This window comes from Drosophila pseudoobscura, chromosome X (genome assembly GCF_009870125.1).
Source record: "Drosophila pseudoobscura strain MV-25-SWS-2005 chromosome X, UCI_Dpse_MV25, whole genome shotgun sequence".
Lineage (NCBI taxonomy): Eukaryota > Metazoa > Arthropoda > Insecta > Diptera > Drosophilidae > Drosophila > Drosophila pseudoobscura.
This window is the reverse complement of record NC_046683.1, coordinates 62,990,009-63,266,901: the sequence shown is the minus strand read 5'-3', so window position 1 is coordinate 63,266,901 and position 276,893 is coordinate 62,990,009. Positions and strand designations below refer to the sequence as shown.

General features: G+C 47.2%; 26 protein-coding genes, 5 long non-coding RNA genes and 7 other non-coding genes across 56 annotated transcripts in view; 17 read left to right on the top strand and 21 right to left on the bottom strand.

Annotated features, from left to right (window-relative positions):
- The window catches only part of bab2 (bric a brac 2), a 30,238-nt gene extending 613 nt beyond the window's left edge, over positions 1 to 29,625 (bottom strand). The window contains exons 1-5 of one of the 3 annotated variants that reach the window (XM_033382817.1): positions 29,225 to 29,625; positions 24,047 to 26,080; positions 1,533 to 1,608; positions 1,016 to 1,446; positions 1 to 896 (exon numbers count right to left, since the gene is read on the bottom strand). The exon at positions 1 to 896 is cut by the window's left edge and continues 613 nt beyond it. In XM_033382817.1, the coding sequence (XP_033238708.1) occupies positions 1 to 896; positions 1,016 to 1,446; positions 1,533 to 1,608; positions 24,047 to 25,960 (3,317 nt within the window). In that variant the 5' untranslated portion in view covers positions 25,961 to 26,080; positions 29,225 to 29,625. The remainder of the gene's footprint in view (positions 897 to 1,015; positions 1,447 to 1,532; positions 1,609 to 24,046; positions 26,081 to 29,224) is intronic. The other 2 variants (XM_015188447.2, XM_015188448.2) reach the window with 2 other exon arrangements.
- A 17,621-nt stretch (positions 29,626 to 47,246) lies between these two features.
- LOC4811978 (uncharacterized) lies at positions 47,247 to 48,219 on the top strand. The gene is made up of 2 exons (XM_001352835.3): positions 47,247 to 47,523; positions 47,583 to 48,219. Exons 1-2 carry the CDS (start codon positions 47,504 to 47,506, stop codon positions 48,058 to 48,060), a joined length of 498 nt encoding a protein of 165 aa, XP_001352871.2. The 5' UTR covers positions 47,247 to 47,503; the 3' UTR covers positions 48,061 to 48,219.
- On the bottom strand, positions 48,100 to 50,559 carry Trhn (tryptophan hydroxylase). 2 transcript variants are annotated; one of them, XM_015188450.2, is made up of 8 exons: positions 50,343 to 50,559; positions 49,910 to 50,273; positions 49,670 to 49,835; positions 49,551 to 49,601; positions 49,186 to 49,467; positions 49,004 to 49,130; positions 48,705 to 48,937; positions 48,100 to 48,640 (listed from the first exon to the last, which is right to left on the bottom strand). In XM_015188450.2, exons 1-8 carry the CDS (start codon positions 50,475 to 50,477, stop codon positions 48,349 to 48,351), a joined length of 1,650 nt encoding a protein of 549 aa, XP_015043936.1. In that variant the 5' UTR covers positions 50,478 to 50,559; the 3' UTR covers positions 48,100 to 48,348. The 2 variants fall into 2 exon arrangements, with proteins under 2 accessions (XP_015043936.1, XP_001352872.2); XM_001352836.4 differs by having other exon boundaries at positions 49,910 to 50,559.
- A 3,425-nt stretch (positions 50,560 to 53,984) lies between these two features.
- On the top strand, positions 53,985 to 56,370 carry Aplip1 (JNK-interacting protein Aplip1). 2 transcript variants are annotated; one of them, XM_001352837.4, is made up of 5 exons: positions 53,985 to 54,435; positions 54,597 to 54,982; positions 55,069 to 55,778; positions 55,852 to 56,036; positions 56,107 to 56,370. In XM_001352837.4, exons 1-5 carry the CDS (start codon positions 54,320 to 54,322, stop codon positions 56,177 to 56,179), a joined length of 1,470 nt encoding a protein of 489 aa, XP_001352873.1. In that variant the 5' UTR covers positions 53,985 to 54,319; the 3' UTR covers positions 56,180 to 56,370. The 2 variants fall into 2 exon arrangements, with proteins under 2 accessions (XP_001352873.1, XP_015043937.1); XM_015188451.2 differs by having other exon boundaries at positions 53,987 to 54,435; positions 55,048 to 55,778.
- A 1,248-nt stretch (positions 56,371 to 57,618) lies between these two features.
- On the bottom strand, positions 57,619 to 58,847 carry LOC6900198 (borealin-like). The gene is made up of 3 exons (XM_033384202.1): positions 58,823 to 58,847; positions 58,244 to 58,411; positions 57,619 to 58,184 (listed from the first exon to the last, which is right to left on the bottom strand). Exons 2-3 carry the CDS (start codon positions 58,389 to 58,391, stop codon positions 57,784 to 57,786), a joined length of 549 nt encoding a protein of 182 aa, XP_033240093.1. The 5' UTR covers positions 58,392 to 58,411; positions 58,823 to 58,847; the 3' UTR covers positions 57,619 to 57,783.
- A 775-nt stretch (positions 58,848 to 59,622) lies between these two features.
- On the bottom strand, positions 59,623 to 63,428 carry bip1. 2 transcript variants are annotated; one of them, XM_015188453.2, is made up of 4 exons: positions 63,080 to 63,428; positions 62,505 to 62,654; positions 60,928 to 61,192; positions 59,623 to 60,868 (listed from the first exon to the last, which is right to left on the bottom strand). In XM_015188453.2, the coding sequence occupies exons 2-4, from the start codon at positions 62,651 to 62,653 to the stop codon at positions 59,987 to 59,989; spliced, it is 1,296 nt and encodes a 431-aa protein (XP_015043939.2). In that variant the 5' UTR covers position 62,654; positions 63,080 to 63,428; the 3' UTR covers positions 59,623 to 59,986. The 2 variants fall into 2 exon arrangements, with proteins under 2 accessions (XP_015043939.2, XP_015043938.2); XM_015188452.2 differs by lacking the exons at positions 62,505 to 62,654; positions 63,080 to 63,428 and adding an exon at positions 61,330 to 61,438.
- Positions 63,429 to 64,755: 1,327 nt separating this feature from the next.
- TRNAL-CAG (transfer RNA leucine (anticodon CAG)) lies at positions 64,756 to 64,839 on the bottom strand. Its single transcript has one exon. It is a non-coding gene; the product is annotated as a tRNA-Leu (tRNA).
- A 193-nt stretch (positions 64,840 to 65,032) lies between these two features.
- TRNAL-CAG (transfer RNA leucine (anticodon CAG)) lies at positions 65,033 to 65,116 on the bottom strand. The gene has a single exon. It is a non-coding gene; the product is annotated as a tRNA-Leu (tRNA).
- A 193-nt stretch (positions 65,117 to 65,309) lies between these two features.
- TRNAL-CAG (transfer RNA leucine (anticodon CAG)) lies at positions 65,310 to 65,393 on the bottom strand. Its single transcript has one exon. It is a non-coding gene; the product is annotated as a tRNA-Leu (tRNA).
- Positions 65,394 to 66,786: 1,393 nt separating this feature from the next.
- On the bottom strand, positions 66,787 to 66,870 carry TRNAL-CAG (transfer RNA leucine (anticodon CAG)). The gene has a single exon. It is a non-coding gene; the product is annotated as a tRNA-Leu (tRNA).
- Positions 66,871 to 71,951: 5,081 nt separating this feature from the next.
- On the bottom strand, positions 71,952 to 72,035 carry TRNAL-CAG (transfer RNA leucine (anticodon CAG)). Its single transcript has one exon. It is a non-coding gene; the product is annotated as a tRNA-Leu (tRNA).
- Positions 72,036 to 74,342: 2,307 nt separating this feature from the next.
- TRNAL-CAG (transfer RNA leucine (anticodon CAG)) lies at positions 74,343 to 74,426 on the bottom strand. The gene has a single exon. It is a non-coding gene; the product is annotated as a tRNA-Leu (tRNA).
- Positions 74,427 to 74,578: 152 nt separating this feature from the next.
- Positions 74,579 to 74,662, bottom strand: TRNAL-CAG (transfer RNA leucine (anticodon CAG)). The gene has a single exon. It is a non-coding gene; the product is annotated as a tRNA-Leu (tRNA).
- A 78-nt stretch (positions 74,663 to 74,740) lies between these two features.
- On the bottom strand, positions 74,741 to 76,158 carry LOC6900205 (uncharacterized). The gene is made up of 3 exons (XM_002135501.3): positions 76,000 to 76,158; positions 75,817 to 75,932; positions 74,741 to 75,748 (listed from the first exon to the last, which is right to left on the bottom strand). The coding sequence occupies exon 3, from the start codon at positions 75,717 to 75,719 to the stop codon at positions 74,859 to 74,861; it is 861 nt and encodes a 286-aa protein (XP_002135537.1). The 5' UTR covers positions 75,720 to 75,748; positions 75,817 to 75,932; positions 76,000 to 76,158; the 3' UTR covers positions 74,741 to 74,858.
- A 1,890-nt stretch (positions 76,159 to 78,048) lies between these two features.
- Sarm (sterile alpha and armadillo motif) lies at positions 78,049 to 116,271 on the top strand. Of its 8 annotated transcripts, none has more exons than XM_015188459.2 (11): positions 78,049 to 78,393; positions 78,464 to 78,588; positions 100,752 to 101,042; positions 105,600 to 105,955; positions 106,017 to 106,413; positions 110,279 to 112,219; positions 112,293 to 112,472; positions 112,559 to 112,728; positions 112,868 to 113,088; positions 113,514 to 114,453; positions 116,129 to 116,271. In XM_015188459.2, exons 1-11 carry the CDS (start codon positions 78,369 to 78,371, stop codon positions 116,211 to 116,213), a joined length of 4,731 nt encoding a protein of 1,576 aa, XP_015043945.2. In that variant the 5' UTR covers positions 78,049 to 78,368; the 3' UTR covers positions 116,214 to 116,271. The 8 variants fall into 8 exon arrangements, with proteins under 8 accessions (XP_015043945.2, XP_015043942.2, XP_015043940.2 ...); XM_015188456.2 differs by lacking the exon at positions 116,129 to 116,271 and adding an exon at positions 115,750 to 116,040; XM_015188460.2 differs by lacking the exons at positions 78,049 to 78,393; positions 78,464 to 78,588 and adding exons at positions 83,567 to 83,813; positions 85,459 to 85,802.
- LOC26533764 (uncharacterized) lies at positions 80,395 to 80,747 on the bottom strand. The gene is made up of 2 exons (XR_004470636.1): positions 80,655 to 80,747; positions 80,395 to 80,596 (listed from the first exon to the last, which is right to left on the bottom strand). It is a non-coding gene; the product is annotated as an uncharacterized lncRNA (long non-coding RNA).
- On the bottom strand, positions 95,184 to 99,689 carry LOC4812454 (dyslexia-associated protein KIAA0319). The gene is made up of 8 exons (XM_001352840.4): positions 98,881 to 99,689; positions 97,490 to 98,818; positions 97,296 to 97,427; positions 97,126 to 97,234; positions 96,876 to 97,066; positions 96,288 to 96,804; positions 96,057 to 96,224; positions 95,184 to 95,990 (listed from the first exon to the last, which is right to left on the bottom strand). Exons 1-8 carry the CDS (start codon positions 99,520 to 99,522, stop codon positions 95,776 to 95,778), a joined length of 3,303 nt encoding a protein of 1,100 aa, XP_001352876.3. The 5' UTR covers positions 99,523 to 99,689; the 3' UTR covers positions 95,184 to 95,775.
- Positions 116,272 to 116,443: 172 nt separating the features above from the next.
- fan (farinelli) lies at positions 116,444 to 117,322 on the top strand. The gene has a single exon (XM_002135503.3). The coding sequence runs from the start codon at positions 116,553 to 116,555 to the stop codon at positions 117,273 to 117,275; it is 723 nt and encodes a 240-aa protein (XP_002135539.1). The 5' UTR covers positions 116,444 to 116,552; the 3' UTR covers positions 117,276 to 117,322.
- A 399-nt stretch (positions 117,323 to 117,721) lies between these two features.
- On the top strand, positions 117,722 to 119,175 carry LOC117185119 (uncharacterized). Its single transcript, XM_033385073.1, has 2 exons — positions 117,722 to 118,740; positions 118,797 to 119,175. Exons 1-2 carry the CDS (start codon positions 118,530 to 118,532, stop codon positions 118,904 to 118,906), a joined length of 321 nt encoding a protein of 106 aa, XP_033240964.1. The 5' UTR covers positions 117,722 to 118,529; the 3' UTR covers positions 118,907 to 119,175.
- A 10,718-nt stretch (positions 119,176 to 129,893) lies between these two features.
- Positions 129,894 to 205,129, bottom strand: LOC26533459 (uncharacterized). Its single transcript, XR_004469934.1, has 5 exons — positions 204,924 to 205,129; positions 197,015 to 197,133; positions 157,547 to 157,986; positions 130,295 to 130,569; positions 129,894 to 130,238 (listed from the first exon to the last, which is right to left on the bottom strand). It is a non-coding gene; the product is annotated as an uncharacterized lncRNA (long non-coding RNA).
- On the top strand, positions 131,330 to 138,611 carry LOC4811944 (uncharacterized). Of its 3 annotated transcripts, none has more exons than XM_015188462.2 (7): positions 131,330 to 131,530; positions 132,896 to 133,256; positions 133,320 to 135,324; positions 135,396 to 135,800; positions 135,863 to 137,318; positions 137,376 to 137,469; positions 137,526 to 138,611. In XM_015188462.2, exons 2-7 carry the CDS (start codon positions 132,914 to 132,916, stop codon positions 137,864 to 137,866), a joined length of 4,644 nt encoding a protein of 1,547 aa, XP_015043948.2. In that variant the 5' UTR covers positions 131,330 to 131,530; positions 132,896 to 132,913; the 3' UTR covers positions 137,867 to 138,611. The 3 variants fall into 3 exon arrangements, with proteins under 3 accessions (XP_015043948.2, XP_015043947.2, XP_001352878.3); XM_015188461.2 differs by having other exon boundaries at positions 131,330 to 131,540; XM_001352842.4 differs by lacking the exon at positions 131,330 to 131,530 and adding an exon at positions 131,621 to 131,789.
- LOC4812373 (solute carrier family 22 member 3-like) lies at positions 138,846 to 141,685 on the top strand. Its single transcript, XM_001352843.4, has 6 exons — positions 138,846 to 139,214; positions 139,269 to 139,500; positions 139,568 to 139,671; positions 139,730 to 140,505; positions 140,566 to 140,747; positions 140,813 to 141,685. The coding sequence occupies exons 1-6, from the start codon at positions 139,000 to 139,002 to the stop codon at positions 140,987 to 140,989; spliced, it is 1,686 nt and encodes a 561-aa protein (XP_001352879.3). The 5' UTR covers positions 138,846 to 138,999; the 3' UTR covers positions 140,990 to 141,685.
- On the top strand, positions 141,978 to 144,438 carry LOC4812359 (organic cation transporter protein). The gene is made up of 6 exons (XM_001352844.4): positions 141,978 to 142,393; positions 142,453 to 142,702; positions 142,771 to 142,874; positions 142,943 to 143,712; positions 143,826 to 144,007; positions 144,067 to 144,438. The coding sequence occupies exons 1-6, from the start codon at positions 142,164 to 142,166 to the stop codon at positions 144,271 to 144,273; spliced, it is 1,743 nt and encodes a 580-aa protein (XP_001352880.2). The 5' UTR covers positions 141,978 to 142,163; the 3' UTR covers positions 144,274 to 144,438.
- Chs2 (Chitin synthase 2) lies at positions 145,422 to 151,703 on the top strand. Its single transcript, XM_001352845.4, has 10 exons — positions 145,422 to 145,524; positions 145,633 to 145,883; positions 145,960 to 146,132; positions 146,247 to 146,373; positions 146,459 to 146,665; positions 146,729 to 146,904; positions 146,986 to 147,591; positions 148,447 to 148,696; positions 149,083 to 150,312; positions 150,386 to 151,703. Exons 1-10 carry the CDS (start codon positions 145,484 to 145,486, stop codon positions 151,531 to 151,533), a joined length of 4,209 nt encoding a protein of 1,402 aa, XP_001352881.4. The 5' UTR covers positions 145,422 to 145,483; the 3' UTR covers positions 151,534 to 151,703.
- On the top strand, positions 154,580 to 164,848 carry P5CS (Delta[1]-pyrroline-5-carboxylate synthase). Its single transcript, XM_001352846.4, has 11 exons — positions 154,580 to 154,821; positions 158,358 to 158,522; positions 158,587 to 158,727; positions 158,797 to 158,904; positions 158,987 to 159,154; positions 159,234 to 159,422; positions 159,509 to 159,704; positions 160,275 to 160,516; positions 162,844 to 163,327; positions 163,386 to 163,664; positions 164,496 to 164,848. The coding sequence occupies exons 1-11, from the start codon at positions 154,726 to 154,728 to the stop codon at positions 164,759 to 164,761; spliced, it is 2,334 nt and encodes a 777-aa protein (XP_001352882.2). The 5' UTR covers positions 154,580 to 154,725; the 3' UTR covers positions 164,762 to 164,848.
- On the bottom strand, positions 164,789 to 166,445 carry LOC117184534 (uncharacterized). Of its 3 annotated transcripts, none has more exons than XM_033382680.1 (2): positions 165,963 to 166,308; positions 164,789 to 164,992 (listed from the first exon to the last, which is right to left on the bottom strand). In XM_033382680.1, exons 1-2 carry the CDS (start codon positions 166,238 to 166,240, stop codon positions 164,815 to 164,817), a joined length of 456 nt encoding a protein of 151 aa, XP_033238571.1. In that variant the 5' UTR covers positions 166,241 to 166,308; the 3' UTR covers positions 164,789 to 164,814. The 3 variants fall into 3 exon arrangements, 1 of the variants encoding a protein (XP_033238571.1); XR_004469933.1 differs by lacking the exon at positions 165,963 to 166,308 and adding an exon at positions 165,289 to 165,901 and having other exon boundaries at positions 164,893 to 164,992; XR_004469932.1 differs by having other exon boundaries at positions 164,932 to 164,992; positions 165,908 to 166,445.
- Positions 167,392 to 169,271, top strand: Act79B (Actin 79B). The gene is made up of 3 exons (XM_001352847.4): positions 167,392 to 167,517; positions 167,619 to 168,584; positions 168,656 to 169,271. The coding sequence occupies exons 2-3, from the start codon at positions 167,660 to 167,662 to the stop codon at positions 168,859 to 168,861; spliced, it is 1,131 nt and encodes a 376-aa protein (XP_001352883.1). The 5' UTR covers positions 167,392 to 167,517; positions 167,619 to 167,659; the 3' UTR covers positions 168,862 to 169,271.
- A 1,861-nt stretch (positions 205,130 to 206,990) lies between the features above and the next one.
- Positions 206,991 to 207,319, top strand: LOC26532163 (uncharacterized). Its single transcript, XR_001453345.2, has 2 exons — positions 206,991 to 207,102; positions 207,157 to 207,319. It is a non-coding gene; the product is annotated as an uncharacterized lncRNA (long non-coding RNA).
- Positions 207,320 to 208,669: 1,350 nt separating this feature from the next.
- On the bottom strand, positions 208,670 to 210,423 carry LOC6900209 (glucose-6-phosphate 1-dehydrogenase). Its single transcript, XM_002135505.3, has one exon. It carries the CDS (start codon positions 210,326 to 210,328, stop codon positions 208,736 to 208,738), a length of 1,593 nt encoding a protein of 530 aa, XP_002135541.2. The 5' UTR covers positions 210,329 to 210,423; the 3' UTR covers positions 208,670 to 208,735.
- Positions 210,424 to 216,963: 6,540 nt separating this feature from the next.
- Oct-TyrR (Octopamine-Tyramine receptor) lies at positions 216,964 to 248,211 on the top strand. The gene is made up of 3 exons (XM_001352848.4): positions 216,964 to 217,652; positions 244,948 to 246,588; positions 246,682 to 248,211. Exons 2-3 carry the CDS (start codon positions 245,104 to 245,106, stop codon positions 247,072 to 247,074), a joined length of 1,878 nt encoding a protein of 625 aa, XP_001352884.2. The 5' UTR covers positions 216,964 to 217,652; positions 244,948 to 245,103; the 3' UTR covers positions 247,075 to 248,211.
- A 1,287-nt stretch (positions 248,212 to 249,498) lies between these two features.
- On the top strand, positions 249,499 to 250,860 carry LOC4811872 (uncharacterized). 2 transcript variants are annotated; one of them, XM_001352849.4, is made up of 2 exons: positions 249,501 to 249,724; positions 249,785 to 250,860. In XM_001352849.4, exons 1-2 carry the CDS (start codon positions 249,707 to 249,709, stop codon positions 250,343 to 250,345), a joined length of 579 nt encoding a protein of 192 aa, XP_001352885.3. In that variant the 5' UTR covers positions 249,501 to 249,706; the 3' UTR covers positions 250,346 to 250,860. The 2 variants fall into 2 exon arrangements, with proteins under 2 accessions (XP_033238570.1, XP_001352885.3); XM_033382679.1 differs by having other exon boundaries at positions 249,499 to 250,860.
- Positions 250,803 to 254,812, bottom strand: LOC4812394 (NEDD4-binding protein 2). Its single transcript, XM_001352850.4, has 6 exons — positions 254,406 to 254,812; positions 253,569 to 254,328; positions 252,747 to 253,491; positions 251,996 to 252,684; positions 251,360 to 251,937; positions 250,803 to 251,299 (listed from the first exon to the last, which is right to left on the bottom strand). The coding sequence occupies exons 2-6, from the start codon at positions 254,289 to 254,291 to the stop codon at positions 251,227 to 251,229; spliced, it is 2,808 nt and encodes a 935-aa protein (XP_001352886.3). The 5' UTR covers positions 254,292 to 254,328; positions 254,406 to 254,812; the 3' UTR covers positions 250,803 to 251,226.
- A 1,729-nt stretch (positions 254,813 to 256,541) lies between these two features.
- Positions 256,542 to 257,162, bottom strand: LOC4812511 (dnaJ protein homolog 1-like). The gene has a single exon (XM_033381528.1). It carries the CDS (start codon positions 257,001 to 257,003, stop codon positions 256,542 to 256,544), a length of 462 nt encoding a protein of 153 aa, XP_033237419.1. The 5' UTR covers positions 257,004 to 257,162.
- An 86-nt stretch (positions 257,163 to 257,248) lies between these two features.
- LOC26533174 (uncharacterized) lies at positions 257,249 to 258,207 on the top strand. Its single transcript, XR_001453349.2, has 3 exons — positions 257,249 to 257,646; positions 257,724 to 257,772; positions 257,834 to 258,207. It is a non-coding gene; the product is annotated as an uncharacterized lncRNA (long non-coding RNA).
- A 474-nt stretch (positions 258,208 to 258,681) lies between these two features.
- LOC117184535 (dnaJ homolog subfamily B member 4) lies at positions 258,682 to 259,372 on the bottom strand. 2 transcript variants are annotated; one of them, XM_033382682.1, is made up of 2 exons: positions 259,271 to 259,372; positions 258,682 to 259,207 (listed from the first exon to the last, which is right to left on the bottom strand). In XM_033382682.1, exon 2 carries the CDS (start codon positions 259,204 to 259,206, stop codon positions 258,817 to 258,819), a length of 390 nt encoding a protein of 129 aa, XP_033238573.1. In that variant the 5' UTR covers position 259,207; positions 259,271 to 259,372; the 3' UTR covers positions 258,682 to 258,816. The 2 variants fall into 2 exon arrangements, with proteins under 2 accessions (XP_033238573.1, XP_033238572.1); XM_033382681.1 differs by having other exon boundaries at positions 258,682 to 259,364.
- Positions 259,373 to 259,528: 156 nt separating this feature from the next.
- On the top strand, positions 259,529 to 261,005 carry RpLP0 (ribosomal protein LP0). The gene is made up of 3 exons (XM_001352852.4): positions 259,529 to 259,679; positions 259,796 to 259,889; positions 259,947 to 261,005. Exons 2-3 carry the CDS (start codon positions 259,836 to 259,838, stop codon positions 260,844 to 260,846), a joined length of 954 nt encoding a protein of 317 aa, XP_001352888.1. The 5' UTR covers positions 259,529 to 259,679; positions 259,796 to 259,835; the 3' UTR covers positions 260,847 to 261,005.
- A 5,111-nt stretch (positions 261,006 to 266,116) lies between these two features.
- Positions 266,117 to 266,579, top strand: LOC26532740 (synapsin-1-like). Its single transcript, XM_015188466.2, has 2 exons — positions 266,117 to 266,232; positions 266,290 to 266,579. The coding sequence occupies exons 1-2, from the start codon at positions 266,161 to 266,163 to the stop codon at positions 266,524 to 266,526; spliced, it is 309 nt and encodes a 102-aa protein (XP_015043952.2). The 5' UTR covers positions 266,117 to 266,160; the 3' UTR covers positions 266,527 to 266,579.
- Positions 266,580 to 266,790: 211 nt separating this feature from the next.
- Positions 266,791 to 268,303, bottom strand: LOC26532269 (uncharacterized). The gene is made up of 2 exons (XR_004469931.1): positions 267,761 to 268,303; positions 266,791 to 267,566 (listed from the first exon to the last, which is right to left on the bottom strand). It is a non-coding gene; the product is annotated as an uncharacterized lncRNA (long non-coding RNA).
- Positions 268,304 to 276,893: the final 8,590 nt, after the last annotated feature.

The following is a 276,893-nucleotide window of genomic DNA, read 5'->3' as shown; positions in this document are numbered from 1 at the left end:
GCCGCCGCCGCCGCATCGGAATTGACAAACAGCTCGCTCATGTCCTGCGGCCCCCCGGGCCCCGGAAAGAAGTCCTCGAAGCGTGGACTCTTGTTCTGGGCCTGCACCGACTTCTGGAGCAGGCCGTTCGCAATGGCCTCGAAGTCAATGCCCGCCGGCAGGCTCTCCAGGAAGCGCTTGTTGTACGCGTAATTCGGATGCTGTTCCTGCTGCTTCGAGTGCTGCTGCTGCTGCTGCTGTTGTTGCTGTTGCTGCTGCTTCGCATAGTGCGAGGAGTACGGGGAGGCGGCGCCAGGACGATTCGACTGTGCCTTGGCGGAGGAGTTGCTGCCACCGCTGCCGCCGCGCGACTGGTTGCCGTACTGACGCGCCTGCATGGCCTCCTTGAGCTCCCGATCCCGCTCCCGCTCGCGCGTCAGCTCCCGCGCATAGCTGGCGGCACTCGAGGGAGCCGCCGCTCCGCCGCCACCGCCCCCGTTGCCGCCGGCGCCGCGCGACGGCAGGACGTTCAGGCCCGGCAGCCCCATCAGCCCCAGGGCCGTCAGATCGGGCAGATTCTCGGATCCCCGGCCGCCACCACCGCCGCCCCCGCCGCCGCCGCTCTGCTGGTGCTTGGCTGCCGCTGCGGCCACGGCCGCTGCCGCCGAGACCTGGTCCTCGATCTCCGAGCGCTGCAAGTAGGCCGGCGACTTGTACATGTGCGGCGCCTGCTGCTGGTGCTGCTGGTGCTGGGCCGCCTGCTGCTGCTGCGACAGGATCTGGCGGCGCAGCGACTCTGTCATGGTGCTCAGCGGACTGCTGGCATCGGGCGGGGCCAGGGCGGCGTTCTGTGCGGCCATCTTGGCGGCTGCGGCACTGTGATACCCATTGGAAGTGGTGCCGCCGCCGATGTAGGTCTAAAGAGAGGAAGAGAAAGAGCCGCCGGCAGGAGGGAAAGCGTTAGGGACAAGTTAGACGGGAAAAAGACCATCGATTGAAGGAGTGATTGAGTGAAAGGTGATGGGACTCCACTTACGCCATGCGCCTGTCCATTCGCGTACTGATGTGCCCCCATGTCCTCCTTGATCTCGCGATAGTCCCTGAAGACGACCGCCTTGATGACACTGCGGATGAGCTCCTCGGGCCACATGCCCAGGAGGATGCGCTGCGGCCGGCCCCTGGCCTTGGGCCGCGGATCAGTGCCGCCGTCGAGGGAGGGCCCCAGCATGTTGTGCACCCGATTCGCGTACAGCACGAACGTCGGGTAGGGGATGTCGAACTTGCGGGCCGCCTGCGACAGCGACAGCCCCTCCTTGAGGACACTGAAGATGGCCTCGGCCATGGCCTCGGGGCGCCACGACTTCAGGGGTCCGCGTTCGCGGAAGCGCAGCTGCTGCACGAGATTCTGCTGGTTGGTGTTCCAGCATTTCTGCCACATGGACTGCAGCTGGTACTGGTAGCTGTCTGCTGGAAGGACAGAGAGGGCGAGAGGTACGAATGCAAACGCTGCTAGCGGAAGGGGGGCGGGCGGGGGACAAAGGTGCAACACTTACCCGCCACAGAAGCGCCTGTTGCGGCGGCAGCAGCGCCCATCCAGCCGCCATGGCCGCCGCTTTCGATCATTTTTGCCTGGAAAATGGAAAAACAAGGAAGTTAGTCGCGTTTCCTTTTCGGTTTGGCTTTTCGCGACATTTTCCCCGAGCCGTAAAAGTTTATGTTTGCCATAAATGCTGCTGCTGCTGCTGTCCCACCAAAAGCACATTTTTCGTATGCAAAAAGCAAATTAGTATACAAAGTGGGGCCTCCAGCCCCCCTCAGGCGCCTAGCCCCCCCTTTGAACCTCCCGATCCATTGTCTTGGCGGCTTTTTATGGTCCCAAAAACGCTGTGGGGGGGGAGAGAGAGGGGCCACCATTTATTTATTGCTATTATTAGGAATTCAGCGGTAGGGGAGGATGGGGGGGGGCAACTAGGAAGGGAGACAGTACTCTGCCTTGTAATTGAGACTGACTTTAACCCTTAAGCTGTCTTAATCAGCTGCACCACTTAAGGGTTAAGCCCAAAGGCGGGGCGGGGCCTACTCCTGGCGGAAAAGGAGTTTTCCCTCTCCTCCACTGTACACTCGTTTGGAGGAACGTCAGAGAAATGAGGTAGGAGCACGATCTCCATCGGAGACTACAATCGAAGCGATTTGTAGCTCTTTTTTCCTGTTAAGAACTGCTGGAAACCCTTCAGAGATCCTGTTTTGGTTGGAAGGAGGTCAGAAATCCATAGATCGGCGCTCTATATCGTACCTATGGACTTTATTCTATATCTAACAAGGGCCTAATTGTTTTTAAAACAAGTTTAGAGGCCCGATTAGCTAATATACCCCCTAAAATGTACGTGGCTTTAGCAATTTGTTATCGAAATTGTAATCGAAATTAATCGAAAAGCTGCCACAGTTAGAAATGATACAAAAAACCACCTTTTTTGGTGGCAATACTTATTTTTTTCTCTACACCAAAATCTCTTTAAGGCCAAAATATCGAGAGTTAATCGATAAATAATCGAAAAGAGTTAATACCAAAAAAACCCGTTTTTTGGGGGAAATACTTATTTTTTTCTCTAAACAAAATTCTCTTAAAGCCCAAAAATCGAGAATTAATCGAAAGTTAATCGATATTTGATGGCCTTGGCCAAAACGATCATTCTTTGAGTGTATCCAAAGCCAGGCCTCTGTTCCCCCCCTCTCTCCCCTGAGCATAGAAAAAAAAAAGTTAAAATTGATGCACGTTTCGTGCAACGTGCAGCGGCAGTGGCAGCGGCCATGGCTAAGGCGGAGGCTATAAAGCGCCCGCCTGCCTGACCAGCAGCTCCGTGGCTCTGCGGAGCCTCAAAGTCCAGTTCCAGGCCACGCCCCCCCAACGCGCTGGGAGGAGGCACGTAGCCATGCATTTTATATACACGTTGGGGCGTAATACAAATTATGTGCAACGAGGAGTGGCATGAGGCACAAACAGGAAAGGCAGCGGCAACGGCAGCGTCGGAATAAAAAAGAGAAACGAATATAATGCAAGTCTTAAATATTTGAAAAGTAGGCGCCGCCGCTACAGAAACGGCAGAAGGGCACACTGTACCAGGGTACAGTGAAGCCATGTACATGTACATGCCGAGTGGCATGCAGCAGGAAAAAGGTCATAAAACGTATGAATAATTGAAATTGAAAAGTCGGAAGCATTTTTACATTTTTTTTACAGGCACCAAAACACACAACAACAACAACAACAACAACAACGTGGCACGAGTGGCACGAGTAACTGTAACAAATGTAAGGAATATGGCGTTAAAAATGCTATTTTATGTAAAACACTTTGTTAATGATGAAGGCCAGGCAAGCCCCCCCACCAGCCCCCCAGGCCCACCTGCAACCCGCTCTAGATGTACACTGACTTATGGCTGGCAGTGTGAACAGTTTATTGTGTGCACAAATGGGGGGTAGTGGGAGAATGGGAGTCTTTGGACTGGGGGGGGGCCTTCCCTGGGATGGGTTATGCAAGGCCGCTCTGTTGAGGATCGTCTATTGCTTAAGCCCTCGGCCCCCGCACTCTTGGCTTTGATCTGAAGAGATCCACTTCTGCTGGGGCATTAGTCACAGCCCCAACCCCATGACCTGCCTTCCGCCAAGACTCAGGCAGCCATCTATCCCTCTTGGTCTGTCTCTCTTACTCTCTCGCTCATATAATAATAAAATATTACGAGCTGCTCTGTCTCTGTGGCTCTCAAAAATGTTTAATTAATTAAATTTTCAATTCCGAACGTCTTGCCGCCCCCCCCACCCCCCTAGACCGTACTGTGTGTGCGTGTATTTTCCCCCCACTGAATTTTCCTTCGACAAAAACAAATTCTGAAGTGTGCGCGCATTCAACTTTCTTTCAACTCATTTAATTTAATTTGCGGCGCCTCCGCTGGCTGACGCTGACGTTGCTGCCACACAGTGCTCGTTGCCGGCTCTTCTTCTTGCCAATTACTCATCGTGTGCCCTCCCCCCCCCCGCCATTCACATAATAATTTATTTAATTAACTTTTCCACTGGCTACAAAATTTTCTATAAAAATTTATTGATTTCTTTTTTCCTTTTTTGTATTTTTTTTGTTGCTTCTTGAGAAAACGAAAAAGGAATATATTTGTGGAGTTGGTTTTTTTCAATATTTTTGTATATATAGGAAAAACCATCCAACCCCCCGCCCCCAACCCCCGTCCCCAACCGCCCTCCCCACCGCCACTCATGCATTCTCATTCGTACGGGAATATCTGTGGATTACATATAGAATTCTATAACTTTTTCTCTGCTTGTCTGTGTGTGTGTGTGTCTGTTGGCAATAAAATATAAATTTATTATACGCGCCCGCCCCGCCCTGCCGCCCAACCGCCCAACCGCCACCCACCCCCACACACTCTTTTTGCCATCAATCGAAATGCATGGAAAGGAATACCCCCCACTCCCCCCCCACACCCCTTACCTTTTCAACAGCCTTCAAGTTTTCACTACCTCCCCCCCACTCAACCTCCCCCCCCCCCCACTCCTACTACTGTTCTGTAATACCCCTTTGGATTCTAATGCAATTTTAATTTTATTTTTCAAGCGCGCACATAAACTCAGCACTCGATTCCCCCCTCACTGCCACTCCAGCCCCTCCCCTTGCTACAGAGAGAGAAAACAGGGGGATGCCCCCTCTATGGATTATCAGTACCAAAAGAAAATACCACAAAAATACTCAATTTTTCATAGGAAAATGCATTAATTTGTTGGTCCGGAAACAGAACTCCTTTTCGTTTGAGGCCCTTATTTCTCCAAGTGTAAGATATACCACTAAAAACTAGATGGATGGGCGGGGGTGTCGAGACCTTTATCCCAACCCAATTGCCCCTCCCCCTCCCCCCGTCCGACCATCGCGCGTATTCCTTAACCGAACTTTTGCTGTAGTTTTCCCTTTCCTTTTTTCCTCCATTTCTATTACCACTGCTGCTGCCGCTGCCGCTGCCTGTATATTTCTTATATTATATAACACTTTATTTATTATTCATTTTCGATTCGTGTTTTACCGTGGTGGCAGCAGCGGCAGCAGTGGCAGTGGCGGTGGCAGCGTCGGCGGCAGCGTCGGCGGCAGCGTCGGCGGCGGTGTCTCAAGTTTGTTATTTCTCTTGTCTGCAAGTTGCTTTGCTTGCCACAGAGCCGCCATGCCGTGCCGTGCCACCCACTCACGCGCCAACATCCCCCTGCTAGCACCACCCCCGCCCCCGCCCCAAGGACCTTGCCATTTCCGGGGCTACTTTTGCCTGTGCTGCTGCTGCTTCTGGCTGATGGGCGCCTGTTCCCTTTTAGCCTTCACTATTACTACTGCCTCCAGTAGTTTCTCTCTCTCTAGAGCTCTCAGTTGCTCTCTGACGAGAGAGAGTGTCGAGAGTGTTCTCTCTCTCTCTCAGTCGCTCCTTGTGGCATCTTTGCTGCTGCTGCTGCTGCTCTCTGCTCATTCATTCATTCATTTATTTGTGCGAGTATTTCTCGGCCACCAAACCACACGCATGCCAAGCCACCCCCCCTCTCTCTGCCCCTCTCTCCCTCACCCCCTCTCTCTCTGTCTTTCTGCAACTACTGGCTCCTGCTTCTGCGATTCCTGTTACGCCGCAAGACGACGGCCGCACCTTCGCTCGTTTTTAGTGCCCCCCCCCCCCCCATGCCCCATGCCCCATGCCTCGTGCCATTCATTAATTTTATAAGACGCTACAGAAATAATTCATTCGAAAGCGTACACCTCCCATGGGGCTACACGGCAGAGACATCGACATCGACATCGACATCCATTCGGAAGTTGCTTCAATCCACAATCCACAATTATCGAGGACCCTCCCCACTGCAGCAGGGCCCGTGTATCTGTGGATCTGTACTGTATCTTTAGACCCATTTTCTTGCTGGCTTGGCACCGCGAATCGATTTGCATTTTTATAAATCCCCTTCGTACCTCCGGCTGGCAGGACACCCAAAAGTAGTAGCAGCTGCCTATCCTTTTTTTTGGGGGGGTTGGGGGGGGGGCACAAGACAGCGGCAGGCAGAAGAAGCAGCGGCAGCGGTGGCAGCAACTAAATATTTAATAGTATTTTATTGCACGAATTTCACATAAAATATGCATATTGGCCGAATGCATTATTCATGGGAATAATGTGAAAAACACATTTCGTAAAGCGAGTGCCACAAGGAAAGGTGCAGAAAGGAGTGCTGCGGACTGAGGGGGGGGGGGGGGGGGGGGCAAGGTGTACACCCTTGCGGGGAAAACTCTCTCTCTCTAACTCTTCTTCTTGAGCAGCGGCTGTCTCTGTTTTCTATATATCGTTTCGCGTATTCGAATGCATATAATAATGAAATGCAAAACAACAAACAGGGCGGCCATAAACAATTGCTGTGTGGCAGGAGGGGCAAGAGAGTCCAAGGCATTGCAGGGAGGCGTCGGGAAATAGTTGCAACAACACAAAAACAATACAACAACAACAACAACATATGCCACAAATAATTGTAGCAATCATAAAGCCAAGTGCGAGTGCATGAAGCTCGCTCTCTCTGCCGCATGCCTCTTGGTTTTGCCTGTGGGGGGGAAGGGAAGGGGGAAAGTTTAGCTTACAAAAAGAAATGGGGAGCGTAGCTCAGCCCTGGATACCCTTTAGTAATAGATTGTTGGAGGAGGTGCAAAATACCACCCAAAATACAATAAATACGAACGAATATACTAGAAATACCATACATCATATCGAAAATACCAAAAATACAAGCCTCTAATACTAAAATACTAAGAGTCCTTCTAACAATTAAAAATAATACTATTGAAAATACTAGAAATTTTCAAAAGTACTAAACATACCATCTAAACACCACTAAAATACTAGAAATGCGATAAAAGTACTCTAAATACTATTTAAAAAATCAAAAATAGAAGAAATACTATCAAAAATACTAGAAATACCATACGAAATACTAGAAATGCCATCACAAATACTAAAAATAACATACAAACGATCAAAAGTACTAGAATACTATACAAATACTAGATATATCACACGAAATACTAGAAAGGCCATCATAAATACTACAAATACCATTATAATCGATCAAAAATACCAGAATTCTATAAAAAATTCTAGAAATACCGAACCAAATATTAGAAAAGCCATCAAAAATACTTAAAAATACCATTAAAACGATCTAAAATACTAAATTCTAGAAAAAATGCTAAAAATACTAAACCAAATATTAGAATGGCCATGAAATATTTTAAAAAAATGCTATAAAAAATACTAAAAACCCTATCGAAAATACTCAAACTACTCAGAAAAAGAATCTGTTGAATGTTTAATAAAGACACCTTTGAAATTGAATATTTTTGAATATATAAAATTGTCTGGGAATAAAAAGACTTCCCTCGAAGCGCCACAAACATCTCCCGTGAGCCATAGTACCCTTTATACAGGGTAGCACTCGTACAAACAACAGCCACAACACAATGGCAGCCAACAATAATTTAAATGTAATAAATAATTATACGCCAAGTGTTGAGTGCAACGTGCAACGTGCAACGTGCATTGAGGTGTGTCAAGTTGCCAACTCTAACCAGAGGGAATGAATGCCTCGGCACAAGGGAAAAGGGAAAGGTGGCAAGGGGGCAGGGAGGCGCGGAACAGAAGTAACCACAGCCCGACAACTGAAATTCGCTATAAAACATTCAAATGCAGGGGCACAGAACGGAACAGAACAGAGAAGCACACGGCCAGCCGCCAGCCGCCAGCCTTCTTTCAGACCCTCGAAAAATGCCACAACGCGCGATCCAAAGGGGCAGGCACTCTTCCCTTTCGCTGGTTTTTGCTGTGTTCTGTTCTGTTCTGTTCTGTTTGTGTGCTATTTGTACTGTTTTGTGGCGCCCCCGAACAGAGTCCAGGCGTTGTCTTGCGAGCGCTCGTCCTTTCGTGGATTGCACTTCCTCCTTCTTCCGTCAGCCGCTTGAAGGCGAGTCCTTCTTGCCTTCCATCAGGCACTCGGACTTGGACTTCATTCGGTCTGCAGTGGAGAGACGCGCCTTTTGTCAGTGATGGAAGCGTGACACGAGGCTTGCCTTGGCAATCAACCGAGGGTGGCTGTTGGATGACGCGTGAACTGAACTAAAAGAGGATCCACCAAGCATATTTATTGTTGGAATATACTTGGGGTATTCTCAGGATATATTTATGATCCATCGAACCCCAATATCCCTCGTATTCCACTCGCATTCAATTGATTTCCCTCTCATTGCACATTAAATGAGGATATTGATCGCAGATCCAATTGGTTTTATTGTCATCTATCGGCAAGCCTCCTGGGGGTGTCACGATGCCATCCCCAGGCCCCAGGCTTCCGAGGGCCAACAATTGTAACAATTTCTGCCCGTCGCTTGCTGCGTTGCTCATGTAATTTCCATCAGGGAAGGGCACTGGCTGCCACTTCCACAGTAAAAATTAACCTCTTGCAAATAGTAATTTATTGTTTCTGTTTCTGTTTTTTTTTGTTTCTTCCTTCTTTTTGTTGTTTAGCATGAGGGGATAATGAGGATATATGGGGCTGGGGCTGGGACACCAAAAGCTTGCGCTTTGCGACGAGTGGCTGGATTGTAACGACTTGGGAGTTGCCTCTTGGACTGCGGTGCTTGCGTGTCCTTTGAAAGCTGATTGAAAGCGCAGTCCACCCCCGTCCACCCCCTGAAGGGTGGAGGAGAAAGTCTACAAAGTGTTAAAACGGCTGCACACAGTCATTAAATATGAATACTTGTATAAGCAGCAGCAGACAGACAAGCGACTGGAAAAAAAATACCATGGAGAAGGCACACACACACACACACACGCCTCCATGCAGCAGGGGGCGGGGGCAGGAGGTGCCGTCACTCATTATTCATGTGCGAGCAAATCTCTTAAGTTTAAATAGAAAGCAACGAAAGAAAGGAAAGTAAACCCCCCGCACCCCTATGCCCCCCCCCCCCCCTGCCCTGCCCTGCCCTGCCGCTGTCTTCAGGTCAAGCGCTGAAATGTATGCTACGCTTTTTGTGCGCCGTTTTGCCAATCGAAGAGGCACCGGGCCACCATGCAACTGCCGCTGCCGCTGCCACTGCAACTGCAATCGCCGGAAGGGGTGGAGGGTGCAACGCACAGCAAAGCCTTGAAATAATATTTAATATTTAGAGAGACATAAATATTAAATGAGGCACAAAAGCTACTATGCAAAAAAGCTAGCCCGAGCCTCTCCGTGTGTGTTGCAAGTAGAATTACAGCTAACATTCCGACATTATTTCTGTGTCCTGTGCATGGGCGCGGGTATGCAGGGCTACGGGGCAGCCTATGCCACGCTCTTGAAGGGGCATACCCCCGGCTTGCGCTGCAGGGTATCCGCCGAGTCTTTGACTTTCGATTTTGGCTTTGGAAAAAAAACAAAAAAAAAACTGCAACACTATTTTGCAGCCATGGCACGCTTTTCTTTGCTTTTGGGGGGCCCCGCTGCACAGAGTTTTTCCCCATTTGATACTTTGGGGAGTCGCGAGCAGACCGGAGAGCAGAAAGAGTCGAACTCTGAGCCGCCGCCATCGTCAGAAGCCCATCGCCAGAGCCATACGGAAAAGTCTTATGAAATATGCAAGGCCTGTGTAATTTCTTATTTAAAATGCCATTAAATTTTTTGAATAGCATAGAGAGAGAGAGAGAGCGGGAGAGAGAGGAGGCAGGAGGCAGGAGGCACTGTCTAAAACATAGAGCGCAGCATGCACTCGGGCTCTGGGCTCTGGCTACTGGGGGTCCTGGGTAAATAGAGGCACGGCCCCGTCCACCCACTCTATATCCATGTGTGTGTGTGTGTGCTCACAGGTTAGACAAATAACGGTTTTGGGGTCTGGGGGCCTTTGGCTGCTGTTTGAGTTGCACACGGGGCCATGGGGGAGTCTCGGCTCTCGACTCTCGACTCTCGACTCTCGAAAGTCGGGGGCTTCGGCCAACTTTTAAAATGCATATTTGATTGTTTTTTTTCTACCAGAGAGAGAGAGAGAGATAGAGTGGAGAGAGTGGTCCTGCATCCTAGAGAGGCATCCATGGGGTACGTGTAATTAATACCAATCATGGAGGTACAGCTACTGCTCCCCCCGTAAAAGCGGGGCAAGTGCAGCAGCAGCCATCGAACGGACAGGCCGCATGCATCTTTAATGACGTGACGTGACGTGGGCTGGTCGCTGGTCGCCGGTCGCTGGTCGCCGGTCTCTCCATTTTATATTATTTCAAACTTATTTCTAATGCCAATTGTCAGGCCTCCTGTCAAAAGTCTGTCCATTGCAAATGCATTTCGCATCTCTGAAATTCTGTATCTCTGATGCATCTGTATCTGTATCTGTGTGTGTGTGTGGCAGCAACACCTTTATTAGTCAGCCATAATATTGATTTAGGCCGAGAGTCGCCGCCGCCGCCGCCGCCGCCACCGCCACCGCCATTCGCTGTCTGCCTCAAGATAATTATTGCCCACAGATACACACACACACACACAGAGAGGAAACCATTACATATGTAAATACACACGCACACACACACGCAAAGAGCTTGCCGCAGAATTGCAGGTTGCATGTTGCAGCTGAGATTGCAGCACAGATTGTGGCAGCTTTGGAATTGATTTTGCCGCGCATCTGCGGAAACAGCGAAAATAATTCGAAGCACACACACACACACGCACACACATGGATTAAATTTGCATTAGGAACCGCTCTCTGGCAATTAGCGACAGGAGCAGGACATTCCAAGCAGAGGAGGCCCGAGGAGGCTCTCTTGAGGAGCGGCTTGGCCACTATGCCTGTGTGTGTGTGTGTGTGGGTGTGTGGCTGCTGTTTGCCCAGACGACCTGCCGCAAGCATTCGTCTCTATCTCTGTTTGATAGCGATTCATAATCTGTTTGAAGTCCAAAATATATGGCTAATGTTTCGGCTTTGGTAATGCTTTCGAAGGAGGCATTTATGGCAGGGGGCGTGCGGGGGGGAAGCACCTCCAATGAGTCCTCCAATGAAGGCAAAGAATTGTGGCAAAGTGCCGCCCCGCAGTAGTTTTTTCCCCCTTCCTCTCAAGAACACAGTGTGTGCCAAAAGGCTGCGTCACTTTTATTTGTTTCGCTTAAAGTGCACGGAAATTGTCTGTAGCCCATTTAAAAATAAACAACAATAAAATAAATAATTAAGAAATACGCTGCCTTTCTGCGTTTAATTATAAACAAAAGGCGCAGCCACAGGGGCGGCACAGGGGGCGGCACAGGGGCGGCACATTGTTGTGAAATGAGCAAGAAATTAAATGAAAAATGAAATAATAAAACGCGTATTACATAAACGCTCGAAATAAATACAAATGTACTCGTGCGTGTACTCATACTCATCTCAGTGAATATCTTTATAAATGATTCATTTACGTTTTCCCAAGAAAAAGCCACAATCCCCCCTCCCACCCCCCCACCACCCAGAGAGGCCACGAAGCAGCCCCCCTACGAAAATTGATTAAATAAATAAATGGCAAAAAAAAAAACTAGATTTGTATTTATTTGCTGCGGTATTTATGTATGTATTTTTAGCCTCGCAGCTAAAAAGAAATAAATCAAAAATCCTCGTTCGAAAATGAAACCAAATTCAAAGCCAAATGCCAAATGCGTAAGCCATTAGGGGGCGTTCATATATGTATCTTAAAATGTATATAGATGGATTGTTGGGCTTATAAATTTACACCAAAATCCCCAACCCATCGTCTATTGTCCGTGGTATACAATCTTCACTGTCCCACTAGCCTTTTGAATGTTTGCTCTTTGAATTTCCAATATTTTATTTGTTCCTCTCTCTCTCTCTCTGTTTTTTTTTTTGTTTGTATATATTTATATTTATTTTTTTGTTTTGTTTATTTAACATCGTTTTTTCAACAAGCATCCCTCGAAACGAAACGCTTCTCTCGATTGTTTTAGTATCTGATTTTTTTTATTTACTTTTAATGAGTCGCCCGCCACACACAGATTTCTATTTGTGCTGGGAGATGGGGACTTTCGTGAGTTGCTAAAATTGTTGCTGCCACTATTAGGGCTCTACTTTTTCTTGTAGATTTATTTTTCCATTTTCCATATTGTTTTTTTTGCCCACTTTATACCCATTTCGTTGAAGGTTTTCCTCTGTTTTTAGACATTAACTAAAATGTTTTACGTTGTGTTTTTTATGGCCGGCCAATGACAGGCGTTTTTGGGGGCTCTACAGGGTGGGTGGTGGGGGGGTTGTAGTGCACCCAAAGTACCTTTTAGTTCCTCCCAGATTCATCTTCAAAAAAATATCATTGGATTTCAGCGACTTATCTGCAGTTTGGATTATATTTAAATGTATTTCCAACGCTTTTGTCTGCCATCCGCCATCTACCATTCGCCTTTTGGATTCACATTCACATTCACATTCCCATTCGAAAATTGACTTATTAATTAATTTATGCAGACACGTTTTAGTTTTATTATTTTTAAATTTGTGTAATTTGTGCCTTTGCCCACCCCTCAATGGGGCATATTGGGCACCGTGGGCTCTGCAGCTGCCACTCTTTTCAAGGGGTACATCGCATTCGATGCGTTTCTCATTGTTGGTTTCACAACAAAAACAAAAACACCAAAACGACTGATATTTTATTATGTCTTTGGGCATAAATTATTTATCTAATTTTTGGCTTCAAGTTTTCTTTCAATTTTGTTGATATTGAAATATTTTTGTTGTTTTTTTGTTGGACTGCCGGTTGTTTTCCTTATTTTTGTGTATTTCTATGATTATTTTTTATCTCTCGCTTCATTTAACAATGTTTTTTTGATTTTTGATATTCGATTTTTATGTGCCATCTATGGGCTGGCGTTTGAAATTTAAATAAATTAAATTTTATTAGTAAAAATTGACGAGCAAATATGCCGTGCTCTATGACAAAAACAACAAAGTTGTTCCACAAAAAACCCACACAATGCTGCCCGAAGCGTTGAATACCCTTTGAGAGTCGTTGGGGATATGATATCTGGCTGATAAACGATCTATAAGATGGTCTGGTGATGATATATAGATTATAGTTCAATGGATCTCTGTATCTGGAGGGTGTTTTGTGGTTCCTCTTTAGTTACACGAAAGATATCCTTTAAAGTCTTATATAGTTATGGAAACCACTGGGAAATATCCATATTTTAGATGGCTTATGGATCGATTAAGGCCTCCTCTTGAGCACAATCATCATACCCCGTCTTTTCGGGGGGGTTACATAGTTTTGATTAATAAATGCGGCTCTATACATTGGATTTACGATCTATATATATATGCATATATGTTTATGATCCATTTGGCCATCTGTTTGAGATAGTTTTTATGGCAAAAAGCATCGGGTGGGGGGGGGGGGAGGAGATGAGTACGCTTAGCGGGTATATTCTTTGATATTTCATACAAAGGAACACACTTTTAGTATAAAGTTTTATTATTTTATTATTATGCCCCATGTTGCCGCCCTTCTGGCCCATAAATGGGATGTATCTGCAGTTCAGCGCGTTTATTGTCGCGCACAAAACGCGCCGCGTCATGAGCGAGCCATAAAAAAAAAAAAAAAGAGTCCGCTCTGTCCGCTTTGTGGCTTTTGTTTCGTTTTGGAGACGAGGAGTGGGGGGACGGGGGGTAGGGACGGGGGGGGGCTTTTTTCATTCATGCAGACAATTGAAATGCTTTCATTTAGCATTTGTCTTGGAAATGGTCTCGATCCAAGCCTCGTTAGGTCGCCTCCCCCCCCCCCCCCCCCTCGCGCTCTGGGGAGTTGCCACAGCAGCCTTGCTTCGTAGCACGTAGTCGAGCCCAAAGTGTGAATCAATCAAAAACGTAGCTATTTTTAAGCACTGCTAAACTTTGTATTTGATTTTTCACTCGACAGCCGCCACACGCCGATTGTCGATGGAGAGGTGAGGCTGGGCCCCAGGGGGGGGGCGGGGGGGGACAGCAGATCGCTGGCCCAAAGGCCGCAGCAAATGTATTAAAATAAAATTTAAACATTTCGTCGCCGTCTCCCCTCCCCTCCCCTCCTCTCTCTCTCTCTCTCTGTTGTTGTTTTTTTATAACATTTGCGCATGCGCAAACTGCCAAACGAGCAAATTAATAATTAATGCAAATAAACACACAAAAAGCCAGCGACACGATCCACAAAAAAGAAAACCAAAAAAACCAAAAAAAAAACAACAAAAAAAAAGCAGAAGAAGAACAAAAGAAGATACAACAAAATCAGAACGCACGTGTAACAGCGCTTTTGATTAATAAAGTAACAATTTAAATAAATATTATTAATAACGCCACTTTCGGGGGGGTTGAGCGGCGTGAGACGGGGGGCGGGGGGCAGGCCGGGGGGCTATAAATAACGAGGCAACGTTCGAATGAATGGGAATTGGAGTTCAAGAGTGGATTTTTGGGAATGGCAAACGAGCAGCGATTACAGGTCCAGCAGGTGCCATATGTTCTACGGGGCCGAATAATTATGTGGCTAACTGTTTAAATGTTAATTGAGTAACGGGAATGTCGGGGCAGATCGGTGGATCGAGAGAAGGTTGGAGTGCCTGATTAATGTATAAATTGCCACTTGGAATAACGCAGTTTTGGGGGGAATATTAAGCAGGAATGTCCTGTGTAGATTTGCCACTAAATGTGGCAACTGAAAACGACTTTTCATTCATTTCCGCTAGACCCCAGAGGAGCAGAAGGAGGCGGGGGGCTTAGAAGGCAGGAAAATGCCTGGAAAAAATACAAAAAAAATAATAATGTTTCGAGAGAAGTACAAGGGAAACCCCCCTCCCCCCCGCTGCCCCCTCTACCACCAAAACCTGCCTCGTCACGATGACAAAGCAACGGCGGGACTGGCTCTCCTACTACTATTCGTATTCGTATTCGTATTCGTTTTCGTATTCGTATTCCATATATCTTAGCCAGTGGAAAAACTATATAATTACTCCGCACAAATAAATGTGCCTCAAACTGACCGACAAAAATGAGGGAAAACTATGGCAGGAAAAAACCATTAATTAAAAACTATAAAAAAAAAGAAATACAAAATTACACGATCATATTTTATTGTATTCGGGGTGAGGGGTGAGGGGGGAGGGGCTTGGTATTTTCGCTCTTTTACATTTTATATTTTTAATTGCTGGCGACGTAAAAGTTTTCCCACTTTTTGTATTATTATTATTTAAATTTCTTTATAATTACAGTGCAGCCAGAGCCAGAGACGGTGATGGAGGAGGGGGAGGGGGACGGGGTAAAGAGGATTGTCGCTTGTTTCTTTGTCTCCAGGTCTCTGGCCGCTATGCATATGCGATGCGATTCTCCCACTTTCATATTCGAGAGTGGGCGGGGTGGGGGGGTGGGGTAGGTGGGGGGGTGACCACTTTTAATGACCATGCGGCAGGCGTTGGCTTTCAATTGACATGAGCACCTGTCTGTCTGTAATTTCTATATGTAGTATTTATTACACAAAGTTTTAATTGTTGGATTCAATAGAAAAAAAAAACACAAAAAACCAGAAAAAAGACACCCAAAATACCAAAAAGGTAATTACAGACGTTTTTCAAAGGGAATTTTAAACAGAAGGCTTGGGGCACGAGGCAGAGACTGAGTCACCGGCCTGGACTTGGCGCTGGACCACTCCCCAAAACACGCTTAATAAACCAATTTTTGATTGTAAGCCGTTGACATGAATCAGCAGCATCACCTGGCCAGCTCCTCCACGAATCCTCTCAGACGTTGCACACCCCCTCCCACCCCCCCAAAGATCTGCATTTGCATCTCTTAGTCAGCATTTGCATGCCTCAAACAAAAGGCAAACATTGTGGGGCAGAGGAAGTGGAATAGGAAGCCGTCGAATGTGTGAGTATCTTGTATCTTGTATCTGGCGCACATGCGAAAGACAGTTCAAAGACCTGTTCCGGCGAACACAGAAATATATAAACTAAATGTCAAGAAACTATCACAGAACAGATACAGGCGATTCAAACAGATGAATAATAATAAATACAAGCAATTAATTATCATGAAACGCGAGGGGCATACAGCCATGCCACCACCAGCTGCTGCCGCTGCTGCAGCAGCAAGGGGCAAAGATAGATAGATAGATACAGATATTCGTATACGGATCTGGTGGGAATTATTTTGTCTAAATTGCAAGTCGCTGACGCTGCGGTTTTGCCATGCTTAACCGATTTCATTGTGCAATAGAATGTGCATAAATAATGCCAGAAATGTACCAAAGAAATACCCTAGATCAGATGGGGTCTTAAGACTTAATCTTATAATTATGCAAATAAATTTCGGAACGTTTTTCAAGCTAATACAGGGTATATATCTAAGAAATAGGTCTTCCAAGGTGCCAGCTTGAGGCGGAGGCTGGCAGATACCCTGTAAAAAGCTACTCAATGACATAGACAGACGCCAGCAGTGGTGGCAGGCAGCAAGCTACACGGAAAATGACTCAGCCACATAAATTTAATTATAGCTCGGGCGCAGAATTTATTTAGTTTTGTGCCTCAGTCCATTATAAAGTAGGCAAACACACACACACACATGGTAGGAGAGGGAGCTGGAGGGGTGGGGGGGAAACATATTGCTGTGCACATTTATGTGCGATATATAAAAATATTTAATTAATTATATGGCCAGAGCGAGAGAGAGAGGGGGAGAGCGAGAGGGCATGAGACTAAACTAAAAGTATTCCTGGAAATGCGGCAAATAAATAAGCAAATAGATGGGGAAATAGATGGAGCTAGAGCTAGCAAAAGGTTGGGCTGCCTCTCCCGCAGAGCCACACCCCCCCCCCCTCGTTCCCCTCCCCTCAGTCCCCCTGTGGAGCTTTTCCAATCGGTATGGGTTGTTGGCTGGTGCGTGAGGCATTTAGAAAAAATTAGACAGCATTTAGTTTTCAATTTTTGTCGTGTTTTTAATACCGAAAATGAGCGGCGGCACACATTTGCGATTCATTTAAATTTATTGCTGCCGCTGCCGCTGCCGCTGCTGTTGCGTTTGTAATTAATAAAGTAAATTTGACCTCACAAAGATGTAGACACCAGACAGCTACAGATACAGATACAGATACAGACATAACGCAGAGATACAGAGAGAGTCTTCGGCGAAGACAGGCGACAATATGAATGAATGAATGCCAGAAGATGAGAGCCGCAGCAGAGGCAGAGGCAGAGGCAGAACCCAAATAGAGGCATGACAAACGGCTGCGAGTGCAATTAGCAGGCAGCAGGCAGCAGAAGTTGCAGATACATCTGTATCTTCTGTGGACACTGTGGCTGTGGCTGTGCCAGTGGCTGTGCCTCTAGACTGGGGCAAGTGCCTTGATAAATGTCTTTGACAGCGCAGAAAACAAACTGTGCAAATATTTGACAAAATACAACTATAAATATTGCTTAAGAATTAATGCTGCTGCTGCGTGTATCTGTTGCTGCTGCTGCCACTGCTGCCACTGCTGCATGCATCTGTCGCCTGCAGACAAATAGACGCGACGCGAGGCGACTCGACTCTCATACAGTGACACCAAAAAGTGCGTGACAAGACGCTGGGGCACAACTGTGCGCCGTGCGGCTTTTGCGGCCTGTCAGCGGCAGGCAGCAGCTTCATCTACAGATGCGGTGTGTCCGAGCAGCCAAGAACCGCATGTATCTGTATCTGCCACACACTCTCCGCGAGTAACGGTGTCAATTTAGCAACCGCAGCGTAGCGACTCTCCATCAGATGCATGCAGCATGCAGTAGGCAGCAGGCAGGGCGTGGTCAGAGGCCGCCACGAAGTTGGCTTTTGTCTTTAAGCCAGGCCAGGCCAGGCCATTTCCTTGGGGCCATGGGCCATGGGCCACAGCCAGGGCTCTCTAACGTCTGTTGACACGCCGTGTGTGCGCCGTTAAATAAATATTGAATGGAAAATGAATGTATTCGTATTCGTATTCGTATTCATTGAGTAAATATTGTAAATGCGATAGTTGCTGTTTGTCCACGAAAGAAACCGATGGTACAGCAGACCAGGGGGGGGAATGGGGCAAGGGGGAAGGGGGAAGGGTATGGGGAGTGCCTGCACTTGCATTTGCATTTTTCTGCGGCACAGCCAGGTGGCAGGTGTCTCTGGAGTGGAGTGTATCCACAAGATACACACGGCTAGACCCAATTCTTGCTAAAAAGAATGTTGCCCCCCCCCTTCGCCCTTGTGGCAGGGTATTGGGCAATGACTTTCTAAACAATTTTCTTGCCTCATAAAACTAATAAAATGCCTCAAAATGGAGTAGAGGAAAAACCCCAGAAAAAAAAGGCATTAAAAACTCGGGAAAAATGGAAACATATGTTTCGCTTTACAAATTATATATCCAATCGTAATAATTATACGCCTCAGAGCAGCAGAGGGAGAAGAGAGACAGAGAGAGAGAGGGAGAAAGGAGATAAATTCATGTGGCAGCGGCGTACCTCCGCCTCCTCGGACTCTTACATTCGGATCTTTTCTGGCCACCAAGCGGGGGTGCAACAGAAAGAACAATTGCAACGAAGGGGAAGGGGCAGGGGAAGAGAGGGAGAAGGAGAAGGAGAGGTAGAGGAATGGCTAAATTAAGAAATGCAACGAACAGGAGAAGGAGGCCTGCGGGTTGCAAGCGGGAGAATAAATAAATGAAAGAAGAAACACAGAAAACAAAAAACAACAACAACAAAAAAAAGAGAGAGAGAATTTGTTCTACGGGAAATGTACACAAAGTAATAAATATTGATGTTCCCGAAAGAGAAGGAGAGAGAGGGAGAGGGAGAGGGCAGCGAGGAGTGCAAGAACATTCCTCTTACATGTGTTTCTCCTTTCAGATACACAGATACACATCCACAAGATACATTTAATAATTCACAGATGCATTTGCAGCAGCCAGCAGCCAGCAGCAGATGTGTTAAAATTCGTAAAGTAATAAAATAACAAATCAAATGCCCGGCGCAACAAATACACAAAAGATCCATGCATCAAACGATGTGGCATGAGGGAGATGGAGCGATGGAGCGATGTGGCAGCGCAACTTCAAAGGAAAAGTCGAGTTGGTCGAAATGCCCGTGTTTACAGCCAGATGCATGCAGCAGCAGCAGCAAATGCAACATCCATCGAATGCAATCGCGGGATAAATAAACATCGAGAAAACACCCACACACACACAGACACTCTCTTGTACAAGAAATGGAGTCCGCTCCTCGATTTCGCTCACTTTGCTGCCTGCCTGCCACTGCCACTGCCACTGCCACTAATTTCACACCAAATTATGCTCCTGCCACAAGGATGCTGCCGCTGCCGCTGCTATCCGGTGAGACGCTGCCACAAAAGGATTCCCGGCCGCAGTGCCTAAGCAACTGGAAAACCCACGAGCCGCATCAGCAGCACCACCAGCGAGAGCTAGTGGAGTGTACACTGAGAGAAAAAAGGGTAGTGTCTTGAATTTATCTAGGAAAAAAGCGGAAAATTTTAGTTGGAAAATACTCTTTTTTTGGGGCTACAAATAAACTAGATTGTTTTTAAATATTCTTTTCTTTAAATATTAAAAATTACAAATAAAATATGAATATTAAATAAATTTTTCCCGAATTAATCCTGGCATAATCCCTGCAAATTTTCATACAAAGTGCATGTACATTTTCTCCCAGTGCATCCCACGCAAATCGAACCTTTCCAGCAAATTGCCTTTGCATAAAGAAGGAAACTGAAGCTTGTAGCATGCCACGCCAGTGCCTCAAGTGGCGCGGAGCCGCCAATAGTGCGGCGGCATGCACCATTATGCCCTTCGGAGGAGAGCGAGAGCGATCGCTTTGCCCGCTAAGTGCAGCACAAGGATTAGGGGGGGTTCCCCCCTTCTTTTTTTCCAGTAGTAGTTGATTGCCAAATTAGAGGCATTTACAGAGAGTCCTTTTTTACGCAGGATTTCCCCTGTTTGCCGCACACACACACACACAGACGGACGCAGATGATGAGGGTTCTTGATGCGGCACGGTGGCAGGATGGAGGCGGTGGGTAGGATTTTCGGAAACTGTTGCACAAGCATTTCCGAATTATAGCACGAATTATAATGCCATTTGTGGCAGTTGCACGTTGAAAAACTATGGGAATGTGGGGGGATAATTTTCACTCATTTGGAGTTTTCATTACTACTCTTATCTCTGGCTGCCCCTAATTGTGGCAGGCGGCAACATTGTCTTTCAGCTGTGCGCTGGCAAAAGTATCTGCAAGATGCAAGACGCGTACGTGTATCTGTATCTCTGTATCTCTGCGGCTGTGTGGCTGTGCCTGCGTTGTATCTGCTGGTTATAAATATTGTATCTCTTGAGTCTCAGATACGACTCCGTCTGCCTGCCTGCCTGTCCCTCAGCCCCTCTGCCCCTGCGTCTGTTTGTCTCTGTTTGTAATTGCGTAAACAGACTCGTACATATTTTATTTTATATTTTATTGTTTCGCTCCGCTGCGCTGCGCCATAAGGGCAGATACCTATAATTTTCTTGTGTCTCTTGTTTCTCTCTCTCTCTCAACAGCAGTGGCAGTGCCAGTGGCAGTGGCAGCAACAGAAACGGGCTATGGCAATAATAATCATCATCATCATCATCATCGTTGGAGTCATTGGAGTCGTCGTCGTCGTCGTCGACGTTGTTTTTGTCGTCATAAAGACAACAGTCGCCGCGACTGCACTAACGACGCACACACACACACACACACACACACACACAGATACAGTTACTCCCCGTGTGCGTGTGTGTGTGTAAGTGCGGAATAAATAAATAAAATGTAACAAAAGGCTGCCCAAATAAATGAAAATATAACAAAACTTAACCCAAATACAGCCATCATCATCGTCATAAGGAAAACAAATTGAGAAGGGAAACGCGAAAGAGAAAAAGAATAGAGTAGCGAAGGCTAGAGGGGAAGCAGAAGCAGGAGGAGGAGGCCCTCGAATGGAATGTAGTTTTTGAACCGAAAACCGGGGAAACATCGTAGATGGAGGATGGATGCAAAGTCCACAAAACGAGACCAATTCCGATATCAAATCAAAGACCTCAAAGGTCCTTCTCCACCCCGAGCAATAAACCAAAGAATACCTATTATTGGCCACCACTAAAGGTGGTGCATATAAAAAAAAATACAATATTTATACTATAATTACGAGTGGGCTCTTGGCACGTTGTCAGACCATGACTCTGGCCCGCTAAAATTCCCACCAGATATACGAGCATTATAAAAATTCTATTGTCCCCATACGATAATCGTTTTGGAAAGTCTCTTTATTTAAACAATCACCGTCGGCCTGTAAATCGAGGCTCAAAGATGAATTGGCCAAAAGTGCGGCTATACGGCGTTTTCACTGCGTCATTCCGGGCCCAAATCCGAGTCCGAAATGATATAGAAATAGAATTAGAAAATGCGGTGTGTGGGGATGTGTGGGGTTTGACATGGGGATCTTATCAGGTGGAAATCGACGCGACTTAAGATTACACGTACAAATAAATGTTATTATGATTATATTGTTGTATTATTTGCCCGGACTCTAGCTCCGGCGATAAGATCTATGTGGGTTTACAGCCCCCCCCATTTGTCCATCGCCAGGGCCATAAAATAAATTACTTATTTATTTCGAGTGGCCCCGCCACAAAGCGACACGAAATTCCCTCTTTCCACATACATATATACATTTTGTACATAATAAAAATATACAAAAAAAAACAACAAAAAATGCCAAGAACAATTGCTGCAACATTTTATGGCGGGACTCTGTGGGCCCCCACAAAAAACTAAAGAAATTATCGAAATTGGCTCGTAAATTATAGAATTCTCATATATAATTCCCATTCCAATTGCGGCACTTTGCCTTACGAAATCCTTTAATCTTTACTGGTTACGGGGGGAGGGGTAGGGGACAGGGGCAAGGGGCAGGGGGCTCTTACATGCCGTGTTTTTTTATGTGTGTGGCAGATAAGAGGGACTTTTCCACTCTCCTCCTATGTAAAACCCATCGGAACATAAATTTGATTTATTTCCAAGACTCTCGAATCAATCAAAATGAGCCTCTAATGAGCCCCAAAGACCCGCCGCACCGCACAGGAAAGACCGCAGCTCTCAGGTCTGGGAGATTCTCACGCTGGCCCCAGACCTTTCCCAGACCCATTTCCTCTTCAAGCCACCTGCTTAGCATATAGCCCAAATTATGACTAATATTTGGGAGACAAAGAGCAGAGCAGAGCAGAGAGCAGAGCAGAGCACAAGTTTTCCACACACTTCAGGCAATTTCCAGTAATTTTCTTTAGCAAAAACAATTGGCAAAGGCACAGAGAGCACAAAAGTACAAAAGAAGTGGAAGAAAAGGAAAAGTAAATACAAGAAAAAGTCAAGGAACTCTCGCCCGAGATGGAGCCATCTACTTGCTACATTTTGCTGAATGCTGGGTTGCCACAATGCTGCGTGTGTGTCTCCTCACTCTCTGGCGCTCTCGGCATGTCTGTGTGTTCTCTCTCTCTCCCTCTCTCTCTCTTTGTGTGACGTTCTGTGAATGAAAGTTTTTCGGCCGGAAGTTGGGGGGCACCAGCCAGCACCAGAGAGAGAGAGCAGCCCTCTCTCAGAAGCAAGACACTCTATTAAGTAACAGGCTCTCAGCGCTCTCCCCCTCAGACACCCCACACGCACCATCCATCGTCGTCGTCGTCGTCATCGTCTGTCTTGAGTCTATATATTTTTTGGCACACACCGAAAGGGGGCTTCCCTCAGTGACGTCGCCACAGATTTTCGGGGCATGTCGGGGGGTGGGGCATGCCACTGCGAAAACTTCTTCAAGTCTCTGTGTGTGTGTGTGTGTGTTTTTTTGTTTTTATTACCCGAACGAGCGGGCGAACGAGCGTACATTTCTTCTTGATTTTATTTCTCATTTCATTTCAATAAATTAACACAAGAAATTCGAGTAAATTGTGTGCAAAAAGATAGCAAACAGGGAGCGGCGACCATCCATTCGCCTAGTCGTAAAAGGGAAAAGGTTTCTCCTCCTTTGTCTTCAGGCGGAGGAGGAGGAGGAGTGGGTGGGTGGGTGGTGAGGGCCAGATCACTGGTACGAATGCACCTTCGGAGGAGAGTCAAGCGTTTCGGTGGAGCTGAAGAATCCATCTCGAATCTCGGGGGGAGACACACATTAGGCCACAATTATTTTGCAAATCAAATGCACGAGACGCAACACACAACAAATCAAATATTTGTCTGCGACTTTTGTTTGCATTTGCCATCAATTTTTATGGCAATTGTTTATAATTTTGTTGATTCTTCTCCCGCCAAAGCCCCCTCCTGCCCCGCCCTCCCTCTCCTCTTTTGCCGCTTCTGTGTGCCCCACATCGTTGCTGTGAGTTGTCTTTGGCATTTTGTATGCCCTGGCCGCGTGCATTGTGCAATTTTCGTCATTAGCATTAAATGTTGTTGAATTGTTGAATTATTTTTCAAGTCGCTGACGCACTTAATGTCTCTCGACCCTGCCCCCCCCCCGTGCCCCTCCCCCCCTGCCCCTCCCTGTTGTCTCTTTAGTAAACTGCTTCTTATACAAATAGAAAATCAGCTTTAATTTGCAATCTAATAGAAATAACAAGACTCGCATCGCATTCGAGGTAAAGACTCTCTCGCGTAAGTCGCTTAAGTCGCCAAAGTCGTTGTCGATTCGATTGTTGTTGTTGTTGCTGTTGCTGTTGTTGTTGCTGTGGAGGTAAATGCTAAAATGCATTTCGTTAATATGCATGCACTCGTTGCACTGCCTGCCCGTCTGCCTGTCCGCCCGGGCGTATGCGCATTATGTAAAGAGCTTTTTCTTCGGTGTGGCGCATGCCCCCTGAGGTCAAGCAGAAAACCCAAGGAATGGGAACACTTAGAACACACATGTCTACCCACCCATCTATGGCATACATATATCTTGTATCTTGTATCTTTCTATTCGAAAAGTATCTACAGATCACTTACCCTCTCTTCTTCGCGTATCATTTCGGCAATTTCCGGCTTGATTTCCATGTCATCGTGATGCGACGAGCCCACCGACGAGGCAGAGGGCACCGAGCCCCCCACCGCACCGCTGGCCGGGGCAGCGGCGGCGCCGCCTCCATTGCCGCCCGCTGCAGCGGCCGCCAGGGCGCTGGCCATCGCATGCGAGTGGGCCAATTGGTGCTGGGCCGCCAACTGTTGGGCGGCTGCCGCCGCCGCATGGTGATGCATGGCCGGTGGTGGGGCCTGCTGGGGCACAGCGGCGGCGGCATGATGTGCGGCAGCGGCCACTGCGGCGGCCATGTGCGGGGGCAGCGAGGACTGCGATCCGCCCGACGATCCCCCGCCAGTGGGCGAGTGGAGCAGGGCTCCGGCCGAGCTGCCGTTGCTGCCCGAGGGATGGTGGTGCTGGTGCTGGTGCTGGTGCTGGTGGTGGGGTGGCGGTGAGCAGCTGCGGGCCGCTGTGCGGTACGTGCCCGCCGAGGAGGAGGAGGCCGCCGACGAGGACGATGTGCCCACGGCGGCCGTTCCCACCGTGGAGGAGGAGGTTCCTCCGGAGCTGCTGCTCGAGGCCGAGGACGAGGTGCCTGTGCCCGTGAGGAGGTGCGCCTGCAGCGACTGGGGGTTCGGGGAGGCGAAGGGATTCCTTACGATCGTCGATGTGGGCTGGCTCTGGCCGCTGGGCGTGACGGCCGTCCGCGGCGACGCCTCGGACTCCACGTCGGGGCGGAGGGTCTCGCCATGCAACGGACTGGGCGTGGCATAGTTGCCGTCCCGCGAGCGCTTCCTCTGCCGCTGGTTGAGGTCCAGGGCGGTGTCCGCCATGAGTCGGGCCCGCTTCGGCTCGGGGTCCTCGTGGTCCTGCCGCAAGATGGCGGCCGCCAGCTCCTCGTCCTCCTCTTCGTCCTCCCCGTAGACGGACATCCGCTGATCGGGGAGCATGGGGTGCGCGGAGGCGCCGTCGCGACTGGCGCCGGCACTCACCTCGGCCAGGCCGCGGATCTTCAGGGTCTCGGCGACCTTCAGCAGAGGATTGATCTGGTCCTGGCACACGTTGATCTCCCCCTTGTACATGAACTCGACGAGGGCCTTGAGGTCCGACCAGTGGACATCCCGCATGATGATGATCGGATGCTGGCAGGGATTGTCGTAGAACAGGGCCTGGAAGTACGGCGAACAGGCGGAGAGCACCATTTTGTGGGCCTTGATCGACTGCCCCTCGCAGGAGAGGGTCACGTCCACGAAGGACTCGCTCTGCAGCAGCTCGTCGAAGACGTTCGTCAGATTCGACTGGTAGTTGTTCCACCGCAGGCAGAACTGCTGGTTGTCCGTGGCGCCTCCGCTCACGGGCGGCAGTCGCCGCCTGGCGGGCGCCACTTTCTGGTCGGGCTGGATCGCCTTCACGGGAGTCCGCTCCGCCGATCCGCGACCCGGCGATGTCTGTCCGAATTCGAAGAGGGCGGCTGCCGCCAGCTTGTGGCTGGCCTGCGGCTGTGGCGACACCGGCAGCGATCGCGACTTCTTTGCCTCCAGTTGGAGGCGCAGCTCGGGATCGTCGGGATCCCGCAGTCCCACCACTTCGCTGGAGGTCAGGGGCCTCGGTGGCGGTGTCAATGGTGGATCTTTGATCAGATTTTGCTTTGGTTCCGCTGCCTCCTCGTCCATATCGGCCGCTGCCTTCTCTGTGGCAGGGCCAGTGGCTGTGGCCTGTGTCCCTGTGGCTGCCTCCTCCTCTTCGTGGCAGGAGGACTTGGTGTCCCCGTCGTTCTGGGTGGCTGCCTCCGGCGCCCCCTTGGGCTCCTCTGTGGCCGTGGCCATTGTGTAGTCGTTGGCCTCGCAGTCGCCGCCGCTCTCTGACTTTATTTCAAAGTCCATTATCTGCTTGGTCATGTCCATGATGTGGATAGTTTGCTGTGGCAGAGGGTTCACTGTACTTGTGGCTGGCTAGCTGGCTGCTCAAAACATCTTTGAATGCTGCAGCTCTCTGGGTTCTGTGCTGGCAACGGTTTTCGAGCCCTGCAAGGTAGTGGGGAAGGGGAAAAATGTCATTAAATGTCTCTGGAATAGAATCACATTTTCTTATTGTATATTTAATGGAATTAACAATTGATTTTTCAACCCACCCTCCCTCCATCGCCCAGTAAGGGAATCTCTCTGTATCCGTATTTGTATCTCTCTGAGTCATAATTCTATTAAATAAGCCTATTAATCTTGCCCCTGCCCCCAGCCGCTGCCCCCCAGCCTACTGCCTACCCCCATCTGTGCGGAATATTTCCATGAATTTCTATTAATTTATGTTTGGAATTCGGCCTGTGCGAAATGTGCTTTATTAGCTAAAAGCTAAGCACACATTTATTTATGTTTAATTTCGGCTTAATTTATATTACTCTCCTCGTACTGTGGAAGCCTCCCCCCCTCCCCGCCTGCCCACCCTGCCACAATTATTTGCTGCACTCTACTGTACTTTAGTGCTTTCTGTGGCTCTGTTTTCTCCACCAAAACGATTGTTGTACCTGCTGTATCTACATATATATCTATATCTATATCTATTTATTTGTACTTTCAGTGGCAGAGCGGTAGGTAGGTATGTATGTATGTACTTCCCTGCGCACATAGATTTATATTTAATTAAATATTATTATTTATGGCTGTGACGAGAGAGAGGGAGCGAGAGAGGGAGAGAGCAGGGAGCGGCTGGTAGCCCCGCAAGTAATTATTATATTTATTTAAATATGTATTATTCTCCTCCTTTATTTTTTTTTGTTGTATAATTTTAATTTATTTCGAATTTGTGCGGGCAGCGGGGAGGGTAGCGGCGGAGTAAAGACTCTGGAGGAGGGAGGGGGGCGGTAGTATTTGTTGTGCCTTTCGGGGTGGAAATGTTGCTTTTGCTTTTGCTTTTGCTGCCGTTTCTGCCATCAAATTTAATTATATTTATTATTATTGTTATTATAATTCTGCTTTTGCTGCTTTTGCTGCTGCTTTTTCTTATTCGTTCCGTTGCTACTTTTATGTTTATTATTATTTCATTCCAATTAAATCTTGCGGCTGACGCGACGCGACGCGACGCGACTCCACGAAATGCTATGCCACACGGAGTCGATGTCGTCGCCTGTTATTTCTATACCCTTTTTGTCAGATAACCAGAGAGAGAGGGAGATAGAGAGAGCGATAGAGGAAGGGTATTATGCCTTTGGGCAGATGTTTGAGACACACAGAGAAAGGAAACGGAGGGACAATGGCTACTTCTTGGCCTGAATTCCAACACAAACGGAGGCCCAAGGGATCTCCCCTTGGCAACGATCATTTTTCTAGGGTATCCAGTACTTCGATCACTCCGTCTTGGCCTGTTTTTGGTGTGTTTTTGTATTTATTGTTTGCTGGAGAACCAGAAACCGAACCAGAGATGGTGCACACAACCGGAGACGGAGTCTCGTGTCGAGGGACCACTCCTGCCCCACCCCCCCCCCACTCCACCCCCCCGCGAAAATAAGAAAATACTCGCTCTCCCTCTCTCCTGCCCCCCAGTCTCCTCTCTTTCGCTCTTTCTCTCCTTTCTCTGTCTTTGTTTGGGGCTCCTTCCGCTTTTTCCTTTTCGCCTTTTTGGCAACTTTTGGTTTATTGTTATGGCACTTCCCGCCCCCCCCCTGCGCCCTGCGCCCTGCGCCCCACCCCCCTCACTGTGCCACTCATTTATTCATGTGTCTGCCACACTGCCATGCCACGCATTAAATTTGATGATTCTTTTTTGGACAAAAGTCAGCGCCCAAAAATAAATAAATAACAAAAATAAATGAATAAATTGCCTAAATGCAGAAAGCCTGAGACTGAGACTGAGACTGAGACTCCGACTGCCACTGAGACAAAAACTTGTGGAATAGTGGAATTTTCGGCGAAAACTAAGCACAAAATTTTTGTGGCGGAGTGGAATTTTTTTATGAACTTGTTTTCTTGGAAATCTGTATTTTCAATTTTCGTATCAATTTTTTTTGTGTTTGTGTTTTCTTTTTGTTTGCCAATTGCTTGGGCACTTCCTGTTGTGGCATCTCAGGAGCTGCCGCCTCTCCCTCTTCCCCTCTTCCCCTCCCTCTTACTCTTATTTATTTCTCTTCTTTTTTTCTATATATATATATTTTGGATAAATAATTTATGTCAGAAAATGGGAAACATGGCAACGGCAACGAAACAACTTTTCCTCTGAGCTTTTCAATTATTTATTATTATATATATTTTTTTTTTTAGTTATTTATTTAATTTATTTTCGCTTGGGTTCTCATCTGCACGTGGATGGGGAAGGGGGGGAGGCACACACACACATACGCAGGGGGGCAACGAAGGAACGGAAGGCACTTTTATATATATTTTATATTGTATTTATTTATTAACGCTTATTTATTATTTATGCAGTCTGTAATAAATTACACAAGCGGCTGCCACTTCTCTACCAGCTGCTGCTGCCACAGAATTGTGCTGCCGTGTTTCGTGTCTGTGTCTGCCGTCTGTGCCTCTGCCTCTGCCTCTGGCTCTGCCTCTGCTCTCCTACGAACTCTGTGTGGTACGTGGAAAACTGTTTACAAAACTGTTTTTGGCGCGTGCCACCATGCCACCCCACTCGGACGGAGGACAGAGGACGGGGGGTGCTGCTGCTGCTGCTGCTGCTCGGAAAAGTTGCTTCTCCTTCGCGTAAGTTTTCTGAATTCCTGGGCTCCCAACTTTGGGGCATAAGATGGAGGAGGCAGCAACGGCAACAGCAACAACACTTTTTACGACCTTTTTGGGTGGGTGTGGATTGTGTGCTCTGTGGCAGGGACTGTGGCGGGTGCGGGTGCGGGCTCGGGTGGATTGTGTTATAAATTAATAAATTACAATTTCTTTGGGGAGAAGAAGCCGAGCAAAATGCGCGGAAAATTGTGCGACGCCACTTGATAATGTAAGAAAGGAAAATCGATTTTCATGCAGTCGACTATTAAGTGCACCCACCGTCCCCTCACCATCCCCTCACCGTCCCCTCACCGTCTCTCACCGTCCCTTACCGTCCCTCAGTCGTCCCTCTCCGACTCTGTCATTTGTCATTTGTCATAAATAAAACACCATCATTATCATAATAATCGCCAGCACAAGAAAAAAAAGCGGAACAAACAAAAAAAATAGAGAACATACAACAGTTGCACGTACACTTTTGAGGCGCCTCTGGGTGTCGATTGGTTGCTGCGGATCGCTTGCGGATCGCCTGGAGTTCCGTTTAATCGGCCAAAGACTTAATCGGAATATTTCACCACTTATATTTCTAGTGTTTTTTTTTTGCGTTGTTGTTGTTGTTGCTTTGTTGTTGTTGTTGTTGTTGTGCTTTGATCACTGCATGCAACAAATGCTGGCTGCAACTTTCGGTTGCCACTCTGTTGTCACTGTTGCACGGTTTCGTTCTCTTGTGTTCTATTGTTGTTTTTGTTGTTGTTGTTGCGCCCCAGAAAACGTTGCACTCACGGCGAAAGTTGAAATTCGAATGAACTCGCGTTGTGTCGGCCGCCTCGTGCAATGAATGAAACTCGAGACTGCTGCCACAGCGGCGTCGCAGTCGGCGCGAACGGCGCCGCCAGCGCTGTGTCTGGCCGTCTCGCCGCAGCCACCCCCCCGGCCCAGCGCAGCGGGCCAGAAGAGAGCCAGCGAGCGCCCGAAGAGAGCGCCGGCGTCGTTTCCGTCGTCGTCGCATTCCGGTTTGTGCGGCGAATTCGTTCGTCTGGCATTTCGTAAGAGAGCGCCCTGCCGAAGGCCCAGAGAGAGGGCGAGGGCTGCGGAGAGGATTTCTCTTCGGCCTCGCTTGAGGTTTTATGATCGGAGCATCCCAAGGGGATCTCCAATGGGGGGGAGGGGTAGGTCCAAGATCTGCCTTGGACAAGTCTCCAAGTGGCAGGCAATCCGTGGCATCCATTGGCACTTCCCAATCGAAGCTTAGCTGCAACCCCCCCTGCTGCCACAATCGAAGCCTCCTCCAGGAGGGAAAAGAAAAACTATGCCTACGCAACCAAAGAGGGGGAGGGGGCACGCACCCGGCACCCGGCACCTGCTACTGCTGCTGCTGCTGCACTTGCACCTTGGCCCACAGACCCGAGGAGTGGCGGAGCGGATCGCAGCTTCTAGGCCGAAGGAAAGAGAGACGCGGGAACGGCCGGCCAATGTCCAGTAAGAAGTGCTGCTGCCGCCTGCCAACCCCTCTGGCATCTGGCATCCGGCATCCGGCATCGTCTCCAGCCATTCATCCAGCATGGGGCAGCCACATCGTGAGGTGAGGCGCATGGGGCTGTTGCTTAGACCCAAAACTATGGCCATGCAAAAAAGAGCAGAAAGAGAAAAACTACTGGAAAGCCAGCGCGAGACGGCACGACTTGGCCACGCCCCCGAATGTTGGCCATCAGGCAGCCAATGCCATGGGTGCGAGCGAGTGCGCAAGCTTAGTTGGTGCTCCCTCCGAAGCGCCAGAGAGTGGGTGCGGCGAGGGGGAGGGGCGGTGGGCACCAGGGCCCCCCAATCGAAACAACAAAAAAAACGCAAAAAGACGAAGCGAACGAAACGAAACGAAACGAAACGAATGGAGCCGAAGCGCTCTCTCTCTGTCTCTGTCTCTCTGTCTCTGTCTCTCTCTCTCGCTAGCTCTTGCTCTCCCTCTCTCTCTATCACTCACTCTCTCGCTCGCTCTCTCTTCTGTCTTCTTGCCATTTGGCCTTTGGTGTTGTTGCTGCTGCTGGTGCTGCATGCCTCTTGCTCTTTGGAGGAGGTGGTGCCCGAAAAGAGCAAAATTATTGCGAAAGAAAGAAATTGCAACAACTACTCGCCCAGCGAGAGGGGCAGCGGGGCGGTGGGGCGGCGGGGGGGTAGTTGCTGCTGCAGAAAAGAGGAAGGAAGTGCAATGCTGCTGCTGCTGCTGCCGTTGCTGCTGCCGTTGCTGCCACTCGTGTGTGTGCCCCGATGACGTCATGCGGTAGGCGGCGCCTACGAACGCATTTTTAATAGTCGTCGGCTCCATTGTTGTAGGCCTTTTGCACCACGTTTGTTGTTGTTGTTGCAAGTTGTGACAGGTGTGTGTGTGTGCGTGTGTGCGTGCAACCAATAACAACAACTTAAAATATATTCTCCCCCGTGTATATATCCGATGCGATTTTGTTGTAGTATATTTTGCATATTTTATTTCCATTTTGCGCTCTCGCTTTTTTCTGTGTGTGACCTTCGTGTGCCACCAGCTTCGTGCTCGACGCCGATTGGTCGCCGACATATAAAATATATATCAAATATATATATATCTGAATATATATATATATATATATGGGGCGGATATGTGTGTGTGTTCGAGGCCAAAGAAGCGTTGGGGATACGTACAAAATATTTTTTAGGCCCCGCCCGCCTCTGTGGTCCCGATTTCTTCGAGAAAACAAAATGGAGGCCCAAGAAAGAAGCCTTGAGATGTTGCAACCAGATGAGATTTCTCAGAGCTGAAAATCAGGACTCCAGGGTTTCGAGGACTGAATCTTGGGTGCAAGAAACAAAGCCACACGCAAAGGACTCTCTGTGCGGCACCGAAAAGTATGCTGCAATGGATAGGGATTGAATGGATCTCTAAGACATATAGAGATCCATCCCTGAAGAGTGCAAAGGAATAATCAGGGATTCTGATATGATTTCTATTATCTTTACATATCTGGCAGATACCTTCTACCAATCTGCACTTGTAATACACTTAAGGCACCTCTAAGGGCTCTCAAGATCAAGTTCTACCTGGAATAGGTGCTTCTTCAAGGATTTCTTAAAGATTTCTCCCTGACAAATGAACAAAGGCAGGGCTTTGGGCAGGGTAGGCTTTGGAGAATATACTCCCATGATTTCAGTGGAACATGCTCTGTACTCCCCCCCCTCCACCGAACCCTTTGCCGTTGAACTCTGATAACGAAACTGGACCCACGCTGAATCCACGCTTTCGAGGCGGAAATGAAGGCCCTTTCCGCTTTTCACAAGTACAAAGATGGCAAAAAAAAACGAGTTAACTAACAGGTCCCCTGTCCCCTCTCCCCTGTCCCCCTCTCCCCCTTTCTGGGTGCTCTGGGAGAGGAAACTAGCGCGCTTCCGTTCCGTCAGCGGCGACTAGGAAATTTCAAAGTGAAATTACTGCAAGAGGAGCGTGGAGGAGAGCGCGGAGGAGAGCGTGGAGGAGAGCGTGAAGAAAGCAAAAGCATGCTGGGCAGTGGTCTGGAAACCACGTTAAAGGACATCCGCCGGCAAAAGAGCGAAAAGAGTTCGCAATTGCCAAACGGCCAAATGCAAAAAATGCAAAAAAAAACACACCCACACACACTTGCTTCTTACACACACCAATACTTGGGCTTTCTTTTACACCTACAGCGAAGAAGATAAAAAGAAAGAAAAGACCAAATGGCGACAGGAAATGACGAAAGCCACTGAAAGACAAGTCGCAAATGAAGGCTACTGATGCTTGGAATACCCTTTGGAGGGGTTATGTCCCAGGAATAGGCTTCTTCAGGAGCTGTAAGGAACGCTGAGAAGAGGAGAGGAACGATGAAAGTGGACCAAAGACCCTTCAGAGATCTTTCTCCAGGCTAAACTGAAATACAAAAGAATCGGATGAAAGCGCAGCTATACTCGAAGCATGTTGCATTATCTTTCCGAAAGGGTTCTTCGATCTCCAGAAACAATTTTCAAAGCGATCTGATTTGAAGCGAAAGATCCTCCCGATATAAATCTGATATATTTACATATCTAACGATACACAATATATATATGAAATATGGGAATTTCCGCAACATTAAAGGTCAGTGAAAACTGCTTTCCATATGGTTTTGTCCAGATATTATTTTCTAAATTGAATGAAACTTAAATAATTCAAACAATTGGCATATAAATTCATTACTTTTGATTTAAAAACCAATTAAAATAGTTCAAAGTTCCCTTTTTCCACTCTTCTTGGTATTTTTATAGTCATATTTTCCTCTACTTTTTGAATCCGTATAACTTAGGGCTAAGGGCCTAACTTTTCTTCTATTTTTATCTCCTATAAGAAAGATGTTTCTTGATGAAAGTTCTTCCTCAAAGACTCTCTAACATGCTGAACTATCAAGAAAACCCTAGAAAATTGCCCCAATGAATGAATTGGTAACGAAACGATATATTCTTAAACTCTTATTACCCCAGAGTTTGGTAGCGTAACGCCAGTAACCCACGTCAGATCCAGCCGCGGACTTATAGCCAAGAAACAGCAAAGGTATTTACATTTAATATCTTGTAAAATTAACACTCAATACTTTATATATTAGCACACAAAAAGTTTTACAAAAAATGTACCCGATCCGCAGAGATTTGCCATTTTGTACTCAAACCTCGAAAACCACTTCTGTTTTTTGGACAGTTTATATTTTGGCTTATATCTTTAGAACCATACATTCGATATCTGTCATTTTTTTGATGAATATAGGGCTAACCAAATATTAATCAACTAGAATAATTTTGTTTTCAAAATATAACTTTTTCATTATTTTTTTAACCATTTTAATTTACGAATGTAAAGTAACGTTAGAACGGGAATGCCCTTATTTAAACATCTCCCGATTTTAATCAGATAAATGTTAATATACGTATGTGTGGCCGCCAATATTCAGATTAATCTTTTCTTATTTTATTTAATTATTAATCATATTTACTCCATTATTTATAAATTTCAAACATTTGTAAATCGATTTCGATAAATATTTGTAACGTGAAATATATTTAAAATATTTGTTCTTTTGCCGAAATCGAATTTCTATCGAAAAGAATCGAATTGTCGTCAATCGGGATAAAAGAAACAGGAATCGTAGGCAATAAATGTTTAACAAAAAACACAAAATAAATTAAAAGTGGGCTAAGTTGGACTGTTCTTGGCCTTAGAACATCCACGATTTTGCCGCATTACTGAAATCTCTTTAAATAAATAAATTAGAGACTTACAAACTTCGATCCCTGACCGACACTCCCTTCGAAAAGGGAACGCAATTTGCAAGAAAAACTTAGTCAAAACAGAGACCTACTAAAAGCCTACTGGATGCAAGAGGTGGTGTTGGGGGGGGGTGGGGCAAAAGGATATTGGAATACGGCCATCGCCCTGCTGTGGCGTGTCCCTTCGAAGTGGACAACAAACCTCTCAAACTTTTGCCAGTTTTGTGCAAAGCGTCTCTCGAAAGGCCCTCGAAGGCCTCTCGAAGCTCCTCTTTCCTGCCAAAAGGGAGAAGAGAAAGCAACAGTAGAGCCGCCTTCAAGATTTTGAAGTGGAAAAGCAGGCCAAAGCAGAGCCCAAAGACAGAGAACAGATAGAAAAAACACATACAGGGATGCGCTGGGGCTGGCTTCAGGGCATTAGCCAGGGGATTGCATTGGTAACTGACAAAACTTTGAGCAAGAAGAAGGTGCTCTAGGACTTAGGACTCCTAAAAAAGATCCTTGAAGATCCAGAGTGCGGCTAAGGGCGGTCCTCAGCTTTCGCAGAGGAAGGCCTTCTTAAAGTATGGCTCATGCTGGAATCAACGGCCAGCGGCGCAGGAAAAAATGGCTATTGAGAGACTGGCCACAGTGCCACAGGGGGAGTGGGCGGGGGCACTCACATTCGTGGCGGGGCAGGCAACAATAGAAGTAGCCACATCAGTGGCTGTGGCAGTGGCAGTGGCAGTGGCAGTGGCAGCGACTGGCCCTCGAGGTCCTTTCTGGTTCTCCCCGAGCCGCCTCGGTCAATTGGGTAGCCCCCGCCCCCGTCCCAGCCACCGCCCTCTGGCGTCACCAACTTTTCTTGTTGGAAAATTGCGCATACGCGACGTCGTCGCCCATCATCGTTGTCGTTGAGCCGGCGGATAGGATAGGTAGGAGGAGATGGAGACGGAGATGGAACTGAAGCTAGCGGCGGCGATGGGCAGATGCCTCATCCTTCGACAAAAAGAAAGGAGTTTTCTCTGCAGTTTTATTTCCTGGCTCTGGAGGATGGAAAACGTGCTGCGCCCTGGCTAACAAAAGAGTTTCTAATGATTTTTGCGCCATGTTTGTTGTTGGCACTGCTGCCACTGCCACTGCCACTGCCACAGCCACTGCCACTGCCGCAGCCACTGCCTGATGGCAGTGCCTGATGCCATTGCTGGTGGTAGCACTGCTGATGCCTGCCTCTGGTGCCTGGAGAGGACACGGAAATGAAAATCGAAAGAATTGTTGACCAGGAGGCCGTTGCTGCTGAGGCCTCCCCCTCCTCCACCTTCATCCTGCTGCCGTTGCAAATGCAAATAAATTCAATCGATAGCTGGTCCAAGTTGCCACTGCCGCTGCTCCATGCATGCGTCTGCTGCTGCATTGTTCGTGCCACATATACGGGCGGGGGGGGGGCCTGGCAGGGTGGCTGCCAGACTGTGCCTCCAAGTTGCCGCTCGCGAATCCCATTATTTAGAAAAGCAGAGGCACTCCCCCCCCTGCCCAGTCCCCCCGGCCCCGTCGTCCGGCCTAAGCTGCGAAATGAAAATCCTCTTCGAAGGGGCGTGTGTGGCAGTGGCAAAAGCGGCACGGAAAGGGGACCAATGCTCAAGCCCAAAACCAACAAACGAGGTGGAGTCGGAGGTGGAGGTGGAGGCACCGGCCTCGCCCCGAAGGAGGCTTCGTTCACGAAATTTTCCGTGCGATTTGCAGGCGCAAAATTTCCACCAAAAACCTAAAAGCAAACAGAAAGAACCACGCACTACGCTGAGAGAAAAGCAGACCCAAGACACTGAGAGAAAAACAGACCCAAGACACTGAGAGAAAAGCGAGAGCTGGCTGGCAGGCGAAAGTCGAGGGATTTCTCTCTCTGTGCCCGCAGACCGAAGGGAAATGTCCGCATCTCCACCTGGATTTTCTAGACAACATTTTTGCCCCGGAATATTTTCCGGTAATCGAGTAGGAAATGCAGTGGTTGGGGGGGGGCAGCGGCAGCGGCAGCGCAGGGGCTGCCTTCTCGAGCAGAAACGCAATTTCCAGGCCTCGGAAGACAACAAACAAGAATGTTGTTTGAGGCAAAGTACAATCGAACAGGTAAATGCAGCAGGCTGCAAGTGAGGCAGATCGAAAAGGAGGTGGCACGGCCAGCCGGAGCCTCCTGGAGGATATTCGACCTGCCTTTTTCGGTGTTTGATTATGCGTTTTTGGCTTTGCCTCATTTTCGGCTAACGCCCATGCCTCCGGTCGGTACATCATCTGGATACTGTTTGCATTCGAGTATCCTTTGCCCCATTTCCATTCAGAGTCTGAATTTTTCCTTTAATAAGCCATAAGAAGGAATCCTTCAGCTGAAGGCGGGGCAACCGCAAAAGCTATCTTCAAGCGAGCTCTTATTAAATGGGTATTTAACACTCCAATCTGCAATCTCCAATCTCCAATCTACACTCTCCATTTCCCGTGTTCCCCCCCCCCTTTTCGCCGGGCGCCAACGGCGATGGGGCATGCCAACAAGTGGCTGCTGCCCCATTGTTGCCGCTGCTGCTCCTCTCCCGGCAGGAATTCTATTTCTATAGAAGTCATAAGCCGTTTGTTTTAACACAAATAAATCTGCTAAGCGCCCATCTTTCTAAGCGGAGGAAAGCGTGAAAAGCAGGAAAATCAGCCAGAAGCGGAGCTGGGAAAAGTCTGTGCAGGTCAGTGAATAATGAATGCTCTTCAGTGGATTTCACTCTGCAAAATGCTAAGAATAGCAATCAGCCAATGGTGTATCGAAAGTGTCTTAGAACTGTCCCAAAATTCCCTCCCCGAAGCAGAATCTTTGATACTTTTCGATACAGTCCCAAGGGATAAACCATTCTTTATGGTCTCTGCTCATTTCTACCATGATTTCTGAGCATCAAGTGTGATCTGAACTGATATGAAAGATCTCCTTCCAGAAGGACATAACCACAGGCATATCCAATCGCATTTTGCCTAAAGAAATCATTGCAGCTCTTTTGGATGTTCCATTTTGAAGCGTGATGATCCCTTAATGATGTCGCCATATCTACTAAATAATCCTTAACTCCTGTGGCAGGAATGTAGTCCTTTTGTGTGAAGGGTAAAGTCAACCACAAAGCCAGCGCATTTTTCTGCTCCGTTGGCTGCTGTGTTTTTCCTCCTCGTCGTTTTTTTTTTTGTTTTTTGCTGTGTTCTGTTGTTGCCACAAGCAAAGCACGCGACGACCCAAAAGGCATCCCAAGCTTGTCAGCCTGTCACCCAGAGGCGGCGGCAAGTACCACCAGCAAGTGCCACAGCAGCCACAGCAGCCACGGCAGCCACAGCTGCCTGTGTGCCACAGATTCCGCGAGGCATTTGTTGTTTCTATATGTACGATATATATATATATATATAGAAAAAGATTTTATGTTTTTATGCCACTTACTGGCTGGGCGACACCACGCCGTGGCGTCCCTTGGCTGGGGCTGTCCTTAGGATAAACTCCTTGCCACACAGTGGGGCACATACCTCCGAGAGAGAATTGTATAAATTTGTGTGCGTGAAAATATAAAAAACCTCGTCGTTGTCGTTTGTCGAGGTTGCAGTTGAGTGGATCTCTCCCCGTGCGGCGGCTGTGGCAAGCTGTGGCAAGCTGCGGCACGCGGCACGCCTCTTGGGCAGCACCAGCACCAGCACCAGAACCAGCAGCGGCACTTCCTTCCATCCAGTGGCAGCGACAGTGGCAGTGGCTTTTGGGGCATGAAGAGCAGCCGCTGGAATCCAGTGTTGGCATCTCACACTTAAGTGTTATTTGTCTACGTTTACATGGGGCTAAGGGATGTGGCATGTGGCATGCGGCAAGCGGCAAGTGGCAAGCGGCATGCGGCATGTGAAATCTGTGGATGTCCTGGGCGTGTGCTCTGCTCTGGGTAATTGTGCCCCGCTCATATGTGTGAATTAAATGTGCCGTAAAGGATCCCAATTTTCCGGTCACTTAGCCGACAAACCAGCAGAAACAGAAGGATACTTTGGCAGCGGCACAAAAAGGATATCAGCATCCCTTTGGCTTGGCTCTAATTTGGGGTTCCAGCAGCAGCCGAACGGCAGCATCTTCCACTGCAGAAACAGATGTCCTTGCCGCATAATTTACTTATCCACAATGTCCTCTCACATGACAATTTAATTGCTGACATAATGTCAAACACAGAGCGAACAGGGAAAGGACAATGGGCGAGAGCCAGAGCCAGGGCCAGGACATCCGCTGGGCAAATGTTATCCTTTGCGGTTAACACATTTGCACCGCACTGCTGCCACACGGGCAGGCGTAGGGGGAAGGCACGAGGCAAACAATGTTTTTAATATAAACAAAGTAAAACAAATTAGCGCAGAAAAAAAAAGATATCAAGTGGAGGCCACAGCCACAAGAGCCACAGGATGACCGACCCGGACACCGGACAGGACCCAAACTGGACAGCACCGGAGAAGCGGAGTGTCCGGAGTGTCCGGAGTGTCCGTATCCTGCCCCGTTGACGATGTGTGAAGTGGCTTTTATTTTATTACGTTATCCTTGCCTTAACGGACACATTATTATGCGGCGAGCGTAAAAAACTTATACAAATACACTGCGCAAAAACAATTCCGGTTTCAGCGGTTCTTTGGCTAAAGGAATACCCCTATTGATGATACAATTCCTCTTAATCTTCCTAGAGCTGAGAACCCAAACTGTGTACTCCTTATAGATACAGCAACTATCGACGAATACATGGCAAATGCCGAGCAATCAAATAATCTGGGATAGGCATATACCAGCTGACCCGCCAAAGCCATTTGCGGCAGTATTAGAAACCAGCATATCACAGCATGAATTTCATATGCGAATGGACCTCGGGAGCATGTTTGAAGCAAGTCATTCAATAGTGATACATACCAGCTGACTCGTGTTTGAATTTGAGCGCCTGATGGCACCAATCAGCGCTTTCGGATGAGCGGAACACTCAATATTTGGCTCGTACTCGAATGGGAGACGAAGAAACAAAGCGGATGTTAGTGCTTGATGTACTCGTACTTGTTGGCGTTCCGTTCTTTCAATGCGACTTGCTCACACGCACATTTGTGTTATCTTGATTGATTCGATGGTCTGCTCTTTCTGGTACACCTTTTCGCATGCTCCCAATGTAAGGCTGGTCTTTGTCTTCGAATCACAAAACACCCACACGAATAGATCAACGCATAATTGATTTTTATGGGATTGCGATCTCAGAATTGTGGATCCCGTGGACTCTCAAACCTAGATACCTACAAAAGCACGAATCTTATCTTTTTTGGATATTTTACTTCTCCGAACAAGACTTTAATTTCCTAATACGACATTTGGAATAATCGAGCGTCAATCTACATACTTTCTATGTGGCCGTATCTTCGGTATTTTCTCTAGAGTGGCCGTACACTCATGGATTATTAATCTAAGCTAGAGACGCCGGGCTTTCCTACCACAAATATTTCAATATTTTTCATAGTGTGGATAATGTGGAGAACCAATCGATTACCCTCTCGAAACGCATCCGATTTTTCTTCCAGTGCACATATAAATATATGTATTTATAATGTATGAAAAATGGACTCCCTTCGGTGTGCCGTCCCTTCCATCATCCGTGTGTGTGTGGAGTGTCTTTCCCCTGGAGGTGTGTGCACAATTGTTTTGACTTAATTTGCATGCCCCGTCCAAGGATCATCAGTGCCCTAGCACGGGCTGGCTGCCCCACTGGCTGGGTGTTAAAGGACCCAACGTGTGCTGCTGCTAATTACCAACACACGGCGACGGCGACAGAAGACAGAAGGCGGAGAGAAGAGCAGGACCAGGACCCCCTCTCTCTCTCTCGCTCTCTCTGTGCTTTCGGGCAAACGCACATTAATGACAAGGTGGACAACGACGGCAGGAAGGAGCTGAAAGCAGGCGAAGGTCCAGGGACATTGGCCCAATGACGACGACTGTTGCCGCAGCTAATTAGGAAATTAAATTGACTAAAGTGCCTGAGCGTTTTGCTTGTTTGCATTCCAGGGCAGGGTTCCTTCAGGCGGGGGACGGGGAGTGGGGGCCCTCCTGCCGCCTGGTTATCGGTGTCTCCTATGCTTGGAAAATAAATTTAACGCAAATAAGTTAAGCGAATGTCCAGAGCCACGAATCTCCGCCATTTGATTGATTTATACATCGCTGAATGTGCATCAGGGGGTCGGTGTGGCAGAGTGGCAGAGAGGACGCCTCGAACATGCCACATGCGCCGCGTGGGGTTTTCTTTGCCTCATGGCGCCTGACTCTTGCTTCTCTTTCTGTCTCCTGATTCCCCCGGCTGAGCCCCCCCGCTGAGCCCCCGCTTCCCTGGTTCGATTGCCGCATCGTTTGGCCCCCTCCATGCCGGGCACTATGTGCATATAGTGGCAGTGCGTTGCCTACTTTTAGGCGGCCTGCCATTCATTTTCATTTACTCGGCACTCAGTCGTCGTCCTCGTCGTCCTCGTCGTCGTCGTCGTCGTCGTCGTCATCGTCGTCTCTTTTGGCGCCTACTGCCTCTTGGTCTCTGCTGCCTTCTTTCTGCCTCCTCCTGGAGCCTCCTCTTTTAGCTGCTAGCTGTTTCCCCATTGCTGTTTTTGCCTTCTCCTTCGCCTTATCGTTTGGGGGTTTTTTCGGTATATAACGCGCCGGACGCACCAACGGCTGGCACTGGGAGGCGGAGCCAACGCCGTGGAGAGAGATTCAACACGAAATCAGCAAGAAATAGGAGCAGGAGCAGCAGGGACAGCAGGGGCAGCAGGAGCCGCAGGGGCAGCAGGGGCAGCAGGAGCACCAGGGGCAGCAGGAGCCGAAGGATTAGGTGTACCCCCTTCTTGGGGGGCAGGGACTTTGGCCATTAATTATGATGGACATGCGTTTGTTCGTCTCCCTCCACGCATGGCCAGGAATCAATCAATCTGCGAATCGGATAAAAGTATTATTTACGAAGAAAGCAAACACCACAGAGAATCCTTTGGCGCAAATATCTCTTAAAGATGTGATTGAACAGCAGGCAGGGCCGGATGTCCTGCGTCCCATTCCCCCTTGCCCGCCGGGAGACAAGCACAAAAGATGGAAGGACGATGGAAATATTCCCATTTGTGTGACAGGACGAGAAATGCCAACGAAATGTCCAAATAGAAAAATGTTTTAGCGGAAATTTGATTTTAAAAAGCGTTTTGCCAGCAAATAAATGAGATTATGCGCTGCCCCAAAAGTGCAGGACACACAGGACACACACACACACACACACACACACACAGACACACTCACATGACCAGAGCTCTCTGAGCTCTGCCTTTGCCATTTGCCACATCGCTTGGGGCAAGTGAGGCATTAAAAAATGCAAAATTATATATCAAAGCAGCCAGAAAAAGAAAACCCGAATGCTGGAGAGAAAAGGATGCTCTAGGTTGAAGGTGGAAGGCGGCGGGAGGAAGGAGGAAGCATGGCCTCGCCTCGCCTCATCGCTCCAGCTCCGACGTCCGCTGCATGTCACATGAAATTATTATATCCCTGCCACACATCGCCGCTCAGGACATTGAAAATATTCACAACGTGATCCGGCTGCCAAGTGGCTGGCTGCCCGCCCCCCCCCCCCCCCCCCCTCCACTGCCCCATTCCACTGGCCATGTCCTTGGCGAGGACCACGACGTTGCAGGACAGGATTGACAGAGCCAAAAGCCTTGGCCCGCCTGTCCTGTCCTGTCCTGTACGGTCCTGTCCGGGCCGGGCCAACGAGCCATGCAAAATAAAATACCAACACGAAAAAAATGCGAAATTTTGTTAGAAAATTGCAAAAAATTACATACATATTTGGTTTATGTGCCAGCAACAAGGAAAATGGGGGGGGGGGAAAGCAGCCAAAGATAGAGGAAAACCCTGGCGGGTGGTGCGGGGGGCGGGGGGGGGGGGGGGACGAGTGGTTTGCAGGGGTCATGTCACAAAGGACACAACGGGGCAGGAGTGCTTATGGTAATGCACTGCGCTGGCCTGCCGCCTGCCAATGTCGCTCGCGATGATGCATCGACCAGGGGTTGGGGGGTTGGGGGTTGTGTGGGGCATGGGGCACGGCGTATGCTTGATTTTGTACTGCATGAAATATAAAAGAGCTACACGGAGATGGAATCACTGAATCCTCCTGGCAGGTACCTGCCGTGGTTCCGATACATCCACCAAAGCCCCCCCCCCCCCCCCCCCCCCCTAGAACCTGCTCTCTTGCTCTTCTGAAAGCGGCGATACCTTGCCAGAAACCTCGTGTTGTAGCTGGTGACACCTCTGAATCTTCCTAGAAACTACCTTCCTTTGAAGCCTCTGCGAGTCTCGTGCCTCTTGCAACCTTAAGTGCTTTCGGGGAGCCACACGGTGATCTCCCTCCTAATTGATGGCATTGCTGTGGCTTCAGCCAGCAATTAGGGCTTGTCCCCCAGTATCCTCCAGTGTCCTCTATTGTCCTAATAAAAACATCTTAATAAATCAACTTGCAGCAAACGCTGGACGCTAGCGAGGCGCAATGGGGGGGGCGGCTGGATGCTGGCCTCCCCCAGAAAGAGGGAGGAATTAGATGCTGCCCAGACATAATCAGGGGGCAGCAGACAATACGCGTCGTCCCTCAAGTTCATATTTCAAATTCCGCGATTCTCAACCACCTCCATGCCCCCCCACCTCCTGGTGTCTGCAGTTTTTTCCCCATTTTCCATAGGGGGGGGGATGGACACAGGTGTGGGGCAGGGGCAGCAGCAGCAGCAACCCCTTCAAAACACTTATCGCATTCAACATCATTTGCATGCGGAGTGGAGTGTTTTTCGGAGAGAGCGAAACAAATAAAATCTAGAAATAAATTAGAGAAAAACAACAACAAAAAATAAAGAAAATCCAAACGGAAATGTTTGCCTAACAAAAAACCAAAGAGGCGGTGGGCGAGTGGGCGAGTGGGGGAGTGGCAGTGGCGTGTGGCCATATGTAGTATATCCCCAAGCATATAGCCCCCAACAAATATGTGGCAGACCTCTGGCCAAATCGTAGTTGATTTTTTGCAATCTGCAGTTTTCTGGTCCTTTGTGTTTCGAAAAATGTTGCCACAGACTCGAACTCCGGAGTCGATTGCGGACTTGAACGGGTGGGGGGGGTGGGGAGCCATCAGGCGACGTCATCGGCAAACAGGAGAAGGAGTTGCTCCGACTCCAGCTCCAGCGGAATCCCTTTCTAGTCGTCGTTTGTCTGCGGATCTGCGCTTCGACTGCAGCAGCAGTCAGTGCCTGTCTGGACACGTAGTACTCCAACTCCGACTCCAACTCCGACTCCGAGTCCTGCTCCCAGACCCAGACCCATGTCCATGTCCATGTCCATGTCGTAGTCGCCGTCGTCGTCACCTCGCGACGCATTCGTGGCACTCGCGTTTAATCAGCGGAGTTTTCCAGGAGTGGAAAGGGGGAGAGAGGGCATCCCCCACACATCTCTGCCTTCGTGCAAGTTGGATTTTTGGCCATCATCATTTATTGTTAGTGGCTGTGGCCAAAAATACAGACTGCTGCTGCTGCTGCTGCTGTTGTTTAGATTTCTTTTGCCCCCATCCCCGGCCCGTGCAGAATCCTCCTCTGGTTTCCACCCGTTTCAATATTTGCATGTGCCCCATCCTCCCCCCAGCATTTGCCTGGGGATTGGGAATTATTTCCTGCTGCTGCTGCTCCTGCTGCTGCGGTTCCATCATATATCATCTACAGAGGAACACCTTGCCGGACTTGCCCCTTCCTTCCTCCGATTTAAGCTCCAAGTGCTTCCTCCTCTGCCCCTCTGCGCGCTCTCTCTCTCTTTCTGTGTGAGTTTTTATGCATTTTCATTATTTTCAATTTCCATTTTGTTGTTCGCCAATTTATTAAGCGATTTTCGTTATTTCGTTAGCTTTCCTTTCTCCATTTTTTTTCACCGATTTTCCATTCGGTTTTCAATTTGCATTTAAGCTGCTCGCTGGCTCGTCTGCTGGCTCGTCTGTTGGTAATCTTTAAGGCGCCCTGGCATCCCTTCAATTATACTTTTGGCCAATCAAGTCGCACATTTCACTTGAGCAACAAGTGGCTGGCCAGGCACTTGGTGGCACGACTCTGTGGCTGCGGCTGTGGCTGGGGCTGGGGCTGGGGCTCCGGCAAATGTCAGCCAGAAGTGCAGCAAACATGCAGCAGCAGCCAGGAGATGCAGGAATCCCCATAAGAACCAAGGACTCCGCCTCCAACCATTCCCCAGTCGAAGGCCAAGGACTGCTTCCATTTCCCAGTCGAAACGAGCAAGGACTCGGGACTCCTCCCCATTCGAAAGCCAAGGACCCAAGTACTGGTGGCAACACACAATTAACCGACGAGACCTTCTCTTCGCCTCGTCGACTCTCTCTCTCTCTCTCGCTCTCGCTCTGTGTGGGACTTGTGCAGCTTCCTTGAATGCCCCAAGCTGTGGCAGGAGTTGGGGGAGGCCATTTTTCAGACTGGACACTTGAATGAGCATTTATCCCTGCTCTCGACCCTCAAATCCCTGGATCCCTGGATGCCTGGGTGCCTGCTCCTGCTTTTGACCACAATTGTGTGTCAAGGCCGTCGTCTGGCTGCTGCTGCTGCTGCTTCTGTTGCTGCCGTTTCCTGCTCCAAGACGATGCCAAATGATGAGGACGATAACGTCTCCATTTCCACCCAAGCAGAATGTGTGTGCGAATGGGAGAAGGAGCTCTGTGTGCTGCCCTGCCAGTGCGAATGAGAAACGAAGCTGTGTTTTGTGAATGAAAGCAAGGAGCGGCAGCAACAGTCTGTTCTGTAAATGAGGAGAAGGAGCTGTCTGTGTGTGTGTGTGTGGCAGGAAGTGTTTTGTGGCACACACAAACAGCCAGAGAGAATGAGGAGACAAATCAGTGCCTTCCCATCCTCTGGCTCCTTATTGTCGACATTCTTGGGGAATACCTTTTGGCAGCTCAGACTTGTCTGCCCCTGCCCCTGCCCCAGCCCCAGCCGCATGCCCCCGTGGCCCATCATCATCCCTACTTTTGTTTGGCTGCCAACTTTCTGGCCTCCTCGACCCCACCCCACCCTCGTCCCTGAGTCCTCTGTATCTTTGCTGTTTGTTCGTTTGATTGTTTGTTGTTAGCCTTTCCGTTGTGTGGCTCCAGAAAATTGTGTGAAAATTGTTTTCTTTCCATCCCAGACCCATTCCGCCCTCGGGGGCTGTGTTTAAGATTCTGTGGTTTGTTGTGCATTTTGTAAATAATCTTGTTTTACACACACCTCCCGCACCGCCCCGCCCCGTCCCGCCCCACCCGAACGAACAGGGACTCGTAGCCGGATCCTGCCTGTCGACTGGACGCCAGCCGGACGACAGTGGTCAAGCCTCTCGACCCTTGGCTCTGGACTTGTGCATAATTTATGTGGGAATTTCTGTGGCGTCTCTGTGTTGCTTAAGAATTTCCTCAGGATGGACACCTCCTCTCTCTCTCTCTCTCTCCCTCTCTCTCTGGTGTGTCTGTGGCACAAAGTCAACTACTGTTGATGGGATAGGCCTTCATTCAGTTAACAAATTAAGTGGTTCTTGCGGTGCGGTAGACAAACTGTTGATTGGCTGTGGACGGGTGTCCTTTGTCGTTTGGTTGTCCTTTCTTTTCGGTATGCACTGGAATGGGGAAATATCTAGTATCTACACTTTACTCAAGTTCTAGGAACGTGAAGAAAGTGTATCTTCTGGACAGACAAGAGAAATGTTACAAGAAATGGGGAGCCTTTTCTAAGAGCTCCAGAATTTCGTTATATTCTTTACATTTTGGATTATCATCAGACTAATGTCTTAAGAATTAACTTTTTCTAATGAAAGTGCCTTAAAATTGTATTAAGGAGAAAGAGCTTTTGATGAATAAAGCTTCAGGAAAAGCTGTTTTGTTACTTTAAACTTTATAAAAAAGTACACCTTATGGAATGAAAAAGAGCTTTTCGTTAATTAAGCTTTGGGCAAAGCGGTTTCGCTATTGTGAGCTTTATTAAAAGGTTCGCTTTTTAGGGAAAGGAAAATAACTTTTCGTAAAGAAAGCTTCTTGGAAAGCTGTTTCGTTTTTGAGAGCTTTATACAAAAGGGCACCTTTTTGCAAAGCTATAGAGCTTTTCGCGAATAAAGCTTCCGAAAACGTTACAATAAGCTTTCTAAAAAGGTGCATCTTGTTGGAAAAGAAAAGAGCTTTTCGTAAAGCAAGCTTAAGAAAAAGCGGTTTCGTTACTTTAAGCTCATGAAAGGTGTTGAAAACCTGGAAAAAGAGAGCTTTCTGTCCGTTAAAGCTGTTATACAAAGCTACTAGTGATGAAAGCACATTTTTTGTACCTTTCTAGCCAAGAAAATCACTGCAGAATTTGATGAGAATTTTTGGAGCACAGACAAAACTTGTTCTAGAGTGGGTTCCGTTCCAGGGTCCGTGTTGCAGGTAGAGTCATTGCCACAAGACAGTCATGGTGGAAGGGAGACAGAACAGAACCTCTATCTCTATCTGGAATGTGGATTAAGAACCCAAGAAAGCCCAGGCACACACACACACACACACACAACGTATTGACAAAAACTGCAGGTGTCTGGGTGGAAGAGATCTCTGGCAGAGATTAGAGAAGCGGAACGGAACGGAGCACTACTCGTAATCTAAGGCCGGCCAGCACACGGACCTAGAACATGGGACAGACCGTTCGAACCCGAAACATCGCCCCATGCCCATACCAATGGGTAATCTCATACTCAGGGAATGAACACTGAACACTCATACAGTTCATAGGAATGGGAATGGGAATGGGGATGGGAATGGGATTGTGAATATGGTTCCAAAGTGCACGAAAGAGAGACGGCAAACATTACGTAGTTTCCAAGCGATTCAGAGTTATTTTGACGCCGTCGTCGTCCCATAGAAAAAGTGATCCATAAAATTGTGATCGATAAGGAGGAGGTCTTATCACAAGAGAAGCCGAGAGAGAGAGAGAGAGAGAGGGAGCCAAAGAATGAGAAGCGAAAGAGAAGAACAGAGACAGCACCTCCAATGAACTGCAGACACATAAAATACTAATAATAATAATCTCATGGACTTGAATGAGGGATGGGATCATATCTACACAAGCATTAGCATTGGAACTGCAGCCTTATCGCCTGCCGAATGTTTAAGGAATGGATGGGCGATCCACTGCTCTGGCATTCAGTTGGTTTCAAGCAGCGGAATAGAGCAGTCGAAGCGGAACATCTTTTTCTGAGAGAGAGTGAACGAGCGAGACGTTGACAGGGTGCAGGTGCAGGTTGTTCACATGTGCTCGAAGCATAGAAACTAGCAAATAAATCAGCAGATCGGCCAGATCTATAAGCAGAAAGCCAGTGACTGGACTGATAAGGCGTGGCACTTCTCTAGTGCAAAAATATATTTAGAACTACAGCCCAAGATGTTTTCACACACAGTGAGGTGCGTGCATTGGCTCTCCCTGCGATTGCCCTTACTAATCCCACAATCCTCCATTATAGGGTCTTCAAGATGATGTACATTGTGGCGGGGATCCTCATCAGCAATGCGGAAATCTGTGACACAGTCGATCGCATACAAATCGCGCCACGCGTCGATCTCAAGCCGGAATTTGAGCAGCGCGCCCTGACCTTTGGCGGGAACTCTGGGTCAAGATCGGGCTCTCGCTCGCGCTCGCACTCTCGCTCGAACTCGGGATCGAGCTCCGGAGAGGAATCGGGCGAGAGGAAGCGCGGCCGCCGTGTGAGCGTCACCGGACTGGCCGGCGGTGTGGTGCGTGGCGTGACGTCCCAGGTGTCGAAGCGCGTTGGCCATCGCTTCGGTTGGCTGTACGACGTGCGGCTGATACTGCAGCAGTGGCGCTCGTTGGCGCTCAGCTTCAACCTCTGGACGATCCCCAACTTTATTGTCGAGTGCGTGACCAGCTACATGAGCAAAAAGCTGCTCATCAACAGCGACTGTGATATGATCTACAAGTAGGATACTATACTCCCCTACTCATACAAGTGCAAGTGCTAGTTCGGTACACCAAGATGCTGCGACTTTTATTACTTGTATTACTTGTATTTATAATAAGTGCCTTTACATTTAGATAGTTTTAGGCTTTGCAAATAAACAACAATTAGTTATAGACAAAGAGATGCACGGGTATACGATATATATTGCATATACGATATATGGTGTATAGTAGATTGTATTGTAGTTTCGTTTCTAAACAAATGGTCCCAAATACTCCGATTGCGTTTCCCCGATCTGCCATCGAGATCCCTAGTTCTCCTCCGCCGTGGAGTTGTCCGAGTTGTCGGGACTGCTGGCTTTGCTTCCGGAGGCTGCTCCGCGTACATTCAGGCTGTTGTGCAGCATATTGGCTATGCATTCCACGTCCAGATTGTCATCGGTGGCCGATATCTTCCTCAGGGCTGAGCACACGATGCTCAGGTCGCCCTTGAGCTCACTGACCACCGCCGTGATCTTCTGGGCATTCGAGAGCACCTCCACGCTCATGGTGTACGGATTGTAGCGCACACCGAACGGACGCTGAATGCTGTCGGCGAAGGCCCTGAAGGGGAGGAACTAGCTGTGGAAGTGGGATGCCACACATCTCTCAGAGGGAAGACTCTTACCGCATTTGCTCCTTGGCCTCTTCGAAGGAGTCCGTATAGTAGTAGGCATTCTGGTAGGAGGTGATAATGCACTCCTCCTTGCAGGTGAACTCCGGATCGAACTTCTTGATCTTCGGTCCGGCGGTGATGGCATGCTGCAGCTCTGCCACAGAGCTCAGCAGACCTGCTCCATACACCTTGAAGCTGCTGTCCGCCTGCTTGCAAAGCCCGAACTCCACAGTGAAGAAATAGAGCTAGCAACGGAAGATGGAGGATGGAACCTTAAGGAATTGAAAGGAATTTAAGCCCCAAAAACCCACCGTCGCCAACTTCTCAATGTCCGCATCGCTGGCCCCCAAGGACGCCAGGCCGATCTCCTGCGAAAACTGAGCAAAACTGGAGTTTGCCAGCAGCGGCATGTGGCCCAACAGCTCGTGGCAGCAGTCCCTGCAAGCAAAGGCATAAGAAAAGCCCCCCGCGGGATAGCAGCCGGAAAACTCACGGTTCGGGAGTGTAGAACGGATCCGAAGAGTGCCTGATGTACTGAGTGCAGTGGAAGATGCGGAATGCCAGGCCCGAGAGGAAGTCCCGCGGCGAGAGGTACCCGGCCACAGGACGCAGCTGGAAGCCCGTCTTCCGTTTCAGGTACACGCTCACGTCCTGCAGCTGTGGCACATTGTCCGCCCGATAGCCGCAGTACTTGACCAGGTCCGGCCAGTTCTCCATGTACTCCGGCACGGCGTGCAGCACGTATAGGCGGTGCAGCTCGAGGAAAACAGTGCCCCTTCGAAGGAGAAAGTTTTCGCAAACCAAAATCAATCTGTGCCCCCACCAGGGCCAAGGCGAAAACTCAATTGGAAAACTTACCAAGTTTTCACTTCTTCGGGTGTGTACTGCACGCGTGGAATGGGACTGCCGCTGCATGGGGGGTGGGAGGAGAGGGGATGCGTGATGTGGCAAGATGGGGCAGGTGTCGTGTCACTTACTGCTTGAAATTGTTGGCTATGGCCGAGAACTGTTCGCGCCGCTTGCGGTACACGGGATCCTTGAAGCCCGGATGGTCGGCATCCAGGTCGGAGCCATACATCAGGACATTCTGGGCCTTGTCCAGGTCGGATATCTTCCGGGGGAACCAGACCATGTCGCCGAAATCTGAACCGAAGCGGAAGATCCCCGAGAATATATTTCCGCGCACTTTTCCGAGATCCGCATGCGAGAAAACTCACCGAAACTGGAGCAAGCGGAGAGCGATGGGGCCCTGGACATGTGACTCGTGGCATTCACGGACGTATAGCTAACGGAGGCCACCTCCCGATTGAGCATCTTCACCACCTGATCCAGGCGACGGGGATCGCACTCGACATCCACCAGGACGTCCGCCTGATTGGTGCCCATCTCCAGGGGCGACAGCTCCAGGTGCAGCACGTTGATGCCCAGCTCCTGGAAGACCTGCAGGGCCCGCGCGAGATTTCCCACCTGATTGCGGAGCGTGAAGATGATGGAAATGCGCTCGCCAGGTGAGTGCTGCCGTGAGGTGTCCACCGGCCCGCCGATGGCCAATCTGGGCGGTGGCTCCACCGCGCTGCGATCCTGCTTGTGAGGAGGCGAAAAACATAGAAAATTGTCACCAGGGGCCGACGCGTGCCGCGAGAGACTTGCATGCGACTTGGATGCGGCGGCCACAGAGGCCTCCTTTTTGATTTGATGCAGCGGACTGCCCTGCTTGACGGCCCACTCCTGTTCGCCGCTCCTGTAGAGCCACAGGCCGAGGAGACTCTTCCCTGAGGCACTCATCACTGGACTGCACTGCACTAAAAAAAAGGTTCGGGAGATTTCTTCGCACGGGGCACACGCGTCGGATGCGCAACTCTGCGACAACTGCAAGATCCTGCGGCTGTGGCAGCCCTTTTATAGGCGGCCCGCAGAGCAGTGGCTGTGCCCCATGCCCATGCCCCATGCAATCGCAGAGGAGGCACACATATACATATTCAATTGTATTTATTAAGTGTGTGCGTGGCATGGCATAGAGATAAATTCGTTGAAGAATATAAAAGCTACAAGTGAGAGCCACAGGCCCCACCTCCTGCGCTTCTGGGGGTTGGGGGTTGGCTCGGCTCCTTTTTCTGATTGGCCAAATCATCCTGGAATCAGGCTAAAGCGTTAACGCATGACGTCATGATACCCTGCAACAGAAGCACCTCGACTTTCATCTCCAGCCTGCATGGGAAATGTGGCAGGGCATTGCCTGATAAGGATGGATGTGCACCCGCCTTTGTTTCACTTTCTAATCAGCAGCAACAACTTTGAAAGTTCCGAATGGGGGAAGGCTATAGGGCTGAGGGATGTTGGGGAGCTGGTTGGAGTGGGGAGAGTGGGGCGAGTCCTGCGCTTGACTTTCCAAATGCTGAATTTATGCGGGTCTCAGCAGTAACTAACGTACCGTGAGAGGTGCGTACCTCGGCGAACTCCTCCACAAACTCCTTCTAGAAAAATCAATACGCCGAACAGATTCTAAAACACAAATTGAGAATGGTCAAAGGATGGTAATGGTCCCATGGAGGAGATACTGGTAGTGTTGCCACCCACGTGGCAGGAGCGCGCAACCACTTGATGCTTTCATGTCGCCACCGGTGGAGGAGGAGCGACAGAGTCAATAATAGATCCCCGAGTAAATGGCAATTTCTTTTCCGTTCTTTGGGGTTTTCTTTTCTATTGTTTGCGCTTCGAGAAGAGCAAACAGCGTCCCGGGGAAGCCACAGTCATGGCTACTTGACTATTAAAATATGCGAAAGCGGATGCCAATGGGGGAGAGTGCTAGTGCCTTTGGAGTGGCACATTCCACATGCCTCAGGATGCTGATGGAATTGGGTATGGGTATGGGAATGGGAATGGGTGTCCTTGGGCTCATCAGCTGAAGCGATAAACTTAATGGCTGCTGGCTAACTGATTGACCGACAAACGATGCTGTCTGTCGACAGTGCTGGGCTGGTGGGGTCTGCGGGGACGTTGAAACACATTTTATTTGTTCACGAGAGCTGCACAAGCGTTTGATGAATTTATGGTAGCACCGGCACCGGCAGCACCGCCCGAGCCTGTGCCGCAAAGGATACTACATGGCATCCCCTTGCCCCTTGCTCCATTCCCATTCCAATCTGCTAAAAAGGCAGCAGACAGAAACGGAGACCGAGACCAAGACCGAGACCAAGACCGAAACGGAGACGAGGTCACGATGAATGGCAGTTGTTAATTTCCTTGATTTTTCGGCATAATTAAGTTACAGCAACTAATTCGCATGGGGGATGAAATTTTGATTCGACACAATGGGGAACACAAACAACACTTAATATGTTTTCATTGGCTGCTCGTTGCTCAGATGCTCAGATGCCCAGAGCACAAGTTTTAAAGCTATTACAGCATGTGCGTACTATTTTTTCAATAAAATCAGGCAATTTTTGGTATCTAGTGGATGGTTTCTGATTGAAGAACTTTCTTCACCCCAAAATTGTCTAACTTTAAACTTTAAACCCATTTAATCAGTTCTTAACTGAGGGAATTCAATCCAAAAAAGTGTTACCCAGTATACTCAGACCTTGAGGATTATTTTTTCGTGCGAATATACAAAACTGTATGATATTTCCATCAGAAAAGCAGGGAAAAACTATCCATTGCATTAGCTTACTTTGTTTCAATATGAACCACGGGATTCCTCAACGAAAATCAGTTACAGATCTGTAGATTGTATAGTCTATAGTACTCAAAGAGTACTATATAGGGCTATAGGACGAAAATCTGTGGCATGCACAATTTTGAGGATACGGGAAAGCTCGCAGAATCATAGATAGAGACCAAATCTAGCAAATTGCCGAATCTGGATCAGATCGGATTATTATTAAAGCCGGAAGGAACAAATAGTTCCACCCTCTGACTCATTCCCTCTCTTTCACACACACTCTTCATCGTGCAGTGTGCGCCCTCTGACCCTCTGGGGAGCCATACTCACTGAGTATCGGGTATAAATATGTATGTATTTATTACTTATTATTAGAAAACAGTTTTACTTAGACTATGATTAAATATTTTTGGTATTTCTTGGGATTACTACTTCTGTATCTAAGAGTTTACAATATATTTGCTATTTGCTCGAGGGGTGTAGACGTTTGAGTCTGCATGGGATTTGAGTGTGCAGTTATCCTTTAGCTGCTCCGTTTGGATGATTCGACAACCTATCATTGTATCGGCTACTATAGTGGTTTATTGGATACCCCACTATAGTGATGTGGACATCTCCGTCGAGCATGGTGGTCCGAACCCATGAAGGGGCAACTGTCATCGCCCTTAGAGCCTTCGTTTGCTTGATTCATATTTTCTGAGGATATGTCTTCGCTGCACATTCCCAGACTTGAATGGCGTATGCCCAAATGGGCAGTATAATAGCCTTTTACAGACACTTTTTAGGTTTATGACAGCCGCTCTATGTGTGGTCTCCAAGTCAGACTTCCATCAAAGTGGACTCCGAGGTGGCAGTGACTACTCTTGAGGGTTAGATCTGGATCTTCCGCGGATTTTCGGTACACTTGGAGTTGCTCAACAACGACTTTGTAGCAGGTGGATGATGAGCCGGGTAAGAGAATCTTTAGTTTGCATAAAACTCCCTTGTGATAGACTGGGTCGAAGGCTTGTTTCACATCGAGAAACACCCCTGAGGTCTCATCAGCTTTGAGGATGGGTTGAGCAGCTCTAAGTACTTTTACTCAAGAATATTGTTTCGAATATCTTTGAGAATACTAGGAATAAGCTTATCGGTCTGCCACTGATTTGCCTGGCTTCAGAAGCATCACAATCAAGGCAGTGTAAATGTAGTTCACAACATTCTTTATGCCCTATTAATTATTCAGTATTGAATTCCTGATGATTACCTTCAATCCTGGCATTCAATCCCTCCATTCTATTCGAGAAATGCATATGTCTGCACCAAGTCATAATTTTGTTGCCCCTTGTGCAATGCTCCCTCGTTTCATCGGAGATCCAGCCCTGGCAGTGTCTCGCAAGCCAAAGCGCAACAGTATTGCAATTCTGAAGCCACCCCCGAAGCGCATGAGAAGCGGATGTACGGCACAGACGCATGCGCGTTTCCTGTCAACCCCCAAGAGAGAAAGAGAGAGAGAGAGAGAGAGAGAGAGACTCCACCGCCGCAGAGCTTGTAAACAAAAACAAGTTTGGAGAGAGGCCAGAGGGAGAAAGAGAGAATAGAGAGAAAGTTGGACAGCTGAAATTCCTCTGAAATTTCCCCGGAGCAGAGCGGAGCAGCAGTAATACGCGTACGCATACTCGTGTCTGGACATCTGACAGGGCCAGAGCTAGAGCCAGAGCCAGAGCCAAAGCCTCAAGTACTCGTGCGAGAGCCAGGCAGCAGCAGCAGCGAGACAACGTCAAGGAAATTATCGATTTTCGCATGAAGAAGTGAAAATTCTAACTCAATTGGACAGTTCGTTCTGGGAAAACTGTGGAAAAGTTGTCCAATTCCTGGGAGGATTGTCCAGAGTTCCGATTCAGGCAGCTCCTCTAATTGAAGGCACTTGCAACGTCTTGAGTCCGTGTGGGTGTGGCAGCTGGCAGCAGCAGCCCAAGTGTTAGCCATGGCGGACAGTGAGTTCGAGGAGTTCCATAGGCCGATATTTGAGCCACATACGATTGCCACATTTGGAGCAGGTGCAGCGGCCAACAAGAAGAATAATTCCCATGCATTTTACTCGTAAGTAAAAAGAAAAGTCTTTTTTCCCCCGAACGAAACACGTGGCTCCGAAAGAACCTCTGGATAACATTCTTTGAAATATCGAATTTTCAAGATGTTGTTCGCTCGTGTTCTGTCCTTCAATATTCTGTCCTCAAAACAATTCCTCTACTCTGCCTCAGTTTAATTCCCAACGATGATATGGAGGACTCCACCTCCTCGAAGAGCGATGGCGATGGCTCGGACCAGGAGGATGGCATTGGGGGCATGGGCATGGCGGAACGTGAACGTGAGCCCAAGCTGCGCCAAGTGGAGGACGACGAGCTGGGGGATGGTCTCAAAGTCACACTCTCATCGGACGGTTCTCTCGACACAAACGACTCGTTCAACTCACATCGGCATCACCCATTGAACCATCAGGATGCCATTGGCGGCATCATGGGAATGGCCCCCAATGCTCTCTCGTCGGCCCCCGTGACCATTGGCGCCAGCACGGATCTGCTGACTCCGAATGCGGCAGCCACGCGGCGACGTCGCAAGTTGCCCGAGATACCAAAAAACCAGAAATGTAAGTAGACAGAATCCTTGCCCCATTCGTAGCTGAAATCTTACCCACTCATGGCCTTGTTGCAGCTTCCATTCTGCATCTTTTAGGTGGCACTAACTACGGATCGCTGGCCGATGAGTTTCGAACTGGAGGCGGCGGAATCATTGGAGGTCCCTTGGCTGCACCGCGCACCGGACAACAACGCTCATTCCTCTCGCTGAAGTGCGGCTATCTAATGGATGAAGACTCCAGCCCCGATTCGGAGCGGCTGCAGAGCCTGGGGGATGTGGACAGTGGCCACAGCACAGCGCACTCGCCGAATGACTTCAAGAGCATGTCGCCACAGATCACATCGCCCGTCTCCCAGTCACCGTTTCCTCCGCCATTCGGTGGCGTGCCCTTCGGGCAGTTGGAGATGCTGGAGGCCACACACCGCGGACTGCACAAGTTTGTGCCACGACATCATGACGAGATCGAGCTGGAGATCGGCGATGCCATCTACGTGCAGAAGGAGGCCGAGGACTTGTGGTGCGAGGGCGTGAACTTGCGCACAGGAAGGCAGGGCATCTTCCCGTCGGCCTATGCCGTCGACTTGGACTACAACGAGTTCGATCCGACGGTGCAGCTGGTGAAGAAGGAGCGCTATCTGCTTGGATACCTCGGATCCGTGGAGACGCTGGCGCACAAGGGCACCGGCGTGGTCTGTCAAGCGGTACGCAAAATCGTGGGCGAATACGGTGCCTCCCCCACCGGACAGACCTGTATTCTGGAGGTCTCCGATCAGGGACTACGCATGGTGGATCGTTCGGGCCCCAATGTAAGTACTGAATGTCGCTCTAACTGTTAATGAGTCATCCTTCAGGAAGCCTTTGTGTTTCTTCTTCCCTTAGAACAAAAAGGAAAAGAAGCCCTGCATCGACTATTTCTACTCGCTGAAGAACGTCTCGTTCTGTGCATTTCACCCTCGCGATCATCGCTTCATTGGCTTCATTACGAAGCATCCCACAGTGCAGCGCTTTGCCTGCCACGTCTTCAAGGGCTCAGAGTCCACCAGGCCAGTGGCCGAGGCAGTTGGGTAATGTTTGCATTCAAATCAAAAGCTCACAAAGATAAACCTTAACATATATTCTTGTATCCTTCCTCAGACGGGCCTTTCAGCGTTTCTATCAGAAATTCATTGAAACTGCTTATCCCATCGAGGACATCTACATCGAGTAGGATCGGGCACGATGAGCATACGATGTATTTTTTGTGCGGTTATTAAATAATACAAATAAAATTCTACAACAAATGTTTGCCCCTTCATCAAAATGAGAAACTTATAACCAATTTGTATAATCCCGCAAGCTCCATTCAAAATTTGAATACATATATGATTTATCTGTTCCTACAAATGGTGCAACATCCGAGACATGTAAATAGTTAATTTTAGGTTTGTAAATCCCACTCTTGAAACCGCTTCAAGGCAATCAGTAATAGCTTCCCTTTCTAAGAACACACTTTATAAACGAGGACCCAGGACATCACACAACACCACAAATAACTTGAACTCCTGTAAACACTTTGGACAGCCCCAATTTCAGCACAAAACACAGTGAGGCCAAAGTAGTGTCCCAAATTAACAAATAATTACTTCGATTTCTCTCTCTGTTACGAGGCTCAATAATCCCAAGACCCCATCCTCAAACTCCCTAAGTATTACGAGCATCATTCAAAGCCCAGTTTTAGGATGTGTTAATCCAAGCAGTTGTGTGCATACACTCGAATATATATGTATACAAAGAAATATATAAAGAAAATCTATATTAAAACCAAGCAAATTGTCCTTTACTTTCCTTTCCAGCTGATCAAGCCGATCAAAAAGGACCTAGCACGCCCCTTACTGGAGAATATCTAGCAGATTTCCGAATCTGTATTAGATCGGAAGGAACAAAGAAATGGCCGCGGCTGAGCTTCCCTTCCACGCGCCCTCTAATTCTCTCTATCGCTCTATCTCACTCATCCTCGTGCAATGTGCATACTCTGGCAAAAGGGAACTAGATAAAACGGCTGTTGTTTGCGAGAGAATAGAAAAGAAGGGAAAGATTTAAACAAAATTTCAAGAAAATGAGAACCGATCAAATCGAATATATATAAAAACGGTTCGAGCGATTACTATGAAAATTGTTCGTGGGAAAAAATCTATTGGACCCTTTTGCAAACAGTGGCAACCACATATAAAATTTATTGTATAAATAACATCAATCATAAGCTCACATTTGTATATACTAATTGAGTTCAGTAAAGCCGTGGCCCTTGCCGCGGCTCACAAAGTTCCCGCTGCCTTGAACTGTACTACTGTGTACAGTCCCTAAAGTATGACATACTTCTGGGCTGGCATGGCCCATTCACAAAATATCAAACATACTTTTTGGGCTAGCCAAAACCCTCAGCTCCGTTATTTGTGGGAAGATCCTGGCGTGCCATGAAAGGATGTCCCTGATTTGATGGAGTCCAGGGATCAAGGGGCCAATCTGGGCATGCCATTCTCTTCTTTTTCACACTCACGGAGACACATGCCACACAATAGCAACATGTTTAAAAAATCTAAATTAGAAAACAAATTGAGACGAAAAGAAACTTCTGCGGGCTCAAACATAGATATTTATTTACATACATCTATTTAAAAGTATTTAAGTGTATTAATTAATTTTACAACCAAGAAGCAAGAGAACAACAACCAAGAAACAATTGAACAGAATGTAAGAGTCGAATATTGACGTATGAAGTATGTAAGTGTTAAGTGTAGCTGTCTGTAATTATTAATTCGATCCCCATATATCCTACATCTCGTCCACTTTGGTGGCCATGTCAATAAGCACTCCCAGATGGGCATGCAAGATCTTCACTTGCTTGAGTGCCTTCTCGTCCAGTTGCATCATAATGTGCTTACTGGGCAAGGTCATTTTGTAGGGCCTCACGGTGATCACGCCACTCTGGCAGTAAACGTATACATCAGAACAGTCATCCCAGTTTTTCTTGAAAGCCAGCGGGCTGCCGGCGTCGGAGAGCACCAACTCATCGGCGCGCGGCCAACGTTCGAACACTACGGCTGGCACATCAAAGGGGTTATCCTGGTCCAACGATTGTTCGAGGGAGTGCGGCGACTGGAAGCCCTGGGGACTGCCGCAACGTTCGCGATCAGGGGAGCTGCTGCGAGCTCGGCTGTGTGGGGGCTCGGTACCTGAAAAGGATATGGTGTGTATTGCGTTAATGTATTACCAATCATTTGCATTCACTCACCCTCCCCCTTGGTATTAGTGTCCACTTGATTAGCGCACTTCTCAAGCTCATCGGTCTCCTCCAGAGCAGCTTCGGACTTGGTTTGAGCCTCCGTTTGGTCAGCTGTCTTGGTCATCAGCTTACGTCGTGAAGCTCGGCGGCGAGGCATCTTTCCTTCTATTCTGCCGACTGAATTATGAAATTTGGAAAACTATGTTACTTGTTACAGTAATTTACGGACTACTACGATGAACGTTAGTTTGAACTTGATTTTTGTTCAATATATTCTTCAAAAATATATTGTTCAAAAATATTTTTGTATTATTACTGCCGATTAAATTATAATCTTTTTTTAACCTTTCCGTCTCTACTGCCGATTGAATAATGAAATTTGGAAACCGATGTTACTTGTTACACTAATTTACGGACTACTACGATGAACGTTAGTTTGAACTTGATTTTTGTTCAATATATTCTTCAAAAATATTTTTGTATTATTACTGCCGATTGAATTATAAATTTTATTTTTAACCTTTCCGTCTCTACTGCCGATTGAATTATGAAATTTGTAAACCTATGTTACTTGTTACAATAATTTACGGGCTACTACGATGAACGTTAGTTTGAACTTGATTTTTGTTCAATATGTGATACAGAATTTGATTGATAGGAAACGGGGTAGCCCCGGTAATAGCACTCATTAGTGCGTAATTTTCGAACTGAACTTATAGGTGAACTTACTTAAATAGGTGATATATGATTATAATGACTTAATGAATCTGCCAAATCTGGTTAGAAAAAATATTATTTTATTATTATTATTTTTTTTTTATCCTAATTTTTTATTTTCATTTAAAATCTATTACAGAATAACGCTTAAGAGGCAATATCCTTATTGTTCTCAATCGAAAACGATCGGGGACACTATCGCGACCACAAGGAGGAGAGTCACGCCAAGATCGGATTAGATATGGTGGAGCTATAGCGGTTTATAACGTTAAAAACGTTAAACCTTATTGTCTTTGATCCGAAGCTGACTGCAATCGAACGAGGATGTTCTCCCGATAACAAAAAGGCGTGGCATACCCTGATCGAATGATAAATAGCGAAGGAAAGTTGGTATGTATGGGTAACAGTGGAAAATATCCTTGATCCTTGGTTGGAGAACATTTTGTTGCATATTTGAAAACCGACCGGGGCGTGCGGCGTCTCATCCTTGATTTTATGGAGTCCTTGCTGAGTCCTTTTCCAGTCCAAAACATTTAATTCTCTCTGCAATTAGTGGGCCCATTTGGACTAGACATAGCTTCCTGTGTTCGTAAAAGTATCTCAGATCGAGTGATTTTCAAAACCCTGCCCACCTCTCAAAAAGCGCTCCCAGTGAAATTAACACCAGATAGTTGTGCTCAATAAAACGGTTTTTTATATTCAATATAGAAATTGTTTCTCTCGAATAATTTAACATTTCTGTCTTGTATGCTTAGATGCTTGTGTATGGCTTAGTTCTCTCAAAATGTACCCATTTTTGTCTTTGATTGGGTAATATCAAATTTTGGTCTGCTTAACATCCTAATGGGGGATGAGATGGCTGTTCCAGCTCTGCTTTTGATTTGCTTATAAAATTAAATTGGTTCTGCTTCAGTCTTAGACAACGTAATTAAAAATGCCTTTTCTCAAATAAATGGGGAACTTGACCAAACGAATATTAGAATTAGGACGAGTATACTTCCTGTATACCTACATATCTATATACTATGTATGCTCTTATATCTGATTCTTCTTGCCATAGATACTGTAGCTCTTCTCCACGAAGATCTGAATAGACCGCTTCACGTCCTGCTTGTGCGGCTCGGGCAACTGCTCCAACTTCGGCAAGATCTTCATGAGGAAGCGAAAGTCGGGCGAGAGATTAATGTTGGTCTCGGAAATCATCTTTGTGGCCTCCCCCTCCTTTTCTGCCTTTTCTTCCTTCTCGGATTTTATGATCTTGACACATTGAATAGGTGGCGGCAGTGGAGCTACAACGGAGACTGTGGCTTGAACCGAGTCCGGTTCCATTTTGACAAAGTTTGTGGGATTCTTCTTGGGCGGCAATGTAATGTGTGGCCTGTGGACCACCGGCTTCTCCTTCACTGTCACTGCGAGAGGAGGCGGCTTCGCCTGCTTCTGCTCCTTGTCCTGAATGCGGTTGAGTATCTGGGGCAGCAGCTTCTCCAAATGCTGGGTGAGATTGTCCTGTGGCTTGTCGCTGACAATCATCAGCTTCTTGGGCACGGACTCTTTCTCCTGCTCCACGACGACGAACATCTTTCGCTTCTTGGGCTGGCCATTCGTCTCTGAATCATGGCCATTCTTCTCGTCCGACTTCTCAGTGATCAAGTAGAGCTTCCGCTTCTTCGGCTGGCCATTCTCCGGGCGATCCATGGCATTTTTCGGGCTAGTGGTTCCATTCTCCAGGAAACAATTTCCATTGTGTGACGACTCCACCAGGGAGGCCAGTGGCAGTGCCACCTCGTAGTCGGAGTTGATGGACTGCACATCGCTGGAGGCCGAGGAGCAGATGGAGTGAGAGCGCTGAGGCACGGGGGTGATGGTAGTCACCGATTTCTTGGCCTGTTGCGGTTTCTGTGGATCTCTTATGGGGATCTGAAATAAAGAAGACGATTGTTAAGACATCCAATGGTACGGGCTAGGGCCTGACTTACATTAACCAGTTGTATGGTGGTGTTGTTCTCCACAATGGGCTTTGTAGCTCCTACTGCACCTACTCCACCTCCTCCTCCTGTAGTATTTGTATCTGTTGTGTTTGTTGTCGTTGGTATGGCCTTGGATTTGCGCAGCGGCGTCATCTTGATGCGCGTCTTGGCCATATTCTGAAAATGCCTGGAGCAGATGCGAAGCTTTTGCAGACCGCCAAGCTTCTCCACACGTTGATCGCTCACACCGAAATGCCGAAGCCAATGGTTGCAGCTGCAAGAGTAGCATGGATAGCATTAGTATGTGTGTGCGAGAGTATTGTTTGTTGCGAAGCCCAACTTTTAGTTAACTTAACACATTTTATCAACCATTTATCAAATATAAACAACCATTCTTGTAGGTAAACACACCAATTATTCCACAGAGATCGCGAGAAAGAGAGAGGCAGTGAGGCAGTGATGGCGCAAATAGTGCAATCGCTTTGGCAGTTCTTTGTTTACTGCAAAAACTGCATTGAAGTTTTGTTCTTTTGGACGCTTTCCCGCCGCAGCTTTCAAATTAGATCCCACTCTCTCTCTCTCTCTCTCTCTCTCCCAGCACACACACGCACAGAAGTTTTGTGTCAGGAAAGCTTTTTTATGCTCATACACATGCTCTCTCCCTCTATTACTTACACGCGCTTGGTTAGTCTGTGAGAGAGAGAGAATGAGAACGAAAGCTGAACGGAAGTTTAGCGACATGCATGTCTTTGCATTAATACCGGCACATTTCTGTTGTGTTGTGTTGTTTTGTGTTGTTGCAGCGCAGCTTCTACTCCACCCTCTCCTCTAGCGCTGCCGACGCTGTGGTGGATGATGGTGGAAGTGCTGCTCATATACTGTATGGATAGGCAAGAAGTCGACAAGTCAACCAATTAGGGTGGACCATGCTACATGGGTTACATGAATATTATGACGTAAATTATTGTTGCCCCTACACTGTAAATTCAAAGATTTTAGTTAGCTGTTTTGGCCATCCTCTATTTTTTTTATCTTCTCCTAACCAACTGATGTTTTCAGATACAGTGCAAACATCAAATCAAAATCATACCAGTAATGCCCTATGCAAAGGGCATCGCAAGTACGGTCCACCCTAAGCTCCATGGCCAATGCCAAAGCAAACAGAATGTTTTTGCAGATCACAGAATAACAACAAAAAGAGAGAGAAAGATGTAAAGGAAGAGAAGAAGAAGCCCCCACATGCATTAAAGGAGAGCGTGAGAGCTATAAATAAACGCAATGACGCGCCCCCTCCTCCAGCTGCTGCTCACCCACATCAGCATAATTGCAACACTCACACAAATGCACTTTGCTGGCATTGAAATTTTCTATGATATCCAAGCGATCGCAGAGAGAGACACAGACAGTTCAATAACCTTTGACTGGTAATAATCGAAGAGGAACAAGCGAAAGCTCGCTCTTGTCTTGGACAAAACAAAAAGAAAACAACAAGCTAAGCTTTGATCGTAAAGCTTTGGAGACGGAACGAATTCCTATGTAAACAGGTTTCAAGTGGTTCTGGAATTATGGAAATTCTGGCAACTCACCGTTGGGCATCGTTGACTGGAAAGCGACGCAGCTCCGATTGCTTCACGTCCTGGCAGCCCATCAGGCAAATCCTCGAAGGCGCCGCCAACCAAGTCTGGGCACTGGGATGCAGGGACCTTGCCTGGCTTATCTGCAGATTGCTCGTCATTCTGGAAGAAACACATGTACGGATAAGAAAGTAATACGTAGTATGTACGCGTAATGCTGCTCTGTTTGTTCATGTACTTAGCTGAAGCATGCTAGGGAGGCCACAGACAGCAACAACAATACACCAGCGTCAGCAGTGAAAAACCACAAAGAGCGAAAAGCACACACCGCTCCCACTCTCCGGCTCGGTTCTATCCGACTCTGGCGACAGCTTTGTTTTGTTGCATTATGTAAAGCTTTCAGCTTTCGTAGAACTAGAGCTTACACAGTCCCCGCGTGGCTGGCTGGCTACTGTTGCCGTTGCTCTTGCTGTCTGGCCGTTTAATATTTACGAAAAAAAACCGATGAAAATTCCACACAAATGGTTGACTCATTTACTTTTAACTCGCATCATCCCTTTTTTGTATCTAGTGTACATAATTTTTACCTGTTGCACTACTCCTCCTCCTCCTAGTCTCTCTCTCGCTCTCTCACTCTCTCTCTATCTCTCTCAGTCTGTTGCTGCACCGAAGCTGCACTCTTAAGTTGAATACCCGCGCTTCTCTCTATCCGCTGCTCAATGCCGTTGTTATCAGTGTGACGATTTTCCACTGGGGGCTTTTTAACACGTTAAAATTCAATTTCAGATGAATTCCTTTGATTTCGAATGGCATGGCTTATCTTAATTAACGCTGGGTGCCGTTCCGTGCCTCAGGCCCGGGCTCTGTTCTTGATGATTCTACTCTCTACGTCACGGTATGACTACCAAAGTTTCATTTTCGTCGTTTTGAAGGCGCAGAAAGCTTTTGAAAGCTGATTAAGCTTGGTTTTTGAGAGCAGAGAGAGCATGAGCATGTGGATCTCTTTCAGTTAAAAGCTCTCAACTTTTTGTTTCCTTTGGATTTATTAATTATCGCTGTAAGAGCTTTTGCTTTCCGTTTCAAATTTAAATTTGGATAGCAGTTGCGCTTATCAATTACGAGGAGTCATAAATTTAGCAGCAATGTTGAATCGACAAGTTTAACCAACGCAAAATTAATAGTGTTAAAAGCTTTTCCATAAATAAAAATTCGAAGAAACGCAGGTGTTTTTCAGGCTATTTCTGTTCATTAATTACATACATTTTACAGGCAATTTGCGGCTGGCAAATACTCATTTGACTATTATTTAAAAGCCAATCAATTGGCGGCTCGACACTGTCATAAATTTCAATAGTTGCTCATTAGGCGATGGAGAAAAACCACGCTGAAAAAGAAGGGGCTTGGATCTAAAGATAAGCATCCACTTGTCACATCGCTCATATTTCATATTTCTTTCCATCTGGAGCCCAGCCATGCCCCACCCCCACCCCCACCCGCACTCCCACCCCACTCGAATTGTCTATGGAAATCGGCTGTCACTTGTCAATTGTTCCATCAGTTGTACTCGTAGCCAGAGGCAGCCTCAATTTTCCAGGCCTTGCAGGCGCTAAAATGCACATCATAAAAGTTTAATAGCTAACTACATATTTTGATGGGGGGGTGGGGGTTAATTTTCATTGTTTTTGCCAGCAATTAATTATTCCGGCCAAATTGTCAATTGTCTGTGTGTGTGCTCAAGTTGATTGCATTTTATGACCGGCTATGGCTACGGGCACAGAACAGAGTAGAACAGAACAGAAAAGAAGCATAGTTATAGATAGGCCCGATCTGTTTTTCCCAAGAACAGATGTGAGTGGGCCGACCGGAGCGGAGTGCTGACTGCATTTGAAATCGCGCTCAGTCAGCATTTTAATTTCTGTCTGATTGAAGTGAATGAAATAGACTTCTCCGAGTGGAAGTGTGTGCCCCCGTTGCCGGCGCGGCGATGCCAGACGGTGATAATTCCCATCGGCATCGCCCATCATCGCTGTGTGGTCTATTCTGTATGTCTGAGCGACAGCCGGAGGGCAATCGTCGTTAACTGCCAGCAGATTATGTGATTGGAATATTGACAATTAGGCGGCTACAAATTGATTTACTTGTAATTTTTTATGGCGCCCCTCATCATGGAATTTGCTTGCTATTCGATGAAGATCAGGAGAGGCAAACAACTATCGTTCTTTGTATAGGGAATGGAATGGAAAAAAAATCACAAAAAGATTCTTGTCAGAAGTGGGATTCGAACCCACGCCTACAGAAGTAGACTGCGACCTGAACGCAGCGCCTTAGACCACTCGGCCATCCTGACTGTTGGAACAACGAGAGTCAGGACCTCTACTCGCCCAATCAAATTAAAGAGTATTTTTAGAGTATTTTAGAGTTGAAACCAAGCAACGATCATTTAACTAAAACATAATGGCCAGATTAACTACAAACTTTATTCTCTAAGCTATTAACCATTAATCAAATAAGTTTCTTTACAAAAAAGGTGCAAAAAATCTTGTCAGAAGTGGGATTCGAACCCACGCCTACAGAAGTAGACTGCGACCTGAACGCAGCGCCTTAGACCACTCGGCCATCCTGACTGTTGGAACAACGAGAGTCAGGACCTCTACTCGCCCAATCAAATTAAAGAGTATTTTTAGAGTATTTTAGAGTTGAAACCAAGCAACGATCATTTAACTAAAACATAATGGCCAGATTAACTACAAACTTTATTCTCTAAGCTATTAACCATTAATCAAATAAGTTTCTTTACAAAAAAGGTGCAAAAAATCTTGTCAGAAGTGGGATTCGAACCCACGCCTACAGAAGTAGACTGCGACCTGAACGCAGCGCCTTAGACCACTCGGCCATCCTGACTCTTAGAAACCGTTGTGACAGAACATACATTTCCAGGAAAAATTTTTTTTTTTGAAAAAAATATAATTAGAATAGCATAGAATTACATGAAAAAGAAAGGAAGGGAAGATTTCGACGTTGTAACTTTAGGTAGCACTGCAGAAACCTATTTCATGAAAAGCATTACATTACGATAAACATGAAAAGTCAATGAAAATAGCTAAATAACTTATCAATAACTTTGATAAACAATAATTCGGACAAGTTTACTTTTCGGTATTTTTTGGTATTTTTATAGACATGTGTACATATTTTCCTTTTCTATCATCTCCTATGAGAGAGACGATTCTTGATAGAAGTGTTTCCACAAAGCCCGTCTAACATAATGAATTCTCTAAAAAACAAAATCGCAGAAAAATGGCCCAATCTCGGCTAACGGAACGGTAGATGATTACTGCAGAATTTGGTAACGCAATGCATGTAACGTTCGTTTGATGCCTCCGCGGTTTCATTACAAACGAAGGGGGAATGGTCCCATTCCGATTCATGGCTAATCATGGCCATACGATCTCTCTTGCTCTCTCTGTCTGTCTTATGTATCATTAAAAACGAGCGGGAACATTGTGAGTTGCTGCTGCGACCGCAACTCTACATCTACATATGTATACCCGATGGCCATTCAGTATGGCCCCGTCCGCCAGAGTCCGCGCACTCATTACACGCCGAAGAGTGTGTGAGAGAGAGACAGAACAGGAATAAGCGCGTGGACTGAAAATTATTTTGTTCCTTCTGGCTATAATAATAATCCGAAGTGATATAGATTCGGCAATCTACTAGATGTGGTCATTTTCTTCAATTCTGTGTTTCTGGTTTTCTAGTATCCTCAATCCTAAAAACCACGTAAATTCGGCCTTCTTGTATTTTTACAGACTTTCGTCCTTTGTGGGGGCGGAAGAGGGTGTGTCAAAATTTTGAAAAAAACTTGATTCAGTGTAATATCACAGGAGTCTGGATATAAAATTTGCTTGCTCTACTTCTTATAGTCTCTGAGATCTAGGCGCTCATCGGGACGGACAGCCAGACATGGCTATATCCTTAGTTGATCGTAGAAAAATGAGCACAACTTGATCAAGGGTGATGTAGATGATAGCCCTCATGATTCCTATTAGATTCACTAGAAACTATATACCGCCACTTGAAAGAAGCAGTCCATTGCATATCAACGTCCAGAATGAAGAAATCGACTCGGCTATTGATGCTGATTAAGACTATATATGTATACTTTATGGGGTCGAAAACGCTTCTTTCAAATCAAGCAACGATCATTAAAATAAAACACAATCGCCAAATTATCCTTTAAAGTATTAACCATTAATCTTAACGACTTTCTTTGGGAAAAAGGTGCAAAAAGTCTTGTCAGAAGTGGGATTCGAACCCACGCCTACAGAAGTAGACTGCGACCTGAACGCAGCGCCTTAGACCACTCGGCCATCCTGACTCTTGTGGCTGCCACAGGCGGCGAGGCGGCCAAAGCGGTTCTATGGAATGGTGGTACCTCTCGATGGACATACGCCTTGTATTACACATGTAGGCCCAATCACACTTAACACTTTGAACCTGCTGCCCACACACCAGCTCAGGCCGGCGAACAATTCCAGATGAAATATTATAAATGGCGCCCCAGAGGCAAAGACAAATTGCCGCTCGGCGGCGCGTCACGGAAAGGTGTGTACTGACAGGGGCAGACAGTTCGACAAGACACGGATTGTGTTTTGTACCTGAGAAATCAACATGCAGCCGATGGAAATGATAATAAAAAGCGGGCAGAAATCAGGTCAACGTCATACATCACACGGTGCAGATTGGCAAGTGTCACTTTTTTTATATATTCCCATTTATTATGCAAGAAATGACAGTTGCCTAAATTGTAATATTCATTGGCCTACAGGAGAGCAGCGGCAGCGGCAGCGGAAGGGCGAGAGATCGCCTCGAATAGAGACGTTCGCCAAGCCTCCAGAGCTCTCGAGTAATTAAGTTATGCGAGAGTGCACGAGACTACGAATTTTGGGCCTACTACTCGCAGGTCTGGTAAATGTCAACCAGCCGGAGCTTGCCACAGCCTGACATTTCACACGCAGCTGCAGCAGCAGTAGCAGTAGCAGTCGGTGCGGTTGGGTATACCCCGGTGCTGGGGGAGTGTCAAGGGTATATGGTGTTCGAACGGAAGTATGCGACAGGCAGGGGGATAACAAGGGGGTTAGCCTGCACTAGTCCTAGTGTCAAGTGTGAGCGTATACATATAGATGGATTTTATGGATCGTTTTAGCGGGTATCCTATAGTCTTAATCTACCAGCATATCTTTACGACTTGCTGCTGCCGCTGCTGTTATTGGTCTCACGCACTTTCAATGCATTTCAATTAGCCCGGGCCGCTCCACTTTGACTTTGAGCCTGTGACTGCGCGTTTGGATATATTTTCCATTTTTATAGACCGTTCGCGATGGCAGACACTTGATAGGCATTTGTATATGTTAATCGGGTGTCCGTCGGGCTGTACGGCAATTGCGGACCGACCTGACAGCCAAAGTTAATTAAAGTTTACGCTTTTAACCAGCCCAGCAGCCAAGCAGCATGCATAATTCCCATTAATTTGCTCGTTAAACTCTCGAGTGTGTGGAGACCGAGACAGAGACAGAGACGGAGATGGAGACCCCTTCAATGACTACCTCAATCCGACAGCAATTGCTTCGAAGTAGGGACAATCGCAATCGCCATAGCATTCATTATGATTAATGATCTCTGAGTGAGCAGAATGGTTTCAGAAAGACCTCTGAGTGAGCATAACCACACACAGCACACACACAGCACAACACACAACCAGAGTGACCCACAAAGGCGACACATTTTCCAATGTTCCAAGAGTTTTCCGCTCGAAAATAGAATTAGCAAATTGCCCGAATGTCAATCAAGAGTGATCAATCAAAATTTGTGCTACTGTCAACTCTATCACCATACAAATAGTATAAATAACCCCCAGAGGCAGCAATGAGCAGTGCAGCAGTGCAGCGGTGGGGCAGCAGCGGAGGAGCGGTGGAGCGGAGGAGCGATTGCAACTGCAACAACAGTTGGGTGCAGCTCCAAACATTTAACTGGAGGTTGTAAATTACCATAACAATTCTGGGGGGAAATATGTGGGTCAACAATGAAGCACAGAACCATGGAACCATAGAGAACACCCCAACAATACAACATAGTAGAACCCCCCAATGATACACACGCGTATGTACATGTGTCAGTGGAGTTCCTAGCATACTCACAAAAGGTTATGCATCGGGTGGGCAGGGGAGGGGCTCGGATGGGTCAATCGTGGGGTCAATGCAAATGGAGTTGGGATTAACAGCACAGCCCGCATGAATGCTAGAGAGAGACTACCTTGAATCCATCTTAGTGCCAGCAAGCGACTAATGAAGTTATTGTCTAATTGTCAAAGATTAAGTCAATGTTAATTCTGAGTCAAAAACTCAAAGAGGTTTAAATCTGTTAGCTTAGATTATCATAAATGATATATAGATATACCATAACAATTAACAGCTAAAATATCATAAATTATGAAGGAAAATTCTTCTATAAAACTGTTGAAAGAGATATTTCCACAACAATCACATTTACAACAGTAAATTTCCATATATTTCTCTCAGGACTCCTTTTTTACGAACAAATCGAAAAGTTCGAATGATTTATATGATAAATTCTACAATACTTCAGGGGTAGGTTGTTCTTACGCTAATCCATCACTAACCTCTAAGAACTGAACAATAAAACTCACTGAAAAACCTAAGATACTAAGCACAATTATACAATTCCTCACCCGAATCTTTCTTCCAGCCGAAAACCATTCAAAACCCACCAGAGACTCCGCCCAAAATCGAGTTCAATTAATTTTCGATTTATCAATATTTCCCCACACCCAGAGTCAATGCTCCTTTTCAAGTTCAAAGTCAGATCGGAGAACACTTCAAAGTATACCCCCTCCGAAAAAGCAAAGCCAAAAAGAGACTTGGTCCGAAACAAACTGCAGACAGACCTCTTCGACTGCCACTTGGTCGGGCATTAATCAATTCGTATTCTCTCCATCCAATATTTGTTGGATCTTTTTCGAATATTTTTGTAGTATATTATGTCGCGACATTTATGCAAAATTTGTACAAAAGTTAATTAACAGGTTTCATTGTTATTTGAGTGTTTTTGCGGCTTTTTTGTGTGTGTTTCCCTTTCGTATTTCGGTTTTTATGGACAAAAATACTATGGGGGCGTATACGTTATTAGGGGGAGACATAGAATGACAGAGAGTGGGACAGAGGGACAGGGGAGGGGCGAGGGGCCTGCGACAGCGACAGTGCAAAGAAAGCGGCTGAAAACCCGTTTTAACTGCGTGTCTAATAGACACTTCATTTAACAAGCAATTTGTATTTTTTCAAAATTAAAATATATTTTCTTACCAATTTTTTCGAGGTTTTTCCATTGCACGTGCAGCCTGACGCAGCAGAGCGGGTGCTGCCTTCACACCCACGCTTTTGACGCCGACGCTGACGCCTCAGCTGGCAGCTGGCAGCAGCAGTTCGGCCTCCCTCTCCCTCCCCTCCTCTCCGCAAGTGAAGAAGCCAAAGTAAATAAAAAGACGAAATAAACAGCAAAAGTTTATGGCTCCCCCGTTCTCTCTCCCTCTGTCTTTGTCTCTGCCGCTTATGCCAGCACGCACCAAATCAAATACAGGTGAGGCATGACTAGAGAGCGCTCTCGTGGCAGCTCAGTGTCCCTCTCAGAAATGTTTTGTGTTCGAGATTGTGAGTGCCAGTACACCTCTCTCACTGTAACTGCACTTGCAAAAGATGAGGCATTGCCGGAGAGACACACCCTACCTTCCTCATACCATGCGAAGCAACAGCTACAGTCAAGGCGGCTCTGCTCTCTGCCCAATAAGCTTTTTCTCCGCCGATCGGCTGCCTGCATCGTCGCAGTCAACAAAAAAAAGCGCAGCGCGACGGTTCAGTATTTTTCTTGGCGGAAAGTTTTCGCGCGTATTTCACTTCGGATTGAAGAAAATAACAGAATTGTGGAAAATTTATGCTTTTTCTTGTTGTGAAAAGTGTTAAGTGATGTAGAATAGAGTTTTAATGTGTGTCTTCCGCACCCCAGCACCCGATCCCCGGCGAATGCAATTACGAAATCTTGTGTGAAATGTGTGCGTGTTTCTTGTGCGTTTAATTTTATTTCGGCTTCTGGCTTCTGGCTTCCATGTGTCCGTCTATAAATAACAACCACTGTGAGTGATAGAGCAGGCGAGCGGTGGAGCGGGGCAGGAGAGGCACAACAAAAGACGAAAAAGAGCTAAAAATGAGAGATATCAAAAGCATAAGCTGACGGGTTGATTGACTTGCAGGAATTTTGTGAAAAAAACCCCACTGTTCCTCCTCCCCAGCAGCAGCAGCAGCAGTGCAGCAGAAGCAGCAGCAGCAGCAGCAGCAGCGCCCCAACAGCGGTCGCGGTCGCAGCTTCCGTTGCGCTTATCTGTCGGCGCAGATTTTGACGACGCCGACGTGAATCGCTAATGAAATGAATCGTCCCATGAATCGCGTTTTCTGTAAGTCTCGCTGCACATCCAATTAAGCCCACAGATACGGTACGATTGTACCTTTGTAAATGTATATTTCTGCAAAGTCATAAACCCTGAAAGTGTATACATTTGGGGAATTTATTCCACTGTAAAGACAGACGCACGTCAATGCTCTGCCCATAAAAACCGACATAAACGTCCCGTCAATCAGAGGAAAAGGGCAAACGATACTCTTCACACGCTCTCTGCAGATAAATTTCACACGAAAGATCAGAAAAATCAGGATGGCAACGATTCTGCGGAGTCGAATCGTTGGATACCCTTACAGATCCATTGATGCCAGGAAATCTTTGCATAGCCACCATCTCTTAGTACTCATATTAGCCTCTTAAAGGCGGACAAGCACCAAGAAGCAATTTTAATGTTAAACACAAACAGCACGAGGCCCCCTGCCTTAAAGACCTGCAATTTATTTGGCAAAAAGTTTATTAAAATCTCATTAATTTCCAAACAAACTAACGGCTGATGACACCCACACACATCGTTCACACGGTCCACACCCCCTTTGGGCGGTGGGTGATTCCGGGAAGCATACACACGATCCGTAACCTCATGACCAGCCTGTGGTTTTTCTAAACAGCTTGTTTTTGTATATTCCGCCACATACTTTTCCCATTTCCATTTCCATATCCATTTTCCATTTCACTTGATTGAAGTTTTGGCCTTTTGCACATGTTTTTGTTTAGAATAAAAATATTCCATAAATAGATCCCACACACCACACTAGCAAACCCACGAGGTGTATTTATTTTCATTTTTTGCCTGATGGAAGCCAAAAACTGCACAAAATAATAAGCAATTTTAGGGAAACAAAACAGAAAAGTAAATATAGGTGAAAATATAAGTAAAAGTGGGGAAAACAAAAGAAAAACATAGAGTAAAATGGCACAGGACAAAAAGATTCTTGTCAGAAGTGGGATTCGAACCCACGCCTACAGAAGTAGACTGCGACCTGAACGCAGCGCCTTAGACCACTCGGCCATCCTGACTGTTGGGATGAGCAGACCAAAAGCACATTTCCTACCGGTGGCCTTGCACTCGAATGCTGCCATAAATCGAACCATAAACACATTTTTATAGAAAGTCTATTTGCATGCGAGAAGAACCATATTTGTATGGTAATTTTTGTACTTTTTCTTGTAATTAGAGACTCGCTCGACTCGACTCGACTCGATTACCGTTTGTATTTATTGTTAATGCCCTGCAATTACAATACTAATTGGCTGTTGAGTAACAAGAACTGTACAATTTCCGATGCGGAATAATTGCCAATCGAAACGATTCGATCAGCTGCTTTGCTCGCTGCTGCTGCTGCACTTTGTACAAATGCCGACAAATTGTTAACAAAGTCGGTTTTCGCCTAGCGATAAGATTTATCTTCTAGAGGGTGGGGCCGGCCACAGAACAAAAGAGTGACGTAGCGCACAACCCAGACAATATTTATATCTATGGATATCTTTTTTATGAATTTCCCAAAAAGGGGGGAGCACAAAAGGCGACTTGGAAATGAGGTCAAGACCCGCAGCATTCTTCTGATTTAAGCCAAAGCCAAAAGCGAACTCTCGCTAATAATCCGGTTGAAGGGGGCGTGGCCGCCTGCTACCATGGGAACCGAACCCTTCTCATTAGCCGACGCCGCGGCGGCGGCCCCTCTATTGTGGGGATTTCGTCTTGTTTTATATTCCGTAAAATAATTTATTATGATTGCTGGCTGCGAAGAAGATCTTTGGAAAATGTTGATTTTAATGAGATTTTCGAGCAAACACTTGACGACAGTTTTCCCTCAAAGAATTCGAAATTAGTTTTTGTTGCCGAAGAGCAGAATGGAATAGACGGAGCCATTGTTTATGCCTTGCCTTTGACTCAATGCCGACATCTATAAATACATACATATATATTCCTCTACACACACATGTGTATGTGTGTGTGTGTGTGTGTGTGTGTACATTTGCGGATAGATATGCCCAGACATATGTCTGTTTCGCTGTCTGAAAGATGAACGTAATTTGCATTTGCGCATTTTTCTGGCTAATTATTTGTTTATCCAAAAGGAAAATAACCAAAAAAAGTACGAAGAAGAAGAAGAGTGCGGAAAAAAGGGAAAACTCGGAATTCAAATTGAAAATTGTTTTGACAAGCTGCGAGAAATGATATTTGCCATTGAACTTGTGATTTTCCCGCAAATGAAATAAACAATTTCCAGGGGAAAGGCAATCAGCTCTCAAGTGATGTAGAAGAAGAGTGCGAATGCGAGTGCGAATGCAAGTACAAGTACAAGTACGGGCTGGCGGAGAGCTAAAACCAGAGCCAGTTCTAGTTTCAAGGCAAAAGTCGGCTGATAAGTTATAGTAATTTATAATCATCGAAATGGGTCAGCGCTCATAAGTCAGGCCAGCAATTGCGCACGCAATTTTTTATTCATTTAGAATGCATCAAAAAACCATTAAATAAAGTAAATATACACATAACAAGATATACATATGTACAGTGTACAGTGTACAGTGTACATACAGCATACCCGTACCCGACTCGTGTGCCAGTCTGCTGTCAGCAATACAGAAAGGTGATATGTGACACCGTTTTTGGTATCGAGTAAAGGTGGAGAGTTGGCATTTCTCCCCTTTATTTTTCATGTGTATTTCTGGTGTTTTTGTTTGTATTTTGATTCCAATTCGTGGACTGCGATTCCAGGTTAGGGGCTCAATGCCATTTCTCGTGCAGTTCTCTGGGTCATTTCTGTGCTGCATTACGTACTGCACATATGCAGAAAAAGCTGGATCGAATGGCATATCGACTGCGTCAACAAATTGGGGGAATGGTAATGGGAATCGCAAGCGAAGGCATTTGTCGCACAAGGTCTGGACAGGTTTATATCAGTGCAGTCGCAATCGCAGTTGCAGTCGCAGGTCTGGTCTGTTTTGCCACCGATTGCGGTTCGTATTGCCGGGGCAGGGATTTCCTAGTGCCATAAACCTGTATCCATTAGCTCTTTCAATGGAGCTCATGGTCAGACATTTGATGAATGACTTGTTCGTGTTCGTGATAAGCCCTTTTGCGGTACGGTACGGCACGGCACGGCACGCCTAATGCACTTTAATGCCCCCTCTTACGATTCGAACGGCAAAGTACTCGGAAAACGTGTCTCTCCGATAGAGCTTTTGCTGTTTTATTGAAGTCCTATAGTCAACAATTGCTTGTGTGTGTGATTTCAGAGGGCTTATCGAACCGAATTTCGTACAAATATATATATTTTACAAAATAAATGAAGAAAAATGAGAAAGATGAGAAAAAAATCTTGTCAGAAGTGGGATTCGAACCCACGCCTACAGAAGTAGACTGCGACCTGAACGCAGCGCCTTAGACCACTCGGCCATCCTGACTGCTGAAGCAGCGAGTGCCAGATTCCAGTTTCATATCCAACTAAAATGAGTTTATATTATTTTTGTATTTATAGGATTTATAATTTTTAAAAATTAAAGAGAATATCTAATTAAGATTTAATTAAAAATAGAAAATGCTGGAAAAAAAGTCTTGTCAGAAGTGGGATTCGAACCCACGCCTACAGAAGTAGACTGCGACCTGAACGCAGCGCCTTAGACCACTCGGCCATCCTGACTTGTGTCCGACGAGTGCCCAAAATGGCATTAGAACCGTGGCCGATGCCAGAGAACAAATAGAAGAAAAGCAAAGTGCATATTTCGTTGACTTGTGTATAATTTGTTGTTCCACATAAATAATTTTCACTCTCCGCTCGATGCCCGGTGCCCGATGGTCGATGGTCGATGGTCGATGCCCCCTCAGTCGTTCAGTGGTCAATGGTCGTAGATGATGATCACTGCCCGCAGCAGCTGGAAGACCTGCTGCCGTGTGACTGAGTCGTCGTTCTGGAATACCTTCATATTGGCTCGAATAATCTTCACAAAGTCATCCACGCGCTCCAGGGTGCAGTGGCGCAGCATGACGGTCGCTCTGGTGGACAACAAAATTTTGGCCAGGCTGAAGTAGGAGCTGACGAACTCCTCCATGAACCCCAAATGCTTGACTTTGGCGATTTCCTGGTGCTGCAGGAAGACGTCCTTTATGTTGGCCTTTGTGATTTCCGTGTGCATTATGTCGAGCCACGCGTTTTGGATGTAGGGAATGTGTATATTGTAGTACCGCCAGAAGGTAGCGTCTAGAACAAATAGAAATTTCTTAAAGAGTTTCGCGTACGCAGCCTTGTCGGAGAGTTTCCTCAGCACATTCTGGCTTATCACGTTGTTGTGGAGCAGCACGAAAACTGCCGGGAACATCGGTAGCTTGGGCAACTCATTTCGGACCAAATTCACCAGAATATCGCTCAGAAACTCGGCAATGTCCGCCACCCTGGCATCCTCCACGGCACTCGCGTAGAGCACGAGATGAAGGGGATGTGAAATGCCGCAGAGGCTAAACACCAGAGCCGTATAGTTGGCGTTCAGCGAAATGGCATCGAAAGTCAGGAAACAATCGCACGCCTGATCGCATCCAATGGTGGCGGTCCTCTTGAGTATGTCATCCGTTCGCTTCACGTACTTGTGCTCCAGCTCCTTGGCTTTAAGGGGGCTGTAGTAGAGCTCCCGGCATTGGTGCCTGTGCGTGTCTGTAAGCTCGAGATATGGCCGCAGGTTCTCCAAGTTCAGCTCATATGTCATCTCGAGCCTATTTCCAGTGGAGCTCAGGGCTAAAACAAAATAAAACAAAGAGGAGTAGTGCCTCGGAGCCGTCTAAGCATCGGATTTATTTACTCACAGATTTGGATTTATTCGACAAAATTCTAGAGCATGATGTTTGAAGACCACCCCATCCTGATCTGCAATCCAGTTGCGTTCACATTCCGAGCCGTAAGAGGAGTCACCTTCTCAGTGCTGAAAGTATGTACAAATAAGCCTCCTTAGTGTGAACTTTGACTGGTTGAACAGTACTGTACTCAACTGTACTTCTGCTAGTGAATTTTCATCGTTTCTTCTCATCCTGGCCGCACACAGCCCTCGTCAGTAGATTCAGTGTATTCGCCATGACTTTAAAATGTAATTTTGGTGCAGAACTCTTGAAAATTGCACTGATAAATTTCGGTGTCAAGTAAACGATGTATCCCCGGCCTGCCTACACTCTCAAATAACTTGGCATTGTGCAACACTGACACGCCCTGTCAATATCGATAATTGCTAAATACACTCCACCACTCCATCACCCGCACCCGCACCCGTACCCGTCCGGTCTAGTCTGTCTCAATTGGAATGATTAATGTCTGGCATCTTTGGCATCTTTTTTCGTTTTCAGATTTAAGCGTTCGTTTCGCTGCAATTTGCATAATTGCAATTTATTGTAAATCCGTGTGCAAATATGCAACAAATTTGTGCTGCAGCTCTTTAAGGCAAAACCAGAGGCCGACGGCTTTTCATGAATCTCGCTTTTCTGTCTGAACGTTTGTTTATTTTTTTCTTCTTTCTGTCATATGCAAATTGGTCCCGCGACTCTCTGGCACTTCAAAAGAAAATTCCTTGCGCCTGATATCTGTGACGGCGGCTTGGCAACCCTGTCGCACTGTCGCACGAAAATCAATCAGTGGTGTGTGTGCACCTCTGACAGAAACGCTAATTAGTTGTCAGCATTTGTGCATGGCGAATGTCTAAGTGGGTTAGCGGCTCGATGATCGATCAATCGAAAGAGTACCAGAAGGTCCTCCTCCAGCACAAAGCAGCTTTGAGCAGTACAGTGTTGGAAAACGCCGTCCCATAGTGGCTTATGCGAATGTACACCAAGTGAAAGGGGAACTGGATGTTAGGATTCCACATATGTAGATCAAGGCCCCAGAGGCCCCACGACAGATGTTCCCGGGTTCAAGGGCAGTTTTCGGTATCAACGATCTCTCCACCCACGAAACTTCTAGACAAACAAAGCCATGAGCCTATGATACATTCGCGTTTCCAAGTAATTTAACTAAAATTAATTTCATTTTACCCCAGATGCCGATGTATGTGTGTGTTTAAGCGTTGTTTTTTGTTTTTTTGTTTTGTATATATTACAGATTAAGCCGAGAATTAAATGGCATATAATCATAACCATATTATGGTCGCCGGAGATCCCACGCAAAGTCACGAAAATTGAGCAAAGCGACGGACGCCACACAGCGACTGCTCATTGTCTATGCGACCACGTAACGCGACTCAAGTTCAAAAGTGAACGACGGACGACGGACGACAGCAGTGCCACGACGGCGTGGCAGCATCCATGCTTATAGCCAAGTGCATCCATGAATAAAAATGGCTTTGAAGCCGTAATTTAACTCAGAGAAAAGAAGTGCTGAAGAAACAATCGTCCAAGGACCATCTTTTGCCGCTTATCCAACAAAAGAAAGATTAATTTAAAGCGTGACAAATAAAGAGGAGAAAAGAAACGCATTTGAGAGGTGCTGAGTGCACATTTCTCAAGGCAAAAAGTGGGTCACAAGCCATCGGTCACGTTCCAAGAAAAAATTGCAGTGGCAGTGGCAGAGCCAGAGGCCGGGGCAGAGGCAGAGCCAGAGACAGAGGCAAAAGCCAACAGCTGTCGTAAAAGTTGTTCGCTGCAATTAATTGTTGCTTTTGTTTATACAAATAATTATGCAACTTGTTGCTGCAGTTCTCTGAAAGAGAAAAACTGAATTCATTGATAAAAAGCGAAAGAGACAGAGACAGAGAGAGAAAGAGAGAGGCGTCCGTCACGTAGCCATGAATTCGCCGCAGCTGGTGGCGCAAGCACACGATTCTACTGAGAGCAGCGGCCACGGAAGCGGCAGCAACGCCGGGGCGATGCCGATGGCGATGCCGACGCCAGCGGGAAATAAATATGCGCCTGGACGTAGGCTAGCCGCGAGGCAAACTCTTCGATTGGCCATACCCAAGCATCAGGGGGATCCACTGGCACTTCCGCACCCACACCCACACCCACACCCCCACACACACCCACTGCCGCTCCACGCACACGCACATCCGCATCCACAGACGGGGGGCATCTATCGGCACTCGCCATCGCAGCTGCCACCGGCGCCCATACTCAAGAGAGCGGCTGGGAGCAGCAGCATCCCCAAGTCCGCCTCACCGCTGGAGTCCCACAACCTGCCCAATGTGACGCCCCACAGTGGGTGTGGGAGTGGAAGTGGCAGCGGGAGGATCGCCTACAATGTGGCAGGCGTGGGGGGAGGCTGCTCTTCGAGTGGCGCCTCTTCGGGCTCGAATTTTCTGGGCGTGCGAAAGCCCAGCCTCACATTGAACTCCTCGGATATAAGGAACAACAACGATTTGTTTGCATTTCCCAAGGACATGTCGCCAGCACTGGAGTTGAACGGTGAGTGGAATAAAAGATACATATTTTCAGAGGAAGATTCCATTGTAATTGTGTGCCATTGTGGTTTTAGAACACTCCCACTCTCCCCTGTTCACGGACATGTCTTCAGCCAACAGCAATGGCTCGCCCACACATCATCACCAACTGGGAAGGCTCTTCAGCCTGAGTCCTTCGAGCATACGAAGCTATGGAAACGTGAGTACAACCTTTGATAGATCCTTAGATATGAGATGAAACGGCTAGAGAACTAAACTCTTATGAGAGGTTAGGGAACAGGCCAATAGCTTGAAGGAAAGAAGGGATCGCTTAAAGATTGGGTAGCTTACCATCTTGGGTGCTAGTTGAGGAATAGAGGATTGAAGATTTCCATCACACTGTAGGGTATTCTTGAGTTAACTTTCAGCCCAAGGCTGTGTCTCGATTCTCGAAACGGCAGCCAATGTTTATGACTCACTTTGGAGCGAGGGTCTTCCCTTGATTCCCACTCGAGGAGGTACAACTCTTTAGGGCCAGTTCTGAAAGTTGAACCCCTCTCTTTCCGATACACCATGCTCTGGGCCTTTGCTGTTGACCCAGAGCTAAGTCCAGACTGAGCTTTACAGTCAGAAGTCCCCCCCATTCTACATACAGGCCATATTTACCCAAAAATACATAACTCACACCTCACACGCGACGACTCTCGTTCTGGGGACTGGGTTCTCGGGCCTGGAATGGGGAGGCACTCCCTTTCTTGGGGACTTTCATAAAACCGGCTCTCCCTCTGGCTCTCCCTCTCGCGCTTGTTGTGGCTGTTCTTTATGTAAATAGGTAGAAAATAGCGTCCGACTCGACTCGACTCGACTTAATTAATAAATAACATTTAGCACGTTTTCAAAACGAGTCACAAGAGAGAGGCAAACGAGAGAGAGAGAGAGAGAGAGAGTATGTATATTCGTAAAGCTAAAACCACATTATTGGATGGCTTATGGGATGGTTATGAATAATCGGGCATTTGGCGTTGATTTTTTAGCATGGCTCGTGCGTCGTTAAGCGAAATGCCCTACGTGGGGTAGATCCGATCCTACCAAAAGGTTTGTCACACTTTTCTATAAGTATTATTATTTACTGATTACCGATTGGGGGGAATGTCGGACATTAATTGTAGATCGAATCTGGGGGTGGGACCTACAACAAACTTTCAATTAAAAACAGGAGAAAGATGACCTATATTTGAGGCTATGATAAGATGATTACGGGCATACAAGAATGAGATATTTATATACTTTTATTGGAGTTTTAAAGATGATTTATAGTGCCCTGGATGATCATTTGGAAGAGCTTTGGGGAGCTTTCCTTGCTGTAGATCGTCTTAAGAGTTTTATATGAAAGTTATAAAAGATCCGAATATTCCTTAAATTAAAATTTGTAAAAGATTTTATGATATTTTATGTAAATTTAGAAGCTTAAAAATAGTATTTTAAGCCTTGGATTCGAATCTTAACCCTAAAGTTCCCAAAAATAGTTCTTGATTTTCCCTGCCGTTCGCTCAAATCGGTTTTTCTTCTTTGCCGATCTATAGGGTATTCCTTGAACCCAATGATCAATTAATTTCTCTCTTCTTGGGCGATTCTTAACTATTTGACAAGCTCTTCAGTTCCAAACACACAAAAGAAGAACGCAGGAACGTGAGTTGTTGTCGAACTTGGAAGATTATAATGAAGATTATATGAGAAGTTGGATGTACAACACATTAATTGGTTCTTCCGCGAGAACGAGAGAGGGAGAACACAAGAACACACACAGAGAGAGAGAGAGAGCGAGAGAGAGATATAAAAGAGAGTGTTATACGGAGAGAGAGAGAGAAAATCGATTAGTCGGACAGAACCAGAAGCCCAGAAGCCCAGAGGGAATGAAGCCGGAGGGACGCCACAACCAAAAAAAAAAAAGCTAACGCGATGTCGGGGAGAGGTTTGCTGTGGGGCAAAATATACCCAAAGCTCCCAAAAAACACACAAACACAGATACAGATACAAATACACAAAGATTCAGATATATGAAAGCTACAGACAGACTGTGTTTTTGGTGCGGCATTTTGTGGTTTTCGTAAAGAATTCCATTTTCAGTATTTGCTGAATTGAGATGCGCACCGGTTCGGTCGAAGGTCTCGTCTCTGGTCTCCCGTCTCCCGTCACCCTCTGTCTCTCTATCTCTCTGTGGATTCTCCCTGAATTTATGTAAAATATTTTCTGATTAATCGCCCAGACACTTACACTTACACTTACCTACTCGAGTACTCGCCGCACTTTTGCCTGAATGTTTGAGCCAGCGCTGGAGGAGAGCTGTGCCCGTGGCTGTAGTTTGCTTCCCTCAGTGTCGTGTTTCAGTGTCGAGTGTTCGGTGGTGCTTCGGCAGTGGATGTGCAAAATTCGTATAGCATGGGCAATCGTTTGAGCGGTCTGTGGTGCAAGAAAACAACATTGAACATCAGCAGCAAGAGTGAGGAGAAGGAGAACCCCCAGATTGCCACGGACAAGTCCAAGAGAATCCGAAGAAAGTCAAGTGGCAGTGGCGGTGGCAGTGGCAGTGTCAGTGATGGTTTCAGAGGCACCTTTCGCCTTGGCAGCGTCCGTCGTTTATCGTTAACGAAGGATAACCACAAGAAAGGATCGGCCAGCAGCAAATCTGACCCAGATCCGGGCATCTCCACCATAGAACACACCTATCGCGAGCTTATCCAAAACCCCATCCACACTGCAGCGGATCCCAGCAGCAACAGCATGAAAGTCAATCCCCAACTTCTGCCATCCGCTGTCAAGGTAAGTGCGGTGCAATTCTCTATGGAATTCCACAATTATGTCATGATTTGAATGGGAATTGGAATCCGAATCCGAATCCGAAATGAAACTATAAACAAAAGACAAACTTGAATTATTTTGATATGCTTCCGAGGTTCATGGCCAGAACTATGAAATAATTTGGGTTTTGTTTTGTTTTTTGTTTGTTTTGTGGATAAGGTCGGGGTGCCAGTGTGCGACTCCTACGATGCTGATGATGATGATGATAGTGTCATTAGCATTTCTTGTGTGTAAAGGCGGATGCTTGTAAGGTGTCTCGTCGCTGGGGATTATCGCAGATAATTTATGACTGTTCTCTAATTGAAATTGTACATAATACTCGGATAAATGGGGGGGATGTATGATGGCATAAATTAAAAGGGTTTTCAGATGATTATTCAATAGAAGGTGCAAGAAAAGCGCCTCAAAGGTTTGGCTTTGAGTCTGCATCTATTGTAGGTCTTCTGAGGCAAAATTGCACATCGACCGAAGGGCACTGCTGCATTACACGATCAACTTTGAATTGAAGCTTTTTAGATTCAAATACTTTCTATAATAGAAAGTCTATCACTAAATATGTAGTTAAATAAACCCTATAAAGTAGTACTTTTCCAGATATTATGTTTCAAAAAGGAATTCCATCAAAATCATTGCAAACTTCAGTGAAAATCTTCGTGAAATAAAAAACACCAAAAAAGGGAGCATAAATTGCCCCCCTCCCCCCAAGATCCAAGCAGAAACCAGTCTTTCCCGCCGATGCTCCCCTTTGGATGTTGCAGCGATTAAATGTTGCATCCAGGCAATACGATTACGATTCTCGATTCACTCAAGTGACCCAATTCTTCGACTCACAAATAAATCACGAAATACACAGAAAAAGGCAGAGATAAAAGGGAGAAACGAGGGATACGGGATACGAGAGAGAAAAGAACGTGTTAAGCACGCTTTGCATATAAATAAAATGTACAATCTCCAGTCTCCAGACGAGGGAAAAGGGAAATGCATCAGAAATCAATTACGCATGAAAATTCCAGCAACGAGAAAACCTGAAGCGCAGGCGCCCCCAATGGTGCCTGGAAAAAGGGCGTGTTGCACATTCAATCGCGTGGAGCTGCGGCCCCAAGCTAGGCCTTAGATATGCACATACATACATACGTGCATGGCGGATGCTTCCATCAGGCGGCGGCTCCCACGAGGATGAGTCAGCGCTGAAAACTTTTGACACACGATCGCTGTTTTGCTGCACATTTGGCGACTTGATACCCGGCTTTAAGGTGCGGATGATTCATACTTGTTTTAGGCGAAAGCCGCGACCATTCATTGATTCATTCATGGATAGAAGATACCTCCCATACGGGAAGAGGAGGAAGAGGAGGGGCAGCAGCAGCTGTAGATACTTTTCAGATGGAAAGTGACTCAGGAGCGGCAGGACTTGACTAAGTTTGTGTCTTAAATTTGGACACAAAACATCTCTCACTCAAAGAAATGGGCACAGCATTTAGTGACTAATTTGCGGGTGACCCGAATAGCAAAAGTATCTGAAAGAACGAGGGATTTGTGTGTCTTCTGAGAGATGAACGGAATGATGAATGGTCCGTCCATTCGTCGTATGGATTGCATAATACTCACAGAAGTGTGACCTTCCCAGGCAGTTCAATGGACACACAACCGCGGATGAAGTGAAGAGAGTATCTGGTCGGTTCAAGGTGGATTTTCACGCTTTTCGGACACGGTTTTGCTTACATTTTGCTCCACTTGGCCATTTCCTGGAAACGCTAAAAGGAAAACACACAACTTTCGATAAACAAATGGGCCAAAAAATCAATTAGATTGAAGGAAAGAAACCCGAAAGCCAAACAAATGCCAGAAGATGTTCTCCGCTCCATTTGAAAAGCCACCGAAACACGTGTCTGTTTTCCAAATCGGCTTTTGTTTAAACAAAGTAAATGGCAAAATCATGTAAATAAATACAAATTAAATAGACAAAATGCAGGTGAAAATCGATGCCAGTTTTCGTATGAAAACCATGAAAGTGCCTGCCAAAAATGCCTGCTTTGCTTGAAGGAAAAACGTGTAAAAACTACTAAGTAAATACCGAGAAATCATATTTATTTGTGTGCTGTTTTGACGCCTTTGGCACGCCCTCAACAAATTCAAAAAATTAAAAAAAAAAACAAAAAAAATTGCATTGAGGCGAGAAATAAATGCGCCAAAAAGTCAAACAAAAGACCACTTTGTTTGGGCCCCAACGCAGGAGAGAGCCCCCCAGCGGGAGAGAAACGATGATCGCTCAGGCAGTGCTTCTCTCTCCTGCCCTCTCACTCTCTCGCTCTCTCTCTCTCTCGCGGCTCCGACGTCTAGTGCGCCTCCGTTCTGCGGGCCTCCGTCAGTCTTGTGTCGAACCCTCAACCGTCGAGTCCATTGAGCGCATTCGAAGACAACGACAAAAGTCCAATAAATATCTTTCTAAAAAGAGCAACAAATATCTCTGAAAATTACCAACAACAAATGAAACTTTTTTTTTTTGCATATAAAATTACAATAAATCGTGAAATGTTTTTGTTTGTTGTGAAATAGATAGGAAAATGCCTCAAAACCAAGTGAAAAGTGCGTAAAATTGAGAGCATAAATCTGAATGAATGCTAAAAATAAAGTATATAAAAATATATTTTAAAAGCACATTTTGTCGCCATGAAAATGTCGGAATTTTACATGAAATAATTAAGAACTTTTGTGCATAATTTACTACAAAATAAATGGAATTAATGGCTAAATAAATTTAAATGGAAATCATAAAGAATTTGTGTGATAATTTAATAAAAAAAAAAGAAAAGAAATAATAATTTACATGCAATTCCAAGGAAATAATTTACAAAATTTAGTGCACATTAGAATATATTTTCATAAATTGTTGAAATACAATATTTAGTGGGCTAATGAAACGAGTTAGCAGCAGAGAAACAGAAACCAGTTCAAACAAAAACCAGCTTAAAAATCATTGCGTAGGCATCGCCGCATCGACAGAATCCACAGACAAGAAATCAATCAGACAGAGGCCCACGCTTTGGGCCCAGTCTAGTGGCTGTGGCGTGGTGTGGTGTGGCCCAAAACAAAAGTGCAACAGGAAAACAGGCAGTGCTGACGACGACGCCTATTGCGGCTCGCCCGAGCGGAAACTCATTAGCCAACAAAAACAACAGCCACACACTCCAAAACAAAAAAAATATGCAAGCGGAAATGGGGGAAAAACCATCAGCACGTGGGCCCCACAAAAACACAGAGAGCTCCCCCCCCACTCCACTCCCCCTACTCCCTGGGTGTGTGTGGGCTTTGAACTTGCTTTTGAGTTGTGAAAAACCAGTCGAAAGTCGAATCCGAGTCAAGGTCTCTCTGGCCATAAGATGGAAATGTCATAAAACGTTAGTTTATGTTAATTCTGTGGGTTTTTTCATCGACCTCCAAATGGAGTTTGAGCCAATGGAAAATTCTGGAATGTCTACTCGATCTGGTCCATCCATCCCCGTGGAGATTCAAGTTCGAAAAGGTCTTCCTTTTATGGTGTTGTGTTTCCAGTAGAAGCTGCATTGTTAGGTTAGTCATCTTTAGGGCGATTCCATAAGCATTTCCATAGCGTTTCATAGATAACCATAAAAAGGCCTGTTAAGATCCAAGATCAGCCATCAAACAGAGCCACACTTTCAATGATAGTTCCATCAGTTCCATTTCGGCTGTGAAATGCAGGCCCCCGGGGCATGCCGTGCCAGGCCCACAGTATCTCCGAGATACACGAAATTCTAGCCACTCCAGCCGACACGGCAAACCAGTTCTTGTGGCATTTCTTCTTGTGCGTAAGCCGCTCTTTTTTATATCTTTGTATCTTTGTATCTTTTGTGTGTGTGTGGCTTTTGTTGTCTGGTTAACGGTTCCTCAGAATGCGAAATAAATACATATAAATAATCACAATGCCCGCGCACAGACAACCAGATGCTTGATAATTGTTTTTGTTTATAAGATTCGCCCCCGAATGGGGGGCCGGGGGGGTAGGGAAATACATGAACTTTTTCCGAAAATATGTATGGAATTTTCTGAATGTGATTATGGAACACAAAGCCAAAGTTTTCCCCTGTCTCTGTCTCTCTCTGGTTTCTGTTTGCTGAAAGGAATGCTAATTGTTTTACCTGTTCTGTTAATTGTTAATAATGAATGCAAATGAAATATGCTATTGTTTTTCTCGTGTGCTTTCTGGCCTAAGAATTTCCAGGAAAAATGCCAATGAACCTCTCAGAATATCAATAAAGCAAAATAAAAGTAAACAAAAGAGTGTATAGGGTAAAAATCCCCCCATCCGAACGGTACCGAAAGAATCGAAAGAAGCGAAGAAGTTTCGGATAAAGTATTCGAATAGAGTGAACGATAAAGAACGTCTTTGAATACTGCGGAGAGTGGACAGTGAATCCATCTACGACCATGGTTGTCACCTCGACGCGAAGTCCACTGCTGGCGCAGTCGCAACCCTCGAATGCCGCCTCAAGTGGCAGCCACACGGCGGCAGCAGCACTGCGATCCCGCTTGATATTCCCCCGGCAGCATTATCAGGTAATTGATAATCCCCTTCAGTCCCTGTCTCCCGGCCCCTGCCCCCTGTCCCTAAATGGAGACATAACAATGCGTTTTTTTTTTTGGTGCGTGGCAGGGGGGGGCATAGAGCAATGAGTGGCAGTGGCACAGGCGTACATTAACCCCAAGGCGCCGTGCCATAGCTGGAAATGACCGGTAGGGCAGACGACAGACAGTCGGCGGACAGACGGACGGACGGACGGACGGACGGACGGACGTCTCTCCTAATGGTTATAAAATCAAGTGAAAGGCAGAAAGGCGCACTCAGAAATACCGTATTTATGGCTCTTGTGTGTGTGTGTATAGAAATCTTTATGATTCCATATTTTTGTGCTCGTTCCCATTGTTCTCCCCCCGAGAGTAAGAGAGAGATACAGACCCGGAAAGAACAGAGCACAAAAAGGGCCTAAGACGGAGGCGCAATCCGCCAGTCCAGGGCATGTAAAACTGTTAATGTTGTCGCCCTATCCACTATTCTCACTTCCACTTGCACCCTCTCCCTCTCTCCCTCTCCCTCTCCGCTGATAAGAGATTTTGTGAGCAAAGGGAATACTATCTAGAGGGAGGTCTCCAGAGGAAATGCCAATTTGTTCATTCGATATGCAGATTGAAACAACCAGAGACTGTAATCACGACTGAGGAGAGTGTGAAATGTTCCAGAATTTCCAACTAGAAATAAAGATAAAAGATTGAACGAACCCACACAAAGGCCAACCAGCCATTCAATGCTTCAATGAATGTCAGGAAACTGACTCTGAACGCCCACGGACTTGTTGAATGCCGAGTCAAAGAAACCATCTTCCAGGAACGAAAGTTCTACTACAACCCATTCGAAATTCCTTCCTCCAGATAGCGCCATCAAATGCTCCATAGTTTAGGAAAAACAATCAGCAATGGCCTCAATGGCAAAGGCAGTTCCTTCAAAACTGTTTTCTGTGACGCCTCTAAATGGGATTTTAATCGCTTTACGATCCCAGAACGTGAACCTGAAACGCACTCAAGACCGAAAGCCGAAACGCATTTGGAGGATAGCTGTACCTTGAATTTAATATCCCACCCATCGAGAAAAAACATAAACATAAATATTCGAACACGTTTTTGTGATTTTGCGTTTCATTGGAGAGCAAAAAACAACAGAGCAACATCCCATGCCCGATAATCGAACCACAAGAATGGCAGGGAAAAACCACAAAGTATTCAAAATGCCGGCACATAAATCGCACAGAATTTTGTTTATAATTAATTTCATGCGGCGTTTGTTTATGGCGATTCGAATGGAAATGTGCGTCAACTGCAGTTTTCCATAGGGGACGGGACTTTCAAGCGCTCCGTTCCATTCCGATCCGTTCCGTTCCCCGAAAAAAAACAACATCTGTCAATTTGCACTTTCGACCTGCGACAAGGCGAAAAAAAAGAACAGCCCGGGGCCAGGGCACTGCCAGGGCTCTCCCCACAAATTGGTTAATGATTTCAAAGAACATTTTCTGTTTCTGTAGAGACTTCTCTATTCTATATATATTTATATCTATATTGTGCGTGGATCTGCCACGATCTGGATCTGGATCTGAATCTTTGTTGTGCGCATTTTCTTGTTTCTTTCTTTTGTTTCGACTCTAAAGTGGAACCGAATGTTTTATTTCTGTTCTGTTCTGTTCTGTGTTTTCCTTTTGCTACTCTGCCGTGTCTCTCTATATGCCTTTGTCTCTATAGAAAAACTACATAATTTGATTTCCAGTACGTGCCACAGCCCGACTGGTGGCTGGTGCCTGGTGCCTGGTGCCTGGCTGTGGCCTGCCTCACTCACTGACGTCAATTGGTGGATGGACGACCCCTACCCTACACCCATTATAGACTTGGAAATGGGGGGAATTTCTGCCTCAACAAAGTTGAGATATGTATCTTTCGGCGCCCCTTCTCGCTCTCGTATCTCTATCTATAGCATTGATGGATCGAATCGAGTGTAGTTACTAAATTATATATTCTCATTGTTGTTTGATTCTTGGGAAATTCTGTGCTTTTTGCAGCTGAAAAGTGAATCAAAAGTGGGAAAAACTGGACATACATTGAGTTTTCAGTAAGTTCTGCCTCAAGGGATCTCTTAGGGGAAGGCAATTTCTGTAGGGAAATCCAAGGGAGGCTTTTTTCAACGCATTTTCGAGGAATACAAGGATTTAATCTTCTGATACTAGACATTTTCTTTGGTATTAAAGCTGGAAATCTCCAAGAAATCTATAGCAGATGATAATAGATCATATATGTACGAATTCGATGAATAGATCTATCAGATCTCAGAGAATAATCTCTAAATTGAACTTCCATTCAGTGTTCAAATTCCAAGCTTTTTCAAAATATTCGCACTGCTCCAGTGGGCATCCAAATGGGGGGAAATAGCCATTTCACTTTGGTTATCTGAATTATAGACCCATTTCGTAGATCTCTCTGAGATGTGAACTTGTTTGGGGTCCAGTTCAAATGCTCGTAATTCATGAATGAATTCAATTAAAAAACGAGCACAGGCGAGGAGGGGAGTGCAGGGGAATGGACTGGACTGGAGTGGACTGGAGCTCGACAGAGATATCACACGCTCCACAAACACTTTACCGCCACTCAATTACAAGGGAAGGGAAGGGAAGGGGGGAAAGGGAGCCAGCCAACAACAACTACAACAGAAAGCTTTAATTCAAATTTGCAACGGTGGCGGCAATTAAAGCCAGAGAGAGGGAGAGCTGGCCACAATACAGGGTGCGCCATGCGCCATGTAAACATCGAGTAAAGTTTCACTCATGAATCGCCTCACACCGAACCAACGCACTGCAGTGGTCACCCTGTACACGGAAAATAGTCGTGCATACCGTCGAAGTGCGTGAGAAAGGTCTCGATGGCTACTCGTTTCAACAAGACGCTGCGCCATGCATCACTGGAAAGTAAACCATTTATTTTCCACAACGAAAATTCCCTGGACGTCTGGTATCGAAAAAGGGCCAGCCAGGTCTCCGGATTTGATACCTCCGGAGTCCGGACTCAAGCCATTGAAGAGCTCGTGCCGAAATCATTGCTATACCGCCCGAGATGCCCGAAAAGTGTAGTGGAAAACGCAGAAGGAAGGGCACTTGATTGAATAAATTCTAAAGGCCCAAACTTGATAAAAATACCTCATATATTCGATGTTTCGATGTAATATAAACACACATACATACATACATATATTGAAAATACATATGTATATCTAATGCAGAGTAATTCGACTAGGTTCATATGCACGGCTCTTGGTTTTTATACCCGATACTCAAAATAACTATTGGGGTATATTAGATTTGTGGTGAAAATGGATGTGTATAACGTCCGACCCCATAAAGTGTATATATTCTTGATCATCATCAATAGCCGATTCGAATCGTATCATTTGTATAGCCAAAAGGAACAAATCTATTCGCAGTGGCTACGCAGCGCCCGACGACAAGTTGAGACACGTTTTCTGTCTCTCCCGCACGCACACATTGTCGCTCAATGTAGCCCTATAGGGCTGTATACTGACTATATATCGGGTATAAATGTAGAGTTGCGGTCGCCGCAGCAACTCACAACGTTCGCCTTCGTTTTTGCTAAAACTTGCCATACATTTGGAAAACAATAAACTCTATTATATCTATTATGAAAAATATTTTGATGTACAATGTCGGAGAATGGAAAAAGAATTTAAATTTGAATTGCACGCGCGCCTCTTGTGTATCGGCCCTGGATCGGTAAAAGATCAAAATCCAGCCCTGGCTTCTCTCTCTCTCGGAACCACTTTCTCTTGCTCTCAAAATCTCGACCAATGAAAACGCTGTCGAAAATGCTTTTTGTATGGCTCAGGAGCTTTTCAACAACCTTGTGGTGTTTATCCGAAAAATAACAGCAAGAGCAACAAGTTACTCTCCCTACCTCCCTTCCTCTCTCTCTCCCAGGCACCATCCGCTCTCTGCTTTTGGCTGCTGGCAATGCTCCGTGCCAGTGTTGACAAGCGCCCAAAGATTGTTGCCGCTCTCTCTCTCGAAGTCTCTGCAAGAAGTCGCTCTCTCTCTCCGTCTCTCTCTCTCTTAACCAGACACAATCAAGCATACGCCGCCGCTGCGGTGCTTTTCACTTATTTTCGTTTTTCCTGTTCTGTTTCTCCGTTGTGTTCGCCGTCGCCTGTCGCCTGTGGCCGTCGCGCGTGCAAAAGCTGAGAGCAAAAAAAATACGTAATAAAATCGTGGCTTACTCCACTCCATACAAATCGCAATCGCAAATAAAAGATATACCGATTTGAGTTATTTTGATTTTTTTTTTTCTGATAAAGTGCGTTTCCAGAAGGCAACAAGTGAAAGGGCGGGTGGAGGGGGCTCGAAATGTGCAATATTTAAAGGTGAAAACTAAAGGTACAAGTTGTTTCGAATTTTCAAAATATTCTGGAATAAAGCGCCGAGTTCAACAGGAAATTCGCTATAAACTGTGTGGGGGCTGTGTGTTTCCCCGAAAAGACATTAAAATCGCCATTGTTATTGTTTATATGCGAGGGGTGTATAGCGCACCTTTCCCTCCTTCTGGCGATCGGCCCCATGTATGTATCCCCTAGATCCCCTTGATATAGACGGATGAATAGATAGATAGATAGTTTTGGCGTAGTTGTGCGGCTCTCCGTTTCATGGTCGATTGCCCCGATTACACGCCGCAGAGAACAGAAGCCCATACAATTTGGCACCTCTTTGGCTCTCCCAAAGAATCTGTGGACCGGTTGTCTCCACGCCGATACACGGGGGCTTGAATGTCGGTGGGAAATGCTGTTCCCCCCCCCCCCCCCCAGTGTTTTATTTATGGCTTATCTTTCCAGCCACTACACCACCTCGCACTCGTAGTCGTTATCGAATCGCAGAACGCGACAAACTTGTCAAAAAGACATTGGCCCGGCCCACGCAATCGGGCAATCAAAGGCGGCCCAAAAAAAGCACACACACACACCCTTGTCCCCACAAGGGATTGCAGGGATTGCAATCTGACCCCGCGAACCCCGACAAAAGGGTGGCAGTTGCCGAAAACAATTCACAAAATGCGTCATTTGTTGAACAGCAAGCAAGGGGCTTACGGAGAGAGACAGCCCGCTCTTGTTTTGGGTAACTTTATGGTAGGAAATTTAATGGATTTATTTACACACACACATACTTCTCCCCCACTGATTATAGTCGTAGTTCCTGGTAGTTAGAGTGTACTATTTATAGGACTGGACTCGTAATTAGTCCATCAGAAACCCATCTTTGACTCCACGAAAAGGTTATTCTTTCCCTCACCGCGTCATGCAGCAGCGCACCTCGGTCGGGGGCTCATCTGCTGATCAATATTTCGCTTCATTAATCCATTTAATCGGTAATCAAGAATGAGCAAGCAAAACCAAGTGCCTAGAAGTGCCTGCCTCTCTCTCGAGGCGGCGTTCCTCTTGGTTTAACTTTTGGCACTGGTCGCACCTGCACCTCCTGCATCTCCTGCACCCACGCATTGGCTCGAGCCCCGACAGATGTAACGTCAAATTTGCCGAGCATTAGATTAATCTGCGGCTAATGAGACAGATGTCTAGACCCGCAGTGCAGTCGCGGGGAACCAACCTTCTAATTGGCAATGGCAATGGCGGTGCAGTGGCACACCCAGTCCCAGAATCTCAGTGCGGCAGGCAGCTGTTGCCACAGAGAAAATGCCATTGTCTGCCTGGTATGCCTGTGGCATTGACCTTGAACTTGTGTTCGATTTGTTGCTTCGCTTTGCTTTGCGGTTTTCGCCCTTCAACGTTTACTACAAGGCGGGTAATGGCAGGGCCAGCGGCAGGGGCAGCGGCAGGGGCAGGGACAGGGGCACTCTGAAGCAATTTGAATAGAAAATCGACTGAGAGTTGGCGTTGGAGGCGGAGGCGGAAATGCCTTTGACTGCCATGTCATTTATAGCTTCTCTCTCTCTGTCTCTCCTCCAACTTTTGTTTCTCATTCCATTTTCCACCGTCGAGTGCACAAATTGCGAAACTTGTCGCCTGCCACTCGGTAGCAGGTGCATCGGTGCTTCAAAAGGTGCGCTCCCGGGGGCTACAAAGGGGGCGGGGGGGGTGGCTAAAATTGAATTATGGAATGTCTGTGCTGTCATTAGGCACTGTGCAGTAAGGCAGGCCTTTGTCGAAGTTCGTTCCATTGATTTATTGATGTTTACGCTGAGAAAAGCTGATTAAAAGTATTCCGAAATTGGTTTTTTTTTGTAGACTGTAGGTTCAGCCTGCCACGCGTTATGCGGCAGTGCCCTTCGGCCGTCTTCTCGGGATCTCTGGACTCGCTTGACTCTCTACAAGCTCTACAAGAATCTCCTCGCCCACTTGCACTGGCACTGTGTGTTTTTTCAACGCCCACAGAATGGCCTCAACCCACGACCCACGTTCCGAACCCCCAATCGGATCGGATCGGATCGTCTTTCATTATTACATTATGTTTTTTGCACTTTACCCTCTGCCATTCGTCTGCCCATTATCCATTATGGCGTTCGCTATTTGTTTGTTCTATTTATTTGCTTTTGTGCATTTGAAATGTGCCGCCAAAGTGGGGGGAAAAAGGGAACAAAGGAAGTTGCTTCATAATGAAAAGCGTTTCACAGAGAGAGAGAGAGAGAGAGAGAGAGCGAGCGAATGAGGGAGCAAAAGCAAACAAAAGTTTGTCATTCATAGATGAAATGCCAGGGACAGGGACGGGGACAGGGACGGGCGACAGGCGACAGCATTAATTAAACAATTATAAAACGCAAATAAAATCAAAAGAAACAAAACATTTTATGGTTATAGTGTGGCACCCCACCCCCCCAAACCCCCCTCCACCCCCTTTGGCCAAAACGCGTATCAGTAGAACGCCAAAAAATTATTGTCACGACAACATTAAAAATCACTCAACCGTTGTCTCGTGTGCCAATTTCTGTTGTTCTCCTCCCCTACCATCCCCATCCCCATCCCCATCGCCACCCTTTGTTACCCTTGCAAAAATGCTGTCCCACCACTCAGGAGGCACCCCCCCCCCCCCCCCCCCCCCCCTCCACTCCATGCCCCCATGGTGTTCATTTAAATCACATAAAAATCAAACAACAAACCAAAATAGAACCAAAGCCAGTTTTATTCCTTCGTTAATGTTCTCTTGCGGGTCTCTTTTCTATTTTTATGTGACGCTCCATCGTTCTTTATGTTAATTGATTCAAGTTTTATAAGTTTTTAATGAAACCAACCTGAACTTGGGCTCCAACGAGCGTCACAGCAAATTGGAGTGGGAGAGAAACCAGAATTGTAACCCCTTGGACCTCCACGAGTACCTTGAAAGGGGCTTAGTTTTGTGTCAAAGGAAAGCTGAGGAGGGAATACTCCTGCGAAGGGGACCAAATCTCCGCCCAGAGAGGAGCACAAGTCTCCAGGAGATTTCAAAAGGAACTGCAATCGAATGGCATTTGAATTCGCTTTCAATCGAAAGCCCACCGCCGAATTCCTCGGATTATTCATGCCTCTGGTATTTGTTAATAATCTTTTTGAACAAAATAAAGCCATCCGCTTAATTTATGCAAAATCCTCATCATAACTCAATGCGACACCGAAACTCGAACTCTAAGACAAACACAAGCCACTTTTTTGGTCGATCATTTGACAAATGACAATCTTAATAATAATGATAATACCAGTAGCCAGGCATCCCCCCCTCCCCCTACCCCTCTCCCCACCACTCCAGCGATCGGCGGTGATTGTTTTTATTGTCCGAACATCTCCATCTCCATCGCCGAACAGCTGTAATGCGGATGGGGCCCTGCGGCATGGAAATTGATGGCACATTCAAAAGAAATTAAAAATTCATCGTTTTTTTTTATTTCAACAGAATTGAATAATTTCTGAAGTGAATTGTGTATGGCAGACGTTTAATTGGGAGTTTTAAGAGGAAAACAAACAATTGGGGAAGCTTTAAATACCAGGAAAAATCGAAGTGGCACGAGCCACATCACGTGTGCTGCGGGGGCGGGGGAAAGGGGTGCAGGGCAAAGGAGCCTCCTTGAGGTTCAAGAACCTCTTCATTAGTCGTGCGGCATGCAAAAGTTTATGGCCAGGGAGCTTGGGGGATAATTACAACCAAAGGACAACGAAGAACGAAGAACGGGGGCGGACAATGGTCATGACATGTGGCAGGCGACACAGGCGACAGAGGCGACACAGGCGCCAGTCGACGGCGGCGGCTATGGTGGAATCGCGTGTCTCCGGCGGCCGCTCCCAGCTGTGAAAAATGGGTCGCGCGTGACAAAGGTTTCCGGGACGCGGGGGTGGGGGGGGGCCAACACCAGAGGCAGGGGCCTGGACCGGACAAATCCGGCTAAAATCAATAGCAAACACGCAAATACTTAGGCCCCCCGAATCAGCAGCGGTCGAATCAGGTCTTCCAGATACGATATATGTACGTGCGATATACGCCGTGCGATGTATTTCGCCAGAATTTTTTCGTTTTTGGCTACCAGGAATTTTGGCCAGCCCAGAGATCCGCTTGCGAGCCCGAACCTAGTTTGGTGTTGACTGTTTTTTGTGTGGGCGGGTTTTTGCATGAAATACATTTCGCAATGCTTGAAAAAACAAAGAAGCTGCCTGTGGAAAAACGTACATATGTACATACGTTCGATCGAAATGCGAAAAGTCAACAAAAGTCGTGTAAACAAGAGCGTTCGTGTTCGTGTTCGTGTCAATCTCTGGCACGACAGCTGCCTGCCCCCCGGTGGCACTGTACTTTCGTGCTGGTGTTTGCACAAAATCCTCAAAATCCACTTTAAATTGTGGAAATTGTTTGATTTAACGAATGAAAAAAGGAACCAAATGGAAATCTTTAATGGGGCCTTTGATTTTCCTTTACTTTTGTGGGGATTTGTACTCAGGGTCAGATAAAAGTAAACCCCAACAAGTCTAGAGCGCACATCGATGCCTTTTGCATGCAAATCGCCTTTTAAATGATCAACGATTGTACTTAATTGCTGTGCTTTAATGATTGAGAGCCCTTAAATGGACTCATCTCTGCCAAATCGAAACGCTGGGATTCGGTATTCGAATCAGCTTCGAAGGCACACGAACCCCGTCTTATGTTTCGAGTCGGAATCATTCGAATCCGACTGAAGGCGGAACGCATTAAAGGGGCAGCAGGACAGGGCTCTGGGTACCTGTGAGGACCATCACTGGGCACACATCCCTTCGAAAGATATAGAACCCAAAACCAACCTTTTTTCGAGGGTTTCCGATACATATTTTCTAGGGTAAAAGTGCTGCCAATCAACCTATAATCCCTGCGATTACCATTGAAAATCCCATTCCCATTTTCGTCTATCATTTCGTGTTCTGTTTAATTGGGGGAATACCATAATGCATTGCAGTGCACATTGCACTTTTAAGCAGCAGTTACATGTAGTTTTTGTTTCGTTACATTTTTGATTGTGGAACAGCTACTACTTCTATATACACATAAAGAGGTAACACATAATATACTAGAATATATAAGGGTACAGATAAAAAAGCATTGTAAAAACGATATAAACAATAATGTGTAGGTGTAGGTGTTTTTGCGGTTGCACAGCAGCAGCTTCGTGTAAAAAAGAACTATACAAATAATAATACTTAACGTAGGCTTTAAAAATACAATTAAAAAAGGAACATATGCACAGAGCCACGTCTCCTTCTCCTCCTTCGTCTCCGTCTCCTCTTACATGTGTGGGAAAGTACAAAAAGATCTCAAGTATATAGTAGTATATATGGAAATACAAATACAAATACAAATATATATCACACGCACACACACACACATACACATCTGCACGCACACACACACTACTACTATGTATATATAGTACAGATATCGACTAAAACACACACATATATAGGCATATCTGACTGACTGTTGCCCCTCGGGAATTAGGCCTTGATTTTGCGTCCCAATTTGGTGACGGCATACTTGCTGTGGCCCTCGCGTCCCGAGGAGCCGCCACTGCCGCCACCACTGCTGCCATGGCCATGGGCGGACTTGTGGCCGTGCTTGCCACCAATCCCGTTGTGCGAGGGCTTTGTGCGCGTCTCGAAGAGGACATCGGAGTCTGTCTCTGATTCCGTGAGTGAAGTAGTGCGGGAATCTGCGGAGGGGGAACGGGCGAAAGTGAGCTGCTGGCAGGGTAATAGAACTCCACTCAATAACTTACAATTGGCCGCCTCCTCATCCTGATTGCCTATCAGGGCATATTTCTGCACTTTCTGCCGCAAGCGCGGCTTCTTCGACTGTCGGCAGGCGCAGGCGATGCCCCAGAAGACCCCCGACAGCAGCAGGCAGCCCACAATCACGCCCACAAACACATACAATATGGACCAATCTGTAAGAGAGAGACTGAAGTAGGAAACGATACCCCCAAGGGGAACACAGTCCATATAGCTACCACAATTGGCCTCCTGATTGCTGAAGAAGTAGCCCGCTGACGGCATCCAAAAGGCCTCGCAGATGCAGGCGCGTGTCGCCGGGTTGCAGCTGCCGTGGCCGGAGCAGTTGTTCTGGCAGACGGTGGTGCGTATGTCCACGAACAGGGCACCCAGAATGGAGGCGTCCCTCTGGAGCTTGGCCCGCAGGAGCAGCTCCACATGCAGCGCATTCAGGGGCGTCGACTGCACGCCCGTCACGTAGAACACAAGGACAGCCGCCTCCGTGTGCAGATCGTACTTGAGCTCTCGTATCTGTATCTTGTTGTCGTCGCCCAGCAGCAGCTGCAGCTTTTGCACGATGGAATCCAGCTCGGACTGGGAGATGACGGATATGCCCATGGGGAGGGTCATTTGCACGAGGTACATCAGCATCGGATCGGGGTGGACATTCACGCTGACGGTATCCGTGCTCGTCAGCCCCTGATCGTCGCTCACCGTCAGCTTGAAGACATAGCGGCCGTGCACGAGGTTCGTCAGCTGCAAGAAGGAGTCTTAAATGAGTCGCACGTTCCATGCCAGAGGAGCGGGCCGGGGCGGCTCGAACTTACAATCATCACGGGCTGCTTGTCGGTGTCTGCCACAATCATGCCCGCTGCCAGACTGTTGTCCTCCCGCGTCCACAGATACTTGACGACGGCCAAGTCGTCCCAGGACTTCGAACCGTTCAAGTAGATGGCTGTGACAGGCATTGTGATGCTGTGGTCGCCGCCAGCATTGGCCACGGGCGGAGCATTGCGCTCTAGGGCGAGAATTCGGGGATTAGAAGGGTCCACAGATGACTTTTGCCTCGGCTCTTACCCTGCACAATCTTCACCCAAGTGGAGTCCGTGGCTGTGTTGTTGTTCTCATCGGAGACACTCAGCTGGAACTCGTAGAGGCCCAACGTGAGGCTGGTGGCGTTTGCCATCTGGTGGATAGAACAGGGATTAGTCTCGAGCGAGGGGAAACAGTCCGCTCGATGCTGTTACCGATGTGTTGGACTGCAGAATCACTGCATTATTGGGTCCGTTGAGCTGCCTCCATTGATAGGTTTTGATGCCGATGTCGTCCTTGGACTCCGAGCCATTCAGCAGCACCCAGTTGATGGGCAGACTCGTGGTCTGCAAGTGCAACAGGGGTCAGATTGAGAGCAAGTGTGAAATAAGGACCTACTCCGGCTTACCGCGTTGGCACCCGCCTCCGCAATCGGCGGGGAATTCGTTGGCGGCTTCACAAACACGTGCACCTTGGCCGTGCTCGACTGGCCGCTGCCGTCGGTGACCTTCAGCACGAAGGTGTACATGCCCTCCTCCAGGTTCGAGAGCTGGGCGTAGGGGGTCCTCGTGTTCTGCATGTCCACGGCCTTGGCCTCGTCGCTGGCGTCCTTGGTCCATTCCCAGGCCACAATCTCGTGATCGTCCGAGCTGGCAGTGCCGTTGAGGGTCACGTTGTTGTTCGGGAGGTACAGGATGACGGCGTCCCCGGCATTGGCCACCGGGGCATAGTCCGTTTCCTTGAGAACTGCGATTGTGGCCGTCGTCGAGTTGGTCACGTTGTTGGAGTCCGTGACCGTCAGCTTGAAGGTGTAGTTGCCCGGCGACGTGAGATCCAGCTGCAGCGTGTTCACCTCCGGCAGCGAGGGCTGGTAGCCAATGGGTCCCGAAATGACCTCCCAGTGCCAGTTAGTAATCTTGTCATCGTCCGTGCTGGTGCTGCCATCGAGGATGGCGTTGGTCGAGGGCTGCCGGATGATCTGCTTCCCCGGCGAGATGATCACCTGCGGCGGCTGGTTGATGCGGTTCTCGGGCAGCACCGTCACATTGGCCGCCGCCTCGCCAAAGGTGCCATTGTCCCCCGTGACGGTGACCTTGAAGGTGTACAGGCCCTCGGAGAGATTCGAGAGCTTCACCTTGGACTTGCTCTGGTCCGAAATGGTGCCGTTCATCGGCCCCTTGGGCTGCGATATCAGCGTCCACAGATACTTGTACTTGGTGTCGCTCGTTTGCTCGTCCGGGACGGTGAAGGCGGCCAGCGTTACCTCCTGCTCGGGCAGGCGCACCTCCTTGGACATCACCGAGACCACAATGTCCTTGCTGGGCTCCGTTTTGGCTGCTGGCGCAGTCGACATCTCGGGGGAGTTCTCGCTGGCGGCGGCGGCCACCGCATCCTCCTGCTGCTGCTGTTGCTGCTGCACAGCCTCGTTGCTGGTGAGATAGGCGCTGTAGGGAATGGCACGCATCACGCATTTCCGCTGCTTGTTCCAATCGAAGCCGCGGGGGCAGGTGCACAGTCCCGTGGCGGCATTCGGATGGAGGGGCACGCACTGCTCTTGCGGCGGGCAGGGCGTCTCCTGGTCACAGGTCATGAACTTGCCATTCTGCGGCAGCTCCACGCCGCCAAAGTAATTGAGATCCTCGCTGGCCAGCACATCGTTCTCGTCCAGTTGATCGTGCAGCTGCTTCATGCGCTTGTCCGCCAAGGGGAAGTCCTCATCGTCGTAGGTGGGCGAGTCCTTTGGAGGTGCGGGGTTACTAGACGGTCTGATTTCAGTGAGCACTCTGCTTGGAGACTCACCTGGTTGCGTGGCAGGTAGCCCAGGCGACGGGGCTGCTTCCAGAAGTTGAGGGCTGCCGCCCCTTGGGCCGCCAGCTCGTCGTAGGGCAGGATCTCGGCGTTCTGCTTGGAGGCCTTCAGCAGCTGCGACCACGTGGCCGACTCCCCCACGGGATTGACCAGCACCATCTGCACCTTCTCGTTGCTGCGCACCCGCTGCTTGGGCAGGCATCCCTCGTTGCTGCTGCAGCGGATGTGGAAGCACTTGCCGTGGAACACGAGCACCACGTTGCAGGCGCTCGTCTGGTTGCGTGACTTGTCGCAGCACGCCTGCAGGCAGTTCCAGAGGTAGGCCTCCTCCTCCAGGGGCTCCTCGGAGGCGACCTCGCCGCCGGGCTTGTACTCCTCGAAGACCCCAGCCTGCTGCTCGTCGCGCGGCGTGGCATTCTCAAAGACGTGGCGCAACATGCGAGGGCAAACACCAGTGGTGCTGCTGCTGCTGCTGCTGCTGCCTGGTGGAGTCTCCGCGGCGGCGGCGGCAGCGGCCGCAGAGCCCCCCGTCGCCAGCAGAGCATTTTGCGTCGTTACACCAGCCATGACGTCGGCATATGCTGACGCCATCGCCAGCAGCAGCCAGCAGAGCTGCCACACGCGTTTCTCCATGACCAATACGTGCCACACAGCTTTCCGTACGAGTTGCACACTTTTTCCTGCGTTTTTCTGCAATAATTTGCACAAAAACCTAGTTTTTCTTCGGACGAACACAAACACAAAAAACACGAAAATTACACCACGCAAACAGCTGATTGTCGTTCTGCGCAGAAGCAGTGTTGTAAGCCGTCGCCAGGCGTTGTAGGTGCTGTCAATGGGCGCCAGAGAGCGTTAGAGTTTCGAAGTTGCAGCTTTCGAAAGCTTTCTTTGCCGTTGCTTGGCAGCCGTACGATTCGTTGTACGCTCTTTTGCATTTGCATAAATTGCAAAAATATTGATCTTCCGTCCTGTTCTGTTCTGTTCTGTTCTTTGCCTGGCTTTTAAGGTCTCGTGCTGCCCACACGAACACGTTAACGTTTGCTGGTAGCGCGGCCCAGCCCCATAAAGAGCCAATAAATAAATCCTGCCCACGCGCCCCGAATCGAATCGAATCGAATTGAATCGCTGCAGAAATTAATTACATTTCAAGCAAATAAACATAAATCAATGCATTGTGTTTATGTTAATATTTTCTGAATGAAAAACAATATACAGAAAATCAAAGAAAATCCAAAAATCCAATGAAATCTGTGAGGCCTAGGGTCGGGTCGGGTCGAGCCGAGCCGGTCGGAACTTTTGTTTGTTGTAGAAAAATCCCCCGAAAATCCCTGGTACTTAATTTCCACGGCCTTGCCTCTGACGTCTGCTGTTAATATCTAGATCTAGCGGCATTAGTTAACCAAAAAGAAAAACAACAATAAAGAACAACAGAAATGGATTCTATTGTAGGCAATACTTTTTTGCGGTTTCAGTAGGAGAAAAGTAGAGGCTACAATCACAAATCATTGTTAAAGTATTCAGAATATAATTAAATATTTATTTTAATAGGAGTTCACATTTTTCCCACTTTATTACCGAGAAAAATGTGATCTAATTTTTTCCATTTTATTACCGAGATTTCCTCAGCAACAGGTCTGCGAAAAAACCCATTGCCTTGTAGGGCAGCAACTATTTCTCACTTATGATAATTTGTTTTAATTATTTAAATGTATTTTGAGGCGAATTCACATTTTTCCCATTTGTTTGCCGAGATTTACCCAGCAATAGATTTCCGATTAAGCCCATTGCCTTACAAGGCACCAACTATTTCCCACCGATAATAACCATTTTCTTTCTCTTTCTCTCGTGTTTCGTCCTTACAGATGACAGACTTCTCGGATAGCTCGCCCAGTGGGGTGCTGAGTCCAGCCTCTACAATGATAGAGAATTTCCACAAGAAGAACAGCTCCCCACAGCCCATCAGCGGCAGCAACAGCAACAGCATCACTAGCACCACCCCCACCGCCATGAATGGCAATGGAGGAGGAGGAGTGCTTGTGGGATCGGGATCGGGATCGGGCACCACCAATGGTGGCCGACAGATCAACACGAGCTCGAGTTCTTGCAGTAGTCTTAAGGAAACCTCCCATCAATCCACATCCACATCGCAGCAGGTGAGAACCCAACCGAATCGAAATCGAGTGGAGTGGGGTGGGGTGGGGTGGGGTACTACGCCACGATTAGACAAGAATGGTATCTGACGTAGCCTCTGGTCATCAGATATCAGCTCCCAGATATCGTAATGGAAGCGGGAGATATGGTAGAGAGCTGACCAGAGCCCCTATATTTAGCCCATTACTTAAGGAGGCCGCATAATCAGGCAACATTTTCGCAGTACCTGTGCTCCACCGATAAGCCCACTTAGAGGTTAACAGCTATCGATTGCCCTTCTCTTTTCTCGCCTACGATTTACTGGCATGCACGATCCGCGCCCGATAAGATTATGCTGCTGCTTTGGCCACACACCCGCCTGATCGGCGACATCATGGCTGCTGTTTGAACAGAATCGTTATTACTCGCATTAATCACTCGAGTGCGAACAAAAACCATCAAAATTATAAGTGAATAATTCACAGAAATACACAAAAATATACCAAACAAAAAAAGGGGAGCGGATAATGGGTAATGGGGAACGAGGAACGAGGAATGAGGAAAACGTGCCGCTTGTGCCAATTGTTGTTTAAACAATTTTAACGATCTGTTAACAATTTATTTATGATTTTCTCTGTGTTTTTATGATTCGAATAGATTAGATATGTGCTTGGGTATTCACCAGAATTTGCATAGTACTCATACGAGTGTTGCTTTTATCTAAAAAACTTTCCCAAGTTTTGATAAGGAAGTTGCCAATCAGCGAGCAGAAGGAAAAACGTCCATCAAAAGATGACAGCTTTCGGCTGGGCCCCCCCCCCAAAAATAGCCACTGACTTGGTCAAGCAGTATTTCCATTAATTTATGACTTTATGGCGGTAAACGATGGTCTAGTGCTCTCGTAATCAAAGTAAATACGAGTACTGAGGCGAAAATAGTTGGCTTTTGTAATACGTTTATGACACACGTTAGAGGTCGGTCTCTGCTGGGGGCGGGGAGGAGCAGGAGGCGGGAGGGAAAGCATCTCCCTATCACACACACACACACACACACAGACGACTACCGTTTTCGTTGTTCTCCCACACTCTGTCTAGACGTCATCTCTCTCTCTCTCTCTCTCTCTCTTTCTGTTTGTCTGGCTGTGGGTCGTGCTTTATATATGGAGAGTGAGTCATTTGCCGGCGGCACACTTCGACGTAAGCACCGGTCGCAGATCCAGAGATTCACCCCTCAAGCAGCATCAGATTCGCTTTAGATTCGCCTTAGACTCGCCTCGTGCTAAATTAGCCGTGGTTTATGGGGTTTTGGGGGCTCGGGGTTTATGGGGGTTATCTGCTTACATCCTGGTAGAGGTCCAAGTTCAAACATTAAAAGTGTGATTTGCTCTAATCTATTAGGTACCGCATATAGTATAGTATATAGTGTAGTATGCATATTCATTCATATTCATATTCATATTCGCATTCAATTGAATAACACACAAAATGTCCCTTGACTTTCGTCCGAATTGATTGTCTCAATGACTCGGAACGAAACGGGTGACAATTTTCGTTTTCTGGTGAAAAATGTGTTATTTAAGTTGGTTTAAGAAACCGATTTGGCGATATGATTTGGCTGTTCGTAGAATTTGTTGAGGTAAGGCACAAGAAAATAAAAAGCGGTGCTGTAGAAGGTATAGTAAATATAGAACATACAGAAGATCAGAGAAGAAAATATAACAAAAAGCCCAAACAGCTATGATCGTGCAAATGTTAAGGAAAAGATCACTGGCAGACAGCAGCTTTAATTATGCTAAAAGCCTTTTAAAATGCACTCAAGCCCCTATTAAACGACATAATAATATAATTATTAGAAAATTCCAAGCGAATTCGTTAAACAATTATGCATCGATTAACACCTAATTATTCAAATATTCCGAAACAAAAGTTAAACGGATATCGATTCAAAAATTCGCTGCCTCTCTTTCGCTCTGTCCGCTGCCCTGTCTGTCTGTCTCTTTCGCGCTCTTTGGGGCGAAAAAGTACCGTGATAATCAGAAAAGTAAACAACGCAAATTGAAATGAGAAAAAACGAGATACGATCTTCAACAAGCTGCCGATACAGCAACAACAAAGGCAGCAAATCAAAGCCAAGAAACTTGGATACCGAACAGCCAAGCGGGTGAACGCGTTAATTAGAGAAGCAAAAGCTCTAAAACGTGAACACTACACACGGTGGGGGGGAGGGAGGGGGGTAGGCAGACAGGCCGTAGTTGGTAGAATTATGGAAATGCAAATTATTCACAGCATAAATTAACGTCTAACACACACGCCCGTAGAAACCCTAAGGAGAGAGCGGGACACATAGTTTGATTTCCTAGAATTACACACACGCACAGAGGGCGACTCTTGGGAGCACACACGGGCACGTTTCACTCTCGCCCTCTCCCGGTTATCTCTCGAACGTATCACCCTCTCCCTCTAACTCGTGCCTCCTCTCCCGCTTGCCGATCGCCACTTAAAACTGGCGACAGGCAAGACGACGACAACAACGCCGCTAAAAAAAAGCTTCGGAAGCTTCCGCTGCTCCGCTGTTCTGCTGTTCTGCTGCTCTGCTGCTCTTAAGCTAGACATTTCTCGGCACGGCGCTCATTTTTATTTTAGTTAACGAAACGAACGAAACACAGCAGTGGCGACGCGCTAAGAAATTCAGGAAATACTCGAGCAAATAAAAGAAAAAATCCACCAAACCAAAACCGAAACACCAAACCCCAAACCGAAAGGCGGAATTGTTGTCGTTGTATTTTCCATTGCTAGCGTGTATGCCCCGCGAATCAAAATAATACATGTATTAAATAATTACAAAACGAAGAAACGAAATCAATGCCCAAGGAATTCTGTCTTGGGCATTAACGAACCCAAAATCAAAAATCAAAAAAACAAAAACAAAAACGAACACTCTTTTGTTATCAGTATTGCGAAGAGGAATCAAACACACACAAAATCGAAACGAACAAAAATAAAGGTGTACAACTTGTAAAAGCGGAAAACGTGAAAGAAATCAGCCCAAAAAAGAAATAAAATAAAATAAAATATATGTCTCGTACACATATAGTACATGTTTAGTATATTCTATTCCACAATTGCCGTGTGTGTGTGTGTGTGTGTGTGTGCTAGTGTGTCTCTGATAAGCCCGCACTCATCCCAGGCTGATTATACTGCTATATGCCATAGGAATATATGCACATATGTGTGTCCGTGCTTTATCGAAACGCAGGCGTATACGTAATATGAAATTCAATTGAATTTCGCATACTTTTCCAAGAAGTTTTCCCCCCGCACACTTGTGTGAGTGTGTGACAATCTCTTCACAAAAAGGTTAGTCCCGCAACATCATTCAGATAATTTCGTAAATGACGCAAAAATTGAAGAGAACAGAAAACAGAAAACACAACAATAACAATAACAATAGGTACTACATACATATTGTATATTGTAGAACGATGATATCTAATCTATTTGATTTCATGTCCAAACCAAACTCCCTGTGAGGAAAATATTTATTGATCAGTGTGTGGAGTGCTTGAAATTGTTACCTTACCTTGCCGCCTTGCCGCCTTACCGCCTTACCTTGCCGATAAGTTAATGTCAGGAAAGAATGTGATGTGCGATAGAAGAGGGCAATGTTTGCCTCTGGCTTTGGCCAACATGTCGCATGCGTAGTGCCATCCATTCGGAAATCGCTCTCGATTCCCATGTATTTGCACATGTTTTATTGCCCCACCAGAAGAATGAGGAATGAATGCCATAATAAATGCGAGAACCAAACCCACACGATGATGGGGAGACTCAATTCAACTCGACTCGAGTCGAGACGACTCACGACAGATGAACTTGTTTGGTTTTAGCGGCATGGCACATCTTCTTGGCCAAAATTAGATTTGATTCGTAATTCGCCTGAACGAGCGTTTGTCAAAAATTCACGTAAACCTCGAGCTTTTCTGCAACAAAACCATAAATAGAAAAGTGTTTTGTCTGCTGGGTTTTTCCCAATAAGTTTATGAGTTAATTTATTTAAATTTGTTGAGAAATATATAGATAAATCTATGCCCGAAAAGGGAATCAGTAAGTGCCGGGTCAATGACTTGAAGAACAAAGGAAAAGCTGCCTTCAAGGGTATCATCAATCGGTGATCATCAGATCTTTCAAATCAAATTAAAGTTTTTGCCATAAAGCATTTCCTTAATTATCAAAAAAAAAATATTTGAAAGGCCCATCCATCCATCTCTGGGGCAAGTGCCTAAGCCCGAAGCCAGACGAATGAAACACTCGTATATATAGTATGTCGATTCCAAAACAAATGGCTCATTTGATTTATAAAGAGCCCGCTAAGCGCCCCCGGCCATAAAGATAGCGCCACACAGCAAAGAAAATAAAGCATATATCTACCATATACTATGTACCATATAATATTTGAAGAGGGACTGAAATGTGGGTCTACGCAACTCAGCCACATTCCTTGCATATTTCTAGCCTTAGTTGTGGGCCAAAAATATGAATTACTTATCATTCCGTCTCCTGTTCTTGTTGTTCTTTCGGCAGGTTGTCAATAGCAGCAGCAGCACTACGACGCGGGTGGAGAAGAAATCCCAGCGTCTGCACCATCACATAACCTCCTCATCCTCCAGCTCATCCTCGACCACACAGGCACTGTCCACATCCTCGGAGATGAAGGCGGCGGCGGTCAAGCGAGATCTCACAAACATACAAAAGTCCATGTCGGAAATCAACGACTTGGCCAACAGCGCAACAGCCACGCCCACGACAGCCATAATGCCCGGCAGCGGGCAGACGGCAACAGCCCGTCTCACGCCGGGCACACTCAAATCGGCCCATCCATCGATCGATGATCTCAGGGGTATGAGCAGTAAAGACAAGATCGAACAGCTCCAGAAGAAGTGGGTCCCAGCCATCATCATCAATCCTTTTCGAAGCAAAACTAAACGCCTCCTTTTGCAGACTTCGCGCCTCGTTGGAGAACCTCGTGGATGACGACGACGACAGCAATGTGATCGTGACCCTGCCCGATGACGACGACTGCCCGCACAATCATTTTGGCAGCGGCCTCGACCTCTCACATCCCACGGCAGCGCAGCTGAGCGCCAGCAGTGGGCTGAGTGGCTCCAGCAAGACGATCGACACGATCAAGTTCCAGGAGAAGCGCATGAAAACGGAGTCCAAGACGAAGGTCGTCACCGATGGCTACAGCTCCGAGCAGGCCACCAGCAACTCGGCGGAGATGAAGCGACTCCAGGCCGGGGACATAGACTACAAAGAGAACAAGGCTGCGTCGGCGATGAGGAATCGACTGGAGGTGGACGGCGTCAAAACGGAGGAGAATGCAGCTGTCATTAAGGTGAGTCTCCCAGAGCGGTCCCCGTGGTCTCCGTGGTCCCAGCGGTGCCAGGGGGAATGGCATGCAATCTGGAATCAAAGCTAATAACCTGCTGCATTGAACCTGTCATTGAACCAGCCCCCAGAAATCTGTTGCCCTTTCTGTAGCGAAAAGCTTTCGCACAAAGCTTTCTGGTGTGTGTGTGTGTGTGTGTGGGGTGGGTGGGTGGTAGCGTAACAAAGGGGAGCGTGCAGGAGCAGCAACCCTTGAGGGTAGCTTTAGCTAACTGTTAGACGGGCACTCCTTTCGGCTTTCAGTTGGAATTCCATCGCGTGCATGTTAAGGTCGCATAAGGGACACGCGCCAAGGCGTTAATGGAGTCCCAGTCCCAGTCCCAGTCCCAGTCCAAGTCCAAGTCCCAGTCCTGACCAGTGAAAACTCTTCCAAAAAGAAAGTGAAAGTTTGGAACAAAGAAAATCAATACCCTGGCGCCAAAAAGCGGGCAATCGTTATGTGAAATGTTCCTAAACAAGTGCCTGCTCCTGCGGAGCAGCCCCCACTTCATGCGAAACTATTGCAAGACGAAGACAGGACCCAAGGAAAAAGCGCCAAGAAGCATGCTGAAAAGAGTTCAGGTACGAGGTACAAGGTACTAGGCACTCCTAACTGCCCTGCCGCCCCCCTGCACAGATCGTTTTTGTTTGTGCCTCTGTTTTGGGTACACCTGTTACCCAGGGTAACGCGGAAAAACCACTCGCAGTTCGAGGGAATTTATCTAATCGGACGGTCGGCGAGGGCTTGCTGTATTACATCATTGATGATTTGTCTGGCGGTATATTAGCCTTAATCATTTTACGACGGCCTGATGAAATATTGGTGTCAAATGCGCCGCAATGATACGATAAATGCCAAGGGTCAGAACTCTTGTGTTTCTTATATGTAGAACGAACAGGTATTTTCAATGTATAACAGCTGGACAAAGTAAAATAACACCCTAGACTTCCCTCTCAGTTAATAAAATCATTTTAAAGTGCGTAGAGCAGTTCATAGAACAGCTTCAAAACTGTTATACCCGAGCACTTTAAAATACGCCCTCAAAATCCATCACAATACGACCCATAAACACATCATACATCAAAAACAGTGCCCCAATATAACAACAGAGCCCCAACAACAGCAACAAAAAATACACACGAGAGCATCAATCTCAATGGGTGCTTGCTTGTGCTTGGCCCTCAGCCAAACAATCGGGCAGGCAGACAGACAGACAGACAGTCAGCCACGCTCCATGTGGAATACAGAAGGAGGGACCGGACCGGACCGTACCGTACCGGACCGATGCTAACAAGTGCTCAAGATGTGAATATTAATAAAGAAAATCCAATGAAAATACTTTGATATCGTTTTTATGGTTTCACGAACCCAATCCAAATCGTCTTAGGACATTTGCGTCAATTGCAGAAAAGCCAAGCAACGACACGCATTGCTCCCGCCGAAACTATTTCCCAGAAGTAACAAAGAACCATCATAGTCCGCGGTCCCGTCCCCGTGATCTCCCCCATCCCGATATCCCCATCCGATTTTTGATTTATTTCCCATGGTCTTGCGCTCTGAATTTTGGAAAGAATTGCTCTGCCGTTGCTTTCGGGGGGTTCTCTTTTGTTTTATTTTCGAAAATTATTTAGAATATATTGGCGCTGAGCGATACGCGCGGGCCCCAGTAGCAGACAGACAAGCGTCGCGAGCGTTTCGAACAGCAACACATGAAATCTATGCAGATATAGAAATACTACATATAACAGAATAGAGCAGAGCAGAGCAGAACAGAACTGAACAGAACAGAACCGAATATAATCGTATGCATATATACGATGAGTGCTCGAACGAATCCGATGTGTGTCTGTGGCTAGATCCACAACTGTATCAATATACATGTGTATGTACGATATATAGTAGAGTGCAAGTGACAAAGGCCCTCTAATTGGGAAAAAAAACAATTCGAATCGGTTTTGGGTTTGCGGAGTGTGAAAGTTCTCATACATGGACTATATGGAATATATGTACGTATTCCACGTTGAAAGCTGACCTTGACGATCGAGCAAGTTTCGAAATATCGAAAAACTGAACGAAATCAGTGATGAAATTCCACTTGACGAAACATGTGTGATACAAGAAAAGCAACAATTTAGGGAAATAACACGGATCGGAACCCAACGGAATACCATTGAAAGAAACCAATAAAAACACTTGACACAAGATGGCCTACCGCCTGCGACGCTATGTGAGCTTTAATTAGGTTTTTTTTTTATCCCCCGTTTTGTATGCAAATTGTGGATCAACAAGTGTTCGACTGCATCATCGGCATCGCCATCCCCATTCCCATCCCCATTTTGTACTGAAAAGCTTCGTCAAGTGCTCCGCTAATTGTCATGAAACTGTAAAATATTACAAGCTCTATTTGTCGGTCAGTGTCACACGCACATCCACAAAGCACACTCTGCCACAAACACGGATACGGACACGGCGATCCGATACGATACACTCTCTTAAACACGGACACAGAGAAAGTGACGGCAACGTCGGCGCAGCCAATTTGTGCGCTATTTTTATGTGAATGAAAATATATGTAAAAAGTATATAAGACTGAATATCGGAATAGCAGAAAAGTACACACGGAAAGCGAAAGAGAAACATTCAGTGTCCGATTATATATAGTTCAAGAAACATCGGAAAGGAATCTGCAACTACCGATTCGACAACTTTGACATTGAAATACACGGCACCACGCGGCACTGCTTCCTTCCTGTATTCTGGGGTCGGCGAAAGGCATGTCCAACAATCAGGCGCCTTGGCCCGTCCGCAAGGGCATCTTCCGTTCGAGCGGACAGTCGGACTTTACGCCCGGACGTTCGCCCAGTCCCATAGTGGAGATGCCACTATCGCCGCCACCTGTGGCCACGCCCAGCAATCGCTTTGGGCTCACCTCTCCGCTCTCACCGCCCCCGCAGCCCATCCAGGTGGTGGGTGCGACGACAGCTGCCGCTACCATGTCCAGTGCGTCCGCTGCCAGAATGTCTGGAGCCTCGTCCTCTGCGGCCTCAGCATCCTCAGCCTGTTCGGCCTCCTCCTCGTCGTCGTCCTCTAGTTCGAGCTCTAGCTCTCACACCAGAGTACGTAAAAGTTCTAATCCGCCCTTACAGCCAATTGCCAACCGTCCACTGTCACCGACACCACCGCCACAACAATTGCCACCACCAGCGCCCAACCACAACCACCACAACAACAACCACAACACCAACAATCACGCCGCAGCCACAACAACCACAAACCACAACAACAGCAACAACAAACACATGAATAATGTGCGCGAAATACCCATAGAGGTAGAACAGAGCAAGGTATAACAGTATAACAGGGGTTATGTTGTACTAGAGGGGAAAATCTAAAGGAAAATTCTAGATTTTGTAAACCAAAAGGAATTTGTAGTACATATGTACGTATAACAGTGCGTATAACACTTTTTAAAATGTTATACGTCCATATTTAGGCATCGCCAACCATTTCAAGCGTACATTAAAGTGTATAACAGTTTGTATTACACTTTTGCATCTGTTATACATACTTACTTGAAGCCCAAAAGTAATTTTCTGTTTTTGTGTTAGTCTATGACAGCTGAAGAATTGTTTTTTTACGCTAAAAGACTGTCCTATAAAGTGTTATACGTCCCATAAACAATTCCCAGCATTCCCCTCTATGTTAAGACATTCGTAGACTGTTGTTGTATTCGACTTGAGTAAATCCTGACTTTATGCAGCATGTTATATAGTATTCTCTACCATCTTATAGTGTAATACTAACTGTTATACTTTACCTTTGACCCATTTAGGAGGCCCTCTCGCTGCGCACCGGCGACATCACACAACAGGCGAGCAACAATGTGGCCGCCGCCAGTATTAAGGTGCAGAGCGACACCTTCTCCGCGGACAAGAAGGCGATCTCGCAGTCACAGCAGTCGCAGACAATGACCTCCAACGGGATCATCAGCCAGGAGAAGCACGTGTCCTCGGCCTCGCAGGCCAACTACTCGATGACCCACAAGGGCGTCTCCAGCTCGGGCAGCAGCATGATCACCTCCTCCTCCCAGATGTCCGCGATGAATGGCCAAATGGTGAAGCTCACGGACCTCAAGCTGGACGACCTCAAGTCCCTGACGGCTGGCAGTGGCCAGCAGGAGATCGAGCAGACCATCAACAAGTATTCGAATGTGCTCACCTCGTTCGTCAGCTCGCTGCAGGATGATGAGAGCGGAAGTGGAGGCACCAGCAGCGGCCAGGCGATGAATGTCGGCAAGGAGAAGACCGAGTATCTGGAGAAGATCAACGAGGTGATCCGCAGGGCCTGGGCTGTGCCCACCCACGGACACGAGCTAGGCTACTCCCTGTGCAACTCCCTCCGGCAGAGCGGCGGCCTCGATCTGCTCATGAAGAACTGCGTTCACAAAGACCTCACGCTGCAGTTCTCCTCCGCCCAGCTGCTGGAGCAGTGCCTCACCACCGAGAACCGCAAGCATGTGGTGGACAACGGCCTGGACAAGGTCGTGAATGTGGCCTGCGTCTGCACGAAGAAATCCAACATGGAGCACTCGCGCGTCGGCACTGGCATCCTCGAGCACCTCTTCAAGCACTCGGAGGGGACCTGTTCGGATGTGATCCGGCTGGGAGGCCTCGATGCCGTGCTCTTCGAGTGCCGCACCAGCGACGTGGAGACACTGCGACACTGTGCCAGTGCCTTGGCCAATCTGTCGCTCTACGGCGGGGCCGAGAACCAGGAGGAGATGATCCTGCGCAAGGTGCCCATGTGGCTCTTCCCGCTGGCCTTCCACAACGACGACAACATCAAGTACTACGCCTGTCTGGCCATTGCCGTGCTGGTGGCCAACAAGGAGATCGAGGCGGAGGTCCTGAAGTCTGGCTGCCTCGATCTGGTGGAACCGTTTGTGACTACCCACGATCCTTCGGCCTTTGCCCGCTCGAACCTGGCGCATGCGCACGGCCAGAGCAAGCACTGGCTGAAGCGTCTGGTGCCCGTCCTCAGCTCCAATCGCGAGGAGGCCCGCAACCTGGCCGCCTTCCACTTCTGCATGGAGGCGGGCATCAAGCGGGAGCAGGGCAACACCGACATCTTCCGCGAGATCAATGCCATCGAAGCGCTCAAGACTGTGGCCAGCTGCCCGAACGCCATCGCCTCGAAGTTCGCCGCCCAGGCGCTGCGCCTCATCGGAGAGACAGTGCCTCACAAGCTGTCGCAACAGGTGCCCCTGTGGTCCGTCGAGGATGTGCAGGAATGGGTTAAGCAGATCGGGTTCAATGGCTACATCGACCGGTTCGAGGAGTCCCAGGTGGACGGCGATCTGCTGCTGAAGCTCAACCAGGACAACCTGCGCGACGACATTGGCATCGGCAACGGCATCCTGCTGCGGCGCTTCGAGCGCGAACTGCAAAATCTCAAACGCATGGCCGACTACTCCTCCAAGGACACGGCCAAAATGCACCAGTTTCTCTCGGAGATCGGCACCGACTACTGCACCTACACATACGCCATGCTGAATGCCGGCATCGACAAATGCGCCCTGCCGCACGTCAACGAGGACATGCTAATGACGGAGTGTGGCATCCACAACTCCATCCATCGCCTGCGCATCCTAAATGCCGTGAAGAATCTGGAGAACTCGCTGCCCAGCTCCTCCGAGGAGAACATGGCCAAGACTCTGGATGTGTTTGTCAGCTACAGACGTTCCAATGGCTCACAGTTGGCCAGCTTACTGAAGGTAAGGATACTTTTGCTATACTTCAGAGATATGTATATATAATAATGGAACAATGACACTTCTTCCTCTGTAGGTCCATCTGCAGCTGCGTGGCTTCTCAGTTTTCATCGATGTGGAGCGTCTGGAGGCGGGCAAGTTCGACAATGGACTCCTGAACAGTATTCGGCAGGCAAAGAACTTTGTTTTAGTATTAACACCCGATGCCCTGCATCGCTGCATTGCCGACGAGGACTGTAAGGATTGGGTGCATCGCGTAAGTGTCTCTCAATCGAACAGTGAACGAAATGTTTACTCAAGGACGGTCTGCCCCTTCTCTCGTTCTTTCGTTCGTTCGTATAGGAAATTGTGGCTGCCTTGAACTCCAATTGCAATATTATACCAATTATGGATCAGCACTTTGATTGGCCGGAGGTGGAGAAGCTGCCAGAGGATATGCGCAGTGTGGCGCACTTCAATGGCGTCAGCTGGATCCATGACTACCAGGATGCATGCATCGACAAGCTCGAAAGGTATATTAAGCGACGCATTTAGAGACGCGCATGGGAAGCAATTTGGGATCTGGCTGGGATCTACCTCAATTCCTCAATCTTGCAATTTCTGTGTCAATTTTTCGAAACTCAAATAATTCCCATTCTTCTGATGCGGCAGATTTTTGCGCGGCGAAAAGAATATCGATCGCATTGCGGCCATGGTGCCTGGGACGCCCGGAGCGGTGTCATACCAAAGAATGCACAGCAACGATTCCGACTACCAGAGTGGAGGAGGAGGAGGAGCATCATCCAGCGGTGGAGGAGGCGGCGGCGGCGGTGGTGTCGGCGGCGCAGGCAGTGTGGTGGATGGCCTGATGGCGGCCAATGGCAGCGGACAAGGTGGGCCAACAACGAGTAGTACTACTCCCAACTCCAACTCCAGTTCAAGTTCAAATGCAAACGCAAATGCAAATGCAAATTCAACTCCCAACCGGAGCCAGAGTCCGGCGTAGAGACCCCATAGAAAGAAAAAAAACAAGCAAAACTGAGCCTCACGACCTCCCTCGAATATGTCTTAAGGTTAAGCGGAGATTCTCCTCAAGTTACGGTCAAAGTTCAAGCCTTTGAGCACACTACTCTCTATCTCCCACCCTCCTCGAACCCACCCCCAGTCTCTCTCACCCACTGACACACACAAACACACACATTACTCTCTATCTCTCTCTCTTTCTTACTCTACCACCTAATAATGATAATAATACTTTAATTCTGATTGCAAAAAAACACCACTCGATACTCGCTAAAAACTCGCTCGAAACTCGCAGCTAATCACCAGGCAAATAGATACCGGCAATCCCCCTCACCGGCCCGCCAACGGGGCAGCACCTCACAGCTGAGCGGCTACGCCAGGCACGGAAAGCGCTCCAACATTCTGCCACCGTATCGCACCCAGCAGGCGGCATTGCTCCACAAATCCGGAGCTGGCTCGGCCTCCATGCAGAACATGATGCCACTGGCGTACCTGCCGCCGCGACGCAGCTCCGCCGCTGGTCTGGGGCACAGCGCTGGCATGGGCAGTGGTTATCGGTCGCACAGCGTCGATGGGCTACTGGACCAGGCCTCCGCCAGCCAGAGCAGTCTGGCCACGCCGGAGCAGAGGATAGCGGCAGCGGCGGCCATGGTGACGGCCGGCAGCACAGCGCTGACGAATGCCAGCTCCACGTGCACCCTACAGCCGGAGGACGAGGAGCCAGCGGACACAGATACGTGCGACCATGTGACGAGGCGAGAGAAGCGCCTGGCGCCGCCGCCGAATGTGCAACAGCATCGCAAGTCGCGGAGCTTGGATCACATACTGTCGAAGCAAACGCTGGCTGAGCTGCTGCCTCCGAGCATCGAGCCCACGGACGAGACGCAGAGCATGCAGAATCTGGCCATGCCACTGACGCCGCAGCCCCAGCGACGCGATCAGAGCTCCTCCTCAAAATCCCCAACGCCAGAGCGACCTATGCAACCGCATTACAGTCGCCAGAGTCCCGAAGGCGTCAGCTCGACGGAGAGCGAGCGGGAGGATGGGCAGTCGCCTAAGTCGCAGGTGCAGCAGCCGCATGGAAACCAGCAGCGGGCGGCGGCGCATGTGCATCGCGGCGGGAGCCTGAACAGCAACAAGACGTCCAACTCGTCGCTGGGCTCTAACAACAGTGCCAGCAACAACAAGACCATCTTCAATCGCACGATGAAGAAGGTTCGCTCGCTGATCAAAAAGTAAGCCAAACCGTAAGCCAAGCAAAGCCAAAACGTTGAGCAAAGCGAAGCTGTCTTGACGCGTCACTCGCTACTTCCACTCATCTAGTTTAGTATTTCGCTCACTAAGTGCCTGTTACTCGCTACTCGTTGCATTTGTGCCATCTAAAACCGAATCTCATGCCTTCTTCATACTCATACTCACGTCTAATCCTACCCCTGGTCCCCACACAACTCTCTGTCTCTCCACTCGCTGTACTTCTCTGTCTCTCTCTCTCTCTGGTGTTGGTACTCTCGCTAGCAAATTATCGCTCGCCACTCGTTGTTTATACTCGTTAAGCTAAGCCATCCACTAAAACTCGCCTGCGTTGCCAAAAGCAAAACCGAACGTCCCTCCTCCCACCATCTTTCTCTCTCTCTCTCTCTCTCTCGCTCTAGAAAGTCTATTTGCCTTGTGATTAGTTGTTGATTTTTGGTAAATTAACTAATTATCTTTTGTGACAAATGAGAAAGCGAATTTAAACTGCAATTGATAAACTAATTTATGAGAAAACAAACCACAAAACAACATTAACGACTGCATAACCACGAAACCTAATTTATAAACCAACAAACAAAAAAAGAAGAAACAAAAATACAATAGAAACACACCCTATATGTAATATTCTATTTATAGTTAATATATTTTTTAAAATATTTTTTTTATTTGTTCTTGTAACCGTCCGCAAAAAAGTTAAAAAAAAGAAGAAAAAAATAATTTAAAACCAATTAAGTGGCTTGAAACGAACCTATTTAAGTGATATTTAAACGATAAACGAAACTGAAATTTATTTAAATGCAAAATTTACATAACAGAAACAAATGCTGTACAATACTTAATTTTTAGCATATTTTAATTGATTTTTTTTGCAATATACATATATATTTAATATTTAAATAGTGCCTACAAATTGGCCTACTAAGTGCCTCGAAACGATTTAATTTAAAACAAAACCAGAAAGGAAACGCAAGAGAAAAGAACAACCACTACAAATCAAAAAGAATAAAAAATGTGAATTAATAAAATGAAATGTGTATTATTTCCACCTGCCACCTGCCCCCTGTCCACCTGCTTTATCAGTCCATCCGACATCTTTCCATCTCTCATACGCATGTTCTCATTCCTCTTTTTGTTTCGTTTCGTTTTGTGTCTTGTTTTTGTGCTGCTAACGGAATTTCGATTAGCTTTTATTTGATTCTTTCTCCATTTGTATATTTTCTCTCTATTTCTTTCTTTTCTTCCACTCTCTTTCTCGCTATCTGGATTCTGTTTTGCAGACCATGAGAGCAAAATTGGCTACTGCTGCAATTCGTTGTAACTGTTGTTATCCCTGTGACTGTACTCCCGCCCGCCCACGCACACCACACTCAAACACACAAAAATCAAACCACCCACAACTGCGAATCGACTTCGATCAGCACACTCATCGAAACCCCCATCTAATGAGGTGATGTGATCGACGGCCTCCCACCACCACCCCAGCATCAGCTGTCTCGACAACAAGCCACATTCATATTGTTATTTATTATGAAACAAATAAAACAGATCAAGAAACACCAATAACATTAGCTATAAATGTGTATATAAACCATGATAAGTCCATGTTAACTGTAAGTCTAATGCGACTCTCCTTACCCCCTTCAATGCACAAAACAGCAACGAACTGGAGGACGAAGAGCTGTCGGGCATAATTCTGGCCAAGGCCACTTCCCCAAATGCTGGACGCATGATATTCTGGTAGAACTCCACATACACTCCACTCCCACTCCAGAGCAATTACTCAACGAATTTTACCACGACGAAACTGTATATAAAACGAATCAAAGAATAATAAAAAATATTCTAGCGAAACAACATTTGAGACTTCCAGCAGGCTTGGCAACTCTACTGAGCTGTGTTTCAGTGCTGTAAGCCGTACATCTAAACCGTAAAAGTAGGCCTTTTTTTTGTCCATTATTTTGCTACGTTGGTTTCATTTTCTTTTCGTCATTTCGTCTCACAAACTTATCTAGACACATCGTTTTGTTGAACAGAACAAAAAAATTCCGTAAACCGAACTGAAATAAGTTTCAAAATTACAATGGCAAAGAATATAGCAGATATAATAGCCCACGAGCCCGCTGATGCCCTTATTTTCAAGGGGCCGTTCGACAAGACGTTCAAGCGCACTCTGGTTATTCGCAGTCTGACCGAAAAGGATGTCGCGTTCAAGATGAAGACAACCTCGCCCGAATTGTTCTGTGTTCGCCCGAACGTTGGGATACTTTCTGCCAAATCGTCGGTCAACATAAAAATTTACATGCAGCCGACGACGTTGTCTCTGACCCCGAACCTGTTTGAGAAGCGTCACAAATTCCTTATTTTGGCTAGCGAAGTTACAGATCACGTGGATGATGTGCACCAGTTCTTCAGGGGTCTGGACTCGACTAAAGTGTGGGAAGGCAGGGTCCGTTGCGAGTTGACTAACAATTTGGACGCGTCCATCCGCCACACTGCTGGTGGAGAGACAACTGAAGTGTCCGATCGTGTGTACGACGCCCTGGCTGCCATCAAGCTGGAGCTGAAGGACAAAGATATGTTGCAGAAGAAAGTTGATAGTCTTGAGAAGGTGCGTCAGGACTTGACACAGGAAATCAAGGAATTACGTGATCCTGCTCAGAAGGGGAAAAAAGTCAGGAAACTGCTTCGCCAGCGTTCTCCTAACAGGTTCATGTTTTTGGCCGGACTTCTCATCGTCGGTGCCATCATATTCTTTGGCAATTACGGCAATGCAATACTACAACTTTTTGAGCAAGCTTTCTGAAGAACTGTTCTGTAAAAGAAATTAAAAATGAATTTTTGGAAAATGAATTTATTTTCGTTTTTTTGTATATTTTTGCCATAGAAAACTCGTGGAATTCACAAAATCGCCTCAATCTTTCATGCAAGAACAACATTTAAATTGTGCTTTAAGTGGCGGCCTAACAGCCGAATTTTTCCAAATTTTCTATCGATAAGTCGTGACTCTCGTAATTAATGCTGCCAGACATAAACATACATATATACAAAAAATTGTGTCGGTTAGATTTTCTTTTTTGAAAAAATACAGACCGACGGATTTTTCAATGAAAAATGTTCATTAATGAATGATAGGCACCTTTTGTATTTAAAATTAAAAAAAATTGTCACATATATCAAAATGATCAATAGAAAATCTAAGCTGTATCATACATATGTAGATATATGAACACCAGAAAGAGCAGCAGCGTTCGAGTTTCTATCGTTGCTGCTCTTTCTGGTGTTGTTTCTATTGATTAGAAATTACAGCTGTGCTGCTCTTTCTTGTGTTGTTGATTTATGCTATGTTCTATTGCTATTACATAGTACATAACAAGCATTTATAGAGCTGCCTGCGTCTGTTATTCTCTCATGTGCGTTGTCTCCCCTATTGAGCTGTCCGTTATTCTTTTCGTTTATACACGGTCCTCGAGGTATTTAGGACACGGCGGTAGCGGAAAGCCAGAACCGAAGACCCTGGAAACCCTGTTGAAAATAAACTGAAAACCGATGATCCCAGCTTCCAATAAAGATTACGAATTGCTTTTTTTTCCTCTGAGTGCATATTTCATGATCTATTTCTCCGGATAAGCGGATCTAGTTCTTTACCTTCACTTTTTCGTGCTTTGCGCCGCTCTGGTGATTTTCCCCCCTCTGCCCACAAACTGTGTGCCGCGATAACCTTCTCATACCCCGTCAGGTAAAGCTATTAAGCTATTATTATTATCATTTACTTTATTCAACTCCTCCTTTCTTTTATGCAGGACGTGCTCTTGCGTGCCCGTGGACACCGATATGCCCACCATCTTTTACCAGGGGCTTCACCCTTCTGGTCTTCCGGTTTATATGAGCGAGTATACGGCTGTCCACTCCAGCCGCCTGACCGGTTGAAATCGCAAACTCCTCGCAGGCTCTTTCGCGCAGGAGACCCCGACGCCGTGAGCCCCTCAGGACCTGCTTCCTGTCGCGAGCTGCGACCTGTGGCCTGCGGCCTTTGCGACCTTTGGGTCCGGACAGTACCATGGCCCTCTTCCTTGCGTCCCACGCTGTTTTCTCCTCCGCCGTAGCTCCTCGTATTTTTGGGAGGTCCAAAGGATGTGCACCTAGCTGGACTGTGGCAGCCATTGGCTGTCCTGCTGTGTCGCTGAGTCGACAATGTGGCGGCCAGTCCACTGCAGCAGGGACCAGTGATCGACGGCGAAATCAAACGCTCGGCTTTAGCATCGAGACGCGTAAGTGAAAAAGTATATAATTATGGATTTATTTTAAAATATATCTTCCTTCACAGAGGACTTATGTACCCAACGCTTTGCCACACGCTTGATACGACTATCCGATTGCGCCCCACCAGACGGAGACCTATCCAAGCATTACCGAGGCGTATTCGAGACAAACTGAGTCCTATTCCAGACAGAGAGAATCTTATCCCAGCAAGACAGAAGCGCACCCCATGCAAGATCCCAAGCAAGCCATCGTCATCCTTCGACCTGGCCATCGACAACAAGGACTTTGACTATGGTAACCAAGGGAGGAGCTACGCGGGCTACTAGACTCTAGATAGATCTCATTGTTGTTAAGATTAAGGATATGAAATTCCATTCATTTAGATAGTAGATACAAATTGTTTCCGCTTGTTCATTTATTTATACTAAGCTAAGTTTTAATGAATAAAACTATTGAAAAAAATCATCCTTGCAAAGAATCGCGAAATATAACTGGGTGGGGTTGTTTGAGTCCTTCCAAAAGGATCTATATCCATGAGATATACCCCTCAAAAGATTTGGATTTGCATACCATTAAAATACTAGTTTTTTCTGCACGCCATATCTCTGCCAAACAGCGGCCGATCGGGGCGTGACAAGTCTTTTCGTCACCGGGAGATGATTTTTGGCGAAAATCGTGATGAAAGGAATGTCCTTTTTTCCGATGACAGTCGATTGGCAGGACTCGCCCCTTCCCGAAAAGACATGCCATGCCCCGATCGGCCGCTGTATTGCAGAGATATAGCATGTAGAAGATACCAGTATTTCAAAGATACGCAAATTCAAATCTTCGCAAGGCTATATTTCAGGCAAATAGGGCCAGATCCGGGGAGGACCTACTCTCCCAGGATCGTGAGGATCGAGCCTGTCGATCGGCATCAAAATCTCGACCTCGAAATTGAGGCCGATTTTTGGCAATTTTAATGATGTAACCATCATGATTTTTGGCGAAAATCGTGATGAAAGGAATGTCCTTTTTTCCGATGACAGTCGATTGGCAGGACTCGCCTCTTCCCGAAAAGTCATGCCATGCCCCGATCGGCCGCTGTATTGCAGAGATATACATATGTAGCATGCAGAAGATACCAGTATTTCAAAGATACGCAAATTCAAATCTTCGCAAGGCTATATTTCAGGCAAATAGGGCCAGATCGGGGGAGGACCTACTCTCTAAGGATCATGAGGATCCAGACTGTCGATCGGCATCAAAATCTCGACCTCGAAAATGAGGCCGATTTTTGGCAATTTTAATGATGTAACCATCATGATTTTTGGCGAAAATCGTGATGAAAGGAATGTCCTTTTTTCCGATCGCAGTCGATTGGCAGGAATCGCCCCATCCCGAAAAGACATGCCGTGCCCCGATCGGCCGCTGTGTAGCCGAGATATAGCATGCAGAAGATACCAGTATTTCAAAGATACGCAAATTCAAATCTTCGCAAGGCTATATTTCAGGCAAATAGGGCCAGATCGGTGGACGACCTACTCTCCCAGGATCGTGAGGATCCAGACTGTCGATCGGCATCAAAATCTCGACCTCGAAATTGAGGCCGATTTTTGGCAATTTTAATGATGTAACCATCATGATTTTTGGCGAAAATCGTGATGAAAGGAATGTCCTTTTTTCCGATCGCAGTCGATTGGCAGGACTCGCCCCTTCCCGAAAAGACATGCCATGCCCCGATCGGCCGCTGTATTGCAGAGATATAGCATGCAGAAGATACCAGTATTTCAAAGATACGCAAATTCAAATCTTCGCAAGGCTATATTTCAGGCAAATAGGGCCAGATCGGTGGACGACCTACTCTCCCAGGATCGTGAGGATCCAGACTGTCGATCGGCATCAAAATCTCGACCTCGAAATTGAGGCCGATTTTTGGCAATTTTAATGATGTAACCATCATGATTTTTGGCGAAAATCGTGATGAAAGGAATGTCCTTTTTTCCGATCGCAGTCGATTGGCAGGAATCGCGCCATTCCGAAAAGACATGCCGCACGCCGATCGGCCGCTGTATTGCAGAGATATAGCATGCAGAAGATACCAGTATTTCAAAGATACGCAAATTCAAATCTTCGCAAGGCTATATTTCAGGCAAATAGGGCCAGATCGGTGGACGACCTACTCTCCCAGGATCGTGAGGATCCAGACTGTCGATCGGCATCAAAATCTCGACCTCGAAATTGAGGCCGATTTTTGGCAATTTTAATGATGTAACCATCATGATTTTTGGCGAAAATCGTGATGAAAGGAATGTCCTTTTTTCCGATCGCAGTCGATTGGCAGGAATCGCGCCATTCCGAAAAGACATGCCGCACGCCGATCGGCCGCTGTATTGCAGAGATATAGCATGCAGAAGATACCAGTATTTCAAAGATACGCAAATTCAAATCTTCGCAAGGCTATATTTCAGGCAAATAGGGCCAGATCGGTGGACGACCTACTCTCCCAGGATCGTGAGGATCCAGACTGTCGATCGGCATCAAAATCTCGACCTCGAAATTGAGGCCGATTTTTGGCAATTTTAATGATGTAACCATCATGATTTTTGGCGAAAATCGTGATGAAAGGAATGTCCTTTTTTCCGATCGCAGTCGATTGGCAGGAATCGCGCCATTCCGAAAAGACATGCCGCACGCCGATCGGCCGCTGTATTGCAGAGATATAGCATGCAGAAGATACCAGTATTTCAAAGATACGCAAATTCAAATCTTCGCAAGGCTATATTTCAGGCAAATAGGGCCAGATCGGTGGACGACCTACTCTCCCAGGATCGTGAGGATCCAGACTGTCGATCGGCATCAAAATCTCGACCTCGAAATTGAGGCCGATTTTTGGCAATTTTAATGATGTAACCATCATGATTTTTGGCGAAAATCGTGATGAAAGGAATGTCCTTATTTCCGATGACAGTCGATTGGCAGGACTCGGCCCTTCCCGAAAAGACATGCCGCACGCCGATCGGCCGCTGTATTGCAGAGATATAGCATGTAGAAGATACCAGTATTTCAAAGATACGCAAATCCAAATCTTCGGATTGCTATATTTCAGGCAAATAGGGCCAGATCCGGGGAGGACCTACTCCGGGGAGGACCTACTCTACAAGGATCGTGAGGATCCAGACTGTCGATCGGCATCAAAATCTCGACCTCGAAAATGAGGCCGATTTTTGGCAATTTTAATGATGTAACCATCATGATTTTTGGCGAAAATCGTGATGAAAGGAATGTCCTTATTTCCGATGACAGTCGATTGGCAGGACTCGCCTCTTCCCGAAAAGTCATGCCATGCCCCGATCGGCCGCTGTATTGCAGAGATATACATATGTAGCATGCAGAAGATACCAGTATTTCAAAGATACGCAAATTCAAATCTTCGCAAGGCTATATTTCAGGCAAATAGGGCCGGATCGGTGGACGACCTACTCTCCCAGGATCGTGAGGATCCAGACTGTCGATCGGCATCAAAATCTCGACCTCGAAATTGAGGCCGATTTTTGGCAATTTTAATGATGTAACCATCATGATTTTTGGCGAAAATCGTGATGAAAGGAATGTCCTTTTTTCCGATCGCAGTCGATTGGCAGGACTCGCCCCTTCCTGAAAAGACATGCCGCACGCCGATCGGCCGCTGTATTGCAGAGATATAGCATGCAGAAGATACCAGTATTTCAAAGATACGCAAATTCAAATCTTCGCAAGGCTATATTTCAGGCAAATAGGGCCAGATCGGTGGACGACCTACTCTCCCAGGATCGTGAGGATCCAGACTGTCGATCGGCATCAAAATCTCGACCTCGAAATTGAGGCCGATTTTTGGCAATTTTAATGATGTAACCATCATGATTTTTGGCGAAAATCGTGATGAAAGGAATGTCCTTTTTTCCGATCGCAGTCGATTGGCAGGACTCGCCCCTTCCTGAAAAGACATGCCGCACGCCGATCGGCCGCTGTATTGCAGAGATATAGCATGCAGAAGATACCAGTATTTCAAAGATACGCAAATTCAAATCTTCGCAAGGCTATATTTCAGGCAAATAGGGCCAGATCGGTGGACGACCTACTCTCCCAGGATCGTGAGGATCCAGACTGTCGATCGGCATCAAAATCTCGACCTCGAAATTGAGGCCGATTTTTGGCAATTTTAATGATGTAACCATCATGATTTTTGGCGAAAATCGTGATGAAAGGAATGTCCTTTTTTCCGATCGCAGTCGATTGGCAGGACTCGCCCCTTCCTGAAAAGACATGCCGCACGCCGATCGGCCGCTGTATTGCAGAGATATAGCATGCAGAAGATACCAGTATTTCAAAGATACGCAAATTCAAATCTTCGCAAGGCTATATTTCAGGCAAATAGGGCCAGATCGGTGGACGACCTACTCTCCCAGGATCGTGAGGATCCAGACTGTCGATCGGCATCAAAATCTCGACCTCGAAAATGAGGCCGATTTTTGGCAATTTTAATGATGTAACCATCATGATTTTTGGCGAAAATCGTGATGAAAGGAATGTCCTTATTTCCGATGACAGTCGATTGGCAGGACTCGCCTCTTCCCGAAAAGTCATGCCATGCCCCGATCGGCCGCTGTATTGCAGAGATATACATATGTAGCATGCAGAAGATACCAGTATTTCAAAGATACGCAAATTCAAATCTTCGCAAGGCTATATTTCAGGCAAATAGGGCCAGATCGGTGGACGACCTACTCTCCCAGGATCGTGAGGATCCAGACTGTCGATCGGCATCAAAATCTCGACCTCGAAAATGAGGCCGATTTTTGGCAATTTTAGTGATGTAACCATCATGATTTTTGGCGAAAATCGTGATGAAAGGAATGTCCTTATTTCCGATGACAGTCGATTGGCAGGACTCGCGCCATTCCGAAAAGACATGCCGCACGCCGATCGGCCGCTGTATTGCAGAGATATAGCATGCAGAAGATACCAGTATTTCAAAGATACGCAAATTCAAATCTTCGCAAGGCTATATTTCAGGCAAATAGGGCCGGATCGGTGGACGACCTACTCTCCCAGGATCGTGAGGATCCAGACTGTCGATCGGCATCAAAATCTCGACCTCGAAATTGAGGCCGATTTTTGGCAATTTTAATGATGTAACCATCATGATTTTTGGCGAAAATCGTGATGAAAGGAATGTCCTTTTTTCCGATCGCAGTCGATTGGCAGGACTCGCCCCTTCCTGAAAAGACATGCCGCACGCCGATCGGCCGCTGTATTGCAGAGATATAGCATGCAGAAGATACCAGTATTTCAAAGATACGCAAATTCAAATCTTCGCAAGGCTATATTTCAGGCAAATAGGGCCAGATCGGTGGACGACCTACTCTCCCAGGATCGTGAGGATCCAGACTGTCGATCGGCATCAAAATCTCGACCTCGAAATTGAGGCCGATTTTTGGCAATTTTAATGATGTAACCATCATGATTTTTGGCGAAAATCGTGATGAAAGGAATGTCCTTTTTTCCGATCGCAGTCGATTGGCAGGACTCGCCCCTTCCTGAAAAGACATGCCGCACGCCGATCGGCCGCTGTATTGCAGAGATATAGCATGCAGAAGATACCAGTATTTCAAAGATACGCAAATTCAAATCTTCGCAAGGCTATATTTCAGGCAAATAGGGCCAGATCGGTGGACGACCTACTCTCCCAGGATCGTGAGGATCCAGACTGTCGATCGGCATCAAAATCTCGACCTCGAAATTGAGGCCGATTTTTGGCAATTTTAATGATGTAACCATCATGATTTTTGGCGAAAATCGTGATGAAAGGAATGTCCTTTTTTCCGATCGCAGTCGATTGGCAGGAATCGCGCCATTCCGAAAAGACATGCCGCACGCCGATCGGCCGCTGTATTGCAGAGATATAGCATGCAGAAGATACCAGTATTTCAAAGATACGCAAATTCAAATCTTCGCAAGGCTATATTTCAGGCAAATAGGGCCAGATCGGTGGACGACCTACTCTCCCAGGATCGTGAGGATCCAGACTGTCGATCGGCATCAAAATCTCGACCTCGAAATTGAGGCCGATTTTTGGCAATTTTAATGATGTAACCATCATGATTTTTGGCGAAAATCGTGATGAAAGGAATGTCCTTTTTTCCGATGACAGTCGATTGGCAGGACTCGCCCCTTCCCGAAAAGACATGCCATGCCCCGATCGGCCGCTGTATTGCAGAGATATAGCATGCAGAAGATACCAGTATTTCAAAGATACGCAAATTCAAATCTTCGCAAGGCTATATTTAAGGCAAATAGGGCCAGATCGGGGGAGGACCTACTCTCTAAGGATCATGAGGATCCAGACTGTCGATCGGCATCAAAATCTCGACCTCGAAAATGAGGCCGATTTTTGGCAATTTTAATGATGTAACCATCATGATTTTTGGCGAAAATCGTGATGAAAGGAATGTCCTTTTTTCCGATCGCAGTCGATTGGCAGGAATCGCCCCATCCCGAAAAGACATGCCGTGCCCCGATCGGCCGCTGTGTAGCCGAGATATAGCATGCAGAAGATACCAGTATTTCAAAGATACGCAAATTCAAATCTTCGCAAGGCTATATTTCAGGCAAATAGGGCCAGATCGGTGGACGACCTACTCTCCCAGGATCGTGAGGATCCAGACTGTCGATCGGCATCAAAATCTCGACCTCGAAATTGAGGCCGATTTTTGGCAATTTTAATGATGTAACCATCATGATTTTTGGCGAAAATCGTGATGAAAGGAATGTCCTTTTTTCCGATCGCAGTCGATTGGCAGGAATCGCGCCATTCCGAAAAGACATGCCGCACGCCGATCGGCCGCTGTATTGCAGAGATATAGCATGCAGAAGATACCAGTATTTCAAAGATACGCAAATTCAAATCTTCGCAAGGCTATATTTCAGGCAAATAGGGCCGGATCGGTGGACGACCTACTCTCCCAGGATCGTGAGGATCCAGACTGTCGATCGGCATCAAAATCTCGACCTCGAAATTGAGGCCGATTTTTGGCAATTTTAATGATGTAACCATCATGATTTTTGGCGAAAATCGTGATGAAAGGAATGTCCTTTTTTCCGATCGCAGTCGATTGGCAGGAATCGCGCCATTCCGAAAAGACATGCCGCACGCCGATCGGCCGCTGTATTGCAGAGATATAGCATGCAGAAGATACCAGTATTTCAAAGATACGCAAATTCAAATCTTCGCAAGGCTATATTTCAGGCAAATAGGGCCAGATCGGTGGACGACCTACTCTCCCAGGATCGTGAGGATCCAGACTGTCGATCGGCATCAAAATCTCGACCTCGAAATTGAGGCCGATTTTTGGCAATTTTAATGATGTAACCATCATGATTTTTGGCGAAAATCGTGATGAAAGGAATGTCCTTTTTTCCGATCGCAGTCGATTGGCAGGACTCGCCCCTTACTGAAAAGACATGCCGCACGCCGATCGGCCGCTGTATTGCAGAGATATAGCATGCAGAAGATACCAGTATTTCAAAGATACGCAAATTCAAATCTTCGCAAGGCTATATTTCAGGCAAATAGGGCCGGATCGGTGGACGACCTACTCTCCCAGGATCGTGAGGATCCAGACTGTCGATCGGCATCAAAATCTCGACCTCGAAATTGAGGCCGATTTTTGGCAATTTTAATGATGTAACCATCATGATTTTTGGCGAAAATCGTGATGAAAGGAATGTCCTTTTTTCCGATCGCAGTCGATTGGCAGGACTCGCCCCTTCCTGAAAAGACATGCCGCACGCCGATCGGCCGCTGTATTGCAGAGATATAGCATGCAGAAGATACCAGTATTTCAAAGATACGCAAATTCAAATCTTCGCAAGGCTATATTTCAGGCAAATAGGGCCAGATCGGTGGACGACCTACTCTCCCAGGATCGTGAGGATCCAGACTGTCGATCGGCATCAAAATCTCGACCTCGAAATTGAGGCCGATTTTTGGCAATTTTAATGATGTAACCATCATGATTTTTGGCGAAAATCGTGATGAAAGGAATGTCCTTTTTTCCGATCGCAGTCGATTGGCAGGAATCGCGCCATTCCGAAAAGACATGCCGCACGCCGATCGGCCGCTGTATTGCAGAGATATAGCATGCAGAAGATACCAGTATTTCAAAGATACGCAAATTCAAATCTTCGCAAGGCTATATTTCAGGCAAATAGGGCCAGATCGGTGGACGACATACTCTCCCAGGATCGTGAGGATCCAGACTGTCGATCGGCATCAAAATCTCGACCTCGAAATTGAGGCCGATTTTTGGCAATTTTAATGATGTAACCATCATGATTTTTGGCGAAAATCGTGATGAAAGGAATGTCCTTTTTTCCGATCGCAGTCGATTGGCAGGAATCGCCTCTTCCCGAAAAGACATGCCATGCCCCGATCGGCCGCTGTATTGCAGAGATATATGTAGCATGCAGAAGATACCAGTATTTCAAAGATACGCAAATTCAAATCTTCGCAAGGCTATATTTCAGGCAAATAGGGCCAGATCGGTGGACGACCTACTCTCCCAGGATCGTGAGGATCCAGACTGTCGATCGGCATCAAAATCTCGACCTCGAAATTGAGGCCGATTTTTGGCAATTTTAATGATGTAACCATCATGATTTTTGGCGAAAATCGTGATGAAAGGAATGTCCTTTTTTCCGATCGCAGTCGATTGGCAGGAATCGCCTCTTCCCGAAAAGACATGCCATGCCCCGATCGGCCGCTGTATTGCAGAGATATATGTAGCATGCAGAAGATACCAGTATTTCAAAGATACGCAAATTCAAATCTTCGCAAGGCTATATTTCAGGCAAATAGGGCCAGATCGGTGGACGACATACTCTCCCAGGATCGTGAGGATCCAGACTGTCGATCGGCATCAAAATCTCGACCTCGAAATTGAGGCCGATTTTTGGCAATTTTAATGATGTAACCATCATGATTTTTGGCGAAAATCGTGATGAAAGGAATGTCCTTTTTTCCGATCGCAGTCGATTGGCAGGAATCGCGCCATTCCGAAAAGACATGCCGCACGCCGATCGGCCGCTGTATTGCAGAGATATAGCATGCAGAAGATACCAGTATTTCAAAGATACGCAAATTCAAATCTTCGCAAGGCTATATTTCAGGCAAATAGGGCCAGATCGGTGGACGACATACTCTCCCAGGATCGTGAGGATCCAGACTGTCGATCGGCATCAAAATCTCGACCTCGAAATTGAGGCCGATTTTTGGCAATTTTAATGATGTAACCATCATGATTTTTGGCGAAAATCGTGATGAAAGGAATGTCCTTTTTTCCGATCGCAGTCGATTGGCAGGAATCGCCTCTTCCCGAAAAGACATGCCATGCCCCGATCGGCCGCTGTATTGCAGAGATATATGTAGCATGCAGAAGATACCAGTATTTCAAAGATACGCAAATTCAAATCTTCGCAAGGCTATATTTCAGGCAAATAGGGCCAGATCGGTGGACGACCTACTCTCCCAGGATCGTGAGGATCCAGACTGTCGATCGGCATCAAAATCTCGACCTCGAAATTGAGGCCGATTTTTGGCAATTTTAATGATGTAACCATCATGATTTTTGGCGAAAATCGTGATGAAAGGAATGTCCTTTTTTCCGATCGCAGTCGATTGGCAGGAATCGCGCCATTCCGAAAAGACATGCCGCACGCCGATCGGCCGCTGTATTGCAGAGATATAGCATGCAGAAGATACCAGTATTTCAAAGATACGCAAATTCAAATCTTCGCAAGGCTATATTTCAGGCAAATAGGGCCGGATCGGTGGACGACCTACTCTCCCAGGATCGTGAGGATCCAGACTGTCGATCGGCATCAAAATCTCGACCTCGAAATTGAGGCCGATTTTTGGCAATTTTAATGATGTAACCATCATGATTTTTGGCGAAAATCGTGATGAAAGGAATGTCCTTTTTTCCGATCGCAGTCGATTGGCAGGAATCGCGCCATTCCGAAAAGACATGCCGCACGCCGATCGGCCGCTGTATTGCAGAGATATAGCATGCAGAAGATACCAGTATTTCAAAGATACGCAAATTCAAATCTTCGCAAGGCTATATTTCAGGCAAATAGGGCCAGATCGGTGGACGACATACTCTCCCAGGATCGTGAGGATCCAGACTGTCGATCGGCATCAAAATCTCGACCTCGAAATTGAGGCCGATTTTTGGCAATTTTAATGATGTAACCATCATGATTTTTGGCGAAAATCGTGATGAAAGGAATGTCCTTTTTTCCGATCGCAGTCGATTGGCAGGACTCGCCCCTTCCTGAAAAGACATGCCGCACGCCGATCGGCCGCTGTATTGCAGAGATATAGCATGCAGAAGATACCAGTATTTCAAAGATACGCAAATTCAAATCTTCGCAAGGCTATATTTCAGGCAAATAGGGCCAGATCGGTGGACGACATACTCTCCCAGGATCGTGAGGATCCAGACTGTCGATCGGCATCAAAATCTCGACCTCGAAATTGAGGCCGATTTTTGGCAATTTTAATGATGTAACCATCATGATTTTTGGCGAAAATCGTGATGAAAGGAATGTCCTTTTTTCCGATCGCAGTCGATTGGCAGGACTCGCCCCTTCCTGAAAAGACATGCCGCACGCCGATCGGCCGCTGTATTGCAGAGATATAGCATGCAGAAGATACCAGTATTTCAAAGATACGCAAATTCAAATCTTCGCAAGGCTATATTTCAGGCAAATAGGGCCAGATCGGTGGACGACATACTCTCCCAGGATCGTGAGGATCCAGACTGTCGATCGGCATCAAAATCTCGACCTCGAAATTGAGGCCGATTTTTGGCAATTTTAATGATGTAACCATCATGATTTTTGGCGAAAATCGTGATGAAAGGAATGTCCTTTTTTCCGATCGCAGTCGATTGGCAGGAATCGCGCCATTCCGAAAAGACATGCCGGACCCCGATCGGCCGCTGTTTAGCCGAGATATAGCTTCGATCGGCAACGAAATCTCGAAAATGATCCTTTGGGAAGGCTCCAAGAACTCCCACCCAGTCATATTTCCCGATTCTTCGCAAGGATGATTTTTTTTTCAATAGTTTTATTCATCAAACCTTAGCTTAGTATAAATAAATGAACAAGCGGAAAAAATTTGTATCTACTATCTAAGTGAATGGAATTTCATATCCTTAACCTTAACAACAACGAGATCTATCTAAAGTCTAGCAGACCGAGTAGCTCCTCCCTTGGTTACCATAGTCAAAGTCCTTGTTGTCGATGGCAAAGTCGATGGCTTGCTTCGGATCTTGCAAGGGGTGTGCTTCTGTCTTGCTGGGATAGGATTCTCTCTGTCTGGAAAAGGACTCAGTCTGTCTCGAATACGCCTCGGTAATGCTTGGATAGGTCTCCGTCGGATGGTGGTCGCTTGTGGCAAAGCGTTGGGTACATAAGTCCTCTGTGAAGGAAGATATTTTTTAAAATAAATCCATAATTATATACTTATTCACTCACGCGTCTCGATGCTAAATCCCAGCGTTTGATTCGGCGGCAAATGAAAAAGGGGTTGCTGATATTATTTCCTGTGGGCGTGAACCAACAATTCCGCCGTCGATCACTGGTCCCTGCTGCAGTGGACGGGGCGCCACATTGTCGACTCAGCGACACAGCAGCGATATCATGGCTATGGCTTGCAGATGCACAGCCAGTGGCTGTCACAGTCCAGTTAGGTGCAGATCCTTTGGGCCTCCATAGTGGACGAGGAGCTCCAGGACGAGACGGCGAGCGGACTGGAAAGGTGAAGAAAACAGCATGGGACCATATAGTATTTATGTTTATATTAACATTTTTTACTTATACACACTTTGCCCCTAGAATATATCAATGGACTTACTCTAATGTGAAGTTATGTATGAAATTTAATATATCCTGTCAGTATAATCGTATATTCTGCATTAAGCAATATTAGCATCTAAAACATATACAAAATAAACGTCTTTCTGATATTGTGCGTCGTCAAAAAGTCCTAACTCAAAAAAGGCGGTTCCAAAAATGGTATGGAGCACGAAAAAATTACATAGTCCACAAATGACAGCAGCCGTAAACCCCACACATGCAGAATGTGAAAGTTACAGAAATTTCGTTTGCGACATGTTCGGTGTATGAACTGGCACATCTACATACCTGTATGGTTAGTGGTGGAGCGAATATCAGGGTAACCGTTTACGGTAATTTTAATATTTTTCTGTATTTTTTTAGATCAAAATTGAACCGACGGTATATTTACGGTATATCGGTATATAATGGTATATTTTGTCAATCTATTAAATTTAATTGTTAAAGATATATAGAAATACAATAAAAGCAAATTTTAGGAATAAGCCAGTTAAGTAGAAAATTGATTCACTAATCGGATAAAGTTATGTGGGGATGGCTAAATGTTCTAAATAGCTAATAATATTCCACGGAATATCAAAAACGAGGAATATGTACAATAGAACTCGAATTCTACAGTCTATTTACGGTATATTTTGGTATATATGTGAGGGTCGGACGGTATATTTTAGCGATAAATCCGCGGTCACACTGTCCCCAATGGCATTGCTTAATGTTTCAAACAACAAATTCGTTAATTTAGTGAATATAGATATATGCGGGCGGAGTGTTTTTAATGTTAGCAATGCGGCCTGAATAACGACGGCTTGAAAATACAAAAAATAAAACAGTACAAGCCGCGACAACAACGAAGCGGTAATAGAATGTGCGTGTTTACAATAATTGTCAGTGTTTTGTTGCCTTTTACATGCTTTTGTTTTGTTTTTAATGTTTATAACAAATGAATGATTTGTTAAATATGTAGTGTGGTAGAGTTTCTTATCTAAATTCTTGGCATGTCACAAAATTATTGATTTTTACTGAATGCCTCTGCCAAAATGCAATTTACATACACACACACGAACGCCCCCATCCCTCACCCTTCCTTCTTCCGACCAAGGTATACCACTAAAAGGTAAGGCAGTCCGAGAGAGCAGCCCTAACCGGCTTCAGTTGCGTTTGTTGTGTGTGGGAGAGAAAGAGAGAGAAAAAAAATTATGCCACCCAAAGAGCCGGGACTCCCTTACCATAGTATTAGTATACCTTGACCCTAGCACTCGTCCTCCTTCTTTGAGCAGTTCCCAGGTTCATTTAGGTTAATGCACGGATTATTATCGTCGTATTTATTGATTTGGTCAAGCCAGGTCAGCCAAGAATAAATTCCTTTATGGCGTGCTGGCTCTATTTCCGGAATTCTTTCTCTCCGTTTGTGGGCTCGCACCTTTTGACCTCTTTGCCGGTGTTTTGATTGATGCGTCCCAGGGTATGCAGAATAGTCGGTGCGTGGTTCGGTTGTTCTTTATGGCTTAATTAGGGGAACGCACGTAGAAGCGTCGGAATCTGAGCCGAAATGGTCGCCGGGCCCAACCCTAGTCAAGATGGGGAGAGGACACTGTGACAAGAAGAGGAGGGTGGTAGGGTGCTGTGTATATTGTTGTGACCTAATTTCCTGTCTGTTTATTGTTTGGGGGGAAGGGGGAAAAGGATACGGCATGAATTCCAGCGGAAGTGAAAGGTGCAGCACTGACCTGTTGTAATATTCTTGAAACCTTGAAACTTTACTTGGGAATATTTGTATCATGAACTATTCAGGCTTCTGTTCTGTCGCTTGCATACCAATGATCATCACCATTCTTCCCCCCACCCCCATTCGCTAGCCCAGCCCTCTTTCGCTATCTCTCCAATTTCACGGCTCTCCCTCAGTGTCTTTCTCTCTCTCCAGCGTAAACGCACAATTATGCTAATGGCTTGCGTACAGACCATACACACCATACACCATACACCACACAACAACCACTTTAGTGAGCCCCCGCTAAGCGGTCTGCTAACCCACTCCCACTCCCCAGTCAAAGCTGAGCACTCGCTCTCGCTATCGCTGCTGTAGTGGAGAACGGACTGATTCACCGTCACCAGACAGTCTGTGTGCGTCCGGCGATGAAGTCACTCTGCCCAGGGCGTTGTATTCGCTATTGTGGAATTTTAAACTAAAACCTAACCCGAAGTGTTTCCTGATTCTTGCAGTGACCAGTTCCAGCAGCCATGGTGAAGATCCTGCAGGCGTACAACTTTGCCAGGCAGCAGACGTATGCCCTCAATGGCGAGATCCTGGCAGCAAGTCTGATTGGCAACAATCGGATTGCCATCAGCAGCGCGGAGCAGTTTATAGAGATCTATGACATTGCTGGGAAGCAGCAACAGCAACAGCAACAGCAGCAGCACCAGGAGGATGAACACGGAGATGGAGAGCCAGGGCAGGCAAACATCAGTGGAGATGCCCCTGGAGGTGGAGGAGCAGGAGTAGGGGGGGGAGATGAACGACTGCCGGTCAGAAACACGCTGGCCACCGTTGGCGAGGTAGTGCAGTTGATATACTGCGAGGCGGGTGAGTGAGAATTCCCCTATGTTCTCTGAATAAACATTTAATTGAATGCTTGTTCCCGCATAGGCAAGTATCTGCTCACCCTGGAAAAGGAGCAGGCTGGCAGCCCAGTGCACTCCTCCTCGACCATTAGCTGCACTTCGAGCAGCAACAGCAATACGGTTTGCTCCGAGGATGACACCAAGATGTTTGTCCGGATCTACGCCAACTTCTGGAAGTTCCCCGATAGCAAGCTCAACGAGCTGCCCATCACCATCAGAATAGCCTCGATGACAACGCCGAAGACGCCGCTCGTCGAGAGCATCGACGTGATCGAGCTGCCGCTGCGCAGTCCCCCCGAGCTGGTTCAGTGCTGTCAGACCTCTGGAAACATCATCGTGAGCAGCCGGGACAGGATCTACCTGTACGAGTACACGCAATGTGTCCACGAGAACACTCAGCCCCGATTCGCGTTTATCGATTTTCTGCCCTTCAAGTTCTTTGTGCAGCTGAACTTTGTCCCTATGCGCCTATGCCTGGCAGAGAATGTCATCGCCTGCCTAAGTCACCGTTACTGTGTGGCCTTCAAGGTGATTGATGCTCTGGCAAACAGCAAGGCAACCGCCGGGCAGGAGTTGAGCTGTTTGGACAACGACTATGGCGGCATCGGAGACGAGCCGCTCTCGGAATCCTTGAGCTTGGGCAGCAAGGCAAGCGCCAGCGGGGGAGTGGTTAGCTCCACCCACAGTCAACAGAGCTGCGAGAGCGACTCCATGCAGTCGACGAGCAGTGGAAAAGCTCCCATGGCACTGAATGGAGCCCTGCCCGGACGATCTCCGTTGGACTTTAACTTGGCCAAGCTGGTGAATAACGCCTATGGGCGTGAGTTTGAACCAGAGCTACGCTCTCAGTGGGATCAGAGCGAGAATGGTGGGAGTGGGGGAAAGAATGGTGGCCCAGAGGACAGCCAGGATATCACTATCACACCCCAGCGGGCCGGCGATATCAAAATAAAGCTCGTCAACGAGGCCAAGGCCATGAATGTGCGTGGCATCGCAGGTGGGAATCACCTGGAGGACGCCTCTGTGCAATATGATGTGAGAAAGCTACTGCAGATCTGCATGAAAACATCCGAGCAGCAGCCCAGAATTCTGGACATCTTGCGCTGCTTGGATCTGAAGGCAATCTACCAAAGGACTGGCCAGGGGACGGACCTAGAGGACGATGAGTACGACATGGGCAACCAGCAGGTGCCTAGTGCCGTCACCACCTTCAAACACGTCAATCGCAGGACCCTCAAGTCTTCGCAGCATCAACGGTGCATAGGCCATGCTCTCCTGGTGGCCAGCAGTGTGGACGGCTACCTCTATCAGTTCTCCGCTCAGGGGAAATGGTACAGTGAGAACGAGAAGCCTGTGGCCAGCTACAGCTTTACGGCTCCCGTCATTCAGGTGCACATCAACGATTATGTGGTCTTTGCAGTCACCTCGGAGTCCGTGGAGACGCACACCTCGCGGATAGGCCACAAGCTCTTCCACAATCGCTTCGAATATCCTTCTATTGGGGGCATTTTTCCCGAGGAGTCTGCACCAGACATCACCACGCCCATCGCTGTCGTGGGTCTTGCTGCCTTCATGCACGTTCAGTTTGTTTGCGTGAATCGAGAGCAGCTGGTGCTGATCACCAATGCCGCCCTGGAGCTGCACAAGCGTCGCAGCACGGGAGAAGTGTCCACCACAACCGTCGCTGTCAAGCGGAATATTGCTGCCAGACTGCTGGCCGAAGCAAAGGCCAAGCACAGCAGCCTTCTGAGGAGCAGCAGCGCTGCCCAATCCTCAACGGTGACTAATGAGTGGACCCTCTACAACCTGGAGGTGCCCCGGGTAGAGCACGTCATCGAGGATCTCGAGGGCATTGCGGAATCGTATCGCAGTGCGAGCAGCTCGAATTTCTATGATCTCATGGAGGAGGCCCATGTCATGTTGCGGCTGAGCCTCACATTGCAGGGCGAGCGGCTGGGCTCGGAGCGCGAGCAGCTGCTGAGGAAAATGTTTACTGCGAACTGTCGAAAATTGGCCGACTTCTCAATACGGTGAGTATTGACAAGAGTTTTTCTTCATCTGTTCAATGTGTGATAATCGGTTCCCCACTTTTCCGTTGCAGTTCCAGCAAGCAGGAGGTTTATCTCCAAGCAACGGGTTTCTACAAAATGTGCCAGATCCAATTGGTGGACATTTACAACAACTACATTCAGCAGTTCATGGACAACGAGGAAGATGTGGAAACATCCGAATTGGCAGGCCTAATCTACACAGTAAAACTATTCCTACTCAGCCTGGGAACAGATCGCTTGAGGTCCGCCTTTCTTAACCAGACAGTTCGACCGTACTTCACCCCGGCCCGAGTGCTGCAGCAGGGGTACAAGCTGGTGCCGATTTCGTTGGAGTTCCTCAATATGTTCATCAAGCACGCCCCGGTGGATATACCCCAGATAATGCTGTGTTCCCCTGTAGTGGCGGACACCATGAGCGGAGAGCTCATCAACTATTTTAAATACTTGAACACGCTGTAAGGCTGCAAATAATATGGTTATGTGCTGAATATATCCTAGCTGAAATTTACCCTTGCAGCTCCGCCGATGAGAACCTCCTGCTGGCTGTGACAGCCTGCCGCATGTCCAACTATCTCCTGGCCCAGGAAATCATAGCCAAGTCGACCAGGCGAACCCTGGCCACGGCTTTGATCAAGCACAAGAATGTTCTCTTTGACGACAGCACTGTGATTTATCAGCGACGCCAGCATCAGCAGGCTGACCAGCAACAGACCACCAGCTCGCGGAAGAAAACCCGTCGAGGCGGTGTGAAAAGCAAGCCCGCTAGTGTCTCCACGCCCACGCCGAGTGCCATCGTATCCTTTTCGGACTTTTGTGAAACCATTCTGTTGGCCAACGAGCAGCCTGCATTAATAGAGGCCATCAGCGATGCCTTCATTCACGCCCTTTGCATCGAGCATAGCCTCACTTTGGATGTGCTGCTGCAACTCTTCCTCAACTACATTGCCTCGCACATTGGCCAGAAGGGCTATCAAACCTCTCAGAAGGTTTTTGTGAATATTCTACAGGTTTATTATTATGATCTCTACGATGTGAGCTCATCGCTGCAGCCCCACGAGATTCGGTCGCAGACACCACCCCAGCTGGACGACGACTACGACGAAGAGTGCAGCAGCTCTCGGGCTCCCTCGCTGCACAGCGAGGCGGACGCCCAGTCTCTGTCCAGCTCCTGCGCCAGCTCAGCGCAGGAGGAGAGATCAGCAAGCCTATCGATCAACGGTAGGCAGCAGCGTATAGTCTACGATCAGCTGCAGGAACAACAGTCGTCGCCATTCCAGAAGCGCAACTCAAATGCCTCGCTTTCGCAGCCCCAGCCAGACGACGATCTGGCCATTACGAATCTCAAGGGTCTCAAGATCCTCTTTCGCATGTACATGGGCCGACTGAAGGCCCTCAGTGATCTCATCACGGATCTCCAGTCTGCGGATGTGGAACAGCAGTCGAGTTCTGAAGATTTTCTCAACCTGCGCATGGAGTGCATTTCCTATATGGTGGGCATGGCACCGAATTACTGTCCCAAGCCAATGGTGAAGAATCCCAACGATCCCCTGGCCGGCAAGCTGATCTACGTTCCGTTTATTCCCGACTACAAGTTGGCCGACGGCGAGGAATACGACCGCCACATCAAATCCTATATACGGCCCATTCCCTGCCTACTGGAGCGTCCACAATATTTGAACCGACTGCCGCCCTTCGAACGCAGTGACTTCAGCTATCCTAACAAGGATGAAGGCGAGTTCAAGGTCCGCTTTGTTAGCTGGCACAACGAGCTGCTGACGCTGACACTGAAGATTCAAAGTCTTCTGGCCTCCAGCAAAGTGGATCGAGAGATTATTTCGGAGTTTTTGGCATTCATTCAAAAGACGCCGCACTTGATGGGCATTGACAGCTTTTTGGTAATCATATTGCCGAAGAACTTGGCCATTAACTACATGCTGAGCTTTTGTCCCGCCTATCTATGGCAGTATGGAAAGGTCAGTATTCGAGAATGATTCTGGCGAGATAAGAGTTTAAAATTCGTATAATTTTAGTCCTGCGGCTTCACACCCAAACACTGGGAGAGTTTGCTGCGCAAGATTCTCAGCAAGCAGGATGCTTTGCCCAACTGGAAAGTGCATATAACAGGTTTGTGGTACAGGCTTGATCTGTCTGAGCAGTATCCTAACCATCCTAACTTGCAGAGATCCTTAACAATCTGGTGGCGGAGTTGACCTTTGAGGAACTCCTTCAGTGCTTTCCCAGCGAGGTCATTCAAAATCGGAACACTGCGCAATACTTTGCCAAGGAATTTGCCGAAACCTGCGTTCTCTATGAGCACGAAGAGCTCGTCTTCAGGGGTCCGGAGGAGTCTGCCGAGGGTAGGGACCACCTGCCCATGGACAACATCGACGAAGACAATGTGTTCGAGCTCACACTGCGCAAGGCAGTGGCCAAACAACGAAGCATTGCCCTGAGGTCCATGATCGAGTCGACGGGGACTCAGTTGTTCGATGCTACCAGTAATCCCATGTATAATCTGTAATCTGTATGCATGCTTGATCTGGGAATAGTAGCTTGTCACAGTCGGTAGTCCCCTTTTAACTAGTTACAAACGGAATTATCACACTGCAAATGATAAGATTGATTGATTGATATTAACGTAGCAAGGCGGTATTACAAAATCAAAAAACGTTATTTATGTCTCATGTATTTAACGCATGTAGAGGGCACCATATATATATGTAGTTTGTAGTTTTAGGACTCGTAAACCCATTACGATTGCATTATTTATTGACATTCTGTTTGACACAAACGCAACATTTGGATAATTATTGTAGCAATGATTTACGGAGCAAAACAGGCCGAACAAACAAAAAAATCTCCTGTAGGTTGTACAGATAACTCCTCTGGAGCCAATCCCCCCCCTTTCCCTTTGATTCGGTATTGGCCATAGTAAACCAGTTAAGGCTTAGGGAGTAATGGAGAAGTTGGAAAGGTAGTGCTATGCTTCACGCCCACATATATTTGTATTTGAAATTGTATTTATATTCGTACGTAATGTTACGCCAAGTTTCCTTTGACCGAAGCTTTAATACTCTAAATGGTTCATATGTACGTACATACATACGTCTGTATTTTTACCCTATTTATATGTAGTCTGTCTCACTCACTCTCTTATTTACCGACACACACAGCACACTCAAACACACCAACAACAAAAACAACATCAAGTGATATTTTTAATTCTTGCATTGAATCGGAACAATAAAAACATAATTACATTACAATGGCTCCATTGAAGTCTTGATAAGGCGGCAAGGTTAGTCACCTACCCATGCCCGTACCCGTATCCGCTGCAAGCCGAAGATTGCTAGTAGATCGCAGACAGCGCTCAGGTTCCAGCTGGTGCTAAGTATTACTTAATCCGGCAATTAATTTTTGCCAGCTGCCGTCAAAGTTCTTTGTAAGCGTGCTGGTCCGACCCGACGCCTAGGTAATTGAAACGTGCGAAAAAAAAACAGAGGGAAAACGTTGGGGGAAGATCCACATCCACGCCCCCCAGGGCGGCGTGAATAATTTTGCCAATTAAGAGCAGTGGGCAATGAGCGTGCGGCATTCCAAGTTGGAGGCTGGGGGTTGGCGAGTCAGTCACTCAGAGACGGCGCTATCAGCAGCATGCTTAAACTGCAGCCCAAACTGGACGGGGTCCCGCAGGTGGCAGAGTCGGGCGCCACATCCACGGAGGACAGCCAACTGGACGCGATCATCGTCCAGATCGGACAGTTTGGTCGCTTCCAGATCACCAACTATCTGCTGCTCTGCCTGCCCATAATATGCAATGCCTTCTACTCCATCTCGTACATTTTCACCGCCAGTAATGTGGCCCACAGGTTCAATCTATGAGTAACCTTCGCTAACCAATAACCAATACAAATTATCCGCAGATGCAATATTACCCAGTGCGACAGCTCAGATAGCAGCTACTCCGCCCCATTTCTGAACTTTACGACCCCTCAAAGCCGTGGAGCTTGGGATCAGTGCCAGCACTATGCACTCAGCTCTGAAATTGAAACTGCATCTGCAGCTTGCAATGAAAGTAATTTTAACCAGAGTGAACTGATTAGCTGTGAAGCAGGCTTCAAGATGGTAGAAGACGAGCGTACCATAGCAAGCGAGGTGGGCATGGAGGAGTTCTAAGGACGCAGAAATATATGATCTTTGTCGCATAATCTTTCATTCACAGTTTGGAATCTTTTGCGGCGATCAGTGGAAGCTGTCGATGGTGGGCACAGTCAATAACATAGGACAGTTTGTGGGAATACCCCTCGGAGGATATTTAGCAGATCGGTAAGTGATTTATGGTCTAGTGCAGAGACCCGATAGCAAGCAGATATTCCCATTTTAGATATGGTCGCAAAAGCCTGCTTGTCATAGGTGGAATTCTCAGCGCTTTCGCCGGACTGGCCCGCTCGCATGCCCCAAACTATTACAGTTTCCTGGGCCTCGAGTTCCTGGACATGGCCGTGGGCAGTACTCTCTTTCCCACCGCCTTCCTAATGGCCCTCGAGCTGGTTGGCCCGAAGCATCGCGTTGTGGCTGCCACGTCGATCACCCTCACCTATGGACTGGCCGAGGCTGCCCTGGGCTACCTGGCCGACTTTATCAGGGATTGGCGGGTGCTGCTCCGCGTGCTGTACACCCCGGCACTGCTGCACTTGATCTTTATCTGCCTGCTGCCGGAGAGCGTGCGCTGGCTGCTCAGTCAGTCGAAGGAGCTGGACGCCATGAACATTCTGCGTAAAGTGGCTCGGGTCAATCGAAAATCCTTGTCGGAGCAGCAGCTGACTGAGTTGATGCGCTCCAACCGGCAGCTAGTGGCTAAGTCTTCTGCCACAGGAGGCCACTACAGCCTGCGCCAGATTGTTCATGCTCTAGGCTGGCGCATTGCCCAGTGCTGCTTCGTGTGGTTCACCCACACCTTCATTGCCCTAGGCCTCAGCCTCAATTCCAGCGAGCTGAAGGGCAGCAAGTTCGAGAACTTTAGTATGATGGGGTTCATGCAGCTGCCGGGCTCTCTTCTGGCCACAGTGATTATGCACCGCATTGGTCGACGCTGGGCCCTAACCTCATGCATGACGAGTTGCACACTCTTTCTACTGGCTGTACCCGCTTTGCAGGAGGGTAAGTTTTGCTTCAATTATTCACTGGAACTACCATTTACGAAGCCAGTTCTTTTGCCAGCCTACCCGGTAACCTCCTCTGTGCTATATTTCATGGCCAAGATGACTTCTACTGGCAGCTTTGTGATTCTGTACTTCTTTACCTCTGAGATCTTCCCCACGAACTGCCGGAACAGCCTGCTCTCCTTCTGCTCGATGGTTGGTCGCTTTGGCTCCATGCTGGCTCCCCAGACTCCTCTGCTGGTGAGTGGTGTCGGCGTCCACTTTTCCGCCAGTGTCTCCCTAATGAAGACCCTCTTCTCTTGCAGATTCCCTACTACACGTACGCTCCCCACTTTCTCTTTGCCTTATTCGGCTTTGTCTGCGCCTGTCTAACGCTGTACTTTCCGGAGACCACGAACAAGGCTCTGCCCACCACGCTGGAGGAGGCACGATCCCTGGACAGAAGCATGCCAAAGCCCCTGGCAACAAAAAGTGCTGTCTAATCGAAACTGAACCGTTTTTGGGGTGTCATGGAGACCAGAGATCAGTGCGTGATCAGAAAAAGAGTCAAAGACAATAAAAAATTTATAAATATAAGAAGCCAGGGCATTTTTAGACATTTTTAAGGTGAGTTTTTACGATTCGATTCCCGATGGAGTACTTTGGGAATTTGCTGAATCAATACTAAGTAGTGGCTTATCACAAGCGACTGTTATTTCCACGACTTATCACCGATTTATAGCTTCCTTCGATGACATACTCGTATTTTCAATTACAAACCGTCAATAATTCACTAGGCTTCTCATTGATTGCGGTTTCATTGTCGCTATCGCTACCTATCATTGATTTATCAGTCTGGTCGGCAATGGAAGTGAACAAATTGATTGTCAGTCATTCAGTCACTTGTGTATTCAATTTCCTCACCTAATCATCTTAGGGTTACCTAAATCAAGTGTGAAGCCAAACACTGTCGCTCCCTGACAAGGTCATCGACATGCAGCCAGACAACTTGTTGACCCAGTCGAGCCATCAGGCAACGAACAGGAACAGCTGTTTCCCCCACCTCAGACAGAGTGTCTCGCCGTCTGATAGAACATACACTGGCCATATCCCACATACAATGTACTAGACTGATATCAACAGTTTGGTGCTAATGTCCGACTAAAACCATTCACAATTAAACGTGTGCTACGATTGGAGTGTAATTTTTTATTCACCCAAAGCTGTCGAGAGCAAATAGTTTTGGACTGGGACTGATAAGAACCTGATAGCAGCAGATCAAGCAGTGATAGGGCCTGCCCAGCGGTGCGGAGTGGAGTGGAGTGGAGGAGAGGCATGGAGAAGACCAGACACTAGCACACAAATAGTAAATGAGAGAGGAAACAGCGAAAGTAAGAGAACTCTCTCTACGATGGGAGCACACTACGGGCCGAACTGAAAGCAACCTCAACCGGGTGATGTGGTGGGCGCGCTGCGATACGAGTATCAGTCAGTGTATGGCAGCGAGACGCTCCAGAGTGTCGATGTCTATAAATAAAATATCTAGCTGTAGTCTCCGCAAGCCAGACCGAAAGTTATAAAACACACATCGCGCGGAGACGCACATAAAAAGTGCATTCAACCACGTGCCGCGTATTTCACTTTCAATCGAAAATAGTGCCTTTTATATATACAACGATGCCTAACCAAAAGGAGGGAAACGGCAGCTCTCCGGCTGCGAGCAACGGTCATGCGGAGCCGGAACCGGCACCGAGTGATGAAGATAACTCGCTGGACGCCATTCTAGTGCGTATTGGCCAGTTTGGACGCTATCAGATCATCAACTATGTGCTTTTGTGCGTTCCCATGCTCTTCAATGCCTTCTTTTCGATCTCATATGTGTTTACCGCGAGCACAGTGGTGCATAGGTGGGTGAAAACGTAGTGAAAATATGTCCATAATCTGGACTCTCATCTCCTGTTGTTAGGTGCAACATCACTCAGTGCGACAGCCCCGCCAGCGTTTACGAGGAGAGCTGGCTGAACTTCACAGTTCCGTACAAGAACTCCGCCTGGGACGACTGCCATCGCTATGTGGCGAATGAAACGGAGCAGCTTTACGCTCCGTTCACGGATCCATCTGGGGCGTACTGTGATGCCGCGTACTTTAACAGAGAGACGGAGACTTGTGGCCATGACTTCAAGTTCAGGGATGAGGAGAAGACCATCTCAACGGAGGTATGTGTTTTGCAGTTTTATTGTGTTTTTTCCCCAACTCAATAATCACGTTGTACTCCTCCGTTTAGTTTGGAATCTTTTGCGCCGATCAGTGGAAGCTCTCGATGGTGGGTACTATCAACAATGTGGGACAGTTTGTGGGCATACCCATTGGCGGTTTCTTTGCAGATCGGTACGATTGATGAGATCCTTTTAGGTTAATTTGGAATTTCCCTCATTTTCCCAATCTTGCCTTTCCAGATACGGACGCCGAACAATGTTGGCCATAGCTGGAGCACTGAGTGCATTCATGGGCGTAATTCGCTCCCTGTCGACCAACTATTACATGTTCCTGATCTTCGAGTTCCTCGATATGGCCGTGGGCAGCACTCTTTTTCCCACGGCCTTCCTTTTGGCCATTGAGTTGGTAGGCCCCAAGCGTCGGGTGGCTGCGGCCACGATCATCACCATTTTCTACTCCCTGGGTGAGGCATTCCTCGGCTTCCTGGCCTCGCAGGTCCAGCACTGGCGCTGGCTACTCCGAGTGCTCTATGCCCCTGCTGTCCTGCAGATACTGTTTCTGTGGATACTTCCCGAGAGCGTGCGCTGGCTGCTCAGCCAGGGCTCGGAGGAACGAGCCGCTGCTGTGCTGCGTCGGGCAGCCCGAATCAACAAACGACCCTTGCCGGATGAGCAGTTGGATGAGCTGCTGGCCACCAATCGCCAGAAGCTGAGTCAGGCCAACGAGAGCCAGTACCCGATTATGAAAGCTGTGCGATTCTTCTCACTCCGTATTCTGAACTGCTGCCTGTGCTGGTTCACCCACACTCTGATCGCCCTGGGACTCAGCCTCAACTCGGTTAACTTGGGCGGAAACAAGTACACGAACTTCATGCTGAACGGGTTCATCCAGATCCCCGGTCTGCTCCTTCCACTGATCATCATGGATCGAATAGGCCGACGTTACTCGCTCTGCGCATCGATGCTCCTCTGTGCGGTCTGCATGGGCGCCTCCGCTGGCATTGCACCAGGTAAGCTAGAGGAAATATATTTCTTTATTAAGTATTAAAGATAGCCCAAGATTGCCTTTGGCAATGTCTAGAAAATGTATAAATTAGGCAATCACTCGTATCTTTCTTCCTAGATAACTACGCTGGTGCCCTGACATTGTTTCTTATTGGCAAGCTGGCTATCACCTGCAGCTTTCAGATTCTGTACTTCTTTACCTCGGAGATCTTTCCCACCAATGTGCGCAACAGTCTTCTTTCCCTTTGCTCCATGGTGGGTCGCATTGGCTCAATGCTGGCGCCGCAGACGCCTTTGCTGGTGAGTATATCAGGCCCAATCACCATCTTGCAAAGAGTCCTATATTTTCCTTACTCTAGGCCAAGTATTATGCATACGCCCCGCAAATTCTCTTTGCCAGCTTTGCTCTGATGAGTGGTGTTCTTACCCTGGCCTTTCCAGAGACGGCAGACAAAGTACTGCCCACCACCATGGAGGAGGCGCGCGATCTGAATCTGGTAAAACGCCGGGGACAGGCTGTTGTGGGTGAGGAAGCAGAAGGTCCTAGTACTCGTAAGATGTGTTGATCTGCATCCGGTGTTTTAATGGTATCCGAGAAAGCGCCAAAGATTTTATAGCTTAAGTGTAAGAAAGCCAATGATGCATTTGTTAATATGTTCGTTATGTCTTAGTTAAGTTTTGTATGTAATTGTCGATTTTATTTCAAAGAAAACATAATTTTTAAACAAATACTGCATAAAAACATTTTTTATTAAAATTTGCTACATGTATTGTACATTCTACATGAGATTTTTATGTGTACACGTGTAGAATGTAATGTAAGCAAAACTGTAATGTTAAATGATAAGCCCTCATTCCCTCTCTTTCACACAGTCTTCATCGTTCAGTGTGCGCCCTCTGTCGGAGGGGAGACACACTGAATGAATATCGGGCATAAATGTAGACTCGCGGCCGTAGAAGCGACTCACAACGTTCCCACTCGATTTTGTTTGATTTTAAAACAAATTAATACATACTTCTTTCAAAAAAGGCCAATCTTAAGGAAAACGAATCCATTTATCGGATACAAATATCTTTTTCAGTCAATCTTACTTGTGGCAGGTCGTAGTTGTAGCTTTTTTAAAAGATCCAACCATGTGTTCAAATCGATTGGCAGGACTCTCCCGGTCAGAAGACATGCCACACCCAGATCGGCTTCTGGTCAACAGAGATATATGTATGTATGTAGCATGCAGCACCTCAAGTGCTTTCCATTCCCTTCCACACGAGCCAACGATAGTGCTTGATAATTTTGTTAGCTTTGTAGAGCTCGTGGGGAGGTGTAGTAATGCCAAACAATGGACAGAACAACTGCACTTACATAGGAAATCAGGCAACATAGCCTCGAACTTGAGTCTCAGTGGTGCAAACGGTCCACGCCCCAAAAAAGACAGAAAATTAAAAAGAACTATTAAAAGCAATTGACAACTACCTTTACTGGCGTTTTGAGCTGTCTCACTTTATGAATGGCAATTTATGGGTAATGACGATTGCACTTGAATCATAAGAGATTGGCCTTAGACATCGGGTCGCGGATGTGCTCTTATCGGAGTCGAGTTTTCTGGTTAATTGCTGACTACTTACGCGCATCTGTCCTCGATGCTATCATTAACGACCACGACGAAGAAACCTTATCTTACGATCGATCGCCCGATCGGTTTGTAGTGAGTGGAGAACTACCAGGTCGGAACTGCTGTCTCTCTGTCAGTTCCGATTTGTCGATGGTCGCAGAGAGACATGAGCGGTGACTATGAAAGCGACTATATTATGCGTACTCGGTAGGACACCAATTTATATACTATACGTATAGATATATCCATATATATAAGTATATATAAGATACGACTACGCAAGCACCTATTAAGACCACAATCGGTTAATTCCAGGAAACTACGCGATAAGCAGCCCCTCTGGGACTCCTTCCAGGATCCCCCGGCCAAGAAGACGAGCGGCTCCGATGCTGACTGGAAGAAGTTGCAGTTCTTTCTCAAGCTCTTCAAACTGCTCGTTTTCCTCATAGTCTTCGCCGTCGTTCTGGCCACAAGTGTGGCAGCCAAGCTGCTTTATCTTTATATGGCTGGCAATACCAGTGGCAGCGGAAGCAGCGGTACCAAGGTGCAAGTGTGCAGTAAATACCGTGAGTCAAGGGCCTAACCCTCCATTCTGTATTTAGTATTCTGTAATTGATGACGGAACTTTCTCTTTATCCAAAGTTCTGCTGCCCGGCGCGGTGGTGGTGGCTATGCCCAACAAGCTGGAACAAATCGCGTGGGTGTGGGCTCTGATCTTTGCCTTCGCCGCCCCCGAAGTCTTCACCTTCCTGCGCGCCCTCCGCATCTGCATGTTCAAGCGCGAGCATCGACCCAGCGGACTGGAAGTGGCTCTGGTGAGTGTTAGGAAAGGACCGGGGCATGGTCTAACCCGCACGGATGGTGATTGATAAGCTCCCTCTACTCTCTCTGTTCTCTGTTCCCTGCTCCTTGCTGTGGGCTGTAATCAGGTCACCCTCTTTGAACTGCTGCACGTCGTTGGGCTGGCGTTGCTCACCTTCACCGTGCTGCCAGCATTGGACCTGACGCGTGGTGCGATGCTGGGGTGCTGTGTCTGCTTTGTGCCCGCCCTGCTCAGTGAGTCACAGCAATCTTATCTTGGGGGCTTGGGGCCGACAACAATTAAATTGATTGCCACTGGCTGCCTGCTCCCGCACTTCAGATCTGCTGACGGGAACCCGTATCCACTGGAAGTCGGTGGACAGTCTGGTCTTGGCCCTCTCCATTCTGGCCGTAATGGCGCAGGGCAGTGTCTTCCTGCTCTGGCCGTCGATGAGCTCTCAGCTGGAGGTACAGCTTTTGGCCATTCCCCTACTGTTGGTCTCATTCCGCTGGTGGGAGAACTTTGCCAACACCCACGAGGCCATCGGTGAGTTCCGCTCCCTCTCTCCGACTCTCCACCAATGATTCTCGCACTTTTATCATCCATCAGCCTACATCATTCGCACCATCCGCTGTACCCGCTCCCGCTACCACACGTACCTCTACCTGGCACCGCTCAAAATCGTGGTGTTCGCCACAACTGCCTTCCTCCTGCACGGTCACAGCTTCGTGGAGTACTTCAGTCTGTTCTCGGACGCCTGGCGGACCCATCTCATAACCCTGGTGGTGAGTGCAGACCACTGAATCCTGATGCTCATTAGAGTAGAGCGCGAGTCAACTTTGATGCACTTCCACTTCCTTTTGCAGAGCAGCGGCAGCAGGAGCGACGAACTCGATGCGCTACACTTAACAGAATCCTCCGCCGCCTCATCGCAGGCGAACGGCAGCAGCTCGTTTATCGGGACAGAAGCAAGGGCACAGTCACAGTATACGATGCAATCCAATCCGAATGCGGTGGTGTATGCCCTGATGGTGCAGGTGGCTGCCGCGTATCTGTGCCACGTTTTCGGCAAGTTTGCCTGCAAAATCAAGATCCAGGAGTTCAGCTATGCCCTGCCCCTCATCCTGGCCACGCCAGTGACCGTTGCACTGGCCACCCTCCTCGCCTACCTTCGGGCGGCAGATCCCTGCTCCCTGCATGGACTCATGCCGGACTACCTCACGCTGCAGGCACTGGCCGGAAGTCTGGAAGAACTGGGAAAGAGCTGTATGGACTACGTTCTGTGGCTGTGGCCGCTGTGGTGGCTGGCCCAAGTGTGGACGTGCCTGCACATCTGGCAGCCACGCAACGACAAGAATGCCCAGACAGAGAAGCTCTTCGTTTGTCCGTGGTATTGCGGCTTGCTGGTGGATCAGTGCGGCATGATGAACCGAAGGATTGTGGACTGGAGCGAGGAGTATCTGGCCATCAAAGTGGGTATGGGTATGGGTATGGCTGCTATGCTGTTAATTGTGTCTCGTCGCCAATCAAATTGCGCCCGAGGAATGGGGTGTATATGAATAATTATAATCAGGCGGCATCAATCATAGCGCCAAGCTTTCACGAGTTTTCCCCACTGACTGCCATGTGAGGAAAGGAGATGCCTTTCCCACCCCGTCCTCCTCCTCCCCCCACGCCACATCTATCTATTTCGAGGACTTTTTGACTATTCTGGTACATTTAGACGGACTGGCACTACTCATCAGGAGGAGATGTTCGCTTTGCACTTCAAATGTCAGGCAATGTAATTAAGTTAAATGACGGGGAAACTGTAAAGTTCAGGAAATGTTTGCGTTTGCTGGGCTTCCCTCTGCGCCCTGCCCCTTCATGCGATGCGTGCGTGTGTGTGGAAGGGGATTTTCGGTGGGTGTTTCAGTGGGTGTAAACTTAATTAAAAGTGCTTCAGTTCGGTTGTATGTTTTCAGGCCTCATCTCCCGAAAAAGGGCCAGCATAAAGACATTAAAGTAATTAAAATCAGGGCACCAGAGTTGAGAGTTTTGAGGGCATAAATTAGAATGCCAGCGAATTATGTGCATTCGTAATGTGGCTCTGTCATTAGGGACAGCACACGAGATGGCTCCGACTACCTCTCCTCTAATGAGGTGAATGGCAGTGGGGGAAGGCATCAAAGCTCACTAACAATTTCCATGCTCTCTTTAACGCCCCACAATACCGCATTTGATGGCCAAAACCACTTGATATCAACTGCAATCGTTCAGAGCTTAAACTAAACCCACCACCTCCATCTCTCTCTCTCTCTCTCTTTCTCTGTTTGTCGACCCACCAGAGCGACCTAACCACACCCAGGGAGTCGGTGATGGCCCTGGCATCAGAATTGAATGCGAGCAGGGACATTCTGGAGGAGGACAAGATACCGCAACTGATTGTTTGTGCAACAATGTGGCACGAGACGGAGGAGGAGATGATGGAGTTCCTCAAATCAATTGTCCGCCTGGATGAGGATCAATGCGCACGCCGCATGGCAAAGACGCATCTAAACGGCGGCAAGGCGGACGATGAATACTACGAGCTGGAAAGTATGTAAATGTGTCAAGAGCAGCAGCACCAGCAGCAGCAGCACCAGGAACAGCACAAAATCCCTCCAGTTACCAGATGCTCCAGATGGGGATGCCATCGTCGGTAGTTCTCCGCTGTCCCGCATTTGCATGCATATATTAAATGTGTCAAAGTGGAAATTTATGCAGGTTGCAGTTGGAATAAGTCGTATTCGGGTGCTCTGTGTGCAGCCCTATTTATAGCATTTGGCGACTTCATTTCCGCGCTTGCCAAAATGGCATTAAGCCAAAGCGAATGGCATTTGCAAGTGTCTCCGACAACTTTACGATCTGTCTAATTCCGCCTCCTACTACTACTCTTATTCTTATTCTTTTTCTCTTTTTCTCCCTTCCGTCTATTTCCTTAGCAAACATTTTCTTTGACGACGCCTTTGTGCTGGACCCACGTCAGTGCCAGAACAAACGGAACCCGCCAGTCAACGAGTACGTGAAAACGCTCACCCGAACTATAGACAAGGCCGCCTTTGAGGTGTACGGAGTGAACATCCGGCTGAAGCCGCCCCTCAAAATAGAGACCCCGTATGGCGGCCGCCTGGTGTGGACGCTACCGGGGCGTACCAAGATGGTGGCCCACCTCAAGAATAAGGACAAGATCCGACACAAGAAGCGCTGGTCGCAGGTTATGTATATGTACTACCTGTTGGGGTACCGCATCATGGAGACGGAGCAGCTCTCGCCCCGGCGCAAGGCGGTGATAGCGGAGAACACCTTCATATTGGCATTGGACGGAGACATTGACTTCCAGCCGCGAGCCGTGCAGCTGCTCATCGACCGCATGAAGGCGGTGGACGAGCTGGGAGCCGCCTGTGGGCGCATCCACCCAGTGGGCAGGGGTCCGATGGTGTGGTACCAGCGCTTCGAGTACGCCATCGGCCACTGGCTGCAGAAGGCCACGGAGCACGTGATTGGCTGTGTGCTGTGCAGTCCTGGCTGCTTCAGCCTATTCCGGGCGAGTGCTCTCATGGAGAACAGCGTGATGAAGCGCTACACGATGGTCACATCGGAGCCCATGAAGATGGTGCAGTATGATCAGGGGGAGGACCGCTGGCTCTGCACGCTCCTGCTAAAAGCCGGCTCCCGCGTCGAGTACTGCGCCGCCTCCGATGCCTACACCCACTCCCCGGAGGGCTTCAACGAGTTCTACAACCAGCGGCGTCGCTGGGTGCCTTCCACGATAGCCAACATCTTCGACATCCTGGCCGACGCGGACACGGTGGTGAAGAAGAACAACTCGATATCCACGATGTACGTGTGGTACCAGGGCATGCTCATGATTGGCACTGTCCTTGGGCCCGGCACAATCTTCCTGATGATGGTGGGTGCTCTGGTGGCTGTCTTTACCATCAACATTTGGACCGCCTTCCTGTGGAACTTCTTTCCCATCCTGTTCTTTATTCTTTCGTGCGTGTACCTGAAGCAGAAGTTCCAGCTGCTGATTGCCTTCGTGATCAGTGCGCTCTACTGCCTGGTCATGATGGCCGTCCTGATTGGAATCATCGTCCAGATGATGGAGGATGGGCCTTTGGCTCCTGCTTCGCTCTTCTTCCTCCTGGTGGCAGTGCAGATCACAATTGCAGGTACGAGTATGGAACGGTTGCCAAAATACTTAAAGACAGCCTTTACATCTGTACTTATTCCCATCTCGTTAAGGGTTAATGCATCCCCAGGAGTTCTGGGCGCTGCTCTGCGGCGTCATATATTACATCACAATACCTTCAATGTACATGCTGCTCATGATTTTCTCGGTCTTCAACATGAACGATGTCTCTTGGGGCACTCGAGAGGCACCTGTACTCAAGGACGATGACAAGGACTCGCCCGGTGATCCGGAGACCCATTTGCCGGGCTGGCTGAACGATCCTCTGCTGATTAACTCGGAGCTCGGGGAAATATCTCTCATGGAGCAGAGATTCTGGAAGGATGTGATCAAGCAATACCTAAAGCCCCTGGAGCTGAGCCGAGAGCAGAAGCAGTCCATGGCTGATGGTCTGCGAGAGCTGAGGAACATGATCGCCTTTGCCTTCGTGATGGTGAACGCCATCTTCGTGCTGATCGTGTTCCTGCTGCAGCTGAAGAAGGAGTTCCTTCACTTAAAGTGGCCCATCGACCCCACGGACTTTGTGTCCTTCGACCGGGACAACCTACAGGTTGGCATCTACCGCCAGTACAAGGAGCTGGACCCCATTGGCCTCTGCTTCGTGATATTCTTTGGCCTGATTCTGATCATCCAGTTTATCGCCATGTTCTTCCACCGCTTTGCCACCATGTCCCAGCTGCTGGCCACCACTCAAGTGGACTGGTTTCGTTCCGGGGGGCAGTTCACGGACGCGGATGCCGCCCTGGAGCTGAAGGGGAGTGCTGTCAATATAGCCAGGCGCCTGCAGCGGCCCAAGAGATTGTTCGACGATGATGAGGACGAGCATCACTATGACGAGCTCCTGATCGACAACGACGGGGAGCACAGGGAGAGCATGGTGCGACGGCAGACTATCTTCCGGCTGCACGAGACCCGCAACAAGCAGCAGAGCGACTACAGCAATCTGGTGTTTAACTTTGAGCGTCGCTTCTTCGGAGAAGACGACCTGAACCTCAAGAACCTAGCTCTCAATCGGAAATCCGTGAAGCTTCTCCAAGAGCGTCGTTCCGCGGCCAAGTTCAATGCAGCTGCCACGCCGGGGGGCACACCAACCCCCAAGACGGGCACACGCCCCCCGCTCATGGCCAAGAACGTGAGCTTCAGTAACCGGAATAGCATGCAGCTTTACGATAATGGCGGCTACGAGCAAACCGAGTTCTAGATTGGAACATACTGCACACAAGTATTACCCAGAGAATCTTCCAACTGTACTATTTACTATCTGCTATATACAACACATGTATCTTTATCCTACATATACTAACTATATCTCTATGTACTTCGTGTCCCTTAACGTCTTGGTGGCATAAAAATATAATTAATTGCATTTAACTCGAGTGGCAAAAGCAGCCAAGTTCACATCCTCTTCCCCCTTGTACTTAGAGAGCTGAAGACGTCTCATTAGCATAATTACCAGATGCACCACAGTGGGTGGAGTGGGTTGGAGTGGGGTGGGGTGGAGAGGGGGTGCCCTTCATTCATCAATGTCGGAGCCAACGCTTAGAGCTAAGTGCTCCTCGTGGTGGCGATGCGATGCGATGCGCTTTTTGCTCGTGGCAAAGTCCGCTCCACTCCGCTCCGTTTCGTTACAAAATGCAAATCAAAGTGTGATTAGCTCGGATTTGATGAAGTTTCTGCAGCAATGCACAAGTTTTCCTTTTCCCGTTTCCCCGTTTCCCACTTTCCTTCAACTTCCTTCCACCCTAACGGTGTGCTGTGGTGTGGGCGTGTGTGTCGGGGCGTGGGCGTGGGAGTGGGCGTGGCAAGGTGTCGGCGTAAGTGTTTTGTAAGTGAATTTTTCAGTGCCTCGGCAAAAAGAAAACCAGTTGACAGGCGGGGAGCGGACTCTTCCAAGGACTGCAAGGACAGGCAGGACATACTTTGGAAATGCGCATATATTAAAAGAAGGAGAGGCAAGGAGGACGAAGCAGGAGCTGCAGGAAGGACGAACTTATGGCCGCAGGATGTGGATTGTCTTTGGTTTCCCCAAGTGCTTTAGCTGAAGCTTGAAAGGGGTGGCTAGACGAGGCGGAGTAGTGGCCATCATGTAAGAACAGGGCTAACTAATGAATTCAGCTGGTCAAATGGGAGGGCACGGCACCCAGGGAATATCGATTAGACAGACAGCAGAAGAGTTATGGAAATGGACAACTTTGTTGGCTTATCCTTTCTCTCTGGCCATAAAGAAGAGTGGTCCCGGTATCAATTAATTGGGAAACTCTTTGACGATGCCCAGCCCAAAGCTCATTCAGGCAGATGAAACAATAACCAACAAAAACCAGCCATTTGCATGCCATGGCCAAAAGTGCAAACAATTTCAGACTTGAATGCGTTTTTCCCCTTTGTGCTGCGCGAGGGAAAAACCACAGTCCGGAATTCAGAATCCGCACAAGAACTGCAAGGCATTAGCAAATTTATGACAATTTTCAATTGCCAGCCAGCTAGCCAGGCAGCCAGCCAGCTAGCGGGCAACCAGCCTTAGCCAAAGGGAAGAAGCTCTGAAGAAACCGAAAACTTTGACAACTATTTTTGCCGCTGGCCTACTTGGCGTATGCGTAATGTAGCTTCTTCTGCTTGTTCGTTCGCTGCTCTGCTGCTGCACAAGTTGTGGCCACGAGGCATATAAATTTCGCATTCATAGAGTGCCACTGCTCGGGCCGACCTGGCCGTAAAGCGAAACAAAGCGCCACGGAAACTGGAAAGCCCGACCCATAAACAACAGCAAAATTCGATTGAAAAACTTGTGCCAGTTTCAGTTGCAGCTTTCAAAGGGGGCGACGGAGAGACGGGGAAAGAGGCTGAGAGGGCATAGCCGGAGCCGGAGCCGGAGCCAATGCCTGGGAACATAATTTTGCACTTATCTGACCCCGGGCAGACCACCCAGCTGCAGTGAAAGTCCCGGCCCAGCACCACCTTCCCGGGGGCCTTTTGCCATTTGCTTTTGTATTTTATGGCTTTTCTATGCATTGCAATTGCAATCGAGGACAATACACACGACACGACAGGACAGAACAGGACAGGACAGGATGAGCACAGTAAAAAGGAGAAGAGTAGAGAAGAGAAGAGAAGGGAAGAGAGGGGAAGGGATGGGTGCAACTATGATCGGGCCACCACTGAGCTGCAACAAAGCGGCAACAAAAGTTTTTAATGTCATTTAATTATGAAAATAGTTCCGTGTCCGGGTGTCAGTTGCCTCCTGGTCTGGCCTGCCAGCAGCAGCTTTTTGTCACGGCCAGAAATTATGTCATTAGGGTAGAAATATTTCCGTGCTGTAAAGCTTACTCTTTGCAGGGCAGGGCAGGGCATCTGTTAGTCGATGCTCTGACTCAGTTGGAGGAGCTGCTGGTTGCTTTGTGAAAATAATTAAATGAAAGGCTGCAGGACATTTGAGCACAATATGCACTGATTATGCGCCCTGTCCCTGTCCCAGTCCCTGTCCCCGTCGCTGTCCCTGTCCCGCATCCACCGCCTGTCACTAGCCTCGTAGTTCCCCTTCCCGGGAACTGCTCATTCAAATAAACAAGTTCGTGTTTCAGCAGTTAATTAATATTTCCCATGCTGTCTGGTATTTATAATGATTTTTCGTCAGCTGCTGCAATTATAGTTGAGTGGCAGGTGATTTCCATGACAATGTTTGATGTGCAATTCAGTGTTCAACAATGCCAAATGAAGCGTCAAGTGATTATCTAGTTGAGGAGAGCCCTGGGAGCGCTGATACAAAAAATCGTCCTACTTCCAATTAAAAATTGATTTTCGCTGCCATCCAGCGATGCAAACACTGAACATTCAGATATGAGCTTCTTCGCGCCACTTGCCCCACTTGATAAGGCCCCAGTTCTCTCCACCCTCCGACTTTGGCATGGTCAAACGATTCACATTATCTTTGTGGAATAGCGACGGAGAGACAAGGAGACAGAGAAAGAGAGTGAGAGAGAGAGGGAGTGAGCTTCTCTGATTGATAACACTTTAAGAGAGAGAGAGAGAGAGAGAGAGAGCGAGATGCGGAGAGCGGGAATCCATAGGAGATACGAGGGTAGGAGAGCCGGAGTGGGAGTGGAAGTGAGGGCGAGCTGTTGTATAATCGCAATCGCAATGAACACTTACAATTACACATGTTTGCGGCCTACTATCAGGAGCGGGCGACAGGCCACAAGCGACAAGCCAGTAGCAACGCCAGCAGCAGTCCGGCAGTACAATTTCGACTAGCCTCCATTCAGTAGAACTTGTCCGGCTTTGCGGTGCGGTTCCGTTCGAGCGCGTTTCGTCTTGTTTCAATCTGTGATATACCCAACATAGTCCCCACTGACTATATCCTGCAGAATCCCATCCCAGAGGTCTCACTTCACTGCCAAAAATGCTGCGCAACAGCTTCAGTGTGGCACATGCCCTGCGCAACAGCTTCTCCAGCAATGTCTGGCGTGCCGCCAGCTCCCATGGACCCCGGCAGCCAGTGAGTCTGATTTATATAACCGAAAAGATCTACGACTGAAACCGAGTTTAAAAGTTACCGATAATGCAAAGTCCGTCTTAGAACTTATTCTATTTTCTATATTTTTTTTAAAATTTATTTATGAGTGCAAATGAACCTTTGACTGCTGATCAACACTCGCGGCTTTATCAGTGCTTTGTGTTTCGATGAAGCGGTTCAAACCTGTGGGAATCCAGTGATATATGTACCCTTGTCTGGGTGATCTGCTTATAGAGATTACCACACCCGTAGTGCACATAGCCGGCAGACTTCGGCTCTAAGTCTCTTGGACTTTGCCAGCGACAAAGAACATCGCCAGGGCGGGGCACGAACCTGTGCAGTATCTGCGAGTACGAGTGTATATGAATATGAATGTATTCAATTTTACTCGCACATATACACGGTTTTTTTTTACGAGCATTAAGAAATCGCCAGCTTGTTGACCGATAAGCAGTGATTAAAGTTGATTCCAATGGGGGGGAAAATTACAGCGGCAGTCCCGAGGCATGAAGTCTGGGCGTGAACCTCTTGTTTGGGTCCGGTCCGGGGTCTCGGTCTTCTATGCCGTTACCCCCAAGGAGAGTCCCAGTCGGAGTGGGGCCCCTTTCCTGTCTAGTGCTTTGTTTTGATTACGTAAGCTACTTATTAGCAGCTGCTGCTAAGGGGGGGAGTACTCGTGCCGCTTTCGTTAGTGCCATTGGAAAATTTTGCCCTCGCACTTAAATCTAATCAGAGGCGAATCAAAACAACAAACCCCCCAGCCCATTGGTACATATAAAGAGTTCTCTTTATGGTCTTTACGACCGACCAACAACAGCTTGAAAGGGTTCTCTCGTTGTCGGGGCTAACCCAAGCCATAAACTGGGCCAAAATGGGCCATCAAAAATCGGAGCCGGAGCTAATTGAATGGCCATCGATCGGGGTCGGGGTCGGTGTCGGTGTGGGGGTCGGTATCGGGGTCGGGCTCTGAGCTATGGACTGTAAATCATTTACAGTTTCGGTTTGATTTTCCAAAACATGCAAAACAGGCATCGTCGCCACAGGAAAGGAGAGCAGCGAAGAGCAGAGGAGAGGAGACGCAAGGAGGGGGTAAAGATTGTCCCGACAAGCTGATAAAATGTTGTCACAGCATGACAGCTGCCTGACCAGATTCGGACTTGGATTCGGATGGGTTCAGAGGTCAGGCAAATGGAAGAACGTGTTCAAATAAATTCTAAAAGTGTAAATATTGTATTTCCACAGAATGAGCGGGGAAGGGAGAGGGGCAGGGAGAGGGGCTGTGGCTATGGCAGTGGCAGTGGCAGTGGCAGGGGATAACTTTACAATAAACTCAAAACCCCTTTCAAATATGCAGCAACATTTGTGCTGCTCTTGCCCCCAGGCAAGGACTCGACTCGACTCTACTCTACTCGGTGGTTTCCTCTCTGCCTGCCACACATTTGCATATGTCCGACATCAGGCCCAGCCTTTGACACTCGAAACGATTTGCCTAGGTCAGGGTCGTTCGTATACCCTTCACCACGCTGCCACACTGTCCGGCTGCCAGCCTGCCCCACCATTGAGTCGCTTCATTTTGACACGTGTTGGCAGTTATGGCGCCTTCGGTCCCGACTCCCTGTGCGTGTACTGGGCACATCATAAAAAAGAGCAACAGCAACGAACCCAACGAGGAACATGGCACAGAGGGAAGAAAAACCCGAAAAACACAGCACAAGAGGCAGCCAGCGACAGGCGACAACGTGTCCAGGGAAGGGGTAGATTTGGATTCGGTTGAGTCCGAGTGGAAGTGGAAGTTGAAGCTAACAAGATGTGGGGGCTATGTTCCAGAATGCTCGCATTAATTGCTCGATAATTAGAATTCGAATTCGAATTCCATCATCCATCCCATTTGACAGGCAGCAGACACTCGATAAGAGCCCCATATACCTACATACTCGTATGTATTACTCCGGGGTAAAACTTGACCTTCGACTAATTGCATTTGGTATCACGCATATGCCATGAGTGCCGTGCCGCCGCCGCCGCCGGCCAGACACAATATTATTGTGTTTGGTGTGTGTCAGACAGGGCCCATGCTCGTAAAACATTTGGCTGATTCTGATTCTGTTTCTGTTTCTGATTCGTTTTGTTTTTTTCTTGCTGCGGAGGAGGTCTTTGCTTTGCGATACTCGGACTCGCACTCGCACTCATACTCATACTCATACTGATAAAAAAAAGGTAAAGCGTGCCTTCGCGATAACAGGCTGTAAATGGCCAAACAATTGACTAGAGCAAACAAACAAAACAGAACAGAACATAACATAATAGAACAGAACAGAACAGAGCAGGTTTACGGTCCTGCACCTGTCACCACTCATCGCAGCAATTTCATCGCGATTGTCAGTCAGTCATTCAGAATCAGAGTCAGAGTCAGAGGGGGGGGATGTAACAAAATCGCAGTATTTACGCTTCGATTTTGAGCTGATTTTTCCGACATAATTGACACGAAAGCGACGACGACGACGAGTTATGTGAATAGTCAAAGCTGATTTGATGTTATTGCGTCTGAAGGGCAATCAGAATTGAACAGACCACACTGAAAAAACGGGACCTGAAAAAACGGTTTGATTGATTGATTGACTGACTGATGGACGAGTCAGCTGAAAGATGATAGGTAATGATGGCCTGATATTCGGCCAGAGAGAGACACAAATTTGTGCACACTTACCATTTTCTTCCGCCAACGTAATCTTATCACTTCACTCTGTTTATCTCAGACCGACGAATGCCGGTTCTAGCAATTATTTTTATGGGTAATTTAATCCGATTACCCTCCAAATGGTTGTTCAGTAAGGAAAACACAATCCTTGACCTCCGCCTTTGGTGGCATAGCTCCAAAGATTTTGATTGGATGCGCTGCCCGGAAGCCTTTGCGGCGAGGCAGGTTCCGAGGTTCCGATTCCCGGAAGTGCAAATGCCCATCAAATGCCAGTGGTAAACACTTGAATTTATGTGTCCTTAAAGTCCGGCCAGATAATCGCTATAATTAGAGCCAGTCGTGCGGTGTGCTCTGGTGGAGTTATGCAATTCAATTATGCATAATTTCCATTTGATTATCCATTCGGGGAAGCGCAGCAGCAAACTGACTTTTTGACCACGCGCCGCTGGCTAAAAAAGCAATTAACACACATAATAATTAGAAATTCGAATAGGTAGAGAGGGGACCCTGCACTTCCCCTACGAGCACTCGTTTTATAGGGGTCTCTCCCGTTTTACAGTCGTAGTTTTGCTGATTATAAACTGATTGAACACGTTCGAGGGGGCGCGGGGGGTACTGGTACCCATTAATTGGATTGCCATTTATTTCGACTTATTGTTTTTATGGCCAGTGCCGGTGCTGTCGTAATTTACGACCTTACTCGTGTATTTGTCGCTGATTGTCAGCGATAGGACAGAGCGATGTGCTCTTGGCCTGGAACCCAGGGACCCAGAGTCGCAGAGTCCCAGAAAAAGGCGCTAACGATTTACGATCTTTGCAGCTGGTGTCCCCCGACAGACGCCTGGAGATGGCCCATCCCACGTTCACGGAGCGCAGCCAGCTGAAGTACGCCCGCCGCCTGGTGGTCAAGCTGGGCAGCGCGGTCATCACTCGGGAGGATAACCACGGCCTGGCCCTGGGCCGACTGGCCTCCATTGTGGAGCAGGTGAGTGTGGAGCGGAGACTTCTGATCCCCGTGTAACCTACACCGTCTCTGTTCCCCCTTGCAGGTGGCCGAGTGCCATTTGGAGGGCCGCGAGGTGATGATGGTCACGAGTGGAGCGGTGGCCTTTGGCAAGCAGAAGCTCGCCCAGGAGCTGCTCATGTCGCTGTCAATGCGCGAGACTCTCAACCCCAAGGACAGCAAGGAGGTGAGCATACTAATCAGCCGCGGAGACACTAATCCACTCAGTCTTCCCCCGTCCCTACCACAAAAATAGTTCGATGGCGCCACCCTGGAACCACGTGCAGCGGCTGCGGTGGGTCAATCGGGCTTGATGTCCCTCTACGATGCAATGTTTGCCCAGTACGGCGTCAAGATTGCACAGGTACGTGGCCACAGATCCGATCCCCGTGATTAGGGTACTGGGATTACCGCGAGCTGTTGTTTCTGGTTGTTTCTGGTTGCAGGTGCTGGTGACCAAGCCGGACTTCTACAACGAGGAGACGCGCAACAATCTCTTCTGCACACTCTCCGAATTAATTAGCCTGAATATTGTGCCCATCATAAATACGAATGACGCTGTGTCGCCGCCGATGTTCATACGTGACGATGAGCCTGCGGGAGGAGCGAGGCGGGTGAGTGGGGTGGGATGGGATGGGATGGGATGTCCTCTATCTGCCACCAGACACGTGACAAAGTCCATGTGTATCGTAGGGAATTCCCATTAAGGACAACGATAGCTTGTCGGCCATGCTGGCCGCCGAGGTGCAGGCGGATCTGCTAATCCTCATGTCGGACGTCGATGGCATTTACAACAAGCCCCCCTGGGAGGATGGCGCCAAGCTGATGCACACCTACAACAGCAACGACAGCAGCAGCATCGAGTTCGGCAAGAAGTCGAAGGTAAGTCCAGATCCGTCCTAACTAAATTATCTGGTCTCGAAATCCGCCCGCAACTCTCTCTCTCTCTCTCTCTCTCTTTGCGTCAGGTGGGAACTGGCGGCATGGACTCGAAGGTGAAGGCAGCCACTTGGGCACTGGATCGTGGCGTCAGCGTGGTCATCTGCAACGGCATGCAGGAGAAGGCAATCAAGACCATCATTGGCGGCAGGAAAGTGGGCACCTTCTTCACGGAGGCCACCGAGAACACCAATACTGTGTCCGTTGAGGTGATGGCCGAGAACGGTAAGTGAGTCCTCGACTCAATCCGGCTTATGGCCATGACAACGGGGGTTGCACAATGATGTGGCTAGACAATGGATAAGGACAAGGACAAGGGCTTTACGAGGAGAAGAGTACGAAGAGTACGAGTACTAGCAAAAGACGGAATCTCCGGCTGTAATTAGCGGTTTTGCCCGTCCACCCATCCGACCACATTGATTGCCAATCAACTAGAGTAAGGCTTTAAGCGGGTTCTAGTTAAGTCCATCGGTTGGCTGGAAACTTTCAAGCATCGCTTTAACAGCGAATGACAAGTGGCTGGGGCCCGGGCTAATGGCCATTAGGGCTTACACCCTCAGACGGCCAAACAAGCCGAGACAGTCAGAGGAGAGAGCGGGTGGAGAAAAGTGGGTCAGGAAGGTGCCTGGCTTAACCACGGAGGGGGGAGATGTTGCTGCTATTTTTAGTTGGGTAAAATGTAATTTAATTGTTATTAGGGCTAGCTGCCGCAGTTGGCCAAAAGTGGCTGTTAATTAGACAGCTGCAACTTGTTACGGCTGTTGCTAATTTCGCCTCTAATCCCTTCTGCCACAGCTCGCACCGGAAGCCGTCAGATGCAGGCCCTGACGCCCGCCCAGAGAGCCAGCGCCGTCAACACGCTGGCCGATCTGCTGGTGAGCCGGGAGAAGTTCATCCTGGAGGCCAATGCCAAGGATCTGGCCGAGGCCCAGAAGAACGGCCTGGCCAAGCCGCTGCTCTCGCGACTCTCCCTCAACTCGGCCAAGCTGAAGAACCTGGCCATTGGCCTCAAGCAAATCGCCGAGGACAGCCACAAGGTAAGCCGAACGTAATTACTGCCCGTCCTTGCACCCACTTTGTGGGGCAGGGACAGGTCAAAGAGTAAAGAGCAGAGAGCAGGCCACATAGAGCATAGAGCAAAGGCGCACAGAGCTCTGCTGACCCCTCGAAAAGTTCGAGCAAATTGCATTTGTTGCGATGTCGAAAAATCAGCCAGAAATTGAGTTAGCAGCTCCTGCGAACTGGATTTGTCTCCCCTGGCAAAATGGCCATTTCATGGACTGCAACAAAGGGCGAGAGCCCGAGCCGGAGCCCGAGCACGAGCACCAGCACTCCGCCAGAGAGTGCTCCCAGAGCCATATGCAGTTTGTGCAGTTGGTGTAGTTGGAGCAGTTTTGCAGCGCTTTAGCAACATTATGAAATCTCTAAGCAATTTTACACTTCAACAAAAATTGACACCCCGGACGAGACGACTGAAGGCAGCTAAAGGAGGTTCGACGGGGGACGAGCTGCATGCTCTGGAGCCGGATACACCCTTGGCCGTGCCCTGGGAGTGTGCAGGGCCCTGGAAGCTAAGCAAGTGAAAGATAAAAGACAGTTTCCTTGTATGCCCCCCTCCGCCCCCGTTGGGTGGCTTGCCAGTGACATTAGCCCGATGCCATTCCCAGACAGAGTTGATCGAATATCGCTGGGGAAAGGATGAATGGGGGCGGGGGGCGCGCGACCCGGACCAGGGCTTGGGCTGAGCCACCGCCCTCTCAGCCAACCGTTTTATTGGATGTGATTGTGCGGAAACGCAAAAAGTTTTCCTCTGTCTTTTTTTTTGCTCCAGCAAAACTTTTTCCATTGAGAATGGTAACGGGGAGGGGTGGCGGGAGGGCAGGATGGCAGGATGGGGCAGGACATGAGTTTATTGTAAAAATAGCAGGCGAAATTATGACACAAAATGGCGGCAGCGTGAAAAATCATAAAAAGTGAACCCGCCCCAAACACACTCGTACTCGTACTCGTACACGTAGTCGCATGCCCGCATGAGGAGCCTGCTGGCTGGGCATACAGAAAATCCATAACGCACTCAATAAATGTCGCTCGGATGCCGCGGAAAGTGTTTCTGTCCGCCCGCCCGTTCCCCCCACATTGACCGAAATGCGGCGGACATTGTTTGGCCTCTGGGCCGAGCCGAGCCCCTGAACCTCGTTCGAAATTTGAGTGTATGACGGAATCAGGCAGGGCAGGGCAGGGCAGGGTCAAGGGTAGGCAAGGCCGACACTGCTTCAGATTTCAATTACCCAGACTACTTACAGTTCGTATAAAAAGTTTTATTGCAAAATAAGTACTGAACGAAAAAAGGTCCAACGTAAATGTAGGGCAGAATGGTGCGGGCGGATCTGACAGTATTGGTACGGAATTCGGCCTACCATCGGGATTCCCCCTGTCCCAAGGGTCTGAACGCTTTTCGAAATCATCAAACAACTTCTAATAACACAACGAAAAATTCTTCAATTTCCTCCTTTTGCCCATCATAAAGTTCTCTGTTTCTTACACATTTCTTGGGCTATAATAAACTTGTCCAAACCTCTACTTCCCCAAGAAGTAAGAACACTCAACTCCACTACAGCCTGTCCTGCCCAGTCCAGCCCAGCCCAGCCCAGCCATGACTTATCCAATTGTCCTTTGCAAATATAATTTAAAGTTTTGCGTCCTACAATGCCAAAGTCAATAATAATGACCATATAACCAAATTTACTCAGCGCCCAAGTTGAGTTTAATGGTTAAACACGGTGAGCCGAGCAGCAATAGCAGGGTAGGATGGAGGTCTGTAAGGAGGTCTTGGTAGGAGGTCCATTCTATGCAAACAATGCCAGTCCACTGCTGTCGGGAGCAACCCATACCCGAACCCAGACACGGACTTGGACAGGGACCCAAACCCGGACCAGACCGGAGCAGACCAGGCCAAGCCAGACCAGCCCATTCCGCAATCTCTTTATGTTATCTGCAGCCAATTTTCTAGAGATTTCTCATGGCAGGAGAAGGGACCTGGAGTGAAAGGACCTCCCGAGTGCGGGGGCGTTGGACAGCAGGCCATTAAAAATAAATAAAGATTACGACGCGATGAGCGTCTTGATTTATGTAACGCCTCAAAATGGACGCCGGGGAATCCAAATGCGGCGAATCCACAGAATCCAGGGGGGTGGATGGGAGACTCGGACCCGGACCGCTGGGAGTGTCGCATAAGAATCGAGTTATTTTATGACCAGCGGTCTCACATGGCGTATACGTTATGCGATTTATGCTGAATTGCCGATTGGCCCTGCCGTTGCCTTTGCCCTTCCCTTTCTCTCATCCCGTATCGCTGTCATTCCAGAATGTGGGTCGCGTCCTGCGCCGCACCCGGCTGGCCGAAGGACTGGAACTGAAGCAGGTCACCGTTCCCATTGGCGTCCTCCTGGTAATCTTCGAATCGCGTCCCGACTCGCTGCCCCAAGTCGCCGCCCTGGCCATGGCCTCCGGCAACGGGCTGCTGCTCAAGGGCGGCAAGGAGGCGGCCCACAGCAACAGGGCGCTCATGGACCTGGTCACGGAGGCACTGGTCACAGTGGGAGCCGAGCATGCCGTCTCCTTGGTTTCCACGCGCGAGGAGATTAGCGATCTGCTGTCAATGGAGAAGCACATTGATCTGATTATTCCACGCGGCTCCTCTGAGCTAGTGCGCAGCATCCAGCAGCAGTCGGTGCACATCCCCGTCCTGGGCCATGCGGAGGGCGTCTGCCACGTGTACATCGACCGGGATGCGGACCTGCAGAAGGCCCTGCACATCGCCCGCGACGCCAAGTGTGACTATCCAGCCGGTAAGCCCATCCAGCTGTTCAACTGGTGCACATTTCAACCTATTTTATCTGCAATCAGCCTGCAACGCAATGGAAACCCTGCTCATACACGAGGATCTGATGAGTGGCGACATCTTCAGTGATGTCTGCAACATGCTGAAGCGCGAGGGTGTCAAAATCAATGCCGGCCCCCGTCTAAACCAGCAGCTGACCTTCGGCCCGCCCGCGGCCAAGAGCCTGCGGCACGAGTACGGCGCCCTCGAGTGCTGCATCGAGATTGTGCCCAGCCTGGAGGAGGCCATTAATCACATCCATACATTCGGCAGCGGCCACACCGATGTCATTGTAACGGAAAACGGTAACGAAACGCTCGACAAATTGAAAATTAATTTCTATTGCTTGCAATCGAAGCAGAAAAATCGTTTTGTCCCCCGCTCCCTTTTTGCCATTTTTATTCCAATTTGATTTGTGTTTCGGGGTAATGAGAATTTTCAAATGCTGGTTGGCGGCTGGGGGATCGAGCTTCCATAATGGTTATTGCTGCAGATGATTGGGTTTTGGAGGAGAATGGGAAAGCTGAATCAGGGGAACCTTTAAATATGAGATTTATATGCGACAAGGCAGGTGGCCCCTAACCGTCGCCTGTAATTCAATGGGCCAGCCATTCACAATGGGACATGGCATGAGGCATGAGGCATGAGGTGTGAGTACAATATTCAACTTTAATTCAATTAGGAGCTGAGGGAATCCCACCCTCACAATAAGAAAGTTCCCATTTTGATCAATATTACTGCAGGAGTAGAGGGTTTCCGTGGTGAGAAAAGGGGGAGGGGGGCCCTTCAGCAAGAGCTACTTCTGTAATTACATTTGCAGTTCGTCAGTCAAGCCCTTAGCCAAAAACACAACCACTTGCAAATGAAACCCAAACCCAAGTCCTAATTCAAGTTACGTAATCTTTTGCATGCGAACTTTTGCATGCACGCCATGCAACATCATCACCATCCCCATCACCACCACCATGCACCATACCTCGCTTTTGCTTTGCTTGCCACAACAAATTTAAATCATTTGGGAAATTAATTTTATTCAACACTTTCCCTCTCGTGTTTGAATTTCCACATTTCTACACATTTCTACACATTTCCACAATTTCTATTGCAATTTCTACTATTTGCATTTTCCACTGCAGATGCCGCGGCCAAGCAATTCCTCGGCAGTGTGGACAGCGCCTGTGTGTTCCACAATGCCAGCTCCCGGTTCGCGGACGGCTTCCGCTTCGGCCTTGGCGCCGAGGTGGGCATCTCCACGGCCCGCATCCATGCCCGCGGCCCCGTGGGCGTTGAGGGGCTGCTGACCACCAAGTGGATACTGAATGGCCAGGATCATGCAGCGGCGGACTTTGCAGAGGGCGGCCAGCGCACGTGGCTGCACGAGAGCATGCCCCTGGACAACTAGGACTCACCAATCTAATCTAAATTGTATATAGTTTTAAGTGCTCGGATTCGTGTTCAAAAGAAGAATGTTACGTACGTATCCTCATGATTTCGGGAGTGCATTTTGAGTGAAGGGTAATTACTTGACGGCGCCTTGGTGTTGCAGTTGCAGTTGAAGGTGCGGGTGAGGGTGCGGATGCGGGTGTTCACGGAGTTGAGACATGTCCCCGCTTTCCGCTTTCCCTGATGACAGCTGCCGTCGTGGCCACATGGGAGAAATTAATTTGAGTGAAAAATATTTGCCCAGACAACTTGTGTAATTAATAAAGTAAAGGATGTGGCCGGCTTGCCCTGTGGGGCGGGCTGGTGCCGGGGGTAGTTAAAACTGTCAGCCCTTGTCTTGGGCTCCGAAAGTTTTCCCAGCGAAAGTTCATCCGTACTCCGCCCTTCACACCGCACCTTAGATGGCACCTCCTTCGAGGAGGAGAGGGAATGGGAACGGGAACGGAAAGGAAAATGAAAATAAAATAAACCGAAAAGTAGTCGTACCTAAGAATTCCGCTTAAAGTTTCAATCTTCTGCAAGCATCACTGGTGGTAGAGCCATAGCCATCCAAATATACGTGTATTCGTATGGCAAATCATAAATTAGCCAAAAGAAACGTGAACTGCAGCTCTTCCTCTCCACTTGGTATGCAACCGCGTGGCAGGTATTTTAATTTTTATGTGCACTGGGGCAAGTTTCCCGTGTCCCGTGTCCCGTTTCCCGTTTCTCGTTTCCCCCAGGTGCAGCTCAGCTTTCGCTCTTTGCCTCAAGTTTCTGCTGCTGCATTACGCTCGTTGAAAGGTTAGAGGTGGAGCCCTGGCTGCGGAGCGTCCTGTCAACGCGCCAAACTTTTTTTTTCTTCTTTTCTGGCATTACCCACTTGCATCCTAACTTCTATCCCAAATTGAAGACGGGGTCAGCTACTGCCTTCAGCCGTCCGCCAGGGAGGATTCAGAATAGGTAGCGCCAGATACGATGCTCTCCTTTGAAGTGCTCGAGCGACCCGCTTTATTTATCCACTGCCCTCTCCCTGGGGCAACTGCAACTCGTTCTTACCGACATATAGCGTGTACAGGGCATGGCAGGGCAGGGCACGGCAGAGTAGGGCGAGTATAATTTTTACCTCTTTCAACTCCTCGACGCGCGTACAGACAATGATACGTGAAAGTTTCCCGTACCTGATCCGTGCGGAAAGCACGTAGTTTTCCGTAGTTGCGAAGCACTTGAGCAACTTAACTGGTGAGAAGTTTACCCATTTATGGGCAGCGACTAGCGACTGCAAACGAGAATCGGAATGGGTCCTCGCCGTCTCTCTCCCAGCAGCAGCAGCACTGCAGTCCTCGATTGGGGCCCACTTAATTAGAATAGCAGGCATTAATCTTGTGGCTAATACCACGTTAAGATCGAGCGATATCAGAAGACAGGCGAGAAATTGCCATGGGCCAAATGCAGACATCGCTCTGGGTTCCGTTCCGTTCCGTTCAGTTCCTCAGCTCTGCTCTGCTCTGCTCTGATCTGCACTGCTCTGCTCTTGCCCCTGCTCTGGGCACATACTTTTGCGAAGCAAATTTCATTTTGTTTTATATAGATTCAATGAAATCCACACGACGCCGCGCCGTCAACATTTTCTATCATGTGTAAATGCTTTGGCTGCATTTTTGGGCGACAACTTTGGGGCCACAACCATCTAGGGACTGAGTGGGACCGAGACCGCGCCCGAGCCCGAGAGCATCGAGATGTATTCTCTTCTTCATTGGCACAATTTTCCCATGCAGTGCCGTCAAAACTGAATCTGAGGGAAAATGCCTGCATTGTTCTTGTAGCTGTTGCCTTTTTTTCGTGTTTTTTGTTTTTTTTTTTTTTTTGTGTAGTTTCGCGTGGGTTTATTTATATAAAAACTTAAAAATATAACAACAACAGATGACTATACAAGTCCTGGCGCATATTTCCCTCTTCTGTGTGCTGCGCTGCCCGTGCCCGCCGTTCTATGTGGAAGTCCGAGGCGGTGCTGGTGCTGGTGCTGGCAAACGCAGCCGACATAATTTAGCGAAAATGAAAAGAAACTAAATGATGAATGATTTTGACGAGTGGAGACAAATGGATACTCTAAAAGAAAGTGCGATGTGAGCACTGATCCATTGGCTAATGCATTTGAGAGGCGATACAAGCCACTATCTCTGGCAAAAGCTCATCCCTTAAGCATTTTTCAAGCTGAAGTACTGCTATCTCTAGCCTAAGCATGCTATCTCGCTTTGCCCTTCGGGCTTTACGCGCAGGCCAGGCTCTCTGCGAGAGCAGACCTCCCTTCGCTGAGGGTCTGGCCTGCACAATTATAAGCGATCAACAAGATCGATCCATGAAAAGGGAAATTCCTCTGTGTCTTGTCCTGGCACAATAGGATAAACACAACGATATGTTATAGTCCCGTCAATTGCCCATCAAACGGTGCCAGAAAATCGGAATACCCCGGATGACCAACACTCGCGTAAAATCGAAATGATGTGTATCCGTGCCGCCCCCCACATCCCCGCGCTTTGAATGCCTGATCCCCTACAAGCGTAGCATATCGCGAAATTCATCAACATGTTACTAGATGAACAATTGTTCAAGATGACAGGGACAGGGACAGGGACTGGGACTGCGACTGGGACTGGGGACAGAACTTATTTAAATACCGATGTCTGGTCGCAGAACGAATCACTCTGATTGCTGTCGCTGTTGGATTTACACGTCGTGAGTGCCGCCCTGTCGTGGGATATAGGATAAGCCCCACACAACCTGCATATATTCAGGATATTATAGCTCTGTCAGTGCTTCCTGCTTCCTCCTTCTAGTGCTACCCGAACCGTACCGTACCGTACCGAACTAAATCAAAATGTGTGACGAAGAAGCATCAGCCCTGGTGGTCGACAATGGCTCCGGTATGTGCAAGGCCGGATTCGCTGGAGACGATGCCCCCCGTGCCGTCTTCCCCTCGATCGTGGGCCGCCCCAGGCATCAGGGTGTGATGGTGGGCATGGGCCAGAAGGACTGCTACGTCGGCGACGAGGCCCAGTCCAAGAGAGGTATCCTCTCCCTGAAGTACCCCATCGAGCACGGCATCATCACCAACTGGGACGACATGGAGAAGGTCTGGCATCACACCTTCTACAACGAGCTGCGTGTGGCCCCAGAAGAGCACCCCGTCCTGCTGACTGAGGCCCCCCTCAACCCCAAGGCAAACCGCGAGAAGATGACCCAGATTATGTTTGAGACATTCAACTCCCCAGCCATGTACGTCGCCATCCAGGCGGTGCTCTCCCTGTACGCCTCCGGCCGTACCACCGGTATCGTTTTGGATTCCGGCGATGGTGTCTCGCACACCGTCCCCATCTATGAAGGCTATGCCCTGCCCCATGCCATCCTCCGTCTCGATCTGGCTGGTCGCGACTTGACCGACTACCTGATGAAGATCCTCACCGAGCGCGGCTACTCGTTCACCACCACCGCTGAGCGTGAGATCGTTCGCGACATCAAGGAGAAGCTGTGCTACGTCGCCCTGGACTTCGAGCAGGAGATGGCCACGGCGGCTGCCTCCACTTCGCTGGAGAAGTCCTACGAGCTGCCCGATGGCCAGGTCATCACCATCGGCAACGAGCGCTTCCGCACCCCAGAGGCCCTCTTCCAGCCCTCTTTCCTGGGAATGGAGTCGTGCGGCATCCACGAGACCGTCTACCAGTCCATCATGAAGTGCGACGTGGACATCCGCAAGGATCTGTATGCCAACAACGTGCTGTCCGGTGGTACCACCATGTATCCAGGTTGGGACTCACTTTGCCTTCGAGCCCTGTCAATTTTGGATATTGCTTAATCGCCTTTCGTTCCTATTCAGGTATCGCTGATCGTATGCAAAAGGAGATCACCGCTCTGGCTCCCTCAACCATCAAGATCAAGATCATTGCCCCACCAGAGCGCAAGTACTCCGTATGGATCGGTGGCTCCATCCTGGCCTCGCTGTCCACCTTCCAGCAGATGTGGATCTCGAAGCAGGAGTACGACGAGTCCGGCCCCGGAATCGTTCACCGCAAGTGCTTCTAAGCACTCCCACCTCCGCCGCCGCCGCCGCTGCCCAGACAACGGGGCAGCCCCAAAACCCATCCAATATCTCTTCGGGTTTTTGTGTCTGGTATTTGTCTCTTGCATAAGACATGTATATGCCTAGGCACTGGGGTCGGGGCTAGCCAGAAGGCAATTCGATGAAAAAGTATCTTTAAAATTACATTTAGTTGATGAAGAAGTTTTAAACATAGAGAGAAATGAGAACAGAGAAATACCACAAAGAAAACAAGCAAACACGAGCAGGCCGTTGCCTATATTTTTTTTTTTTTTTTTGATTCGCCTCGGAATTTTTTTATTTGCTTTTAAGTTCGGGAGCTGTAGAAAGAATCAAGAAAAGTGCCATCCGAATCGGTTGTATATCGACAATAAAAACCAATAACCTACATGAATCGAATCGAAGGAATCATTGGGAGGGGTGGGGGGGCTAAACTTTTCTAATTAGGCCTCGGACTGGACCAAGTGTCAATCAGTCCAAGGAAAACTTTTGCTGCTGGACAGCTGGGATGTCAATATGCGAGTCCAGCATCCACTTTTCCAGCTTTGCTCGCCTGTCACATTTTCTCTGTCTATATGACTTCTGTTCCTCCACTTGCTGGGGTCCAGGCACAGCTCAAGAGATGGACTCAGGGGGAAGAGTTTAGAGATTCAACTGCTGCAAGAACTTTCCACCAGCTGTCCTTCCCCCGCCCCATATAAAATGCTTACACTCGTATGCACACAGACACCTGACAGCTTTTGGGCGGAAAGTTTTGCAGATTGTCGGCAATCTATGCATAAACTAGGTGCCAAAAGCTGAGGCCTAATTAGTCAAGAGCCAGTGGCTGGCTGGCGACAAGCGTTTGACTCTCAGTTTATGGGGTAATTCTTACAAAGTCTCCATAAACACTGGCAGTCGCCTAATAGCTTAAACTGCTAGGCAGCTCAGGCATTCCTGGGATGGCAAGGACTATTGGGATATCCTTTCAAAATCGAAAACCTATACATATACCAAACAATGGGGTCATACTGCACATCCTGACCTCTCGTAATTACACTTTTAGTCAGAATTTGCCTGCATTGTTAGCAATGCTCCATTAGAAACGATCCCGACCTCCGGGGCAGTCCAAGTGCGGTTCATTATCTGCCACAGAAATTACTCGGAGGGTCAGCAATTGGCAGACAACTTAATGTTTGTCTCCCCATCTGGACTCGGATGGGACTGGGTTGGGGATGGGATGGCGATGGGGATGGGGATGGGGATGGGAGGCCGGGCAATCGTCACTCAATCAATCAGTGGACACAACGGTCGAAGAGTTGAAATTGCCCACAAAGGAAGGGCCCACTGAAATGAGGGTATGATATGATGAGTGTGAGTTTTAAAGCGGGGGAAACATCCATACATCGAACGGAACGGAAAACGGAAATTATGGGTATCAGAGTGGAGGTATCAACTATTCGAATACCACACCCACTGGCGGGCATTGCATCGTTTGGCCGGTCATGTTGGACCACTCTTGTCTGGGCATCAAATTGAATTTAATTGCAGTCCGGGCAGAGTTTTCCTCGCCCCACCACTGTGTAATCTGCCTCGATTGTTTGTTTGGAAATTGTTTTGCAGTCGGTGCAACAGCAGCAACGAGTTGCAAGTGTTGTGTTGGGTGTGCGGCTTGTTGCTGTTTATTTTATGCTAATTTAATGCACTCGCCCCCTGCAGCCAGACCACCCACCCACCCGCCCATTGATACCATTATAATTTGGTGTTAATGCCAAAGGCAAATACTTCAATGTATTTGCCGTTTTCATTATGCAGATTTGTGCCCGAACCAAGGCAAACATTTCTGGAATTAAAGCCCAAAGTTAACGAGTTGTTGCTGGTTGCTGGGTGCTGGGTGCTGGGCGGAGGAAGTACCAGCGTTGGCCCGAAACTTGGACTTGACGGTCGATGCTTTTGACAAGCTAACAAATTGTTTTCCGGGCTTGAGGTGCACCACATGCGGACAGGAAATTAATAAAGAAAAGGGCTTCACCATGATACCAGGACCCCTCAATCTTCATCAGGGTAGGCTGCTGCTGTATGTACCACCCTCCCCACATCCATGATGGGTCTACTACTACCCCCTCCTGGCTGACCACAGCAGACATCGCAGTTGAGTCGACTCCATCACGTCATCCTCGTCATCATCATCATCATCATTCTTATCATCATAATCATCATGCTGATGTTCTCTCAGAGGAATCTGCAAATTTAAATTTATGTATATGCCAAATGAGTGTAACTGACATTTCTCCAAAAGAGAGAAAACTTTAACCCACATGGTTGTGGGTGGGGGTGGGGGCTCTTCTCTCTTTGAGTTTCCGTTTTATTCTCAGTAATTTAAAGTTAAATTCAATTAGTGCACAGCAGGTGCTGGCTCTGTTCCGAGGAGGAAAGAGTTAATGGAAAAAGCTCCGAAATGTCAGAGCTGCGACATTCCAGAGGGAGACCCTATAGTCGACGTTGATGCATGGCTGGCTTTAAAGGAAGCGTTTATTGTTTGTGATATATGTAGGTATTTATCCATCTATAAAGATTGATATGTGTATCAAATGCATCTTCCAAGTGCTGATGTACTGCTGATGCTGATGAATGTCCCGCCAAGATTGATATGTGGCTCTATAGAAATTATTGCGCTGGAAAAGATTGATGTAGATGTATTTTATCCTCTTTGCATCTTTACATGATTCCTAAGACCCTTTAGGGTAGAAATAGTCAAATAAACTTTATATAATTCCTGGCAAAAGCAAACTTCTTCAATAAAACCGCGCATTCAAAGAGATTCCACAATATCAGCTCTCATCACGGAGAATAACATACGGATAGGTGTACCTTCATACACCACCTATCCCTTCCGCAACGCACTCTACCACTCCTCCAGCAGCACGTGGATCTACACAGTTTGCACCTTTTATCCTGTCTGCGTAGGCTCGTTTCGGGCTTAAGTCCCATGAATGAAGCGATTATCGCATCTTTGTCAGGGCACCCACTGAAGTGTACTGCCTCCCTCTGCTCAGCCGTCCCCTGTTTGCTGATTTATCTAGGTATGTGTCAGGGACCCTCAGACAGACAGACAGACAGACAGACAGACAGAACGACGGGCTGATGGGGAAGGGTTTCATAAACATTGCGGGCTGATAGCAGTCGGACTCCCAGCCTCCCCTTTCACTGGGAGCATGGCAACGTGGAAATCCTTTCACTCTTCAGCTCACTATGACAACATTCATCCATCTATCTGTGTATCTGTGAGTGGCTGCATATCTTCGTGTGTGTTTGAGTGTGTGTGTGAGTGTGTGTGTGGAAGCACTCTTCATTCAATTAATAGTTGCTCGCAATTAAGTGCAGTGATTATTGAAAAAAAGGAAAAGAAGGCATTACAATAAATTGCGTTCCACTGCTCCTTCTGCAGAGAGGGAGGACGAGGACTCTCCCTCCGCTGCCTTGCGACGCTTCAGTGTGCACTCTGCCACACAAAGATGAAGGGAAGGGGAGGGGAGGGCAATCGCAGTCCCAGGCAGGCAGGGGACAAGGCAAAGGATATGTGAAAGCGAACTGCGAACAGTTATTTTTTTTTTTTAATGTTCATCAGGGCGAATCTGCTTAATGCTGATTCCGATTCCGATTGCGAATCTCTGCGGATTGAGAGAGAGAGAGCGAGAGAGAGAGCGAGAGAGAGAGCACCTGGGGGATGTGGGGGTATGATGCCGTTGATGCGGTGAGTGCCATCCAAGTGGCTCCTGTTTCTGCTCCTCCTGCTGCTGCTCGAGGGATCGGTTGAGCATACATAATTACCAGACTGATTGAGAACCCAGCTAAATGGGGCAGGCAGAGAATCGAGAGATGAGATGGAGAACAGTTGTTCCTTTATCCAAAACTCTGACTTTAATTACCATAAATTCTCCGGTCTTCTCCGTTCTCCGTGTGTGCCACAGCAGCAGCAGAATAAATATACGACTGTGCCAGAGCCGTAAAAATAAAGTGCTGCCTCTGAATCGGGCTGTCGACAGCTGCAGACTTGAGCCGGAACAATTTGCATATGGCAGGGAGCAGGCGCCTCCAGCTAAGCTCCGGTTTAGCCTGCCATCCCCAGCCATTCCCATTCCCATCCCCACCTTATCGACAAAGTTCGAAGCTGCTACCATATGCAGGTGGAACACCAGAGCCCGTATATCGATGGGGGATTGTGCTCTAAGCAGCTGCTATATTTACGGGATGGTAATTCAGGATGCGACAGGGAACAAGTGCTGCTGTGTCTCCAAAATGTCTCTATAAAAGCTCAATAAATTCAGACTCAAGAGAGAGGCCGATGCTGAGGCTTCTTTCCAGGACTGCCAATGACAAAACTAACTCATATTATAGCTTGAAATATTCATGGAAAATACCAAAAATTTGACTTTCATGAACAGTTTTGCTGCTCACTGACTGAATATATAATTTGTTGGTACTATTCTTTTATTTGGCTGCGCTGCGCTGTGCTGTGCTGTGCTGCTCTCATATGAAGCGGAAAAATGTACAAAAGTTCCGTAACAGATGCTCAGGCCCCGTCCGCCTCTGTGGGTCTGGGTTGACCTTAATTTTCTTGAACAACATGCTAAATATTTGACCCTGAACGATGCTCCTCCATTCAGTTCTTCGGTTTCATTCGCAGGCAGCAAACTATTTTCATTTGCCAGTCGAACAAAGCCGCAAACGAGCTGGGGAAACCGTTGGCACTGAGGCAGTGGGACAGCGAGGATAGCGAGGCAGCGGGGATGGCAAGGATAGCGGGGATAGCGTGGAGGATAGTGGGATAGTGGGAAAGTGGAAAGTGCCAACGCCAATAAAAACTTTCCAGCTTAAAACCGCAGAAAAGTTGAAAACTTTGCCCCCGATTTTATGAATATTGACCAAATCAAATCCAATTGAATTGAATTGAATTGAATTGAAAGGCGCCCACGTCGAGAGATCGCAACAAATAGGAAGGAGGGAAAACTATTTAAAAGCACATTTCGGCTTCAGACCACGTTGAAACAATTGCAGTTTCGGTTCGGTTCGGTTCGGTTTGGCTTGGTTTCGTTTTGTTTGGTTTCCCTTTGGCGCTTTTTAATTGCAGGGAAAAACTCTGCTGAAGTGTGGCCCGAGATCCCTCCAGACTTGGCGCCTCAACGCCTCAGCGCCTCAGCGCCACATCGCCTAATTGCGGTCCAAGAGCGAGAGAGAGACAGAGAGCACCAGAGAGAGAGAGAGAGCGGAAAAAGTTGAGAATTTGATATGGAAATCCAATCAGTTGGCAAAAATGAAGCCCTGAGCAGAGAAAATCTTTTGTTAATGCTTTTCCTTTGAGTTTCTTTTTTATTCGGTTTTCTTCGTCATTTAATAAATTTGCATTAGGTTTGCGTTTGCCTTAAAGAGAATTTCTTCCTTTGTCTGCATTGTGTTTTGGTTTTAATAATAATAATAACAACAGCAACAATAACAACACAGTAATATGGTTGAGTTTAAAATTCAATATTTTCATATTACCACTGCTTCGGATATTGAAATTCCAGACGCGGTGCGGTCCCCGGTCTCCGGTTTCCGGTCTGCGGTCCCCGGTCTGTTTGCAGTCAGTCCCATTGTTGTTGCTCTGGCGGTGTGCTGCCCTTCTTGGTTATTCCCTTTCTTTTAATATTGCACACAATATGCACAAGCTGTGGCGGGGGGCAGCGAAAGAAAAGTGAGCAAGTAAAGTGAAAAGGTCGAGCAAAATATGGCAACTGTTCAGTGGCTTTAGCAGTTATTGTGCGAGTTTAGCTAAACGAGTTGGTAATGCCGCTGAAGCGGTAGCGGTAGCTGTAGCTCTGGCCATAATTTATGTGGCCCGAAAAGGATCTGTGGCGGGAATGGGTATGGCGATGGGTCGACCAAGATGGACGAAGACAGCGTTCCAGGTAAATGGTGAGGGGTCTTTAGCCAGGATATTGAAATGGTCAACTTGGGACAGCGAATATTGTCACAATTTTCTAAAATTCCCGCATATCATTTTTTATTAGCTGCCAGCATTTGCTGGATGGTTCTGCATCGTTCTTGTTGGGCACCTATTGATGCGGAATAATTTTAATTTAAATTAGATTTAATTTTCTATTGGACTCGTGCCTAGCTGCCTGATATTCCACTTGAAAAACTATCCCTAATTAAAAAATATTTCACCAATGTCCTCTCGAAACACTCTTCAGTCCTTGTTGAATGTAAATAGTTTCGCATTGATGGCAATCGAAAATGGCAATGGGAGAAAAACACATAAATATCGTGGGACTGCAATCGAAAATTGAAAATTGAAAATTGTATTATACCCACTATAGTATCCGCAAAAACCGACGATACAAAAACAATTGCGGGAGCACACAGTTTCAATATTAAAAACGTGCAAAACATGCCAATAACGACAATCGCCTGACACTCTGCCGCTGACGTGGAATATCATGGCAATAAAATTGGCGGAAGCCACAATCGAATTTCGGAGAAAAAATACGGACCGTCAAGTCCTAGCGTTTGAATTGAGTTTGGCGGTGTTGGCGTTGGCCTTTGACCGACCGTCCGTTCATACGATCCTAGTGCGATTTGACCGTGCCGGAAAAAAAAAACGACTTATTTATGGCCGGTGGCAAATAAAATTGTAAATCAAAAGGCAACCCGCAAATTAATTACATTTCATGTGCATTAACGAAGGGGGTTCCCAGCCAGATTAATGACGGCTACGCAAGCACACTCGATGTTTGATTTACCTCTATGAACGGCCAGGGCAGGGCAGGGCAGGGCAGGATTTTAATTGTTTTGTTATGCAGTCAAATGAGCGTGATTAATTGGGATTTAATGCGAACTCTCGAGGAATTATGACTTTCACAGTTGTTTCCGACTGGATTTTGGTCGGATCCGCTCATCGTTGTCGGCACTGGCTCTGGCACTGCTGAAAGTCCTGGCATTGTAAAAACTTCACTGCATTAGCACATCATATCCATAAATGGAACCTCCTGGGCTGGAGCCATGGGGCTCCTCATCGCCATCACGAGGTCCATTTCAACCTTTCCCCAGCTGAGCCATATGATCTCCCATTCTCCCATTCGCATTCTCTGTGCGGCATGCCACAGCAAACAAAAATCATTTGCCACACTACTCTCATGCAAGACTGTTGTTGTTTTGTTGCCTTCATGCAAAATGCAAATGACACGCCATTACCTTTAAACAACAGCAAAAACAGCAACAACAGCAGCAGCAGCAGCAGATGTTGCAGCTGCAGCTGCAGAGTGGGTTGGGCGCTGAAAGGGGGGCGGTCTGAATGTGTGGTGAAGATGCTTCTGCTGCCACGAGTTTTTGTTTTAGCCCTAATGGCTTTTAATTGTTATATGAAATTGCGAAAAACGTTGCAGCAAGCACACAAACAAAAAAAAAAAAACACTGAAGCGAGTCACTGGCGGCGTATGCGCAATATCCCCCATACGCCTAGTTGTACGCCAAAGTGCAATAGACCCCGAAATAAACAAACCCCCCGCGGACATTTATAGCCTGAAAAACAGAGGTGAGTGAGTTTCCCAATTTCCTCAAAAGGCATTCTCTCAAAGGAGGCCAAATCCACCTGAGGGGGGACCCAATTGTTCACTCATTGCATTTCTGTTTGCGGGTTTCTTTGAAAGCCTCAAAATCCACATTGATGCAGCATTTTTCCACACTGCTTTATCGACTCGGGTTTTCTCTTCGTTTCAGCTTCCACTCTTTGTTCGCTCGTCGTGGCTCTCTTTCCCCGACGCAACTCACTTTTGCCCGAAATGAAAGCAAAAGTTGTGTTTCTGCGTTTTGCTGGAGCGACGTTCGCCGCCGCTGGGCACAAATCACAAACAAAATCGGGCCGTTGAGTAGGTCAAGACACTAACTCAATTTGTTTTCTAAGCAAAAACTTATCGCCTTCCATGGTACTGCAGTCAAAGAGGCCGACTGGCTAGTCCAAAGAGGGGCGTACGCCTGGGCAAGGGGAACTTATGGCTAAGTGACTTTGAACAGTAGACTGTCCTCCGCTGATGCTGTGGAATTACACAATTGATCACAGAAATTTATGCAGCACTTCGAGCAGGGAAAGGTCTTTCTTGTTAAATATTCGAATGCTATCTTCTTTATTGTTCATTTTCAAATGGATTCTTATCAAGATTTCTATACTATTTTTGAGAAACTTTCCCGTTTTGTTTGTATTTAGTTTTTCGTCTACTAATTGCATATGAAATTTTTTTTTAAGCTGAAAGAACAAACTCAGACAGCTGTCTGTCTGTCTGCTTGTCTGTTTGTCCGTCTGTCTGACTGTACGTCCGTTTGTGTTCTTCGGAACGCTTCACTGACTGACATTGAGTTCTTCTTCCATTTCAGCAACAGAAACAGCAGCATAGAGAAGGGAGCCGGGAGCGGGGAAAGTGGAAAGGGGGGGGGAAGGAGGACTGACAGAAGGAAAGAAGAATTGTGTGCGAGGGAAACAGTATCTGTTATTATGATTGTTTAGTGCTGTCGCCGGAAATTTCATTCAAGTGGATGGAGCACAACAGCAACAGCAACAGCAACAGCAGCAGCAACCACTGCAGGCGACAAAACTGCAGCTCGTGGCACAGACAAAGCGTTCCAAGGGAGGGCAGCGGGGAGAAGAGAAACAGAACAAAGAGCACACTAAATAATAACTTATGCTGAAGGCAAAGGAAAAGGAAAAGAAGTGGCAAAAAGGTTGCCCCAAAAAAAGCGTCAAAACTTAAGAGTGGAAAGACAATATCTGTCTTGATACCATTATCTTGAAGCTTCCGTTCGGGGATTGTTTGAGAGGAAATGGCAAATAGAAATCGTAAAATGGCTCGAATTTATGGGGTAATGTACACACACGAGTACCGTATCTCTCTCTCTATTAACTTGTATCTCTATCTGTAACTGAATCTTTCCTGCAGCTGCAGCTGCTTCATGCCAGATGTTGATGCAACCTATGAAAAGTGGCTTTGCATATTTCATGCAAGCAGTGGTGGACGGGGGACGGGGCACGGGGCACGGGGATGAGCCATTGCCAGAATTTTCAACATTATCCAGTAAACAAAATGCTGCGACCCGCCAGGAGTTTCGGGACTCTACTCAACTCGACTCGACTCATTTCGTCATTGTCTTGCCGGGTACTTTGTTTGCCGAAACAGTTTAATCACTCGCATTACACGCGTGCGGAAGGAACCTGGAGAAGAATCCGGAGACGCCCTCCCATCCCAAGCTGAGCTCATGAACATGTATGAATTATACCCAGATGTGCACTCCCGAGCTGCCTACGGGGGAGCTCCCAGAAGTTCCAGGAGCACTGCAGAGCTGTGCCCACAACTGAGGGAGCAGCCCTCGCCGGGTGGAACAATAAATTAATAGTAGCATTAAGCATGTATACCGCGAAAATGCGTAAAAATTTATGTCTGTGTGTGGGTTCGCCGGGAAGTGTGCAATGGTTTTTGGCCAGATTAAACAGCAACCAAGCCGAAGGGACCGAAGTGGCAGTGCTGTAAAGACAAATGCTTAATGTTGCATGACTGAGAGAACACTCATCGTGTGATGAGCAGGTGCGGTGGGCAAATGGCAGGCATCCACTGATATACGTAAGAAATATAGTGAATTCAGTGAGAATCTTCTCTGCTCTTTTTCTCTCTCTCTCTCTGCTCAGAGATGTATGGTTAGTGGCCATCTGGTATAACTTTAAGTCGAAAGCAAAATGGAAAACAATCATGAACACACACACACACACACACACATCTGGAATACAATGAAATGCAAATGAATTCCAGGGAAACAACAGTCCGAGAAAACTTCAATTAAATAATGACAAACAAATTGAACTGAAGTTTCAGTTGCCAGAGGAGAAAAATCATAACAATTTTGAGGGAAATGAAATTTCTTCAGGTCGAGGAGAATTGCTTGCCTATCATCTCATCGCAATTTGATGTATAGATATTCTTGGGAAAGTTATACCACAACATACTATACAGCCCGGGGCATCGCATCGCATCCCCTGAGGCAAGAGTGGCACAAGGAAAAGTCAAAGAACTTTGCCACAACTTTTAAGACTTCTCCGTCCGTTGTGTGAATGATGGTCAGCCGACACAGCTCTCCTCTCCACTCAGCTCCTCTCGTTCCCGTCTGTCGCCTTTCAGAGAAGCCAGCTAGCACTTAAATTCTTGTTGTTTGTCCATTAGGAAAGTCCTCCTGAGCAGCCTAAGACCATCGTGTGGAATTGTTAACAAAACACATTTTCTCACAGCTCCTCCAACACCATGCCCCGCCCTGTCCAGGATTCCTCTGTCATCATTATCGTCATTGTCATTATGATTCTCGTCTTTATTCCCAGTCGTTTTTATTCCCATTTTCAGTCGGGAAAATGGTCGTCGACGCACAAAAGAAACATTTGTCTTGCTCTAAATAAATTTTTCTTCCTTTTTCTTCCCTGTCGAAATAAAACAAATTGTATAAATTTAAGTGGACTTCATTGCTCCATTCCCAGTCCCATTCCCCACCCACTTTGCAAATGACTTTAGTTATCATCTGCCATCTATTATGTGCCACAATCGAAATGTCATTTTCCCAGGCCTTATGTGTGGGTGTGTTGTCTACTACTCGTATTGTGAGTGCCACATTTTGAATGAAAAATGTGTGCCACTGTGCCACCAAATGACTTAATTGCTGTTCAGAAATGCTACCCTAGGAAATGGGAGCCAATTAAAGAAGACGCTTTGATTGGACGATCCATCAGAAGTAGTCCCTTTTCATTTGCTCCACAAGTTAGTAACCAAATTGTCTTTATATTGAAGAAAGAAGGAAATTGCTTAGCCAGCATATGGCATAAACTTTTGTAGAGTCCTGGGGAAGCCACTTTTGGCTTCAATATTTGTCCAATTGATTTGTGCCAAACTCCAGTGCCAGCTCCTGCTCCTGCCGCCCCTTAGCGTGCGTGCTCGTGCGTGTTTCGGCGGTCACCCCTCGTAGCCAGTGTGGCTGCCTGCGGCCTGCCTCAACATGTCAAAGCACTGACAACGAGGGGAAACAACCAGACAGCCAGCCAAGCAACCCCTTTCCAGTGTCAGCTGTTTACCCCAAGCATTTAATTTGGCAATTTTCCTCAAGCTCAAATCAACGTAGCATGAAAACGACGAGACAGAGAGGTGCTGGGCTGCCCGTGGAGGGCTGGGAATGCGGAATAGGAAAGAGGTAAGAGGTAAGAGGAGCCATGAAAATGGCAGCGGGAAGATAAAATCCAATTAAAATCGCGAGCAACTTCCCCATAAAAAAGCCCCAGCACCATCAGCTAGATGACTAGCAGATGCACTGCAAATGGACCTCGATGAAGCTGACAGAGCGACTGCCATTGGAACGATCATCTTTCATGATAGTGGAGACCTCCTATAGGAGGGCCCTATAGGCCGGCCATTGTTCGTGGTCAACACCTCTATTGGGCCAATGCAAATGGTCCCCGTCCCTGAAAAAAGGGAGATAGGAATAGGGTGTCGAGTTGGAAGGTAAAACAAAGCATTAAATCTATTTGCAGTCAGGAGCGGACTGCGGACAGCGGGCAGCGGGCAGCGGACAGCAAAAGTTTATGCCATGTAAATAACGACATCATAAATTCGGTTACCCTCCCAGGCAGTAGGTATACGTATATATGTATCTGCATATCTCGACTATCCATACGGCCGCCCTGCCCCGCTGCGGCACCACGTATGCAGCGGGCACCTCTCCTGTGCGGCTAGTTCCGTTTTAGTAAACAGTTTTTCTTTTTTTTTTTGCAGCCCATTTCCAGGGGAGGGGGGCCGAGGCCCACGCCATTTGACTGTTTCAGTTTTCATTGGGGGGCCGCGTGCGCCTCTTTGTCATAAAAATCCGACAACAATGGTGGGGGAGCTGCAGTGGAGGCAAGTAAGAGTGCTTCAGGTTTTTTTGTATTGTTCGACCGTCGGGGGAAATAAAAGTTACGGTGACACGGACACCGCCGCCAAGTACCGAAGAACCAAACACTTTTGGCCTGCCCTCAAGGCACAGTCCATTGCCCATTGCAATCGCGGCGGGGTGTACGAGTACAGGTACGAGTACGAGTACACCTCTCTCTCTTCAAGTTCCCGTTCCCGTTCTCTTTGTTTTTGTTTCAGGTATTTTTTTCTATCTGGAACTCTTTTGTCTGTGTGTGAGTGTTATTGTGCGATGGAGGTGGGGGTGGAGGTGGAGGTGGAGGGGGTAAGATGAGTAGCGCGTAAAATGTGCTGGAAATTAAAACGATTTACGCCAAGAGCTGCAAGGCGATTGGAATGAGAATGGCGAAAGCGGATGAAGTTGAGCAGAGTGAAGGGAAAAGAAATGAAGGGCGGGGCCGAGCTCCGGGCGAGAGAGGTGAGACCAGAAGAGACAGAAATCTGGAAATAGAATAAGCAATTTGAGCTCCTTTCAAAGAATGTTCCAGCGAAGGATAGATAGGTACGAGTAGATAGTCTGAGAGGAGGGCCGAGGGGACCTATTACCGGACAATGGGAACCACGCTCAGGGAGAGCACAAAAGGACTCTACCGATTGCCCCCCCGCTAAGTGTCTTTCTATGCTAATAATTGTTCGAGTCGGGTTCCAGCTAAGATGGAGTGCAGTTGGGTTGGATAACAGCTCAAATGGGGTTACGTGGGGTTAGCCGGGGTTAAGCATAGATCAGATAGGCTGGGCGAGGGGGGTCCCAATAGGGGTTGAGCCAGGGCAAATTTAGATTGTCTTTGCCCCTTCCTGAAGAAATACTTTCGTGATGTCAACTCTGTACAGGAATTCTGTAAGATTAAATTGCATTTCATTCCCCTACTTCCCATCCATTCAGTCGACGGTCAAAAGCACTAATTCCAATCGCCGCCTTCCGTGGAGAGGACCTGCCCCTGGCAGGTCTCGGGAATCTCCTTGAGACGCATTGTTTGCTTTGGTTTGTGCGGCAAACGTTTGGATTTCAATTAGATTGAGTGGCCATCGCATGCCAAACATATCCGAGCAGCCGCAGTATCCGCACCCATCCTTCCGGGGTGGTGAGGCGGCAGGAGATGGAACTTTAATTGAGATTTACAGCGAGAGTTAAAATGCCAAGCCAGAAAGTGAAATTTGTTCATGCCTCGGCTTAACCTTGTTTTTGCTCCTGATTCCGCTTCTGCTTCTGCTTCTCCTTCTGCTTCTGTTTTTGCTGCAGCCCCGAGGGTTTCGTGGGGTAGCCAGGAAACCCGAACAGGGTTGGGGGGCATCATAAATTTGTAGACAGTAAATCTTTTTTATAGTCGAGGCGCTCGACTCCCTCTCAGAAATCTGTTCATCTGGCCCGTTTGCTGGGTGTTTATTTGCTGATGTGGCTCTAGACCCGTTCCGGATCCTCGTCTATGGCCCTATCCTCCAGTTCTCCAGTTCTCCAGCTCGCCAGTTCTCCACCATTAAAGCTCAATTGCGTTTAAGTAGCTGACTTTTATGGCTTTTGCCTGCAGTACTCTGCTGCTCCTGCTCTCCATATACGGGTATTTATACATACTCGTGCTCGGACTCGTGCTCGTCCTCGTCCTCATCCTCATCCTCGTCCTCGTCCTTCTGCTCGTACATATAGATATATATTCAACAGTTGTTGTCTGCTCTGCTCTCTTGTTCGCAGTGTTGTAGCCGTTTGCAAATTTCAGCAAGAACTGGATGCTAGAGACGACAGGGTGCGGAGTGGGACAATTTGATGGCAGAAATAGCCTGGCAATATTTTTTTCGGCTACCCCCAAGGGCTAACGAGCTGTTACGGGGGGGTGCTACGAGAAAGGGGTACTAGGGTATATATTTATATATGTATATGTAAATATATACATATGTATATATATGTATGCCTGAATGTTGGCCGATGTCGCGTTGTTGGGTTCTGCGCTGTTGTTGAAATGATAAGCATGTGTGCAATTAAAATGAAAGCGTGCTCCTCCAACATTTTTGGTCCACAGCAACGACTCTGTGACTGTGCGACTGTGGGTTGGGGTTGGGGTCGGGGTCGGGGTCGTTGGGAGCTGGGAGCTGGGGAAAGGGAAGCTGCAGGAACAGGCGGTATGCCATGACATGAGGCAGCCCACGACAATAAAACAAATGTTGCCTATTTTACATAAACGTTGTGTGCAAATTTGTTGTCCTTGTTATGCACTTTGTTGTTGTCTTTGGCGCTGTCCTGTCCTGTCCTGTCCGAAAAATGTACAACTGTGGACAGGAGAGATAGAGCAATGGAGAGAGAAGAGTGAGAGAGAGAGTGAGAGGGGGAGATAGCAAGAGGCAACAAAAGTCAGTGGTCAGTGGTAAGTGTGGGAGCAGTGGCGGAGCTACAGAAGGGAGCGGCAGAAGGGAATTCAATTAGTATATTAGAAACTTTATACTATTTCCACTAGGATAGAGTAAAGGTTGTGCTCTGTATAGATCCTTCTGTTAGGAGGAGTAAGAAAATCAGTCGCACATGCCGTGTCAAACAACTATTTCACGTACAATCCTATGATCATAAGCGCTGGTCTGTAAATTCCGTAAAATTTCTTTTCACGAACCCCTTGCACGGCCGGCTACTTCCCTCTCTGGCTGGACATGGACCATTTCGAGTCGGTCTAGTATCCAAACGCGACCTGCACATTAAGTGTTTACAGCAGCCTCGTCGAGTCAGCGCTTTCGTATTATTTTTTTTTTTTGTGGGGACCACAGAGGGCCTCCGTGGCCATAAAAACGCTGCAAATTAAAAACGCATTAAGTTTTGTGTTCCGCTATCCAGAACCGGCCACGTGTGGGCTTTTGATAGTCGTTCCCCAGGCGACCAGGCGACCAGCATAAATTTGCGATTCCTGGAGCCAATAATTACGAGAGAGCAGGAGTGGGAGATGGAATGGCTTTAATTTGGGCGTGGAATGTGATCTTCTGCGAATACAGATGGCAGTGACTGTAAATGAGCAATTAGCTGCAATAAAATCATCAGGCAGAGGCCTCCGCACCTCCCCTTTGGTGTGGACGGGCGCTGGATGAGAGGCGTGCACTTAATTCAAATTGCAAAAACTTAACCTCAACATGTGCCGCCCCCCCCCTGCCCATGCCCCAAAAAGAGGACTCTCCCCACACAGGCGTAAAATTAACACACACTTAGCCTGGGCGGGCCTGGCAGGATGAGAATGGAGAGCTCTGACAGCAGCAACAGCTTAGACATGCAGCAAATGGCCGAGAAATGGAAATCTAGCATCCGACTGAGTGTGTTCCCCGCCTCGTTTTCCCCGGGAAATCTCCGTCGGATTCGCGAAATGTATTCCTCGTACGAGGCCATCTTTGGGTGGGGGCATTCGGGGGAAAATCCGTTTCCCAGAACGACTGAAGCGATGAGTGCTGGCAAAAATGCAAACTCTTTCATGGGCGCTCGTTGTCTGCATCCGGCTGATGTACTGCCTTCAGCAAACACCAACAACAGACAGCCCTAGACAAACAACCAGATAGACAGAGTCGGTTCTAGTCCAGGGTAAGACGGGTAGACGGGCAGACGGGCAGACGTAGAAGGGAAAAACAAACTGAGCAACCGAGACTGAGACTTGGAATGGGAATAGGGACTGTAGACTGGAGACTGGGGACTGGGGACTGCGGACTGGGACTGGGAGGGCGGGTACGAGGACTCTCGAGGACTGCACGGCACTGACTCCGTTTAGACAGGCGTCACGTCAAAGGCGAAATTTCGTTCAGGGCCCGGAAAAACGAAATCTTTTCATGTTGATTCTCCGCTTCTTATGTTTTGGCAACACCTGCTGCTGTTTTTCATACCCCAAGCTGGGATTGTTACTCGTATTATTTTCCTACTGCATAATAACGAGCACAGCAGGTCGCACAGAGTTTATGGTGTGGTGTTTTTCGGGCTGGCTCGGGGTTTGGCTCGGGGTTGTCTGCCAGTGACGGCAACACCACCACCGCTGATCCCGGAAATGCCTGCTCCGGTCTTGGAACAGACAGACAAGCCCATGCACAGGACGCACAGGACACACGGACATACACATTTGACAATGTCACGTTGCGGTCGAGCATTGCGTGCATATAAATTTGGGATAAATATAAAATCCCACACGGAAAACCGCAAGATTGGAATACAGATACCCTAACTAGGGAAACGGTGAGATTTTTCTTGCCATATTTAATCTGCGATTGCGTATACCCCACCAGACTGTAGGGTAACTAAACACAATCTAAATAAAAAGCCGCTGCCGTGTTATGAGCCAGGCTTTTGTGAGACTTCCTGTACTTCCCCGTGCCCAGCACCACCCCCACTGACCTGACCCACTGCCATTTGTTGGTTCGTCTGTTTGTTCGAGAAACCGACAAGAAGAACGGAAGTGGCTTGTTTGCTCTGCTTCCCACCAGGCTGCTTCCCGTGTTTCCGGCCGGAGCTTTAAGTGTTTACGTGGCGTATTAGTAATAAATGTAATGTGCATAAAATTGTCCACACGGCCGCCTGCTCGTAAAAGCAAATGTTTACAATGTGTTTAGACTCCTGCTCTCGGGCTTCCCACTCCCTCAAAGCTCCTACTTTGCCCGGACAGGACCGGCTTTTATAGATTTTTACAACTTTATCCAGAGTAGTCCATCAGCCATCAGCCATCACCCACGCGCTCGGCCTCGTCAAGGGCAGCGTCAAATGCAGGCACTTAATCAATCAAATCCCAGGGACGAGCCTTATTAAACGTCTGTGTGCTGTCGGCCACAGTTCTATCTGTCTCTGGGATTGTTTTTTTCCTTCTTTGTTTCTGTGTTTGTTTTTGGCAGCAGAAATTATGGTCGGACATGTTCAAACATCCAGCCATTTGTCCGGCCTGGCAAATATGCTCTATCAAGCCAGACCCTTGATTGGGCCTAAGGAGAAGTCCCGTCCTTGTTTGATATTCCTGGCTTAGATGGCACTTCTGATAGGACTCACGAAGTAGAAAAATACCCGTCTAAGATTTAATTTTCAATGTTAACACATGTGTGATGCAATCGTGTCTTCAGGGATTCTCTTCAATTAGATATATTCCACGAAGCACCCGCCCCCCTACAGCAGGGGTCACTCAATTCTCAAGGCAATTTCCTGTCCGGGTGGGGGTGAAAGTGGGTACGAGTATGCCCACGAACTGGGTAAGCCTTTCTCTGAAGCGTTTTCTTCTGCCTTCCCGCATTTCCTTTCGTGTTCGACCCAACCCAATTAAAATGCCACAAATTTCAAGGAAGACCCAGGCTAATGTTCCCACCAGACATCCTTGAAACGTTATCTATTACTGCTTTCCCCCCCTCTCTCTTGCTCCATCTCCCTCTGGCCCTTTTCTGTCTGTCTCTTTCTCTTAAGCTTCATAAATTCATTGCAAATACTTTACGCTACTTAGCGTCCATTTTTCATTTCTGTCTATGACTTGCAGTCGAAAAAAAAGGGTTCTGGTTCTTTTCACTGAATATTCTTAATTAATTAAAATATTTTCGGCTGCTAAAAATAATTCCCGACGCTTTTCTTTCCGCTTTCTTTCGCTAGCCGCTCTTCCGCTGCATAAATCCTATTTTATTTGATGGCTACAGTTTGAAGTTAATGTGCCTTTAATTTTCGCCAGTTGGGGAAACTTCTTCAATTGCAATGCCAGGGGGAAAACTTTCTGGCGAATTCCCAGTTTATTGAGTCTCAGTATATTATACGAGCAGTTTATATACAATATATATGGAACAACTGAAAAGTTCAACTGCTTAACAGCCCGTAGGTGTGCCGGAGGTCAGTCCGGGTCACTCCTCTATGATGCATCACCCACATCGCCCACATCGAGCGCATCTACCATAAGTACACCCCGAGGACAGGGACCGGACTGCAGCGTGAAAATTAAAAGTGTGCTTCCAAGTGTTTTGCTCTCGACTGGCTGCTGCTGCTTCGGCTTCTGCTTCTAAAATTAGCCTCCCCCTGGCGCCAAGTGGAAGTTTTATTTTCCCATTTTCTCCTGCTTTTTCTCGTTACATTTTGCCTCCCCCACCCCCCCCCCCTCCACCTTTCTGCCATTCTTTTTTGGCCTCCTTAAGTAGCAAATTTTTGTGTGGTTTACTTGCGGCTGGTTGAAAGTTAAGCTGCAGCTCATAAATTTTATGCCAGAACAGCTCACAGAAGTACAGAGCAAATATGAGGTGGAGCGAGCGGCCGATGGGGCGATGTCGTTGACCCACGAGGCGAGAGGCGAGAGGCGATTGGCGAAAGGCGAGAGGCTTTAGCTTTAATGTTTGTGTTTGTCAAATATTCGCGAATTCGACGAAAGCCCCCAAAAGACCAACAATGGCCGTTTGGGGAGGGAGTGAGAGGGAGTTCTGTGGGGCGTATGCGTAATATTTTGATGAACCGCCTCAGGAGAATTGGGCGGCAGTGCAAAATATTTCTGGCACATTAATTATATTATATTTAATACGGGCGTGCTTCAAGGGGCACAAATTAATCTGCAAAGTTCGAATTCATTTCCATTTAATCGGAGTACCTCCAGAGGCAGCTGGAGTTCCCAGTCACGTTGGAGACGACTCATCGCAGACTAATTGCCAGCACGTGTAGGCCGCATCAGTCTCCGAGCGGAAGGAACGGCACAGAAGGCAGACAAGTTGAGGCCAACGTGTTCCCCTCTTGACCCACATCAGAAGTCGACAAACCATGCCCATGTGTCCGCAAACATGAAAACACAAACAAAAACAAGAACAAGAACAAAAACAGAAACCAAAACAGAAAAAACTGTCATTCCGTCTATAAATACCAGCGAGGCATACTCGTATATCTAGCGATAGAAAAGGACGGAGGGGCCGTGGCCGGGGCGGGGACCGGAGCTGACAAATATGAGCTTGGGAAATATTTATAAATACGAGTGTGCTGCAGCGATGCAAAAATTTGACACGATGTTTACAAATGGGTCTGGATTTGTGTTTGGGCCAGCTGGGCATCGAGGCCGGTTCGGGTCCCCTCTTGACCATTATAAATGAGCAAACAAACGGCGGTCGCATGCAAATGAACGACAACCGAGAGAGAAAGTTGAGAAAGTGCTCCGAGAGTCGGTGAATGAGTTCGTGAAGATTGATTGCGTCAGGATATGAATTATGGGAGGCGAAATGGCAAGCATTTCATCAGACAAAACCTGAAGCTGAATGGAATGAAAGCGCCACGTGGCAGGAAGCTTAATGAACGCCTTATCGAAGTGAATGGCCATCAAAAGTTCAGAGTTTGCGCGAGTAGCAGAACCACTCTCCCCGTCCGTCCGTCCCTCCGGCCGACCGTCCGTCAATTGAATTGAATTTTGTGTGTTTGTAAATTCAATTTCCATTTAAAATGTGCAACAGCAGTTTGTTTGCTTTTCAAACCCATTCAGTGATATAGTTTTTGTGTGGCGCTTTTCCTTCTTTTTTTTTGCTGATTTCTGCTACATTGTTTCGCTTAAGCAAACATGCAATATGCCAATTGAAATTCCATTCACACCATTTTCGATTTAACTTTTATGCATTAGAAATTCTGCATCAGTTTTTGCTCCTCTAATTGTCGGACTGCATTATTTATGGGACCTTTTATTGTGTATCATACGATTGTGTATTGTTTATGGTAACATATCTTGTCAGCTGAAAATGGGGGCATGGGGATTGGTGAGGTGGGAAATGGGGAAGTGCAGAGTGTGCATTGCGAATCGGGCATGTGTTAATTTTTATTGCCTTGTCGCGCATCTCCTTCCCTCGCCGTTTGTTTGTTTAAAGATAAATCTGTATTTGAATATGAATATGAATATGAATTTAGTATCGTGGTCGTGTTGTACGTGTATTTGATGTGGTCTGGCCAAAAACACACGACTACAAAGTACCTTTGCCAGACGGTCTGTGAGCCGTCTGCCTCGTGTCTTGCCGGGAGAATTGTACTCGGATTTATTTATTCTGATTATTTCAAATATGATTTGAGTTTGCCAGTGGCCTTGACTCGTCTTAGTCTCATGAGCGGACGATGTTCATGACCTCGGACAGAGCCATGCTGATTGCCCCGAAGCTGTCTGTGGATTGTCCTACGTGACGTATGCGTAATTTGCGGGGCAAACGAAAATATTAACCTATTTTGAGATACATTTGCGTATACGCATATTCTTGATGCATAGTCATAAGGATTTAATTAACCACGATAGCCCCAAGAGCCACATTCCAAGCCAAGTTGCGGCTTTCTTTCCTTGACAAGTCAATTTCAGATGAGGGTACTCGGAGGTCACATACTAGGTCACCCTTGTTTGGATGCCATTTGGGCAATTCCCTGTTATCGGCATCGAATGTGCTATTACCAGCGCCCGAGGTCAATTACTCAATGGCTTTATTTTTATTTGAGCTCAAATTTTCGGCAATTTGGGGCTTCATTAACTGGTTGGGTTTTTTCAGGGCCCACAATGGCTAACGAGCCGCACAATCAGCCATTAATTAATATGCCAAAGGTGCTTAGTACACAATAACTGGCAGGAAATTTCATTAGAGGGCAGTCCCCGACAATCCTTGACTTTGTCCTTTGTCCATTGTCCATTGCCAAGACTGGCTGGTGAACTTGAGCGGGGCCGACGCTGACCCTGGTCGAAGGGCAGAACAATTGGCAAGTGTCATCGTCAGTCGCGATTTGGAATTTCAGCGCCGCGGGAGCGGAGGGCTAAGATGAAATTTATTAATAATAAACCACCTTTTGTGCATAAATTGAAAGGATCGTCTTTGTCCTTCGTCCTCCATGCTGGCACAGCTGTCGACGACTTGCGTTTATTAATAAACCTCTTTGTCCCGCCTTCTCTCAAAGGGAAGCACTGGAACACTGGAGCTATTAAAGCTGATTTGCTTGGCTGTCAACAATTGCCGTTTAGCGTTGCCAAGCTCACAATTATGTGCACCGGTAGGCAAATGAGGGATCTCCATCTCCAGCTCCATCTCCAGCTCCAGTTCCATCTCCAGTGCTGCCTGCCTGAGGTGCGTTCTCGAGTCCCGCCTCGAGGCCCGTGCTGCGAGTGGAGTGCAAACATTTTGCAATTTTCAGTCCAACAATGGAAAGCAATTACAAAACAAACTGGGCGCTAAATGAGTGTGTGGCAACAAGGCAAACAAAGTACGATGAGAGGCAGGCAGGGAGGGAGCAGTCCGGAGAGGGCTCTGGGCCTGGCGTGGAGGCGGGCCATGGAGGCATGCGGCGGCTCTGTACACATGGCTGGCGGGACTGTTGTCAGGCGTGGGCCAGGCGTTGATTGGATACGGTCGGAATGATTTCCCCTGGCTACTCCCCGGAACATCAGGCAGAGTTATGAGAGGCGGATCGGAATTGATTGGTAATAAAACTTAAAGGATTTCACAAGCACAACCGGTGAGAGTACAATGGAACCGAACAGAATGCCATTTATGCTCTTAATGCAAATTAAAGAAACCTCCTCGGTAAGCCTCTTTCTCGGCTTGGTTTCCCTTTCACCATCTCGAGATTTGTCTAAGTCTTTGTTCTGTTGCGTTTCCATTCCCTGCTCTCCTTGCGTTTCCCCCGGCACTCCAGTTTGTGCCTTGGAAATTACGCATACGCCGCGTGTGTTTGCCAGTTTCCCTTTTCTAATTGCCAACTCGGGGGCTGACTCGGGACCATAAAACAAGCGACTGCAAGTAACCAACAATGCTATTTCTCTGTGCCGTGGCTGAGGCGTGGGCATGGGTATGGGTCTGGGTCGCGTTTCCCCAGGTGCCGGCCAGGCAAATTAAAGTCACCGAGCCTGCCAACTAAATATGCTGTGAAATGTTGCCAACGGATGTCGTCCTCGTCCTCGTTGTCGTTGGAGTCGGAGTCGGAGCCGCTGCCGTAGTTGCGCTTGGAAACTTTACGCGAAAATCCAAGCGTCGTCTATTGTTGACTCAACTGGCTGCCATTTCCGGGCATCCAGGACACCGGATCTGGAGCTCGAGCAGGAGCTGGAGCAGGAGCAGGCGAACAACTGGAGCTGGCAGACAGTTTGTTTTATGATTGCGCCACAACTAATTCTCCCTGCAATTTTGCAATTAAATTGTAGAACGTGCAATGGATATGCAAACTTCTTGATTCCGTTTCTTCTTGTACTGGTAGTTTCTTGCCGTAGTCTATTAAGAGTTGTTTTTCGGTCTTGGCGATGCAATTAGTTGGAAAAGCGGAAACTTGTGCGGAGATTCATCAATCACTGACTAACTGGCACACCTAATTGTCTGTCAATAGGCGCTGGTATGTACGGTATGACTCGTGGGCCACTGGGTAGATATTAGTATAACTCTGATGTATGCTCGAACAGCCATCAATCAAAGAGATGAAGCCCCGGTCCCAGTTCCATTCCCATTCCCACTCCCATGGGGAGAGCATAGAGAGCTTCAATTAGAGCCCTTCACAGTTATTCCTTTAGTTGGAGATGCTACTGCTTAGCCCTGACATTCCGGAACACATTTATTGAATAAACTGGCGCATTCCATTCGCAATGTCCTCGGCTCACCCTTAACCCTGTCATTCAGCCGCAACTTCAGCGGAATATTCCGGCTGCCAGTGAAAAACTGCAAGTGACGTGCAATCCTTGTTGGCTGTCGAGAACGACAGCAATGAACAACAGACGAACAACAGACAACAACAACACCCGGGGAAAATCAATGGGGAGGCAAAGCGAAAAGTAAAAGTGAAAGCGAAAACAAAAACAAAAACATTTTCATTTAGATAGTCGGACAAAGAACATGTTAACTAATGCCTTACAAGATGTTTGCACACTGCCAGTCATTTATATTATTTATTCTCCTCAGTCCTCAGACCTCAGTCCGCAGTCCTCATTCCTCAGTCGCATGTTTGAATGATGAAATGTAATGGGGCTGAAAGCAGGGATAAGCGGGAATTAAAAGCTCAATTAAAATAGTTTGAGGATGAAGACCAGACCAGACCAGACCACATCTGGCCCGCCATTGTATAGAAATGTTTGAGAGGAAAGTACTATACGTAGAGAAGCGATTTACGGCAAAATGGTATTTAAGCGTTCGTTTGCGTGTTAATTTATGGCCAGCCAGCGGCTGCCACCCATAAATTAGGAGACCCATTAAATTGTTTAACTAAACATGCAATCACAAAAATGGCAGCCAGTGCAACAAATACATAATTAAAATGCCAAAGGGAAAAACCAATTGTTGCTGCCGCAAAACGAGCAGGGTCCCCTTTCTCTCTCCCCTCACCTCCGTTTGCGGTGTCTATGAAATGTGTTAATTAAATTGTCACTTGCATTGTGGCATGCCCTCCCTGCTGTGGGCTGGCCGATTGTTCTGCAATTACCATTCGCTAGAAGTAAAATATTCCTCAAAAGAGGGGAATACTTGTGCAGTGCAGAGTGGATCATGGTTGTTCATTTTAAGCTGCAGTAGCAGAAGCAGAACCCTTTAAGGCTTCCTCTTTTATTATCTTTTTTAAAGTCACAGAACCCCAAATCGAACCGAATCCTAACACGGAGCAGAGCAAATCCCATCCAATTATGAGAGAAATGCATTTGCCCTAACACGAATTTAGCTCAACTGGCGATGGCATTAACATCAACAATATATACTATACACATGTGTGTGTATACATATGTATATGGACATATGTATATAGAGCGTGCAACTGAAGTGTTTCTTCTGCCACACTCCGCCTCTCGTTCTTTACCTTTTTGTTGCTGCTGAAAACGTGGCATACAAATGCTCGCAGCTTTTTGGGGGGCTAAAGTAAAATCAAGCTGGAAGATCAACAGCAAACACAAACAGCAAACGGAGCTGTGCAGACTAGTGTAAATAGGGATGCTGGAAGGATACGGAGGGGCGGCTGGGGCTGGGGCTGGGGCTGGAGCTGGGGCTGTCTCGTAAGTAACATTTTCGTTGTGCCACTGGCAGCCCGAGAGATTTTCGTTGGGTCGAAGCCAGAACCGAAACCAGAGCCAGGACCGACCAGAGCGCATATTTTCGTAAATATTGCAAAAAGGAAGGACCTTGCCACCATGCAGATATGGTCACATAAAATCCGGCATTGACAACGTTTTAATTGCAACTTGCGGATGATATACGGGCACCCACCCACGCCACATCACCACATCCCAATCCACAATCCCCACAATCCAAAAGGTGAATATATATTTTTGTTTCTTTTGGGAAGTTTCACAGAGAACAATTCTTATGGAAATTCATGCTGGGGAAAGTGCCATGTAAAGTGTCCAATAAAAGTGTTTGCCAGCAGCAGAAAGTTGCAAGAATGTGGCGGGGACTCGTACCAGATAAATGTGAAGAATTTTGCACCTTGAAGCGCATTAAATATTCAATTCCTGCGAAGTGCATTTCAGGATTTGCCTAATCAAAGTTCAGCCACTGCTCATCTGCATTGCGGTTCTAGAGGCGAGTATCTATTGCTGTGGGAGCATCTTCGCCTGCGAGTTGGAAATGGAAACTGTTGCTGCCGCAAAAACAATTCCCCAAGCATCCTTCACTCCACTCCACTCGACCCGACTCCACTCCTCTCCACCGGTATTTGTTCTGACTTTTATGCATATGCAACTTTGCAGCCTCTCGGCAAGAACAACACGAAGTGCACTCTAAGTCTGAGCAGAACAAGTGCGGAACAAAATAAAACTCGGTCTGCAAGTTTGAAGCATGCCACTCCGCTGTCAGGGTGCTAATTACAAGTTCATGCTCAAATTTAATTCGCAAATTAATTTTCTTCTGCTGTCAGCTGCAGGGAACGCCTGAGGATGCCCCCCGGCTCCCGCCTGCTGCCGCTGCCGCTGAAAATCTATTTCTAGTCGATTTCCCCCATATTCTTTGGCCAGAAACCTCTCCAACTAAATTTCCAAAGCTGCAATGCATTTAAGTACGCGCGGTGGGATGTGTTTGAGGGATAGCACGAAATTAGTGAGACTGCGGATTTCGCTTGGGGTGCAGCGAACAGCAAACAAATGAGTAAAGTTTTTGCACGTGCCATCCATCTTCAGGTGATAGTTTTTTAATGCTGAAACAACAGCGAACTAAAATTAATTAAATTAAAGGATAACAAGAAAGAGCTGAGAGCATACCCTTGAATACCGATTATTAATAGATACATAGAATGCATATAGAGTATATAACATCTGCTCAAAACTGCTATGGGATACCATCCTGCCAGAGTAGATATTTAAGGTAATATTTCTGGGAATTAAAAGAGCACTTTGCGGACCCGCCCTAGGACCTTCCTCTTCCTACTCGTATCCTGCTCCCATCCAGGACAGACCTGCAAAAGCCGTTTATATTGTGGTTAACGCTTGATAGCCATAACTCAATGCGGGGTTAAATAAGCGTAAGTTCATTGGTGAGGGGTTGGCCAGCTCCAAATGTCCATTGTATGCCATTCATCAAGTATACGCACTGTTTGCTCGACTATTTGACTTTGGCTTTGTTTGGGGAAAAAGTATTAGAGAGAGAGAGAAAGAGAGAGAGCTAGAGTGAAGGCATGGGACTGGAATGGGGGGACTGGGGGACTGGGGATAGGGGCAAGACAAATTAACAACAAATGCCATAAATTACACAGTTCGATAAATGGCGAATTCAAGTCGAGAGCCCCACACAGATGCACTTCTCTACTCGAATTCGAATGTCAACGGGTATTGTTTGTTCCAAGCACACAAGAGATACGAATATATATGTATGAGTATATGCTAGAAATAATCTCCCAAATTGATGTCAGACAGCATTTGCAATGAGATTGTGCCAGTGTCAGAGGAAGAGGAAGAGACGGAGACAGAGACAGTGGAAGAGACAGAGGAAGAGGCAGGCATTTGTCAAACATTACGGTCATGTCTGGAGTCTGTCCAAGCGACGAATCATGTTAAATTGTCCCAGAAAATCATCAAAATTGAATTTAATTTCACAATTGCATAAACAGAGTCCGAAGCCTTGGATAATTGCTGCATGTTTATTTTAGGTCTGGCGTGTCCTATTCCGGGCAATGAATTATTCATCCAAAGCCCCGCGTCCCCAGTGCCCTGCCGAAAGTATTTAGTCACAAGCTGTCACATGTGATTGTGACGCACTGTACTAACCGATGGATGGCTGGACGGATGCCGGTGCCGATGCCGATGCCTGCCCCCAACAGTTGTCGTTTTGCGGCAGGGTAAATAAATAAAACCAATCAAATAGTAATAAATCCAATGTGACATACGGCAGGAGAAGGTGTGACTAGGCGTCCGGCTGTTTGTCGAGAGTCGCAAGCAAAGTTCCGTTTCATTGATCTTTCCCGGAAATTCGCTTATTGTTTATCTCTTGAGCAGATAGTCGTATATATGTAGGTCGGATCCTAATACTGTTCTCAGTCTATTTTGGTCTGTTTGTTGTCCAAGAACTCGCTACGAGATTGTTGTCGTTCACTGCCTTTCAGATTGCTGCTCATTCGTGTCCTCTGTCTGTCGCTCTGTTGTGTAGGAGATAGTGAGAGAGTGCGTAGAGACAGTGCTCTGAGAGTAGCTGAGCCACCCGACATGTAAATATATAAAGAGGGAGAGTAAGCGAAAGTATAATTGCCATTTGTCCCTTAACGATTTTAAGATCGGAATGGTTTTAATCAATTTGTGGTCTACTAACATAGATAGCCCCACAATCCTCCATCGAATTTACGTCTCTTAATATCGATTGATTTTAAATTTAGAGAACCGATCACACTACGCTCGCCTATCGCTTTAAAAGCTGTCCTTCTGCCATTTGACTGCATAAATTAAGAAAATAAAATGGAATTTTATTTGCTATCATAAGCAGCTTCTCGGCACTCGCCCATTTACTATCCGCCACCATCGAGGCCAACTTTTGTGGCCCAAGGCTGCTAATCACGTTACCCCGCCCCCCGCATCCCCGCTGGTGGTGCACAAATAATTACAGCAATTAAAAAGTTGAAATGATTTGTGTGGGGAAAATGTATTTCAACTGATTTGATCAGCTCGAAATGCGTTCACGACAGTCCCCGTTCCACACCCTTTTGCTATTAAAAGTAAACAGATCCACCAAGTCGAGCCACCCACTCCCCCTCCCCACTCCCATACCCAATTCTGTAGCTAGGAGACACCAAAGCGCCAGGACAACGCCGTCGTCACCACTAATGGAATTAATTGGCGTTCTGTGTTGAATGCTAATAAAATCACTAAGCTCGACACAACAAGAACTAACTGTGCGCAACAAATTAGACAAAACTTGAATGCTTTAATTAGATTACTCAAAGAGAACGAGAAAGATAGAGAGAGAGAGAGAGCTACAGGGAGATACATATGTACATCCATAGGTAAAGAGCGACAGACAACGACAGGGCTGCACTTTGTCGAAATTCCTGCCTGCCAGCCAGCCCTACCAACGCGGCACAAATTGTCAATTAGCATAAACTCCAAGAGGATTATGAGTGGATTAAAATGAATGTGGACTTCCTCATCCTCTCCAGCTCTCCATCTCTCTAGCGATGAATACGAGTGTGTACGAGTTGGGTCTATGGGTAAATAGCATGAACAGAGGTTAAAGGTGAACTCATTATGCGAAAGCCGCTGTTAAATGTTGAATATAATTAACGACAATTTGGCCGTATTCACAATTCATGTGGGTTATAATTATCAACCTTTCCGGAGAGAGCTCTAGAGATGGGTTGGAATTTTCCTTTGCCAGGAACGAACTTTTGTCTTCATTTAATCGTTAATGCAATTGACCGCTCACGGGGCAAATGACAAAAGGCCAATTCCCCCTCGGCTGACCGCCCATGTCGCTGAAACACTCAGAAACAAAAGGGGTCTGTGCCCAGGCCAGGACGTCACTCCACCTCCACCTCTTCTGGCTCTTCTGTATTCCAGCACCAGCAAAAGGTGTCCGTAATTGTATGTGAAACTTGTTGAAGGCTTCAATTATGATGTGTTTACACAGCGTCCCTGTATTGGTGCACATTGAACAGAGGGGTGGCACCAGAATATTCCAAAGGGGACCCTGGCAGATATTGTAAGCGGCCATGCAAATCCCTTGATGCCAACCAATTCTAACGCCACATGTTCGAAGGCAAAAATCATTCGCGGATTGAAATTAAAGATAGCCAGTATTTGTATTTGATAACGTCACTTACCTTCATATGTGTGCGAAGCCACAGGCGAATATCTTCGTCGGACACGAATCAATGACGAACTTTGGGTTTCCGTTTTTTACAGAGTAGATACTCCTCTTATTCACATACTCGATTGAGAGCTGAAAGTAAGTATAGATAGCGTGAATCTACGAATATGATGGCTGTTTCATAACTGAGTGATATCTGAGAAAACAAAGTGTGGAGCAACTAAGAAATATTTAACTGCGGGATAACTGTAGCATCAATGGCAAATTAATAAACTTGGGCATTTATCCCCCCCATTATTGGTCCCCTTCTGACTAAGCCGCTGTCGCACACACACACACACACACACACACACACACACATGCGCAAAGCAACCGCAGCGCGACTTGCACTTTACCCCGGACTCTGTTGAGTTTGATGTGGAAGGGGCTGGGTGGTTGGGGTTTTTTTGGTGCTGGAGCTGGTCGGGTCGGCTCCTGGCTGGTTCCATATTGTGCTGCTGCTGCTGCTGCTCTGCTGTAGCTGTTGCTGTTGCTGGAGCCTTGACTTGGCTGGGCCCTCATGTTGTTGCTGCGAAATGCTGGATAATTGGCGTAAATAGCAAAACAGCAAATTGCCATTAACTATTGGAAAAATGTTCGCCTCGCTTGCCCTGACTTTGGCTCGGCCCCCCTCCGCACCCCTCCCCACAGCACCCAACCTCTACATGAAGTGAGTCTGCAGCGGAGTCAGAGGCGGTGATAGAAGGAGTCGAAGGAGTAGTCGGAGCCTGCTGATGATGGCGTCTGTGCCGGCGTTGGCTTCGGCGTCGTCGTTGGCTTCGGCTTCGGCGTCGTTGCTGTTGTGTAGGTGTCGGTGATTACGCGAAATGCAATTAAAAATATTTAAGCTGCATGCAACAGCAGAAGCTATAGCGACAATAACAACAGCAAGGACCACATACATACTATATGTATGTACACCCACACATACACACATACATGTCGAACCGTTTATTAAAGCGCTCGCTTGGGCTTAAAGCGAGGCAGAACTTAAAATTTACCGTTTTTGTTGCACACCTCGGTGTGTGGCCTGATCTTTGATGGTTTTAAAGCCTTTTTCAAGCACTTTTTTGTTGTTGCGTGTGCACCATGAGGCGCTTAACACAGTGCTTATTATGATATTGGCGCGGGCCCGGACACGGAGCCTCGCTTGTTGCTGCTGCTGCTGCGGCTGCTCGTAAAGAGGGATTTTAAAATATCTCTCTTCCTGCCTTTTTTCGCGCACTCAATGCAATGGCTATTAATTAACAAGGGATAGCGATTGTTTGCTTTTTTACACATGCCAAGCAGGCAGATTAATAAAGTAATACCAACGTGAGAGTGCAAGAGAGAGAGAGAGACCCAGCAGAGTCAGACAGATACAGATACAGATACAGAGAAAGAGACTACACGAGCTTAACGTGCCGCAGTGGTCTGAGCTGATGGAAAGGCGGCCAGGATGCGGCTGTGGCCGTGGCCGTGGATGCGGCAGTGCACTCAACAACTATATGTTGGATTATGGCTTACAGGCGATAATTGGGCGGCAGGCGGGAGGCGGGAGGTGTGATTGGGAGGAAATCAAATATAATCGGTGATGCGTTATAAAACGATGATTTTTAAAAACTATTCAAATTTAAATTTTCAAAAGCAGCTATGAGAAAACAAAAACAAAAACCCTTTTCCATTTGAAACGAGCTCTCTAGTGAATTTTTGTACAAACAATTACTTGTTGAACCTACTCGGACAAGTGTCAAATTAACATTTATTATTAAATTTTAGTTGCAATTATAGAGTCAAAATGCTAATGCTCATAAAATTGAACCAAAATCCGGCCAAAATTAAATCCCTTTCGCAAACATGCTCCTCCGCCCAGACTCCGCACAGACTTTGCATAGTTTAACATAATTTGATTTACATTATTCCAGAATGCTAAACAAACAGGTGCAGAGAAGCCAGTTAAGAGAGGGAAAAACATTGCATAATTTGCGGCGTCGCCTCATCACACCGAAAGCGCACTTCAAGCGCCACCCCAAAGGGCTACTGTAGTCCTTCTGCCCCAAGGCAATTCCGGCCAAGCTGGGGCTCAGAGAGCCAAGCAGAGTCCGGATTTGAGTCAGACTAGGGTTCTCGGCGCTTGGCTCTGGGCTTTGGGCTCTGGGCTCAGGCTCGGGCTCGGGCACAGGGCTCATGATGGTTATTATGTTAATTTACATGTCTGATGGCCATAAAGCGGCGCACGAGTGCGGCTACCCCCACCCCCTTCCTCAAATAGAGCGGGTGTGGCAGGTGCGACTAATGCATAAATTCTCTATAAACATATAGATTACGCCCCTGCCCACATACTGTGCTCGTACTCACACAGTCACTCGTGTGGCTGCCGCACAAAGTATGCTATGCGAAGTTATGCGCCAGCCTATGCAAAGCTCTGAATCTGCATCCCAGGAACCACCTGCAGGTGCCCGCCCCCTCTCCACTACTCCTTTCCCCATTCCATGGCTTGCAGGAGCAGTCGCGCGTGTTTTATTTTATACTCGTATGCCAAAACAAAATGAGTTTCTCGCATGCCTGCCTAACGTTCTCTGGCGGAAACCGACACGGGGATGAATGCGTGAGCTGATCCCGATCGTGAGTGGCTCGAAGACCCGTACCCGGAATACCAGATGGTCCGCCAAATGGTCCATGCAGCACCATTTCACATATTCCTGGATATTTTTGCAAGACACTTGAATCCTATATGGCATTTGTCAACGAATTCGATTACCTTTTGTATGCTTACGCGGCGTCACGCATTCATCTCCAGTGGGAACCCCAGTCCCCAGCTGCAGACATCATCCTGGGGGAGGAGGGGCTCACCTGTGGCCGGGAGGAGGGGCTACAGTAACCCCATAATTGAGCTAAAATAGTTTGCATAAAAATGCAAATTGTCACATATCCTGCACTTTTCCATTTAGCTTCGAACATTTCCAGAGCCGCCAGTGGCAGCAAATTGTTTGCGGACTTATCCCGCCAACAAATCTCCGAGAACCGAGCACCGAGCACCGAGCCCTGAGCCCTGAGCTCCGAGCAAATGAATTAGGCCTCGCTGCCTCTCTTCCCCTCTCCCTCTCTCACTCTGGCGAGGAAAATGGTGGCCAATTTGTTTTTAGCCGCCTATTTAAATGCGGGAAAAACGTTGGCGATTGTTGCCGCTGATGCGATTTGCAGGCAAATGCTGTTGCATTAATTGAAATGCAGCCAGGCGACGATGAAAGCTTTTATTGGAGCGGATGTGGCAGGCGAATTGAGGTTGCACCACAAAAGTTATAGCCTGCCATCCGAAAACAATCTACGAGTCTAACTGAACTCGGTTTTTTCCCATTTTGTGTGCTGGAAACATAAATGAACCGGTCTTGAGGTTATCTCGAGACACACAAAACATTCATAGAAATGTGACAGAAATCTCATCTGTTTGCATAGTTGATTCATGTCCCTGGCCACCGACAGGATGAAAGGAGGGCAAAAATCGAGTTAAGAAAATATTTTCGCATAAGCAAATGTCAAACGGGGCCAAGAGGTGGAAGACGAAAGGAAGAAGTTTCTTAGAGACACGGATTTAATGAGATAAATTTTTGATTTAAACATTTTTGCGGAGCGCTCGGCGAGGGAGGGGAAAGGGTGCAGAAGCCGCCACACGATGGCGAAACTATTTTCATTTTTATGAGATTTTATCTTATTTAATTTAAACATACTTTTTGTCTCTCCCTCTCCTGCTGCGCGGGATCCTCGCTGCTTTTGTTTCTCGCATGCCCCACGGCTGTCAACGGCAGCAGAAGGAAGGGACGATGGCACTCTGTCCTTCTGCCGCTGCCGGCTGCGCGCTGCAAACACTTTAAAGACAAAAGTTAGCCCAAGTATGGAAACTTTGCTAGTTACTTGTTAGTTAAATAATAATGCGTAAAAGGAATTCGGAATGAAGCAGCCTTTGCTGCTGGGAGGAGCTGCAGCATGGCAAATGCAATTAAATTGAGACCGCTACGGCTCCTGCAGCCAAATTAGTCGCCAGCAACATCGAATACATGGTAGCACACTACAGTGTATATCGTACCGACTAAAGGATACCCTTGCTCGCATTTTTCCAAGGCTGGACGGCGCAGATTTGATCTCAAATTACTTTGGCAGGGATTGAAAACATTCATGATCCAAGTTCGATTACTCCAGCTCTTGTAGTCGCTGGTGTCATACACATTCCAATGTACCATTGTACTCTTGGATACAGGGTATTCGAACAAGAAAAACTTCCAACAGTTTTGCGTGAAATGTCTGCACTAATGCAACGAGAAACGAGCGACCGCAAATCAGGCAAACTTTCGTCAGACAACAATAAACCAAATTGGGGAGCTTTCTGGGCGGACCCCTCTTCTAGATCCCTCTCTGACAGTTCTAAATTTGAAATGATTTCCTGCCCAGCCTCAGACCCAGACACAGCCGCAGCCTCAACCTCAACCTCGACCTCAACCTCGGACAATGGCCAAGTCGAACTGGCGCCAGGGCCAAGATACCCTCCAGCTTTAGCTCCTCCTGTCCACTCTGCTCTCGTCCAGACTGTCTGCTCTTTTTGGGACCCTTTTCAGTCGAATTTTGGCCCGGGGCTGGAATTTTTATATATTTTTCTTTGTACTCAAAATTTACGACTTGAACATGTTAATATGTGTGGATCATATATAGCACATTTGGTTGTGATTTATGCTAACTCATTTAAGCCCAACAAGATGATAAATCTCAAACTTTATGTGAAGATTAAGGCTAGTTTGTGTGCGTGTGTGTGTGTGTGTGGAAATATGAGAATGTAATGCCATAAACCACTAGGAGTGCCCGTACATCCTTCGACCAGCTCGGACATATTCCCTTTGACTACTTCGACAGTTTAATTTCAATTAGATTCTAATGCTATACACAGACATTCCTCTGACAGCTGCGGCTGGCATAAAGCCGTTTGAAATTCTCTTTGAAGGGGCTCAGACCGCGCTCAAAGTCATTAATACGCAGAGCCTGATCAAAAAACCTCTCGATACGTGAGTGGCGGCACACGTGCCGCGACACTACAATACACGATACTCAGTTATGAACGATAGGGAGCAGGACCGCTTGTATTGTTCGAATTTTAGAACAATTTCTAAATGTTTCTGTTCCGCACCGTCCACTCCATCTTTATCTCTCCCTCTCTCGCTTTTCACACCAAGACCAGGCGTTACATCTCGCTCACAACATCTAATATACCCATATACCCTTCGAAATATATACCGAGCAATTATCCGGGGTATTAACTCAGAGTATCCTGAATGCATTCCAGCATGGCATGCAAACTATTCTCACTTTAAGCTTCATCACAACGAAAAAATGTCCACTGTTCACCGCTAATTAAGTGGGCGGAAGACACAGAGTAAAAACAAATTGATGTGGTCATCATCCTCTTTTATGGTTGCTCTGGCATCCGACGGAGGCAAAGAGTTGGATGAGAATCTATGTGGATAGAGGATATGTACTATATACGGTGTACAGTATAGTATGTATGCTGCTGGTTGCACCTTTTTGGGCGACATCCGAGAGGTCATTGATATGCTAACAAACTGTCAAAGCAAATATGCTGGAGATATGAAGGCGGTACGCGGCAGAAGGGCATGCAAACTAGAGCGTGGCACATGACAATGACAGCCCTTGCTCCAGGACATGCCCCGGAAGTTCTATTCACACGCACACGCCACGCACACTCGCACACTCGCAGAGGAGCCTTCGACCTTCGAGCGTTTGGTCAACTTCCGCCTCAGGGTAGGACGGAAGTGCGCCGAACAGTAGCCGTTAAATGCTGTCAACCATCACAGGGGCAATACCATGGAGAGGGATAACGCTTAAGTTTACGTTTACGTTTACCTGCTCAAAGTTATTTCAATAGCAACACAAAAGCCTGACTAACGCACACAGACGTGTGTAAATTCTTTATCTCTACTAGGACAGAAGTGGCCCCGGCCTAAGTGTTTTCCCAAAGATCTCATTGAGTCAATTAGCAGCTTAGCAGAACTATCTCCTGCTCCTGATGCTGATGCTGATGCTGAAGCCGAAGCTGAAGATACGTCCTGCTCTCACAAATTCAGCTTAAGCCGCTAGACAAAACCAGAGCCCTCCCAGCCGCCACAGTCGCAAGTAGAATGGCATAACTCACACGGTTTTAGGTTATTAGCGTAATGCAGCCCAGACGATTGTCGCAAAAGGAGACGGGTGGCGGGTGGCGGGTGCCGGGTGGCGGGATCCAAGAGCATTTACTCGTAGAGATTGCCATGTGCATAAACCGCAACGTGTGCGCAGGGGAAGCTGCACATAACCCTGACAAATGGGAGTCGGTTCCCAGGCAGCAGCCAGGTTCCTCGCAAGTGTCTGGTTTTGCATTTGAAATTTATAATGCAGCCATAACTAAAGTGTGCCCTCCGTCCCCCCCATCCACCCACAGATTTGCACACCAAAATTGCCATTATGAAAATGTTCACCGAACTGTGGCGCGAAGAACTATTTTCAAATTATAATATGGCCAGGAGGTGAAGCATCAGAGCTGAAATAAACTTTAGTGTCGCTTAACCTGATCATCCTCCGGCACCAGCACCCGGACGAGGACCAGGACCAGGACCGACACCGCCCTTCCATCAGCAATAACTCAGAGCCATAAAATCGTAGGATCCCCAGCTGCCAGCAATCGAGGGGAAAGCACTTCATAACTTGTTTATAAAAACCAAAAGCGCATAACAAATAAATTTCCCTCAATGTGCAACATAAAAATATATTTACGATCCGGACAATGCTCGTAAATGACAAATTGTCGCATAATATTTGTTTACCAACACGGATAATCAAATAATCTGGGAGGTCCGCCCCCGAAAAGCCCGCTGGGAAGCCTCAAATGGAGATGACTCGACAATTGAGATTTGTTATTAAATTAAGGATCTACAGATACATATATGAAAATATATAGAAAAAGTATTTAAATTTGAATAAAACGATTAAGATTTGAACATATTTATAGGTGTTGATTATCTGTATTTTAAGAGCCTACAAATTATTTTAAATTAATAAATAAAGGGAGAATGAGGCATTAAATCATGGCCTTACTCCTTCAGATTCATATAACCCCAACCCAAAAAAGTCCTACAACTTTCCACGCTCTTGACTAAACCTCGTCTACGACCGCTTTCGCTCTCTATTAGATTATTAAAGGGTCCCCGAAAAAAAAAAAAATAAATAAAAACACTTCGCATATAAATATTTATGCAAAATAAATGAAACCCCCCATAAAGCGTGGACAATTTGCATATGTACGGGTGTGCATTGGGGTAAAGGAATTCAAAGTTTTGGAAGGACGGTGGCAGCAGCTGACTGACGGAGCACATAAAAAGCGCGCTGCCAGTGGGGAATAGAGCGGGCAGGGAGGCGCAACATCGAAGCGAAGCCAAGCCAAGCCAAGCCAAGCCGAGCACCTAGCTCATATTACGACATTTCTACGCATCAAATGACACGTTTTAGCACCAACACAAATAGACGTCGAGGCGCACTCAAACACACACATACAAATACACAAACACACAGATACTACTGGAACATAGAGACTCAAACACCATGACCAGAGAGACGTGCATGCGGCCATTGTGCGGCAGTACAGCTCCTTGGAACTTCTCCTGCAGCTCTGACGCTGATGAGAGTGGAGAAGCGCAGAGGAGCCATGGAGATGCCATGGAGAAGCCATGGAGAAGATGCCGCCGCGAGTGCACATGAACTATAAACCGCATTTTTACGTGCCCCGGAAGGAGGGCTGCCAATGGGAACCGGAGGACTGGCAGGGCACACAAAAAGTGCAGTTAACCGTTAAACTCTTAAAGTCCTACCTTAAAGGAGTGATGCGAGAATCCACGGCGACAGGAACTGTCCGATTGGCCACTGCAGTGGCCAGACCAAACAAGCAATTATTCTGCAATATCTTTGAAATTAACAAACCTTTTTCTGGTGCCCGTCTCCGCTCCCCGCTCCATTCGACCAGGTTAAGTGGACCAGGTAGAAGCAGCAAATGAAACGTTATCAATGTAACGAGTGTCGGAGCCCTGTCGAACGGAGCGGAACGGAACGGAGCGGAACGGACCGGCAGAGAACGCCAGTGGAGGAGCGCCAGCAAAGCAAATGTAAAACAGAGTGGAAATACTGAAAAATGTATGGATAGCACGGACAAGGAACATCTAACAAGCGAGAGTGGATCGAGGAGTATGAGTAATGGTGAAAAAAGTTGGCAATAGGCTTCCCAATCAAAACGAATTAACACTCAAATCAATGATTGCCATTTCTCCTATTCAAACTGTATCCATTCAAAGGTTTTTAGCTCAAGGACATGGCCTTTCAGGCAGGCTTGAGTAGATCCCAAATGGAACTCGACCGCACCTAAGTAACTAACTTTGTGTCGCTTTTGAAAGAGAATCCGAGAGGCAAAAGCAACCTCAAAGATCTTTTGCACTCTCCAACTCATAACCCTGCATATTACTCTTCATATCTACATGTGTATATCTCATCCTTCAATTCCATTTACTGTCATCTCACTTGGCTAATCCACCATTTCACACCCTTCCAGTTCCATTGCAATCCTAGCGCTCTGCTCCTCCGTACCACTCCCAACGGCATATTTGTTGCAACATATTTTTGGGGGTTCCTTCGCACCGCCCTCGTCCGGGACAAGCGTTGAAAATCTGCCCAATTCGTTTGCTTTGATTACGAGCTTGTTGCTGCCTGATGCCATGGATAGAGATGGGGATACAGAGACAGAGGCAGAGACAGAGTCAGAGCCAGAGCCAGAGGCAGAGGAGCAGATCCAGAAACACCAAAAACACCTCCAAAGCCACAAGCCCAACTACTCGTACCACTACTGAGCTGGTCAACATTTATCTAACTATTTTTTCACACTCTCTCTGTCTCTGTCTCAGTCTCTATCTCTATCTCTTTCTCCCTCTCCTTCTCTTCTGCAATCCCTCTTCTCTGTCTGTTTTCGACGAATGTTGCTCCTTTTTTGCCAGTCACTTTTAAATTAAGCAATTTGAAATGTTGACCAGAGAATCTTTCCTCTCCTTAACTTCACTTCACTTCACCTCCATTCCGTTTCGACTGAAACCGCAAACTGTTGGCCCACAAGTTGTGTAGAGTGTCACGGGTTGTAATCGTTCGTTGTAGGTGCCTGTAACTTGGTCAGGAACAGAAGCCGGAGAACCAGTAGCGCAGTAGCTGCAGCATGGCATAGAAAAACCCGTAAAGATAGTACAACCAGCACACAGAGGGGAATCACAAGGAGAACGGCAAGAGGATAAGCAAGGGGATGGAGCAAGGGGATGAGCAAGGGGAGGGGCAAGTGGTGGCAGCTCTGTGTCGAAGGATGAGTCGATGCCCGACTAACTACAATTTTTTGATTGCCCGTGTTTTGTAAGCGCGCTGGCCATTTGCTTTACCGCCTCCGAGCCCTATCCCACATCCCCTATCCCACATCCCCTATCCCTTCCCTTCCCGGTCCGGTTCGGTCCGGTCCGAGGCGAGCCGGCTTTGACCAGCTCAGCGCTGGGCCAGCCATTTTAATTTCACTTTACGGTTTCCAAACACGAAATCCTTTTTGCCACTAGGTGTAGCCAGGACTCGTTTTTTATCGCTCCCGCCCCCCTATGGGGCCTGCTGTAGGTGTGTTTGTTTGGGTCTCCTGTTTGTGGGGTATTAAAAAGTGAAATGGTGGCATTGCAAAACCCCAGAGAGCGAGCCAAGGATGCAAGTCATATGTGTGTGCTCGCATAGATGGAATACCCGCAGAATGTGAGGGCAGGCCTTCGGAGAGGCATGACAGAGATTAGCTCAGGTTGGGGTTCGATTAGGTACGGATGGGCTCTGGCTCAGGTTCTAGTTCTGGTCTCGGTTTCGGTCTCGGTCTCGGTTTCGGTTGCGCAGAGCTAAACGGTTCGGATTGCACAGATTGATGATGATGGTGGGTGGATCTGAGGTGATTCGTGACTCCTGATTCCTGAGACATCCTTTTTCCTGGATATTGTAAACGACTTAATCGCTTTATGGCTGATTTAATGGTTATTTTCATGTTTATAGCAAATTAAATAGGCAATCATGTTGAGACAGCCCACAGCCCCCCAGCAGCAAAAAGGCATGCCCGAGTCCCCTATGAGAGATATAAAGCTAAAGAAATGAGGCGATGCCAGAGGCAGGAGGTGGCAATAAAATAAATAAACTTTGAAGGCAATCTCAATTGGAAGCGACAATATTGTTTTTAATGATTTCCATGGCACAGACCGACCACACAGCGCCCGGATCGTGTGGAATTGGTGGGCTGGTGAGGGCGAGGGAATCTTTTTATTTGGCTTTTTGGCTGCCGAAAGGAGGAAAACCCGGAAAATCGAGAAAAACAAACCAGCGAGAGAAAAGAAAAATAACACAAAGCATATGCGTGGGTGGCACCGTTAAGAGAACAACAAAAGACCATGAAAAATCAAGGCGGCAGAAATTGGGGGAACGAATGGAACAAACCCACGCCCCCCCACTGTGTGGGCAGGGAAATGTTTTAAGCAAATTTGTGCCAAGGATAACAATGTGTTGCATACAAGCCAAAAGCCACTTAGTGCATTAGCTAATTAGATGGCAATTCATCGAAGCTCTTTAACTGGCAACTCTTTAATCTCTTGGAGGCGGAATCGGCGCGGAATCGTCATCGTCCTCATCAGGCGAGGCAGGAACACGCAGCAGCCAGGAGCAGAATGACCGCAGAGAAGTTTACGGGGTAAACAAGAAGTCAAAGACTGGTGATTGAGCAGTTCGAACAAGTTTCTTCGCCAAAGTTGCGCTTAAGAAATCAAAGTAACTTTCGCAGCTATCTCTATTTCTCCCCCTCTCTCTCCCTCTCTCTCTCGCTCTCTGTGTATTTTTTTGGGTTACACGGGGTATACATATGTACATACATTTTTTCATCAACTGCTATACAGTTATTGGAAACTTTTACTGAACCAGCCGAGCCAGAGCAGGCAACTTGCCAGCTCCTGCAGAACAACAACTGGCCAACGCCTGACTACGGCTAGTAGCAGTTAATACTCTAACAAACTGGAAGAAACTTAGGCGAGGCATATCTGTTACGAAGCCGTGAACAGAGGAGCAGCCAGAGATTGGAACTTACCCGTCCTACATATAGCTTTGTGTTCCGTTTAATCCGTGTAAGATTTCCATCTATCACATTTACATGCAGTACATTACAACATGTAGGTTCCATTGTTAGTCCTTAAAGTTCCCCGAAAGGGAATTCCCTAGACGCTATCTGGTCAATGCTACCTCCTGGTTATTTACGAGCTCCTTGCAGCCCCCAGAGCCCGGCCAAGGGACAATGGCCAAATCATGCGTGTTATTTATACCCTCCCAGAGCAGCAGGAACAGCAGCAGCAGCAGCAGCATCACCAGCAGCAGCAGCAGAACACAGAACAAAGTGTTGATAAGTTTGGATAAACCAGTAGACCAAGTCAAGGTGCAGCAACCCGGACTTGATGATGGCCAACTGGTGCAGTAATAGTTGGTAGTTGGTTGTTGGTTGTTGGTAGTGGCAGTGGCAGTGGCAGTGGCATTGGCTGTAACAATAACTCTGCCTGCTGGCTGCACTTGTTTAATTAAAAAACTTTCGTTGTTGATTTTATTCGATTTCGCTGGGCTTCAACTTGGCCGGCTTTCGGTTGGGCTTCAACGAATAGTGCGGTCCACTCAAGATCCTGCTGCTCTTTACCGTATAGTCCAGGTTCTCCTTGCTCTCGCGCCACTCATCGGACGTGAAGAATACGAACCCGACCCGCTCAGCCTTGCGGTAGGCGAGCAGTGGACCACGTGTTCCAAAATTGTACGGCAGGGGCTTGGGTCGGTCCAGGTCGATCTTCTGCAGGATGGGCGAGAAGATGCGCCAGATCTCGCACTGCTCATCGGTGCGCATGAACATGCTCTGGTTGCCCTTGAGGATGTCCAGGATTTGGCTGCGGAAGTTCGGCATGTACTTGGTGTCTCGCTCGTCCACTCGTAGATTGAGGGCCGCCTCCTTCAGACAGAGCTCCTCTCCGGGCTGCTTCAGTCGCAGCCGCATGAAGATCTCCTCGAAGGGTGCGAGTCTCAGGACCAGCTCGTTCCTGATGTCCAGATCCTTACTGTTCCCCTCGTCGCACGCCACCGATTTGTACTGCATCCTCACCTCTATCTTGGTGTCGTTCATGGCCTTGCCGGCACGCAGGATGAATGGCACTCCGGACCAACGCCTGCTCTTGATATGCAGCACGACCATAGCGAATGTGGGCGTCATAGAGTCCTTGGGTATGTAGCTGTGCTCCGTGTAGCCCATCTTTTCGGGATCGGTCTCCGATCGGCGGTACTGGCCGATGATCACGTCCCCCATGTCGGGGGTGACCACATCCTTAAATATTTTGAGTCGCCCGTCTCGCAGGTCGTCGATGGTGTTCGAGTAGGGCTTGTCCATGGCCACCAGAGCCAAGAGCTGCATCATGTGATTGGTCATAACGTCGCGAATGATGCCGTAGAAGTTAAAGTATTCCGCATGGTCCTTCACCGGCTTCTCGCACTTCCAGGTTATCATCACGGCGGCCACATGACGGTTGTTCAGTGTCTCCGACCAGAGGTTGTTGGCGAAGCGCAGGCCGAACAGGTTCTGCGAGATCTGTTTGCTTAGGTAGTGATCGATCATGTAGATCTGCGACTCCTTGAAGGACTGACACAGCAGTGTCTGGTAGGGCTTGAAGGTGAGATCGTTCCTGGCGAAGGGCTTCTCCACCACAATCCGAGTGCAGCCCAACGGCGATTTACACATTCGGCCCAAGTTGAGGGTCACGTGATCGAAGGTGATGGGGGGCAGGGCCAGGTAGAAGATGCGATTCGCATACACCTGATTGTGCTTCGTCTCCTGCCGCACCATGGCCTCGTTGAGGGCCACGTAGTCGTCCGCTTGGTCGTACTGCCCCTGGACACAGTGCACCGTCGTCCAGAAAATGTTGAACTTCGGGGGATCGCGCTCCGGGTCCAGGTCCATGTAGGGTGCACACGTCAGCCGGAAGGTTCTCGTGTGGAGCTTCGTTCGGCAGTAGGTGAAAATCCTGGTGCCCTGCGGCAGCCGATTGTCCCTGTAGAGGGCCCACAGGGCCGGAAAGATCTTCTCCTTGGCCAGCTTCCCCGAGGCCCCCAACACCACAAAAGAGGTGGCCGTGTCATTGTTCGGATCGATGGGTTGCATTTCGTTAACGGAAAAACTTGAATTTTAAAGGAATTATCAAAAGGGAGAATTTTGAAATGAACTTTGAGAGTTCAAACAAAGTGAGAGCGATGAAAAGTACCCAAGAAATAGCAGCTTAAGCTTAAATACTAAAAACTTCAACTAAATACCAACTCAATTTGTTGGAAATACTTCAGCAGAGCCCTTAAAGCCCCCAGTGATCCAATGCGATATTTTCACAGAATTTAAATCGCCATTTGCTGCTGCTGCTGCTGCTGCCAAACAAAATGTTATTTCAGCCAGCAGCAACAAGCTGGCTGGAAAACTGGCTGGCAAAAATATTCGAGAGCCCGGCAGGAAGCACGGCAGGATTACTTGCCGGCGGAGACCAGAACGGCGATGGTGGGGGCAAAGAAGTTTCGAGAGTCGAATAAACACATGAGAGATTTCCAGCTGCCTTTGCCTTTGCGTTTGCCTTTGCCTTTGCCTTTCAATTCAAATTCAATCATTACAAATGCCTTAAGCTCCCGTTGAAGTGCATAGGAGACCGACGAAGGATCAGGACTGGGGGATGATGTTGCATTGGCATTTTTATACCTTCGAATGGCGCACATGTTGAGGGGCCAGCTAATAGTGCTGGCCTTTGCTCCTAGGGCCCCAGACAGATGATGGCAATTCGAGCTCAACGATTGCAGACCGATTTCTATTTTTTTATTCACTTTTTGATGGGCAACGCGGCCAAACGTGGACAGCATTCAAGGCGGCCAAAGGCTTGCGAGCCTTTAACTCCCTGTCTTTATTGACTGTTTCACTTCCAAGTCTATGGTAGCTTTGAGCTCGGGGCAGTCTCTGGTTTCATTGCCTTTGGGTCGCCCGGTCGGATTTCTATAATGGTTACTCTCCGCTCCGATTTCGCACACATTTGCTTCTTACGGTTCCAGGTGTAGCCCTTCTTGAAGCACTTCTTGACTTTTGTAGCCTCCAGGCCGAGGCAGCAGAGCAAGAGCAGCAGTCCAAAGAGGCCGACAACTGTCGGGGAGATCTTCATGGCTCAGCGGTTGTCAGCGTCTATTAAGGCGGGGGAACACAATGCTCTCGATTCGGCCATGTGGTGGAGCTAATCGGGCTAAAAGGCTGAAACTTTATAGAGAATAAAGCATGACGAAGACTTTTGGACACGGCTTAAGAGGGTCTATGCTGTGTCGAAAGAGTTATTGTGTCGAAATGCACTTAGGAGCCTGCTTTTATTCGCCATTACGAATTTAGGGGCTCAGGGAAGAGAGAGTTTCCTGTGGCTCATATCCTGCAGTGACTAAGGTGACAGAAGGAGGACCGTCAGGGATTACAAGCACGGCTCACGACCTTTTCTCCCCCTCCACGGAGCCAAGGAACACAAATAGCAGCGAATCAAAGTAAATAAAAGAAAAGCGTTGGCGTAAACGTGACGCACGCATCAAAATCAGGACTAATTCAGTGGCGCTCCTGCTCTACCACTTTCTCTTTCTTCCCACGTGCCTGACAAATCCGCCAATATTATTAGGCAGGCACACGAGGAGGGGCCGGAGTTGCTCAGAGATTAGTTGCCAGGAGACTCCTCTCATCCTGGACATCTTCAACTTCAATTGCTTGCTGTTGGCTTTGCTAATTGGCTTAGTTTGCCCCTCTCTGGATAGGCCCAGTCCCGATCCACATTCAAAAACGTCCTACGAGTGCAGGCCCCTCGTCCTCGTCTTGGCCGGGCGCCCACCTGGCGTATGCTTGTTATTCTGCCATAATCATGGCCGAGCATTGGTCAAGAGCTTGTATTTACAACTAATTGAGGTCGAAGTCGTCTCTGCCCTGCATTTGCATAAGCTGCCCATCGACAGATAGACTCGAGATTGAAGTACTTTGGACATTAAGATTAATTGGCCAAATTTGAGGAAAATCAAGTTATGAGTGTGATAACAAGTTAATAGGGTTATCGAAACCATACAAAATGCCGAGAGAACAGGCTACATAGAAATACGAATACGAAATTTGTGAAGGGGTAAAGATTTTGTTGGAAGCTTACAATAATCAATATTTTTCTTAGACTCTTAGGAGTTTAAAGTCTGTCGGAAGACAGAAACAATGGGGGGCTCTCAAAATTTATTCAAATTGTTTGCCTTCAAAGCTGTCAATGTGGAAGAATGATGCCTGAAGAAAGATGAGTTCAATATTAAGGCATTTAATGGATTATGGCCACACACAAATCGGTTGATTCATGACTCTGGGCCACCCCCAAATCGCTCATTGTAACCTTTGCAATGACCCGACAAGAGGCAGCATTCCTTGGCTCATTTGATTGTAGCTCTTTTGGTCAGTTGAGTAGGCCAACTGGCGCCTTGGCTTCTCCCCCTGAAAGTCAATTTCAATCAGCAAACAAAGGAAATTCCTAGGCCGGAACCGAACCAAGCACAAACATAAGAGTGGTCAATGAGCCCAGCAGGAGGAGGGACGAAACGGAACTACGGTGCCCGGAGCCCGGAGCCCGCAGTACGGAGTCCGGATGGATGACCCAGACAAACTAGCTGGGACAGGGCTCGAGCAGAAGGACCAGAAGGAGCCGAAACTTTGCCAGCGATTTATGCACAAGCAAAGCATTTTAAACACATGCATAAATCACACACATAGGAAGCCCGGTAGAGGGAGAGACAGAGAGCGAGAGAGAGCGGAACAAAATGAATTATTTGGCAAACAGTTGCTTAAAGCCAAAGTTTTTAAATGCCCAAATGATCAGGTCAGGTCGGGTGGTCTGCAAGTCTGTTCATCTCCTCCTCTGATGATGTGTGACAGTGTGTGGCAAATGGAAACGGGATAGAGGCCACACCATTAAGCTCATAATTGCCACATGGATATGGCAGACCAGGCGGCAGGAATATGGACCAGGACCGGGACCAGGACCGGGAACAGTACTAGAGGGCCACACATGTGCCATCTGTCGGGAGTAAATTGTGGTTTATTTGTTTTCATTTACTTTCACTTGGCTCGCATAAAATTTAATTAAATTGTTTTATTGCATTCTGGCCGAATGGCATTCCTTTTGGCCAACTGGCATCAGTCGGCAGCATCTCAGTATCTCAGCATCTCCCGAGCAAATGGAATGCTCCAAAGAAGAGAAAAGAAATCTCCGTTCGCATAATTAAAATACGGTGCTGCTCCGCATTTTTGTGGGTTTGGCCAATCTTTTATTGGATTTCCCGGCCAGAGGGGAAGTCTGAGACGATGGCGGAGTCACAGTCAGATTCGGACTCGGGTTCCTTTGGTCCATTCATTCATTCATCAAATGATATCAGGATTTGTAAGTAGGGGAATCTCTTTATTTGTTTGGGCCTTCGTGAGAGCATGGCTAATAAGAAGAAGAACTAAAAGCCCGTTAAGTAATTGACCCAAGGCTTTGAGTGACTTTAGGAGACGTTTTAAAAATTAACCAATGAAAATTCATTATCCCTGAGCCTCTCAAACAATGACTTTTGGTACCTGGCTCTTCCCGTTGTCGGGATAATTAATTTCTGGGTACATTTTACAATTTTTAATTTGAAATTTGAGTTGACTTCTGAATGGCAGTTGACCTTTCACCTGCGCTTAAAGTGCTTTTTTGGGCAATGCGCGTGGGGATTCCCGGAACACGACAAAAGTTGAGTTAGGTCCGGGTCCAGTTCTGAGCCAGGGAAAATCCATACCCATTTGTGGGTTCAAGTTGAAGCAGGATAATAGCCTGGCAGGAAAACAAGAAAATTAAATAAATAAATAGAGCTACACAAATGCTTTAAGAAAGGCTTCTTTTGTATGCACACACTTGGCTCCGCTTGGAGCTGTTGTAGAAGCTTCACTGTAGATGGAAAAATACATGGCATACTTTTAGGCGTAATCCTCGGCAAGAGCACAAAATGGCACACAGAGCACAGGAGCAAAAAAGGAAAGCGGACTCATTGGCATATCTACATATTTCTGGTTCAATGCATCGGCAGGGCACACACAAAGAGACCCACAAACACACACAGACACCGACACAGACACAGACACAGATACAGATAGAGAACGGCAAGGCCAAAACACCGAATAGCAAACATCTCTGGCGATTATGCAGTGAAAAAGAGCAGCCCGAAAGGGGGTAGAGCGAGTGAATATCATCCACAGAGCACGGGCGGACCAAAAGCATTCGAAAGATGCCAATTCATTTGTGGCAAAAACAAAAAAAGACAATACAAAACCAACAACTACTGAAACCCCAATCGGATGTGAACAACAATGTGCCAGAGAGATATAGAATGCATATGCATATGTATTCGCATTCGTGTTCGTATAATGTACATATATTGGCCAACTATCGATCCAAGCCATTGTAATTTGCAACTTTTCAATTTCCATATATATTTTTTTCGCCGGTATTTTTCCACATTTCAGCTGGAAGATAAATTAATTTTGGGCGGAGGGTTGACAGACGAAAAGAAATATGAAAATCCTTCTAGATATTCTTCGGATCGAATTACTGAGAAATGGTTGCCCGGCCTGGTGCGAAAATCCCCTATACACAGCCACTGAACCGTTAATAACCGAAGGGATTGATTGAAAACTAAATCAAAAAAAATACAAACACAAATATATTGCCGGGGAGAACTGCCCAATTTTTTTGGTCTGGTTTCGATTCGCTTTGATGTGCTCAACGGAATGAAATATGCAAATTTCCGTGACGTGACCCACTTCGTGGCCACAGAGACATCTACTTGTGTGCGTTTGAGGTGAGAAAAGGCTCCGAAGGAGCCGCCTGCCATGTGCAGCAATCCACATATGTGCATACATATGTATGTATGACACTCAAATGTGTTTTGGTCAAGTTATGTGCTGCCATGTGCCAATGTTTATGAAGAAAAACTGTCCTTTGGGGGTGTCCCACCCAACACCTGCCACAGTGAAATGTCTCTTCAGAGGACCCTGTCTCAAACTTCCGCTACTAAGATTGAAGATTGAAGATTGAAGCTACAAAACCTCGTTTCACTGTATCTGCCTGTCTGAGAGCACTTGGGTCTACAATTTGGCCAGGACCTTGCCACGGTTTGCCATTTATTTGCGTATGTGTATGTGTATGTGCTGTTGTTGCCACGATAATTTGCTGTGACATGCAACTGTTAAAACTTTAATTGACACCAAAGAGGCAAGGAGGGGGCGAGGTGCAGAGCGGGGCAGAGGACTGCAAAAATGTCGACAGGAGACAGCAGCAGTTGAGAGGCAAACACTGAGAGTTAGATTATATCCGGCTGGACAAGGGCTTACTCGCTCGACTATGTACATGCATTAGGGCAGAAGTCCTACAGTTTAGGAGTGTTCGTATTTATCATCTTTTTCATTCTCATGCTCCCAGATAATTGAGTTTCCTGCCTGCACACAGAGATCCAGCAACAACTACAAATTATTGTTAACTCATTGCCATAAAAGAATGAAGGAATAACAGGAAGAACTCCCAGTTGTGCCCCCCCCCATCATCATCATCATCATCATACTCCCATGAATGTCTAATGTGAATTGTCACACTCCTTCCCACTACCACCTCCACTCCTTTCACTCCTTCGCACTTTCTCTTCGTTCCTGGGTCTATGAGGAGAAGCAATTACTATCTAGAAATTCCCCAGCATTGGAAATAAAAACCGAAAACTAACAAATGGAATTTTCAATTTGAGGCGGAATCAACAGTTTGGTAACGAAAAGAGAGACAAAGAACGGCAAGAGAGCGGTGCCGTGCACTGCTTAACCGACGCCGAATACGAAGCAAATGCCCGAGCGTCGCGCCGAACACGAGGCCAGTCCACGAGCGGCGCACAGTGGAATATCAGCCGAAAAGTGCTTTACAAAATCTATGAATTTGATGAGCACTTTGAGTGGTATGAATATACACACTTGATCATAATAATAGGTACACCTTGAAGCTTTTCATTAATAATTAGTTTTATCGTACTTTAAGTGTTGAAAACAAAATTTTGTTTGGTATGTTTTATTTGTACGCGTACAATAGAGAATTTTACAGAGCTTTCAAAGGTCTAATTTTTCAGCAAATCCGACTATAGGCACTCAAAATTATTTCAGTGTCCAAAAATTGATTTAATTTTTAATCACCTACTGCATCTTTCAGGTGGAAAAAAAGTAAGCTCTGTAACGTATGGTTCTGTTTTTGTTATCTATTATTAGTTGTCTCTCTTTTGCATAGACATTTCTAAAGGAAACCCTATATTTCAAATCATCCAATTGGTGGGTTGTTTTTCCAATGTGACCAGACTTAAAACCAAGTATATTCTTGAATTTCATGTAGATTTTTCTTACATGAATATTTCTTCACCTAAGTTTTAAAGCGCATTCTGAAGTCCTCAACCATTTGGCTGCTAGATCGATTTAACTAGCGCAACCTCTCCACCAAACGGCCAAACAAAATGGCGAATTTATGATAAAACTTCAAGACATGGCCCTGCTTACTTGTGCGAGTAAATGCTGAAAAATGTTCCTTTCAAATGCAGATCTTTTCATTCGTTCGGAACCCATTAATTTAGCAAGCTGAAATGGCCGAATGTCCCACTGTGCGACGCCGAAAGCTCGTGAAGTTTAAGGACGGCATTGGGCGACGAGCACGGGCGACTGGCGACTGGTGTTCTGTTCTTTGCGAATCGTCGTTGGGTGTGGACGCGAGTGGCAGCGCTATAAATAGGAGCTCTTCCGTGTCTTTCGTATCTCCGGCACTGGCCGACTGACGGGGATGCCCCAACAGCACGCTGCACGCTGAGAATAAGCCGCAAAAGTTCAAGTGACAATTTCCCAACCAATATCAACTTTTACGACAAAATCAACGCAAATTGAATTTGAATCGATTGTGGTCTGATCTTCGATTCGCCGATTCATTATACGCACAACAACGATAATAGCTAAAGTTTTCTGAGCACAAAGTTCCGTGACGTTTTTTTTTTATGTGTGTGAATTCAAATCGAAAACCAAAACAAAAAACTGAAAACTCCTCGAAACATTTGCCAGGCATCCACACCCAATCTCCCAGTCTGAACCAATTAACAGAATTCGTTCTCGTGTAATAAATAAATTGCAAACAATTATGAATTTCAAATCGCAGCCAAGCATAATCAAATGAAATGTCCGGCAAAATGCTCATGCCAATTGCAGCTCAAAGCAAACAACTCGAACCATAGACGAACCAGGGCCAGGGGCTGTGGTGCAGTGCAGTGCGGTGTGGCAGAGGGCTGTGTTGTGGCAGTGGCAAACAGAGTCAAAGAAAGCCGCAAGGCTCACCTCACCCACAACAATATATAATTGGTAATAGTTACAGCAGGTAAGAAAATGGCTCAAAGAACGAATATTGCATGCACTGCTAAATCCATCATTTAAACAAATTATCCAAGAACTACCTGAAAAAAGGCAAACAAATTTGGGGCATTCACTGCATTTCTCTCGATGTGTGTTACCAACTTTCTAATTTCGAAGCTCCTTTCTTTGAACCATTGAACGATGAACATATTTTCCTTGGTTGATTTGCCTCTGGGATTCGGTGGTTTGTTTTTCCAAACTTGTATTTTTTCTAAATTTGAGCCATTTGGCGACCTTGTCGATACATTAAAATTCAATAGTAAACAGTTCCACAGTTTCTGGTACAAAAATAGTGATCAAATGAACGAGTTACAAGATTATACACTCATTAAAAAGTGATAAGTGCTGGGTGTGCCAATATTTTTTTAATATTTTTCGGCTTACAAATTGTGAAAAATAATGCAATATAAAAATTAGTCAGTCTTAGAGAAAATGATTCATTAAGGGATAAAATATTTTTTGTTTTTTAAATCGCTATGAAAAATCTCTTCAAAGAGCAGTAAAATTAAAAGTTATTGAAATACACTCAAGACCGTCACTGTCTATATAAAATATCGCTTTAAATTTATTGTTTATCATATCAGAAACTCCTTAAGCCACTCAAAGCATACCCAAAGCTGAACGAGAACTTAAGTTTCTTGCCTCCTTAATACACTTTATTCTCTGGGTTCCCGCTTGATCCCAATTAACAAACTGCTTCGGCATATTGCCCTAACGTGACCGTACAAAAGAAAGCGGAACTCTCTCGCACATACACAGCCAAGCCCCCGCCCCCACACACACACCCGCACCGCCCCCCCACACCTACACCCACACCCACACCCTTACCCATTCATGTACATATATACATGTGTGTTATGGGAAAAGGCAACAAATTTGGCAAGTGCGACTCTTTTTTTTATTTGAACACCTTTAATTAATTAAACGACACAGCTCCCCCAAGTGCGGGCGCCTAAAAAAACTTCTTTGGTTCGCGACGCGGCGGCTCCTTTCGCTTCAGGTGAACTAATGGGGGCGGGGAGGGCCAGCGGCGGGGTCGTCTTTCAACAGCATCATGATTATTATTTTATTTCATCACGCGGCTTTTAAGCAACAGTCGTCGTACAGTCGCGGCGGCCTCATAAAGGTTTTTCCGTTCTGCCCGAGGCCCGAGGAGCCCTAGTCCCCCGGGGCGGGGGGGACAGGCACCCCGGGGTGGCGCCTCTGTCCCACTGCGTGCCGCATTTATACCAATTTGAAAAGCGCGGCATACTTCTGCGCCAGCCGCATGATTATATATTTATTTGATTTTTTTCCGGTGTGTGGTTGCTCTTTCTTGTTCCACCGCACAATCTTGGGAAAGTATTTACATAAAATCTAATCAAAAGGCCTGCCACATTATCTGCTCGGACTGCCGCCTCATGAAAATTTCAATAAGACATCGACACACAAGCATCTCCACATACACACACATATGGTACATATGTATGTATGTGCTGCACTTAACCCACATTTCGGCAGCGGTCTGAGGGCTCGGAAAAGTCAACGTTTAGGCTTTGGGGCTCGAACAGCTCTAAAAGCATTTTTAATAATTCACAAGTTTGTATTTTGTTGCAGTCTGTCCGTCTGTCTGTCTGTCTGTCACAGGCGGCTGCCAACTCTTTAAGCTTGTTGTTTCAATTTATTCGTATATTTACGAGTACTTGTTTATTTATATTATATGTTTTTTTGTGTTCCGTGTTTCGTGTGGACTAAAGAGGTTCGATGTAGCGAAGAGCGAATCTTTAATGCCCTAAGATGGGATTCCAATAGCGTGTATAGTTTCTTAGTGACTGAAAACTCCAATTCAATTCCCACGAACTTAACCCTATAAAAGTAAACTTGACATCTATCTGCTTTAAAGGAGCATTTCCAGGCCCTAATTAATATATAAACAAATTAATAAAACACACGAATGGATTGCTTAATTATTGTATTATCTTTTATTAGTCACTGACCAGATCTTCCCAGAAAGGAGGCAATCAATCATTAACCTGTTAGGCAGAAAACGAGCAACATATGCATGTGTGTGTGTGTGTGTGTGTGTGTGTGTGTGTGTGTGTGTGTGTGTATCCCACCCCATAGACTGGGCATATGCCCCATCTGATAAGTCTATCTATAGCCCCGAACCACACGCTTCCATCTGATTCACGCGAATTGTGCTTGTCATGCGAGTGGCCGGAGAACGACATTTTATTTACATATGTACAATGTGTACCTTCGACATCAACAGAGCCAGAAATAAATAAAGTACACAAAAAAGTAAGATGAAAAACCTTTATGTGCCCAACAAAATTAATGCAGATAACCGGACCGCATGCAATCAATGAAATATTGATATTTTAATGTTTAATCTTTTCAATTAAATTGGCAATGATTTACCACGGCCTCCGAAGATGTTTGGCGACCGAAATTAATGACACATTAAGGTCCAGCTCTGGTCCCGATACGGGACCGGAATGGTAAATGACGTTGTCGCATAAATCAATTAAAATGCTAATTGAAAAATAATTAAATATACAAATTAAGTTGCAAGTTGCTGTTTGTGCGGACGGCTCGGCTCATCTGCATTAATATTGTGTGTGTTTCCTTGCCGATACGATTCTTGGCGATTTAACAAATTGATTGGGATTCGGATTCGCAATGAGTGGGCGATTTCCCACAGAGCCCCATTTTCTCTGCTAATAAATATCCAATCCTATCAAATAATATTACCACGTCCCGCTGGCACGACTAAACAGAGGAATTCAATTTGTTTTCCAAACAATCAAGAAAGCATAATTTCTTTGGAGCCACTCAACTATATGGCCATTTTTCTGGATTTTATAGAATCGATAGTTCATAATTTGCTGCACAAATCACGCATACGCCTCGTTGGGCGCACAGAAAAACGCCAGCTAATTATTCCGCTAAGCTCATTAACAGCTTTAACCGATCAGAAGTGCTCGAAAGGCTCTCCACAATCACAATTGCAGCGCATTCTATCAAGTGGAAACCATTTCCATTTTAAAGCTTTTTACTCGCAAATAAATTTTAATATATTCATTTAATTGAATGGCCCCAAAGAAGAGGGGCTGGGGACATCTATCTACCAATCAATCAATCAGCGGGCGTGATGAAAATTATTTTAAGAGAAAACCGAAAAAAATAAAGGAGAATGGAAAGCAAAATAAAGAAAAGAAAAGAAAAGAAAAGGAAAGCTTGTGGCTGCGGTTTGCATAATAATGGGTCCCTGTCCCGCAAAAAACTGAGACCGAGTACAGCTCTCAGCTCTCAACTCCCAGCTCCCAGTACGTGCCTCAGTCACTGAGCTCGGATCAGGCCGGTTCAGTTCCATCCCATTTCGTACGGTTTGGTTTGGTTCGGTTGGGCTGGATTTGGGCACCATTCTGCTCACTCAACCGCAACACAGATACAAATTAGCAAGTGCAGAAAGCTTCACCCCTTCACTGCGGGTATTTGCTGGGTTTTTCTGTCAGCCCTGTGGCCTGTCAATGCCATCGGGCAATGGAAAAGAAAGGAAACGAAACGAAACGGCACGAAACGAAACGAAAGGGCTACGAAAAACATCTCTGGCTTGTATTTACCCAGTCCCAATTATTTCTTTGGTCGGCGGCTATCCTCAGTGCAAACATTGACGAAAACTTTTAATTACAACAAAGCAATTATTAAGTATTATCCAAGAGGGGGGAGGGAGAGAAAGCAAACAGGTCGGAGACCATAGTCTAGCATACTTATGAGTGTGAGCAAATGGAGCGTGCTGCATGTTAATGGAAAACACAAACTAAACTCGCCCGATCCCCATGGATATGTATGGGGGCGCTGCCATGCAAGCCGTCCTTCTAGTCTTTTTCTGGTCAGTTTTTCTGCTGGTTTCGTTAATCTGCATAATATGCTAATTACGACACACTTTTCCGGCACACAAATCATTCATTTATCATCCCGCTTTGGGGCACAAACTTCATGTGCGGGCTGGGCTCTTCAATTAGACCCTGAACTTTTCATCTGTTTAGCCGCTTCTATCGCTATCCCTATCCCTGTCTCTATCTCTATCTCTTTACCCGTCCTTTGCGCACAATTTGCTTTGCTAAGATTTTAATTTTTCGCTTTTGAGAGCGCTGAAGATGATGCATACAAATTGGGGCTGGCAGGCAGAAAGAGATACAGTGGAGGCTCGAGAGAACTTCACAAGAATTCAACAACCATCGCAAAGGAATTCAAGTATCTCCAGTGAAGAGCACTCCTTGGCTCTCATCCTCAATTCCCATTCGATTATCCGGCTGAACACACGAATCATTTGCCCTGCAGCCTTAGCGAGGCCTCACTGTAGCTTCTGCTTCTGTTCTGCTGCAAACGCATAAAAAATTGTTGCCACATCACTCAGGCTGCGTCGCGTCGGCAACTGCTTTTCAGCGGCTTTCTTTTGCATTTTGCGGATGGGATGGGATGAGCCGCAGTCAAAGGAATCTCATCAGTGCCTCATCCACATGCACATCCTCAGCCTGCTTCTGCTCCTGCACCTGCTCCTGCTTTTGTCTCACAGAAAAATGTGTTGCATGCCACAAGAGGGGGCTGCGGGCTGGGAGCTTATTATATTATCACTGCACCTTTGATTTTTGATTGACGCCACAAAGGAGAGCCGCACAGCGAGGGCCTTGAGACTCCACCTCACTTTTAATTGCATACTCTGAAGGACCCCATAAAGCCTGATCCCAAAAGGGGGTAATATATGTATGTATGCACGCATAAAGTTTTTATACAACTTGCCATCTGCCCTTTATATGCTGTTTTCCGCTGCTGTTTTTTTTTTACAACATTTACCATCATTTTTAAGGCCCGAGCACTTTAATTTGTTGCAAATATGCAAACGGAATAGGAATTGAAATGAGAGTGCCAACACACACAAGAGGCAGGAGGCAGGAGGCAGGGGGCAGGAGGCAGGGGGCAGGAGGCAGCAGGCAGACTGAAAGCCATTACACAGCCGGCCTATATTTCTCTGGCCGCCTTTCTAGGGCCCTCCGGCCGAAGTCTATTCACGATTTCGAGCCTATTCCGCCCGGGTGCTAAAACACACGCGGCGTCATCGAATTTTGGAATGAGGCTGAACGAGTCGTAGCCGCCGCTTTTATACATTCTTGCTCTTAAGCGTGGAATACGAGGAGAGAGGGGAATAGGAAATATATGAAAGAGCCCAGTTAATTGCTTTTTTCCAGAGAGGAATTTTGCAATTGAGCGAAACTCTAGGCTTTTAAGTTCTGAGAGAGATTCAGGATCAATTGAAGGAATTGTGAACTCTAAAGAAAGGATTTATTAAAAGCCCTTAAAACATTTCATATGTATTAGGTTTTCCTACTCATCATTTATAAGAAAACCTCGAGTAAAGAAAAATATATTAACTGATTCGGAAATGCCTCCTCTCTCTATCACTCTTAATTGGCTCCTCCCACCCTGCAGCTGGTAATATTCGTATGGTTATGTGTGTTTTTTTGTGGGTTAGGTGGCCGGAAATAGCCTTAGAATATTATTTGTATTATGCTCATTAAGTTTTATCGATGAATGGGCTCTAGTTCAGAATCATTACGCGGGCAAGAGGGTCTTGAACTAAGACAGACGATGGACAAAATAGTCGATTTTGAAGTTCATATTGCACGTTGAGGATCGTTTTTATCCACATCAACAATTCTTGATGTCGGGCACAAGACACTTGTGGACAAAGACGGCGCCCGGGGGGCAAAAGGTGGCCAGCGACTTGCCACCAAACAGGATGGTCCAGCCACGGACGTTGATGTCCAGCAGGACACATACTGTAGCGCTGCCTTGTGAACTGAACGAAGTTATTGACGGTCGACAGCTCCACCATCTTGCTACCATCATCGGAAGCTATGCCCAGCCGCTTTATGGTGGCATTGGAGCGTTGCCAGAAATGGAGACGCGGCTGGGCTGGCATCTGTGGTGGCGTCTTCTCTTGGCGGGAGAACAGCGTGGCCGGCATTTTCCACACAGGATGGCAGGATCCCCGCCAGGGTTCGGGGAAGATTGTAGTGCAATCCACACATTGGGTGCGTCTCAGTTTGTAACTAAAATATTGAACGGATTTTTCTTGCATGCTAAAGCACATGTAGAAGAATTGAAAGAGAAACACTCCCATATATAAATGAAATATTAAATTAATTAAAAATAAAATATTTGCATATAAATGACAAAAGGCAAGTGAAAGCTCTTTCATCTTAGAATTAATTATAATTAAACGGTGACGCCATTAAAAATGATATTCTATGAAGAAGAGAGCCTTCTAAGGGATACTTAATACCATAGAAGTAAGCTTCTGTTTTGCTCTGTATGTATATTTTCTTATAATCACAACATAAATCGTTCAGTGCTCAAAACCATACGAAAGTCCACCCCGGGCGACAGACAGATTTAGGAGCAATTAAATCTGATATTCAATTCATGAGAAGACCCTTCAGCCCCGGCCAACAACATTGACACCGGCATGGCATCCTTCACCCCACACAGATGCAGACGCACACACACTCACAGATAACAACAAAATGGCTGTTGTTGCTGCTGTCATCGTTATTTGCACACGCTTTTGACACTTTTAATAACCGCAAAACCATAAATACCGCCAGCCAACCGCAACAACGTGAACCACAACAAGCCCCACCGCCAGCCACGGTGAGGGCAGGGCGACCGTCTAGGAGGAAGAGGAGAACCAGAACCAGAACCAGAACCCGAGCCATCTGCAGCCAGGAACATATTTTGCATGCATATCCATCAAATGAAAAGAAAACAACACTGGATAACAGAGCAGAACAGAACGGAACTAAACAGAACAGAGCAGAGCAGTGCAGAGCAGAGCAGAGCAGAGCAGAGGAGGTCAGAAGAGGGAACAGAAGAGAACAAAGCTCCGTTCAGACAACGACTTGAAACCAGCTAATTTCCGCAATCAGAGAGCCACTTACCAGGCCAGAGCACATAAACAATGGGGCTCGGATAGGGAGGGAGACGGCAGCACGGCAAAACGTCAACACCGAACACAGGTTGAAGGCCAGAGGATAAAGGGTACCCAGAGTGAAGGATAAGGACAAGGTCTGACAATACGACTGACTATCATTGCTCATGTGAGTGTGAAGGTTTCGGTGTCGTCACCTGCACAGTCCCGCAGTCGACCCGAAACTACTCTCATGCAGGGAAAACCTAGCTGCCTTCCTAGTGAACTGATATTCCCCCCAGAGAGACGGAGAGAATATTCGTAAAAAAGAGCGCAGTCAGTCGGGAAGCAGGGCGCACCGTGATGTTTCGTTCGGGATTTATGTAGCTTTTGTTGTGTCTTTTTTTTTCTATAGAGCATGACAAGCGACACCTCTTTGGGGGGGGGGGGGGGGGGCTAGGACAACGTCCTAGACTACGAGGAGCAACAGGAACAGGGATCAAAGAGTCCAATCCACGGCCGAAACAAGCTGTCACAGCCAGCCATCCAGGCCATCGACATTGAGACACTTTTAGTTTGACTTTTAATTGGATTTTGATGGAACCCCTCGCATGCCCCGCATGGTGTGCCTCGCAAGGAAAGTCGCCAGAGGGGGGCTGAACTTTCCACAACAATTTAACAACAATTATTTGCCAGCCATTGAAAAACAATTTCCCTTTCGATTTCGATTTCCCCTTGAACATTTCACTTCGACTTTCTTTTCGCGCGCTTCGCTTTGGTGAATGTTTTTACCGGAAATTGTTGCAATTTATGATTTAATTTATGTTCATTTTAAATGGTGGCAGCTTCTGCCACTCTGTGTCCCCTCTTTGTGCCTGGTGTGGCATATAAATGTGGCTGATTATCGAGTGAATGAGGTGCTCTGGCGGTGCCCCAGCTTGCCCCAGACACAGGACGGACACAGAGTGGCAGGAAGACAATCAGACGATTCATTTGCGGCTATCCAAAGTCAATTGGCAGGGCTGATAAATGTGGCAAAAGCGAGAAATTCAAGATGAATTTTCACACTCGACTATTGGGGAGCTTCCTCGAGCACTCCTTGAGCATTTCTCTGCCAGAGTGTCTTTATTTCTGTATCTCCTTCCGCTCACTACCTTTATGCATGAAATGAAATTCAATCCGAGTTTTCTCCGTCTTTTCCATGGATGTTTATTTACGCAATTAAGTTTCCTGTCTTGGTTCTTCATGCGCTGTTTTCGCGGAACTTTAGCTGTCAGAGCGCGAAAGCTGTGGAGGCCGAGGAGAAAGTGAAAGAAAGTGAGACACACATGACTGCATTTTTGACTGGCATACGTGAGCTGCGACTGGGAGAAGAACTCCGCCCCTGACAGTGTCATCAAAACTGATGTCACAGAATGATGACGATGATGATGATGATGATGGGGATGGGGATGGGGATTGTATGGTGATGGTGATGGTGATGAGGGTGGCTCGTGGCTCTCCAACTAAAGAAAAGCATTTCCAAAATATTTGGCGTGTGCTCTGTGGAATGACTCTGTCAAAAAAAGGAAAGAAAGAAGCGCCAAAATGATTTGCACATCAGCCTCGGCTCGACTGCAATCAAAGTGAGTGGTAACCTTATCACCCCGCCAACCCCCCCACCGTCTCCCCCCCCCCCCCCCCCCTCCATCAATCATACTACTTTCTGGCATTTTCCAAACGTTTGATTTTAATTTAGTCAAATTTGGCAAAGCATAAAAGACATTTGACTTGACACAAAATGGTGGGAGCGCAGATGGCAGCTGTTAAATGGGAGACGGAAGATGATGATGGCACTGGGTGGTGGGGGTGGGAGGTGGGGAGAAGCCAGACAACCGTTCAGGAGGTGGAAAGATCAAGCTGGCTCTGAGGAAATTGACTTCAAAAACATTCCATGATAAAGTGAATCGAAAAAGAGATGAGAAAGAACGAAAAAGCGATGGCGATTTATAGAAAATCTTTTCAAGTTTCAACTAAAGATGAGTGCGAAATGATAACTTCAAAACGCTTAAAAGAAAAACCATTGAAAAATCACATGAAAAGATGGAACATAAAAGAAAACTGCGAAATGATGGGATGAGAGATTGAAAAAGGCAATCAAATAATATTATTTAAAGTAAAAATAATGAGATTTGGTTAAAGATTGAAGACCACAATTTATAGAAAATATTCAAGCAGTGCATATATGTATGTATGACACTAAGTGCGTATGTATAGGCCATATAAAGAATATTCAAAAACAACAAAATAATGAGATTCACAGACAACAATGCATTTATCTATAAAAACTTGAAAAGCCAAATAAAAAAGGGAAAGTGGAACATCTTAGATATGTGCCAAGAACCAAGCGAATTGTAAGGGGAAAATGACATTTTCCTGTAGCCGTCGCTGCCTGCCTACGAGCCGCAGCCCCAGATCCTTGCCATTTCAACCATAATAGCAAAATTAAAGAATTTCTAATTTGAGGACTTGCCAGAGACTTTGGCCCTAAGCTCTTAGAGGGAGTGCGAATGAAGGCTTCGGCGGGGTCTTATCTTAAAATAAGAGGCTCAGCAGGAGCAGCAGCCGCCGCAGCAATTTGGAATTGAGCGCAAAGTTTTTTGTGTCTCAGCCTCAGAACCTTGAAACAAACTTTGTCTGTCTGCCGAATTTCCTCGGCTAGAAGCAGCTTTTGTCGCCATTTCCTATGGCCCACATGTGGGTGGGGCCAGAGTGGCGGGCGGTGGGCGGTTGCCACATTATGATGGAGTTTGGTGCCATCAATTGCCTCACCTGCGGAGCGTGAAGGTGAGATGTGCGCCGACCAATAAATCACTGGTGCACCCCGAGCAACCAATTAATCAAAAATGCTTTTGGATAAATCAACAGGAGGCGGACAGCATATCCTTTTCGAGCCACAATTAATACAAAGAAGCCGGGCTCGCAGGAACCCTTTGCCAAAGCGTTATAATTAAGTCATCAAACTGCTGACGGGATGACGTGAAGCGTAACCATCATCGCTCAGGATCCAGCATAGCGATTCCAAGAATCCCAGAAGCCAGTATCCAGGATCCGGGATCCGGGGCCAGCAGCCTGCCTGAGTCATTAAACATCTTTGGCCGGGGCGTCCTCGGGGCGGCTGCTTATGAGCTGTCAGGGAGGGGCAGGGGCGTGTGGGTGGATTATGTTGAAAGTTGTTTAAGCGGCGGCCTGATATAAGAATGTTTATTAAGGGCAGCTAATAGGATTAATCAAGCAGAGTGTAAAGAGTAAACCTAATTTCTGGCTTTCAGTTTTGTGGCTGCCGTTTAGGGGAATTATTGATGAAAACTTTCTACCACTTGCCTCTCTAATCTTTCCCTCTCCCTCCCGCTTGTGCGGTCTATTTGGGGGCATTCCAGTTCTGTTGGTAAATTCTCTAATCTGCCCAATGTTTTTCATCTTTTTTTTTTTGTTTGAAATCCCAATGGACCTCCTCATGACTGACTGATTGATTGTTCTCTGGGATAATCGATGGCAGGCAACTAATTGAGTTCAGTGACCCAGAGCCATAATAAATCATTTTCCCCAGCCCCCAGCGGGACTTTAAGGCTTGGCTTTAAATTGAGTCAAGAACAAACTCAAATCAAGTATACGCCATGCTGTGCAGCAGCCAAAAAGTTACTCTCTCGCCAAATGCATAAATTAAGCTTTAGCAAAAACACAAAATACCAGTGGACGGAAGACTGGGTTGTGTTTGCAAACGTTTTGTTGGTTAATTTACCCCAGACACAGCAGCGACGGCGGCAGCAGGAGCCAACAGCCAACAGCCAACAAAACGCATTGAGATGAAAAAGGAAACCCGAAGCAAACCAAAAACCAAATGCACGAACTTTTTCAGGCCCTTCCGCGCTGTGCCGCGCCGGGCCGGGCCGGGCTGGGCTCTTCTGTTCTGTTTTGGTCTGGTCTGGGACAAGGAAAATGCTCACTGACGATTAGCTTTGCTTTTGGAACGTGAAAAGTTCTTGGGCGATAAAAGATTTATGCAGCGGAAATTGAAAGGCAAGCAATGAGAAGACGGTGGAGGAGAAGGCGGAGAAGTGGCGAGAGGAAGGGGGGAGAGAGAGAACCAACAGCCAAGTCACAGTGGAAAGAAGTGAAAAGGAAAGCAAAACTCACAACTCATTGACTCTTCCAGTCTATCTCCATGGCCCCCTGTTTCTCTCTCTCTCCCTCTCTTCTTGGGTTGAAGTGCCTGGCTACCAAGTCGAGGCGGCCTCCAAATGCTTTTCAATTAAATTCAATTTATTAATTTCAATTATTTGCGCTTCAAGTGACCAGCAGAAGCAGAAGAGGATGAAGTTGAAAGAAGGAGAAAATCTGTCAACGAACCCACTGAAGCGGAATGCTCAGGGACTGCCCTGCACATCTCTCGCTCTCTCTCTCTCTCTTTTTCAGCTATTGTTGAGTGCTCTAACGGCATTTGATTGATGTAGCAGCAAGCAAAGCAGAGTGTGGGACAAGGGGAGGGAAGAGGCAAAGCCTATAAAAGCAGATCGCCTTCAAGTGGTTGAAAATAAGCTGCTTGCTAGGAAACACAAGCAGTGCGGACCTCAAGCAGTGGTCGCAACATATTTGGGCGGCCAAAGGGGTCGACTTCAAAGACTGGACTACCTAAGATGGAGAAGGAGATCTTCTTTTATAAAATTTAATCAGGGAAGAGGAAAAAATTCCTTTAAAGAGGAGAAGCAGAGAAGAAGAGGAGAAGAGAAGCAGTGGCCAAATGCTGCCTGCAATAAATGTTAATGTGCATTTGTGCCTAAGCCTGCTGCCAGCAACAAGACCCTAGCAACACTGAATGTTGCCATTAAACAAAATTCTCTTCGGCCTGAAAATGCATGTTAGAATGGATCACGTGATTAAGTCTAATGACAGATACTCGCATAGACAAATCAATAATGTAATCAAGGCTCATTTACGCATCTCAAGCACTTAATGGACACTAAACGAGGAAGCAGAAGAAAACGAAACAGAAATCCGAAAAACAACATCATCAAATAACCACAAAACGGAAGCACAGCCACCACCCCATAGCCCATAGCCCATCACCCGTTCCCAAAATATGTGTAATTAAGTGGCGCATACTTGTGAACGCATAAAGGCATAGTGCTTCTCATATGTCAAAATCAACGAAGGCAGCTGTTCTCTGTCTCTCGTCTGTCGTCTATCGTCCTTCGTACCGGCGGCCCCTTTCTATTTGCCTTTGTTTGCCTTTTGGCCGTAATGCCTTCAATGTTGCCTACTTTTCGGGGCAACGAGTCGATTTTTATGGCCCAAACGAACCAAACCAATTGAAACCAAACAGAAGAAACGCATATAGAGGGCCAAGGAATGCCATCAGAGTTCAAGTGAGACAGACACAAGCTCACAACGATTACTTGGGGAACGGAGCGGGTTCTGAGAGAGCGAGAGGGATCCCTGGTACATAAATCACACATACACAATGATGTTAATAGTGTCGTAAAAACTACGACAAAGCACCTGTCCCACCTGCATACATGATGCTACCGCCTCCTTTGACGCAAATATTGACTACACAGAGGTGACCCCGAGAGGTCTGGGCGTGACCCCCACCTCTGTGCTGGCGCTGGCATTGGGACGGGCTGTGTGTCGGGCGGGTGATAATAAATCGACATTTGGTCGCCAAAGTGTGAGCAGAAAATTAAAACATTTCACCTGGCCTGATGTTGACAAATTAGAGCTTTCCCAGGGCCGTCCACGTCCAGCAGTAGTGGTTGCTCTCTGGCGCAGCGTAGCCCTTTCCCCAGCCCTCTCCCTCTGTCCACCTGTTTGGCCCTGTCACCTGTCGTGCCACCCCCACTCTCAATGGAGGAACAATTTACGAACGCCCAGTCCCAGTCCCAGAGCCAGAGACGGAGCCAGACCCAGAGCCACACTCGATTGAGGGAACTTTACAGCGCCGGCAGTTGTTGGAGGTTGGAAGCTTCAGCAGATTATCGGTTAAATAAATAGACAAATTGATTTTAATGGAATTGGATACACCGAGCCGACGAACGTCCGCCTCGGATGTGGCGGTGCCCTGGACACATGCCACACGCAGGCATACTCGGAGCGATGGCGATGGCGATGGCTATGGCGACACTGAGGACCATGGCGACGACGACGAACCTCATTGGACATGGCTATGACCCGACCCAGTTGTGCAAACATATTTTCGTGTAATTTTGTCTTGGCTCGTTTACTTTTTATACGAGTATGATGGCCCAGTTGTTGTTCCTGCTTTTATGAGGGCCTTAACAGTGTCTAGGCTAAGGTGAAATCCCATTAAAAATATTGCCAAACAACCTTAAAATGTGTCGTACTTCTCTGGATTTAAAAAACAGCCACCAAACCACTCTAAATTTTGTGAAAAATTTGACAATCGAAAGAAATCGTTGCGGATTAGATAAGATAATAAAAAGCATCGGTATAGCTGGTTAGCACCATAGAAAACGATGAATGACCAGAGCTAATGACAAGAGCCCTGCACAGGTGGAGTGTGTGGCAGCCAGTCACTGCCCAACAACAAAGAAATTGCCAGACCAGAGCATAAGATGTCGCTTGTTTGGCTTACTATCCAATGAAACCCAAAATCAACCGATGTCGGCCTCAGGGGGAGTGGCACTGGGAGGGAAGTGGAGGCGGAATAACTTTTAATGACATGCTTTGTATGCGAGCGCGTGTTACATGGAACTCACATTATCAAAGGAGAAGCAGCAGCAGCAGTATCCAGCGCCAACAACTTTTCCCCGCAGCTTCCCCGCTCCTCCTTCGGCGGTTCGGCGGTGGCTCAGTGGCTCAGCGTTGAGCACAGCCCTGGCAATGTGTCCAAGTTTGGCGGCTGTGTGTGTGTCCCTCCACCATCCTTTTGGCTAATACTTTTCGCTGCTTGCTGCATGTCCTGGCCACCCTCTGCCACTAACTAATACGAATTTCACTTAATTGCTCTCGAAAAACTATGCATGTGGATTGCTCTCAACATGTCTGGCAAGTGAGCTGACGATGGGAGCCAGCATACAGGCAGGCAGACAGAAAGTGGGGCGCAAGCACTTGCCAAAAGTTTGGGGCCACGGCTGAAGCCCATCTCATCTATCGGGGACTATAATCACTGCCAAAACACCGAACCAGTGATCTAGATCTATCTATAAATAGCGCAGATGTTTAGTCAGAACCCTGCCAAAATGTCCTGCAGTTTCTTTCAGTGTATGGAGGGGGGGGTGGCGCGCATCAGTTTTCGTTTTCATTGCTGCAGACAGTTTTGACAGAACATCAGATGCACACACACTCAGACTCTCAGACTCTTAGACTGGAAGGAACAGAGGGCCAGAGACACAGGCAACCGCAAAACGACATCTGTAGTCGGGTCCGGGTCCGGGTCCGGGTACGGGTCCGTGTCCGGGTCTAGGTTCGTGTACAGAGCGAGAGATAGAGATAGAGAGTGAGCTGGAGAGCTTAGAACAACTTTTTTTTTTAGCTTGCGTGTTGTTTCACTTTTGTCTTGGCCCCAGGATAAGGGGTTAAGGGCCTATGCCACACCCACACCCACACCCATAGCCCCTCCCACATCCCCCCATTCCCCCCATCCTGCCTGCCAGACAGACAAAACTGTTGTCAGCTGTTGAAAGTTGCTCACGCATAAGCAGAAACCAGAAGCTGACATCCTTGGCGGAGAGAGGGGGGGCGCCCAGGACCGCATGCTAATGAGTACAACTTTCGCCCACCTTTGCAATTTTTCCTCGTTCAAGAGCCTGAACTTTTCTTCTGCAGGTGCACGACACGGCACACGGCAAACAAAAAAAGAAGAAAGGTGAATCAAACTTTAATGAAAAACTTCCTCCACCTTTAGAAACGAAACGAGAACTGATTAGGCTGCTGCTTTTTTGTGCCGTGGGTGTGGGGGGGGGGGGGGAGTGCTCGTCGTATAATCAATAATAGTTCAGAGTTTCCCCAGATAAAGGATCTGCACAGTGCACTTGCTTGGGAATTTTCACCTTGCAGGACAGGGCCCCAGCGGCCAGAGATAAACTTAATGGCCTGTCGTAAAAAACTGTTTGCCTCCGCAGTGTTTTGTATCCCCATCCTTGGCCGTATCCTTTGGCCTTTCGCACACTATCCATTAGGGGCATTCCGTGCCGGACACACTCCGGACTCCTCTAGACCTCATCGCAGCCTCCCTCTAAACCTAATGTTACTTGTCAACAGCTGCAAATAAATATGGCCAAAAGGAAGACGAGGCGACGGGCCCAAAGATAAATTGAAATTTATGAAGCGTCTAGGAAGTCAGGAAAGTCAGGGAAAGTCAGGGAAAGTCAGGGAAAGATGCCAGATTGCCCCAGCCAGAGCCCAACCGGAACAGCAACAACTACAACCAGCTCTAAAAAGGCAACTAAGTAATTTATAGTCCATGTACAGGAATAGAACACTCAAAGGGGCAGCCCAGCCAACTAATGATGTGGATATGCAACAGTATCTGCCAGATAAATATCTCCCTTGAGATGCTATTTGGGCCGCTCCACCAATAAAACACAATCAAATGTCCGAGCACGAGGAAAATTTTAATTTTCCTAATGATTTAACCTTCGCTGTAAAGCGAATACTCGGCACAGTTCCAGCTCTGTCCCCCCCTTAACCCTTGTAGCCGTATCTCTTGCTGGTCCTCTGCCTTTGTTCGGCGAGCATAATGAAATTATGCATTCCTACACCCATCCAACCCCACTCCTGTACCACCCACCTGTCGAAAACTACAAAACGAGCAGCAATAAGGGACCCGTTGCCAGTGCGTGGCTGTGTGCGTGTGTGTGTGTGTGTGTGTTCAACTTCCTTTTAGCCTGGTCTGCTGCCTGGGCCAATAGCTTTTACCAGACCTTATTAAATTATACAGCCGAGAGTCGGGCAACAAAAGGAGCCTCAGGGACGACAGAGAGAGAGAGAGAGAGAGCTCCTGTCTAAAGATGTTAAAGTGTGGCATATTTTAGCTAAATATTTGCAACTGCACCGATGAGAGTTGCATTTGCTAAATGGATACACGAGCGTACATATCGTACGACTATGTGCCAATATATAACCGGCGGCGGCACTGGGACACGCCCTCAGACTTTGTCCCTGCAATCGCCAGGACACGGAGCCAGGAGCCAGGAGCAACAGTGGCAGGTGATAAAGCTGCGAGCTTTGCCAAGGAGCTGGATTAATTCAGAGCATATAAATTATAGTTCATTGTTCGGGCTTCCCCCCTCCGTCCGCTGGGGGACATACAATGGGCAAACCCTTGGACTGACTTCGGGGCTTTCATTTAAAATGAAAATTGTTTCTATAGGAAAGGATCTTAGATGCTATTCGTAGATGGAGACATTTTAATGGAAGTCCTAGAGGCGCCTGGAAAACGAAGATCATTGTTTTCCTGGGTCCTAGCCCTATTATATTCAATACTAACTTCTTTGTAGGTAAGACTTCATTTATAAGCAAAGGAATGTGATGTAAATTCCCATCGCATATCCAAAAGAGGAAAATTAATACATTTAGCAAAAGGTTAAGGGATTAAGGACACTGATGGAGGGACCTCAAGGGTTAGGGCACTTCAGCTTTTGCTCTCGCTTTCCCCATTCCATTCGTGACTCTAGTGTGAGGATTTTTAATTTGATTCCTTTCGTCTTGCTCCACTTAAGCACCCAAATCAATCATCTGAGGCGCCACTCGAGGCGCTCGCATGGAAGTGAGCAGCATCCATCCGTATCCATATTGAAGGAGTGGGGGGGGGGGGGCTAGGGGGGAGTGGGAGCATTTTGGACCTATTCAAATTGTATCATTGGCAAAGTCAATTGTTGCCTGCAATGAATTGCAAATTAGGCGTGACTAATTTTCCTTTGTGTGCTCCATGCGACACAGAGGAGCAGGATCCATTTTCAGTTTGCATTTTGTTGCCCCCGCAATGCCCCCGCAATGCCCCACCCCACCGCATCGTCAATAATTTGGCAACATTCAAGGCTCATTGATTTCCAAAATTCCGCAGAAACGAAACCCAAATTGAAGGCATTTGCCAGAGAGAAAAACAAGCCCCCAAAGAGTTCCCCATCGAAGGAGAAGCAAAAACCCACTTGAGGTTACGCCCTGGCAAACAAAACCAATTGCTAATTGCCATTGAGCTGCGATAATTGACGAGGCAATTTACTTAATTTTTATGGGAAAACTTGCGGCCCAAGAGATAACGGGAAAATGGAGAAGAAAGTCCACAAAGGATTGGGAAATTCAAGCGGCCCAAAGAGAGACATGAAAGTCGAATAGATTGAAAGACGAAACTTCCCTCAAGGCGGAAGAATGGAAAATACTCAAGGACCTTGTTTTTGGGAAACACTTCTTATAAAAACAATCTCAGGGCCGAATTAGTTGAAAAAGCGATTGAAAATATTGCGGTTTGTGGAGATTTCGAACGCGTTGCAGTGCCACGAATTTTTGTGGAGATATATGTATATGTAGAATCAGGGAATCGGGGAATTGGGGGAAAACAGTTGCCATGCCAATGTACAAAACTTATTTCCATTTAATAGATAGCCCCGAGAGTCGAGCCCCATATGACATACGGAGATATGCGCCTAAAGCGCCCACACAGAATGTTGGACCCCAGCACGAGTGCCAGCACCTCGCCCTCCTGTTCATGTACCCCCTCCCCAACCCCCCCACCGCCAGGAAAAACGAGCTGTTAATGACGTGCGTTGCTGCTGCCACTGCTACTGCTGCTGCCACTGCCACTGCTGCCCCTCGTGGTGGCACTGATGTTGACTTCGTTTTCATTTTCATTCCCGCTCGGCGTTCTTCCGGCATGTAAATAAATACGAGAAGAAAATTTTTGGGGGAAAATGGAAAGACGAAAAGGAAGGAAAAGAAGGAAGAGAAGAGCAAAAGAGAACAAAAATAAAAGCAAGAATCGACTATGATTTATTTTGTGTTTGGCACGCACGTTGTCAATATTTGTTGAATTCATCAAGGAAAAATAGAGGGAAATTGAGGCGAAACAGAAACAAACCCCAAACAGTCCAACACTTGAGGCATTCCCCCACTGCCCTCCCCCTCCCCCACCTTCCCCACTTCCCCGCCCTCCGCCGCCTTCACCGCCCCCACAGTTCGGGTGGTGCTCATAAAGTTGTCGACACACTACTTGAGGCATCGGCACTAGCTAAAAAATCGAAGCAATTATTTATGGATATCTCTGGTGCGGGTGCTGGGGCTGGGGCTCGTTCAGTGCCGGGTTTTCTGCGGCCAAAACAAAGCACAAAGGCGGAGGAAAGAAAACATTTTGCTAAATATACTATATAGACAATTGTCGGGCCACAGATGGACTAGGCGTTGAGATGGGAAGGTGGGCAGACAGGCACCTCTGGCACCTCTGGCAAACCAAGTGGAAGGAGAGTGAAAATCATCGGAAAATATTTCATAAGCAGGGCATGGGCGGAGAACCATGAAAGCTACTGGCCTACTATATCATAAGCAGGAAACGCAGAATACGGGGAATACAGAGATCGGCCAAGGAAGTCTGCTTTATGTGGAATGGAATTCGTGAAGACTTGAGTTATGAAGGGCCATCCTTGCCTAGAAAAAGCCCCAGCACTCACTACTCTGCAGGTCATTCTCTGGGTCGACCAGGCCCCGAACCGAAGAGCACTTGCATCACTGCCATGATAGGCAGGAAAAGTTTCTTCTGCTTTCTGTTCTGTGTAAGATATATATTTTCTTAACAGGCACACGTCGTGCCGTCTGCTGCTGCTCCTTGATGTTCGAGTGCAGACAGACGACACCTGCAGCTGCAGCTGCTCGGGATCCAGAGTCAAGGGGGAATACGAGTGCTATTGCCAAATAAAAAATGCATATATACTCGTTCTCACACAAACAAAAAAAACACAACTTGGACGGCAGACATGAGAGGAAACCCAGTCAGCAGAGGAGCAGACGAGCAGAGGGGCAGACGAGCAGAGGGGGCAGAGGGGGCAGAGGGGCAGACGAGCAGATAATAAACAACAATTGGTGCGGCATGATTGTGTAATATATATCAATATATATGGGATATTTGCATTTGATGCATACGAATTGTTCTGGGAATGATAATATTTCAAGTGATTTTTACCTCCCTGCCCCTGCCCCTGCCCCTGCCCCGTGCCCCCCATTCAAAGGCAGTATGTAGTTCTAATGGCGATTGAGTACGCGAGTGGACAGCGCCAATGGGCTGCCAAATATGATTTATATGCCATGTACAACGTACATGTCACGGATGGGCGAAAGTACTCTCGTCCAAAATACGACAGTAAAAATATAGCAGGGGATAGCTGGGATAGCAGCAAAAGCCGCAGCAATTTCGGACAACAATTTATGGGCCCAAGGAAAACCTCTGGCAAAACTGACACATCATAGATTTAACTAGACTAGAGAATACTTCGAGTGCGATATTTATTTCAAAATACGAGCATTGGTCTTGGCATGCCGGCGGGCACTGATTATTCCACACAGATTATAATCTGTGATACCGGGAAATTATACGGGAAATGCCTTTGCTTTCCACTTAATCCTTTTGTCACCCATTATCGGCCGTCGCTATCTGTGGCAGTCATAACTTATGTCTATGGCTAATCTATCATGGCTCTGACAGCTGTCAAGTGTGCCCGAATATTGTAGGCCTGTCACTCCCATAAATTCGTGGATTACCTTAATGGGTTAGTTTTTAGCCAGAGCTCTAGCGGGGTAGATATACACCTACAGAAAAAAAAAATATTTATAGCTGGAAGTATTCGAGTGTTCTCCAAAAGGGAGGGGGTACTTATTTCCGCCCCATCCCGACCTGACACACTATCGTCTAACAAAACGCCAACAGACCTATCTCAATGCCCTCTAAGCCATACTGTTTAAACACTTTTCCACTCTTGGCCAGCCCCAACTGCAATTGATGGATGGCGCCCGTCCAGCATTGCTCTATTTGACTCCACTATTTGCTTGCTCCACTCGTCTCGCTTTCCCTGGACAGGGCCAACAAAGTTATCACATCTCTCTGGGTATCTCTGCGTATCTCTGGGTATCTCTGGGTGTATTTCCGAGTCGAAAAGTCAGCAAAAAGAAGGAATGACGGGGACGGTGCCTGGGTAAACAACATAAAGCCACACCACTGGGCCACCAAATTGCATGTAATAAATGCGAGCAAGTACATTTTGTCGCATGCAGTGAGAGCGTCAAAGGAAAAGCCAAAGCAACAAAGTTCCCTTCTGTCAGACACGTACCGAACACATTCTCTCCAGCATCCCCCCCCCCCCCCTCCCTCCGATTCCCTGCGATTCTCTGTGACTATCATTTGGGGAATTCTTGGGGTGGCGAAAGAAGGGCGTGGGGGCTGTGTCTCTGACAAATACGCTCCATGTCGGGGCTGCCACTGTTGCTGCCACTGCCAGTGCCACTGCGGGGATGCTGCTTTGAGTTGCCCCGTCTGAGGCGCAGCAGCAGGAGAAAATCCAGCCCCCATATTGATGAGGCGCCATCAACCATCGACTAGATTGCTCTGCAATGCAATGAATTTTAAAGCAAGCCAGTCTGCGTAAGGACAAAGGCAGGGGATCGAGTGAAATCCTTTGCCCAAATATTGCATCTTGATTTTAATGCATTTATTCATGAGTGCGAGGGTGCTCTGGTATACCCCTGTATCTCCCGCATCCCCCCTCTCCACCCCAATCCGAAAATGATGACCTGAATAAGTGGTTCAACTTCTTAAGCGCTAATTCGGTTACTTTTAACGCCACATTGCCAGCAATCACAATCAAGAAAATCAAGAAAATCAAGAAAATAAAAATATAATCGAATCGAATTAGGATTTGGATTTCGATTTGGATGGCCCAAAAGCCCGAGACATGTCCCCCCCTCCCCCCATCAATGCCAAAGTCCATAAACAGTCCCCGTTTATTGGGCAACGAAGAAGAAGCTTTTATAGAAATGAGGGGACCCGGTCTTTGCCGTTTTGTGTTGTGTTTTGCTTTGTGCTTTTCGCAATTGCAATCGTCTGGAGTACACTATACAAAACTTGGCCAAAAGAATGTGTAATAAGTGAAATGCGATTAGGAAAACATATCTAGAGTCTGCGCTGGAGAACCCAAACCAATTATCCAGCTTAAGTATGTGTATATTTCTCCCAGTGTAGACTCAGTGCCGCCACTTTGACCCAGAGTGCTGGCACTTTTGCCTACAGCGGAACGCCCGGCGTCCTTTTAGTTTTTATGACTGCATCGATCGGGCATGGCTTTTCAATCAAACCTCTCGACACGTACGCAGTCAAAGTCCGCCAAGGGTCCGCCGGAGTCCGGAGACAGCCGCTCTTTCCGAGAAAGTTTGCCCATAACAAAGCTTATTACATTTTGGTCTTTGTTTCTGCCCCTCGCCGCCCCCTTTTGGGGACACGAGCACGAGGGCAGGGAAGCGCTAATCCTGGGGCTCTCCCATAGGCAACATACGAGCACTGACACGTATATATTTATCGTGTGCGAGTGCGGGGCAAGTCCATTGTTTAAACGGAAATGTTTAATTAAGTGCAGGGCCAGGCCACAGCCACTGCCCGGATGACGTATATGTGGCCCCTGCCCTGGGCTCGGGAGCAGCAAGAGATGTTGGCCCAAGTTTGTACAAGAGCTGGAACAAGAAGGACACTGGCAATCCAAGGAAAAGTTAATAGATACAAATATGATACAGAGTCGGAGTCAGAGTCAGTGCTGCCACTCGAACCCAATCGGAGCCAGGTTGATTGTTATCCAGCTGCTGCTGCGAATATATCAAATCAAATCTGAACCAAATTGCAATCAAAAGGCTTCGAGCAACCCACTCGAAAGCAATCTGAAATTCCCTGACCACTCGCAGCACCACACACAATCGACAAACAAAAACAAGAACCAATTGCATGCCAATTCAGAAAAAAAAAGATGGAAGAAAAAGTGCCTTCCATAGACATTTTGATTTGTTTGTGCAAAAAATCAAAAGTGGCAAATGGTTAGAGGATGGCATGGTATAGGATGGGATAGGACGAAAAACCAAATCAATCAAATCAATTGAAATCCCGTTTGTGTGTACATATGAAAACTAAACAGCCACACAAAACCCCGGGCATTGTCCATTTAACTTTAAGATCTGGCACCAACATGGGAAGTGGCAGGGGCATGGGGCATGGGGAAGATAAACAGAGATTTGACTGGGGGAAATACTCGGAACTCTTAGCTAATTGGTAGAGACAACAGCCAAAAAGATGATATCATTAATTAGTTTTACAAATTGATTTTACTACGAAGAAGACAGCCAGCACTTTATGGCTCCCTGGGCCGCTACCCGCCACCCGCCACCCGCCACCCGCTGGGCAGACAAATAAACAGAAATCGGTGGAAAAGGGGAAATCAATTCATGAATAGTTTAGCATTTTGTCTTAGCCGAAACGAATAGAATGTGTATTAAAAGAGCATTCAGGGTCAGACAAGGGCGGGGTGGGGGCCATTAATGGAAACAGGAAGCCCGACACGCCTACCACATGTTGAATGGACTAAAAAGTGTGGAAGACATCAAAGGAGGTGGAGGGTGGAGGCACATGCCGCATAATCCCCAGCTAATGCTCCATGTTACCCCGATCGCTGCAGGAATAGGAAATTATGTGCTGGAGGAGGGGGGCTGTTATCCTGCCACAGTAAATTGGCTTGTAATGGGGGGAGGGGCTCCCGCCTGCAACAGTAAAATAAATTGATAAGAATTTCGATTGAATGGCACAGTGGGATGAAGCATTGCTAAATACAGACCACTATGACACGCCCATCCAAAACCCTACAAGTATTTCAGCAATTACCAAACAGCCAAGAGAAATGGGTGGGTTTGGGTGTAGGTGTGGGTTTGGGTGTGGGTGTGGATGGGGGTGGGGGTGGGGGTGCCAGCGGAAAAAGCACTTCCATTTGCAACTCTCTCGCATCGCATATCCTTGGTCCTTGGCGCTGCTCAATGGGTCTCCGACCAGGGTTCGATTCGCTGGCACAAAATGTGCATTCGAGTGCAATTTTTGACTGACTGACGGACAGACAGGCGGACAGACGTACTTTCATGGGCGTGGCCAAGCACAAGCAACGGCAGGATACTCGTTTGGTTGGCAGCTTACATGGCTGGTTTGCTTCTATCCCCCCCCCCCAATGATGATGATTTCCATGTTTATCACTTTCAGGTATACTCACACAGATGTATGTTGAGAGCATTTGTCGGACGCTGAACGTGTCCATCCCCATCTGTCCCATCTGCCCCCCCGAGATTGTGCAACAGTACGAGTATGCATCAATTTTCGAATAGCTTGGCCCGCATTAGCTCCCAGAAACGTGCCAAGTTGTCGGGCGCCAGGATAGCGGCGCACAAATTGCTGACATTTCAACAGAAACGGGGAAACGATTGACACAGCCCACGACGGAATGCCATGGAGGGTTATGCAGTTGTGCCAGCAATTTCATTCACCGATCGATTTAAACATACAAGGAAACAAAATCGGGCTCTCGCGATAGTTGACGCAGTCTGAAGGCTCTCTAATCCGTTTCAGGAATCCCCACATTGTGTACGAGCAGCATACCCTTCTGACGGTATAATCCGTTCGTTATAATCCCTCAGTAATTTGCATTCTCCAATAACCATCCAATCAGTCAGTTGCCAGCAGAGGGAGCTCTCCCTCTCTCTCTCGTCACTGCCCTGCAAATACTTTTCCTGGCAGGCACCGGCCTTTATCTTACCTCCTGTCCCCCGTGTCAGGAACGATCTTCACACTGTTTTACACATCACATGTTCTTGTCATTGCGGAAAAGCACCTGCACAACAGACCCGTAACAAAAGGGAGGCCCCAAGAAACCTGGCCTTCACAAAATTGCAGCCAGCCCGAATAAGAGTGGAAGTGGGGGTGGAAGTGGAAGAGGGAGTGGGAATGGGAGGAGGTGTCTTCCTGGACTGATGCATGGCTGCTCCTTTAAAATGCATTAAGCCTGCAAGCTCTGAACGGATATAAATGGACCGAAGCCGACACGTTTCGTTTATAAATATTGTTAAATATTTTGTTTGCCCTGGCAGTCCTGGTGGGCCCAGTGAGAGAGTGTCCCACATAATCCCATTTCTATCTCAAAACTGCATCGATAGTTGCGTAATAAAAGCCCAAAAATTGTGGAAGGGCCGTTGGGGGCTCAACGTGGAATGCGTGAATATCCTGAATGGACCGCAGAGCCTGACCATGTGCGGATAAGGCCCTCCCCCTCGACTCGCTCCCGGATTGCACTCTATTGAGAAGATGTGGACTTTCATTTGGGTTCAGCATCAGGCAGAGTCCCGAGTTACCGAGTCCCGAGCTCATGCCGGCATAGTTCTGGTCGATAGGTAATGGGAGAAACTGCAAAAACGCAGGTGAGTTTAGGCCTGGGAATGGGAATTGGAATGGGAATTGGAATTGGAATTGCCATCAGAGTTTCACTGGCCTTATCGGGAGCCTGGAGCCTGGCCAGCTGTCAGTTGCCGTACAGATCGTCGACCTGCTACAATAATTGCCAAGAATAGTGGAAATCAAAGGGAAAACTGCAAGCAAGGGAAACATTCGAAGGCCTACCCCCCCCACTCGCATTCCTTTCCAGGGCATAACCATGTTTAGTTAGGCGCGAAAAATGTCGAAATTTCCAATCAATTGAGTTCGTTTCTAATTGCGCATGAAATATTTAAAATTGCCCGGTATTCAAAAAGAGCTGCCACGCAATCAAAGCCAAGCAAATCAAATCGTTTTCTTAGGTACATTTTCTTTTGTGTGTTTTTCGTTTAGTTCGTGTAATTATGGGGGAAATTTGGGTGTTTGTACGCCCCATTAATCATGCAAATTAAAAGAAACGGAGCTCGGAGGTGTTAAAGAGCCGGAGTCCAGGGGCGTGGCCCACTCGCCCATCAATGCCAATTAACAGAAATTCCCCAAGATACATGTGTCCGTCTCTATTCACGTATCTTTCATTATTATCATTGTTCATTGTTTTTTTTTTCTGTTCTGTGCGTGTATGTGGCAAACTGGATCAGCATCAAAGCGTTTCGCCTGCCCGTCTCTCGTCTTTTTTTTTTCTTTCTTTTGGGGGGGGGTTCCAGTATTTTTAGATGGCCAAGTGCCTAATGTGGGCTATAAATAAGACGGGCAGTGCTCGCTGTGGGTGGTGTTAGGATGCGTGTATCTTGCAGATACGCCGGAACTCTTGCATATTTAATGAGCATGACACGGCAGAAAATTGGATAAAACAAAAAGATCGCCTCAACGAAGCGGGGATACTCTTTCGAGGGGGCGAGGAGGGGGGGCAGATGTAAGGAAAACCCTTAAATATTCCATTTGATTTCGCCAGCGATTCTCGATTTCTGTTTTCTGCCCAAACGTGCAAAACTTTTCTATCCCCAGCAGTGGTTTTCCCACATCCACGCACACACACACACACGCACACACACACAAATGGTAATGACAAGTTTGCCAAAAAGGACATGCCCATACATACGCGCAGGATATGTGTATTCAAATGTATGGCAGAGAAATCTGGTCAAGTCAAGGTCGCCGCATCCTTTGCAGGCGACTGCATGCGAGTTCAAAAAACTTTTACCCCATTCCAAGGCACTGGGCCCGAGCCCGAGCCCGAGCCCAGGCCCGAGTCAGGGCCAAAACTATCCTAAGCTGTTGCCACACCCGCACATCGACACCCACTCACATGAAAAGAGTAGCAGTCGTGGGGGAGCCGTAATCAGGGGCTTTGTAATAAGCTTATCGCCCGGCGGCCAGGACAGTCTCAAAAACAAAACAGGCCGCTCCCCGTCCTCAGCCCAAGATTTATTTAATTATATATGTCGCCTGGGTTCCATCAATGATAGGGAAATGCTCTTTAAGGCCCCCCACTCAGCGATCTGGTGGGGTTCACCCCCTTCAACTCGTGCCCGATATCTTGTTCAAATCTTGGCCAGGTAACCAACTAAAAATCGCTTAAAACTTTTTCCCCCATCTGTTTGTACAAAAATATCCGCTGCCTGCCTCCTATCCAAAGAACGGCCTTCCGCCCACAACCCGAGCTAAAAGCTTTACATTTGCCGACAGAAATCAAGGTGGGATTCAGGGTTCAGGGCCCCCCCCCCCTCCCCCCACCCCCCTCCCATGGCGCGGCGAAAAACAAAACAACAAAAAAAAACTCAAAACAATTTTTGGCTGAATGGAAATGTTTGCTTCAAAGTTGTTCCTTCCTCTCTCTCCCCCTCTCTCTCTTCCTGCTCCCTCGGAGTGTTCAGTTTATGAGCGGGTTATTTTGATTAATGTTCTTTCAACTGCCATCACTAGGAGCGGGGGTGGGGGCTGTGGCGGGGGCGGGGGTGGTATGCCTTGGGTAAACTTGGGAAGAGCTTAACGGATATAGAAGTGTCAAGTGGGAGAGGACCGGCGAGAGCAGAGCAACAATTATTGGATGATTATGGGGTGAGCAGTGGGTTCTTATTGATGAGGGGGCGGTGGGGAAGGGATCAACAAGCTATTGTGCGCAACACCCTTCGAGTATCTTCTCGGGAAAACCGTTTACTTAGATTCCCAGTCCCATCCCAGACAGCTGAGTCCTTCCTTGAGTACTTCGGGGCTGCACATTTTTAATTACTTCTAAATATTTCATCCAACCCAGAGTTAAATGCGAGAAGATGCGTCATTTAAATTGTTAATAACCTTCTGGTCGCGGATTCCATCGGATTGACAAGTGTAGCTGCCCCGAACCTCAAAGGATGCCCCATCAACTTGACCTTTTTGCCCCGGTTTCAGCTCTATCCATGTGCTGTTCCGTTCCGTTCTGTTCCGTTCCGTTTCGGTTCCATTCCGGTTCCGTTTCGGTTTCCGTTCGACTGGGACTGGTGGTCCCATCATTCAACTGTCTTGGCTGGAAATTGTGAGGGAATCTTTGCATGCTTATTGACAAGTTGTAAATAATTTGGATTTGACATGATCCTGATTGCCTTGTGCTTGAGTCCTTCACATTTGCAATGACAAAACTTTTTCCCCATCGCTGATGGCTGATGGCAAATGGCTGATGGCTGACGGCTGAAAACTTCCGACTGAGCCAAAGAGGCCATTGGGGGGCGTTTACTGGGAAACGAATTCGGATTGTAGTACTTTGGATTTTCAAATGTCTGACCCACATCCTCTCTGCGTTGAAAGTTGCAGCCACATTAATCCTGTTTTTCACGCCATTTCTCTTTGCAGGACACCACCCATACATTCCAACCCCGCTACTCCCCCTCTCCCACACCCTTGAAGGACGCATGTAAGAGTGATCCGAGCGCTGGTGGGCAGGGCTGGGCTGGGCAGGACAGGACAGGACAGAACAGGACAGGACAGGACAGGACAGGCAATGCCAAAATGCCATCGGCAGATCAAATCTTGTTCATAAATGTCACCACAACGGTGGCAGCGGCGGCTTTTACCGCGGCAGCCGCTGTCAGCACAGCGCCGGAAGCAGCAGCAGCAGCAGCAGCCGGCGGATCGACGAAATCGGTAACTGTTGTCAGTGCTGCCGCTGCCGCTGCAGCCGCCGCCGCCGCTGCCGCCACCGCCACCGCCACCGGCGCCAGCAGCAGCCAGGCGGACGAAATCAGCGGACGGGGCGCATCAGCCACGGAAACAGCAGCCAATATATCCGGCTCGCTGGTGGAGGGGCTGACCACAGTGGCAGCTGCGCTGACAACGACGGCGGGCACTAGTCCGGGCGAATCGGAGGAATGTGGCGGCGGTGCCGTGGAGGAGCTGCATGCCAGCATTCTCGGCCTGCAGCTGGCCGTCCCAGAGTGGGAGGCTCTGCTGACCGCACTGGTTCTGTCGATAATTATCGTGCTAACCATTATAGGAAATATCCTGGTTATTCTCAGTGTGTTCACGTACAAGCCGCTGCGGATTGTCCAAAACTTCTTCATCGTTTCGCTGGCGGTGGCCGACCTGACGGTGGCCCTGCTGGTGCTGCCGTTCAACGTGGCCTACTCGATCCTGGGACGCTGGGAGTTCGGCATACACCTGTGCAAGCTCTGGCTGACTTGCGACGTGCTCTGCTGCACCTCCTCCATCCTCAATCTGTGCGCCATTGCCCTGGACCGCTACTGGGCCATAACCGATCCCATTAACTATGCCCAGAAGCGGACAGTGGGCCGCGTCCTGCTCCTGATCTCCGGCGTGTGGGTGCTTTCGCTGGTGATCAGCAGTCCGCCGCTGATCGGCTGGAACGATTGGCCCGACGAGTTCACCAGCGCCACGCCCTGCGAGCTCACCTCGCAACGGGGCTACGTCATCTACTCCTCGCTGGGCTCGTTCTTCATACCGCTTGCCATCATGACGATTGTCTACATCGAGATCTTTGTGGCCACGCGGCGACGGCTGCGGGAGCGGGCCAAGGCCACCAAGCTGAACACGATTGCCCTCAAGTCCACGGAGCTGGAGCCCATCACCAACTCCTCGCCGGCTGCAGCCTCCTCCTCGAAGTCTCGCGCTCTCACCAATTGGCTCTGCTGCGGCCGGGACCGGGCCAACTTCTCCACGCCCATGATCCAGAACGACCAGGAGAGCATCAGCAGCGAGACCCATGGCCAGCAGGAGGGCTCGAAGACGGCCACCACCAACGATCAGCAGCAACATGTGGTGGTGCTGGTGAAGAAGTCGCGTCGGTCCAAGATTAAGGACTCCATCAAGCACGGCAAGGCCCGGGGTGGTCGCAAGTCCCAGTCCGCGTCCACCTGCGAGCCCCATGGCGAGCAGCAGCTCCTGCCGGCTGGCGGCAGTGGCGGCGGCAATGCTGCAGGAAAATCTGATGCAGAGATTAGCACGGAGAGCGGCAGCGATCCCAAAGGCTGCATTCAGGTGAGGCACAAGCTTCGCCCAATTTGGGGTTTTAGTTTAGCTGAAGTTTTCGTAGATCCAGCGAGCAGTGATTGATTGGTTTTTTATTCGCAGGTCTGTGTGACCCAGGCGGAGGAGCAGACCTCGCTCAAGCTGACACCGCCCCAATCATCGACTGGCGCCGGTGCAGTGGCCGCCGCACCGCTGCAGAAGAAGCCCAGCGGCGTGAACCAGTTCATCGAGGAGAAACAGAAGATCTCACTGTCCAAGGAGCGGCGGGCAGCCCGTACCCTGGGCATCATCATGGGCGTCTTCGTCATCTGCTGGCTGCCCTTCTTCCTCATGTATGTCATCCTGCCGTTCTGCCAGAGCTGCTGTCCCAGCGACAAGTTCAAGAACTTCATCACCTGGCTGGGCTACATCAACTCCGGCCTGAATCCGGTCATCTATACCATCTTTAACCTGGACTATAGGCGGGCCTTCAAGCGGCTGCTGGGCATGAAGTAAGGAGCGGACTGGACGGAACGCAACGGAACGGAACGGAACGGAGAGGTAGAGCATTACTCAGAGTTTGTGCCAAACTTAAAGTAGAGAGAGTGAAAGAAAGAGAACTGGCTGGAAACAAAATCATTGGCAAGGAGATACCCACATCGATTGATCACAGAAAATCTGAGCACATATTTGGTTTCCTTTCTTTGGCATTCAGGGGCCACTGACTCTCTTTCTGTCTCTCTGATCTTTCGAGACGCGAGTAAAACTGTATTTGGCGTATAGATGTAAACCCGTTAGATACTCATGCGAAGGGGCAACTGGCCACAAGCAAGTCCCACATCAAAATTATGCAATGAAATCGAAGAAGAAAAAAACATACATACATACGTGTACTCGTATAATACATACATACATACATACATATATCGTTCCACACAAGAGAACAAACATGAAATTGAATTTAATAAAATTAAATTAAATGTTTAGGCACAGGATTGTGGCAAAAAACTTCGTGTTTCACTCTATGCATACTACAGAAAACCCAAAGAAAAGTGTTAGTAAAATTAAATATGCGCTCAACATAAATTAATTACATAAACGAAACAGAAGATAAAAAAACCAACTTCTATGAAACGAAATGTGTTTTTTTTCTAGGCGATTACTTTAACGATTTGTATTTAATTGTAATTGTAGGCAAATGTAAACCAAAGAACTAAACTATTGTACTTAATGTATACTTTGAATACGCTTTAAACTATTTGTTACATAATATAATATAATATAACCGTTAATTTTAAATGTGTGTGTTTTTTTTTTGACAGACAGCAACAATTGCGTTTCGATGGGCAGCTAAAAGCTAGCACATTCGAGAATTATAAATACATAATAATTATAATAAATATAAATACATAAATAAATGTTTCATTGCACTTGGCAGAATGCAACAGAGTTAGCCGACGAGATCTATAAATCGATGTATAAACTAAACTAAACTTAAATAAACTAATCTAAAGTACATACTATACACATCGTATACACCACAATTTATGACTTTTAACGACGATGTACGATAATTTCACTAATTAAATTGTTTAACGAGCAAAACCAAACTAAGCATAAACAAAAAACAGAAACCAAACAACCAACAAAAGACAGATTCAAATAAAAGTTATGAAAAATATTGACTATTGTATTTCGGGTAGAGATGGTAAATCTTGTGGCATAGAATTTTTCCAAATTTTGTATGATTTATATTAGATGATGAAGGTTCATTTCAGAGCCTGAAAAAACGACAGATCTCAGGAGAGGAGTTCTCTTATTTGTGTTCAGTTATGTCTTACAAATGTATCTGTCGAAGTAAAACAACAACAGCCGCGCCACTCTAAAATTGACTATATACCTGCACCATTAGAAAGTTTTTGCTGCTGGCTGGATCACGGCAAGCTCTTTACAGGAATATCGGAAAAAAAAAAACCCTCCCAAAGATGGTACTAGCGACTCACCACGTCCTTTTCTATCAGTGACCTGGTTAGATCCGGATTCACTAGGTTCAATTGCGCGGGGCTGTCCTGAAACATTCAAATGTTTATCTCACTTAAATTTTGTTCGATTACCGCCGTACCTTGATGGCCTCCAGTCTTTCGGCCATTGTCCATGTGTTGACTCCCACTTCACGGACTTGTCGGACCGGACAACACACAGGTGCCCAGGCAGAAGAAGGGACTGCGGCACAGTGTACATTGTTGCGTCCAAGCGCTTGTATGTTTCACAGTGAAGAGCTGTGTCAGCTCGTAGCGATCACCCACGTTCAGAACTTCGGACAAGTCGCGAGCCGGCAGCGGCAATGTAAACAACGTCTAAGCGAAACATATTCGTTTAATAAAGTAACTAAACTCTACCACAGTATAAGCTTGTAAGGCATCCTAATCGCTGCAATCAGTTAAGCCATATTGAAAAACAATAACTATGAGAGAATGGTAGTGTTTTTTTTTATTTTTGGCGCACACTTTCTGAAACCGAAACATTAACCCATTACGGTCGCTCCTCCTCTCATAGAGACAATAACAAAAGTTTAATTTTGCGAATATCTGATAAATAGCTTGTGTATTTAAATACCACTGACAAAATATTATTATAATATTCATCTGGTTGTTGCTCCAGTTTAAGTTTTGCCATATAGCAACACAAAAATCCGTTTGGTATTTAAATACCAATGTGGCCGGCGTGTAAGCATATCGCTTTTATTTATTTTCTAGTGCATAAAGGACACCCGGAACTTTATAAAACGATCGCACGATCTCCTCTAGAGTATTTAAACACGCATTGGTCCCTGAAGGGTTAATTAGTTCAAGCTCATAATTGCGTTTGGTGGTTCAGTTCATTGTATACCTCAATCGATATATATCGATATATGATATGATATATTTGACACCTCTCATTTCGATATTTGCTGGGTTTAAAATGTAACTTGTTAATCAAAAATATATTTATCGTAAACAAACCGGCCGACCGGAGCGGCAACCAAAGAACAGCGTACAGATTACCTGCTAGCCTAGATTTCCGCGAAGGCAGTCCAGAGCAGGCAGAAACATTGGCCTTGCAGGCGTCGCATATAAATACAGGACAGACGAAGGACTCGAGCCACAACATGGACTCATCGGATTCGGTAAATACACACATGTGCGGCATCATCGAGCAGCAGCATAACAGCTCCTTTCGCCTGCAGTGCTCGCTGTCGTCGGTGGACAGCGAGAGTGACCTGTCGCTGGCATTCGAGCATGATCTGGGGGGCGTGAAGGAGCCGAGCAATTGCGACGAATTGCCGGCCTTTGAGATACGCGCCTTCTCGCCGCATGGACGCACGCCATCACCCATCGATGACCTGAACATCTCGGACATTGAGACTCCGAAGCAGCATCATCCAGAGGAGCCCGCCTGCCAAAACCATCCCGACTTTGTGGCCCTGCATGAAATCAACGCACAAATCACTCCGCCCAGCGACGCCGAAGACACTAAGACGGCCCTGAGTCGCAGCAACAGCTTGGAGACGATCTTCGAGGGCGTGTTCCTTAACACACCGCCACGCGAAAAACCCAACAACAGCCCAGGCTCCTCGCGTTTCACGCCCAAGCGCGTGCGGGCAAATCTCATGGAACTGGTGGCCATCGGCAATCGCGTACAGACCACCACCGGCAAGGAGAACCAGTCGCCGGGAGCAGGAGTGGCTGCTGCCAAGTCGCCATCGCCAACAACCTCTCCGCGCAAGGCGTCACCAAGCTACCGCTAGACCCAACCAAAGCCATAGGAGCACTTCTTAGACTGCCATCGACCAAGTTCTAGACTAAGTACCGAATACGAATCATTCGCTTTGTGTACACACTGCATGTGTATCTGAAAACAATGAACTGATTTTAAATTTTACAGACCAGGAATCTTACTTTTTGTAGTCTTAAATAAAACATCGTCTTTCCATGTTTCAAACATTCAACAAAAACTTTGGTTTCCACTCTGCGATGGGGTTTTCTACAGTGACCAGATGTTCCGTTCCCAGTAGGTAGGAGGCTATGTACCTGGTACCTGCTGGTGCCAGTACCTGCAGAAATATCACCAATCATACTCGGAATGGCTTTTATGAATACCTGCGTTGCCCAAGGACTTAACACGGGACTCTTGGATTAATTGTGGAAAAGTTGCAGAGCATAACAAAAATATTTAATTGTAGTTTTTTTTTGCTTACGGCTACACTTAAGACTATACTCTTATGTATTCTAATATAATAACTTGTGCAGTAGTACAAAAATATATAGTTATATATCCTTGATAGATACTTGAGTTAATTTGTAGGCTATGCGAATATAGCACCTGTTTTATCGACTCCATTCCATTCCCCCGATTCGTGTTTCATACGAATCTTCGATGATAAGAAAAATAAGTAAGTTTTAAAGAAATTGAAGGTACGTTGCAAGCATGCATCGTTCAAAAATAAACTGGAATGTCTCTTTTGGCAGCGGCATGAGGAACATGCTTAAAATTAAAAGAAAAACACAGCGAACAGAATGGGCTGACTATGAATTTTGTAAGAATCAATACAAAGGGCAATTACAGAACCCGGATAGCTGACGCTGCTGCTGCTCTTCCGACCTGTCCTGTACCGTTGATGGACGTTGATCAAAAGTTATCCGAGTGACGCGAAGCAGAAAACACTTTCACACGCAAAAGTCCCGGGTTGACCTCCTGCCAGCTGGAGTGATAAAAGCAAGCGATAAGCGATCCCTCATAAATTTATCCTCTCAAGACTCACCGTAAACGCCTTTCACCCAACCTGCACTTGACCTTGTTCTTTATGGTGGACACTCCATTGGCGCTGTGCAGTCCCCGTCCTGTAATGATGAACACATGCTTGTACACACGCGTACTCTTGCGCAGCTTGGTTATGTGGCGATCGAGGAAGAGATCCAGACAGCTGATGGCCTCCACAGTGTGCAGATAGTGTAGGTCCAGCAGATCCGGATTGTTCTGGGTGTGCTTGTGCACTTCCATAATGCAGGTGGCAGCCCGATGGTTGAACACATCGATCTTTGTCTTGTGCAGATTGGCTATCTGCGAATAGTACAGCGCCACATTGCCGTTGCCCTTCTGCACAGCCTGGTTGGCCTTCAGATAGCATTCGGCCTTTAGCTGGGCATGGTGGGCGGCCAGATTGCGGGTCTCCTCAAAGTCACGCAGAGCGGCACACTTTGCCTCCTCGTGCAACTGCGGCGAGCGGCTGCTCGACGACGCTGTCGAGACACACCGCTGGCCTTGGCTTGCAGCACTATTCTCGCTGCCTTTGACGGTTTGCTGTAACTTCTGCTGTTGCTGTTGCTCCTGCAGTGCGACCTAAACAGAAAAAGTGGTTTAAAGTGAGGCAGAGACTGAGCATATTTGAATGGTATACCTTCTCGCTCTCGCGCAACGCCTTATCATAAAGCTCCGCCTCGTTGAGAGAACTCTGGACATCACTGTCGAGCACCTCCACGGTCTTGCCATAGTTGCTGCCGGTGGCCGAGAATATCTCGAGCACCGTTTCGTTGGGTATATTCGGGAACTTCTCGCACAGCTTCATCTTTGTCAAATGGGTGGCAATGTCGTTGGGCTGATGACGGGCGGCCATCTCGGACGCCTGCTTGGCGGCCTGTTGCTCGCTGTTATAAATGCTCCAGGCCAGCTCCATGTCGAGCAACTCGTTCACGTTCCTGGGCGACTCGCTGCACTCGGCATATTCGGGATGCTTCAGTAGGCGGGCGAATTGTTCATCGTCGCGCAACGTTCTCTGGCGCTGCTCCTCCAGCTGATTATAGACGCCCTCCAGCCACAGCATGTACAATTGCTTAAGCAATTGCCGTGGCACAAACACTTTGGTGGCGGGCAGCTCCGGCGGCATCATCTCCCCATCTGTATGGAACAGAGTGCGCAGTTGCTGGACCAGAGTATCCCCCAAATCCATTTCCTCCAGAATATTGTCGTCGGGATCCTCCTCCTCCTCCGCTTCTACGACTTCTGTGGGCTGCACAATCATCGGCTGATCGAGTATACCATTGCGTATGTCACGTATCTTTCGGGTGTGCTCCGAGTATTGTTCATCACCTAAAACACAAATCAAATCCATGAGCTTGAGGGCAATGGTTCCCATTCGAAGCATCTCAAACCTAGTACAAAGAAGTTCTCAACTTGCAACTGCAGCTCCTTGTTTGGCGGTGCCGAGAAGCGTTTGTTACGGCTCTGGCGTTGGGGCTTGGGCATATACTTGGCCCCCAAGACCGTTGGCGATGGTGAACGTGGTGGTGGAGAAGCTTCCCCCTTTTTATCAGCTCTGCCACAATCGCATTGGAATTGTGCCGACTCCTCTGGCAACATGGACGCGTCAAGGTCCGATTCCGAGCCGGCATTCAGCTCATCCTCTTTGATTAGTATGTCCACGGCCCAATCCACATTCGTTTTGCACTTCACGTAGAGATCCCAGAGGCCTGTCAGCCGCTTGTTCGGATACATTTGACGCAGCAAAACGAAATTTGAGGGCTCGTTGGGACAATTAAGACAGTGGCGCTCGAAAGTGGTTTGTTCATTGGAACCAGCCTTCGGTGGGGCCTTTTCGGCCGGGTCATCGCGCAGCAGATCTATAAGCGCATTCTCGTACGAACCAGTCCCAACAGCAACTGGATCTAGTCTGGGGGCTGATGGGGGCTGCTCACCGCCCGATTGCGACCAATATTTGGGAGCATCTTGTTCGTGGGGCACCCAACTGCAGGCATTGACATTCAGCTTGAAACCGTTTGGGGATAGACTATCAGGATTGTCGTTCTCTGGCAGCGTAACTATCGTGGGCACGGCCGGCAGTGGCGGGTGTTGTCGTAGCTGTGGCAACTTTACTGTGTATTTGGTTTCCTTCAGCAACTGAGAAGAGAGAAAGAGAGAGAGAATACCTTGAGAATAGGGAAAACCTTAGACTTGCACTTGATTCTTTCTTTTACCTTGATTAGTTCCGGCACACTTGTCTTCTCGTAGCGCTCCAGCATGCGCTGAATGTTCTCCCGGGGCACCTTATGTATGTTCTTTTGTGCCAGCTTGCTGGCCGACTTTGACCAGTCTGTTTGAGGCTCCAGCAGCTCCACCAGGTAGCCATACTGTACGGCAATCTTGACATAAGGCAGCATTTCCCACACCGTTATGTTGGTGTTGTCGACTATGATGGGACTCCAGCCCATAGAGGCTTTTTTTTGTACCCTCTCCTTGTTCCAGTTATGGGCGGTCGTCAGCAGAGTTCTATCAAACTTATAGACACGCCTGTTGAAGTAATCATCTGTGCTATAGACGAAGTCCAGCATGTCGTTTTGCTCCAGCAGACCGCTTTGGCGTATTACAGATTCAGCCAGCGTGGACTTACCGCTGCCCGATGGCCCGCGCATGATGATCATCAGTTTTTGGCCAGCTTGGGCCTTCATGCAAATGGCATTGAACTGTTTGTCTTTGTTGTTGGCGCTGCTGGGATACATTTCGAAGCTGCTGGGATACATTTTGAAGCTGCTGGTTGCGGCTGGGCCAACGAATTTCCTCGGAGTGTACATGGCGATGTTGGTTCTGCCGTTGCCATTGCCGTTACCTCTGCTGTTGACGTTGGGCTGGCTGACGCTCAGCTCGTTGTTGAGCAAGACCGCCAATTCCGCTGGCTCAGCAGCATTTCGCGCCGCTGACATTCTATTTGTTGTTGTTGTTGCGCAACTGTTGCTCTCTCTGAATGTGTAAGTGAAACGTAATACGCAGTAATCTCGACTGCTCTGCTCCGTTCCCTTATCGCGGACCGGACTCACCAATACTATGGAAACTGCCAATCCACTCGATCCTCGACCCAAGCTGTTGCACAAACTTGGGGGCCGTTCTTTAGCTGGTTATTTACTGCTAACACATGCGAATTCCTTGGGTTCGAGTTTCAGATGCGTCCCTTTTTGTCGTGTGTTGTGTTTTGTGTACATAAACTAAATAATACGTCTTTGAAGCATCAAAGTGCTTTTTGCGCTGCATCGCATTAACAACACCACTGCATCAATGACATATATAAATCATCATTTATAAATGGCCATCGATTAGACACTTTATAGTAATTACACTTAAAACTTAAATCATTGTAAGAAACGAAATAATGGAAGGGAAAAGAAGGTATGGACAATAGGCAACATAGCCCAGAAAATGCAACGCATGCAAGGTGACATTCACCACATTTACCCAATATACCTTGCCGATTTTGTCTTCAAGGTATGTTGTGCTCACCCGCGAGGTGAGGTCGTACGAACCTGGCAATTTGCCTTGGCTATTTTTGCCTGTTGTCCATACCCTTTTTTATAGCCCATTCATAATTACGTCTCATTTTTTCGTCACAGGATATCGATAGTGGACTTATCGATAAAAATATATCGTCTGATTGGATTGCTTACAAAATAAGTTTTAAACAAAAATGATTAACAACAATTACCACTAAATAAATTTCGAATCTTACTAGATCTTAAACAAAATTTTATTAAAATCCAGTCATATAAAGAAGGATATTCAGAAACAGCTTTACAGCGATAAGAGCTATGATCAATGCAATGTGAATGAAGCGTAGTATGCTCCACCCAAACAAGGGCAATATTCCCATCCAGTATCCCAGAATTAGAATCTGCAACAGGTGGCCGAAAATCACAAGATTCTCCACAATGGAGCGACTAGACAGAAATTGGACCAGCCATTGGGCCAGTGTGGTCACAAGGCCCTTGGCCAGAAAAAACAATGTTCGCATAGACAATTTTGCCACGATTGGGATTACAATTCTCGAATATTTGACTGCAACGTGGAGTAGTTCGAGTAGCAGCGGTAGAACAAACTGACAACACAGCCAGCACTGACAATATTTCATCACTTGCTCTATAATCGAAAAAAAAGCGACTACGGGCAGCCAATTAATCCAGTTGAACCACCTTTTTAGATAACTCGAGTTCGGGCTTTGATGATGCTGCTCCTGGCTCTGTTCCTGATTGTGATGTCGATTGCCATTGTGATCTCTGTATTTCGCACGGTGTCTTGCCAGCAAGTCGCAATCATGTCTCAGTCTTTTTTCTGAATCTTTAAGAATATTGTATGCGTGACAGATTAGCTGGAATTGTTCTGTTGTTTCTTTCGATCCGCTTTTATCTGGATGATATATACGAGCAAGGTGTTGAAAGACTTTCTTAATCTCAGCCTCCGGTGCCTTAAAGTCGACGCCCAGCACCATGTAGAAATTTATGAACCCGAATTCCTCGTACATCGCTTTGGTCAACCAGAACGAAACGCCACAACCGGAAAATATTTTATTATTTTCGAGAGAAGAATACTTGCCGATAGAAAAAACTCCGAAAGCCATCGAACAGGCGATTTTGCTCTCAGCTCAGTTGATACCACAGATCTATTTGCTGGCTGTCCGGATGTCAGTATTGAAAACATAATTTTGTCACAAATCGTGCCTCAGTTCTTCGACTGATAGCCGAAAGACGTGTCTGCTAACACTAATTTGGCGGTTTTTGTCTCTTGCTATCTCTCTCTTCGCAGAAAAATTAGCAAAGCACTATATGCAATATTAGAGAGTTGTACAGTATTTTTAATTCACAATGCTAAATACGAGATACAGTAAAGAAAATTGTAAGGCCCACAGCATACGATTTGGCTACGACCCTGTGGTCCATTTCCATATCTTGGATATCCCTCCGGCAGTGGCGCTAGCTACGGCGCTGGTAGCTGATGATAGGGAGGAAGTCAATGAAGTCTCTGCATTCGATGACCCTGTAGTCCACTTCCATATCTTGGATATCCCTCCGGCAGTGGCGCTAACTACGGCGCTGGTAGCTGATGATAGGAAGGAAGTCAATGAAGTCGCTGCATTCGATGACCCTGTAGTCCACTTCCATGTCTTGGATATCCCTCCGGCAGTGTCGCTAGCTACGGCGCTGGTAGCTGATGATAGGGAGGAAGTCAATGAAGTCTGTGCTTTGGATATCTTTTCGAGTGCTGTCTGCTAAATGAGCAACCTCTTCCATCATCGCTGCACGAGGCGCTCTATGAAATTGAAACGTTTTGTATGCTGCAAAGGCAAATAAGACAGTTCCGCCCACTGCGCACATAAAGGGCACCATATCAGGTGTGGGCTGGGCAAATGTCTGCGCCGCCTCATCTTGAGACTTGAGACCTTCTTCTCCGTATTGATCGTAAAGTTCTCGTTTCTCCTTGTTTGACAGCACCTCAAAGGCGGCCGCAACTTCCTGAAACTGTTCTTCGGCCTGGGGGTGGTCGTTCTTATCCGGATGGTATTTGAGCGCCATCCGCCTGTATCCCTTTTTGATGTCATCCTTAGTTGCATTTCTGTTTATGCCCAGTATCTGGTAGTAATCTTTTCCCATTCTGATATAAAGTGGAATGTGACTTCTGTACGTTGACTGACTGCCTGAGCAGCTTTACTCTTACTTATTTCATTAAAACAGGAGGAGAACTTTGGACGATTTAAGTATTGTCAAACCATCGAGCACTATCGATAGTTTCGATGTTTTGGAGCAATGCATCGATATTTTCCGCACATGCAACACCGCTATCAACAAAATTCTTTATTTCTTAAATGTGTTGCATGCGAAGATATCGATAGGCGAGACCCTAGAAGCACTGAGAGGAAGGTATTTTTTTGAACAGAGTGGCAGGGCCAAAATTTAAAGGGAAAGGTTAGCGAAGAGTGGCCACCTGGTCCTGGAGAGTTAGAGTTCCGCGCGCTCTCCGGAGCCGTTGTGAGAGGATTTCCGATCCCATCCCATAACGGAGTCCCGAAGCCAACTCACCCACACCCAAAAGAAAAGAGAGCCGCCAGCAGCCCGAATCAGGCCATGCCCTTGAACCTAGTTCAAGGGCGATAGAAGAGAGAGCGATGGGGATCGGCAGCCGGGAGCATTAAACAGAACAGCCAAGAGGGGGTTCAGAAAAAAAAGTTCCCGCAACGGAGGAGCATGCGCGCCGGACATAGCGACTTAGCGATTTTTTTTTGTTCTGAAAGAAAAAGTGAGTGGGGATGAGGATGGAGTAGTGGCCATCACCCTGCAAAAAAATGAATAAAATATAAATAAATGTGATTCCAGGGGATCCAGATCAGGGAAAGACCAGGAGCCAGGACCAGGAAGCATAAGAGTGAGTCCGCTCCAAAGGGGGAGTAAAGAAACCCCAAATTTATTTTTTTTGTTGGCCGTAGGGAATAGGTCACAGCTCCGCCACCCTGGCTTGTCTTTCCTGCTGGTCTCGAAGGAGCAGATTTGGCCACGTAGTGCGGGACCCTCGCCCACTTAGGGAGAAGAAAAAAAAAAGCACATCAACTTATTTACTCCCATTAATTATTGTTGTTAGACGTCTCCAGTTATAAGTATATGTAATTTAAGTCCGTCCATATTTATTATATATATGTAACCTATTTATTTATATTTATTATATTATTTATTCCTATTAATCTAATTATTTATTAACCGCCAGTAGTACTAAGATGAGGGGGGGATGAATAGGCAGGCCTAGTTTAGAAATGATATCGTGTGAAAATAGGAAATGAAGTGAAAATTATAACGAAGAAATGAATTGTTAAGCGTTTCGTATGGGGGGAAGAGGAGCCACAGCAACGAGAGGGTAAGGCTTTTGCCAATGGCAGGGAGATCCGGAACGTGTGATTCAGATCTCAGGTAGGGTGGGTGCGTCGGGGGTAAAACATCGACACCTCGTCCTGGTCCAAGTCTGTATTGAGGGAAGACTGTAATGGTGTTTGTCGAGTAGAGTCCGTTTCTTTCAGTTTTTTTTCTTGTCGGTTATTTTTGTTGTTACATTTTGTTCGAGATGTCCAATCAGTTGGTTGTTGTGCGACCTGAGGGCTTGGGAAGTATCCAGCCCTGGGATGACTGGCTAGCCGGCCTTGCCCCAAAGAAAAACAAAGGTTCGTAACAAACTGTTTTGTTGCTTTATTATATAATATTTTTTAATTGTAACTAATCCACACACCGGTAATGTTCCGACATAATAATACTTTCAGAAATATCAAATCAATGCACAAAAATCCTATCTGATGTTTTTTTGAGCTGCCATAATTTTGTTTATCGTTTTGGATAAATATCGATGACACTCAGCTGTTTTATTTAGTCGAAAAAATTAATAACAATAACAGCGAAAAGTATGTTTAGTAAATTAACAATAAATTTAATCTGATGAAGATTCGTCGTTGTCTACATCTGGGTTCTTTTTTTTCGAGAAAAATTGAAACGTTTTGTATGCTGCAAAGGCAAATAAGACAGTTCCGCCCACTGCGCACATAAAGGGCACCATATCAGGTGTGGGCTGGGCAAATGTCTGCGCCGCCTCATCTTGAGACTTGAGACCTTCTTCTCCGTATTGATCGTAAAGTTCTCGTTTCTCCTTGTTTGACAGCACCTCAAAGGCGGCCGCAACTTCCTGAAACTGTTCTTCGGCCTGGGGGTGGTCGTTCTTATCCGGATGGTATTTGAGCGCCATCCGCCTGTATCCCTTTTTGATGTCATCCTTAGTTGCATTTCTGTTTATGCCCAGTATCTGGTAGTAATCTTTTCCCATTCTGATATAAAGTGGAATGTGACTTCTGTACGTTGACTGACTGCCTGAGCAGCTTTACTCTTACTTATTTCATTAAAACAGGAGGAGAACTTTGGACGATTTAAGTATTGTCAAACCATCGAGCACTATCGATAGTTTCGATGTTTTGGAGCAATGCATCGATATTTTCCGCACATGCAACACCGCTATCAACAAAATTCTTTATTTCTTAAATGAATTTTAAATAATGAATTTAAATAAAACTTGATCGTCCTCGATGCTAATTTCGTACTGATTAGACTGCAATACTGCATTATGACATCTATATTGTCGCACTAGATGATTTGTATTATCGGTTTCAGGAATTCTCATCTGTGTGGCAACTCCGCCAGTGGCACACGATAGTAATATCGATGGTTTTGCAGCTGTATTTACGATTTCCCTTGGCTCGGCCATTTTGGTCAAAGTCACCTCAGTGAAAAGTTCTTGCTTTGGTAAGTGGAAATTAAATCTTTGAAAATATATGCCATCTTTGGCATATATGGGTAGAAAATAACAACAAGCTGATGCGACGCAACGCCTTTAATCGAATATGTGGCTCTTTTTGCAGTTCTTAAATTCTTTCAACGAGTCCCTAATACACAATCAATATGGTTAGGGAGAACAAGGCAGCATGGAAGGCTCAGTACTTCGTGAAAGTTGTGGTAAGTATTGTGTGCCACATCAAATGGCTATTTCCACTAACATAGGTGCCATTCTAGGAACTCTTCGACGAGTTTCCAAAGTGCTTCATTGTAGGCGCTGACAATGTGGGCTCCAAGCAGATGCAGAACATCCGTACCAGCCTGCGCGGACTGGCTGTAGTGCTGATGGGCAAGAACACCATGATGCGCAAGGCCATTCGCGGTCATTTGGAGAACAATCCCCAGCTGGAGAAGCTGCTACCCCACATCAAGGGCAATGTTGGCTTTGTCTTCACCAAGGGTGATTTGGCAGAGGTTCGCGACAAGTTGCTTGAGTCGAAGGTGCGCGCCCCAGCCCGTCCGGGTGCCATCGCTCCCCTGAACGTCATCATCCCAGCACAGAACACTGGCTTGGGACCCGAGAAGACCAGTTTCTTCCAGGCTCTGTCCATCCCGACCAAGATTTCCAAGGGTACAATTGAAATCATCAACGATGTGCCCATCCTCAAGCCCGGCGACAAAGTGGGCGCCTCCGAGGCCACATTGCTCAACATGTTGAACATTTCGCCCTTCTCGTACGGTCTGATCGTCAGCCAGGTATACGACTCTGGCTCCATCTTCTCGCCTGAGATCTTGGACATCAAGCCAGAGGATCTGCGCGCCAAGTTCCAGCAAGGAGTGGCCAACCTGGCTGCCGTCTGTTTATCCGTGGGCTACCCGACCATCGCCTCGGCCCCTCACAGCATTGCCAATGGATTCAAGAACCTGCTGGCCATCGCCGCCACCACAGAGGTGGAGTTCAAGGAGGCCACCACCATCAAGGAGTACATCAAGGACCCCAGCAAGTTTGCTGCCGCTGCCTCCGCTGTGGCTGCTCCCGCTGCCGGCGGTGCTGCCGAGAAGAAGGAGGAGGCCAAGAAGGTCGAGTCCGAGTCCGAAGAGGAGGACGATGACATGGGCTTCGGTCTCTTCGATTAAGCTGGTTAGCCGCCTGCTGTCGCCTGCAGCCCGTTGCTGCTTTCAGCGTTTACTCTCTAAGATCGTAAAATGTGTGTCCCTAAAGCAAATGATCGTCGCGGTTTGACAAGCCCAATGGCGAGTTGCATTAAACATTCTGTAAACTGTTTTGAAAGCAAATATGCAATCTGTTTTGTTTCTAACTTGTAAGGAGATACCCCCAAAGAGGATCACGTTAGCGCCCTTTATGCGCCGCCCCTAACACCTTTAAGACACTTTATTGCCCCTTAAATAGCCGGAAGGCAGCATGTGCTGTTCTACGTGGACTTTGGCTGCATCTGCTGCTGCCTCTCGTCTCCCCACCCTCATATATTTACAAAGTAATTACTTGTGCTAAAATGAATTTCACAAGATGAGAAAAGTTTAAAGTTTCTGCTGCCGTCGTTCGTTGTCGACGACTTTTGCGATTTCTTTTGCTTTTCGCAAACGACGGCGACGACGACGACGACGCTCATAAAAATTCAATTTGTCTTGACAAAATACGCAAGAAATTAAGAATGTGCCAAGTGGCAGCCAAAGAAACTTTCTTTCCCTTTTTCTCGGCACTTTTCTGGCCCGTCTGGAGAGCGAAAATGAGTTACGCGACTGGGGCGTGAAAGTGCCACGCCTTCATGGGACGGGGAAAATAAGCAAAAATAGGAATAAGAAGAGGAGGAGCAGCCGCGGGCCAAGTTAAACACTGCATAAATAGCCAGGACCGAAACCCTGACGAAAATAAATCCTCCGCAGGCCTTCATTGGATCTAGAGATGATTTTTGGTAGCGTGAGTGAAGCGATAGTTGAGTCAGAGCTGGATATAAGAAAGCTATGAACATAGTATGAGAGGGCTAAGAATTTTTTCACATAATAAGAATACTGTATAAGAATTTGTGTATGGGGTTTGATAGCCAAAATCAATGAAGACTTTTAACATTCAATATAAATTAATAGATAGTACATATATCGCATGGAGTTGCCGGTGTCACGTTGTTATCACTATGTGGCTGTGAAACCCATTTGATTGCTAGATAAATTAATAAGGGCATTGCATAATTCGAGCGCCTCTGGCGGCAAATATACGACGAAATTAACATAAACTGTGGGGCGATTGACCAATCATCCCCAATCCCCCATTGAAATCCTCCATCATACCATCCCACTCAATCAGCAAGCGACATTCGAAATCAAAATGCGATTGCCAAAATGATTTGCTTCAATTTTTGTGATGCGCATAACAAATGAAGTTTGGACAGTCGGACAATTGATTGGGACAGCAGCCAGCCATGTGGCGGACGGACAGCAGAAGACCCATATAGACAATATACGATATATGTACCACACGTCACCACACACAGCATCGCCTCACACACACAAACGCCATGTTTGCAATGCACAACAAAATGTGGAGCAGTCGACAGATCCCAGATACAGATGCGACTCTCTCTCTCTCTCTCTCGAATGGACTCCAGCTTCTCCCCCCCGTTCCCACGAGACGCCAAACTGTACTCGATTTTGGGCTATCCAATGTGAACACAGATAGATTTGTATGCATATTTTTGCTTTGGCATTTCGTTTGTGTGCTAAACATGTGAATGCCATCGATATAACGATGATGCTGCTGTTATGCATGTTCTGTTCTCCGGGCATACCATGCCGGGCCATGACATACTAGTATATCACCCCACTGGACCGACCACACTCCACAATGTCTGTGTGTGTGTGTGCTCAGCTGTGATTTGTTTGGCCAAAAGATTTGGAGCAAAATGGTTTAGCTCCTGTGGAATGGCTTAAATGATTCTTGGCCAGCAGTTCTTTAACCGAACTGCGAACTGCGAAGTGGAAAAGGAATGGGAATTGGAATTGGAATTGGAGTTTCCAAATGAACTGAACTTTAGTCGGGATCGCATCTGCTGTTGGACACATCCATTGATGGCCGAAACAAAAATATATTTTCCAACTGACTGACGTACAATAAAAGCATACATATTTTGTGAAATCTTTTGAAAACATGAAAGGGGAAGCCACACAAAAATTGAATAGAGATCTGAACACACAAATTCCCGGGATTATTGTCCGGGCGGAGGCCAACAGAGCACCTGGAGCCACGCCCCCTTCCACCCGCCCCGACTGCACAGCATGCTCAATTTAGTCTCGTCACATCAAAATGTTTGCTTTCTCCCCGCCGATACGAGGATTTGCTGTGGTTGAGGGGCGCTTGCCGCGTATAATTTATCTATGCATATGTTTCGAGTTGCCCAAAACAGGGAAGCTCAAGCTGAGGTGGTCCCAAAACGAGGCCCGGCCCCGGCCCCGGCCCCACATAAATCACAGTCAACAGCACGCACTCAGAGGAACACCCACCCAACAACCCAACAACATAACCACCGACCCAACACCCCTTTCATGTCGCTGGGACTTTAAGATTCGCCCTTCGATACGTAAAAATCGGAGGTTCTAAGCAATTTCCATGAATATATATACCTATACATATACATACACATTTCTATCAGGTGCCTATTGAAAAAACACTGGGATTTTCTCGGATTTGGGAATATTCGTAGGTGTAGATGAGAACCAGGTACTACAAGATGTTCTCTTTTAAGCTTTAAGTTAGGAAATTTATGATCATTTATCCTTGTCCTCCTTTCGTGTTTGAAGATCTGATTTGTTCTCTGTGGATAAAGTGGATAAATCCTATACCCCACATCTTTTTTCTGGTTGTTCTCCATGGTGGGTGTCATTAAAATCGGAGCACTTTAATTAAACAAAAACGGGTTCATCTGAGGAGCATCTAACGCGCTTTCACTCTGTCGCTGTCTCTGGGCCAGTGGTAACGGTTGTGTTAACGGTAACAATAAACGACAAGAAACGTAACGACGAACGATGATTGCAAGGCAAACGAGCAATTAAAAATCCGTGTGCCAGGGGAGTAACCTTCCACGTACCCACCCCAGCCCCAGCCTCCCCGTCAGCCCCCCGTCAGCCATTGCAGGCATCCTTCGTCTCTGGACACATCCAAAAAAAGAACACTTTTGAGCCCTGTGTCAGGGTTCTGGTTCTGGTTCTGGTCCTTCCTAGTCGTGGTCCTGGTCTCGGTCTTGGGGCACGCTACCTACGAGGCGTAAGCTTTGGCCCTACTCCTTAGCACAGCTGTCTGGAGTGTGTATGTGTGTGTGTGTGTGTGTGTGTGTGTATCGCTGGAGCCTTGTCTCCTTGAAGGCATTTTTACGGCTTTACGTTTTTACGCTGGCAGCGGGAATTTTCCAGGACCGGGTATTTGAAATATGCACGTAATATTGCAAAATTTTAAGCGTATATCTTTGCATAATTAACCGAGAAAATACTTAGCACACACACACACACACACACACACACACATACGAAAGGTAGAGAATCCTCTTTCTCTGTTCTTTTCTTTCTTTTGTGCACAGGCATTTTTACCGCAGCCTCGAAATCTCTCGGAGAAAAGCGAATGAAACTTTTGCAATGATACTTTCGGTCGGAACCCCACTCTGCCACTCTGCCACTCTGCCACTCTGCGCCCCTGCCGCTCCAACGCAGGTTGTGTGGAATTTTTAATCTTCAATAGAAGCCGGCACTGAGCCGAAAGCTCTCCCTGGGCCATGTATCTTTCTTTACTGCGGAGCTTTGCATCTTTACGCTTTGCTTAAATATTTTAATTTTTATTGGTTGAAGTTTTCCAACTGTCTTTCGGGCTGGGACGGTGGTCGGCGGACGCTCATGGCTGGAGCAGGCTTTTCAGCTTTGATAAAGCTGCTCAAAATGTATTTATTTTCGGGTGCTTAGAATTCTACTGCTGCTGCTGCTGCTGCTGCTGCTCCTGCTGCGGCGGCTGTTGGACCACAGATAAATGGATGAGTGGTTCCCCTGGAATCAACTTCAATGGGGAATAATCCAGTAGCTAACCCAGTCAAAGGTCCACGCACACACGCACACACACGCACACACACGGGCCATAAGCCCAACTAAACTGCACTCTAAAAGCCCTAATCATAGGCCATAATGACTGCTGCTGTTCCAGCAAAGAGCAGGACAGGGCTCTCTCTTGGCTCATGGCTGATGGGCTCTCTCTGGCATGGCCAAAAGCGAAACTTTTTGAATGACATCGAGCCGGGCCAAGAGAGGGGCCCAGAGCGATGAGAAGAGGCAGAGGGAAAGGGATAGTGATAGTGTGTGCGGCATTTACATAAAAGTAAAGTTCACCCACTCGATGGCTGGGAATGCAACCTGGCAAAACTTTTTGCCAAATTTAAATTATAAATAAGCTGAGGGTGGAGAGGGCGGCGAGATCCGAAGCACTTGCCTCCAAAACAAAACCTCATATGCATCGAAACGTAATGGCAAAAAGGATTTTAAGTGAAGTTGAAGTTGACTACACGACCGCAGTGGTGGTGGGCGGGGAGCAGTGGCATGGCGTGGCGTGGCGTGGCATAGCGCACCATACCAATGCTGCCCCATAGCCACCCGCCCAGCCACCCCCCCAGAGACCACTTACACCATTGCAGTTCTGCGGAAAGTTTGCTGGGGCATGTGCCGGGTATGAGGAACTGAGAAACTGTACCCCCGAAAAATAAGCTCAAAGTGAGGACTGAGAACAGAACGCGGCATATTCCGCCTCAACAGACAAAGTGCAAGGCAATCCCCATTCTCCCATTCCCCTTTCTGCTCTCCCCACGGTCTATCTAACTAGTGTGTGGTGTATCTTTTGGGTGGTTTGCAGCTGCAACAACCACCAGACAACCACAAGGAACAAGCAGCAAGGAGCCAGCCAGCCAGCCAGCCAGCCAGCCAGCAGTCACCAGTAGAGGGACAGACAGAGAGAGTGAGCTGACGCAAGTTTAAATGTCATGTAAAATGTTTCCACTTACACAAATTAATGTGTAAAATGTAATTTTGTCACAGCAAAAGGCCAAGACAAACAAGACGAAACGGAGTCCTGGAAAAAGCCAGGACAAACAGATATGTATCACACCACCCCATTCAAAAACTACATACGTAGAAAACTTCACCTGAAAGTTACATAAAGTCCGTGACTAAGATGCATGCAATGTAAGAATTCCCTGGGATTAGTTCCATTAGAGCTACCAGTCCGCTACAGAAGCATTAACGAGTTCGATCAATTCTCTCCAGTGGCTACCAGTTTTGAGTGGGAAATAGAGCCCGATACGGTTCCATCGATTCTCTACACTTGCACCACCGAAAGGTGAGAGCCAGGGGCTCGGGTATAAAAAGCGTCCGGTCAACAGGGATTGCCTTCACTGCTCCCAATGCTAAGATGAAGTGCATCAGCATTACTCTGCTCCCGATCATATGCGTGGCTCTGTCGATTGCCCAATATAATGGACAGGTAATGGGCTATGAAGGACAACAACAACCAGAACAATATCCAGTGCAATATCAACAGAATCCATATCAAACACAAGCACAGCCACCAGACCAAGTAGGAGGACCACCGCCACAACATCCACCGATACCACAGGGCCAAGTAGGAGGACCAGCAGCAGAACAATTGCCACAACATCAGCAAATACAACCAGGCCCAGTAGGAGGACCATCAGCAGAGGCAGCCCCCCCATCAGGTGGAAAAGGTGGAGGGAATATCAATAAGAATACCAACAATATCAAAGTTGGTCGTAAATAGATTTATGGTTTAGACAGATAATCTTGCAAATGATAAATGATAAAAACTGATAATCAAGCATGCCTCTTTAATAATGGGGCTGGGCTGGAAAAGATGGAAAGCGGGTGGGAGAAGCGAATTTAGAATGCAATAAGATTTTGGTTGGTTTCTCCCAGAGTCAAGAGATAGAACAAGGAATTCAAATAAAATTTAAATAATATGAATCACATCAAATTAAATATCATGTTTAGGAGACATTTAAGCTTAAAAAAAAAATGTATTGAATTTTGCCAGGAAATTATCGTAACAGTTTTGTATTTAAATCATTTATAAGGTAGTACAACCTTCTAGCACCAGAGAAACAAACAAGAGATGGAAGTACATTTTCGAAAGATTTTCGGGATCCATGTAGCCATTTATAAAGGTAGAAAAAAGTACAGAACAAAAGTTCTTCAAATATAGCAATTCGAATAACTTCATATTATAGAATCCCTGTTGAACCTTACATTAAGTACAAATGGGAAATTACCAAGTAATTTTGGTAACCATTATTAGTTCCAGATTTCCCGTCTAGTAATACTTCATACTTGACTTTTAAGTTAAATACCCATTAAAAGTAGCATTTAAGCATGACCAATAAGCATGTGGGTATAAATAGGGTTCGCCAGTTAGCGGACTCTACCTTCCAAAACCATTTGGCTAGCAAAAAAATGATTTTTTTGTATCTTATCCTGGCCCTTCTTCTGGCGACGGTTTCCGTTCACGCCGATATGAACAGAAATAACAACACAATCGTCATCAAAGGAGGGAAGTAGGAAGTAGGAAGTAGTTTTGTGGAGACCAGAAGGGATGATAAATAAACACTATAATCGGTTTGAAGGATTAAAGAGATGGCATTCCCCAGTTAAATATATGATAAAAATATACCTAAATATAATTATGAACGATTAGTTTGATTATCTTGGACACAAATCTGGTAGAAAGTCATTGTCGAGATACTCCATACATGTACATAGGTGCGGTGATAGGTAACCTAGCGTGGCATAAGACCTCAGCCTTAACTGCTAAGCCACATTGGAGAAGAGATAAAGTGAGAGAGAGAGAAAGATTAAACATATATACTTTGATATCTCTCTGTATCTATATATGATCATAGGTGATTCATGAGTGAATGCAGGTACTCCAGGTCATACTCGTCATAAGTACTACCCTTAAATATAGTATATGGATATATTTAATAAGAAATGTTACCTACTGAACAATATTGCACTAATATTTAGCTTTAGTACGTTTCGCGTTCGATCCTGATCCAGTCCGTGTCCCTGTGGTCTCATTCAACTAACAGAATCGATCCAGTAAAGCGCATCCGAATTCTCTACCGATAGTGTTTAGTTGAGGAAACAGTTACCAGCCACATCGATTCCAGTTATGAAATCTAGCTTAAACTTTTCATTAAACATGCATTGAAAATAGCATTTAAGCATGACCAGGAATATGAGGGTATATAAGTGGGGCCCGGTCCCCAAAGCAGTAAGCTGTACATTCGAAAACCATCTGGATAGCTATCAACATGAGGTTTCTCTACCTGATCCTGGCCCTCGCTCTGGCTGGGGCTTCCGCACAAACCGTGGCCAATGAGAACGTAAATGAAAACAATATCGTCGTCGAAGGTAGGAAGTAGATTTGTTGGCTACCAGAACGGATTCCAAATAAACACTATCAATTGATGGACTAAACAGTCACAATTCTCCGATACACTGCTGGTTATTTTTTTCCAGTTGATTCCACTTGAAGTTTCAATTAAATAGAGTGACGAAACATCTGCTATCCGAATTAGCACTAGTACTCATAAAGTAACCCCGCAGCAGGGTCTGATGAAAGGATCCGTTTACTTACTTAGCTTTGGTACGTTTTTGCTTTCGGTTCCGCTCCATTCTGGTTTCAGTCCCCTGTCCCAGGGGTCTTATTCGGCTAACGCAATCTAACCATTAAAGCGGATACAAAATTCTCTCCAGATATTCATCACTTAAGACAGCAGTAACCAACCAGAGAGAGAGAGAGAGAGAGAGAGAGAGACTCTTGTAACCCTTACGTTGCTTTGGTATTTTCCGTAACATTTTTGGGCTAAATGAAGCATTCCACTCCACTGTGGGGACAGACGGGGTCTCATGTGTGATACGGTTGAGAGACTTTTAGCTTCATTGCTTGATTTTTTAAATGTCTTTGCTGTGTTTGGTTAATGGTTTCTGAGCGGTGGTGCTCGGTGAGGATGAGGATGAGGGTGGGGTGAGGGTGAGGACACGGGTTGAGGGTTAGGAGTCTGGGGTTGGGCTAAAAAATCATGTTTTTGCTGGGGAAAAGTTTGTTCACTGCATTTGCTGATGGATCATAGTAGATACAAAAAGTTATTTGCACAAGCTGAAACCACCGCCTCCGCCTCCGCCTCCACCTCCACCTCCCCCTCTTGCCACCACCTCCGCCTCTTGCCACCAGTCCCCGTTCCACTGTTGGCTTTGTAAATGTCAACATATGCATATAATAATAAAACCAAATATGACCAAAGTCTCTGACAGCTTGGCTCAGCAAATTTCACCCCGCCCCCCATCATCTCTGGGTGCGCGAATGTGTGTGTGCGCTCTGTGCTGATGGCCAGATACAGATACATTTGTATCCGGCTCATGCATAATATATAAATAGCTCAAATTAATTAATTGCCTTGCCAAGTAATAACATGATTAACAGCCAGACGAGATTTGCCATCCATTTCATTCACTTTTCGGCCCGGCTTCAGCCAATTAACCCTTGGCCATGATATCCATCTGATGGAACTTTTAGGCTTGGGTTATGTTTGCTCTCCGAGTATCTGAAAGTTATTTGAACTTCTAATGAGCATGGGATATGGCTTAATGAATTTTCTGTGGTGCTTCTGCTATTGGAATCTTGTGCGAAGATTCTCCCAGTGGGTCTGGAATTGTTTTTCCTTACCTATGGCTGCAAAAACATATCACAGGCCCAGTTCCCGTTCCAGTTCTCTGGTTAATCTCTATATCGCATATACATATGTATATATATTTAGATACCTTTCTGCTCCGCTTGGCACTGCTCTCCATTGTTTGCACCAAGTCGAAATCTGTGTGGGTTTCATTTCAGCATCTTAGCATTTTGAGCACAAACAAATTACATCCTAGAGGACGAGGCGGGGAGATAGTGCGATGGCGGGATGGTGGGATGGGAGCTGACAGCGGCAGGTAGCACGTTGCGCGTTGCACGTTGCAGATTGCTAAAATCTGAATTACCCGAAGAAAACTGTAACAAATACAAAAGTCAATGGTGCTGCAAAAAGAAGTTTTCGACTGTCTTCCCGACTGGCAGAAGGTAAATCTTTCAGGCAAAAACTTTCAACTTGCTTAAATAAACTCTGACTCTGTGTTGCACACACATACACACACACACACACAGAGAGAGAGCCGGAGTGGAGGGCAGAGGCTATAAGCTGATTTTACACATGCACACATGCCGGGGCCAGGACTTGGAGAAGTTCAGGACTCTGATTCCGATTCTGAATGTTTCCGAATGTGCCCCCGCCTCTCCCTCTCACTCCGCTCGGAATTTTGGGAAATTTGATTATGCGGCACAGTGGGGTAAATACGAGGGCGAGAAGTGTAAAATTGTTCCATTCCACAAGTTTAGGCATATGCTAGAAGCCTTTTTAGTCAGATCCTTGGAATCTCCCATAGGAGCTTCTGTTCCTCGGTGCTGAACACTCTCTTGATTAACGAAAAAACATTCCTGAAGAGATGTGGACCACTGTGATTCTCTTTTTGGCAGAACATGTCTTTGGGCCAAAAACTTATCAAAGATACATTATTCTCGCTCCACTGTGCCGCCTCACTTGCAGGTTTCGTTGTTTGTTCCGCCCTGCAACCGAAAGCGACCTTGCCCACCAACAACAACAGCAACAATCAAAGGCAGACAACTAGCCAAAGCTGAAGCCAAAGCCAAAAGCTCAGCGCTTTTGCTCACTCACTCTCCTCTCCTCTCCTCCCCTCTCTCTCTGTCGCTCTTGTACGTTGAGTGAGCCGGCTGGCTTGCATGCTCAGCATTTCATTGAGACAGGATGAAAAAGGGGGGAGGGGGTGGGGGGTGGCTGGAGAGAGCGAAGGAAGTTTGCAAGTTTTGGGCTTCCGTCGTTCGAGGATATTTGTCTGCTGAATTAATTGGAATTAGTCGCGACATGCTTATACCAAAAGTCTAGAATAAACAATAAAATGGATACCTATTCAAATAAGAGAGAAGCGCACACACAGACAGAGAGACACAAATAGGCGGCGGCAGTAGCGGTGGCGGTGGCAGTGGCAGCAGCAGCGGCAGCGGCAGCGGAAGAGGCAACGGGGTAGCAGTATCAGTGAGGAGGGGGGGTAAGGAGGGTAAGTGGGTTTGATGGGGAAACAATGCAAAGTTTTAATGAATTTTGGTTTAAGTTTTCAGCGAACGGATTCGGGTGGGCCATGTCGACGAGCCCTTTGAGATTTCCTGTGAAATGTATTTGAAACGAGTAACGGAAATTGCATTATTTCAATTACAAATCCAATGAGAGGGAGAGGGACAGGAACAGGGACAGGGACCCAGCACAACCCTAGGAGCCAGCCAGCCAGCCAGCCAGCCAGAGAGTTAAATCTGAGCAGACAGCAAACGCCGCAGGCAATTAGTCGTGTCAAAGCTTTCATTATTGTTTTGTCATATTTGCTTAGACCCTCTGCCCTGCCCTGACCCCCGCCCCGTGCCCCGTGCCGCCCCTTTCTTTCCTGTCTTGCATGTGTCATCTGCACTGTAAAGTCTTAATTAATGTATAAATATATATGTATGATGGAGCGGAAGAATAGAATAGATTTTATTTAATTAGTGGCAAGGCGGACGACAGGGTGGGAGCGGGAGCGGGAGCGGGACGAGGAGAGTGTGCAAAACTTTTCGTTGACGCAAAATCGTCACCAATTGTTGTGGCAGCAACAAAGGCAAACAAATGAAGTCCCCGCCCACCCACTGAGAGATGGCCCCCGGGCCAGGAGTGGCCCATCAGGGGAGAATTTCTCCTCAGATGCTCGAAAAACTTCGCACAGTTGAAAGGAGAGAACCTGAAATGTCCTCGGGGCTTCAAGCGCAACAAAAAGGAAGAAAATAAAAGCTGGCGCTTAGTGAGACGTTTCTATACCCTTAAATTCGGTCATTGCCTAACAAATTCCTTGAATAAATTCTTAAATAATGTCACAGGCAGTCAGAAATATCTGTTCAACTTTGCAGAGAAAAATGCACTAAAGTAGGTAATAAGTATGTACTTTTCGTCCTAGGACTGATAATATCATTGGCCTGATATGGTAATCTAATCTTGGTGGCATTCCGGCCCCCACGCATAGTTTTTGAGACATGTGTACTTTCCGGACACTTTATACAACCATCTTTTATTACTTTTGATCATTTTGTTCCTCCGCCAACTTTTGCACTAACGAAAATGACCCTCTGAAAGAGTATCACAAGTGTTGAAATGCAATCGGTTCTGTGCTTCTTTGTGTCAGGGGAATTATGTTGCCATAAGGCTCTTCTGGACATCTCTCAAAATGGAAATGCAATGAATTGATTTCCCAGATTTCTCATTCTTCTTTGGCATTGTTAGGGAAACTTTTGGCGATAAGTTTAAATGGAGTTAATGCCCCTCAGGGCTAAATTAGTCCAAGTTGAGAGTGCTAGGGAAATAGGAAATAATGACAGAATGTTGAGAGTGTCAAAGGGTGGAAGTGGAAGGAACACTCGCAACTCGCCAGGAGGCACATATGGAGTATGATTAGTCCTGATAATGGATTGACTATTGAACTCTGCGCGGGGCCCTGATCTTTAATCAATCACAATATTGGCCCGGCTTTTAACCAATTTGCATTGTTATGATAGCAAAGTGCCCCCCCACCATTGTAGGCATGCATTTATAAATACAATTTCATCCGTGTACCAGTGTGTGTGTGTGTGTGTGTGTGCATTTTTGTTTGACATTTTTTATGTGCGGACATTCGGTTGGTCGTCGCTGGAAAAAACTCTGCCCAACATTATCATTGTTCAATTAAACTTTTCAACTGAAAATCGGCTTTTGTTTTATCGTTCCCGTCGCCATTGCCATCGCATGTCGAATGCCAAAAAAAGGGAAATTTCAAAAATGAAATCCCATCGAATGCGTGGCGCTGTCTGCCATTGTTGTACGCATAAACACTCACACACACACACACACACACACACACCCATACTCGTTTGTAGAATGGTGAGAAGAGAGAGGGGGTTTTTTTTATTGGGCAGTACGATTTTTAATCGCCATATCAACAGATTCACGCTTGCACGATCTACTACGCGCATTAAGTACACACAGGAAGGGGAACGGAACGGAACGGCACGGCACGGCACGGTACGGTACGGGGACAGGATAGGGGCCTACAATAACAATTACGGGAGGGGGGCCCAATCTCTGGATGCTGCTGCTGCTGCTGTACGCACAATTGTGCAAATGTGACATCATCATTTTCATGTTTATGTCGAACAAGTCAAGTGCCACTTACACACACACATAAGCAGCTCATATATAATGCAGTACAGTGGGGAACCTAAATGAGAGACAAAGACGGATATACGACACCATCTGAGCATTTAAGCACAGCATTTCCCTCTCTATCTATCTGTATCTCTCTCTCCCTGCATACGTTCAAGATCTACTAACGAATTCCAGCAAACTTTAGCTTAGAGATGATCATTTTAAGGAAGGTAAGCCGTTCAAGAGAAATACCCTATGATATCTGGTTACGTACGCCCAGAAGAATACATTGACCAATCGCGCCGATATGACGACGACGATTTTTTGCGATTTTCACTCTCAGTGCAAATATATCGGTATACTGTGATGCCCACTGTAGTCATGTGTGGAGCATATAATGAATGTTCTCGGATCTGCTGTGGCTGTGGGGTCTTTTCTGTTGCCTGGGCTCTGCTCTGCTCTGTTCTGCTCTGTTCTGTTCTGTTCTGTTGCTGACTGGCCTGAAAATGCAGCTTAATGAAGCAAGCGGAACGGCACAGGGCACAGGCCTATAAAATCCACTAACTGCACTGACTTGCTTACACGATTTGTCTGCCCCCCTCCACTCCAGTTGGAGTCACCACTAATTAGTGTTAAGTGGAAATTATTCCTTCAACTACATACGAATTTTGTGTATGGAAACTGTGGGAAAGTTCTACGGCTGTTGTTCCGTTTCGTTTCGTGTCGTTTCGTTTGATTCCATTTCGTTTCCCTGATTGCTGTAATTAGGCGCCCATAAACAGCAAACGATTGATGCAATAGGGTGGGTGGGATGCAGTGGGATGCGGTGGGGTGCGGTGGGGTGCTGTGGGCGCATACATATATTCGTTCATTAATGAATTTTGACAGGGCTGAAGAAATGCTATCGCTTAATTATCGTCGCAAAATTTATGGAAATTCATTAAGCTGATGATGCCGATGATTGCCTAATGGAATCGATGAATGGAAGTGCTCAATCAGGCGAGTCCATGTGGGTGCATTAGCAGCACGGATGGATGGATGCTGTGCGTCGGTGATGCTCAGGCGGTACGGATTCATGCTGGCCCTCCAGGTAGGACTGTCATAAAAGCGAAAGAATAAGAATGCCGAAACCATTAAACAATTTATGCCTCGGGCCTGCCGTGTAAACCCCACCATTTCTGCAATTGTTCCACAAAAACTCACGCGCCATAACAAAGAGCCATAGTGTTGCTAGAGAGAGACAGCGAGAGAGATAGAGAGAGAGGGAGAGAGAAAGGAGAGACACGTTTACAGTTATTGTTTTTACGAGCTCATCTCTGGCCCAGCAGCTCCCGAAAGCTCTCCGTTTGGCTAATTGAAAAATACTTTGTTGTCCAATTTTATTGCTCCTCAAACACACACACACACACACACACACACACACACACACACCCATCCAGCGGCAGAGGGCGGCGAAGGGAGGCAGCCAGTTGGCACAGTTTTTTCGAATGGCTGGATGGTGGAAGGGGGAAGGGGGGGAGGGGTGGACAGACCGTGGGTAACCAAGTTTCAAATTCACTTTCCATACAAATTGCCCAGCCGAGCCAGCCACGCTGGCAGTGCTAATGAAAATTAACATAAAATGCTGCTGACAGCAGCCAATCGAGCGAGGGAGTCCCCCGCACTACCCCACTACCCCACCACCCCACTACTGCCCGATCCCCCCTCACTCTCTGCAGGAGAGTGGCATGCCGGTGTTGTCCTTGCCCCGAAAATTGCAGTCAGTGAAGATGCAGCAAACTGATTTTAATGCGATTCAACAGCTCTGCACGCGAGCCCAAAACGTTTTCCTAGTTTTCCCAACTCCAAAACCCCTCACAGCGCACAGTGGGGCACAGGCGATGAGAAAGTGTTGCACATTCAGTAAAGAGTGAGCCCATTCGCCAGCTGCTCCTTGCCACACAGTGCCATATTGTCGACCGTTTTGCTGGTTAGCCTCTGGGCTCAGGCACTGGCTGAGGCAACCGACAACCGGCACGGCCAGGCGCTGCATTTTGATGATGTGGATGCGGATGGAGCCCGGTCCGGGCCCGGGCTCGAGCTCGGGCTCGGTTCCTGACTGTGGATAGGGGTGGATCCTGGTGTCTGCCATGGCATGGAGCCATTGTTAAGTTTAACCAAGGTAATCTCTGTGCTTCCATCGCCTATCGTGACAAACTGACATAAATGCCCGACGGCAGCAGGCGGCCAGGCAGTCAGGCAGTCAGGCAGGCGCTGTGAGAGGGCTCCGAGAGAAAGTCCAATCAACGCCCAGCTACTTGCAGCCATGTCCTTCTCCTTCTCCTTCTCCTGGCTGTGTGTCTGCCCTGCGGTTGCCCTACTAACTATTATTATAGCAGAGAGTGCAGCACAATTTTCGGTTGTCAGCCTCGTTGGAAGCACTTGGCAAAGCGCCGGGCCGCCATTTCTGCAACCATTGCGTCCGATTTGCACTACTCCAACGAACCGCACTCCTTCCACTCCTTCCACTCCGCCACCCCCTCCGCCACTGCACTGTCTCTGTGCCTCCACGTCCCATCCTCTGTGCCGGCAATTGACGGAAGTTCATTGGTTAGAAAATGGCAGTTTTTGTACGCTCATTAGCATTATTTGTCAGTTCTGTGGCTTTTCGGCCCACTCTCCACTAAACTGAGTTAAGTGAGCCAGGCCAGGCCTGGCCCGACCAGCCGATGGGATCACTCTGATATATGTCAGGTCTGTCTGTGGGTGTGTTGCGTTTGCCAAAGGCAAAACTGATATCAAAAGGGGTAGGGGGAAGGCAACCCGGAAGAATCAAGGCTAATGCTGGAGTGCACTTTTGGGGAAGGTGATTTGATTGGAGCTGACAGAACTGCTTAGAGGGTTTTTAGCATGTAGGTTAACAGCCAACTGCATCAATTATAGGGATTAGAGGCGGGTTCGGTTCCAAGCGATCTATTGACGAATTGAGCGGAGGGTGGGAGAACAGGGAGAGATGATAGCACACAGTATAACAGTTTTCCGTATAACAGAAAGCATTGAAACTTTTTGCGGCTGTAGCTTTGTTACACTCGCCTACGAGCCAAATATTGAATATTCCGCTTATCTGAAAGTGCTGATTGGTGTTGATTACAAATGACATCAGGCGGGGCAATTGAAGTGCTGGACTTATACTTATTTTATAGTGTTTTATTCTAATAAATTTCACAATTTTGTAATTAAAACCCGAATATTTTAATTAAAAGTGGTTATGTTTTTTTTACTATGCAATTAAGGGTAATGTAATTATTGTTGAGTCTCCAGCGTACCCGCTTCCAGCATAAAAATACGCATTATAATAATCTTCTCATCAAAATTTTCCAGCATAACACTTTCTGATCAAATCCACACTACTCCACTTAAAGTTTTCCATTTCCACATTGCTGCATTCATTCATTCATTGTTCTTGTTGTTTAATCAGCTACCAAACTCATTAAGAAACTTTCATTGATGGAATCATCCCCAGTGAACCCGGTAAACTTTCCTTAATACCCATTACTCCAGATTCCCAAATGCCACCCAGCCCGAGTTCCAGCCCCATTTCCAGCTACAGTTCCAGCTCCTGGCCTAGTCCCAGTCCAAACCCCACTTTTAATACTGTTCCATAACTCTTTCAGCACTGACGCAAATTACAAAAGTGTACACTGTACAGTGTACACCTTAAGCCTCATATCGTGAGCGTCATCATGATGGTTATCCTGGTTGATGATCGTTGCCTTCACCGTTATTGGTTATGACAACTTTTGTGTTACTTTGCCTGACGACGTTTGGCAAATGAGTTATTGAT

Excerpts from the sequence above, each read along its gene's own strand:
- LOC4812359 (XM_001352844.4), top strand. The coding sequence starts at position 142,164 with ATGCCTAACCAAAAGGAGGGAAACGGCAGCTCTCCGGCTGCGAGCAAC. Across the intron at positions 143,713-143,825 it reads CTCCGCTGGCATTGCACCAG|ATAACTACGCTGGTGCCCTG; the intron begins GTAAGCTAGAGG and ends CTTTCTTCCTAG. Across the intron at positions 144,008-144,066 it reads CGCCGCAGACGCCTTTGCTG|GCCAAGTATTATGCATACGC; the intron begins GTGAGTATATCA and ends TCCTTACTCTAG.
- LOC117185119 (XM_033385073.1), top strand. The coding sequence starts at position 118,530 with ATGGCCCTCTTCCTTGCGTCCCACGCTGTTTTCTCCTCCGCCGTAGCT. Across the intron at positions 118,741-118,796 it reads CGGCTTTAGCATCGAGACGC|AGGACTTATGTACCCAACGC; the intron begins GTAAGTGAAAAA and ends CTTCCTTCACAG.
- Trhn (XM_001352836.4), bottom strand. The coding sequence starts at position 50,477 with ATGAGTGCCTCAGGGAAGAGTCTCCTCGGCCTGTGGCTCTACAGGAGC. Across the intron at positions 49,468-49,550 it reads CCCGAAGAAGTGAAAACTTG|GGGCACTGTTTTCCTCGAGC; the intron begins GTAAGTTTTCCA and ends TCTCCTTCGAAG. Across the intron at positions 48,938-49,003 it reads ACATTGAGAAGTTGGCGACG|CTCTATTTCTTCACTGTGGA; the intron begins GTGGGTTTTTGG and ends TTCCGTTGCTAG.
- LOC6900209 (XM_002135505.3), bottom strand. The coding sequence starts at position 210,328 with ATGCAACCCATCGATCCGAACAATGACACGGCCACCTCTTTTGTGGTG.
- LOC4812394 (XM_001352850.4), bottom strand. The coding sequence starts at position 254,291 with ATGTCAGCGGCGCGAAATGCTGCTGAGCCAGCGGAATTGGCGGTCTTG. Across the intron at positions 253,492-253,568 it reads GTGTGCCGGAACTAATCAAG|TTGCTGAAGGAAACCAAATA; the intron begins GTAAAAGAAAGA and ends CTCTCTTCTCAG. Across the intron at positions 251,938-251,995 it reads CGTTGCGCGAGAGCGAGAAG|GTCGCACTGCAGGAGCAACA; the intron begins GTATACCATTCA and ends TTTTCTGTTTAG.
- LOC26532740 (XM_015188466.2), top strand. The coding sequence starts at position 266,161 with ATGAAGTGCATCAGCATTACTCTGCTCCCGATCATATGCGTGGCTCTG. Across the intron at positions 266,233-266,289 it reads TTGCCCAATATAATGGACAG|AATCCATATCAAACACAAGC; the intron begins GTAATGGGCTAT and ends CAATATCAACAG.
- Oct-TyrR (XM_001352848.4), top strand. The coding sequence starts at position 245,104 with ATGCCATCGGCAGATCAAATCTTGTTCATAAATGTCACCACAACGGTG. Across the intron at positions 246,589-246,681 it reads ATCCCAAAGGCTGCATTCAG|GTCTGTGTGACCCAGGCGGA; the intron begins GTGAGGCACAAG and ends TTTTATTCGCAG.
- bip1 (XM_015188453.2), bottom strand. The coding sequence starts at position 62,653 with ATGACGAGCAATCTGCAGATAAGCCAGGCAAGGTCCCTGCATCCCAGT. Across the intron at positions 61,193-62,504 it reads CCAGTCAACGATGCCCAACG|CTGCAACCATTGGCTTCGGC; the intron begins GTGAGTTGCCAG and ends CTACTCTTGCAG. Across the intron at positions 60,869-60,927 it reads CCACCATACAACTGGTTAAT|ATCCCCATAAGAGATCCACA; the intron begins GTAAGTCAGGCC and ends TCTTTATTTCAG.
- RpLP0 (XM_001352852.4), top strand. The coding sequence starts at position 259,836 with ATGGTTAGGGAGAACAAGGCAGCATGGAAGGCTCAGTACTTCGTGAAA. Across the intron at positions 259,890-259,946 it reads AGTACTTCGTGAAAGTTGTG|GAACTCTTCGACGAGTTTCC; the intron begins GTAAGTATTGTG and ends GTGCCATTCTAG.
- LOC4811944 (XM_015188462.2), top strand. The coding sequence starts at position 132,914 with ATGGTGAAGATCCTGCAGGCGTACAACTTTGCCAGGCAGCAGACGTAT. Across the intron at positions 133,257-133,319 it reads GTTGATATACTGCGAGGCGG|GCAAGTATCTGCTCACCCTG; the intron begins GTGAGTGAGAAT and ends GTTCCCGCATAG. Across the intron at positions 135,325-135,395 it reads TTGGCCGACTTCTCAATACG|TTCCAGCAAGCAGGAGGTTT; the intron begins GTGAGTATTGAC and ends TTTCCGTTGCAG.
- LOC6900198 (XM_033384202.1), bottom strand. The coding sequence starts at position 58,391 with ATGCCTCGCCGCCGAGCTTCACGACGTAAGCTGATGACCAAGACAGCT. Across the intron at positions 58,185-58,243 it reads CACTAATACCAAGGGGGAGG|GTACCGAGCCCCCACACAGC; the intron begins GTGAGTGAATGC and ends TATCCTTTTCAG.
- LOC4812373 (XM_001352843.4), top strand. The coding sequence starts at position 139,000 with ATGCTTAAACTGCAGCCCAAACTGGACGGGGTCCCGCAGGTGGCAGAG. Across the intron at positions 139,501-139,567 it reads AGCGTACCATAGCAAGCGAG|TTTGGAATCTTTTGCGGCGA; the intron begins GTGGGCATGGAG and ends TTTCATTCACAG. Across the intron at positions 139,672-139,729 it reads GGAGGATATTTAGCAGATCG|ATATGGTCGCAAAAGCCTGC; the intron begins GTAAGTGATTTA and ends TTCCCATTTTAG.
- Sarm (XM_015188454.2), top strand. The coding sequence starts at position 80,808 with ATGGGCAATCGTTTGAGCGGTCTGTGGTGCAAGAAAACAACATTGAAC. Across the intron at positions 101,043-105,599 it reads CCACATCCACATCGCAGCAG|GTTGTCAATAGCAGCAGCAG; the intron begins GTGAGAACCCAA and ends TTCTTTCGGCAG. Across the intron at positions 105,956-106,016 it reads ATCGAACAGCTCCAGAAGAA|ACTTCGCGCCTCGTTGGAGA; the intron begins GTGGGTCCCAGC and ends CTCCTTTTGCAG.
- Chs2 (XM_001352845.4), top strand. The coding sequence starts at position 145,484 with ATGAGCGGTGACTATGAAAGCGACTATATTATGCGTACTCG. Across the intron at positions 146,374-146,458 it reads CTTTGTGCCCGCCCTGCTCA|ATCTGCTGACGGGAACCCGT; the intron begins GTGAGTCACAGC and ends CCCGCACTTCAG. Across the intron at positions 148,697-149,082 it reads TGAATACTACGAGCTGGAAA|CAAACATTTTCTTTGACGAC; the intron begins GTATGTAAATGT and ends CTATTTCCTTAG.
- LOC6900205 (XM_002135501.3), bottom strand. The coding sequence starts at position 75,719 with ATGACATATGAGCTGAACTTGGAGAACCTGCGGCCATATCTCGAGCTT.
- LOC117184534 (XM_033382680.1), bottom strand. The coding sequence starts at position 166,240 with ATGTCTGCATTTGGCCCATGGCAATTTCTCGCCTGTCTTCTGATATCG. Across the intron at positions 164,993-165,962 it reads GTGCTTTCCGCACGGATCAG|CTGTCATCAGGGAAAGCGGA; the intron begins GTACGGGAAACT and ends CCACGACGGCAG.
- LOC4811978 (XM_001352835.3), top strand. The coding sequence starts at position 47,504 with ATGTTTTCACACACAGTGAG. Across the intron at positions 47,524-47,582 it reads ATGTTTTCACACACAGTGAG|GGTCTTCAAGATGATGTACA; the intron begins GTGCGTGCATTG and ends CCTCCATTATAG.
- LOC117184535 (XM_033382682.1), bottom strand. The coding sequence starts at position 259,206 with ATGGGAAAAGATTACTACCAGATACTGGGCATAAACAGAAATGCAACT.
- LOC4812511 (XM_033381528.1), bottom strand. The coding sequence starts at position 257,003 with ATGGGAAAAGATTACTACCAGATACTGGGCATAAACAGAAATGCAACT.
- Act79B (XM_001352847.4), top strand. The coding sequence starts at position 167,660 with ATGTGTGACGAAGAAGCATCAGCCCTGGTGGTCGACAATGGCTCCGGT. Across the intron at positions 168,585-168,655 it reads TGGTACCACCATGTATCCAG|GTATCGCTGATCGTATGCAA; the intron begins GTTGGGACTCAC and ends GTTCCTATTCAG.
- LOC4812454 (XM_001352840.4), bottom strand. The coding sequence starts at position 99,522 with ATGGAGAAACGCGTGTGGCAGCTCTGCTGGCTGCTGCTGGCGATGGCG. Across the intron at positions 98,819-98,880 it reads GCTACCTGCCACGCAACCAG|GACTCGCCCACCTACGACGA; the intron begins GTGAGTCTCCAA and ends GCACCTCCAAAG. Across the intron at positions 96,225-96,287 it reads CAATCAGGAGGCCAATTGTG|ATTGGTCCATATTGTATGTG; the intron begins GTAGCTATATGG and ends TCTCTCTTACAG.
- fan (XM_002135503.3), top strand. The coding sequence starts at position 116,553 with ATGGCAAAGAATATAGCAGATATAATAGCCCACGAGCCCGCTGATGCC.
- P5CS (XM_001352846.4), top strand. The coding sequence starts at position 154,726 with ATGCTGCGCAACAGCTTCAGTGTGGCACATGCCCTGCGCAACAGCTTC. Across the intron at positions 158,905-158,986 it reads ACGGCGTCAAGATTGCACAG|GTGCTGGTGACCAAGCCGGA; the intron begins GTACGTGGCCAC and ends TTCTGGTTGCAG. Across the intron at positions 163,665-164,495 it reads TGTCATTGTAACGGAAAACG|ATGCCGCGGCCAAGCAATTC; the intron begins GTAACGAAACGC and ends TTTCCACTGCAG.
- Aplip1 (XM_015188451.2), top strand. The coding sequence starts at position 54,320 with ATGGCGGACAGTGAGTTCGAGGAGTTCCATAGGCCGATATTTGAGCCA. Across the intron at positions 54,983-55,047 it reads GATACCAAAAAACCAGAAAT|CTTCCATTCTGCATCTTTTA; the intron begins GTAAGTAGACAG and ends GCCTTGTTGCAG. Across the intron at positions 56,037-56,106 it reads CCAGTGGCCGAGGCAGTTGG|ACGGGCCTTTCAGCGTTTCT; the intron begins GTAATGTTTGCA and ends ATCCTTCCTCAG.
- LOC4811872 (XM_033382679.1), top strand. The coding sequence starts at position 249,707 with ATGGACTCATCGGATTCGGTAAATACACACATGTGCGGCATCATCGAG.